This window comes from Crotalus tigris, unplaced genomic scaffold (genome assembly GCF_016545835.1).
Source record: "Crotalus tigris isolate CLP2741 ecotype Arizona unplaced genomic scaffold, ASM1654583v1 scf7180000024372.1857965, whole genome shotgun sequence".
Taxonomy (NCBI): Eukaryota; Metazoa; Chordata; class Lepidosauria; order Squamata; family Viperidae; genus Crotalus; species Crotalus tigris.
The window spans coordinates 1-224,148 of NW_024100542.1; the positions used below are offsets into that span (position 1 = coordinate 1).

The 224,148-nt window shown below is 38.0% G+C and overlaps 4 protein-coding genes across 16 annotated transcripts; all 4 read left to right on the top strand.

Moving 5' to 3' along the window:
* Positions 1-12,525: 12,525 nt before the first annotated feature.
* Positions 12,526-34,338, top strand: LOC120301239 (complement factor H-related protein 1-like). Of its 4 annotated transcripts, XM_039328191.1 has the most exons (8): positions 12,526-13,479; positions 21,451-21,662; positions 22,831-23,013; positions 23,272-23,478; positions 25,229-25,408; positions 28,958-29,131; positions 30,243-30,422; positions 33,706-33,958. In XM_039328191.1, coding segments are annotated over exons 2-7 (810 nt in total). In that variant the 5' UTR covers positions 12,526-13,479; positions 21,451-21,598; the 3' UTR covers positions 30,245-30,422; positions 33,706-33,958. The 4 variants fall into 4 exon arrangements, with proteins under 4 accessions (XP_039184125.1, XP_039184128.1, XP_039184127.1 ...); XM_039328194.1 differs by lacking the exon at positions 12,526-13,479 and having other exon boundaries at positions 20,590-21,662; positions 33,931-34,338; XM_039328193.1 differs by lacking the exon at positions 12,526-13,479 and having other exon boundaries at positions 20,590-21,662; positions 31,827-33,958.
* An 11,886-nt stretch (positions 34,339-46,224) lies between these two features.
* On the top strand, positions 46,225-87,266 carry LOC120301237 (complement factor H-related protein 5-like). Of its 9 annotated transcripts, XM_039328182.1 has the most exons (14): positions 46,402-46,449; positions 46,714-46,896; positions 48,260-48,433; positions 48,974-49,162; positions 49,848-50,030; positions 50,242-50,436; positions 55,956-56,089; positions 56,358-56,537; positions 59,094-59,267; positions 61,778-61,960; positions 62,730-62,909; positions 64,296-64,448; positions 76,387-76,557; positions 86,819-87,266. In XM_039328182.1, the coding sequence occupies exons 9-14, from the start codon at positions 59,165-59,167 to the stop codon at positions 86,830-86,832; spliced, it is 804 nt and encodes a 267-aa protein (XP_039184116.1). In that variant the 5' UTR covers positions 46,402-46,449; positions 46,714-46,896; positions 48,260-48,433; positions 48,974-49,162; positions 49,848-50,030; positions 50,242-50,436; positions 55,956-56,089; positions 56,358-56,537; positions 59,094-59,164; the 3' UTR covers positions 86,833-87,266. The 9 variants fall into 9 exon arrangements, 7 of the variants coding, with proteins under 7 accessions (XP_039184121.1, XP_039184118.1, XP_039184119.1 ...); XM_039328184.1 differs by having other exon boundaries at positions 46,289-46,896; positions 48,239-48,433; XM_039328185.1 differs by having other exon boundaries at positions 46,289-46,896; positions 56,342-56,537.
* A 5,495-nt stretch (positions 87,267-92,761) lies between these two features.
* LOC120301236 (complement factor H-related protein 1-like) lies at positions 92,762-145,591 on the top strand. Of its 2 annotated transcripts, XM_039328179.1 has the most exons (11): positions 92,763-93,237; positions 95,624-95,797; positions 106,182-106,370; positions 108,160-108,342; positions 108,617-108,823; positions 110,784-110,963; positions 132,358-132,534; positions 136,033-136,209; positions 141,811-141,993; positions 143,029-143,225; positions 145,022-145,591. In XM_039328179.1, exons 1-11 carry the CDS (start codon positions 93,174-93,176, stop codon positions 145,025-145,027), a joined length of 1,737 nt encoding a protein of 578 aa, XP_039184113.1. In that variant the 5' UTR covers positions 92,763-93,173; the 3' UTR covers positions 145,028-145,591. The 2 variants fall into 2 exon arrangements, with proteins under 2 accessions (XP_039184114.1, XP_039184113.1); XM_039328180.1 differs by lacking the exon at positions 95,624-95,797 and having other exon boundaries at positions 92,762-93,237.
* Positions 145,592-164,912: 19,321 nt separating this feature from the next.
* Positions 164,913-223,615, top strand: LOC120301238 (complement factor H-like). The gene is made up of 10 exons (XM_039328189.1): positions 164,913-165,107; positions 170,728-170,901; positions 173,894-174,082; positions 176,011-176,193; positions 176,462-176,668; positions 178,598-178,777; positions 215,396-215,593; positions 216,503-216,685; positions 217,849-218,045; positions 222,768-223,615. The coding sequence occupies exons 1-10, from the start codon at positions 165,044-165,046 to the stop codon at positions 222,771-222,773; spliced, it is 1,581 nt and encodes a 526-aa protein (XP_039184123.1). The 5' UTR covers positions 164,913-165,043; the 3' UTR covers positions 222,774-223,615.
* The last annotated feature ends 533 nt before the right edge of the window (positions 223,616-224,148 follow it).

Below are 224,148 nucleotides of genomic sequence, written 5' to 3' on the forward strand. Positions count from 1 at the left end.
AAACTGCAGCTTCGTGCAATAACTCCAGCAATGTTATAAAAAACGGGGCTACTCAGAACATCTTACATTTTAAGGTGTCTGGTTGACACCTAGGATGCTGGTAGCAACCCGTGTCAGCCATTAGCGCCAGCCAATTTGAGTGTTCAATTGACTGAGGTTCATGTTTAATGAATAAAAGATAACAACAACAACAACAACAACAATAATAATAATAAAGTTGGGAGGGACCTTGGAGGTCATCTAGTCCAACCCCCTGCTCAGGCAGGAAACCCTATACCATTTCAGACAAATGGCTGTCCAGTCTCTTCTTAAAAACTTCCAGGTTGGAGCATTCACAGCTTCTGGAGGCAGGTTGTTCCACTGGTTAATTGTTCTAACTGTCAGAAAATTTCTCCTTAGTTCTAGGTTGCTTGTCTCTTTGGTTAGTTTCCACCCGTTGCTTCTTGTCCTGCCTTCAGGTGCATTGACACAAGGCTGACTACATTGCACAACCGCCTGGAGCATCTCAGTCAGAAGGTACAAAAACCCACCCACTCTCAACTCCATTGGTCAGCTGTCCCAGAACTACATGCTGCTGCTGATTCTACTGATCAATTAAACAGAAACCTTCTTTCAAAAGCAGCCTCCATTTTGTTCCCAACTTGGAACTGGACCTGGTTTTAATTCCAACAACACCAATTAACAAAATCTTGCTGGGCTGAGGACTCTGCTATCAGCATCTAAAATATACTTTGGGGACTATTGGGGAAACGCCATTTTTAATGCTTTGATCCACCTTGAATTGCACCCGGAAGCAAATTGGCAACTAATGCAGCTCCCGCAGGAGAGGTGATCCATGTGCACACCGGGGTCTGCACAATACCATGCGGGCCACTGCATTTTGCACCGACTAGAGCTTCTGGAAGCTTTTCAGGGGCAGCTCCCTATGCAACCATCGTAAATACTGGCTGATGGACAAATGTCTGAATTTTGATCACATGACCAATGGGAATTTTGCAACAGTTGTAAGTGCGAGGACCTATTGCCAGTCCCTTTTTTCAGTTGGAACTTCAAACAGTAGCCAGATGAATGGTTGTAAGCCAAGGACTAAATGTAATCCAATGTTGATTTGGTAGTGTCAGTGTGCATTTGCATTGAAAATACAATGATTAATGGTCTTTGGGTTTGCTAAGTTTTGAAGAGTCTGGGTCTCTCTCCAAGCATTCTTTGCATGCTTCTAGAGTGTTGTTGTGATGTTAATTCATTTGTGCAATTAAGAAAAACCAGCCACAGTTACTCCCTCCAAACAAAACTTCAGTGAAGAACAACAGAGATAGATATTTTAAACAGGCCAATCTATTGCTTGATCTTGTTAATTAATTGAAGTGTCAGTGCCTATGAAAAATTGACCCAGGAAATGATTTCTTTTTTTTTTTTAAGTCAAACACGAAGAAAACCTTAGCTGTGCTATTTAAAGGGTGTGTTACAGAGATTAGTTGCGGTCTTTTCAATTGTTTCAACTGAAAGAATAGAATAGAATAGAATAGAATAGAATAGAATAGAATAGAATAGAATAGAATAGAATAGAATAGAATAGAATAGAATAATGAAATGGGATGGGATATGGAATAGAATAGAATAGAATAGAATAGAATAGAATAGAATAGAATAGAATAGAATAGAGTAGAATAGAGCTGATGGAATCTTGGAAGTCTTCTAGTCCAGCCCCCTGCTCAAGCAGGAGAACCTAAACCATCTCAGACAGATGATTTTCTAGTCTCTTCTTAAAAGAAGGACTAGGGGTGACATGATAGGAGTGTTCCAATATTTGAGGGACTGCCACAAAGAAGAGGGAGTCAAGCTATTCACCAAAGCACCGGAAAACAGGACAAGAAGCAATAGATGGAAACTAATCAAGGAGAGAAGCAACCTAGAACTAAGGAGAAATTTCCTGACAATGAGAACAATTAATCAGTGGAATGACTTGCCTCCAGAAGTTATGGATGCTCCGCAACAGGAGGCTTTTAAGAAAAGACTGGACAGCCCCTTGCCTAAAATGGTATAGAGTTTCCTGCTTGAGCAGGGGGTTGGTCTAGAAAACCTTTTGGGTTAATAATGATGAGAAACAATGATACAGATTTAAATGCATGGAGAGAAAAAAAGTAAAAAACTACTCGGGTGGGGTACAATGCTTATATGATACAAGCACATACTTTAAAGCTAAGTGTCATCATCACATCATCCCAAAAAGGGGTACAGGACCTCCAAGGTCCCTTCCAACTGTTATTCTGTTACTGTAATGTGTTAGCTCAGCAAGATGCCAATCAACATTTCACTTCATGTTTTGCAATGTGGAATCAACTACTTGCATGGTTGAGCAAGTCAAGGCCCCCATTTCAAACTAAGCACAATCAATTATTCCATAATTTTGCAACTGGAATATTAACTTTCCCAACTCCCAACTGGCCTTTTATCAGCGAGGCATAACCAGGTTATATTAAGCATCTGAGAAATGATAAATCTCCTGTCACCTCTGACTCCTGGTACCTTCAGGCTTGTCCATGTAGGGTAGAATCAACCCACCTAATATATACTAAACAGAGAGATCTGATAGTAGTCTCCTATTCTTGATTTTAAGGATGCAGGGCTCCAGGGCAGGGGTAGGCAACCTTGGCTCTTTTATGACTCGTGGACTTCAACTCCCAGAATTCCTGAGCCAACATGGCTCAGCATGGAAACCTCCCCTTTCCCCTCAGCATGGCTGGCTCAGGAATTCAACTCAGTTGAAGTCCATGAGTCATAAAAGAGCCAAGGTTGCCTACCCCTGCTCCAGGGTTTTGCTGTAGCATCAATATTGCAGAATAGCCACTCCTTAAGGCAAAGTTAGAGCCTACCTAATGATCCTCCAGGAATTCATAAAAGCAGAATTTGCCTGGAATGTGTTTGGAGAAGGGAGAGGGTGACATATGGATGTCATCTTGGTGTAGTGTCGTTTCAGATTTCACATGTTCTTATTGTATTGAAATTGTGAATAACTGAGCTCCTGAAATCAATCAATCAATCAGTTTAATGGTTAAGACACCAGCCTAGAAACCAAGAGACTGTGGTCTAGTCCTCCCTCAGGCATGAAAGCCAGCTGGGTGACTTTGGACCAATCACCAAGAGACAGTGAGTTCTAGTCCCGCCTCAGGCATGAAAGCCAGCTGGGTGACTTTGGACCAATCACCAAGAGACAGTGAGTTCTAATCCCGCCTCAGGCATGAAAGCCAGCTGGGTGACTTTGGACCAATCACCAAGAGACTGTGAGTTCTAGTCCCGCTTTAGGCATGAAATCTAGCAGGGTGACTTTGGACCAATCACCAAGAGACAGTGAGTTCCAGTCCCGCCTCAGGCATGAAAGCCAGCTGGGTGACTTTGGACCAATCACCAAGAGAGAGTGAGTTCTAGTCCCGCTTTAGGCATGAAATCTAGCAGTGTGACTTTGGACCAATCACCAAGAGACAGTGAGTTCTAATCCCACCTTAAGGATGAAAGCCACCTACAAATAATGCATCATCATTTAACTACATCATTTCCAGAATCCTCTTCAAGGCAATTCAATAATATGTCTTTTTTTTCTATTTTAACAGAGGCAATTAACTGTACAATTAACTCTGATGTTGTTTTTTTTAGACAATTAAATGCATGTTTCGCTGAGAAAACAAAATGTTGATGTCTGGTGCAGTGGGAAGATGACAAGGGGGGCCCTCAAATGAAATTTTCTGCCATCTAAGACAGACATGTCAAACACAAGACCCAGGGGGCCGGATGCGGCCCGCGAAGTGGTTTCATGTGGCCTGTAAAGCCATCCCGGAAAAAGTGAGAGAACGGCCCCTGCTGCCTTGGCCCTGGCCCAGGCTGGCCGGGAGCCAATGTACAATTTTGTGGTGGCCATCTTGGCATTTGCCCCGGTGGACCATGCCTTGGCATTTGCCCTGGTCCCACCTCCTTCCGCCAGAGACCCTCAGATCTGTCCCACTCCTGCCCAGGCCCCCACAAGCACCCTTGACGCAAATGATGTAGAACTGGCCACGCCCACCCAGTAGGCCACACCTACTCCCTCCACGTCCACCTAGTAGGCCACACCCACCCTGGCCACATGCAACCCCCCCGCCCAGGGCAACTGCAATGCTGATGCGGCCCTCAATGAAATTGAGTTTGACACCCCTGATCTAAGACATCTCAACTCTTTAAAAAGATCTGCTTTTGTGGATAGGGCTGCTGCTGTCATAGTTGTAACATGGAGCTTGGGTATGAGTCTGCTCTTCAGCAAACAATAACAGAAACAAATAATGGAATAACAGAGTTGGACGGGAACTTCGAAGTCCCTTAGGCACGAAAGCCGGCTGATTGACTTTGGGTCAATCACTAGGAGACTGTGAGTTCTAATCCTGCCTTAGGCAGGAAAGCCATCTGGGTGACTTTGGGCCAGTCCCTCTCTTTTAGCCCAACCCACCACACAGAGTTGTTGCTGAGGTAAAATAGGAGAAAGTAAGAGCATTAGTATGTTCACTACCTTGAGTTATTTATAAAAATAATAAAGGCAGGACTTTTAAAAAAAAAATCTAATAACTTTTGGCTCCAGTTACTCATGTAACAGAATAACAGAGTTGGAATCTACCTTGGAGGTCTTATAGTCCACTCCCTTTGCTCACGCAGGAAACCCTACACCAGGGGTCTTCAAACTTGGCCCTTTTATGACGTGTGGACTTCACCTCCCAGAATTCCTCAGCCAGCCTCCATTTTGTTTGTTAGATTTAAGACAGGGGTCTTCAAACTTGGCCTTTTATGACTTGTGGACTTCAACTCCCAGAATTCCTCAGCCAGCCTCCGTTTTGTTTGTTAGATTTAAGATAGGGGTCTTCAAACCTGGCCCTTTTATGACTTGTGGACTTCAACTCCCAGAATTCCTCAGCCAGCCTCCGTTTTGTTTGTTACACAAATACAGGTAGTTTTCTATTTAAGTTTAGGTCATGAAAACTCCTCCACTGTAAGTCTACAAGTTGATCAAGCGCTTCTGACTCTTGGCTCTGTTTGCTGCAACACAAATATTTTGCCCTTCTGAAGATCCTACTTGGTATTTAATTGCTTATCAGCTGTCTCTCTCCCCAGGTTAAGTTGGCCAACAGAGACATTGTAAACAAAGCTTTCATAGGCGACAAAACAGATCAGGCCAGCAAACTGGTGCTGGTTAGCTTTGTATTTTGGGGGAGGTGGGAGTAGGGAAGCAACCTGTTATGTCCCGAGCCTTTGCAAACGGCTCGGGCGTTTGCAGGCAGTCCCGGGCAGGTGCAAAGCTGCCCGGGACCAGACAGGCTGTCGCCAGCGCCGTGCGCATGCGCGGGTGCTGGCGCGGGGAAAGTAACCCTTTTACCCGGGAGTTGTCTATATAAGAGGCTGCGAGGCGTTTGGGCGAGGCTGAAGCCATCTTCCTGTAAGCTGAACGCTGAATAAAAGAAACTGAGAACTCCAGCTGCTTCTCGTGTCTGCTTTCCCGCCAAGGACGCAACACTGGCGACGAAGGTGGGATGCCTTGCACTACCTGGAAAGGAAGAAGTGTAAGCTTACCCAAGGAGTCCTGAGCGGCGGAAGAGGAACGGCGTCGACTCGGCAGCTGCCCGCCAGTCCGGTGCGCATTCGGGGGTAGGGCTGGCTGATAGACCCGTCTCCTGAAGATCCGAAGATGGCGAAAATCGGAAGGCTTTCAGAATTCGACGTCTCACATCCAGAGCGGTGGGAGTCCTACGTATCCAGAATGGAGAACTACTTCAAGGCAAACCAAGTGAGGGAAGATAGCTTGAAGGCCGCCACCCTGCTTGGCGTTTGCGGCCAAGACGCCTTCGAAATCGCAGAAAATCTTGCAGCACCTGTTCCAGTAGAGTCTGTAAGCTACGCAGACCTGAAGAAGCTGCTGAAAGAGCACTTCCACCCCAAGGTGTCCGTTATCTCATGGCGCCACAACTTCGAGCAGAGGGATCAACGGTCCGGTGAAACAGCCAAGGAATACATCGCCGCGCTACGGAAGGCCGCCAAGCCCTGCGAGTTCAAGGACCTCGAGGAACGACTGAGGGACCGATTCGTGTGTGGGCTAAGGCATCGAGAGCTACAACAGAGACTTTTTGCCAAGGAAGAATTATCCTTCCAAGACGCCTTAAGGGAAGTCACCGCAGAAGAAGCAGCAGGCGGCGCCATCAAAAACATGCGGCCGATCAGAAACAGTGCAGAGGGTGCGTCCGTGCACCAGGAAGACGTCCGACGAAACTCCGAGGAGGATCCGGACGAGGAAGTCGACCGTCTACACCCCGCGAAGGAAGAGAACCAGAAGGGAAGCTCTTCGGCTCTGCTCAAGTGCATCGGCTGTGGAGGTCGCCACAGGAGAACCGACTGCAAGTTCCGCTCCGCTACCTGCCGGGCATGCGGCAAACAAGGGCATATTGCAGCTGTGTGTCTGAGCCGACGAAAGGCACAACCCCAAGAAGAACGCCTGAAAGGTACCAGATTCCCCAGCCAGAATAGGGTAGGGTTTTGCGCTTCGCGAAGAAGCATCTGTAGAACAGGCACACACAAGCCCATGAAGAAAAAGCTGTCACTCAACGTGAAGCTACAAGGGGTTCCATTATCTATGGAACTAGACACAGGGTCTGCCCTGTCCATCATTTCATTGCATACATTTAGGAAGATTTGTTCCAGAAGTGGGTCTAAGGCCAAGTTAAGGCCTTCTGATATTGTATTAACAGATTTTCAGAACTCAAGAGTGTGTGTTAAGGGGGAGGCCACCCTTAACGTGCAATACAAGAGTTTTGAAGGTCCACTAGACTTATTAGTAGTAGGGGGTGAACGAACGAGTCTCATAGGACTCGATTGGTTTGAGGCCCTGGGGATACACGTCACAGGACTCAACAGCTTACAAACACTCGACCTACAGGAAGTCTGCAAAGAATTTGCAGATGTTTTCAGCCCCCAGCTGGGCACATTCAAAGGACCACCTGTGTCCTTAAAGCTAGACCCCACTGTCACTCCCATTAGGATTAAAGCAAGAAGGGTCCCTTTTGCTTTAAAAAGTAAGATTGACACTGAACTAGACAAACTAATCCAACAGGGAATCCTAGAACCTGTTGATTCCAGCCCGTGGGAGACCCCCATTGTCACGCCTCTAAAGGCAAATGGGGACATTCGCATTTGTGCTGATTACAAATGCACACTCAATAAGGCATTGCAGCAACATGCCTATCCTGTTCCTGTGGTCAGTCACATCCTGGCCTCTCTCAAGGGGGGGCGTGTTTTTGCAAAGCTTGACCTAGCTCAAGCATATCAACAGCTGCCTGTTGATGATGATGCTGCCATAGCTCAGACCATTGTGACCCACAGGGGAGCCTTTAAAGTAAAAAGGCTACAGTTTGGAGTAAATGTCGCTCCTGGGATTTTCCAAAGCGTAATGGAAAACACACTACGAGGTATACCAGGGGTCTGCCCCTACTTTGACGATGTCTTGATTGCAGGAGACTCCACACACATTCTAGCTGAAAGACTTAGGGCTGTCCTGTTAAGATTCAGGGAATCAGGCCTCAAGCTCAGAAAAGACAAATGCAAGATCGGGGTGCCTTCTACTGAATTTCTGGGATTCAAAATTGATGCTGCTGGGATTCATCCTGCTGAATCCAAACTAACTGCTATTTTACAAGCACCCAGGCCAAAGTCTAAGGCCGAACTTCAGGCCTTCCTAGGCCTCCTGAATTTCTACAATTCTTTTCTTCCACATAAAGCTAGTGTAGCTGAGCCTCTTCACAGGCTACTAGACAAACAAGCTGTGTGGCTGTGGTCACAAGCACATGAGGCTTGCTTTAAAGAAGTCAAGGCCTTGCTCACTTCTAACAGTGTTCTTGCACATTTCAACGAGTCTCTTCCTGTGTGCATCGCTTGTGATGCATCCCCCTACGGGGTTGGAGCTGTCCTGAGTCACCTCAGGTCTGATGGAACTCAGGTTCCTATTGCATACTACTCCAGAACACTGTCTTCTGCCGAGCGCAACTACGCTCAGATAGACAGGGAGGCTCTGGCTGTTGTTGCTGGAATTAAAAAATTCCACGATTTTCTATATGGCAGGCATTTCACGGTCTTCACTGACCATAAGCCTCTGCTGGGACTGTTTACCACACGTAAGCAGACTCCCCACATCATTTCCCCTAGAATGCTTAGGTGGTCTATTTTCTTGTCTGCATATGATTTTTCATTACTCCACAAGCCTGGGAAAGAAATGGGCCATGCTGATGGCCTCAGTAGGTTGCCTCTGCCAGTAGTAGAAGCTGACCCCGCGCCAGCTGTCAACATTCTATCAATCCAAGCCTTGCCCGAGCTCCCTCTTAGTGCCAGGGATGTTACCGCTGAAACGGGTACAGATCACACACTTTCACGTGTCCGCTCCTGGGTCCTGTCCGGGTGGCCTGAGCACTGCCCTAGTCCTGAGTTTCAGAGTTTCTGGTCCAAAAGGAACGAACTGTCCCTTTCTCAGGGTTGTCTGCTTTGGGGAAACAGAGTTGTCATTCCCACCTCAATGAGGACTAGGGTCTTAGAATCCCTCCACGAGGGTCATCCTGGCATTGTCCGTATGAAGGCTCTTGCACGAAGCCACTTGTGGTGGCCTGCTTTAGATAAAGATATTGAGGCTAAGGTGCACGCATGCCACCTCTGCCAACGATCTCGCCCAGAGATGCCCCAAGCTCCTGTGCATAGATGGGAGGAAACACAGTCCCCATGGTCTAGGGTGCACATTGACTACGCTGGGCCCTTTCAGGGCCAGTTCTTCTTGGTCCTTGTTGACAGCCATTCAAAATGGCTTGAGGTTGTGCCTGTCTCATCCACCACCACTGCAAAGACTATTCAGGTACTGAGGGGGATTTTTGCTGCACACGGGCTGCCAGATGTCATCGTGTCCGACAACGGCCCTCAATTCACCTCCTCCGAATTCCAAGCTTTCTTACAGGCAAACCTGATTCGTCATGCCACGTCTGCGCCTTTTCACCCGTCCACCAACGGTATGGCTGAACGCATGGTGCGCATCGCAAAGGACGCCTTGAAGAGACTCACCTACGGGGACTGGCATCACAGGTTGGCTGACTTTCTCCTTTCTTATCGCACCACACCGTCCACTTCTACAGGGAGAAGTCCAGCTGAACTTCGTTGGGGGCGCCAACTTACTACTAGACTTGACCGGTTGCATCCGGACAGACTGCCTTCATCTACCTCACATCCTAGGGCACCTAGACAACTACTTGTGGGTGCCCCGGTTTGGGCTCGCAATTACGGGCCTGGTCATACATGGGTCCCCGCTTCTGTGTCCAGGATCACAGGTCCTCTCTCCTACGAGGTTGCCCTGGACAACGGTCGTGTCCTACGTCGGCACATCGACCAACTTCGCTCTAGGCGAGACTTTTCTGCTGAGACTCCTGGGTCTTTTCCAGGGGGGGAGGGGGACCCTTTGGAGCAAAGGGAAGGGCAAGAGTTACTGCCCATCTCCACTGAGGGAGCCACAAACGGCCCATCCCAGGGTTCCGCGAGAGCTCCGAACAAGAATTCCATGAGCTTACCTAACTACCAGGCATCCACGCCTACTCCAGCCAGGGAGTCACCCCGGGGGCATACTCACGTTCCACACACGTCACACAGCACTCCAGTCACGGAGGATACCCGGGGGCATCCCAACAAATCATTCCCCGCAAGAGAGCTGGCACACAATCCCCAAGGTTGGCCTGACCTTACCCCAAATCCTACAGGGGGTCAAACATACACAGAGCTAGTCGAGGAACCAAGTCCCGACTACAACAACCCTAGCACAAATCAGGGAACACCTGAGTTTTGGGAAAGTACAGAAACCCACACGAGCCCGAGCACAGAATGGGGTTCAGGGAATGGACAGCCTCCTGACAGGTCTTGGACTGACCTAGGAGGTTCTACAGAGACGCCCAGCAGTGGCTATCACTTCAAGGGGCCGAGGGTCTACAGCTAGGCAGGTCAACCAGGTCACAAAGCAACAGAAGCCCTGGCCTGACGAGCCCGGTGGGCAAGCAAGCAGGCCAGGCATCGGGGCACAGTCCTTGGAAGACACCAGGGCACAATAGAGAGAACAGGCTCACGCCTCCCTCCAGTCAGGGGACTTATGCCAGTAACCCACAGCTAAGAAGGTCACAGAGAGCAAAGAAATCTCCTAAGTACCTAGAAGACTACATAACATTGCTGGCAAGGCAAAGGCCAGTAAACAGTGGGAGCACTGGGGAGCAAAATGTCATATAAAATAAATGTTGTATGTTGGTAGTAGTTTTAGCCCGGGGGAAAGGGGTGTTATGTCCCGAGCCTTTGCAAACGGCTCGGGCGTTTGCAGGCAGTCCCGGGCAGGTGCAAAGCTGCCCGGGACCAGACAGGCTGTCGCCAGCGCCGTGCGCATGCGTGGGTGCTGGCGCGGGAAAAGTAACCCATTTACCCGGGAGTTGCCTATATAAGAGGCTGCGAGGCGTTTGTGCGAGGCTGAAGCCATCTTCCTGTAAGCTGAACACTGAATAAAAGAAACTGAGAACTCCAGCTGCTTCTCGTGTCTGTTTTCCCGCCAAGGACGCAACAGATATGGTAATTAAATGGATGGAATTTGGTTTGTTTAATGAATGGAAATGAATTAAGTCAATGATTACGATAAGCAATAAAAATGGACCTACTGGCTGAAAGGTTAAAGATAATGATCTAGATTTAGAAGTAAGAAAATTATAACTATATATATGTGTAATGTTTAATTAATTAAGAGATATTTGTGTATAATAATACGATTTGATAAGATATGATAATATTGTCTTTTTTTAAACTAAATTAGCTATTATTGGAAGAAGAAATAAATAAGATTGGTGATAAAAAGGGATGAGAGAGATTAAAAATTTGAATATATTTGCAAGAGATATTTGAAGGGGTAATATGTTGATGTAAAACATTATTTGATTATGGTAATAGAAATTGATAAAGTTTTAATAAACAGGTTTAGTAGTAATAGAAATTTAGGATAGAAATGAAATATATTAAATTTATTATGTTACTTGAGGGAAATAGAGAGATGATAGCGAATGTATTAAGTTGAGTTGTTATTTTGTGATTTTATGTTGGATTTTTTGTTTACCCAAACACCACAGTGTGTCTCAAACACTTTTTGTTAAAACTATAAAACCAATAAAATATATTTTAAAAAAAGAGAGAGTTGCTGGTACTGCAAGATACTACACTTTTCAGTTATATAAGTGGCCCCATGCTGATGTGTTCTTGACAAAGCAAGGTGCAGTCTATTTTACAGGGAATTTTTCCTTCTGAAGTTGATCAGACAGCTCAAAGTGAAAACGTTGTGGAAGATAGCTAATATACCCTGGGAAATGTGAACATTCCCTGTCTATTGAGGCATTACAGATGGACTGCATAGCACTTGGTTTGCTAGCAGAAATAGCAAATACCGTTTTGATACAGAGCAAGAAATGACAGGCAGATCTGATTCTTGCAATGGACATGGAGAGATTGGGGACAATGCTGTATATTCATACTCTTAATGACCTGTTAGGAGAGTATCTTTGTTTCATGAGAAATAGAAATTGTAGATGAGCCTAAAAGTACACATGCAGAAAAATTTGCTAGCACCTGAGCTGCACCATGGCACATGAATAGAATAATTGCAACAATAGGAGCAAAATCATAAGTTGAGGATCTTAAATTTGATGAAATGAAGAATGGAGGGAATATTACTGAAATGGAAGGGGAGAAGGGCTAAACACCAAAAGAAGGTTGAACGCAGGTGGCTGCAGGAATGAAATGGTTTTAAAGAGGGAAAGGAAAAGACAGTAAAAGTTAGAACTATCTCAATCTTACATATTGCAAACACAAGGATCTCCTGTACTGGTTGGTTTAGAGAGACTCACAATGAGCTCACTACAGTCTCTATAAAGGTTGTCAAAATCTGCACAATATTTAAGCACTTTTGAAATTTATGTTGTCCAGAAACTGACAGTGGTGACCTATCCAAAGGCGATTTGGAAATTAAATGCAGATTTGGGTGTGCTTAACAATTCTGATGCCAAAATAGTTTTCTATAAAATCTGAACATTAAAAAAAAACTTTGAAGAGGCATGGAGCAACAATCAAAGAAAAAAATACATTAGTCAGAAGGTAGGCCAATAGTTGAGCTTCCTAAAATGCTCCAAGTTTCATGCTTAACCACCACTGAACACAAAACTGCAACTCATAGTTCTGAAGAGCTACCTTGTTATGCTAAATCACAACGAGATGTGACATACTGTATGACATTGTTACAATTATCTGAATGGAGATATGACATATGATCATTATCAGAATGAAGTCATTTAGAAAAAGATATTCTGGATTGTGTGTGTATGTGTGTGTATGTGTGTTGTGTGTGTGTGTGTGTGTGTGTGTGTGTGTGAGAGAGAGAGAGAGAGAGAGAGAGAGAGAGAGAGAGAGAGAGAGAGAGAGAGAGAGAGAGAGAGAGAGATTGGTTCTGCTTAGATTTTTATCCTGATTCATGTTTCATGGAAAAAATGGAATGTAAATCTTTCTAATCTTAGCCCATAGATGTGGTATGTATTATGGACAGTCCCACAAATGACTGGCAATTTTGTTGGAAAAAGAAATAAAACTCCGGAGGAAAGATCAATTTCTGGACAAACCAGGAATTCTGAAATTCTCCTCAAAGATATTAGTGAGGTTTTACATTCTCAACAGAAATCACAAGATACTTTAAAAATTATATCTTGTGAAACAGCCTGATGTATGCTTAAGGTTGAACTTAATTATTGTATCCCCTCACTTTTACAGTGACTTTGAAACAAGTCAGCAACATCTACAAAATGGACATCAAAGAATCTGAATACACTCCTGTCTAGACAGTCTACCTCTTTCAGGCAAAATCTGAATCAAATCATCTTCTGCTTTAAGGGTCCTGAAATTTTCCTCAGAGACTGCTGGGAAGTTCTTCTCCCAAATTGCATTCAAGTGCCACTTTTTGTCTTAAAACACCTAACTCTTTTCCCTGACCAGCAGGAAGCAAGGAGCGGGTAGGGGATTTCAATCTGCAACCAAAGTCATATCTACTGGACTATGAATTGTATCCCAGCGGTCTGCTATTCAATCTATAATAACAGTGTTAATTAGCACTACTTTATCTATTTAAGGATAGCTTATCTCTGAATGGCACATGCTTCTGGATCTTAACCTTAGAACCGGAAAGAGAAATAAGGATGAAGGAAAAAAGACTTAGGGAAAAAATGTTCAAATTTTCCTGATGAGACAATGAAAGTTTTTTTTTTTTTTTTTACTGGAAAGAGTTGTTTCTTAAAATATTACCTGAAGAAGGCACTTTCTTTTATGACCAAAGCAATATACAGCTTATGCAATTTATGCAGTTTTTGTAGTTCCTTTTATAACAAGGTAAGAAAATTTGAGGCACAATAATATATAGCGGGGGGGGGGGGAAGGAATGGGATAAAATATATTGTGGAGATGGAAATACACTTGAATTTCTATGTAAAAGAGGATATCAGCTACACCCATATTCCAGACCATTTAGAGCAGCGGTTCTCAACCTATGGGTCGCGACCCCATTTGGGGTCAATCAACCATTTCTCGGGGGTCACCAAACAAGGCGATCCGCCATTTTTCCCCCTCAGGGGGCGCCGCCGCGCATGCGCGCCGCACCGCGCATGCACGGCACGTTTGTGTGGTGGGGGTCGTCGTCACACAAACGTTGAGAACCACTGATTTAGAGTTACTTGCATAAATGGAAAAATGGATTATTCATATTGTATTAATGTATGTACACTTTCCCCTTCTCTCCTTGTTTCTTCCCATATTTTATTACCAGCATGCAAATGAAATATTCTGATGTTCACATATCTTACAGTTTTCATCACTGCCTAAGTGGTTGCCCTTCCTTATCCCATTTTGGATAGAATTACTCTTTTATAAAGCTGAATGGTTATGCCCAAATTAGCTCAGTCTTTTTAAAATAAATTTAATATAAGATTGTTTCACTGATATGCCTCATAAATGGGAGAAGATGGCTTCTTCTCCATCATCTTGAGCCAAGAGATCTACTTCAAATAATGGAGAAGGGGAAAGGCTGGATGAGCTTCCATAGTTTTTATATATTTTAAGGTATCCGTGGGTCAAAAAATACCTGAAATGTTTAACAAACTCAAACAGGTGTCAGGATAAAATAGAATCAACTTGGTTTTCTGCAATTGTTCTAAACCATGGAAATTCTTAGGGATCTCATTATTTAAATTAGCTTTGTTTCATTCAGAATAAAAAGGAGAAAATGCCTATATCTGTAATGGGTAGTGTATTTAAAAACACCGAGAATTGCTTCAGAGAGATAAAAACAGTGCCATAATTTCATCTCTTCCTGAATCCTGGCAGATCCCTCTCTTCTGGGGCTGAAGAAACTCTAATTTATCCACAGGGGATATTCTCACTGATTTCAATGTCCCCAGTGCAGCAAATTTAGTCTGAATCAGCCAGATAACAAGTGAAAAGAGGGGCTTGGGTTCTGAGATCACATCTGTCAGTTCCTTCAGGACCTTACTATTTTCTTGCCTATCTTAACTTGTGTTTCTAATCTGTTTTTTTACGGTACTGTTTTTAATAGGTTGGGCTGTTTTTTCCCTTTGTGTAAAAACGGACGCAAAAAACAAGTTAAATAGTTCTGCTTTCTCCCTGTTGCTTGTTACCTTCTTGCCACTTTCTCCCACTAATAGGCCAATCATTTCCTTGACTTTTTTCTTGTTTTTACATGTTGAAAGAAGCTTTTTTTGTTATTTTTGACTTTTGTCGCAAGTCTTACTTCATTTTGAGCCTCAGCTTTCCTCACTTCATGTTTGTAGGCTCAGGCTGTTTGCTGATATTCTGTCTTAGTTATGTGCCCCTCTTTTCACTTGTTATACTTGTCCTTTTTGTCTTTCAATTTATCAGAGAGTTCTTTTTTTAAAAAAAAATATTTTTCCTTTTTTCCACTGTACAACAAAAATAAAACTGAAAAAATACATTTTTCCCTTAACAAAATTATGTTATACATCTCCTATATATTATTTACAATTTATTTACATCAGTAATCATGTCTTTTTCTTTCTTTGTTCTAGCCAATCATACCATTTGTTCCATATTTCATAAAATTCTGTTGCCTCCTTGTCTTTTAATTCTAGTTTAAGTTTATTCATTTCCGCGCATTCAAGAATTTTATATATAATCATATCGTTCGTAGGTATGTTTTCACCCTTCCAACACTGAGCATATACTATACGGGCTGCTGTCAATATATGTATAATGATGTGTTGGAGTTGCTTTTTGATCTTTAAATTTACTATACCCAGAAGAAATAGTTCAGGTTTGAATTCAATTTGCACCTTGGTTATCTCTTGTATCCGGTTCCCTATCTGTTCCCAATAGCTCTTTGCTTTGAGGCACAGCCACCACATGTGATAGAATGTTCCTTCCTTATTTTTACATTTCCAGCATTCCAGATTCATATTTTTGTACATTTTGGCCAATCTCGCCAGTGTTAAATGCCATCTATAGAACATTTTGTATTGATTTTCCCTATATGCAGTTGACAGTGTCAGTTTGCAATTTATGTTCCATAATCTTTCCCATTCTTCCAGTTTATATTTCGGCCCACATTTCTCGCCCATGCGATCATTGGCCCTTTCACTATTTCTTCCTCCATTCTACCTCTAATAAATATCTGTAGCTTTTTGTTATAAATTTTCCTTCCTTAACTTTAAAATTTTATCCAATTGATGTGGGGTCTGGGTTATTCCATGCTCTTCCATATCCTTACTATGTTAGATTGGATCTGTAAATATGGCCACCAATCTATGATTATTCCTTGTTCTTCTAATTTTTCTCTTGATTTAAGGTTTCCTTGGCTGTCTAATAGTTCTTTGTACCCAATCATCTTTTTCTTATCCAAGGTGTTAGGGTGGATCATCGCCTCCATCGGTGAAATCCAATTTGGAATTTTCCTATAATGTCTTTTTTTGGCTTTTTCCCACGTCCGAATCAACGCATCTCTTATCTGATGTTGATAAAAGTATGTGTATGTTTTCCTATGTTTCCCCCATAAAAAGGCATGCCAGCCAGCCTGTAAATCATGCCCTTCAATCGTTAAAACTCTTTTATTGTCTAGGTTTATCCAATCTTTGATCCAGAGTAGTCCAGCTGCTTGATAATAACTTTCCCATTTTGGGAGTCCAAGTCCACCTCTACTTCTACTATCTTGTAATATTTTCGTGTTTATCTGTGCTTTTTTGCCCGTCCAGATAAATTTATTTATTATTTTATCTAATTCTTCAAAAGAAAGTTTCTCTAATTTTATCGGGACTGTTTGGAACAAATATAATAATCTTGGTAATGTATTCATTTTAATCAACATAATCCTACCTAATAAGGATAATTGTAATTTCCCCCAGGTCTCCAAATCTTTCTTCATCTGTAATATCAATTTTTTATAGTTATCTTCTTTTATTGAGGAGCACCTTGTGGTAAGCCAGATTCCTAAATACTTGATCTTTTTTATAATTTGCAATTCCAGATTCTCTTCTAATTTCCTTTTCTGTTTTTCGGTTAGGTTTTTGACTAACATTTTGGTCTTTTCTCTATTAATTTTTAATCCTGCCACTATTCCATATTTTTCTATTTCTTTCATCAAAATCTTTCCTTTCTCTATTGGTTCCTCAATAAAAAAGACCAAGTCATACGTAAATGCTTGTGTCTTATACTCTTCTGTCTTAACCAGTACCCCTTTTATCTCCTTATTGGCTCTATCAGAGACTTCTTTATGCAGCCATGCTGGTTTCTTTGGAGAGCTGTTATTTTTCTTCTTCATTGGTATTGTGCTAGACTGGGCTTTTAGTATCTCACTTTTCAAAATTTCCCAAGTTTTTTGACAGAATGCTCTACAATCTGCTCTATAATGATCTCCATGTGGGCCACTTGATTTAACATATTTATCATGTCTGATACTATATTTCATCCATACTGCCACATGTGAATCAGTTTAATATTATAAAATTATCAAGGGTGCATTCTACTACAGATAACGAGGTATAAGAAATAGTTATTTAAAATATAGCTTGTATTGTATTTTGTAGGTCTAAGGAAATGAATGACAAAAGCCCTTTTTAACCAGCATGTGGATGTCAGTAATCATGGATCATTCTCTTTAATAACTCTACATGAAACTTGTTCTGGAAAATATATGTGCTCTGGATTGTCTTCAGTTGTTCACAATGGATTTTGAAGATAAAAGCCTACTTTCTAAAACTTATATTTTAATAAACATTATTATTGGTAAAAAAGATAAAGCAGTCTTCAACAAATATATAAGCCACTTTTAAGCATCATAATTTAACATGATACTGGTAATCCTTGAGTTATGAATGTAATAGAGCTTGCTGATTACATTTATAATCTGAGAATTTGTTAATTGGATCACATTAAATGAATTTGATCCCTCCCTGCTTTCCCCAATGCATTCACTAATTGAATGCACAGATTGTTAAGTGCACATGAGGTATCTCAGGATGGGGAAGACCATGAGGGGGCCTAGTATGGAACAGACCACCTGTTTGAACCACCCAAGTCCTACCCCACCCACTGAGATATTTTATGGTCAGCTTACAATCCTTTGAGGTCCCCATAATTGCTTCCCTCTCTCATCCTGCCCCCAGGGTCTCCACAAGCACTGGGCCTACTTTGCTAGCCCCCCCAGATTCCATTTGCTTCTCCCCACCCCATTATGACCACTCGCTTATCTTTTGAAGATCCAGAGTTCCAGAACAGTCTGACTGCTCCTTTTCTCTCCTCGAACAAGCTATCTCTTCTCCAGCTTTCTGCTGTGGGATTTGCATGGCAGTAGTTTTTTTGCCTGCTCCCAGCACTCCAGTGGAGCCATGAGAGCAGAGGCAGAGCAGGATGAGTGTGCCCTCCTCAGCTTAGCTGACTCATGAGGCTGCCTGTGCCAGACATCCAATCTGCTTTTGGAGCACCAGGCAGCCTTGGTGAGTCTGAAGAAGTGCAAGACCATGTCCCCGAAGGCTTCCATCCCCTTGAAAAACGCTTTTGGCATGGAGGACTTAGGCCTAAAGGAGACTGAGCCCCCCAAAGTCTTCTGTTCTCCATGCCAAAAGCTTTAGCCAAGGGGCGGAAGCCTGAAGCAATGCAAGATCCCGCTTTGCCTCTGCTCTGCCTCTTACCACTTACCACTCTGTTTTTGGAGCGCTAGGAGCAGGCAAAGAAACAGTGCTGCCATGCAAACTCTGCAGCATAGAAGCTGGAGAGGGGAAAGCTCACTTGAGAGAAAACTAGTGGACAGCCTGTTCTGGAACTCTGGATCTTCGAAAGGTATGTGAGCAGTCAGTAAGAGGGTGGGATGGAGTCAGTGGGCTAGTATAGGTCCCTGTTAGGTCCCGGGGGGGTGGGGATAGGCAGGGGGAATATTGCAGTGTCTCTATGGTTGGTTGTAATGGTGAACAACTGCCGTGGTGCTGAAATATTCATAACTTCAGAACTGCGTTGTAAGCACTTTTGGAGGATGGTGTCATAACTTTGAACCATCACTAAATGAACTGTCATAACTCGATGACTACCTGTACTCATTTTTCAAAATGTACCTAAAGTCAATAATGTACACCTTTTATGTGTAGATTCTTAACCAAAATATTTGATTGAGAATTACCAATCATCAGCCCTTCGTGAAGTAGTGACAATAGAACTTAAAAAGATATTTTACCATAAAGCAGTTTCAAATTTATTACACAAATAAAACTTATTTGCAAAAATGATTTTCATTTTTTATTGTCAAAACCTATTGTTGTGGGAAAATCCAGTGAAAGAAACAAGAGATAGCAACACAAAACAATACTTCTTACATTAAGATTCAGAGGTGTATTTCATTAACAATTTGACCACATACAGATGGTCATTATCTTGCAATATTAAGAAACTAGTTCCTTGTTCTTTCTTGTTGACCATCAATTTCCATACATACCTGTGTACATCTGAAATCACCATCCATATGCTATTATCAGTTCTCTATTTCACACAGTTCTAACCTTCTTGTTCCAAATATACTTAGGAAACTGTCTACTTTGCAAAATCATATTACACAAAAAGCAGTTGCATAACAAATTACAAATAGTTCTTTCATATTGTGAAAACACTCCACTTTGTTTCATATCTTCTTCATAAGGCCTGTTTTGATTTACCTAGGCCCAATTATACATAAAGAATCAATAGGCCATATTCTCACTTCTCACACTATGTAAATTCTCACAGATATTAGCTAAGATGAATAGATGTCCTGATGCTGATTGAGTTCAATGGTTTCATCAAGGCTTATGCCTACAAAGTTTTTTCAGAAGTACAACACTATTATTCACAATGAATAATATTGTCATGTGTAATAATTTACATTTTTGTATATATCATTTAAATAGCCTTTTTTTTGCTAGTTCCTGGCAATAAATTTCAATGTATCAAAGCTATAGCCCAAAGTCCTTCTCACATTGAATACTGGAAGTTATTCTTGCAAGACTAAACTAGAACTTACTTTATCCCTGCTGCAATAAATGATCCTGCTTTTCACTTTTCTAAACATATATTCAGTCATATATTGAGGGTCCTGCCACAGAGAGTCTTCTAATTTCTCATGGTGATGCCATAGCTATGATGATGAGATATTGTTGGCTAGTCAGAGAGCATTATAAGAAGGGACTAATTTTCTTCTGAAAGTTGTTAAAGGACTTCTTTTTCATGATGCTTCTTCAGTTTTTCTGCATGATAAAAAAATGGACAAAACTGAGGTTCTGGATGGATTCTTTGGACATGAAAAGTGTAAAGAATAAGAAAGTCCCTGAAGAAAACTTCCAGTTGCTGATCATGGGCAAAGTGTAGAAGGATTTCTGCAGAGAGGGAAAGAGTTTGTGATATCAAGCATATGTTATTATGCAAATTCTTATAGAAACCATTTATTTCACATGTACAATAATCTCCTGACCTATGTGACATAAGTTGTTTATTGTCAGATATCAGTTTTGTGGCTTTATGATGTGTGGATGGAGCTAAAGGAAAAGAAATGTAGAAAAGTTCATATTAAAGCTGATCCTAGCCCTATAAAATAAAGTACTATGTTTATTGTATCAGCTACAGTCATAGAATCTTGCAATTCTACATGTGTTTCCCTCTCCCTCTCTTCATCTTCATGTGAATTAGGAAGGGGCTTGTCTGAGACATTACTTCAAGTTATTTTCTGGGCCTAGTCTCAGGCTCCTCTTATCTGACAGCTGCCTTGGTAATGGCTCTCTTCTTGTCCTCCAAGGCCATTCCCTCTTCCCTCTACAGGTTCTGGAGGAAATAAACACTGTTTACACCAGTGTTTCTCAACCTTGACCATTTTAAGGCAAGTGGACTTCAACTCCCAGAATTCCACAGCCAGCAATGCTGGCTGTGGAATTCTGGGAGTTGAAGTCCACATGCCTTAAAATGGTCATGGTTGAGAAACACTGGTTTACACTAAACAAACGATTTTTTAACTCAGTTCAAATCATATGAAACAGATAATACACATATGGTTTTCTTCAGAGAAGGTAGATGGGATTGGCGTCAAAGAATACTTCTTATGCACACCTGTAAAAATAATGAGATTTTGAATTTTAGAAAAATATATTATAAAATGGTGACACCATATTTTCTCTAAAAGACAAAAAAAGAGAAAAAGGAAAATAAAATGTAAAACCACATTTTCCCTTGTAAAAGGGAATGTTCCTGGTTAGTAAGGGAAGAAGGGTAGATCTTGTATCCTGATGAGGAAACAATGTCTTACTTTATTTGTTCTTCTAGTTTCTGGGAGTTGATATTATTTTGACCTTCTGGGTATTCATAGAAGTGCAACCCAATCCTAGATCCGCAATATTTGTGAGAAAAAAAAACCCACAAATAGTCTCCCTGATATGATTAGTTAATGGTTATTATTATTAAACTCCAGAGTAATTTAAGGAAATTATTGGATAGTATTGGATGCTAACCTTTGGACATAATAAATGCAAAAAAAGATATGTCAGATAGCAAAAGTAATTTAATTAGATATTGAAATTCTACACTGCCAATTTCACCTGAGTCACTCGGGGTCATTTACAATAAAAATACAGTGTTAATACCTAGAAAAATGAGGAAATGGTTTACATAACAATTTTATTGTTAGCTTCTGTATTCTTATCAACCTTGATATTTCCTTCTGAAGAGTTGAAAGGACTACCTGAAAGGCTGAATTATTGATTGATTTGTTTGTTGTGTATCAACATAAAGTTCCCAAGATTCTCATGGTGTCTCCTCTTATCTGTCAAGGTCATATTCTTATTCCTCCTCCAAGATTCCTTGACAACAAACAAACAAGCATAAAATGAGGAAGGCATGGTGAAAGCAGGAAGAAATCAGCTGCAAAAGCCAAACTGCTGAACTGAGGTTTTGTGGTTCAGACATTGCCTGAAAAGCTATGAACAACAGGCTGCTCCTGGTCATTGCTTTTCTTCTCTGCCCAAGCTGCTCTTCTCAAAATGGTAAGTTAAGAAAAAGAGAAACCAAGGGGTTACTAAGGAAATCAGTTTCTGCTGCATTCATTAAAGGAACAGTTACTTTTAGCAAAAGCAAAGAGTTCCATTTTTCATCTGTGGCTTTCTGGAAATTTGTAATAACAGATTGTTTAAGAATATCATAGACTTATAAGTACAATCCTCTTCTCAAACACAACATTTTTCAGCAACTTATTTGTGAATAGAAAAATACTTTGCATTAGTATTCGAAATTCACACCCATTTTGAGGGACTTGGTCTGAATTAATAAAGAACCTGCTGTGATAATAACCAAGTGATTATCATTTCTAATAATGTACTTTAAAACTGGTGTAAAAGTTTAGTCTTTAATTTTATTGAACTATTTTGTTTAATGGTTGATTTTACTTATAAACAAAAAAATCCCCAAATTTGAAATGAACAGTTGTAAAAATGGAATATATTTATGGATTATATTTCCCCACCATGTAAACATTTAGATGCTATTATTCTAAAAATATAGATTATAGAGAAAAAGGACTTTTCTTGGCAATAAATCCTACTGAAGATTTCAGACTTAATTTTTTCTGGGCCTATATAGAAGGATATGTTAGTACTACAGCTATCCATACTTTCAAATCCACAAGAGGGTATTAACTAAACAGGTTCTTTTTCTCAACACTTCCCTATAGATGACATGATTTTTATGACAGCCTCTATTAGTGCTCTGGTCTGCCACTATAGCACATAATGTCTGCATAAGAGCATTGATCACACAGGGGCCATGTCTGTAACATTTTATACAAAGGAAATGAGTCTTCATAAGTCAGAAGTTTGAAATGTTAGAGATGTATCTCAGGTTTACATCAGGATAAGTACAAAAACAATTGGTAGATATCTCACAATGAGAATATCCTTTAGGCGAAGACACAGAGGAGTAATATTCTCGTTACAAGCTTTGCTTATATTGATACTAATTGAGCCTTTGAGCCAGTCATTTATTTAGCACTGTTTCTGTGTGCATTTTAAAAATACTATAAACACGTACAACCTGAATGGATGCTCATTCAAACATATTTATTAGTGTCTTTTGTAATCAGTCAGAGATGCTGATGGGTGTTTTCTTAGTTTGGAATATGGCCAAAGTCTTCAATCTTCATGCTTTCATGTTTAATAGAAGGAGGAACAAATTGTAATGGTCCACCCAGGATTGAGAATGGGGATATTATTACTTTATCTGAGAAGCAGTACAGATCTGGCTCTTCAGTAGAATTCAGATGCCAAAGGTTTTATGCCATGGAAGGCCAGAAAATATCTTTCTGTGACAATGGGATCTGGACAAAAGTGCCCATTTGCCTCGGTAAGTAGAAAATAAAATCTCCATCCAATTTTCATGAGCAGTTCTAAGGATTAGGATCCATTCACTGCTTTCTTTCTCTCTTGCATAAAGATAATTTAATTGGTCTTGTCTGGCAGCAACTCTCCTTTATATACGATTTCAGTTCTAAATCTGAGGAGAACTGGCTAGTAGGTGAAAGCTAAATTCTATTATTAGACCTTTGCAACAAGATTTGGATTTGCATTTGGATCCTTCTCTAACAGATTTATTCTCTTTGAGATCCCTGTATGATTCCCACGGCTGAACTGGAAAGGCAGAAGATAGAAGTTAAAGATGGAATGGATGCCTCTGAAAATATATTTGTTCAACGTGGACATTCTATAGAGTTGATCTGTAGAACAGGATATGTCCTTGCAGCAGATTCTTCCCAGTCAGCTTCTATAATCCATTGTGATGGGACAACCCCTTTGATTCCTAAATGCAAAGGTGACTCAAAGGATTTAATTTTACAAACCATAGCTAAGTTAGTACAAAAACAGTACATAGCATCCTTGAGAGTTTTTCCAAAAAGATTGCTCATTCATCGATGCAGGATAATATATCTGCATGGCAATACCATTTATATAATTGAATGGTATAATACAGCTCACATCCATTGTTGAGCTACTATATATTTCTATTTTTAAAGAATTTATAACTGTTACCATACCAAAATCTAATTTAGTTACTGCTAGAGAATATTGCTTTACTTCTGATCTTGGCACTATTAGATTAGTGGATGCCTAATGAGGGACATTTTGCATTTCTAGAAGTTTAATATCTCCCAGAAACAGTAGTTTCACCAAAGGCATCAGAAGAACATTATGGAAATATTTGTTTGTTTGTTTATGCATTATGACAGTTGCCTAACTGATAAGAGGATGCCTAATGAGGGTCATTTCTCAATTCAGGCAGTTTAACATCTCCCAGAATCAGTAGTTTCTATATAGGCATAGGAAGAACTTCATGGAAATGCTTATTTGTGCATTCATGGCATTTCTCTATCATGTTTTTCCTTGTGGAACCAAAGAATAAAAAATGCACACTTATACACACATGCCCTTGTAGCTCTTCAGTCACCTGTAGGTGAGGAGAGAGGCTAAAACCCTCATCTTAAGGCAGCTGATCCCAGAGGAGGGGAGCTTCAAGGAGAAGACCTGATACAATTTCCTAACCAAACTGATAATTGGGGATTCTTAGTGAAAATTGTCTTGCCATTCAAGCAGTGGTTATTTGGAAAATTCAGTGTCATAGATAGCCCATTCTTGAACCATATCCAGCCTTAAAGGTAGTGAGCAGCTCCTTGGATTGCATCCAGAGGAACACTGGTATCCAATGTAACTTCTACAGCAGTGCTGTAATAATACAGAACTAAGATTACATAGCAAACATGCAGTATATTGAATTCTAGATCAGCTGACATTTCCAGGGTTCACCCAGGACAATCCCAGGAAGAGCAATTTGATTAATTACATGTTGTGAAGGTGGTTTCAATTCTCAACAACCACATAGATCAATTTTCTCCAGGACAATCTATCCCAAATTTGATTCTTTAGACCAGAGGTCTTCAAACTTGGCCCTTTTATGACCTGTGGACTTCAACTCCCAGAATGACCTGTGGACTTCAACTCCCAGAATTCCTCAGCTGGCTGAAATCCACAAGTCATAAAAGGGCCAAGTTTGAAGACCCCTGCTTTAGATCTTTCAACAATGCATCCATCACCACGGTAACTGAGCCCATCTATAGCATTAGGTAAAAGCTGAACCATTAAAATGTGGAACTCCTAATTTGCAATTCTTGAGGAAAACAACACTGGGATTGACAGTGGGACTGAATAGCAAATATGGAGATATCACACGGTAGTTTTACATTTTAATTCAACACTAAACTGCAGAAGAAGAAGAATTATAGCAACTTGCTGAAATTTATTTACGATCTTCAAAATGAATATCAAGGTACTAAAAGCAGTTTTAGTCAGGATGGCTTATTTCACAGTATATTTTAGGTATCAGTGGAAAGTTTTAAATTAGTTAGTACCCATCAGTGGCTGCTGATTAAAATTATCTGATGGTGCGATATATATATTTTCAAAATAATAATATTGTTTTTTCTGTGCTGATACAAAGCAATGCACATCATGTGATACAAGCTCAAGCTTTTCTTTTTTCAATATAAGATATGATTTATTTTCTCTAGAAACTATATGCAACTCTCCAAGAATATCGAATGGCTCTTTCCGACCTAAAAGAAGTATATACCGTGACGGGGATCTAATTCAAATTCAGTGTAACAGTGGATTTACCTTTGAACCAGATAATAGAGGACAGGTGGTTGAATGCACAAAAAATGGGTGGTCACCTCCATCAAAATGTGTCTGTAAGTAGAAATTGCATACATTACTATGATTTTAGCCAATTTAACTCTGCACAAGCGTAATTTTTCACATTATTTTACATGAAAATCTCTCTCTCTCTCTCTCCCTCTTTCTTCAGGGACAAATTTCACCCAGCACATTTTAGCAGATTTTGCACATGTCTAAAGTTCCGATTTAGTTGCAACAGGATACTGTAAAGGACAGACTTGAAAGAAGGATGTTCTATCAGAATAGAATAAACAAGATTGTACAATTGCATTCCCATTCAACTTGAAAAGGTTCTAAATACATACAGAATAGGTGCAAGAAATGGGTTTCAACGAAGTGTGGAACATCTGCTTATCAAACAAACAGACATGAATAACCAAAGTTATAGGCAGGGCTTTTTTTGTCATAGAACGCCCAGAATGGAGTTCCAGCACCTTTTTTGGATAGAACCTTATAGGGTAGGTTGTATGACCTCTGTGAGTTCTGGCACCTTTTTTTTTTTTTTTTTTACAAAAAAAGCACTGGTTATAGGCAAATTTACAAGCAGATAGGTACACACATCTTACAGTGGAAAAATAACACAGACAGTAGTACTTCTCTTAGCAAATGAATAGGCCTATTGTAAACATAGATACAAATTATAGGTTGGTGAACCTAAATTTTGAACTGAAAAAACAGGAGGTCTCAAAGTTGTTAAACAGCTGAAAATGTTACAGAATGAAATGAATAGCTTTTTAGAAAGTGAAAGAAAAAGGCAGAGGATAATTTATTACAACTGCCTTGTTCCAGAAATAAGAAGAATCTCACTTCCTGATTGATGTATAAATGTTTATTTATTTATTTGTTTGTTTATTTACTTACTTATTTATTACATTTATATAGCTGCCCATTGTGTACCAAGTATTGGGTGGCTCACAACCAAAATATAAAGTCCCATCTATCAACAATGAAAAATATTAAAACTAAAAACCTAGCATTATAATCAAAGTTAGGTCAGCTTAGTCCAGTTCTGGGGGGAGGGGTGGAGGAAGCTAGGTCTCAAATGCTTTATGAGAAGTAAAAAGACGTTCCATTGGACAGGGACTATCGTGGAAAAGACAAGCTTTCTAGGTCTCCTAAGATGGCAACATTTAAGGGAAGGGGCTAGTCGGATGCACAATGTATCTGATCTGGTAGAATGGATAGATTTCTTAGGAAAATAACCTAGTCCTATGACATATAGGACTTTAAACTTAATAACTACCTCTGTAATGAAACCAGCTTCAGATATAAATCTGAAGTTGCTCCTGTTGAACCTGTGAAATATCAGTCTCAGGAGACACAAAGACAAGATGCAGTTGAGGCTGAACAAACACAGGGACTCCCTGGACAGCTGAAGAAGTCAGATTTTGATGTAAGGCCTCCAAGTCCCTCCACCAAGCAAATACGATTCCATGAAGTTTCTTCCCCAGCAAGGGAGTAAATCTCTTAATTAGTGACAGGTGGCTACATCCTGATTTAAAAAGCAGCTGTGATCATATTTCATTTGCTGAAAACAATGTCTAAGCCTTGGTTCTATTGTGAGGTTCTTTCACATTTGGTTCATGTAAGAAGTTTTGAATCTCTGGCAATTGGACTGGCTGACAACCTGACCTGGCTCTTGGAACCCTGGATTGGAATTGGACTATTCTTCTGCATGCTTCTATTTAAAAAAAGAACACTTCAGACAACTTCTGGTTCATTAATATTCTTTGTTCACTGTTAATCTCTGCAACCTTGAAATATATTTGCTAAATAATATTTCCATAGCAACCATATTTGAATATGAAATGAATTTAAATTCTTGTCTTTAACTATCCTTTCCTTCCTTCTACAATTTTTTCTAGTAATAAGTATTTCATTCATTTGTTATCTAGAAAGAAAATGAATCAACTACAACTAAAACTAAAAGGGAAGCTTTTCTCTTGTTTTCCCCCTTTTGACTATTTCTTTATGTCCTTAAGCCTTTGACAGTTTATAGGCAGATGGTCTCTCTTGTTTTGCATTATTGCATTTTCTTTGCCATTATTTTGCAGAATCCACCAATTCTCTTTTCTCTAAAACTTTAAACAATCTGCATCCCCATTAAAGTATTTATTTATTTCAGAAGTTATCTGTAAAAATAATATTTCAAATTTGACTGGGTTTCCAATTTATTTATTTATTTATTTATTTATTTATTTATTTATTTATGAGACTTATATACCGCTTTAAGTGCAAGCACTCTCTAAGCCAGTGGTTCTCAACCTGTGGGTCAGGACCCCATTTGGGGTTGAACGACCATTTCATGGGGGTCGCCAAACAACGCAGTCTGCCATTTTTTTCCCCTTTTCCTTAGCTGTGCTACTCCCTTTTATTCTATTGGCTTTTGAAAGCCAATAGAATAGACTCTCTTGAATAGAGTCTAATTCTATTGGCTTTCAAAAGCCAATAGGAATTGTCCAGGCTGTCTCTGCCCTGCTGAGCCCGCCAAGAGTCCCATTCTGCAAACGGTGCTGCACCAGTTGAGTAGTCCTCGACTTACGACCGGTTGAGTAATCCTCGACTTACAACCGGTTGGGGGTCGCGGCATTTAAAAGGTTGAGAACCACTGCTCTAAGCGGTGTACACCAGTAAGCAATGTATATATATATATTTACATTGCCCCCAACAATCTGGGTCCTCATTTTACCTACCCCGGAAGGATGGAAGGCTGAGTCAACCTTGAGCCAGTGAGATTTGAACCGCTGACCTGCTGAACACAGTCAGCTAAAGTGGCCTGCTGTACTGCACTCTAACTGCTGCGCCACCTCGGCTCGTATTTATTTAATACTTATATCATACTTCTGACAGGTCTTTTGCTGGTGACTTTAAAGTCTTAAAATTGTTATTTCTTTTCTTTAACCCAGAATGAAGGCTCACTCGTGAAGTGTTTGCTGTTCTGAAAAGCCCTTTTAACTTTAAAATAATTTTAATATGAATGTGCTTAAGTGAACCCAATGTCCTTAAAGGTTTCATTTTGTTACCTTGGTTGTTCTTCTTCCTCAGGGTTAGTTCTAATCAGTGTTGATTGAAGGAAAGGTGTAGCTCACAGGTCTTACTTTACAGCTTTACAACTCACAATATCACATGAAGTGTCGCGACATATCGCAATTTCTTTGGCATTTCTGGCAATGGAGTGGGCGCGGTTTCAGTATGATGCATCCGGCCCACGGGCTGGCAATTTGACACCCCTGCTTTACAGGTTGCCTCAGTGCTCAACACTTCTGTTTAATATCAACATGTAGACACTGGGTGAGGCTGAAGGCATTTCATTTGATTGTGAAAATAACTGAACAGTAGATGGCTTTAAGATTGATTTTGGTCCATTCACAGTGAGTGTGATAAAAGAGCCATTTATTCAATCTATTCCTACCTGAATCCTATTAGGATGAAAAATGAAATTAGAATTACAGAATGTCTTCTCTAATCATTTATGTTTGTTATCTAGCATTTCTTTTTATTATTATTATTCCATTGATTACAGAGAATATTCATGAAAAAAAATCTCTGTTTGCATTTTATAGTAGAAATAACTTGCCAGGCAAACCCCATTGAACATGGAACCATATTATCTCCAAAGTCCATTTACAAGGAAGGTGAGAGAATACAATTCTCATGTAATGAAGGATACAGATACGTTGACAGACCAGATGCCTTATGTACTAAGAATGGATGGAGTGCAAAACCTCAATGTACATGTATGTATATGTTGCTAATGGTCATGGTTACTCTGAAATCTTATACACATTTGATGCATAGGATTGCAGCTCCAATCTGATAATTTAGGGAAGGAGCCTCTGTGTGTTTGTATTTGATTTCATTTTCACCAGAGATACTTATATATGACTTGAATAACAAGTATTGTCTTTTTCTGACCCATTTTTCTTTTCTTTAACGTGCAAAAAAATGCTGTTTCAGGTTTTCTCTGAATTTATGGCTTATTTATATTAATGCTGATTGCCTACCGTGGCTATAATTAGTTTTAAAGGAATAATTTAAAAAGTGCCACTAATTCTATAATTTCAATATTGTTACCAGCCATGAAAAATAAAAATCTGGGGTCTATAATTTCCTGAAACTTGTGGAACCAAACTGCATTCTATATTGTCTTCTAATTTTAATTGATCAGATTTAAAATGTCTAATGCCTTTCTTCAGAAGATCATTCTTCTTCTTTCTTCTGAAGATCATTTGGGACAAGCATTTATTTCTGTCTGTAATCTGCCATATATAGTCTGAGCCTGCAATAGAGGTGGGGCCAAATAGGAACGAATGTTTCATGCAGCATTCCTTGGACAAGGGAAATGTAATTAATCAGGACAGACATCTTCTGACTCAAAGTTTAGAAAAAAGCACTTGTTTCCTTTAGGGACAATTTGGGTGATAATCCCACAAGGGAGCAACACAAGCTATTTTTGGAGGCAGAACTGAGCCACAGAAGAAATTCTATTTCAGATCGTGTTTTTCTATACAGCTTCAGATTGTCCACATCAAGGAAGTGATTGCCTGGCAAATATTTTTGAGGAAGGCTCCTCTTAACAAATTTCAGTGAAGGTAGTCTTAAGCTTCCTATGGAGTTGATTTAGCCCAGCCATCTGATGAGGACTGAACTGAACTGAACTTCATATGAATCAGAGAAAGTCCCACAGCATGTGTTATGAGCAAATTGGAAAAAAAATCATAAAACAAAATAAATTCTATAGCTCCACTTCAAGGTTTATAGCATGAGGATCTCGCCTAATTTTGCAGTAAATTAGTCTTCTAGGCAATGACTTATTGACCATTTATCTCTATTCATATTCCTCCATAGAAATGCAATGTCCTCCTCCAGAAGTGACAAAAGGCCACATTGAACCTAAACGATCGCAATATATGTACAACGATACAGTTGAGATAACCTGTTATAAACAGGTGTTTTTTACAAGAGTCACAAGAAAGTACATTTCTAAATGTACTGCTAATGGTTGGAACCCCCCTGCTCTCTGTAAAGGTAAGCAGCTTTTTTTTTTATTTACTTTGGTTTTAGCTTCTTTCTAGAGCAGAAATTGCTTTATTGTTAATAAATGATAAATTGATTTATTCACAATAATTGTTTATGAAATAATAATGTTAGCTGGAGACTAGTTTATTATAATTAGCAGTAGTAATAATAACATTTCTATAACTTTTCTTCTTGAAAATGTTCTAAAGTCCTTTAAAATATTCATAAAATTGTTCCACAAAAAGCAAGGAAAAATGTATTAAAAGCAAATTAAATAGTAATAACCTTATTCCGTAGCATGATGCTACTGTACAGAAGACTTGCTTCATGCTGTCACTAATCATAATCCATAAGCCAAAGCCCAGGGGAATACTTTCCTGAATATTGTAGGGACCCAAGAAAGTGATTTAATCAGAATGAGTCTTTGAAGAAGCCAGATCCTGTCACAATCAGTAACAGAAAGCTTTTGCTTTTCTTCTTTGCTCAGCAGAATTTAGATTACATTGGAGCACATACGGAAAGCAAAAATAAATGAACAACGGCTGGACTATGTTATACACGAAAAATGGAGTATACATAAAAGATTACACTTTTTATCCTTTCAGTTTATTTTCTGAACTAATAATTTAACACATAATACATTCACACAGGGACCCCTACTTGCCCAATTCAGGATCTGAACCTGAGACAGGCAGAAGCATGCAAACATGTGTTAGGGAAACAGTAGGCTGTCCTTGCACCATGCACACAGGCTGCATGGATATGCCCAAAGTACTCCCTGTTGTTTAGTACCTAGTGGCTGTGTCTTCCTCAGCTATACAAGTCAGCATTTTTTGGGAAGTTTGTTTCCCAATAGATGTCAAGGTAAGAGCTGTGGGGGAGCAGTGGTTAGAATGCCAGAAATTTGATTCTAACCAGCTCAAAGTTGACTCAGCTTCCATTGTTCCGAGGTTGGTAAAATAAGGTCCTAGATTGTTGGGGGCAATATGCTGACTCTGTAAATCACTTAGAGAGGTCTGTACAGGTAATACTTAAGCGGATATGTAAATCTAAGTGCTACTGCTATTGTTATAATTGAAATATCCTATTCAACTTGCAAAGTTTGCAAGCAAGTTAGTGGCAGAAATGTAACATTGAAAGTAATGTGGGAGAAGAGAGTAAGGTGAGTGTCCAAGGGCAAGAGGCATTCCAGGCCAATTTAATTTTTTCCTTCCTAATTAGTAATTTTAAAGAAATCTTTCAGTCACCATAGACAAAGAGGAAGTCTTTTCTAATAGCTATTGTAATCCTTTAAAACCAAAAATATTTTTGCTTAGTGTTCAGTTCATGCACTTCAGTTGGAATGTTCACAAAGGTTTCAACTATTTGGGGAGTAGAGATATGATAAAAGATTAGTTTCACTTCTTTGTACAGATAACCTGCCACTTGGATTGCTTTTGACCATGAGCTACAAGTCTTCTGAAAGCCTCATGTGACAGGAAGAAGAGTCTACCAGTGGTCTGTAAGACTAGTAAATGCCCATCCAAAAAATAACCAATTTGATAAATCTCTGGAAGGAATAAATAGCTGAGATGGTGCAGTGGTTAGAATGCACTACTGCAGCTACTTCTGCAGACGGGCAAGTTGGGGACAATGCTGTGTATTCATACTCTCAACCAACTGTTAGGGGAGGCCTCTTTGCTTCAAGAGAAACAGTAAATGTAGATGAGCCTATAGGAACACGCACAGTGAAATTTGCTAGCACATGAACAGACCTACTTTTTTGCATGGCACATGAGTAGAATGATTGCAACATTAGGAGCAGAATCACAAGTTGAGGATCATAACTTTGATTATTACTGAAAAGGCAGGCAGAAGGGCTGAACACCCCCCCAAAAAAAGTTGAATGGAAGAGGTTGCAGGAATGAAATGATTAGTTATAAAGAGGGAAAGGAAAAGACAGTAAATGTTTCATGTGAAGTCAGTAAATACAATACAAGGCGTCACTGTGCAGAAGCCATGTTGTTACAGAGAGAGGGAGCATACAACAGGAACCAGAAATGCATCACAGAAACAATAAAATGAAATACAGAGTAGCAAAGTGATGTAGGAAACAAATACAACAGAGATGAATGATAGAGCTGCATATAAGGGAAACTTAACATCCATAACAGTAAACGTTAGAACTCAATCTCAGTCTAGAATAATAGAAACAGAAGGATCTCATGCCCTGGTTGGTTTACAGGTCCTTGAGAAACACAAAGAGCACACTCCAATCTCTATAAAGGTTGTCAAAAGCCACAAAACTATGTGATCCAGAAATTGTTAATGGTGACTTATCCAAAGGTGATAATTGGGAAATTAAAGATGTGGTATAATTAGCAATTCTGATGCTAAAATGGTTTTCTACAAAAATTAAACTTTAAAATAAAATAACCTTAAAGAGGCTACAATCAAATAAAAAATAAATTAGCCAGAAGGTGACCCCGTAGTTGACCTTTGGCAGCATTTTCCTAAAATGCTCCAAATTTCCTGTTTAACCACCACTGAACACAAAATCTGTAACTCGTGAGGAGTTCACATGTCTTTTCAAAAACACCGAATTCTGAACTATTTTGTTATGCTAAATCACAATGAGATATGATATATGATATTATGACAATATCCTTATCTGAATGAATTGTTTAGAAAAAGATACTCTGGGTTTTTGGTGTGTGTGTTTGTGTGCGTGTGCGTGTGTGTGTGTGTGTGTGTGTGTGAATCTGCTTAGATTTGTATCCTGATTCAATATCCAGCTATTGTATCAAGTTACCTAACATGTTGCATGGAAAAAAGGGAATGTAAATCTTTCTGGTCCTAGCGCATAGATGTAGTATGCATTATGGGAGCTCCCCCAAATGGCTGGCAATTTTGGTGAAAAAAAAGTAAAATTCCAGAGAAAATATTGATCTCTGGGCATAACAGCAGTTCTGAAATTCTCTCTGTTGAAAATCTCCTCAAAGATATTAGTGAGATTTTATATTCCCATCAGAAATCACAAGATCTTGCTCTACACACAATTCTTAATTCCTAAGCTAGCTATATACTCTGACCAGCACAATAGTACTACTTTATCTAATGATACCACTTTATCTGAACAGCAAAGTTTCATGATCTTAAGCTTAGAATTGGAAAGATGCACCAATTTTCCTGATGAGACAATCAAATAATTTTCAATGGAAAGATTCATTTGTTAAAGTATTAGCTGATGAAAATGTTTTCTTGTAGGACCAAAGCAATATAAATTAATCCTTAGCTTATGCAATTTATGCAGCTTTTGCAGTTCCTTGAATAACAAGTGAAGAAGATTTGAGATGCAACAATATTAACAGCTGAGGTGAAAGGAATGGGATAAAATATATTGTGGAGATGGAAATAAAGTTGAATTTCGATGTAAAAGAATTACTTGCATAAATGGAAAAAGCAACTATCCATATTGCATTAATATATGTATACTTTACCCTTCTCTCCTTGTTTTCTTTCCACCTTTTATTACCAGCATGAAAATAAAATATTTGTTCAATGAATGATGGCAGTCCTTTTTAAGCAGTGTATGGATGTCAGTAATCTTTAATAACCCTATATGAAACTTCATTGTGTTCTGGAAAATTCATGAACTCTGGATTGTCTGCAACTGTTCACAATAGATCTTGAAGATAAAAGCTTACTTCTAAAAGCTACATTTTAGTACTTATTATTGGTAAAATGGTAATGCAGTTTTCAACAAATATATAGGCCATCTATACATTTTTCAAAATGTACCTGAAGTCAATAATGTAACCTTAATGTATAAATTTTTAGCCAAAGCATTTGATTAATGAGAATTACCAATCATCAGCCCTTCTTAAAGCAGTGACAAGAAAACATTGAAAATGATATTTTAGCACGAAGTGTTGAGTTCGTTAAATGAATAAAATTCATCTGCAAAAATGATTTTCATTTTTTATTTTCTTTGTTGTTGTTAATTGCGAAGTCGTGTCCGACCCATCGTGACCCCATGGACAACGTTCCTCCAGGTCTTCCTGTCCTCTACCATCTTCTGGAGTCATTTAAGTTCACACCTACTGCTTCAGTGACTCCATCCAGCCATCTCATTCTCTGTCGTCCCATTCTTCTATTGCCCTCAATCTTTCCCAGCATTAGGCTCTTCTCCAGTGAGTCCTTCCTTCTCATTAGGTGGCCAAAGTATTTGAGTTTCAACTTCAGGATCTGGCCTTTTAAAGAGCAGTTGGGGTTGATCTCTTCTAGGACTGACTGGTTGGAACGCCTTGCAGTCCAAGGGACTCTCAGGAGTCTTCTCCAGCACCATAGTTCAAAGGCCTCAATTCTTTGGCGCTCAACCTTTCTTATGGTCTAACTTTCACAGCCATACATTGCAACTGGGAAAACCATGGCCTGGACTATACGCACTTTTGTTGGCAGGGTGATGTCTCTGCTTTTTAGTATGCTGTCTAGATTTGCCATAGCTTTCCTCCCCAGGAGCAAGCGTCTTTTAATTTCTTGATTGCAGTTTATTTTCTAAAAATATGTAAATTCTCACAGATATTATAGCTAAGATGAATACATGTTCTTATGCTGATGGAGTTCAATGGTTTCATCATGGCTTATGCCTAAAAAAATCTTTCACAACACTTTTATTCACAGGTAGCATTTACTGTCATGTGTGATGATTTAAATTTTTATAAAGGTAAATATTTCCCTGTCAGTTATATCTGACTCAAAGTTACGACGCTCATTTCTGTTTCTTGGCCAAAAGAGGGAGCATTGTCTGAAGACAATTTTGGTGGTCATGTGGCCAGCATGGGTAATTGCCAAAGGTATGCCACCGAAATGGTACCTATTAATCTACTTACATTTGCATGCTTTTGAACTGCTAAGAGAGCAGGAGCTAGGGCAAGTGCCGAGACCTCAGCCTGTTGCGGGGAGTTTGGGCCTCAAACCTGGGCTGTCAGCATTCCAGGTGATAAGCTCAGCATCTTTAAGCACTGAGCCACACACAGAGTCCTAAAGTTATAACAGTTTATTTAGTGACTGTTCAAAGTTACAAGGGCACTGAAAAAAGTGACTTATGATGGTTTTTCATATTTATGGCCATTGAGGCATCCCTGTGGTCATGTGATCAAAATTCAGATGCTTAGAAACTGACTCATATTTATGACGGTGGCAGTGTTCCAGGGTCATGTGAATTCCTTTTGTGACCTGACAAGCAGGGTCAATGCGGAAGCCAGATTCACTTAACAATCATGCAGCTAATGCAACAATTGCAGTGATTCACTTAATAAGTTCATAAAATGGGACAAAACTCACTTAACAAATGTCTCACTTATCAACAGAAATTTTGGGCTCAGTTGTGGTCATAAGCTGATACACACATACTAGAGATGTAAAATTTCTGGAAATTTTGAAGCCATGAGAAAAAAACGGTGTTTTTTTTCCTGTAAAAAATACACTTTTTGGAAAAATTGGAAAAAAAATCAGTGCAGAGTAGTTTTACAAATTGCGTGAAATGGAGTGTATATTAAAGTATTATGCTTGCAATAAAACAGGTAACGACCCCCTTTCCCTCAAAAACAACAAAAAAGCAAGAAATCATCAAAATAAAAACAATAATCAGATGCCTTCCTTAGCACCAATAGCAAATAAAGTTAAGGTCAACCTCAATATTTAAGCTTTGTAGAAGGTTTATCTTTTGAGTGGTACTTTTAAAAACAAACAAACAGAAGACACAACATATACATGCAGTTTATTCTATCTCATTTTCTGAACTACTGCAATAATTTTCCATTTCTTCCTCTTTATCATTTTTCTCAGAGATTTCTAAAGGCTTTAGGTTGGCATGGACGGAAACAAATTTTTCTACCCTTTCAGAGTTTGGTTTGTTTCTTGATTTGGTATGAATATTACCAATCATAGACCAGGTTCTTTCTCTTGCAGAAGAAGATGCAGGAATCTGCAGTAAGCAAGATGCAAGAGGTGTCAGAGGTTGTATGGTGCAGAGACCTTGCCACCATGTTGCAGGAAGGATATGTTTGCAGAATTCCAGAATGCATTCCTTGCCCAAACAAGCTGTTCGATATTCTGCAACATTTGAAAGTACTTTTCCAACATCAAGTCCTAAGTGCACAGCTTGTTTCATAATCCAGTCAAATGCAGCAGCTGTATTCTCATCACTCACACCACTGCCTTTGAATCTTGGACCCAATAGATTTGCAGCAGCATGTCTTGGATGGCAATAAAATTCTTCCTGTTTTTTAAAATAATGTTGGAATAAGCAAGATCCAGTGTATTGTCCCCTCTGGTTGCAAACTCCACATATTGATGGAAATGTGGCAGGGTAGCTTTCAAATCCACTTGGTTAAAGTCTCCCACTGCAACAAATTCACTCTCTGGGTGAGTAGTTTGTAAGTCATGGATGGTATGACAGAGAACCTTCAGGCCTCTTCTCTGTTTGCATCAGGGGGGATATACACAGTTGTGATAATGGTAACAGAGAATTCTCTAGGCAGATAAAAGGGTCTGCATTTAATGGTCAGAAGCTCCACATCTGGGGAGCACAGACTTGAATCCACCTTGGCATTATTACACCATCTGTCACATATAAAAACAGACACCCCCTCCCTGGGAAAGATATATGAAAGATATAGTTCAGTGGTTTTGAGATCACATCTGCCAGTTCCTTCAGAACCTTACCATTTTCTTGCCTATCTTAACTTGTGTTTTTAATCTGTTTTTTACGGTATTGTTTTTTGATAGGCTGGACTGTTTTTTTTCCCTTTGTGTAAATACGGATGCAAAAAAAGAGTTGAATAGTTCTGCCTTCTCCCTGTTGTTTGTCACCTTTTTGCCACTTTCTTTCACTAATGGACCAATTATTTCCTTAACTTTTTTCTTGTTTTTTTACATGTTGAAAGAAGTTTTTTTTTTTTTTTTTGGTTATGACAATCCATCTGTAAATACTGTAAGGTATAGTGCTTCGCTGATTTTTTTTTCTCACACAGATTCCATTACACACTCTTATTCTGACTCCAAAAGAGGGTTGCTCAAGGAATGTCTGCATGGCAAATGGCATGATGGCCGTAATAATTTAAAAGCTTCCTGCCAATATGCATTTTCAGTTATTGAAAATGCTGATTTAGAAGCATATTTTGCTCTTGCAGAGGGTGATCATTTTCTCCTGATTTTCATTTTATCTATAAACAAAGGTATTGTGTATTTTTGTGAGGCAGTTGTTTGCAACATTTCCTTACCTGAAGATACTGCTGGTAAAGAAACACTTCGTGATTGTTGAAAGAAAAATCTTCAGGATCCATTTTGACTGGGAATAAACAAAATGGAGGCTGCTTAGGAAAAAAAAGGTTCAGTTTATTGAAGAACAGAACAGCAACAACATGCAGTTCTGGGAAAGCTGACAAAATGGAGCTGGAAGGGGTGAGTTTTTATACCTCCTTGGGCTTTTGTGTTTGGAGTTGTTCCTGTTTGAGGTTGTTCCTGTTCCTATGCTATGAACTTGGTATTCTAGTGGTGGTGGGTTAATCCTATTATGTTCTAAAGGTCATGTTTTTAGAATTTTGGGTGAGGGCATGTAGATTTTTAGGGGTCTTTGTCTTTCTAATCCCATCAGCTCCAAGCTTCTTGGCTCCTGTCTTTCTGAAAGGATTATCAAATCTACAGAGCTGGCCTGCTGAGTTTCTGCTTGGGAGAGAGGGAGAAGTTTCTGCCTTTTAAGATTTTCTCCCATTATTCCTTTGAGAAAATATAACTTTCTGCCTTTTTAAAAATATCCCCCAAATATTTCTTTATCTGGGGGAGGGGGGGGTTTGCTGACTTCCTACATGATGATCCAGAAGCAGCAGAAAGAATGTTTCTGGAATTAGAACTTTGTAAGGAAAAGATACTTGCAGGTCATCCTTGTAGCATTTGGAAAATAATATTTCTTCTCACAATATTTGCAAATTGCAGCTTTGCTCTCAGCAGAAATTGCACTGTGGAAATGTTTCCAAAGTCTAGATGTTGGTCTCACCATTTTATTGAGAGGAGTAAAAGAAAATCCAATTTACTGACCACACTATAGGTAAACATTATGCTGTGATGATGGAGAACATTAATAGGAATTATTTAAGGGTTATAAAAGAGAAACTAATTTATCAGACAAATTTACTCTCTTACCTATCAGTTAAGGCCTGTGAGGGGGATAGAAACTATCATCTACTGTATAGGAACAATTACTCAGCTGTAGGAAGTTGGAAGTACACAAGCAAACTAGACTGGAGCCTTTTCCCTGCAGTGCCCCTTAGTGTCACAAATTCATATTTCTCTTGTTTGAGATCTGCATTGAGAAGTACAGCATTACTTGAATTGCATTCCAGGATTTGCTTCTCTGAGAGAACTTGCAATAATTTAAGACTTTACAAGAAGTCTCAGAAATCTTTCATTAAGGTCTTCATGTTATATAGTTTGAATACCATTTCATAGATATATGTTCTTCTACCCTGGCAGTTGATACTATTTTGTCCTTCTGGATATTCGTAGAAATGCAACCCAATCTTAGATCTGGAGAAGTGCACTTCTCCAAAAGTAATCAGCAGTCAGATCAGCATAGATTAACTCCAGAGTCACCTTCAGACCAACAATCAAGTAAGCAATACTCCAATCAAGAAACTGCCACAGAGCTGACTTCCAGTTTAGACGTCGTGGTGGAACAAGTGCAGGAAGATGAGGCTCTGTCTTTCACATTTGATTTTGCCCTGCTGGGGACTCTGGAAAGGGTTGAAAGTCTCCCCGTAGAAATTTGAAAAGTTACAATTTAAGTTGGGATCTAAAAAGCTGGAAAACAGTGCTAATGACATCTAGTGGTGAATTATGGCACTACAATTTGTTATACCTAAAGGAAACTTGGCTTGAAGCCCAGATTTAAGACTCTTGCTGACATTGGAAGCTTTCACTTTTAAAGACTGCAGCTGGGAAAAAGAAAAAAAAACCCTTTTGGGCTGCTTATCAGTGTGGGAGATACGATTAACTATTTTGAAACTGGCTTGCCTGAACTACAAATATAAATATTAACTGACTTTCAGAGCTGTATTGTGGAACTATTTCCCTGCAGGAGAAATACACTTCATTAATTGAGATGATGAATATTTTGGATTACAAATCTTTGATTGATGAACAATTTTTATTATAAAGATCACTTACAAAAAATGAAATGGATGTCTCATACTGAGCTTTAAATGGTAAAAAACCATCTTAACACCTGTCCCCAAAGACTTCAGTTTAACATACTACCAAGAAAATATGAATGAGGATCAGAAATAAATTCTCTCCATTTTAAAATCAATACAAGAGATTATTGCTTTATCTCATGATGAGACTAGAAATAACATAAAGGAGATAAAAGAACAATTTTCTAATCTAAATTTACAAACCCAGAACATGACTACAAAGAAGGAACTAGCAACTCAGAAAATAGAAGGAAAACCAGAGGAAGCAGATCCAAAGATTGAGGACCTAAAGAAAGGAACTAACTGACAGATTCAGACAACTGAGGAACTAGAAGACAGAGCGATATCAGAAATGGAAAAGACATCTTACCAATCAAGAATTCAGGACTTATTTATATAAATATGTAAATAATATAAAATGCAATATGTAAATGGTATAAAAGATCAATGACTAGGAAGATATATGGTATATGGTATATGTATGGCAAAATAACAGCCAGAAAAGTCACACTGTGTTCAACCTGTTTTTAAACGTTTACTTAATAAAAACTATTAAAAAAATAAAAAAAAGAACTCAGGACTTTTTTGAGGAAAAGAAAGAACTGATTGAATGGGAAATATTGCTATTAGAGAACTGTGGGGAAGTGGAGAAGAGTGAGGCTGTTTAATGAATATCAATGGGTTTGTTCTTCCAAAAATACTTTAACCAAATGGTCTTTCTTATTCCAAGCAATATACACAAAAACGGAGGAAAAATTACTTGATGATTCAAATGCATTGACTTGGAAAGTTAATTGGCAAAGAAGAAAGGTAGAGTAAGACTGAAGAAAATAGAGGTTTTGATCCATTAGATGAGATATTATATTATTAACTAGATGTTTGAATATGGTGGAGAGTAGATAATTGCTAGAAATAGAAGTACTATCATAACTAGAAAGATAAGATTTGTAATTAGAATATAAGATTTTGGTATGAAAGGGAAACAGGAAAATGCTAAGAAGTTTGAATAAGGGAAGCTTTTGGTTGCCCAAATATAACTTATTTTGAAATTATAAACAATAGAGACATTTTGAACATTGATGGGAAATTAAAACTAAAAAAAAAAGTGAAAACAGGATAGTGATTGAACATATGGATATTAAGTGCAAATGCAAATAAGATATGTTTTGATTAGAAAAGTTACCTAAAACTGTCATTATTGATATTATGAGAAAAATGTAACAAAGATGTTGATATTCAATTGTGTGTTTATTAATAACAATAAGAATTGTATTTGCCTAGTCTGGGAAAACAGGTACTACTGGAAGAAGAGAGCAAATATTTGATGGTGTAATATTGGATCTAGATTGAAGAAGTTAATATATACTACCAAATTACTAATGGACCCAGACAACACATTGTCTATTAAGTATGTGATTGTAAAACCAGGAAATTAATAACATAATATTATAATATATTATATTATAATATATTATAATATTATAATATTATAATATTATAATATTATAATATTATAATATTATAATATTATAATATTATATTATAATATAATATAATATAATATAATATAATATAATATAATATAATATAATATAATATAATCCAAACAACAGGATAATACTAAAAACATTAGTATTATCCTGGTGTTCGGATTATTTTATAGTATGGATTTACCCAGGATTCGCATTTTTAGCATAATGTGTATATATATATATATATATATATATATATATATATATATATATATATATATATATATATACATACATACATACATACATACATACATGTAAATGTTCATATATATATATATATCAGCTATGCAAGTAAAAATATGACTCTTGGGTATGTTCATATTAAAATCAATAAATAGTTGAACACCAAGAGAATAAAATTATACAAAAGTTAAAAATGTTAAAACTTTTATTTACTAAACCTAGCTTTCGTCAAGAGCTCTTGACATCATCAGGGTGTAAACGGCAGTCGTTGGGAGGGCTTATATGCAGCCTCCAATCATTTGCGCTCGGCTCTTGGATCGTGTCATAGGTCCCAGCTGTGTGCATTGTAATCCAAGTGTGTGTCCTGCATTGGGGTGTGGTTGTTTCTCACCCTTTCTACGTATGCTGTTACATGTGTCTTTCTCGCTAGTTCTAAAATTAGCTGGGGTATTTCCCCTTTCCTTGCAGTTAGTTCATGTTTCACTAGTTTCCCGTTTGTGATTCTGTCTGTCATGGGCGGTAGTTGCTGTTTTCTGCTTCCTTCTAGTTCCTCCAACCATCCCCTACGAGCCACGTTCCAATCCTCCTGTTCTCTCAGATCGTAGCCCCCATGTGCCATCCCGTCCTGCACCACTCTCTCTCCTATTCCTTTCCATCACTCCCTTAGATCTATCATCACTCTCCTCCCTATATTCTTGGGAGGAGTCGTTCTGGAGTGTGTGCATGTCAGTAAGGCATTGCCTAGCTCGTAACTGGTCAATCCGTTGCTCACTCCATTTGGGGCTTCTGTCCTCATCCTTCATCGGAGAATCTCTCAGGCATGCTCCGTTTGTAGTCTTCTGTCCTCCCAAGGGATCAATCACCACAGAGCTATTCCCCTCCCTCTCACAAACCAGCCCAACTAGCGTAACGAGAGTGTCTGTTTCACTCCCCGGGGGGTAAATCATTCCCCCCAGCATGTGCGATTGTAGTCCGAGCGCTCTATCGTATGCTGTATTTCCTATTCCTTCCCCCACAGTTGTTATCTCCGTTCGTATTTCTCCTATTGAACCGATTGGGGGGGCCTCGCTCTCTCTTTCCTGCTGCAATTCAGTTGTCAAAACACCTCCACTCGCTCCGTTCATCGGGAAGTTGTTCCATAATTGACAGTCAGGTTTCTGGTTTGTCATTTGTGGGAGATTTTTCAAAGTTCTACCATCTTGGTCCGAAGCCAAGGGAATGTCCATTTGGTCATGTTGTGTGTGGGGGGATGTCCTATTCTTCTCCCACACATGTGGTCGATGCCTAGGTCTTCTTCAGCGGTTCAAGTGGCGGTTCATGTGCCATGTTTGTAAGGTCCGTTGTGCCGGGCACATGTCTATATGGCGATTAATGGAATTTCCCCCCGAAAACCAGGCCTCCTTTAATAGGCGGCCCCCCCTTTGTGGCATCACAGGCCAAGATTTGTGTGTGGTCAAAATCAAAGTTATGACTACTAGAAGGAAGCAGAAAACAGCAACTACCGCCAGTGACAGACAGAATCACAAACGGGAAACTAGTGAAACATGCACTAACTGCAAGGAAAGGGGAAATACCCCAGCTAATTTTAGAACTAGCGAGAAAGACACACATAACAGCATACATAGAAAGGGTGAGAAACAACCACACCCCAATGCAGGACACACACTTGGATTACAACGCACACAGCTGGGACCTATGACACGATCCAAGAGCCGAGCGCAAATGATTGGAGGTTGCATATAAGCCCTCCCAACGACTGCCGTTTACACCCTGATAATGTCAATAACTCTTGACAAAAGCTAGGTTTAGTAAATAAAAGTTTTAACATTTTTAACTTTTGTATAATTTTATTCTCTTGGTGTTCATATATATATATATATATATATATATATATATATATATATATATATATATATATATATATTTCTGAGGTTTTCGCGGGTATTTGTATGTAGGTCTTTGGTTGTTCGGGTTTTCTCCCGCGTAAAATTGGAAGTGTCTTGGCGACGTTTCGACGAAGTCCCATTCGTCATCTTCAGGCTGGTGTTTTCAGCTTCGTGCTTTGAGCAGCAATGTGTGGTCTTAGCTGTTTCTTCCTTTTAACTGCCAGTGGGGGTATGAACTGATTGGGTGGGAGCTTGGCTGTGTTCTGATTGGGTGGAGGTGTGTTCTGAATGGTTAGGGGCTTGGCTGTGCTCTGATTGGCTGGGGGAGTGTTCTGTTTCGTTCTGCTCAGGTTAGTCTGAGTTGCAGAGGGGTTTGAGATTTTGGGCTGCCTTGCTATTTTTTGGCTTCGCGTTCGTGGTTGTGCTTCCTCTTCATGGAGGGTGTCAGTTTGCTTCATGTATGGATTGGAGGGCTTTAAAGTGGCTAACGATGCAGCTGTGGTCTGGCTTCTGGTTTGTGGTCGTGCCTCGTCATCGGTGTGGCTTTGGGTTTGTTTTTTGCGTGGATGTGTGGTGGTGACCTCCTGTGTGGTTTTTGTGAGTGTGGGTCTGGTATCATTTTTTGTGTTAGGGAGTCGTTTGTCAATAAGGGTGGGTTTCCAAATGGCTGGTAGGTGGGAGGTATCATCTCATTTATTCATGCTATGTGGGCATTTTTCTATCTCGATGGCTACTCTGATTATTCTGTTATTAAAGTGTTCAGTTTGGGCGATAGTTCTGGTCTTTTTAAAGTCAATTTCATGTCTTGTGGCTTTAAGTTGTTGGACCAGGGAAGAAGTTGGTTCCTCTTTTTTGACTGAGTTCTTATGTTCTTCAATGCGTGCACTTATTCTTCTGTTGGTTTGTCCGATGTATGTGGTGGGACAAGCTATGCATGGGATTTCATATATTCCTTGATTTTCTAACTTAATTTTGTCTTTGGTGTTTCCTAGGATGGTAGATATTTTTCTGTTTGTGCAAAATGCTGTCTTGATGTTGTGTTTGTGGAGGATTTGCTGATTCTGTCTGTGGTGCCTTTTATGTATGGGAGGAGGGCTTTGCCGTTTTCTTGTTCTCTGTCTTGGATTTTAGTGGGGGTTTCTTTTTGGATTAATTTGGTAATCTTATTTCTTTGGAATCCATTGGATGTTAGTACATTAGTGAGAGTGTGTAGTTTGGTTTTTAAGTGTTGTCCATCAGCTAAGCATTTTGTTCTGGAGATGAGTATCTTGGCTACGGAGTTGATCTGTGCTGGGTGGTGGTGTGAGAGAGCGTGTAGATAGCAGTTTATGTGTGTTTTCTTCTGGTAGATGGTGTGTCCTAGGGAGCCATTGGATTTCTTGTAGAGTAAGACATCCAGGAAGGGAAGTTGGTTATTAGCTTCTGTTTCCATGGTGAACTGTATTTTGGGGTGTAGGCTGTTGAGTTGTGTGAGGAAGTTGTCCAGTTTTTCTTTCCCATGTGGCCAGATTATGAAGGTGTCATCTACGTATCTGAGCCAGAGTTTGGGTTTGTGATCAGATTTTTCTAGAGCTTGGGTTTCAAAGTGTTCCATGTAAAGGTTTGCAATAACAGGTGAGAGGGGTGATCCCAATGGGTGCTCTTTCTATTTGTTTGTATTTTTGTCCATTATAGATGAAGTATGTGTTGAATAGGCAGTGGTTGGTCAGATCTAGGATGTGTTTGGGGAGGTTATATTTGTTTTGGATAGCTGTCAAGTCTTCTTTGAATGGCACTTGGGTGAAGAGGGATATGACGTTGAAGCTCACCAGTAGGTCGCTGGGCTGTAAGTTTTGTTTCTTTATGATCTCTATGAACTGGAATGAGTTTTTTTACGTCTGATGGATTCTGCACAGGGCTGTAGTTGTTTGGCGAGAAATTTGGCTAGGTTTTGTAGAGGTGAGCCTATGGAGCTGACTATGGGTCCAAGTGGTGTTCCTTCTTTGTGTATCTTGGGGAGACCATAGAGTTTAGGGCATCTGGATGATTTCTCTCTGGGAATGATTCTTTGCTGGATCTCTTCGCTAATGGGGAAGGCTTTTATTTTGAATCTTGTGGTTTTTTCCAGGTAGGTGGTGGGATCTGTGTTTAGGAGTTTGTATGTAGAGTCTTAGAGTAGGTTGGTTAATTTGGTTTGGTTCTCATATGTGTTCATAACCACCATGGCGTTGCCCTTGTCTGCTGGTAGGATTATTATGCTGGTGTCTTCTTTCAGGTTAAGTAGTGCTGTCTGTTCCTCTTTGGGTAAGTTGCTTTTGGGTGGCTTGCTGGTGCAGAGGATGTTGGTGATTTCGAGTCTGATTCTGTTAGCGTCGTCAGGGTTGATTTTGGTCAGGCTGGTTTCAACTCTGTATATAATGGTTTCAGTGGGGATGTGTTTGGGAGCAACTGCAAAGTTGAATCCTTTGGAAAGGACATTGGTTTCAGCTTTGGTGAGGATCCTATATGAGATGTTATGCACTGTTTTTTCATGTGTGGCTGTGAGGGAGGAGGGGTTTGTTTCTGGTGTTCTTGTAATCTTCAGAGTTTGTTGGTGTGTCTGTCTGTCTTGAGGGTGGTCTGTGTTTCGGCTCTCTAAATGGCGAGTTGTTTGGATTTGTCCCAAAGTACAGGATGGATCTTCTTGCTGAGTTTGAGGTGAAGTGTGAGGAGATCTTTATTGATTTGGTCTAGGAGGAATCTTTTTATGTGAAGTTCATTTCTGATTAGGGCCAATTCTGTTCTTTTCAGGATGTGTTTGGTGGCTGCAGAGTTGGAGTGGAATTTCAATTGGAAACATGTGGGGATTAAATTTTGATCTTGGCAGTTGCATAGGAATGCGAGGTCACATAAAATGGAAGCTCTTTGGACATCGAGTTTTTCATAGGTCCTGGTCAGATGGTGGATTTCCTCCCCATAGAGATACAATATTTGTTTTCTGAGGTTTATATATAAAGAAACTGTCATAGAGCCATTAGTAAATAGCCAACCAAAGAATCATTAAGACTGCCTCCACCCACTCAGAGAAGCAAGCACCAAAATATAAACTGACAGCAAACAGACTCGCGGATATGATTGGTGAATGGTTAACTACATTTGGCTAAAGACTATTAAACTTCAGAGTCATTTATGAGAAGTGTTGGATAGCTGCAAAGTTGTGGACCTACCAAATACAAAATAGGTATGTCAGATATCAAATGTAATTTAATTACTTATCAATTTTTTACTTAGTCATTCTGGATGCTTTACAATAATAATAGAGTGTTAAGACCTGGAAGAATGAGGAAATGGTTTGCATAATAATTTTGCGGTTAGCTTCTGCTATTTATCAATCCTGGAATGGAAGTGCTAATTTTTCCTTCTTAGGAGTTTAAAGCACTACCTGAAAAGCTGAACTATTTGTTTGTTGTTATGTTCTTATTCCAGTAATATTTCCTCCTCCCAGGTTTCTTGACAACAAATAAACATAAAATGAGGAAAGGATAGTAATAGTTGGAAGAAATCAGCTGAGAAAGCTAAACTGCTGAAGTGAGGTTTGGTGCTTCAGACATTGCCTGAAGAGCTATGAAGAGCTGGTTGCTCCTGATTGCTGCTTTTCTTCTCTGGCCAGGCTGCTCTTCTCAAAATGGTAAGTTAAGAAGAGAAACCAAGGGGTTACAAAGGAAATCAATTTCTGTTGCATTCATTAAAGGAAGAGTGATGTTTAGCAAAAGCAAAGAGTTCCATTTTTTTATTTGCGGCTTTCTTGACATTTGTAATGCCAGATTCTTTAAGAATGTCATAGACTCATAATTATAATCCCTTATCATATACAATTTTTTTCAGCTGCTAATTGGTGAATAGCAAAAATACTTTGCATCAGTATTGGAAATTAACACACATTTTGAGGGACTGGTTTCAGTTAATAAAGAATCAGATGTTATAATAACCAACTGATTGCCATGTCAAATAAAGGCTACTTTAAAACTGATGTAAAAGTTTACTCTTTTATTTCATTAAAGTATTTGTTTTTAATGGTTTTTGTTATAAACAAAAATATCCCCCAAAGTTGAAATGAACTGTGTAAAAATGGAATATATTTATTGAATATATTTCCACATCATTTAAACATTTAGATGCCATTGTTCTAAAATAGGATCTTGCAGAAAAAGAAGACTTTTCCTACAATAAATACTACTAAATCTTTCAGACTCAACTTTTTTTCTGGGCATACGAAGAAGAACATGTTATTTATATTTTCCCCCAAATCCACAAGAGGGTTTAATCTAAATAGATTCTTTTTCTCTACAATTCCCTATAGATGCAGTGATTTTTAAGACACACTTATTACTGTTCTAGTGTGCCAGTACAATACATAATGTCTGCATAAGAGCATTGATTATACAGGGACCATGTCCGCTGCTTCTGCAATCTTTTATGCAAAGGAGAGGAAACTTCATAAGTCAGAAGTTTGAAATGGTAGAGATGTATCTCAGGTTTACACTTGGATAAATACAAAAGCAATTAGTAGATATATCATGATGAGAATGCCCTTTAGAACACAAGGGAGATAATATTCAAGGGGGATAAGACTACATTTGCTTATATTCATAGTAAGTGAACCTTATTTACATCCATGAATCTAGAAATAAATGCTAGTTTTGGGTAAAACAAGGTCATGTGACCATGGGATGCTGCAAATGGCCATAAATGCATCCCAGTTGCCCAACACTCAAAGTGCACACATAGGGTAAGGTTACTGTTGGAAATTTGAATCTGGGTCATAAGCAGCCCCCAGGTAATCTCCTTCAAACTTTAAACAATTGCTAAGTTAAGGACTACTTGTACTGAGGATTAAGTGCCCAGCAGATATTGGTTTCCAGTTAAGAAGGAAATAATGATCTAACTTGGGTTTACAGCAGGAAGTTTGCTATCTCATAGTTCATGGGAATACATAGGAAAAGTGAACTTCTCTAAGCATGTAAGAAAAGTTTATGTAAATATAATTTCAGTATGTGAAGAACCAGATGACATTGCTTTCGGGGAAATTGTAACCATGGAGAAAGCCAAGTATCTGGAAAACGACCAAGTGCAATACAGGTGCTGCCCTGGCTATGTCTTGGAAGGACCTGAATGTATTCAATGTAAAGGACAACAATGGATACCTCATCCACCAAAATGCTTGGGTAAGCCATCATGCTTTCTTTGAGTAGTGTAGACCTGGAACAAAATGTAGAATTGTTCCAATAGGATAAGAATTGCAGCTGCCAAATTCTTTGAGAATTAGCTTCAATTTGGATCCAAGGTTTCCCTCTACATGGAAACCACAAACATTCCTTGTGTCAACTTCTTCCATTTGAAATCTGGAAAAATGAAACTGACTCAAAATGTTGAATGAGCAAGCAAATCAATGAATACAATTAAATGCTGTTCAATTGGAAGTTTTGCAGAAAACATTTGTTGGGCTGTTTGTTCTTAGCTTGAAACAAACAATATCATCTGTTTGTGCAGGCTTCTACAAGAAAGTTCTCTATGATAGGTCTAAAAACTATAGCAGAATCATAATTTGATTATCATTAATATCATTCTATAACTTGGCTTATTTCGTTTTTGCCTGGAACTATCCATTTCGATTTGTAAACGAGGCTGATTTTCTTAAAGGTAGAATAGAGGGAAACCAATGGACAAATTACCTCCCTTCTTTTCTTTTCTTTTCTTTTTTTTAGCACCATGCAGTATCACAAAACAACAGCTGGCAACAAAAAACTTGTTTGCGTTTGGAAGTCAAAGAAAAAGTCGATTTATTCAAAGTAATCATAGTCTGCAATTTCAGTGCAGTAAAGGATATGTCCTTGTGGCTCCGTCAGTCAGAAAGTGTGTTGATGGTTACATGGATTTGCCATTATGTATCTCTGGTAAGCATGCTGCAAATACGATGGATTCCTTTGAGATTTAACTAATTAAAATAATTAATATAACATAATGAATATGAACATTTGCTTCTAAAATCCCATTCTTTTAAGAGTGATTTACGAGTCACAGAAATCACTCACATTTGACTCAGAGTTTCAGTATCTGAGGGGCTGCCACAAGGCAGAGGGGGTCAGGTTGTTCACCAAAGCACCAGATAGAAAGATGAGAAACAACAGTTGGAAACTGACCAAAGAGAGATGCAACCTGGAACTAAGGAGAAATTTCCTGACAGTGAGGACAATCAACCAGTGGAATAGCTTACCCCCAGAAATCGTGGGTGCTCCAACACTGGAGATTTTTAAGAAGAGACTGGACATCCACCTGTCTGAGACGATATAGGATCTCCTGCTCCAGCAGGGGGCTGGACTAGAAGACCTTCAAGGTCCCTTCCAGCTCTGCTCTACTCTACTCTACTTTATTCAGCCATTACTTAGATTATCTGTTCAATATATGTATATTGCTGTTTTTTTCTTAAAAATAGAATAAACACATGCAGCTTGAATGGATGCTCATTAAAACATCTTTTGGCATCCTTTGTAATCAGTCAGTAAATTTTAATGGTAATCTCAAAGCTTTAATTTGGAATAAAGCTGAAGTCTTTACTCTTCATGCTTTCATATTTAATAGAATGAGGGAAAAATTGCAGTGGTCCACCCAGGATTGAGAATGGAGACATTACTACTTTATCTGAGAAGCAGTACAGATCTGGCTCTTCAGTAGAATTCAGATGCCAAAAGTATTATGCCATGGAAGGCCAGAACAGATCTTTCTGTGACAATGGGACCTGGACAAAAGTGCCCATTTGCCTCGGTAAGCAGAAAATAAAATCTCCATCCAATTTTCATGAGCAGTTTTAATCATTAGGCTGCCTGCAGCAGCTCTCTTTTATATATGATTTCAGTTCTATATCCGAGGTGACCTGGCCAGTAGATGAAAGATAAATTCTATTATTAGACTTTTGCAACAACATATGATGCATTTGGATCCTTCTCCAACAGATTTATTTTCTTTTTTGCCTCAGATCCTTGTATGATTCCCAGGGCTGAACTGGAAACCCAGAAGATAGAAGTTAAAGGTGGAATGGATGCCTCTGAAAATATATTTGTGCCACGTGGTCATTCTATTGAGTTGACCTGTAGAACAGGATATGTCCTTGCAGCAGATTCTTCCCAATTAGCTTGTGATGGGACACCACCTGTGATTCCTAAATGTAAAGGTGACTCAAAAAGTTTAATTTTGAAAGGCTGCTATTATCATTCCAGACCCCAAATATTTCAGTTTGAGGCTATTTATTGCTAGAGCTGGAATAAGATGCAATTATTTATGTTTTTTTTACTGGTACAAATATTTTTATCCCTGGATGCACTTTTCCATTCTGAAAGGGCCTAATGGGAACCCTTGGGATGTAGTTAAAGTAAGCGAACCCTGAAAGTTTGAAGATTGCTGTAGAGGTGAGGTGTAATGAAAGACAAACCCATTGGCCATTTCGTGACTAGGTTAGTGCAAAAACAGCACATTCCATCCTTGAGAATTTTTCCCAAAAGACTGCTCATTCATCAGTGAACAGTAATACATCTTTATGGCAATATTTTTTATATCACCTAATGGTGTAGCTGTTGCTTTTACTGACAAATTCCACAGTTGAGCTACTACATGTTTTTAAAGCATTCATAAACACATATTCACACACACACACACACACACACACACACACACACACACACACACACATCCTTGTAGCTCTACACTCTACACTCACCTGTAGACCAGGAGAGGGGCTGCAATCCTCATCCTAGGGCAGTTTTTCATAGGAGGGTAGTTGAAAAGAGAAGACTTGATATCATTCCCGGGCCAACCTGATAGCTGGGGATGCAGTGAATGTTGTCATGCCATCCATGCTGGACAGTGATAATTTGGATAATTCAGTGTATTGATACCCCATTCTTGAGCTATATTTAGCTTGAAAGGTAGGGAGCTTGCAATGTATTTGTTGGAATATTCATGAACAGGAAGAGTCATGTGGTAACTCAGTCAGCCAATGTGAAGAAAGTGCTACTGAGTCTGTGCAAAAAGAGTATTGAGTTAGGAGCTGGATTTCCAGTCTCTGGTTTTGTCTCTGGTCTGTCTCTGTAAGAAGTCTTCAATTAAGCTATGTTGCTGTAAAGAAGAATGGTATTGTAAATATTTTTATATAAATATAAAGTTATTTAAATCAGCTAAATGCAGTCAACTGTGAGAGCTTCTGATTTATTTTTCACCAATAGAGAAATTAAAATTCTCTAACAGGTTATGGGCCCAGAGCTTACTAAGGACTGCATTGTAATTTAAAGCTAGAAGAAATTGCCTGTGTTTAGAAAGTTTAAGAACAAGGCAGAATTAGCAAAATGGCTGCAATGGAATTTAAAAAAAGCTGTGTTCCTCGTTTGGGCCAGAAGAATTATATTGTGTGGGCTGCAAAAATGGAATGTTTGCTGAAAGCAAAAGAGCTGTGGTATATTGTTGAGAATCCACCACAAGAGTTTGCAGCTGTTGATCAAAAAAATCATGATAGAGCACTGGCTTATCTCATCTTGAATTTAGATGATGACCAATTTCTAAATGTTGCAAATTTAAAGACTGCAAAGGAGATTTGGTTGAAATTGAGAGCTGTGCACGTGAATGTTTCTGCTTGCAACATAGTGCAATTATCAAGAAAACTTTACAGGGCCTGTTTGCAACCAGGTGAATCTGTGGAACAGCATTTAAATAAAATGCAAAGTTTATTTTTGGACTTAGAACAACATGGGATTAAATTCCCTGAGTCCCAGAAGGTTTTATTGGTGTTGGACAGTTTAGATAAAACCTGGGACACAGTTTCTGCAATATTTGAGTGCAAAGAAGAACAAGACTTAAATTTTGAGGCTTTAAAGGCATGTTTGCTTAATGAAGAAGAAAAACACCATTTTAGAAGCAGCCACGAGGAGGAGAAATTCCTGAGGAGGGGGTCCAGACCGCAAGTCTCCAGAGGAGAAGAAACAAGCAGATCAGACCAGGACCAAATTGCAACAAAAGAGAGATTTTGCAAGCAGAGAGCTTCTTGCTACATTTGTGGAGCAAACAACCATTTGCAAAGGAACTGTTTGCAAAGGAACAATTTGCAGAACAAGATATTTGTGCAAAGAAAAAGCACTGTTTTGCAAAAGGAACATTTTGGTGTTGCCAAAGTTTGCTATAGCAACAACAGAGACAAGTGGATAATTGATAGTGGGGCAAGTCAAACAATTGTTAATGACTCTGAATTATTTTGCAAGTTTGTTCCAGTAGCACAAGAAGCTGTGGCTTTGGCAAATGGCCAGAAAGCAAAAGTCATTGGAAAAGGCGATGTAAAAATTCCATATTTGGAATCAAAGTTTACCAATGTGCTTTGTGTACCTGAGATGGAACATAATTTGTTAAGTGTGTCTAATTTAGACAAACAAGGTTTTGAGGTCATTTTTGTAAATGGAAAGTGTCTCATCAAAAGGAATGGGAATATTTGTGCAGAAGGCATAAAGGAAGATAATCTATATGTATTGCAGGGACAAAAGGTTCAATGTTCCCATATATTTAAGAATGTTGCAGAGCATGATTCATGTGTTCATCTTCTGCATAGAAGACTTGGCCATGCAAGCTTTAAAGTTTTGCAGCAAATGCAAGATTTTGCAGAAGGGCTAAATTTGAAGGGATGGAAAACATATTTGGACTGTGCAGTATGCAAAACATCAAAATCAAAGGCATTCCCAGTTAGTAAATGTAGCACAAGACAAACAAAAAGAGTTCTAGAGCTGGTTCATGCAGATCTGGTGGGACCTAGGCAAGCCAGTTTGGGAGGAGCAAAATATGCAGTGGTAATTGTTGATGATTATAGCAGGTATTCATTTTGCTATTTGCTTAGAGATAAGACAGAGGTGCTACAACAATTCAAACGGGGTAAGTTTTGTAGAGAGAAGGTACAGACAATAAGTGTGTCAGTTGCAAACTGACAGAGGTACTGAATTTATGTCAACTAAATTCCAACAATGGTCGGGGCAGTTGGGGATAAGACACAGACGTACAAATCCTTACACAGCAGCAGAGAATGGTGTAGCTGAAAGAAGGAATGGTGTTTTGCAAACAAAGGAAGATTCATTATTGGAGGATTCTGGTTTGAGCAGGTCATATTGGGGAGAAGCCATATTGACTGCCAATTATATAGTTAACAGGCTGTGGAGTTCCTCCATTAATAATACTCCATATGCCATTCTATATGGGAGAAAGCCATCACTGGCACATTTGAGAATTTTTGGAAGTACTGCATGGGTACGTATTCCAAAAGCAATCAGAAGAAAGGGACAGCAAAAGGCAAGAAAGCTGAGGTTTGTGGGCTATGAGCCAGGGTCAAAAGGATATCGCTTTAGTGATGGAAGTAAAAGAATTATAATTTCAAGGTCTGCTAATTTTGCAGAACAAAATTGGGACAGAATTAATGCAAGTTCTGGGTATGTCTCATTTAATGATGGTGATCTGTTTAGTGACAATAATTCATCTAATGATAAAAAAATGATTGAAGATGTCAATGTTCAGGGAGGAGAAGCTGAACAAGACATGATACCAGAAAGAACTGAGAGACAGGAGCAGTTAATACCACGTAGGTCAGAGCGATGTAACAAAGAAATTCCGCCTGACAGGTATTTTGCCAGCAAGGTAAAGGTTTGCAATGTGTGGTATGAGCCAAGAAGTTATAAAGAGATGTCGGCATTACCAAAGGCTGAACAAGAAAAATGGAAGGAGGCCATGGATAAAGAGATGAAATCCATGGGAGACCATGAAGTATTTAAATCAGTGACTTTGCCACAGGGAACCAAAGCTGTGGGTTGTAAGTGGGTATATAAGAAAAAAGTATTGCCAAATAATGATATACGGTATAAGGCCAGGTTAGTGGCACAAGATTTTTCACAATTAAAGAATGTGCACTACGATGAAGTATTTGCCCCAACTGTGAAAAGTGAGAGTATAAGATTAGCACTGGCGTTGGCAGTGGCATATAAGCATAAAATCTGGCACTTTGATATCACAACTGCATTCCTCAATGCTGAGTTAGAGGAAGAAATTTATATGATCCAAGCACCAGGATATGAAATTGCAAAACCTAACATCGTATATAAATTAAACAAGGCTATTTATGGGCTGAAGCAGTCAGCCAGAAACTGGAATATCTGTTTAGATACTGCTTTAAAGGATCTTGGAATTAAAAGTTGCAAAGCTGATAACTGTATATATACTGGACAGTTACAAGGAGGGAATTGTCTACTGTTATCATTTGTGGATGATCTTTGCTTCATCGCAAAGGATGCACCATAAGTCAAAGAGTTTGCTGATAAATTAGGAAAGAAATTTGAATAAAAGAATTTGGGAGAAATAAAAAATTATCTCGGTGTAGAGATACAGAAAAATGAAAAAGGTGGTTATATTCTCAGTCAAAGGAGAAAAATTGAGCAGTTATTGGAGAAATATAATATGAAAGATTGCAATACTGCTCCCACACCCATGAATGCAGATTTTTATAATAGTTTAAGTACGGACAAAGGTGAAACCTGTGATCAAGAGATATATCACTCAGCAATAGGGAGTTTGTTATATCTATCACAGTGGTCCAGACCAGACATAGCTTGCGCAGTAAGCATTTTGAGTTGTTTTACTGCTGCACCTACAAAGTTACATTGGATGGGTGTAAAAAGGGTTCTCAGATATTTAAAGGGAACTATAAATTTGGGTCTTCAAATATAGATTACTGAGGAATTGAAATTAAAGTGTTATGTCGATAGTGACTATGCAAATGACATAAACACAAGGAAATCAAATTCTTGGATTATAATATTGTTTGGAGGGACTCTGATTGGATGAAAGTCCAGAAAACAAACAACTGTTGCTATTTCAACAGCGGAAGCAGAGTTTATTGCTTTATGTGAATTGTGTTCTGAAGTAACATGGTATGTACAGTTGTTGCAAGATTTAAATATTAATGTAAAAGAATCTGTAAAGGTATTTGAAGACAATGCTGCCTGTATAAAAATGGCAACTGATGACAGGGTGAAGAACAGAAGTAAGCATGTAGACATTAAGTATTGTAATGTCAGGGAAGCTGTAAAAGGAAAATTGATTAGTTTACATCATTGTTCTTCTGAGGATAATTTGGCAGACATGATGAATAAACCACTGGGTAATGTTCACTATGGAAAATGTGTAAAGTCAATAGGTCTGATGTCTCTTTCTGTCATGAAGGGAGGAGTGTTGGAATATTCATGAACAGGAAGAGTCATGTGGTAACTCAGTCAGCCAATGTGAAGAAAGTGCTATTGAGTCTGTGCAAAAAGAATATTGAGTTGATTTCCAGTCTCTGGTTTTGTCTCTGGTCTGTCTCTGTAAGAAGTCTTCAATTAAGCTATGTGGCTATAAAGAAGAATGGTATTGTAAATATTTTTATATAAATATAAAGTTATTTGAATCAGCTAAACGCAGTCGACTGTGAGAGATTCTGATTTATTTTTCACCAATAGAGAAATTAAAATTCTCTAACAGTATTGAATTCTAAACTAGCTGACATTTCCAGGGTAGCCTCAGGGCAATCCCAGGAAAAGCAAATTGATTAATTACATGTCATGAAGTTGGTTATCAATGCTCAACAATGACATAGATTAATTTTCTCTGGGACAATTTGTCTCCATTCTGGTCCTTCAGATCTTCCACCCGCACTGTAACTGAGCCCATCTGTAACACCAGGTAGGAGCAGAACCAATACAATGTGGAGTTCCTGATTTGCAACCCTTACAGGTGGCTAAAAACACTACTGGGATCAATAGTGAGACCTAATAGTAAGTATGGGGTTTTTGAATTGTAGCTTTATAGTTCTATAGCAATTTGCTCAATTTATTTATGGTATTCCAAATAAATACAGCGATACTAAAGATACTTTTAATCAAGATGGCTAATTTCACAGTACATTTTCAATACTAACTGATAGTTTGACAGTTGGTCTGATGATGCTACATATATTTGAAAAATAACAATGGCATTGCACGTAATCTGATACTAGTACAAACTTTTATTTTTTCAATATCATATAGAATTTATTTTTTCTAGAAATTACATGTAGCTCTCCAAGAATATTGAAAGGTTCTTTCCGACCTCAAAGAAACATATATAATGATGGGGATCTAATTCGAATTCAGTGTGACAGTGGATTTGCTCTTGAACAAGATAACGGAGGACAAGTGGCTGAATGCACAAGAAATGGATGGTTACCTTCACCAAAATGTGTCTGTAAGTAGAACTTGCATACATTACTATAATTGTAGAATGGCTGATACCTTTAACTCTGCATAAATACACTTTTTAATATTATTTTACATGATTTTCTAATAGTTTGCCTAAGAAACATATCTCACTCGGAACATTTTAGCACATTATACACATATCTAAAGTATTTAGTTGTAACAGGATATAGGGGAGACATGATAGGTGGATGTATTATCAGAACAGAATAGACAAGGTTATATCATTGCCCCTCAAAAAGATTCTTTCTAGATGCAGTACATGGGAAGCATGCAAGAAACCTGTTTTAAACAAAGTGTGGAATGTCTGCTTGTCAAATAAAGAGGGGTAATCAAAGATATGCAAATTCACAGGCAAACAGATACACATATCTTAAAGGAGAATAATAACATGAACAGTATTACTTTCTCTTAGCAAGCGAATAGGCCTATTATAAACATAGAACATAGATGCATAGAACTTAATGTTTCCTACATTTTGAACTGAAGAAATCTCAAAGCTAAAATTGTAATAATGTGAAATAGTACAATTTTATCTGTTGAATGATATCCTCATATCTGAACCACACATGTTTCAGTATCTTAAGCTTAGAACTGGAAAGAGAAATAAGGATGAAGGAAAAAAGACTTAGTGAAAGGATGCACAAGTTTTCCTGATGAAATGACTCTACTAGAAAGTGTCATTTCTTAAAATATTAGCTGAGGAAAGCATTTTCTTTTAGCAGCAAAGCAATATATGTCAGTCCTTATTACTGAACATCTGCCATGTTCTCTGCACTACATATAATAAGGACAAAATTTAGTTCAGGTTCAAAAGCAAAAACTGCTGAAAGACACAAAGTGCTCACAGAGTGACTGTCTGCAGTACCTTAGATAGCCACAACTTCAGCACAATCCTGAAAAACTATGCATCTGTGTTCAGATGCTAGAATCATGAAAGGGCCAGTGAACCAGTCTGCAAGACCAAATTGTCTAATGTGACTTCCTGACCTGGTTGAAAAGCAACTAACCATGTTTGCCAAAATCACTAGAAGCAGTGAGAACCTATTTATAGCAAACTCATCATTTGCTTTGTGCATGGGCCTATATGTAAGAGGTCATTCTTTGGTGAGAACTGTTGAGCTTAGAACTTAGACTCATGAGAAAAGAACACTGAGACATTAACAATATTCATTCTTTGATTCCTCATGGACATGCTTAAAGCCACCTGCAGATAATTTTATCTTCAACACAACTAAGCCTGCTTTTTTTAACCTGGAGATGTACTTCACTATGAGTGTAAAGAGGGGTTTGAAATCACTAAAATCAGTGACACCATGGTGTGCACTGAGAAAGGTTGGGAACCTACTCTGCCTAGATGTGTGGGTAAGTTAATGAAACACCAGTCTAATAACCCCGTTGTCTAAATCAGTTCATCAAGAATATTTTCCTGTTGCATTTACACTTGGGTACACTTAAAAATATTATAATCCTAAATTATTTTTCAGAAATTGGCTTTTCAAATAGAAACTTTTAAAAAGTAGAATAATTCAAGATAATTAATCATGTATTTAATTTTCTCCCATTTGTTCTTCCAGTAATTTCTAAATATTAGCTATAACTTTCTCAATAATAATCTATTTATCATATATTCACAGATTTTAAATAAAAAACATAAAAATAATATAAATAATAAAAAGGATAATCATATCTCATTATAATCATCCATCCACAGTCTATGTCAGGGATATCTGTTGAAATATTGTTAAAGCAGCTTTTTATTGTTTAGATCAAATTCCTTATTTGACCTAACCTACTTGATACTTATTGACCTAACCTACTTGATATTTATTTTGATGGATGTATATGTACAAACTAATTGATTTATCGAGAAATATTTTTTAAAGATTAATCACAAGATTCTTCGTTTCAAAAGACTTGATAATCTAGCTCCCCCAAAAACTATAGATCCATTGCCCAAGACAGACCAATCTAATGGATCCATAGTGGCACTACAGAATCGCATGGTAATCAGGGTGTGATCTAAGACACTGAAAGCTCCCCCAATTTCAGATGACACAGCCAAAACTCCAACAGGAAACCAGATCTGGAGTATGATCATTATCCCATGTTGGGCTCTGGTTAAGCCCATGATCATCAAGATGTGCATGAACTCCTGAGACATCTGACTCCACTCCTAGAGAAGGCAAATGGAAGTCCTCTGAAGTCTGGGGAACTACACTGCCATCCTAGAAATGGAATGAAAGAGCTCAGGCAGGGAGGATATTGTACAGCAGGAACAATAGCAACAATCCCAGTTAATCCCTAGAGGACAGTTTAATGAATAGGGTCTCACACCTCTCAGAAGCCATAAGGGATTCCCAGATGACAATCAGCACCACCACTCCACTCCAGTATAATACTGGGAAATTCTGAGGAATGTATAGTAGAACTCATATAAGGAATATGAAATCATGTTTATTTTATATATAAGTGCCTCAAGCCTTCTGGCAAGCAGTTTCATTCTGAAATCTACCTTATTCTATTTAATTCAACATTTGTATAGCATTTGTATGTCATACTCCATTTTTTGAAAATGGCGCAATTGATCCAAGAGAGGACGTATTTCAGCATAAAATGGTGGTCCATTTTAACTGTAACAGAGGATTCACAAGAGTTGGCTCTGAATCTGCACAATGTTATCACTTTGGATGGTCTCCACTGCCTCCAGTCTGTAAAGGTAAATATGGGCAATTTAAGAATTATTACTGTATTTGAGGCAGGAGGAGGGAAAATAGGGACAGGTTTTTTAAAAAAATATGTTCTGTTTTCTAGATTGTGTGAGGAAAGCCAATCATTGGCCAATAAACAGATTTCTCTTAGCAGGATGCTTTGAATGAACATCTCCATTTATAGATATGCAACATAACAGCAAAACTGTATTCGTAAATTGTAAATAGAAAATGTTTATATGAATAGTAATATTGTTTTCAGGATTTTTTTATATTTTAGAGGCAATTTCTTTTTCATTATATTAATAGGACTTTTGAAAAAGAAGTCAGATAGCAGAATTACAAGCCTATTGTAATATACTGTTTTGACACTCTCAATACAGATGTTTATTAGGCTTAAACAGATCACCTACACAAAACCAGAAATGCATATTGCAAAAAGAAAGAAATGGTAGTTCTCCTGTATTGACAAGTAACAGCTGGATTGGCAGTCTGTTTTTTATTGCGGTCATTAAAAAACACACCATTTTTATTAAACTTTATAAAAGATTACAACTAGAACAGTAAAAATACAAAGAAAAAAAGAAGAAAAAGAAGTGCAGAAAAGGATGAAAAAGAGAAAGAAAAACAGAAAAGAAAAAATATTAAGAGTATCACAAAGAAAATATATATAAAGAAGTAACAATAACAAAGTTGGAAGGGAACTTGAAGATCTTCTAGTATAACCCTCTGCTCAAGAAGAAGCATACAAAAAGAAAAAATGATGAACAAATAATAAGAAAAACATTCCATTAACACCTTCTAGGAAAATAAAATGATGGTAAGAAACTATTTATTTGAAAAATCTGATTCTCCTGATCCAAAGACAAGGAAAGATCTTAGCTGCTTTTCCAAAGGTCTTTAAGGTAGGGACCAATTCTATATTGAGGGAAAATGTTTCAAAAAGGCTGGTGCATCCATCAGAAAGGCACATAACCTGGGCCCCATAAGATGACATTTTCCCAATAAAGGAAATCAGATCAATATATACTCTTGGGAGCAGTTGGCCCTGCAAGTAGCCAATCCTATTCCATATAGGGCTTTATAGATGGTAACCAGCACCTGAAAATGCATTTTGAAGCCTGTTGGGAGTCACAACAGCTCACAGAATACATAGGTCTTGTGGGCAAAATGATAGACATACATAATTATTCACATCATTGCATTCTGGATGAAGTGAATTTTCTAGATGGTCTTCAAGCACAGTCCCATGTATGGCACATTGCAATAATTCAATAGGAGGTGACTAAGGCATTAGCCACAGTTGCCACCTGCTCTTCAAGTAGGAGCCATGTGGTCAAGAAGTATGACCTGAACCCAAGCAAGGAGGTACAACCCCACTGAGAGTCAAGGTTGACTGATAAGGCCAATAATCCATAGCTACTTGGTCTTGTTAGGCTGGATGTAAAGTCTGTTCTTCCCCACTCAGATCCTCACAGTCATCCCAATACTATGACAGAACTATGACAGTTTCATTTGAACAACTAGGAACAAAAATGTAAAGCAGGTATAATTTAAATATGATAATACTGCACAAAAACTGGGGAATGACCTCCCCTAACAGCTTCATGTAGGTATTTGGAAAAGGATGGGGCTAAGCCTTTAGTCACCCCCACCAACCAAGAAGTTCAGACTACACTGCTCCACCTTACATTGATTGGAACCAGCCCTGGAATAAGAAGAAACTCCTCAATAAGTGCGCCATTTCCCAAGCTCCTAAGCTAGTCCAGAATGTAACTGTGATTGATGGTAACAAAAGTTCCTTTTCTTTTAGCCATGGAAGACCTAACAACAAAAGCTAATTTATTTCTGAGTTTTCTTCAGTATTTAATCTGAAGGAGACAGTTGTCTTTGCTCAGATATTTAACCATTGAGCCCTCTTGGGATTCCTTCTAGGCATTTAAGATAAATGTTTGACCATGTTCAGCGTTACTTTTCTTAAAATGGAGCACTCTGTTCTAAATATAACTTCCCTCAACTTTCATTCATTGTTCATTCCCATGTTCATTCAGTCAATGTTTTTTCCCCCTTTTGGTTAGTATCAAGTCAGGAGAGCTGATCCTCTTCTAACTTTCCACAGGCTTTGAAGAAGACAATTATTGGAAACTCATATCTAGGCTTTGCTGAAGAGAGGTCCACGTATTAGTACAACTTCACATGTCTTTGAAAGACATTGCAAACTTAATCCATATCTTTTTGCATCTTTTTGAGAGAAAGGGAGAAAATGAGTAACAAATAGCTATAGCAGACACAAAAAATACTTATTTATGTTTTTAAAGTTATTTCTAACATATACTCTTGGACACCAGACTTATACTGACATTTTTTGCAAACATTATCTACTACTGCTTTTGTTCCTGTGATTGTTGTAATAGATATAGATATATTGTTATATATACAACAATAACAATATTCATGCATATCCCTCTGGGATTTGAGTAAACATTCAAAATAAAAGTGATATTCTCTTTTTTTCTAGAAAATGTTAAATCTTGTCAGGCATTACCCAGGATTTCTCATGGCATGGTTGCCGGTGAACTTAAAGCAGTATATCAGCATGGTGATCTTTTGGAAGTTCAGTGTGATATCTCATTTGTACTTCATGGATCAAAAATCATAGAGTGTGTGGATGGTGAATGGGCACCCTTACCATCATGCATAGGTAAGCAGAAATATGAGCAGACAGTCTTGTAGATGTAAATGGTAGTTTCTTGCACTTAGCTTGGGGAGGAGGGTCCATGGTGTGCAAACTGGAATCTTTCTTCATAACAGATTCCAATGGATTATTAGTAGAGAATGGAAGGGTAAGATTACTTCCCAGTGCTTAACTAAAAAAATTATAGAGTAATTAAAGTATTCTGATTTATCCTAATAATCTCATGAATCATGAATGTATTCCTGTGCTTACTTCTAGTACTTGGGTTCTTGTTACTTGAAATAGAAAGTAGAAATTGAGAGCTGTCCTTCTCTTTGTAGCATTTCCATGACACTGTTAATACAAATGGTAGAATAAGACACTGCTAGAGACAGCATGATATTCGGAAAATTTGGGAAAAAATACTGGAAGTAAAATAATGTGGGCTTAATATAGCTAGCTGGTTTATCAAGTCATATTAAAAATATCATCACAGGTTTGAAGACTTCAATGTTGCAAATTAAATAATAACTTGACAAAAAATTGCAGCATATGATTCAAATAATTGGCAATAAAAATATGTAAGTCATGGTAATATAGTACAAACTGAAAGTCCATATATATTTGCCTTCTTCATTTGATGAGTACTATCCTTAATGTTTTATTTATTTAGCTATTTATGAATGAATGATAACAGAATTACAATAGGTACATGAAACAGAGGGACAAATTGCTGGAAGAGCTAAATAATTAATACCTTTATGTAATAAAATCTTTTCCTGCTGCTTTTCAACAGAAGAAGTAAAAACTTGTGGACCACCTCGAAAAATTACAAAGGGAATTCCTGTTGATGCTATGTCATCCATATACAGGCATGGTGAAACCGTGGAATATCAATGCCAACGACGATCTGTCATTATTGGGACCAACCCAGCCAAATGTCTTCATGGACAATGGGAACTACCATCATGTCTTGGTAAGCTAGAGCAGTGGTTCTCAACCTTTTTAATGCCACAACCCCCAACCTATCGTAAGTCGAGGACTACTCAACCGGTCGTAAGTTGAGGACTACTCAACTGGTGCAGCACCATTTGCAGAATGGGACTTTTGGCGGGCTGAGCAGGGCAGAGACAACCTGGGCAATTCCTATTCGCTTTTGAAAGCCAATAGAATTAGACTCTATTCAAGAGAGTCTATTTTATTGGCTTTCAAAAGCCAATAGAATAAAAGGGAGTAGCACAGCTAAGGAAAAGGGGGAAAAATGGCGGACTGAGTTGTTTGGCGACCCCCGTGAAATGGTCGTTTGACCCCAAATGGGGTCCTGACCCACAGGTTGAGAACCACAGAGCTAGAATGTTATGGCTAAACCTACAGAAATTAATTTTAAGCTTGTCTTGAATTACATTAGTATTTATTATTGACACGATTGCTCAGAAGTGTGATTCAGTGGGATAAAAATGGGATCTGATGGAAGAAGATCTAGGTTATATTGAATTGGTTTATGCCAGCGTGGTTCACAGGTGCATTACTTTTCCAGTATGTTCCCTATTTAAATGAGAGTCCTCAAAGATAATGGGGAGATACATAGAACAGAGTTAGCAACCCCTTTTGAAAAATATGAGACATACAAAAGATACTTTCAATTTGACTAATGTTTGTTTATGCACAGACTGTACCTAGCAGAATTTATCAAACAATGTTCACAGTTGTTTAAATTATTACGCACTTACAAATTGGCTCAGTACAGAAGATGATTAGGGGGCTAGAGGTTTAAATATAGAATGAACAGTTGCAGGAACTGAGTATATTTAGTCTCATGAAGAAAAGGAACTAGGGGTGACATAATAGCAGTATTCCAATATTTGAGGGGCTGTCACAGAAAAGAGGGGTCAACCTACATTTTCATTATTTTATTGAATGGGTTTCAAGACAATCTACTATAGATTTGGACTTCTATGTTCCTCACAATTGGGGAGATGTATAACTGGTAGCCTTGGAATTCAGGGTAGGAATAGAAAGGAGAGAGATAAGATTGTCCTGGTTTATTTATTTCTTTGTTTGTTTATTTATCAATTCAATCTGTATTCCGCCCACCTCATTAAAGGCAACTCTCTGTCTGAAGTTTAATTTGAGGAGCATATCAAATCTAAAATCCTACATGGGAGAATAGAAAGAGATGTCTACAATCTGTCAATCAGAGTAGATAACAGATGAATAAACCAGAAATTGATCAGCATATGTTTGGAAGATATAACTTGGAATATGAAAATAGCCTAGAAGAGGAAGAATGGATTATATAAATAAAGAGAAGAATAATGGATTTATTATATAAATACTTATGTAATAATATTTGAATTGTTAGTTAATCCACGAAGTTGTGCACGTGTACAGCATGCAGACTTTCAACCAGGAAATTTGTTTAAGACCAACCAGTTTGCAATCTACCGCTGTGGTTCCAATCTGCATCAAACAAAATGTGTCGATGGATCATGGTTTCCTAAGCCACAGTGTAAAGGTATGATTTGCATGCTATGTAAAAGTTTATGGTTTTTCAATAGGATAACATTAAACATACCTAAAAGTAGGGCACACCTGAGGATTGTCTTCCTACATAATATCTTTTGATGTTGAATTGGTTTTGATCTTATATGTCATTTACTGTAGTTGTTTTATATGTACCATTGAGAGTTTCATGATTGTAGGGAAGTTCCAGTGTGATCAGCTGGTGATCAGGAACATCTGTTCTTTTATGAGAGTTTTCAGGTGAAATGTTAAGGATAAATTATGAATATTAGCTGACAGCAAAAGGTTAGAATTGGAGGAAACAGACATCATGACTTAAATTTGGGGCCTGAAATATTAGTTAATGAATAAAAAGGCTGAAGGATATGAAGACAAATGTGAGAGCAGATAGTAGAGAAGAATAATTGAGAGAAAAGATAGATGAAAGATTTACCATGGTCTCATAAGAAATGGCAGCTATAGCTGTTGTTTTGTTTGTTCCCCAGTTGGGCAAATCCTGGGGTTCAGTATCATTGTGGAAAGAGAAGTCTGTGTGGATCTCTATGGATGTCACTCTGTGATAGAATTTTAGCTGTTGCGGTTTGTTGATACAATGTGATGGCTGCCATTTCTACTACATCAACAGCTGGAGACCTAATCAGAGCATGCTGTTAGGTGCTAAATCTTGGAGTCTTTGTCAAGGAGTCTTACTATGCAAGCAGCCTATCCCACAGACAACCGGAGACTGGCAAAGGAAGAAATAGCACATAGGGCCTTTCATTGGTTCCCAATAGATTTCCAGGGTCAATTCCTGATGTTGACCTATAAAAGCTATAAAATTACTGTTTCTCAGTAGTAGCACCAGCATTCCGGAATAACATTTTTCCTTAGGAAAATGTTTCAAACCGATCTCTTTTACAGAACATTTGTGGATTAATTGCATGTCCTCTACCTTAGATTTATTGTTAAGGTACTATTATTAGGATCTGATTGCTATTTAATTTTGAAAGTGAGCAATTTATACATGTTGTTTTATTCTTAATATAAATGCTTATCTATAAAACATTGTCAAACAAACAAATGCAAATATTAACTAACAGGAGTAAGGATATAATTAGCAGAATCCAATTGCCCTAGTACCCAAAACTACTTTCCCAGCAACACTTGGGGACACCAGTAGTCAGAAAAAAAAGAGAGCCACAAGGTTCTCCAATCCTCAGGTGCCAAAGAGAGAAGAAGAATATCATAGTCAAATGTACTGAAAGCAAACTAAAATCTGAAGGGTACCACAAAGGTACTTGCCAGGTCTACCATTCAGGCTGAAGCAAATTTCATCATATAACTTAACTGAAAACCTGACTAAAAGAAACCTTAATAATTGTATCATACAAATATAATTAGAATTTCAATCTTATTGTGATCAAGAAATTCTCAGTCACAGTAGATAAGAATTTGATTTGATATAAAAACTTCTTAAGAAAATACTTAGGATTCATCTTCATTGGGTGAAGTAGAAGTGAAATAATATTGAGTAGCTTTATTCAAAGATTTACGATGTCGGAATCCAATTATATTTCATCTTTAGTTATCAAATATAGAAAACCCCAATTCTGCCTTCTCTGGATTCTGCCATAAGAGGGAGAGAAGGGGGAGAACAAAGGGGCTTTATGGCCCTCACTTCCTTCAGTATACTTCTAAGGAACTGAATGTGTTTATTGCAACCTCAAAGAGTTTGAATGTGGTTAGCACCAAAAGACCTTATCATAACAAAGGAGGCTATTTACCTTTCATGTAGTTTATCTGAAGTCTCCATCCAGACGGAAGAAAGGAAGAAAAGGGGTGGGATTGTGATGCCTGAAACTATCACTGGAAGGGGGGGTGATTGGGTGGGACTACTGGGGAACCCCTTAAAACCTCGAATGGGAGAGCTTGAACCCCAAGTCCTGTCTAGCACGCCTGCAACCACTTTTTCTTAATAAAGGATTCCTGTTGGAAGAATTATTCCAAGAGTTCTGTCTTCTTAAGATGCAAAGTGGGGTGGGTCCTTACATTAGACAGGACTTGCAAAATTAATCCACCTGGAAGGGAGACCCTTGCCGGGGGATTTTGCAAAAAATTACCATGTCAGACAATGGAGCAAGAGAGGGGGAAAACTCCCTGGAAAGAGAGCCGCTGACCCAGTTGGAACCTTGCCAGATGTTGGGATCCGAGAGGTCAGATTCCTCAGGAGAAGAAGTGGTGGAGACACGGGACCACAAGCCTTGCTGGTCAATGGGCGTTGGAAAGAAAAGTGAGTGGAGAAAGGAATCAAGAAAGGTGACCCTGAGACGGGGGACCAAGCAACCAGAATGGAAGCAGGAGATGGAGAAATCCCTGCACGCAAGTGAAGAGGGAGAAAGCTGGGCACCGTACTCAGACTGGATCCTAGAGAAAGCTATTGACCTGATGAAGAGAACTCTCAGCTCCCTAGGAGAGGAGAATCCTGAGCCCTACGGCTGCCCCAGCTCCTGGAGCCGCAAAGGGAGAGACACTGAGGGGGACGTGGAACCTTCAACCCCAGGGACATCTGCTGATCCAGTAGCCCCCACCCCCAACCGGACCACAGATGGCAATCTGGATGGAAGACACTACCACCAACAACGGAGGCACCGATCCATTCCAAGACGTCCGCCTTTGGAGGTGAAATTCAAAGGGGAGCCAACATGCTTGGGGTTTTTCCTAACCCAAGTCCTCAGCTACATGGAGGAATACGGGCAGGACATCCCCAGCGACAAAGCCTGCATCCGGATTGTGCAATCTGCCCTGGATGGACCGGCTGCAGATTGGGTGGTGAACTTGCATGACTCCAATGCCCCAGAACTCAGTAACTTCAACCGTTTCATGTCCTCTCTGAGAAGACGGTTTGAAGACTCCCTGGCTGATCGCAAAGCCCATGAAAGGATAAAGACGATGAAGCAAGGCAAACTCCCGGTGGCTGAATATACATAAGAATTCCGGGCCATTGCCAGCAAACTGAATTGGCCAGAAGACATCCTCCTTAGCCATTTCAAAGACGGACTAAACTATGATCTATATGATGCTTGCCTGCCCCGAGGGGACCCACACCAAATTGAGGAATGGTACATCTTGGCAGAGGAAGCAGAGATCGACATATTGAAGAGGCACCGCCGAGGAAAACAATGGAGCCGCCCCCCGCCGGAGCTGACACACGAACCGGTGAAATCATCGGCTACAGCCAAGAAGCAAATGGGGTGTTTCAAGTGCGGAAGAGAAGGGCATCAAGCTGTAGAATGCTGCTCCAAAGCCCCCAGCACAACCCAGACAGATCCCCAACCAACAAATCCGGAAAGTCTTCAACTAAGCCAAAAGAAACTGCCATGAGAATGATGGAAATTGCAGAACCCCCCACTTCTACTCACCAAGGGGAAAAAACTCCAGCCTACACCACAGGGCCGGTGGATGCCTCAGATGACAGCTCGGAGGGCGAACCCCTGGTAAGTGGACACATCACACCCATCCTCAAGACAGTGACTATATTAATCCCCCCCATGCCTGAAGCTGTGAAGGTGAAAGCCTTAATAGACTCTGGCTGCACCCGCTGCCTCATTAGCCCAACACTAGTGGGTAATCTGGGCATCCCATTGAGGAGACTGGAACAACCAATCTCATTTGGCCAGTTAGATGGATCCATAGCAGGGGGGGGGGCAGCTACCCTAGCCACTCTACCAATACACCTCTCCCTGGGCAACCATGAAGAGGACATAACGTTTGTGGTGACCCCAGGCATGGAATGCCCAATGATTCTAGGGATGGAATGGTTGAAAAAATGGAACCCCTGGGTAAATTGGAGGATGACAGAAATCAAATTCCTGAAGGGGGACCCTATGGACTTAAAACCCCAAGGGAGGCCACCAGAATCAAGAATAGAAAAAGCATCCATAGGAGAGGAAAAAAGATCAACAGAAATACCAGAGGAATATAGAGACCTTGCTGAAGTTTTCAGTGAAGAGAGGCCAAATGAGCTCCCCCCCACCGACCCACAGACTGTACCATTGAATTCAAGCCTGGGGCAAAACTCCCGAAGCCCAGATTATACTCCATGAGCCCAAAGGAGAAGGAGGAAATGAAAAGATTCATTAAAAAAAACCTAGAGAGAGGTTTCATTGAGCCAGCCAAGCCTAAAGTGGCTGCCCCGGTCCTCTTTAGAGAGAAGAAGGACGGCTCTTTACGCTTATGCGTGGATTATAGGGCCCTGAATACAATCAGTGAAAGAAACCTATACCCTCTACCCCTCATGAAAGACATGCAGTCACACCTATCGAAAGGGAAAATTTTTTCTAAATTAGACCTAAGGGAAGCTTACTATCGTGTGAGAATTAAGGAAGGGGACGAATGGAAGACTGCATTTAACTGCCCCATGGGGTGCTATCAATTCAAAGTCTTGCCATTTGGATTACAAGGGGGCCCTGCAGTCTTTATGCAATTAATCAATGACGTTCTAAGGGAGCACCTGTTTAAGGGGGTCCTGGTTTATTTGGACGACATTCCTATCTTCACCGAAACAAAAGAGGAACATGTCAACCTTGTCAGAGCGGTTTTAAAGAAGCTGCGAGCCGCCCACCTATATGCCAAACTCTCAAAATGCGAATTCCACCAGGGAAGGATAGACTACCTAGGTCAGTGATGGGCAACCTTTTCGGCGTGGTGTGTCAAAATTCGGCAAAAAATCGAGCATAACTCGCGTGGTGTGTCACTTCAACAAAAAAAACATAATTTTGCGCAATTTATAGTTTAAACTACAAAAATGTATAATTGCAATATATAATTATTATAATTATTATAATTAACAAATTATTTAACATACCTGCTTAGTAACTTCTTTGTTCATCAATCTGTCGATTTCGTATGTTGCCCTTGATATTATTGAACTTGTTTGGGGTGCCGTGAACTGAGATAAGTGAGGGGGAGGGCGAATTCTTTAACTAACCTGCATATTAGTGACTTTTTTGTTGCTGAATTTCATTGGCTAAATCTTCAATTGAAGGTTGGTATTTTGTACACTTCAGGCCCAAGCAAGCGCTACTAACCTCATCTGTCAATCTGTTTCTTTTGTTGGTTTTGATATTATTTAATGCTGAGAATAAGGTCTCACAAAAGTACGTAGAAGGAAAAATTGTGAGTAAAGCTGTTGCAATATTTTTCAGGGTGCTAAAAGTGTCTGGTAGTCTGTTCCAGGCACTCCAAATTTCCTGTTCGTAGTGGCACTCATCTTGATTCTCCAAGCGGCCCCTTTCCAGATTCTCAAGCTTTGACCTCAAGTCGACAAACACCTGAGCCCAGATGCTGTCTTGAAATTCTGCAAGCTGCATCTCCAAATCATCTATTTGCATCCATTGGAAACCATTTAATTCCAAACTATTGTAGACTACTACATCAGGATACTTAATTATTCTCATGGTCTGTTCTAGGCTTCTAAATTGACTAAATCTATCAGTAAACTGGTCAAGTAACGAGTCTAAAACATGCTGGCACTTCATATGCAAGAGTTCCACTTCATTTCGTACAGCTGCACTGGCCTTCTCAAAATGCTTTTGTACTCGAGGAAAATACTTATACGTTTTAGTTTCTACATCTCGCTTGAAAATTTTTACTTTACTTTCAAAAGCTTTTATGTATCCAAACATAACATCAATACTTTTGCCAAAACCTTGTAACTTTAAGTTCAGTTCATTAACATGAACAGAGAGATCTGTAAAAAACATCAGGGTGTTGACCCACTTATCATCATTGAGCTGAGGAAAGTTTCCCAGATCCTTATCTTCAAGAAATACCTTAATTTCTTCAAAGCACTCCACAAAGCGCTCAAGAACCTTGCCTCGGCTTAGCCATCTTACATTATTGTACATCAGCAGTCCACTGTAGGTGGAATCAACCTCCAGTAAAAGTGCTGAAAATTCTCGCTTGTGAAGGGGGCGAGCAGCTATTAAATTAACTATTTTTGTAACAACTGACATTAAGTCATTTAAGTCAGTGAATCCTGCCTTGGCACATAAAGCCTCCTGATGGATAATACAATGAAAAGGCACAATCGGATGTCCAATAGCTTCTGTAAACAATTTCACAAATCCAACTTTTTTCCCCACCATGTTTGGGGCACCATCTGTCGTCACTGACACAACTTTAGAGATATCAATGCTTAGGTCACAGAATGTTTGCATAACAACCTTACATATTTCGCTTCCTGATGTACTTGTTGGAACTGATACTAACTTTATCAACTCTTCTCTCATTGTGTGACTATCAGAATATCGACCAATAATGGCCAACTGAGCATGTGACATGACATCAGTAGTTTCATCAAGACAGATGGAAAAATATTTACAATTCCTTATGTCTCTCTTTAATTGATGTTGTACGTTTGTGTTCAGTCTCATTATTCGGTCTTTTATGATATTTCTACTGAGTGGTAACTCAGATATTCTCTTAATAATTGCATCTTTATTCTGCATATCGTGAAATAGAAGTGGCGCACATCTTAGGAGAGTTTCTTTAATAAATTCTCCCTCATTAAGTGCTTTTGCATGCTGAGCTATGGAGTGAGCAATGCTCAAACTTGCAGATGTTAAATTTGTACAGCCTTTTATAAATTTAAGGATGGAGTTAGATTGGCTCTTATAAAGGTGTAGCTTCCTGGAAATGTATTCCTTCCTTTCATCCTCACTTTTTTCCAAGAGCTGGGAATGATTAGTTTCAAAATGTCTATTTATATTCCACGTTCTGCTTACTACCGTTTCAGTACATAGAACGCAAAATGATCTGCCATTTTTTTCTATAATACCATACATCTCGCTCCATGTCTCCTGAAAGGGTCGGCCACTGCTACTACCACTCCCTTTACTTAACCTTTGTTTTTTACTTTTTGGGTGCTCCATCAGTGGGCCAGTGACAGCAGATAGAATTATAGATAGCTTGTTAGCCAATTAGGGGTTAACTAGCCTAACACAGCCTCCCCCTCACTTATCTCAGTTATTGTGGGCAATTACAAGTCCATGGCACCCCAGGAGTAGACTCTCTGTGCCTGGAGTTCAGGCCTACAGACAAAAGGAGATTGAAATTTTTATTATTGAAGGGGCTTATTGACATTCATTTTTTTTTAAAGATTTTATTCACTATATTTACTCCCTATGGGGGACTATTACATGTAATCATTCAATTACATACACTGATCAATGCTGTGCTATAGCAAAGTATTGATCAGTGTAATGTAATTGGTGGCACAATAAGCTTCTTGTTTCTGTGGCACATACATTATTATATTTTATATGCTCAAATTTATGTCAGGGAATGCTGGAAGTTGTAGTTAGTTGCTACAACTCCCAGCATGTTGCACTTGACTATATAGTAGTATAGGTTATGGTGCAACATGCTGGGAGTTGTAGTTTTGGCTCAGCTGCACTGCTGCAGAGCCATAGGCTGTATGAGGGCATGCTGAGCATTGTAGTTACTAACTGCACCTCCCAGCATGCTCTTATACAGCCTCTGCAGCAGACCCCAAACCTAAGTCGCATTATTGCTAATAATTTCCCAACTTTCCTCCCCCTTACTGTGTGGCACTAATTGCGGCCTGACTGGAAAAAGTTACCCACAATAACCTGGTGACCTAGTTTATTTCTCTGCGCTTCTTCCTGTACAAATGGTGGCTTAGACTTTGCCTCTGCCCCAAGAGTTACGTGTATCTTTCTTGATTTACCACGTTAAAATTGCCCGAAGGAACAAGAGATTCATCTCTTTGGATTCGTCTCCAGAGTTGGTTAAAATATGGGCGTTTTATTATTGAACGTTTCTTATTTAAGCGTTTTAAAAAAAATATATTAAAATTTGTATACCTTATCCTTGAACTACTCTAGCTCGTTCCTGAAAGGCTTTTCAATGAGAGTTGACTGTTACATAAAAATCTTTCGCTTAAGACTTTGCTGGGTTGCTTTCTGGTTTCTGCTTTCTGCTTTCTGAAGAACGGATTACTTTGCCGCCTTAGCTGCGCAATTTTTTTCTCTTCCACCAAAAATCTCCTGTTTCCCATAGCAAAAGGAGGGTCATTGGTCTCAGCCAATCACTGATTATGAGCTCACAGATGGACGTGGAGGTTGGCCCAATGGCAACCGCGTAATGAGTTCATTATACTAAATACATGTAAGGCCAGCTTCCCCCTCCAGCCTGAGAGGAGTGAGATGTGATATAAAAGCAGCGGGGCGGCCCCTTCCTCTTCTATTCTGTTACTTACATCGACTCTTAGCTTGTCGGGAGAAGTAACAACTGAGGCTTTTCATTTAATCCCCTTCTCCTGTTTCTTGCCATTCCTTCGTCAGCATCATGGAAAGTGGAGGAGAAAGAGGAGAGGGAGAGATGGGTCAGGAGAGAATAGATGCTGATCCAAGAGAACCTCCAGGGTGGAAGGGTGCTGCACGGGATGGGACGGGTTGCGGAGGAGGAGGAGGTGGCGGCGGCGAAAAGAACGCGGAGGCTGGGCGGAATTCTGGGAAAGCCAGAGAAAAAATCCAGCAGGGCAGGGGAGATGCACTTATTAGCTCCCCTCAGCCACGAGACCTCCAGATGGTGGTAACAGAACCCGCAAAACCTTAAGATAAACGGACCATAGATCGTTAATTCCTAGAAAGGAGTTCTGGTTCGGCTGTCCCGAGTGGAACAGAAAGGCACCCAAGGAAAGAGGCGGTGAGGAGAACTCAGGCGGTTCATCCTGCGCGTGTCACCCCAAATGGCTACGCGTGTCAGCACTGACACGCGTGTCATAGGTTCGCCATCACTGACCTAGGTTATCGCATATCCCCCCAGGGCATTGAAATGGACCCAGAGAAGGTCAAAGCAGTATTAGATTGGGCACCACCCCGCACAAGAAAGCAACTACAAAGTTTCCTGGGCTTTGCAAACTTTTACCGCCAATTCATCCTCTCATTTGCCCAGATAGCCTTGCCCCTCACTAACTTACTAAAAACGAAGGGAGCATCCTCAGTAAAACCTAGCCAGCCACTAACATGGACAATGGAGTGCCAAGCAGTGTTTGAGAGACTAAAGAGACTTTTTTCTGCCGAACCAGTACTAATGCACCCAGACATGGACAAGCCCTTCGTAATACAGGCAGATGCAAGTGATGTGGCAGTGGGGGCTGTTCTATTACAAGAAAACAATGAAGGGGTATTGCAACCTTATGCATATACATCCAAGAAACTCACGGAAACAGAACAGCGCTGGCCCGTATGGGAGAAGGAGGCTTATGGGATACGTTGGGCATTACTCACGTGGCGACAGTTCCTGGAAGGCAACAAAATCCCCTTCCAGGTGTGGACTGATCACAAAAATTTAGAAGCCCTGAAAACTTCCAGGAAACTCAATCCCAAACAAACCCGCTGGTCCCAGCATTTTCACCAATTCCAATTTAAACTCAAACATTTACCAGGAAGAAAGAACTTCCTGGCAGATGCTCTATCTCGCATGCCCCAATATAACAGCGCACGAACCACAGACTCTAGACCAATAATGGCAGAGTCACAACTGGCAGCACCAGTAACCACAAGAACCCAAGCCAAAATAAAACCACAACTGGACAGCCAAACTGGGATTGAATTCAGAAAAAGCTTGGAAACAGATGAATGGTTCCAGAAAAACAAAAATGTGTGCACAATGAGAGACGGGTTGCCTTGGGTAGGGGAAAAGTTATATATACCAACAACTCAAAGAGTCACTTTCATGCACCTTTGCCATGACACAAAATCAGCAGGGCATTTTGGATTTGTAAAAACTTTACATTTAATTAAACGGCAATTTTGGTGGCCATCCATGAAAAAGGACATAGAAAGTTATATTGCCAGCTGATCAACATGTGCATCTGCAAAAAGGTTGCAAGGGAAATCGCCAGGGCTATTACAACCAGTGGCAAATCCCTCAGCCCCCTGGAGGGAAATAGCCATGGATTTTATAGTGGAATTGCCAGAAAGCAATGGGAATACTGTTATCTGGACAGTCATGGACTTGTTTTCCAAACAGGTGCACTTTTTCCCTTGCCAAAAGATTCCCACTGCAAAGGCCTTAGCAAAACTTTTCATCCAGCACATTTACAGATTGCACGGGGCACCCCAACGCATCATCTCTGATAGGGGAGTGCAATTTACGTCTGCATTTTGGAAGGAATTTTTATCCCTCTTAGGGACCACTCAGGGACTGACATCTAGCCATCACCCTCAGACAGATGGACAAACGGAACGTTGTCATTCAGTACTTGAGCAATATTTGAGATGTTTTTTAAATTTCCAACAGAGTGATTGGACGGACTTACTTCCTTTTGCAGAAGTTGCCTACAATAATGCAGTCCACTCCAGCACAGGCTACACTCCTTTTCAAGTAGCCAACGGTCAAAGTTTCAGCCCCGTGCCAGAATTAACCCCAAATGAACCAACGATCCCTTCACTGAAAGAATGGATGGAAAAACTACAAAACCAATAGGCCAATAGTTAGAAAAGCACTAGATGAAGCTAGGCAGGCATACAAAGCACAAGCCGATAAAAAAAGGGTTGAGCCTACACCATTCATTATAGGAGAAATGGTGTACTTATCTACAAAATACCTAAAGTCCCTACAGCCCTGTAAAAAACTTGGACCAAAATATATAGGACCTTTTCCAATTAAAAGAATCATAAATCCAGTAACAGTAGAATTAGAATTACCCAAAAATCTCAGGCAAATACACCCAATTTTTCATTGCAGCTTGCTGAAAAGAGAGATCAGTCACCTTCTACGGCCAAAAATCCCCCCCACCACCTCCAATCATGGTGGAGGGCGAACAACACTTCGAAATAAAGGAAATCCTTGACTCTAGGAGATATCATGGAGCAACTCAGTACCTAGTTGCCTGGAAACACCTCCCTCCCTCACAAAACGAGTGGGCCCATAAACGTCATGTCAGAGCTCCGAAGCTATTGAAGAAGTTTCACACAGAGTATCCTAACAGGCCTGACTAACTTTTATACCTGTTTTGTTTCTTCCAGGTGGATCTCTCTTATTTTGAGGGGGCCGGATGTCAGAATCCAATTATATTTCATCTTTAGTTATCAAATATAGAAAACCCCAATTCTGCCTTCTCTGGATTCTGCCATAAGAGGGAGAGAAGGGGGAGAACAAAGGGGCTTTATGGCCCTCATTTCCTTCAGTATACTTCTAAGGAACTGAATGTGTTTATTGCAACCTCAAAGAGTTTGAATGTGGTTAGCACCAAAAGACCTTATCATAACAAAGGAGGCTATTTACCTTTCATGTAGTTTATCTGAAGTCTCCATCCAGACAGAAGAAAGGAGAAAAGGGGTGGGATTATGATGCCTGAAACTATCACTGGAAGGGGGATGATTGGGTGGGACTACTGGGGAACCCCTTAAAACCTCGAATGGGAGAGCTTGAACCCCAAGTCCTGTCTAGCACACCTGCAACCACTTTTTCTTAATAAAGGATTCCTGTTGGAGAATTATTCCAAGAGTTCTGTCTTCTTAAGATGCAAAGTGGGGTGGGTTCTTACAATTTATAAGCTTTAAATAGTCCATACATGAAGAATTATGTTTTGATATATATATTGGGAATTCTGAAATGGTATAACTGAGTTCTTTGTTTTGGCTGTTTCTTGGTCACTGATTTTGTTCCTTTGTATTATTCACATTTGCCTTGGACAGAAGTTCTTAAAATCTAAGTCTAGACTACACTTGAGAATTGCTGGCCTAAACAACAACTCTAAAATCTAAACTTTAGATTATCATTACTTGTTACCTAATGACACTCTGGACCACATTAGGGAACAAAATCCTCAGGGGAAAATCTTTTTTTTTTAAAGTAGGTTTAAGAACTGTTAGCTCTAGTTCTAATCAAGTTCTAATTATAAGATGTTTTTGTTAAAGAAACCTGCCCTCCACCACCTCAGCTTCCCAATGCCATCAATATAGCCGAGATGAGAATCTACAGGAGTGAAGAAGAAATTAGCTTCAAGTGTCGAGACAATTTTATTCTTCATGGCCCACCAAAAATAAAATGTGAAGATGGAAAATGGCAAACACCTCCACGCTGTCTTGGTTTGTATACTCAGTTTTGACTTTATTTTAGAGAAACTGGACATTACAGATAAAGTGTAAGGAGCAAAAAGGTAGGGAGAACATTCAGAGCATGGCTCATGGAATTCTTCACAGTCATTTATCCACATTGGCCTCTCTGTATATGCATGTCCTCTGTTCCAAAGGACTAATCAGGTTCTTTGCACATTGTACATGTTTCTTTCAGAATCAGATTGGGGTTGGTATATAGATACTAGAACAATTTATCTATGTTTCTGCTCTGCCCTGTGTCTCTGTATAGTGGCAAACATAGGAGCTGTATATGCTGTATATACTCCATTCTGGATCACATGGTCAAGAGGGAGGAGTTTAGGATGGGATCTTTAGCATCTTGAGCCTTTCTCAGCTGCTTCAATAGTGGCTACTTTTTGCACAGAGATTTGTTTTCTGAATCACATTTCATTAAAAGATATTTGCTATATATAGAGATACAATAGAAATTTCTTTATGATATTTTATTTCTTTAATTAACAAACCTTCCTATGTTTCCTGCTTCTGGATTTACGATGTAAACCTCCTTCTCAAATTGACAATGGTGTACTAGAAATTGGGAACCACACAACATTTTTCCTGGTGAAGTTGTGAAGTATAGTTGCTTTTCAGGTCTTGAAATTAGTCAAATAAATACTGTAACATTTGAAAATAGGAAATGGTCTGAGTTACCCATTTGCAAAAGTAAGAAATAGTACTTTTTTCTATGGAAATGCCATCATGGGTTTGAGTTCTAAGCAAAAGTTATCTGACTTCCGGTTTTGTGGCCGTAGCACATGGTCGTGGGAGAACGGAGATCTGCTCCCCATAGCTAGTTTTGCCCTATCAGTGGACCCTAGAGGTGACCACGAAGAAGGGACACCCTGTTGATCACGAAGCGATGGTGGTCACTTCGGTTGATCTCAGGGAAGCCGTCTGACCTGACAGGAGAAAGGCTAGCATGAGATCAGTGTCTAGCCCAAGCTAATTGCAGCCAAAGTCCAAGAGCACGAACCTGAACATCAGTGAACAGCATGCTTGGAATTGGTAAGAGTATTGATCTTCTTTCTTCTATCAATAGAATCCTTAAGAAAGATCCCCAAAGAAAGAAAACCTCTTAAAGTGAAGGGAGGGGACTTTATCTCCATTCCCTCATAGAAGAAAGCAGCAAATTAGTACTAAGGAGGAAAGAGATACACTGAAACTCAATTTAAAATACTACAATCTGGATAAATTTAGGAACTAAAAAACTGTCAAGATTATACCATAAAGAAGTTTAATGAAATTATAAAAAAATATATAACAAAAGTAACTTTTTGAGTGAAAAAAGTGAAAAAATGACTAACTACTAACATCTGGTGGAGAATAAGAGCATAGAATACTAATAAGAATGCAGAAACTGGTAGAATGCCAAGAGATAAAGAATAATCTGTTCTTTTGAATTGCAAATAACCTTGAAGACAGCTGGGAACAAAGGAAGAGCCAGCTATAAGATTAAAAAGTGTATGAAAGGGAAAAAAACACCTGGATAGTTGTTTAAATCTAAGAACTGTTGTGGCAAAGAAAAACTTTGACTTTTGGCTAATCTTTTAGAGGAGAATCTACAGGAAGGATTTAAAATGGTTTAACACAGTGGTCCTCAACCTGTGGGTCGGGACCCCATTTGGGGTCGAACGACCATTTCACAGGGGTCGCCAAACAAGCTGTCCACCATTTTTTCCCCCTTTTCTTTGGCCATGCCCCTGGCACCTGGTGATGTATAAGTGGTTGGGGGTCACCACAACATGGGGAACTGTATTATGGGGTCACGGCATTAGAAAGGTTGAGAACCAATGGTTTAACATATTAAACTGTAATTTTGACTGACTGATAAATTGACTTTTGAATTAAAACATTGATGAAAGATTATTTGAAGGGGGGAGACAATATGGATATCATATATATATCAAAAATATCATTTTCTTCTGAAAGATTTTATTTATTTTATTTTATTTTATTTACAAATATTTATATGCCGCCCAATCCCAAAGGACTCAGGGCGGCGTACAAAATTAAAAACAGTCATAAAACAATAAAATAAAATAATCCAGTCATACCGCAAGTCCGATCATATCCCGGCCCGCCGAGGACATCAGCCCCAGGCCTGCCGGAACAGGAGAGTTTTAACGGCTTTCTTAAAGGCCGGCAGGGTGGGAGTAGTTCGAACCTCAGGGGGAAGTTGATTCCGCCAGGTCGGAGCCACCACAGAAAAGGCCCTTCCCCGAGGGCCCGCCAGCCGACATTGTCTGGCCGACGGGACCTGAAGGAGGCCCAATCTATGGGACCTCACCGGTCTCTGGGAGCTGTGCGGCAGAATGCGGTCCTGTAAGTAACCTGGCCCTATGCCATGAAGGGCTTTGAAGGTGATGACCAACACCTTGAATTGCGTCCGGAGACCCACAGGAAGCCAGTGCAGCTCGCGGAGGATAGGTGACACGTGGGCATACCTTGGCGCACCCACAATCGCTCTCGCGGCTGCATTCTGAACCAACTGCAGCCTCCGAACGCCCTTCAAGGGTAGCCCCATGTAGAGCGCATTACAGTAATCCAGTCTTGAGGTGACAAGGGCATGAGTGACTGTGAGTAAAGCCTCCCGGTCCAAATAAGGCCGCAACTGGTGCACTAGGCGAACCTGTGCAAAGGTCCCCCTGGCCACAGCCGATAGATGTTGTTCCAAATTTAGCTGTGAGTCCAGGAGGACACCCAAGTTGCGTGCCTGCACTGAGGGAGGTAAATTTGCCCCCCCCCCAGGACTAAAGATGGACCATCCAGTTGGCCTTTGGGAGGCAAGACCCAGAGCCACTCGGTCTTGTCAGGGTTGAGTCTAAGCCTGTTCACCCCCATCCAGACCCTCACATCTTCCAGGCACCGGCACATCACGTCGACTGCTTCACTGAAAGGACACGGGGTGGAGATATACAATTGGGTATCATCCGCGTACTGATGATACCTCACCCCGTGTCGCCGAATGATCTCACCCAGCGGTTTCATGTAGATGTTAAAAAGGAGGGGGGACAGGACCGAGCCCTGAGGCACCCCATAATCGAGGCGCCTAGGGGTCGATCTCTGTCCACCCGCCAACACCGACTGCGACCTGTCAGAGAGGTAGGAGGAGAACCACCGCAATACGGTGCCGCCCACCCCCACCTCTCTGAGACGACGCAGAAGGATACCATGGTCGATGGTATCGAAAGCCGCTGAGAGGTCAAGAAGCACCAGGATAGAGGAATAACCCCTATCCCGGGCTCGCCAGAGGTCATCGGTCAGTGCGACCAAAGCAGTCTCAGTGCTGTAGCCGGGCCTGAAACCAGATTGAAAAGGGTCCAGATAATTGGTTTCATCCAAGGATCGCAAGAGTTGAGACGCCACCACCTTCTCTACAACCTTCCCCACAAAGGGGAGGTTGGAGACAGGACGAAAGTTCTTCAAAACAGCTGGGTCCAGGGAAGGATTCTTGAGGAGGGGTCTCACCACCGCTTCCTTTAAAGGTTGCGGGAAAGACCCCTCCATCAAGGAGGCGTTGATTATCGCCTGGAGCCAGCCTCATGTCACCTCCCTACTGGCAGAAACCAGCCAGGAGGGGCACGGGTCCAATAAACAGGTGGTGGCATTCATTGCCCTCACGGCCTTGTCCACTTCATCAGGGGTCACAGGCTCAAACTCGCTCCAGATAACATGACTAAGACCAGCCCCTGGCAACTCGGCTGGCACTGCCCAGTCGGAGTCCAGGTCTCTCTGAATCTGAGCGATTTTGTCCGACAGAAACTGAACAAACTCCTCAGCTCTCCCCTGCAAGGGTTCCTCCGCCCCCTCCACTTTAAGAAGGGAGCGGGTCACCCTAAACAAGGCGGCCGGGCGAGATTCTGCGGACGCAATAAGTGCGGAAAAGTGAACACGCTTTGCCGCCCTTATCGCCACTAAATAAGTCCTAATATAGGCTCTTAATAGTGATCGGTCAGATTCAGAGTTACTGGCCCTCCAACGTCGCTCTAGACGTCTCTTGTGGCGCTTCATCTCCCGGAGCTCCTCAGTAAACCAAGGCGCCCTCCGGGGACCACCACCACAGAGAGGTCGCAAAGGCGCAATTCGATCCAGGGCCCCGGATGCCGCCTCATTCCAGGCCGCAACCAGGGACCCGGACGAGTTGTGGACAAGGGAGTCAGGTATTTCTCCAAGCTCCTCCTGGAACCGGTCTGGGTCCATTAGGTGCCTGGGGCGGAACCACCTAGTCGGCTCCCTCTCCCTGCGATGGGGGAGTGATGCTCTGAAGTCCAGCCTCAATAGGAAATGATCTGTCCATGACAAGGGCGAGATCTCTATTCCCCTTAATTCCAGATCATGTCTCCATTGCCCCGAGAGACATGATCTGGAATTAAATCTTCTGAAAGATTTAGCCTGTAAAATCAAGGACTTCCAGAAGTAATACTTCACTGCAAGATAAATACTTTCCAGAGGAAATATATGTAATGTTAGGACAAACACAAATGACAATAGATTCAAATCACAAGGAAATTCAAAACAACTTTGATGATTTAAATAAGCATATCTCTAATCTAAATCTACAACTAATAATACCCAGGAAATAACAATGATGAACAAACAAATCAGATAACAGACCACAAAATAGAAGAATATGACCAAATTGATGAAATAACAAATGAAAAGAATTGCAATTTAACAGAAACAGGAAAAAAATCTACAAGATTCTGATACAACAAGAAAAATGGAATGGACTATGGAATTTCCAGGAGAACCTTCAGAGTTTGAGAGACAGAAAGTATATATCTTACTTACTTCATCTTTTGTATTCCGAACAACATTTGCAAAAATAGAGGAACTGCTGGGTAAGCAGATTACATCAACTTGGAAAACTACTCGGCAAAATAAGAAGACCAGAGACAGATACAAGAGACTTGATTCACCCTACCAGATGGACTTTTACATGAACTTGTTTGAATATAGCTAAAAGAATAGAGAACTTTGAACATAAGGGGGCCCTATAACAAGAGGAATAAGAGATTTAAGTAATATAGTATGTTTTATAATATATGAAATCTAAAAATAGTGGGTTGATATAACTTTTATTAATATAAGTGAAAGATAAACTGATTAAAAAGGATGTTATACTTAGACAATATAAGATAGATAAAAAGCACAAATGCATGATATAAAATATTGGGATGATGTACTTAAATGGGAAAGTTTGGACAGTTAGATGACTATCATATGGAGAAATTATGAATGATAAGAAGTGGATTGAATATAAGGGAAATTAAACAAAAATTACAAAAATAGGATGCATGGTGAACTAATGAGATGATGGTTATAAGAATAATATAAGCTGAAAAAATGCCATACATAGAGATTATTATTTGTATAAATACAAAAAATGCCTGTATCTAATCATTTATATATTGAAAATATTAAGAATTATATTTTGTTTAAAGTTGAAGAAAGAGAATATAAATGGGAGAAGGGAAGATCAAAGAAATATATCATTAATTAATATACTAATTATGGAATTATCAAACTTAATAATTATTGATTGTTAATTGACTATTATCATCTTCTTTTTCTTGTTAAAATATAAACCAAGATAACATGCTGTACATCAGGCACTGGAGATTGTTATAGTTAAAAACCAATAAAATATTTATAAAAAAAAAAAGAAAGAAAAAGTTATCCATGCATTTTTTTCAAGCTCATGCTGATGTTAGAAATTATGCAAGGAAGATGCATAAACAAGGAAGTTGGGGATTTTATATAAATATTGAGAAGCCATACACCTCAAAAATGTCTCACATATGGCCTCAAACATTAAACTCAATTGAAATGTCCTGCATACTTTCAGAACTCTTGTTTTCAAAGCAAGGTTCTGACTTCAAAGACTTTCTTCTTCAAAATTAAAGAATTCAGAAAGGTTATTTGGGCATCACACAACCACACCAATTCTCTGTTGTTCAATGAAGAAGCCTAATTTTTTTCAAGGAGAACCTGCAAAAGAAGTGCCACTATTTCAATAAATCAGCTTCAAAGATTATCTTTCCTAAAGGCCTTTTTACCATCCAGAAAAGATGGTAAAACATAACTAATGGATGAAAAAGTAAGCACAATACTTCAAAGCTTCTGGTAAACATCAGGCCAGTTAATAACAAAACTTTCCTTAAGTGACCTTTTTGGGGAGGAGCAAGTCAAATATTTGCCTGAAGCCACTTCAGGGTTCGTTGTGGGATTCCCCAGGCTTATAGTCCTGGAAGACTTCAACCCGGGGGTTCCCTCAGAAGTGGCTTAAAGTTCATGGCCACCATGGCAACCATATTCCTATCCAAGATCATCTATGGCCCAACTCGTAACAGATGCCACATGATTTTCCTGGAGAAATGATGGGGTGAGGGACCCGACTGTTATGATCAGATCATGCCCTGTTGTTCTTGATATTCTGTATAATAATAGTAATAATAATAATAATAATAATAATGTTGGAAGGGACCTTGGAGGTCATATAATCCACCCCCCTGCTCAGGCAGGAAAGCCTATACCATTTCGGACAAATGGCATTCACAGCTTCTGGAGCCAGGTTGTTCCACTGATTAATTGTTCTAACTGTCAGAAAATTTCTTCTTAGTTCTAGGTTGCTTCTCTCTTTGGTTAGTTTCCATCTATTGCTTCTTGTCCTGCCTTCAGGTGCTTTGGAGAATAGCTTGACTTCCACTTCTTTGTGGCAGTCCCTGAGATACTGGAACACTGCTATCATGTCCCCCCTCGTCCTTCTCTTTTTTAAACTAGACATACTCAATCTCCAGTCCCTGATTATCTTTGTTGCCTTCTCTATACTCTTTCTAGAGTCTCAACATCTTTTTTATATCATGGTGACCAAAACTGGATGAAGTATTCTAAGTGTGGCCTTACCAAGGCATTGTAAAGTGGTATTAACACTTCACGTGATCTTGATTCTATCCTCTGTTAATGCAGCATAGTACTGTGTTGGCTTTTTTGGCAGCTGCAGCACACTGCTGGCTCATATTTAAGTGACTGTCCACTAGGACTCTGAGATCCCTCTTACAGTTGCTACTATTGAGCAAAGTACCACCTATACTATACCTGTGCATTTGGTTTTTCTTGCCTAAATGTAGAACATTACTTTTTTCACCATTGAATTACATTTTGTTAGATAGCGCCCAATGTTCAACTCTGTCAAGATCCTTCTGTATCTTAAGCCTGTCTTCTGGAGTGTTAGCTATTCCTGTCAGTTTGGGGTTGTCTGCAAATTTGATGAGTTTCCCATCTATCCCCTCGTCCAAATCGTTGATGAAGATGTTAAAGAGCACTGGGCCCAGATCAGAAACCTGGGGCACCCCACTACACAATTCCCTCCATGTAGATGCAGTTCCATTGAGGACCACATGCTGAGTACAGCCGGTCAGCCAGCTATGAATTCATCTGGTGGTGATGCTGTCTAACCCATATTTTTCTATCTTATCAAGTAGTAGGTTGTGATTTACTTTATCAAATGCCTTACTGAAGTCCATGTATATTATATCCACAGCCTCCCTCTGGTCCACTAATTTTGTCACATGGTCAAAGAATGCAATAAGATTTGTCTGGCATGATTTGTTTTTGACAAATGCTGGCTTTTGGTAATGACTTTATTTGTCTCTACATATTCACTGATTCGTTGCTTGATTATCTTTTCCAGAATCTTCCCAGGTATTGAGTTCAGGCTGATAGGTCTGTAATTTCTTGGATCCATTTTTTTCCTTTTTTGAAGATTGGAACTACATCAGCTCTTTTCCAGTCCTCTGGATCTTTGAAAGATATAGTTCAGTGGTTCTGAACTCATATCTGCCAGTTCCTTGAGAACCGTGGGGCATAGTCCATCTGGTCTTGCTTCCCACCCACCCCAAAGCCAGTTGGTTTGTGGTTAAAACACCAGCCTAGAAAGCAGGAGACTGAGTTCAAGCCCCACCTTAAGCCATAAAAGCCAGTTGGGTGGTTTTGACCTGGAATCAGAGGATGGCTAAGGCTTTGGATAGGATTGCATCCATGTGGCCACTCCTAAGCCATCACTTCCAACACTCTCCATGATTTATGGAGGAATTGAATGTGTTGAAAAAGGTCAAGAGATGTCTCGAGCATTACTGGAGTTAAGCATTGTAATAGTGTCCTATTAAATGATAGGACACAAATCAAAGTCAATATTATGGTTGGTTTGTGATGGTAAGAATGGTGAAACAGCACAAATTCTCTCCTTTTATTACATCTGCTGAGTGTCACCCACTGGCTATGCTTAAGACCATTGAGTACATCCTAGGGAAGGAGGACTTGGATCATCATCCTCAGGGCCATGTGGATGAAATTGTCCAATTGTGATGGATAAAGGTGCTTCTATCCATTCTGAGTTGGAGACCAGACATGGAGCAGGTCCATTAGAGATGTCCAGGAGTTATCTGGGAATAGTTTGATCCTGTTGTATGTAGGAAAGTGGACAAGGTCCCCCAATGCTGTCAGTGCAATTGCCTCCATATTAAATCTATGTCCCTCTTGGCTGATGAAAACCTCCATGATGGTGACCTCCAGATTGGTCCAGATAGTGATGAATGCAACATTGCAGAAGGGGACATTCTTGGGATCATTTAAGGAGGCCATGAACTGCCCCCTCCTTAAGAAACTATCATTGGATGCTACCTGCCTTGACAAATTTTGTCTAGTTTCTCACTTTCCCTTCTTAGGAATGGTGATAGAAAAAGTGGCGGGGTGGCAGCTCCTGAGCATAGAGGATGAAATGAATTATCAGAACTCTTTCCAGTCAGTGTTTTATTGGACAGAAACAGCATTGGTTGCACTTTTAGGTCTCTGGCAACAGCGAGATAGGGACAGTGCATCTATCCTTTCCCTCCTTGATTTCTCAACTGCCTTCAGTACCATTAACTATGATTTTGTTTTTGGAAAGTTGTGGGATTTGGGGCCTGGTGCCACAGTCTTATGCTGGTTTGGCTTCTTTCTCCAAAACCACTCTCAATCAGTGTGGGCAAGGAGTAAGAGGCCTAGCCCACAGCTGCTCCTTTATGGTGTGCCATGGGGCTCAATACTCTCTCTACTTGTTTTTGGCATCTACATGAATCCTCTGGATGATGTCATCGGCCATCATGGGATGGGATACTATCAGTAAGGTTCTTCTTCTTCCATGTCTACATCAAACTTTAAACTGCGAGAATGAAGCCACCTTCTTGGCTTTGTTGTTGGCCAAAAATAAGTCATTATCAATACATGTTTCTGATAGTTGCTGACATACCAGCAGATGGGCTGAGCTTTGTTTCTCTCCACATTCACATAGCATCTTGCTATTCACTAAGAATTTAATTCTTAATTTAAATTTAATTTAATTCACCAATATTAATAATTCTTTTCTCTATATATATCTATATACCTATATATTTATATCTATGGATTGACAAAAGCACTTAAAATATTTAAAAGACCAAAGTTGTGAATGTAATGGATTCTGAGGTAACTTGGTCTTCTGCAATTTTTCTAAATCAGAACACTTCTTAAGATTCCTGTGAGCTAAATAAAATTTCTTCTAGTCAGAACAATGGGAGAGAAGTACCATGGGGATGGGGGTGATGCTTAAAAATAAAGAGGACTGGGATAGTGAGGGGAAAATAAATCTGCCAGCATTTTCTCTCTTCTGGTCTTTTTGCTGAATCTTGGCAGATTCCAAGATGACGACCAGGAGATTCCTCTGTGCTGGGGATGAAATAAGTGGAAATTCTAATTTAACCTCAGTGGGCTATTCCCTTTGAGGATGAATTTAGAGTTTGGTAACATCTAATTCCCCACTCCTATTTTTAAAATATTCACTTTGGGTTCATTCTGAATACAAGAATTTATATCCTAAAATATAAAGAACAACCACTAAACATTCTAAAAGTTTGTTACATGTTAATATTTTCAAAGGTAATTTTTAAGAAATGAAATTGCTCAGTGATAGAATGGTCTTTTCAATCATTTGAATAATTTTAGCCATTTTAGTTTAACAAACTGAGATGCTGATATTTCAGAGTCTCCTTGCCCATCCATGGAATCAGTTTAAGGTCTTAAAAATTATCAAAGATTTCATTCTTTAGCAGATCAAGAAATATCAGTTTGGAAAAAAAACACAAATTGTACAGATGCAAATATATTTATCCATTGTTCACATTATATTTTACAGCTCTAAATAAATGAATGACAAGTTATATATAGCACCCTACTTCAACCAGATGATGGATGTTAGAAATCATATATCCTTCCCTTTAATATGACAACGTGAAACTGGATTGTCTACAACTATAAACTTTGGATCTCAACCTAAAAGTCTATTTTGGAAATGCCAAATTTTACCAACTTTATGGAGAAAATGAGAACACTTATAAACAACTTTACAGACCATCTTTAAAGCAGATAAAATATTATAATGGAACATTGTAAATAACTGTTTAAAAATACATTGAAAGTGAGGAAATTTCCTTTTTGCTAGATACATTTTAGCTGTAAACATTTGATTAATCTGAATGATCAGTCAGCAATCCATCTTAAAGCAATGACAATAGATAATAGTAATTGAGATTTTTAGCATATAGTGTTAAATTCTTCAAAAAAATAAAAAAATCTAAAACTGATTGTTATTGTTAAGCAATTTGTAATATATTTTGTAAAGAAACAGAGATATACCATACACATCGCAATTCACTATCCAATCCAAGATCCACAAACAGTGGTTCCTTCTTGTGTTGCTTTGGAGTTGGCATAATCAGACTTGATGTTCAGAATCAGAGCAAGGTTCAGCCAAATGAATTTCTGCCTATTCTAAAATCTAACATGGGAAAATCACAAACAGATACAAGGTTTGGTTTTCTTCTATGTTTTGTTTTTATTTTTTTTCTTTTCAACAATATGAAATTGTATCAATATGAGAGTGCTTGCACTTAAAGCGGTATATAAGTCTCATAAATAAATAAATAAATAAATAAATAAATAAATAAATAAATATGTATACGCTGCCCATGTCACCAGCAAGTGACTGTAGGAGGTTTACAGCAAAATACAAATGACAATATAAAAGATTAAAACAATAAATATTAACATTAAAATTAGCAAAGATAGGCAAGGAAGGGACCAAGAGACAATGGGGGGAAGGCACAGTCTTCTCTTAATCATCTAATGACCTCCAGTATGGAACACCCTCATTGGAGAGACACATTGTTAATTATAATAAATAATCAAATATTAAGATAAATCTTAAAAAAATATGGCAGGATTTCCAACTGCATTACTACAAAAATGTTATTTGACATAAAATGGGCTATAATTTGCCACGATATAAATCCAGACTAATCTACTGAAGATGATCTGTGCAAAGTGAACTCAGGGGCTGCAGAGTGGGTGTCCATGTGGTTTTACGCATGGCCAGAGGATATGTTCAGACTTGGTACAGCCATGATTCTGCAGGAACTGTTAACAGGTGGCTATGAAGTTCTGCAGTTTAAAAACTTCAACCTAGTTTTGAAAAATAATATGGCAACCTCAGATTCCAAAGAAGAGTTTCTACACCATTAGACACCACCAACATGTGGAGCAGCTCAAGACATCTTTTGATAGAATGCAAGAAAACCTATTTTGGAGGTTTTGATGAAGAAAATGGTTACTTCAGACCCATTTTGCATTCATATTGCAAGCTGTGTTGTAAGTTACTGATTAGGAACAGTGGAAAACAGAAGACATAGAGATACAATAATAATAGGTTATACTTTATATTTTGCAGCCTCTAAGTTAATATCACATGGGCAGCCGGCAGTTAAAAGCACCCCATTTTTATATGGCAGTGGAAATCATGGCAGTTGCAAATCTAGAATCTGATCTAGAATACAGGGGTATTTTTCTGATGTTCTAGTTATGCCCTCTGAACTCTGAATTACCAATAAAATCAAGTGCTGAGAGACATATGCAATTATTTTTCAGTATTGTTTGGGTTGAATAAAAGATGAAAATATTCTATGCTTTAATATTCTATATTCTGTATTTTTATATTTAATATTCTAAAGGAACTTTTCTGTGAGGGAAGTCATGGTGGTGTGGATTCCCCTTTTCAGGAGGGAAAGAAAAGATTAAAAACCTGTCTGCGACATGGCTTTCAGGATAATAATAATAATAAAAAAAACCTTTCAAATTACTAACTGGTGTAGTAGCTGATGCAGTGCAACAGCATTTAGTTGAAAACAATCTCTTTCCACCTGAGCAGAAAGGAAACCGCCCCAATAGCAGAGGAACAAAGATCAACTCCTAATAGACAAAATGATCTTGGAAAACTGCAAGAGAAGGAAGACCAACCTGAATGTGGCATGGATTGACTACAAAAAGGCATTTGACTCTCTGCCACATGATTGGATAATAAAGTGCCTAGAAATAACAGGAGTCAGTAGAAACATCAGAAAATTTGTGCAAAGATCGATGGCACAATGGAAGACACAGTTGCAGATCAATGGTGAGAGGCTGGGAGAGGTTAATATCAAGAGAGGAATATTTCAAGGAGATTCATTATCACCATTACTATTTGTTATTGCACTGTTTCCTCTGTCAACAATACTGAATAACTCAGGACATGGCTATCAAACATCAAAAACATCTGCCAGACTATCCCACCTCCTGTATATGGATGATCTGAAGCTGTATGGAAAAACATCATCTGAAATAGAATCGCTGCTCAACACTGTCCATATATATGGCCAAGATATTGTAATGGAGTTTGGCTTGGACAAATGTGCCACACTTACTATCAAACAAGGAAAAATAATGAAAACTGAAGGAATCAAGATGCCCCACGAAAATAGCATTAAGAGTCTTGATGAGGAAAAGTACTACAAATACTTGGGTATCCTTCAAGCTGACAACATCAAGCACACTGAAGTCAAGAAAAAGATTAGAGGTGAATACATCAAGAGAGTGAAGAAGATCTTAAAATCCAAACTCAATGGAGGAAATACCATAAAGGCAATCAACACCTGGGCAATCCCAATCATTAGGTACACAGCTGGAATAGTGGACTGGACTCAAGCAGAACTAAAAGCAATGGATAGGCAGACCAGAAAAATAATGACAATGAATCACGCCCTTCATCCACGCAGTGACATTGATAGACTTTATCTACCAATGCAAATAGGTGGGCGTGGAATGCTACAAGTACATCAGATGGTTGAAGAAGAAAAAATGGCTTTGGAAGAATATCTGAAGAACAATGATGAAGATGCATTGAAATTAGTATATCAGGAAGGCTTACTAACTACTGGAGAGATCAAACTGGCCTACAAGAAAGACCAAATGAAGAACAGAATAGAGGCATGGGAAGACAAAGCACTACATGGCCAATACATGAAAAAAATAGCTGGGAAAGCAGATAATAATAAAACCTGGCAATGGCTAAGAGCAGGAAAATTGAAGAAAGAGACCGAGGGACTAATTCTGGATGCACAAGACCAAGCCTTAAGGACAAATGCATACAAAGTCAAAATTGAGAAGACAGCAACAGACAGTAAGTGCCGCCTATGCAAAGAAGCTGAAGAAACAGTGGACCACTTGGTAAGCTGTTGCAAGAAGATTGCACAAACTTGTAATCACAAGCAGCGGCATGACAAAGTAGCAACAATGGTGCATTGGAAGATCTGCAAAAAATATCATTTGCCTGTAAGCAAAAACTGGTGGGATCATAAAATAGAGAAAGTCATAAAAATGATAAAATTAAACTGCTCTGGGACTTCAGAATTCAAACAGACAAGCACCTGCAACATAACACTCCAGACTTAACAATTGTCGATAAGAAAGACAAAAAAGTCTGGATAGTGGATGTGGCAGTGCCTGGAGACAGCAGAATAGACGAGAAAGAACTGGAGAGATAACAAAATACAAAGACCTACAAATAGAAATAGAAAGACTGTGGCAAAAGCAAGCAAGGGTAGTACCAATAGTCATAGGCTCCTTGGGCGCAATCCCAAAACAACTGGAGAACCACTTGAACACCATTGGCATTGACAAATTTGCTATTAGTCAATTGCAAAAGGCGGCCTTATTAGGAACTGCTTCCATCCTGCGACGATATCTGTAATACCATCAAACATCCACATCTGCCTATCCCAGGTCCTGAGTAAGGACTCGATAGGTAGACAAAATGCCATATCCAGTCTGAACATCTGGCTGACTGTGCGATGATCGATAATAATAATAATAGTAAAGTTGGAAGGGACCTTGGAGGTCATCTAATCCAACCCCCTGCTCAGACAGGAAACCCTACACCATTTCGGACAAATGGCTGTCCAGTCTCTTCTTAAAAACTTCCAATGTTGGAGCATTTACTGCTTCTGGAGGCAGGCGGTTCCACTGATTAATTGTTCTCACTGTCAGGATAAGATTCCTATATCCTTCACAAGCCTGCAAGAATTATTTTTCCTACAAATAAAACAGTGATGACTGGTTTAGTTCATCAGTTCAAAATGATCCCATAGATGTCTCCAAATTTTGTAAGGAAAACCATGGAAAAATGTTTATATCAACAGTTATCACTGTTCTATCCAAATATGCCTGGACCTCCTTTTTACCTGTCTGACAGACAACTGCCAGACTTAATCATAGAATCTCTTCAGTCAATCTACAAACTGGTCTACAGCTAACCTCTTCCCCATACTGAGCCATGAACATGCATATTCAGCGTAATGTAGATATCAAAGCTGCAGAAAGTAGAGATGCTCTACAACAGTGGTTCTCAACTTTCCTAATGCCACGACCCTTTAATACAGTTCCTCATGTTGTGGTGACCCCCAACCCCCCATCCAGTTGGCTGGGGAGGGGGTGCAGGAAGGCCATTTTGCCGGCTCCACCCAGCCTGGTTGGAGAAGTGCCATTCCTCTTTCTCTCTTTTTCTCTCTTGCCCGGGGGGCTCCAAGGCCACGAGGCCCTGGCCGCGCTTCTCCCAGGGGGTGGGGCACCCGGGCGCAGGGCCAATCAGGAGCCCTGCAGGAGGTAAGTCTGCCTGAGAGAGAGAGAGAAGGGAAGCGAAAGTGCCTCTCTGTCTCTCTCTCTCTCTGCAAATGGAAGAGAAGGCCATGCAGAGATGGATGCCGAGCGGTGTCTCGATTCCTAAGACCATCAGAAATATGTGTTTTCTGATGGTCTTAGGTGACTCCTGTGAAAGGGTTGTTTGACCCCCAAAGGGTCGTGACCCACAGGTTGAGCAAGAGAGCTAACGACCAGCCCTCAGAGTACTAATGACAGATGACTGCAAAGGATATAAATCCTTCAATCATTCAGTTAAAACTAAAGAAGCTTCTTGGTTGAGAAACAAAATGTTTTCAAGGGAAAAAAACACAAGAAAATTCAATTGCCCTCTGGAAAAGCATCTTTGGGACAACCATGACCTGGATGACTGAGAATCTCCATAGACACTTTTCTCAAGTTACTTTCTGGGCCTGGTCCCAGGCTCCTCTTATCTGAGTGCTGCCTTGGTAATGGCTCTAGTCCTCTGTCTCTAAAAGTACTGGGAGGGAGAAACGCTGTTTACACTAAAGAAAAAGATGATGAGATCTTGTTGATCAATTCAAACTCTATTTAATAGATAATATACTGTTCATATTGCTGTCTTCAGAAATAATAGATAGAATTGGCAGCAAATACTACTTATACACTTCTTATACATAGTTGTAAAATAATGAGGTACAAAGAGAAAAGTAGAACTTGTATATTTCTGATATGGAGGCAATATCTTTCTTATTTTCTCTGTTTTTCTATCCCCTAAGAATTGATACTATGTTGACCTTCTGGATATTTGTAAAAGTCAAACCGAATCCTAGTTCTACTGAATCTTGGGGAAAAAACAAACAGGGACCAAAGTGTACAGTCTCCCTTATGTGATTGGTAATTATTAACTATATTTGGCTGAAGATTGTAAAACTCCAGATATTATTTAAGATATTGGATATCTGTAGCATGTGGTTCCTATTCCTACTGATATGCAAAATATAAAATAGATACGTCAGATATAAAATGTAATTTTTTAATTATCAAATTACCACACTGCCCATCACACCTGATTGACTCTGGCTGTTTTACAATAAAAATACAGTGTTAAGACCTTGAAGAATGAGGAAACTGTTTGCACTACCAGTAATTTTTCATAAATGTCATGTATAATAATTTTGCAGTTAGCTGCTACTACTGAAGACGTTGAGAAGACTCAGAATTTATCAACTTTTGAATGCAAGAGGTGTTTTTTTTTCCTTCTGAAGAGTTGGAAGCACTGCCTGAAAAGCTGAACTATTGCTTGTTTTGTTTGCCTTAATCATTGCAACACAAAGTTGGAAAATTCTCGTGGAGTCCTCACTTAGCTGATTATATTTTTATTCCCATAATACTTCCTCGTCCTAGTTTCCTTGACAACAAACAAACATAAAATGAGAAAGAGATGGTAGTAGCTAGGAGAAATCTGCTGAGATTGCCAAACTGCTGAAGTGAGGTTTGGTGGCTCAGACATTGCCTGAACAACTATGAAGTGCGGGCTGCTCCTGGTTGCTGCTGTTCTTCTCTGGCCATGTTGCTCTTCTCAAAATGGTAAGTTAAGAAAAAAAAATCAAGGAATTACTAAAGAAAACAGCTTCTGTTGCAATCACTAAAGTTACTTTTAGAAAAAGCAAAGAGTTCAAATGTTCATTTGTAGCTTTCTGGAAATTTGTAATGGCAGATTCTTTAAGAATATCATAGACTTATAATTCCAATAGTCTTCTCAAATGCAAGATTTTTGAGCAACTGATTTGTGTATAGCAAGATAATTTGCATCAGTATTGTAAATTAACACCAGTTTTGATGTGTTAATAACATTAATAAAGTTAATAAAGAACCTGATATGATAATAACCAAATGTCTAGTATATTTCTAATAATGCTACTATAAAACTGAAGTAAAAGCTTACTCTTTGATTTCATTGAAGCATTTGTGTTTAATGGTTTATTTGGTTAAAAACAAAAAAGGTCCTGAAAAGTTGAAATGAGCAGGTGCAAAAATGAAATATATTTCTACCATAATTTAACCAAGAACATGCTATCAGTACTGTAAGAATCTATACTTTCCCCCAATTTTTTCTCTCTTGTTCCTCCCAGATGAGGTGACTTTATGACAGCTTCTGTTATGCCTTGGGCTGCCACTAAAGCACATAATATCTGGATAAGAACATTGATCATGTAGGAACCATATCTATAGTTTCTGTAACTTTCTGTGCCAAGGAGATGAGTCTTCATAAGTCATAAGTTTGAAATTTTAGAGATATATCTCAGTTATATGTACATTGGGATAAATAAAAAAGCAATTAGTATATATCTTAATTCACAGTGATAATATCCTTTAGGAGAAGAAAAAGTAGAAAATATTCATATCTCAAGACATTGAAGCTTAGACTACATTTGTTTACATTCATACTAATCAAACCTTTGAGCCAATCATTTATCAATGTTTTTTTTTATGATTGCCTGCCAGTTGCCTTGGCTCAGTCAACAGAGATATGGAAGGTATTTCTTTCCCAATAATTGTAAAATTAACTGATAAACCATTGGTACAATAAGTAATGATTGCCACCCCATTTCAAGCTCTTACTTTCAAATTTGACAGCTGAAGGGTTAGATATAATTATTTTACAATTATTTTATTTCCCTGCTTCTGCCTACCATTGCTGTTTTGAATGAATATTTGCACTCTCTGCACAGAATAATCTCTCTCTCTCTCTCTCTCTCTCTGTGTGTGTGTGTGTGTGTCTTAATACCTCACAATTGTATTCTATTATGTTCTGTATCTATAAAAATAAGGAGAACAAGTAAAGAACAAGATTAGAGAGTTAAAGCATACAGAATAATTCTCAGCTGGCACCATTTAGATCTGATAAAAAGAAAGAAAGTTATAGATACTGAGAAATAAATATGAAGGCAGTACTAGTAAGCAATGAACTGTTGGCAATTTTAACATTTTGAGTCAGATATTGCTGATATATACCTGAAAGATGACAGGGTGATTACAATTAACAAAGCTTTATTGTTGAAAATCTAATACAAGGGTCTTCAAACTCGGCCCTTTTATGACTCATGGATTTCAATTCCCAGAATTCCTCAGCCAGTTGAAGTCCATGAGTCATAAAAGGTTCAATTTTGAAGACCCCTGATCTAATACGTACACTGTCAGAAAGATTCACTCAGGACTACCCGTGGTAAGCATGGTAAGTATTGGACAAAATTCCACAGAATCACTTAAAAAGAGGTTACTTTAGGGAGGCAAGTTTGATAGCCTTTCAACCTCCCTCTATCTGCCCATCCTCAGAGTTGCTTAGGTTAGGCATCAGCAAGGGGAGGTTGAGTTAGGACTTAATGGAGACTTCCCATCACAGTTGCAACATGTTATTATCATAAAGTGGATCATTTATGAGACTGATCAGATTTTATTAACATTTTTGGTGGCCATTAAATGAATTGTCATAGTCAAGTGAAAATACATATTTGTTAAGTGTTCCAGTGGGTCACTGTTGGTGCAGTTTTGCTGTAAACCAGAAGTAAATGCTGTTTTTTTGCAAAACCACCATAAAACAGGGTCATTTGAACATGGGGTGCTGCAAATGGCTGTAAATGCAACCCAGTTGCCTAGCACTGAAGTGCACTCATGTGACTGAAGCAGGGGTGACTGTTGGAATTTTGAATCTGGGTCATAAGCACTCCACAAGTAAGTTCCTTGGAATTTCAAATGATCACTAAATTGAGGATTTACTCTTATAGTTAGGAGTAAGTGCCCAGCAGGCATTGGTTTTCTAGTTAAGACAAAAGTGGGAAATAATTATCTAACTTGGATTAGAACGGGAAGTTTGTTATCTCACAGTTCATGAGAAGTTCATGAGAGTAAATACTGGTAGAAAAAGTGAGCTTGTCCAAGCAAATAAGATAATTTTATGTAAATATAATTTCAGCATGTGAAGAACCAGAGGACATTGACTTTGGAGAAATTGTAACCACTGAGAAAGTCAAATATCTGGAAAATGACAGAGTGCAATACAGGTGCAACCCTGCCTATGTCTTGGAAGGACATGAATGGATTCAGTGTAAGGGACAAAAATGGACACCTCATCCACCAAAATGCTTGAGTAAGCCATCATGTTTTTTTGACTAGTGTACACCTGGAAGAAAATACAGAATTCATCCAATAGGATAAGAATTGCAGCTGCCAAATTATTTGAGAATTAGATTGAATTTGCATCTAGGTTTTCCATCTATGCTGAAGTCACAACTGTATTGGTATCATAGTCTTCCATTTGAAAGCTAAAAAATTAAACTGGCCTAAATTGTTGAATGAGCAAGCAAATCAGTGGATATACTGTAATTAAATGACATACAATTGGAGGCTTATGTTCACTTTTCAAGAATGCTGAGTAACTGCGGATACGGTTACATCTGGTTACAGACTCAATGGTTAATAAAGTAGGAAAGTGAATTCTTTTGCTATGGAATCCAGCCAACTAGAATGCTGGATGTGGTCACACTTAGTAGAAAGAAAACTTTTTTTTATTTTAATAAAAAAAATATTTTCCATTTATTAATATAAAATACAATTTAATTCACAAAATAAAATAAATTCCTGACCATTGGTACCACCTGCCCATTCCCCCAGGCCGCGTCCACCCTCTCTAATACATTCCCTACTTCCCTCCTCTTTCTCTCCTCCCCTCCTACTCTCCCCTCCCCTTCTCCTCTTACCATCCTACTTCCTCCCTACACCTTCCTCCTCTCTCATCCCTCTCAAATACATGAACACAGCATAGGGGAAATGCCCAAGCAGCACCTCTCTATAAACTACCATAACTATATTATCATTACCCACCCACTCACCCACCCTCAACCCTCCCCCCTCACTTCCCAGCGCAGAGTACAGGGTTATTAATAAGAAAGTTAACAATAATAAAAAAGGGGAAAGAAAAAAGAAAAAAAAAGGAAAGAAAAAAAACATCATACTTAACCTTTAACTCCCCTTAAATTAAGTCATATAAACAAATCTCTACAACAGTTGCTATAAAATTTACTCATAAAGTAGGTGAAACGTTATAATCCCATACTTTTTCTGAATATAATCTATCCATCTTCTCCATACAATAATATATCTTTCTTGTTTATGATCCTTCATATAAGCAGAAATTTTTGCCATTTCTGCAAAGTTAGAAACTTTAAATAGCCATTCTTCTAAAGTAGGCAGCGAATCTTTCTTCCAATATGAGCCTACTAGTAACCTTGCTGCAGTTAATAAATTCAACATTAAAGTAGTTTCTTTGTCATTTAAATCCACAAAAATACCCAATAGGAATAATTGAGGGGTAAACTTTATCTTCCTTTTAAAAATCTTTTGAATGTTCCACCAAATCATAATCCAGAAAGCCTTTACCTTTTTACAATTCCACCAAATATGAAAATATGTCGCATCCATATTACCACATCTCCAACATTTGGGTTGTAAATTTGGATACATACAAGATAATTTTTTAGGATCTAGATGCCATCTATAAAACATTTTATAAAAATTTTCCCTCAAATTTTGAGCTTGTGTAAATTTAACGTTTCTGATCCAAATTATCTCCCATAAGTCCAATGGGATCGGTTCCTGGATATTCTGAGCCCATTTAATCATACAGTCTTTGACCAATTCTGTTTCTGAGTCTAATTCTATTAAAGCATTGTAAATTCTTTTTATATGGGCCTGACTCTGATCTTTAATCTGAATAACCAGATTTCCATCTTCTAATGTTATTCCTTCTTTCTTATCTACAGTCCACCTGTCCACTATTTGTAAATATTGAAACCATGACTGTAGAATATTTTCTTGCCTTAATACATCTAGGGATTTTAAATGCCAATCCGAACCTGACCAAATTAATAATTCTTTATACGAAATTTTATCAAAGTTCATCCCCTTAGAAATCCCCTCGATTGCATGTCTAGGAATCCCCCAGATAGGTATTTTATAATTTAACCTATAATAATACTTTTTCCAAACTTGAAGTAAGGCACTCCTCAAAATGTGTGATTTGAAAGCCCGGTCCACTTTCTTATTAAAAATTAAATATGCATGCCAACCGTACATTAAATCCCACCCTTCAAGAGCAAGAATATCCTTATTTGTTAAATTAAGCCAATCACTTATCCAAGTTAAGGCGGCTGCATCATAATATAATTTCAAATTAGGTGCTTTAAGTCCTCCTCTTTCTCGGGCATCTTGCAAAATCTTAAACTTAACCCTTGGTTTTTTCCCAGCCAAATGAATTTATTGATACCCTTCTGCCATTCCTCCAAATTTACATCTTTTTTTAAAATAGGTATCATCTGAAACAAAAAAAGAAACTTTGGTAGAACATTCATTTTTACAGCTGAAATTCTCCCCAACAGTGACAATTGCAGTTTTTTCCAAACATTTAAATCCTTTTGTACTTTTGCCCATAGTAATTCATAATTATTTTTATACAATTTTCCATTTGAAGCAGTTAAATATACTCCCAGATATTTAACCTTTTTCACCATCTGAAAACCTGTGGCTTTAACCAAACTTTCCTTATCATTAGCTGACATATTCTTAGGTAATATCTTAGTCTTATGGTTATTGACTTTAAAACCAGAAACTTTCCCATACTGTGTTATAAGTTCTAATAGACAATCAACCGCTCAAATCGGTTGTTCCAAAATTAAAACCAAATCATCCGCAAAAACCTGTAATTTATACTCATTCTTTCTTATCTTTATGCCCTTGATTACCGTTGATTCTCGAATCTGGATCAACAAAATCTCCAATGTTAAAACAAATAACAATGGAGATAATGGACATCCTTGTCCTGTCCCTTTTTCAATATTAAAAGTCTCAGTCAGTCCCCCATTAACAACAATTTGAGCAGATTGTTGCTGATATATAGTTTTAAGTGCATGTAAGAACTTATCCCCAAAATTCATTTTCTCTACCAGTGAAAATAAAAATTGCCAATCTAATTGATCAAAAGCCTTTTCAGCATCCAAAAATATTAAAGCCACAGGAATCTGATTGTTCTTGTCCAAATACTCAATTAAGTTAATAATTTGTCTGACATTATATTTCATGTATCACCCTATTATAAATCCTGATTGATCACTGTGAATCAAATCCTTCATAACCTGCATTAATCTGTTTGCCAAAATTTTAGTGAAAATCTTATAATCTACATTTAATAATGATATTGGCCTGTAATTCTTAGGCTTTGTAAGATCTTGATCCTCCTTCGGAATCAGTGATATAAATGCTCTTTTCCAAGAAGGAGGAACTTGTGCTCCCAACAAAATATTATTAAAAAACTCTTTTAATGGCTCCAACATTTCTTCAGCTAAATTTTTATAATACGTCGACGTCAATCCATCTGTTCCTGGAGACTTTCCCACCTTTAACTGCTTGATAGCTAAACCAATTTCCTCCACAGTAATTAAACAATTCATCCCATTTTGCTGTTCCTCAGAAAGTTTAGGAAAATGTACTGATTGTAAATATTTATCTATATCCATTCCCTTTATATTATCACTTGAGTATAGTTTTGTATAAAAATCTAAAAAACTTTTTTTAATCAAATTTTGCTGAAAAACCTCAGTACCTTTATATTTTACTTTCTCTATAATCTTAGCCTTCTGTTTCTTTCGTAACTGATAAGCCAACCACCTCCCAGGCTTATTAGCATTACAAAAAGTATTATGTCTCATATAATACAAATTGGTAGCCACCTGATCTGCCATCAACATATTAAATTGTTCCCTAAGCATCTTTATAGAAACCTTTAAGTTATTATCAGTTGGATTAAGAGCAAGCGCTTCTTCTTTTATTTTAATCTCATCTTCTATTTCTCTACGTCTTTGTATCCTTTTATCCCTAGAAACTTTATTTAAATGAATTAAAATTCCCCTCATGTATGCCCTACTGGCGTCCCAGACCATGGGCATCGATGTACCCTTATTCATATTTAAAGCAAAAAATTCCTTTAAATACTCTTTACATTTTTGTACAAACTCTTCCCGGGTAAACAAATTCTCATTCAGTCTCCAGGGTCTTCTGTTCCCATCTTCCAAGTACAGCTCCATCCACACCGGACTATGGTCTGATAGAGTCCTGGGAAAGATTTTTACCTTCCTCACCCTAGAAAGAAAATCACTAGTAATCAAAAAGAGGTCAATCCTTGAAAATGACTGATGTCTGTCCGAATAGAAGGTAAAATCTCTATCACTTGTATTCCTTTCTCGCCAAATGTCAATAAGTTCCAACTCTTCTTTCAAATCAAAAAAAGTTTTAGGTAATTTAGTTTGAGTGAAATTTTTAGAAGAACTCTTTTTATCTATAGTTATATCCAAAACTCCTTTCCAGTCACCCATCAAAATTACAGATTTATAATCCAACTGGGATATCTTCCCATGCAAAAGCTTATAGAATTGCTTCTGTTGTTGATTAGGGGCATATAGTCCAACAATAAGAACTTTCTTGCCTTGTAACAGTAGTTCCACAAAGACATATCTTCCTTCAGGATCAACCTCAATTAATTTAGCCGATAAATTTTTCTTCACATAAATTACAACACCCCCTTTTTTCCCTGGAGCTGGAGCTATAAAATGTGATCCTAGACGAAAATTTGTCAGATATTTTGAGTCCTTTGAAATTATGTGAGTCTCTTGCAAACGTATCAAGTCATTATTATGTTGTTTCAAATAGTGGAAGACCTTTCTCCGTTTCTGTGGTGAGTTTAAGCCATTAACATTCCAGGTCAGGAACTTGGCCATCTCCACCGACCTGAAGCCTCTGAAGCATAGCCTGAAGATCAACTGTCGAAGATCTTTTAGGTCTTGCCCCTCCCACAGGCTCTGTAGTAACCATTCCTTGTACTTTATCACCGCTCTTCTGCTGCTGCTCTTTTTCTTTCCGTTTAAGGGCAGCTCGTGTCTTTTATCTCAAGATTCTGTACAGGCAACACCGCTTGTTCCATGACCATCAATGAGGAGGCTCCTGCCATAATAGGCTCTTCAATTATCCTTATTTGTGGAGGTGAAGACGGTCTTGCCTTTAGAATAGAGTGATAAAAATCTCTTGCCTTTGAAACTGTAGTTAATCTGTAACGTGTTCCATCATAATTCACTACTATTCCTCTTGGAATCTCCCATCTAAACTGGATTTGATGATGTTTTAACTCATCAGACAGAAAGGTAAAAGCTTTTCTACCTCTTAAAATTTTTGGAGGTATTTCTTTTAAAATCATCACATCTTGAGCTGCAATTTGAAACCTGTTTATAAAAAGTCTGTATAATTTCATTGCGAATAGATCTTCTGGAAAAGTAAATAACCACATCTCTTGGTAGGTTTCTCTGTCTGGCAACCCGTGATTTAACTCTGAAGATTTTTTCTATCTCATTCCCAACTACTTCTGGTCTCCATCCAAGGTTAAAAGCAATATCTTTAACAATAAGCATGTTTAAATCTTCCTGGGAATTTTCTTTCAGACCCCGGATACACAATGCGAACTCTATTTCTCTGTATTGTGAAATAATTTGTTCAACCTGTGTAATTTCTATCTTATTCTCCACTTCCTCCATTCTAAATTCCAGTCTTGCTGCATTTTCAGTAATCTCCTCCATTTTGTTGTCAATCTTTTCAATATGCAGAGCAAGACCTTGAAACGCAAATAATATATCATCTCTGACCTGCTTATTCTTTTTCTCCAATAATTCTTCTGTAATAGCCCTCTCTGCAATTATAAGATCTTTTACCTCCTCTTTAATATCCAAAGCATTCATTTTTAAAGCCTCTTGTAAGTCTTTAAGAGAAATTGCAAGAGGAGGAGAGGGTGGGGGTGATTTTGGTTTAGACTGAGAAGCAGGTTGAATCATTGGGGAGGAGATGGAAGCTTTAGGGACAGAGACCAAATGTTTTGAAGCCATTCTGTTAAGTTCAAAGGAGCAAAATTCTTGCCTCTATAATATCACAGCTCTTTAAATAGTATTAAAAAGAAAAAGAAAAGAAAAAAGGGAACAAAATTCTTGCCTCTATATTTAAAACATGAACTGTATCCAACTTTTAACTTTGTTGCAAAATCAAACAAGAAAGACAGTCGCCATTTTGCCTTTCACTTTCCCTTTCTTCAAAAGAAAAAGTAAACAATAAAAGGGGGAGAAGATGCTTGCAGGAGTTAAAGTCACAATCAATCTTAAATCCACTTTCTCCTGGTCTGCTCCGTCTGCATTCAAGCCTCCCAAAAAAGCAGATGTGGGAGCGGCGCCTTGCTTCATCCCAGAACTTCGGCACAAAGATGCCCTGGAGTGCGGAGTTGGCTCAGGCTCCGAGGGAGCTCTACCCTCCGATCCCCGAAATTATGGGGATCCAGGGGAGCTCTTTCCTCTACCTGAGCGGCTCTTCTCTTCCCTTTCTCTCAGGGAAGAGATTCAAGCCGCGGGACAGCTGATTGTCAAAGTCCCGCCAGCTTTTACATGACCCAGGGACGGGCAGCTTTGTGAAAAACTGCCATCATCGCTGCTTGATCCACTGGAAGCCCCAGTAGAAAGAAAACCTCTGAGTCTAGCAATTACAATTTATTCAACACAGTTACTCAGATTCCTCCATGATTTTTCCTTCTCTATTAATAATAAAAACTAGACCCCACCATCCTTGTAGCTGGTTCAGTTATTAATTCATCACATTCCTACATCCTTTCTGAAAAACTGTCTGGGAGATAACAAGAGCTCAGAGAATTCAGCCCAATTTGTCAAGAGGTTAATCAAGGACAAAATGCTTCACTGAAACATTTCTGATCCGGACTCTGCTAGTGACTGTACCTTCAGTTCCCCAAGGTTATTCCTTATGTGCACTACCGATATTAGGATGTAATTAATTCAACAAACCCCTGCATGAATCACTGCTGTGTCATGGCAAAGGGGCTTGTGAAACTCAAAAGATATGAGCCAAACCATGAAGGGCTACCCAAGATGGACAGGTCATAGTGGAGAGTTCTGACAAAATGTGGTCCACTCGAGAAGGAAATTGCAACCCATTCCAGTATTCTTGCAAAAAAAAAAACCCACACATGAACAATACCAAAAGGCTAAACCATATGATGCTCGAAGACGAGCTACTCAGTTGGAAAATGTCCAATGTGCTACTGGGGAAGAAAGAAGGGCAGTTACAAGTAGGACCAGAAAGAATAAAGCAGCCAGGCCAAAGCTGAAATGGCACTCAGCTATGGATGTATCTGATGCTGTAAGAAGAATATTACATAGGAATCTGGAATGAAGGATCTATGAATCAAGGTAAGTTGGATCTGGTTGAACATGAGATGGGAAGATTGAACATCAACATCTTGGAAATCAGTGAATTAAAGTGGATAATAATTCAGATGACCATTATATCGATTATTGTGGGCGAGAATCCCTTAGAAGAAATCGGCTGGCCTTCATAGTCTATAAAAGAGTAGGGGAAAAAAATACTGGGATACAATTTCAAAAATGACAGGATGATCTTGGTTCAAATTCAAGGCAAACCATTCAACATCACAATAAATCAAATCTATGCCTTAACCACTGATGTTGTAGAGGCTGAAGTTGACTGGTTCAATGAATATCTACAATACCTTCTAGAACTAACACCAAAAAAAGATTCCCTTTTCATCATAGGGGATTGGAATGTTAAAAGTAGGAAATCAAGAGGTAACCAGAATAACAGTAAGTTTGGCCTTGGACTACAAAATAAAGCAGGGCAAAGGCTAACAGGATTTGTCAAGAGAACATACTAGTCATAAAACACTCTTTTCCAACAAGCCAAGAGGCAACTGTACACATGGACATCAGCAGATAATCAATACTGAAATCAGATTGCTTATGTATTTTGCATCCATGGATAACAAGCTCTATATAGTCAGTAAAAAAAAAAAAAAGGACCTGGAGTTGACTGTAGCTCAGATTCTTCTTGCACATAACTAAGTCAGAATATGAGCAAATAGCCCAAGCTTGCAAACATGAAGTGAGGATAGCTAAGGCTCAAAATAAACTAAGGCTTGAGACCAAAGTAAAAAAAACAACAAAAAACTTCTTTCAACATGTAAAAAACAAGAAAAAAGTGAAGGAAATGATTGGTCCATTAGTGGGTAAAAGTGGCAAGAAGGTACAAGCAACAAGGAGAAAGCAAAGCTATTTAACTCGTTTTTTGCATCTGTCTTTACACAAAGGGAAAAAACAGACCAACCTATCAAAACTAGTGCCATAAAAACAGAATAGAAACACAAGTTAAGATAGGCAAGAAAACGCTAAGTTAGAACAATTAACCAGTGGAACAACATGCCTCCAGAAGTGGTGAATGCTCCAACACTGGCTGGACAGCCATTTGTCTGAAATGGTGTAGGGTTTCCTACCTGAGCAGGGGGTTGGACTAGATGACCTCCAAGGTCCCTTCCAACATCATCATTATTATTATTATTATTATTATTATTATTATTATTATTATTATTATGTGAGCACCTGTCCAGCCAGACAAGTTCAAATCACCAAGACCAGAAGGATTACACCCCAAGGTTCTCAAGGAATTGGCAGATGTGATCTCAGAACCATTGAACTATATTTTTCAAAGATCCTGAGCAATGGGGAATTACTGAAGGACTGGAAAAGAGCAGATGTAGTTCCCATCTTCAAAAAAGGAAAAAAAAGGGACCCAGGAAATTACAGACCTATCAGCCTGACCTCAATACCTGGGAAGATTCTGGAAAAGATAATCAAACAATGAATCAGCGAACATCTAGAGGCAAACAAAGTCATTACTAAAAGTCAACATGGATTTGTCAAAAACAGATCATGCCAGACAAATCTTATTGCATTCTTTGATCAGGTGACAAAATTAGTGGACCAGAGGAATGCTGTGGATATAATTTACTTGGACTTCAGTAAGGCATTTGATAAAGTAGATCACAACCTACTACTTGATAAGATAGAAAAATGTGGGATAGACATACCACCATATGGATTCGTAGCTGGCTGACCGGCCATACCCAGTGTGTGGTCCTCAATGGAACTGCATCTACATGGAGGGAGTAGAATACTGGGATAGATGGGGAACTCATCAGATTTGCAGACAACACCAAGCTGGCAGGAATAGCCAACACTCCAGACTTAAGATACAGGAGGATCTGGACAGACTTGAGCACTGGGCACTATCTAACAAAATGAAATTAAATGGTGAAAAACCAAATGTACAGGTATAGTATAGGGGGTACCTTGCTCAATAGTAGCAACTGTAAGAGGGACCTCGGAGTCCTAATGGACAATCACTTAAATATGAGCCAGCAGTGTGCTGCAGCTGCCAAAAAGGCCAACACAGTGCTAGGCTGCATTAACAGAGGGATAGAATCAAGATCAAGTGAAATATTAATACCAATTTACAATGCCTTGGTAAGGCCACACTTGGAATACTGCATCCAGTTTTGGTCACCACGATGTAAAAAAGATGTTGAGACCCTAGAAAGAATACAGAAATGAGCAACAAAGGTGATTAGGAGGCTAAAGCATATAAGGAACGGCTGCTGGAATTGGGTATTTCTAGTTTAATGAAGAGAAGGACGAGGAGGGACATGATAGCAATGTTCCAATATCTCAGGGGCTGCCACAAAGAAAAGAGAGTTAAGCTATTTTCCAAAGTGCCTGAAGGCAGGATAAGAAACAATGGATGGAAACTAATCAAGGAGAGAAGCAACCTAGAACTAAGGAGAAACTTCCTGACAGTTAGAACAATTAACCAGTGGAACAACCTGCCTCCAGAAGCAGTAAATGCTCCAACACTGGAAGTTTTTAAGAAGAAACTGGACAGCCATTTGTCTGAAATGGTATAGGCTTTGCTGCCTGAGCAGGGGGTTGGAATAGATGACAATATTTACTGGATAGTTAAAGGAATGCTTTAAAAGTACTGTCTGTCAAACCTATAATGCTGGAAGTGTTAAATGGATGGAAGGACATTTTCTGATAGGATACTGGATTGCCCCTGCTATTAACAATAATAAGCTCATTAATATGAGCAAAAAAGAGAAAACAAGAAAATCAAGGAAGCCAGGGGGCAATTTTCTATGCTTATATACAGTATATTTAGAAGTTTTGTGTTATATTTCAGCAGAATATGGAACATTCCAGCTATCTCAAATTTGTTCGACTATTACTCAGTTAACCCAAAATATCTTTGCAGAAGACTCTGAGTCAGGCTGTTAACTTAACTTGAAACAATCACAACTACATCTGATTGTGCATGCTCCTACAAGGCAGTCCTCTATGATAAGTCTAAAATCTATAGCGGAATCATAACTTGAGTATCACTAATACTGTGTTCTAATTTGGCTTAATTTATTTTGGCCTGGAACTATCCAGTGTGATTTGCAAATCAGCTTGATTTTCTTGTGGGTGGAATAGAGGGAAACCAACTGACAATTGTCTCTATTGAGAAGATCTAACTTATTTTCTGTCTTTTAGCACCCTGCAGTATTACAAGACAACAGCTAGCAACAAAAAACTTGTTTGTGTTTGGAAGTCAAAGAAAAGCTCGGCTTATTCAAAGTAATCATAGCCTGCAATTTCAGTGCAATGAAGGATATGTGCTTGTGGCTCCGTCAGTCAGAATGTGTGTTGACGGTTACATGGAGTTGCCTTTATGTATCTCTGGTAAGCGTCCTGTCAATATGATGGATTCCTTTGGGATTGCAGCTAATTAAAATAATTAATACAGCATAATGAATATTAACATTTGTTTCAAAAGTCACATTCTTTTAAAAGTGATTTAATCTTTACTGTAATCACTTATATTTTGGATTAGAATTTTAGTAGTTATAATCTAAAACAAAACAAAACAAAAATCTGAAGCACCTCAGACTGATGAAGGATGTTCTGGCATTTCACAAAACATACAAATTGTCTCTAAGATTCAATCCAAAATCTTGAGCTTCAGTGAAGAATTTTACTTCCTTATAGTTGAAGATATGCATATTATTGGTAGGCATAGGAATTTGTATGACAAATTGCAATGGTTGTATAAAAATATGTTGATGTCATGTCATTAAAGGAGAATTTAACTTGAAGGATACTTGATGGTTAAATCATCCTATAAATAGAAAGTATACTGTGCTATGCTCACATAACTGATGGATGATTTTTATGCTGATCAAGTTGAAGAGATTAAAATTAAAATATTGGGTGCCTGGTAAATTAGCAGGTAAATTGTTAGCATATTGTTTAAAATAAATGAGACAGCAACATATAAAGTTTAAAATATTTACATCTGGTGGTCTGAAAATTACAAATACTGAATGTATTAATTAATTTTTTTCCAATGGAATGAGCAATTATACAAAATTGATATTACTATGCATTTATGTAATCATATCAATCTATGTGTAATAATTAATTGAATTGAATATTATCCTTTATGGTCTTTATTATAAAGTAATCATTTGGAAGCCTTGCAAGGTGGATCATAGAGGATGTATGATCAAATGAGCTAATTCTACTTCTCTGCAGGATTACATTAACAGAATCTTGCAATCCTAAAGTACATTCTTCCCTTGTATGCTTTACAACTCTTGAGACTGGGAGGGTCTCTTTGAACAGTGTCAATATAATCAATTTAATCATATTTTATTGTCAACCAAATTGAGTTTGAATCTGTATCTGAAATTTTAAAATATCTTTAAAGTTGAAATTGGTGATATTTCTGATTTATGGGATGAAGATGGAATATTTGATAATAGAATTTATGTAAGACTTTAAAACTTGTTAAGCATGTCCCTTGGACTTGAGCTTGAAATGAATTTATGAAAGGATTTTATTCTGAGTTTAATGGAACTTCTGAAATACTATTTCAGGAAGATTTCTGATTGTAGCTGATATAGATTTTTTTTTGTTGCTGATGTAAGAAATGTGAGGGCACATTAACTGATTTGATTTGATCGTGGCCAATTTTGGTTTTCTTTTAGAAGAATATTATAGCAAATGCAAGAGTTTGTAAATGTTTTCATGTTAAAGATGTCAATGCTATTTGGAAAACTACTACTACTTTAAATATCAAAGAGTGTATCCAAGAAATATATAACTTATCAATTTTTGATATTTTCATTCTGCAAAGAATAAATGTCATTGCATAATTTTTGTCATAGATTTTATTATAAGGACAGAATATCTTTATAGGTAATTTGAAATTATCAACATATATAGAACAAATTTAGATGATTTAGATCAGGCATGTCAAACTGCCGGCCTGCGGGCCGCATGCGTCATTTTGAAATTGCACCTACCACATTGCAGGCAATGGGGGAAAAGTCACAATGCATAGCACGATGTCACATGAGGTCGCGAGTTTGACATGCCTGATTTAGATCAATTTAACATATTAATTCTTAGAGAAGAAATTGCTAGTTTGTTTACTTTTTCATCTACTTCATGCTTTTATACTTAATAGAAAGAGGGAGAAACTGCAGTGGTCCACCCAGGATTGAGAATGGAGACATTATTACTTTATCTGAGAAGCAGTACAGATCTGGCTCTTCAGTAGAATTCAGATGCCAAAAACATTATGCCATGGATGGCCAGAACAGATCTTTTTGTGACAATGGGGCCTGGACAAAAGTGCCCATTTGCCTTGGTAAGCAGAAAGGAAAGTCTTCATCTAATTTTCATGAGCATTTCTACTCATTAAGGTTCACTGCTTTCTTTCTCTCTTGCATAACGATCATTTAATTGCTCTTGCTTGCAGCAGCTCTCTTTTATACAGTATACAATTTCATATCTATATCTGAGGTGAAGTAGTTACTAGATGAAAGCTAAATTCTACTATTAGAATTTTGCAATAAGATAATATAATTTATTTGTATCCTGACAGCCTTCTCTAACAATATTTGCTTTCTTTTCCACCTCAGAGCCCTGTGTGATCCCCAGGGCTGAACTGGAAAGCCAGATGATAAAACTTAAAGATGGAATAGATGTGCCTGAAAATACATTTGTGCAGCGTGGTCATTCTATTGAGCTGACCTGTAGAACAGGATACGTTCTGCCAGTAGATTCTTCACAATCAGCTTCTATAATCCATTGTGATGGGACAACACCCGTGATTCCTAAATGCAAAGGTGACTTTAAATGTTTATTGTATAATCCTACTATCACCAATCCAGAGCCAAAGCACTTCATGTGCTTTATTGGTACCAATATTTGTATCCCTCTTGAAGTGTTTTTGGTTGGGCTGCACTTTTCTTTTGTCAAAGGTTCAATGGAAATTCTGGAAATTTAGTTGAAATAGGACAACCTGAAAGGCTGGAGATTGCTGGAGAGAGAGTGAATGAAAGACAATGAAAGACACACCCACTGGCCATTTCATGGCTAGGTTAGCGCACAAACTGCACACTGCAGAATCCCCCCCCCCAGAGCAATCCCCCATTGCTCTTTCATCAATGTAGAGTATTATATCTGTATAGCAATAATTTTATATCATTGAACAATACAGTAATTGCTTTGGCTGACAATAAATGCCACAGCTGAGCTACTATTGTTTCTATTTTTAAAGAATTTTTAACTATTACCCTACCAAAATCTAAGTATCAATACCAATAGAGATTCCAACTCAGTTACTAACAAAACTATAGGAACTTCTGTAGTTACAGGTACAGAATAATGCTGTGCTTCTAATTTTGGTACTAGCAGATCAGAGGATGTCTAGTGAGGGACATTGCAGAATTCTGGCAGTTCAGCCTTTCTCAGAAACAGCAGTTCCACCACAGGCATTAAAAGGACTTCATGGAGATGTTTGTTTATGCATATCTGCCATTTCTATACCATATTGATCCTTGTGGATTCTAGGCAGTTTACAGATTAAAATAGCAATAAAACGTATTCATGACTAAAAATAAATCATAATAAAAATGTGCATATATAGACACAAAATCCCTGTGGTTCTACACTCACTACTATCTTCAAGAAAGCCAGGACGGTGACTGACATCTTTTACATAGGGCACCTGTTCCCAAGGAGGGGAGCAAAGAGAAGTTCTGATATCACTCCCTGACTAACCCGAAAGCTGGGGACTCTTAGAAAATGTTGTCTTGCCATCCAGGTTAGACAAACCATGGCTATTTGGAAAAGTCAATGTCATAGATGCCCCATACTTGAGCTATAACCAACTTTAAAAGTCGTGTCCAGAACCTTGGATTGCATCAGAGGTACATTGATAGCCAGTGCAGCTCCTGCAGAAGTGATGTATCATAACAGAACTAAGAGTGTACACTGACCATACAGGATATTGAATTCTAGACCAGCTGATGATTTGATGATATCCCCAAGGCAATTCTAGGAAGAGCTAATCAATTGTTTAATTACATGCTAAGAAGTTGATATCAACTCTCAGCAATCACATAGATTGATTTTCTCTGGGAAATCTGTCTCAATCTGTCCTTCAGATCTTCCAGCAATGCATCATTCACCACAGTAATTGAGTCCATCTATATTATTGTTGCTGATCCTCCGCCTCAATATTGTCATCATGGATACATGACCTCTCCTAACTCTGAATAGAAGTTGAACAGGAATGGGAAAAGGAACAAGCTCTGCAGGCTCCATTACTGCATTTGAAGGCCTGACCTCTTTTCGCTGTCACAATTAACTATAACCTCAAACAGGAACGGAATCACTACAATGTGGAGCCCCCAATTTTTGCAATCTTGCGGGTAGTTGAAAAAGCTACTGGGATCAACAGAGTGACTGAATAGCAAGAATGGGTTTATCAAATTGTAGCTTTACAGTATATTTCAATTCAAAACCAAAGTGAAGCAGATGAATAATTATAGCAACTTGCTGAATTTATTTATGATCTCCCAAATAAATGGTAGCCTTGGGCTGATTTCACAGTACATTTTAGATACTAATTGGCAATATTATATTGTTTAATGCCCATTTAGTAGGCATGAATACTGATTAAAATGGTCTCATGGTGCTATGTATATTTTAAAAATAATAATAGTATTTTTATGTGCTAACAATCTGATATGAGTGCAGGCTTTTCTTTTTTCAATATAAGATATTATTTATTTTCCCTAGAAATTACATGCAATTCTCCAAGAATATCAAATGGTTCTTTCCGACCTCAAAGAACTATATACCACAATGAGGATCTAATTCGAATTCGGTGTGACAATGGATTTACTTTTAAACCAGATAATGGAGAAAAGGTAGTTGAATGCACAAAAAATGGATGGTCACCTCCACCAAAATGTGTCAGTAAGTACAACTTGCATGTATTACTATGATTATAGAAGGGCTGAGATATTTAACTCTGCAGAAGCATACTTTTAAACATTATTTTATGTAATTTTCAATTATTTTTGACTAAGGCAGGAGTTCCCAACCACTGGACTAAGAGATATATCTCAACCAGAACATTTGAGCAGATTTTGCACATAGCTAAAGCGCTTATTTAGTTGCAGCAGGATACAGGAGACATGATAGGAGGATATGCTATCAGAACAGAATAGACAAGATAGTACAGTTGCATTGCCATCCATTCACCTTGAAAAAATTCTGGACCAATTGTAACTTTCAGATAGTCTTCAAGGGCAGTCCTATATAGAGCACATTGCAGTAATCCAATTAGGAAATGACCAAAGCATGAATGACCATGAGCAAGATCTCCCAGTCCAGATAGTTGTGCATTTTGCATATAAGATGAAACTGTGCAAGCCCCCCTCCCCAGCCACAGATGCCAGATGTCCTCATGCAGGATCTGTGAGTCTAGAACAGTGGTTCTCAACCTTTTTAATGCCACGACCCCCAACCGGTCGTAAGTCAAGGACTACTCAACCGGTCGTAAGTCGAGGACTACTCAACTACTCAAGAGAGTCTATGCTATTGGCTTTCAAAAGCCAATAGAATAAAAGGGAGTAGCACAGCTAAGGAAAAGGGGAAAAAAATGGCAGACTGCGTTGTTTGGCAACCCCCGTGAAATGGTCGTTCGACCCCAAATGGGGTCCCGACCCACAGGTTGAGAACCACTGGTCTAGAAGAAGCCCCAAATTGCACACTAGCTCAGTCTTTAGGATAAAATCATGGCATATGACAAATTACCAATAGAAATACAAAGACTGCAAGCATAAAAAATAGTGTCCAAAAGAGACCTGACATCTACAATGAAGGATGCAAATAAAGTGTTTGCAAGATTTAAAACATCTATGAACCAGACCAATCAGTTTTCCTACAGTACAGCCATAGTAGTTAAGCAGAATTGAGTATCAAAATTAGGAATCATATTCAGTCCAAAAGTGGAAGATCAGCCTGAACACCAGGTAAAGAAAGTAAGATAAGATGCAACCATTTTTTTAAAAAAATAAAAGAACAAAAATTGATAATAGAAGGCTCATAACAAACCTATTAAAATAATATTAATAATAATATTGATGATGATAATAATAATAATAATAATAGTAAAGTTGGAAGGGACCTTGGAGGTCATCTAGTCTAACCCCCTGCTCAGGCAGGAAACCCTATACCATTTTGGACAAATAAATAGAAAGACTGTGGCAAAAGCAAGCAAGGGTAGTACCAATAGTGATAGGCTCCTTGGGTGCAATCCCAAAACAACTGGAGCACCATTTGAACACCATTGGCATTGACAAATTCGCTATTAGTCAATTGCAAAAGGCGGCCTTGCTAGGAACTGCTTCCATCCTGCGACGATATCTGTAATACCATCAAACATCCACATCTGCCTATCCCATGTCCTGGGTAAGGACTCGATAGGTAGACAAAATGCCAAATCCAGTCTGAACATCTGGCTGACTGTGCAATGATCCATAATAATAATAGTAAAGTTGGAAGGGACCTTGGAGGTCATCTAGTCTAACCCCCTGCTCAGGCAGGAAACCCTATACCATTTTGGACAAATGGCTGTCCAGTCTCTTCTTAAAAACTTCCAGTGTTGGAGCATTCACCACTTCTGGAGGCAGGTTGCTCCACTGGTTAATTGTTCTAACTGTCAGATAATTTCTTAGTTCTAGGTTGCTTCTCTCTTTGGTTAGTTTCCATCTATTGCTTCTTATCCTGCCTTCAGGTACTTTGGAGAATAGCTTGACTCCCTCTTCTTTGTGGCAGCCCCTGAAAAATTGGAACACTGCTATCATGTCTCCCCTCGTCCTTCTCTTCATTAAACTAGACATACCCAATTCCAGCAGCCATTCCTTATATGCTTTTGCCTCCAGTCCCCTAATCATCTTTGTTGCTCTTCTCTGTACTCTTTCTAGAGTCTCAACATCTTTTTTACATCACGGTGACTAAAACTGGATGCAGTATTCCAAGTATGGCCTTACCAAGGCATTGTAAAGTGGTATTAACACTTCACGTGATCTTGATTTTATCCCTCTGTTAATGCAACCTAGCACTGTGTTGGCCTTTTTGGAAGCTGCAGCACACTGCTGGCTCATATTTAGATGATTGTCCACTAGGACTCCGAGGTCCCTCTCACAGTTACTACTATTGAGCAAGGAACCCCCTATACTATACCTGTGCATTTGGTTTTTCTTGCCTAAATGTAGAACCTTGCTTTTTTTACCATTGAATTTCATTTTGTTAAATAGTGCCCCGATCCTTCTGTATCTTAAGCCTGTCTTCTGGAATGTTGGCTATTCCTGCCAGCTTGGTGTCATCTGCAAATTTGATGAGTTCCCCATCTATCCCCTCGTCCAAATCATTGATGAAGATGTTGAAGAGCACTGGGCCCAGAACAGAGCCCTGGGGCACCCCACTACACACTTCCCTCCTTGTAGATGCAGTTCCATTAAGGACCACTAGCTGAGTACAGCTGGTCAGCCAGCTATGGATCCATATGGTGGTGATGCTCTCTACCCCACATTTTTCTATCTTGTCAAGTAGTAGGTTATGATCTACTTTATCAAATGCCTTTATCAAGTCCAAGTAAATTAAGGGGGGGCAAATGACATTGCCATAGGTGTATACTACAGACCACCCAACCAAACAGAGGACATAGATGAACTTTTTGCTAGTCAGCTAACTAAGGTATGTAGGAAGCACATCACAATAGTAATGGGGGACTTTAACTACCCTGACATCAACTGGGAGACAAACTCCGCACCAAGTGGAAGATCAAACAGGTTCCTGGCAAACCTAGCAGACAACTTTGTCTCCCAAAAAGTAGAGAAGGGAACTAGGGGATTAGCCATTTTGGATCTAATTCTCACTAACAGAGATGAAATGATAGACGGTGTTGAAGCCATAGGAACCCTGGGAGGAAGTGATCATGCAATATTAGAATTCAACATTATAGAAGCACAACCAATAGAATACAGTCAAACTAGAGTCTTGGACTTCAAGAGAGCTAATTTCAATAAACTTAGAGAGGGCTTGGGAAGGATTCCATGGTGAGAATCCTCAAGGGGAAAACAACTCAAGAAGCTTGAGAAATTTTGAAAAATGAGATAATAAAAGCACAGTCTAGCACAATACCAACAAAGAGGAAAAATAACAGCTCTCAAAAGAAACCAGCATGGCTGCATAAAGAACTCTCTGACAAATTGAAAGATAAAAAGGACAAGTATAGAAAGTGGAAAGAGGGGAACATAACTAAGTCAGAATATCAGCAAATAGCCCGAGCCTGCAAAGATGAAGTGAAGAAAGCCAAGGCTCAAAATGAACTAAGGCTTGCGACCAAAGTCAAAAATAACAAAAAAAGCTTCTTTCAACATGTAAAAAACAAAAAAAAAGTGAAGGAAATGATTGGTCCATTAGTGGGTGGAAGTGGCAAGAAGGTGACAAGCAACAGGGAGAAAGCAGAACTATTTAACTCATTTTTTGCATCTGTCTTTACACAAAGGGAAAAAACAGACCAACCTATCAAAAATAGTGCCATAAAAACAAAACAGAAACACAAGTTAAGATAGGCAAGAAAATCGTTAGTGAGCACCTGTCCAGCCTAGATGAGTTCAAATCGCCAGGACCAGACGGATTACACCCCAGAGTTCTCAAGGAACTGGCAGATGTGATATCGGAGCCACTGAACTATATTTTTCAAAGATCCTGGAACACAGGGGAACTACCAGAGGACTGGAAAAGAGCTGATGTAGTTCCCATCCTCAAAAAAGGAAAAAAAATGGATCCAGGAAATTACAGACCTATCAGCCTGACCTCAATACCTGGGAAGATCCTGGAAAAGATAATCAAACAACGAATCAACGAACACCTAGAGGCAAACAAAGTCATTACTAAAAGCCAACATGGGTTTGTCAAAAATAGATCATGCCAGACAAATCTTATTGCATTCTTTGACCAAGTGACAAAATTAGTGGATCAGAGGAATGCTGTGGACATAATTTACTTGGACTTCAGTAAGGCATTTGATAAAGTAGATCACAACCTACTACTTGACAAGATAGAAAAATGTGGGGTAGACAGAACCACCACCAGATGGATCCGTAGCTGGCTGACCGGCCGTACTCAGCGAGTGGTCCTCAATGGAACTGCATCTATATGGAGGGAAGTGTGTAGTGGGGTGCCCCAGGGCTCTGTTCTGGGCCCAGTACTCTTCAACATCTTCATCAACGATTTGGATGAAGGGCTAGATGGGGAACTCATCAAATTTGCAGACGACACCAAGCTGGCAGGAATAGCGAACACTCCAGAAGACAGGCTTAAGATACAGAAGGATCTGGACAGATTTGAGCACTGGGCACTATCTAACAAAATGAAATTCAATGGTGAAAAAAGCAAGGTTCTACATTTAGGCAAGAAAAACCAAATGCACAAGTACAGCATAGGTGGCACCATGCTCAACAGTAGTAACTGTGAGAGGGACCTCGAAGTCCTAGTAGACAATCACCTAAATATGAGCCAGCAGTGTGCTGCAGCTGCCAAAAAGGCCAACACAGTGCTAGGCTGCATTAACAGAGGGATAGAATCAAGATCACGTGAAGTACTAATACCACTCTTCAATGCCTTGGTAAGGCCACACTTGGAATACTGCATCCAGTTTTGGTCACCACGATGTAAAAAATATGTTGAGACTCTAGAAAGAGTACAGAGAAGAGCAACAAAGATGATTAGGGGACTGGAGGCTAAAACATATAAGGAACGGTTGCTAGAATTGGGTATGTCTAGTTTAACGAAGAGAAGGACAAGGGGGGGGGACATGATAGCAGTATTCCAATATCTCAGGGGCTGCCATAAAGAAGAGGGAATTAAGCTATTTTCCAAAGCACCTGAAGGCAGGACAAGAAGCAACGGGTGGAAACTAATCAAGGAGAGAAGCAACATAGAACTAAGGAGAAACTTCCTGACAGTGAGAACAATTAATCAGTGGAACAGCTTGCCTCCAGAAACAGTAAATGCTCCAACACTGGAAGTTTTTAAGAAGAGACTGGACAGCCATTTGTCCAAAATGGTGTAGGGTTTCCTGCCCGAGCAGGGGGTTGGACTAGATGACCTCCAAGGTCCCTTCCAACTTTACTACTATTACTAATTGTGTTACTTTTCCCGCGCCAGCACCCGCGCATGCGCACGGCGCTGGCGACAGCCTGTCTGGTCCCGGGCAGCTTTGCACCTGCCCGGGACTGCCTGCAAACGCCCGAGCCGTTTGCAAGGCTCGGGACATAACACTTTCCACTTTCTATACTTGTCCTTTTTATCTTTCAATTTGTCAGAGAATTCTTTATGAAGCCATGCTGGTTTCTTTTGAGAGCTGTTATTTTTCCTCTTTGTTGGTATTGTGCTAGACTGGGCTTCTATTATCTCATTTTTCAAAATTTCCCAAGCTTCTTGAGTTGTTTTCCCCTTGGGGATTCTCATCCATGGAATTCTTCCCAAGCCCTCTCTAAGTTTATTGAAATTAGCTTTCTTGAAGTCCAAGACTCTAGTCTGACTGTGTTCTATTGCTTGTGGTTCCATAATGTTGAATTCCAATATTGCATGATCACTTCCTCCCAGGGTTCCTATGGCTTCAACACCTTCTATCATTTCATCTCTGTTAATGAGAATTAGATCCAAAATGGCTAATCCCCTAGTTCCCTTCTCTACTTTTTGGGATACAAAGTTGTCTGCTAGGTTTGCCAGAAACCTGTTTGATCTTCCACTTGGTGCAGAGTTTGTCTCCCAGTTGATGTCAGGGTAGTTAAAGTCCCCCATTACTATTGTGATGTGCTTCCTACACATCTTAGTTAGCTGACTAGCAAAAAGTTCATCTATTTCCTCTGTTTGGTTGGGTGGTCTGTAGTATACACCTATGGCAATTCCCCCCACTTTTATATTGACCTAAATGCATTCAAGACAGTTTTTATCATTTTTGTGCTCTGATTTAACACCAGAAAAGTTTAAGATGTTTTGGAAATTATAAAGCAACAAGTAACAACACTAGCTAGAAAATGGAATGTTATGAGGCACAAATCATCCATTTAAGCAAATTATCAATTTCAATCAGACCAGGTGATTCTACCAAAGTATAAGTGGCAATAAAAATTCTGAAAATAAAAAACCAACCAAAAAAGGAAACCATCCAGTTTTAAAAAGATCAACAGAAAACTTAAAAAGAGTGTAATAAAAAAAATTCTAGTTGAATTTAAATATGAAGATGAAGTTAGTAAAATTTAATAAAAAAACAAAACAAATGGAAGTACTAATAACAGCAGAAATGGTTAAAAATCAATTGAAAAAGAGGAGTTATGGATCTTGAAAAGAGTTAAGAGATGCCTAGAGTGCTGCTAGAGGACAATGAAGGTGATTCCAACTGGACACAACTTAGAACTGCTATTAAGGTCTATCTTAGTGGAAAAACAGCTCTTATTGCATCTGCAGTGTCACCCAATGGCCCTATTCCAGATCACTTGGTCCCTCCTGTAGCAGGAGATATTTGGTGATCATCTAGAGGGCCATGCAGAAGAATTTGTTCAATATTTGATGGACAAAGTCACTTGGATTCACTCCCAGTTAGATCCCATCTGTGATGCAAGTCCATGTGAGATGCCTGGGGTGAGGTCTTTCTCGATGATCTGGGAACAAGGTGATCCTGTTGGATCTGGAGGAAATGGACATACTCCTTCATGCTGTCAGTGCTACCACCTGTCAGATCTTTTTCCGTACAGGACGGTGGATGCCTCCAAAGTAGTGACTAGTAGGTGGGCTCATTAATTCATCACTGCAGGAGGGGACATTTCAGGGACTTTCTAAGGAGGTCCTGGTTCACCTTCTCCTTAAAAGAAATATCTTGATAGCATCTAATCTGGACAACTTTCGTCCTGTTTCTCATCTTCCCTTCTTAGGAAAGGTGATGGAAACGATGATTGCCTGGCATCTTCAGACGGTTCTGGATAAAACAGATTATCTGGACCTCTTTCAGTTAGGATTCAGACCTGATTATGGGACAGAGACAGCATTGGTTGCATTTGTTGATGATCTCTGGTTAGAGCGGGATGGGGGTAATGCGACCATTCTTGCTCTTCTTGACTTATCAGCAGCTTTTGATATCATCGACTATGATATTTTTTGGGCCATCTACAGCTTCTTTCTCCAAGGCTGGTCCCAATCAGTGTTAATAGGGAGTGAAAGACCCATCCCATGGCCACTCTGTTGTGGCTACAGAGCTCTGTAATCTTTTCACTTCTTTGTAATATCTACATGAAGTTCATTTTGAACAGCATGTTGGCAACAGAAAGATATTTGAAAAATAAGAGGGATGTGCTTAGAGTTTCTCCTGGGTGGGACCCATTTAATCTTTTTCAAATCAATCAATTGCCTTTCACAATATGTAAGCTGGTTGAGAAAGAGTATGGCTGCATTTTTGGATCCCCATTTTCCTCTATTTATTCTATTATTTGAGATTTGTAGAGTGATCTGATTTGGCTGTAAGTAATGGCTATGATTTGCATGCCATGCCTTTCATCCAGTTCTTCCTGGGGTGGGAAGTAGAATTTGCTTTGAATGCTTCTCTGGCTATAGGCTTTAATCTCTTAACATGTTCTTTACTCTCTTTTTATGTTCTAAATTAGAATCCATGTTATCACCATCACTTTCTGCTTTGGAATCATGGTTTCCTCTGCATGAGTTAGTTTTAGTTGATTCAGCAGTAGCATTTGCTACAGCTGGATAAATGGTTGAGATCTGAGAAGAGGGAAGCTTAGTTTTCCTGGGTGATAAATAGATAATAAACTTGTGGGACTTCGATAAACCCACCATTTTTCTACCCATCCTCCCAGTTGCCCAACTTCCATTCCACAGATTACCTTCTCTATTCCCTCAGTAGGCCAGCATTCCCCCAGGTGGACAGTAAGAAGGGGCAAAATATAACCTTTAACTATTCAGGAAAAAAATAACATTAAGTTGCCACTTTGCAAAGACTATTCTTGAGATTGATTAGATAGGGTGGGGAGACTACAGCCAATGGCATTTGGTGCCTTGAGTTCTAGAATGTTGAGAAGCAGAGCTGGGCGGTGAGATGAAGCCGAAGTTCCTCCAATGGGAAATGTCTGCTTTTCTGTTCAATAGGAAATACAGCTCAACACTCTTGGTAATGTATCCTCTGCTTCAGCGCTTCCTATGTGGGCCCAGATACGGAGTCTATGTGAGGTCATGAGGATACAGGATAAGAGATGGATCTTAAGATTTGTGCAATTTTTGTGTCTGGAAGTAGCACATGTGGTTACCTTGCCTGCCTTAAATAATTAAGTTTATTTGCTTATTTATTTCTGCATTTTTACTACACCACAATCTATAGACTCTTAGCTGCTTATACAGGTAGTCCTTGAATTATAACAGTTCATTTAGTGACCGTTCAACATTACAACAGCACTGAAAAAAGTTACTTGTGACCATTTTTTACATTTACAACCATTGCAGCATCCCCATGATCACATGATCCAAATTCACCTGCTTGGCAACTGACTCATAATTTATGACAGCTGCTGTGTCCTGGAGTCATGTAATCACCTTTTGTAACCTTCTGACAAGCAAAGTCAATGGGGAAACCTGATTCACTTAGCAACTGTGTTACTAACTTAACAACTGCAGTGATTCACTTAACAACTGTGGCAAGAAAGGTTGTAAAATGGGGCAAAACTCACTTAAGAAATGTCTCCCTTAGCAACAAATTTTGGGTTCAATTGTGATTGTCAATCAAGGATTATCTGTACAGAGTATTAAAACAAAATAAAATGTCCTTGGCATAACCAACTAATCACAACAATAAAGAAACAGCACTGAAGCAGAAAACCATAAAGAGTAAACAAGAGAAAAAGAAGACTTAGCAGCCTTTATCTCACTCTGTTCTCCCTCATCCTGCTCTGATGGTTTCCAAGCACCAGCAAAGGACATTGATATCTCCTTTTCAATTTCCCTCACCCCCTGGTGTAGACAATAGAGAATGGAATGGAATGGAATGGAGTGGAGTGGAGTGGAATAGAGTAGAGTAGAGGAGAGGAGAGGAGAGTAGAATAGAAACTTTATTGTCACTTTAAGTGTACACTAATCAGCATACATTAAAATGAAATTTCATTACATTCATCTCTCAAAAAATACCATTATGTATCTACCCACATACACAAACATATATGACACAGAGAAACATCACAGTCTAGTTAGAATGTATACATATACATGGTGAAGAAAAAAGAATCCTGCGAATTTACAAGATGGATGGCATAAAGAACAAAGCTGATACAGAATCTATAGCTCTGCTATAAATACTTTGAAACCTTCGCCCAGAGGGGAGCAACAGAAACAGATCATGAAGTGGGTGTGTGGGGTCTCTAACAATGCTTCAAGCTCTAAGCACATAGTGCTTATAAGCAGTATCCTGAATAATGGGAAATGAGCTTCCTATAATCTTCTCAGCTGTCCTTACCGCTCTCTGTCTGGACCTTCTATCTGAGGCACTGCCACCACCAAACTAAACAGAGATGCACTTTGTTAAAACTCTCTCAATCGTGCCTCTGTAAAAAGTGGCCAGGACACAAAAAATTATGTTGGGGAAAGAAAAAGAAAAAGTAGAATTGGCAATGAACCCACAGAGTTTGCAGATAACACTACAAACGATTTAAAAAACAATGATGATGACCCAAGAGGCAATAGCAAATAATCATGAAGAAATGAAAATACATCATAAAGAAATTAAGAATGATATTGGAAAAATGAGAGATGAAATTAAAAATATGAATGATAAGATAGGTAATATACAACAAACAATGATGGAAAATGAACAAAGAATTCAAAAAGTCAAAACAAAAATGGAGCTTGTTGATAGTAAAATAGAAGGGATGATACAGAAATCTGAGCAGGCAGATAGGGAGTTGACTGAATGTATTGCTTTTCTGGAAATGAACAAAGCTTCGTTCTTTCTAAGATTTCAAAATATTGTAGAGGAAAAGGAGGAAGATTTGGGAGAAAAGATGGCAGAGATGTTGGCAGAGATTTTAGGCAAAAAAAAAAACTGGAAGTAAAAAGAGACATAGATGAAATATATAGAGTATATACAAATTGTGCACGAAGGCAAAGATTGGTGAGAGAGGTCCATATAAAATTTACTAGAAGATCAATAAGGGATGAAATATATAAAAAAACAAGAGACGAACCAATAATATATAAGAGGTAAAGAAATAATTGTATTAAAACAAATACCATGTAGTATACGAAATCAGAGACGAGAATACCAATTTTTAACGACTCAATTAATTAAATGTAAAGTCATGTTTCGTTGGTTAATACCTGAAGACATACTTTTAACTTGGCAGGAAAAAAAATACAAGATAGATACACTTGAGAAAGCACAGGACTTTTATGAAAGATACTTTTCACAAGGAGAAGAACAAGAAAGTAGGGAAGAGCCGAAGAGTAAAAGTTATGATGAAGATTTATTAGAGGAAGTTGATCGAGAGTGAGAAATACAAAAGTTACAAGAAAGAGAAAGGTTAGAAAGAGAAGCAAAAGGAAGACTTATAGAGACAAGAAGCATAAAACAAAATAAAAACAAAAAAATAGATCAAGTTAAAAATGGGAGACGTAATTAAGCTCTTTTCTGTAAACATTAATGGATTAAATATATCAAGAAAAAGAGTTTAAATATTTAACAATTTAAGGAAATTGGATGTAGATGTGATGTATCTTTAGGAAGTTTATATAAAATAGGATTATAGAAAATTACTGGAGAAAGTAAAATTTAGAAACATTATACACAATATTAGCATAAAACAAGAAAGGAGGAATTATTATATATGTCAATGAAAAAATAAAATCAAATCAATATACTTATTGCATTCTTTGACCAAGTGACAAAATTAGTGGATCAGAGGAATGCTGTGGACATAATTTACTTGGACTTCAGTAAGGCATTTGATAAAGTAGATCACAACCTACTACTTGACAAGATAGAAAAATGTGGGGTAGACAGAACCACCACCAGATGGATCCGTAGCTGGCTGACCGGCCGTACTCAGCGAGTGGTCCTCAATGGAACTGCATCTATATGGAGGGAAGTGTGTAGTGGGGTGCCCCAGGGCTCTGTTCTGGGCCCAGTACTCTTCAACATCTTCATCAACGATTTGGATGAAGGGATAGATGGGGAACTCATCAAATTTGCAGACGACACCAAGCTGGCAGGAATAGCCAACACTCCAGAAGACAGGCTTCAGATACAGAAGGATCTGGACAGACTTGAACACTGGGCACTAACTAACAAAATGAAATTCAATGGTGAAAAAAGCAAGGTTCTACATTTAGGCAAGAAAAACCAAATGCACAAGTACAGCATAGGTGGCACCATGCTCAATAGTAGTAACTGTGAGAGGGACCTCGGAGTCCTAGTAGACAATCACTTAAATATGAGCCAGCAGTGTGCTGCAGCTGCCAAAAAGGCCAACACAGTGCTAGGCTGCATTAACAGAGGGATAGAATCAAGATCACGTGAAGTATTAATACCACTCTTCAATGCCTTGGTAAGGCCACACTTGGAATACTGCATCCAGTTTTGGTCACCACGATGTAAAAAAGATGTTGAGACTCTAGAAAGAGTACAGAGAAGAGCAACAAAGATGATTAGGGGACTGGAGGCTAAAACATATAAGGAACGGTTGCGAGAATTGGGTATGTCTAGTTTAACGAAGAGAAGGACAAGGGGGGACATGATAGCAGTATTCCAATATCTCAGGGGCTGCCATAAAGAAGAGGGAATTAAGCTATTTTCCAAAGCACCTGAAGGCAGGACAAGAAGCAACGGGTGGAAACTAATCAAGGAGAGAAGCAACCTAGAACTAAGGAGAAACTTCCTGACAGTGAGAACAATTAATCAGTGGAACAGCTTGCCTCCAGAAGCAGTAAATGCTCCAACACTGGAAGTTTTTAAGAAGAGACTGGACAGCCATTTGTCCGAAATGGTGTAGGGTTTCCTGCCCGAGCAGGGGGTTGGACTAGATGACCTCCAAGGTCCCTTCCAACTTTACTACTATTACTACTATTACTTGGATGAAAAGGGGTGAATTTTAATGTTGGAAATAGTATTAGAGTAAAAACAGTATATGCACTAAATAATAATTAACGTGAGTCTTTTTTTAAAAAAAATAAGGTATATAAGAAGCTAGTGGATTTGGACTATGAGAATATTTGTATGATCACTAGGCCTAGACGGAATCCTGGTCGAGTCTTTTTTTTATTATTAATTTTTTTAAAAATTTTACAATAAAAACCCCTTCCCCAATCCCTCCCAACCCACCCCAAAACCCTTCCCCATTCTTCCCAGAGCTGAATACAGGCTTAACTAGATCTTAAAAGAAAAAAAGTTTTAAACCCAAATAAACCTTAAGCAAATATAATTACACTCAATAAACAAATTGTAAAATACTTTAACTCCATTATATATAAAAAACAAAAAGAGGAAAAACAAAAGAGAAAATAAAAAAGAAATAAAAAAATAAAAAATTAAAGAATAATAACAATTACACTTCTAAATAATATCTTAAACTTATATAAATTATTCAAAAGCTAGATAATATTTTCTTATATCATACTTATATTGTATAAAATTTATCCATCTTTTCCACACCAAAAGATACTTCTCTTGCGATTGATCTTTCAAGAAAGCCGAGATTTTTGCCATTTCCGCTAAATAGGAAACTTTAAAAAACCATTCTTGCAAAGTAGGCAAAAATTCCTTCTTCCAATATTGTCCTATTAACAACCTAGCCACAGTAATTAAATTTAACATTAAAATAATCTCTTTATCATCACAATCAGAAACAATACCCAACAAAAACAATTGTGGAGTAAATTTTATCCTTCTTTTAAAAATTCTTTGAATATTCCACCATATCTTAATCCAAAAAGCTTTGATACTTTTACATGACCACCAAATATGATAATAAGTAGCATCCAAGCAACCACATCTCCAACATTTAGGCTGCAGGTTTGGATACATACGAGACATTTTTGTGGATCAAGGTGCCATCTATAAAACATTTCATAAAAGTTTTCCCGTAAGTTTTGGGCTTGTGTGAATTTAACAAATAATTAAATAATAATCTCCCATGTATCTAATAAAACCGGTTCATCAAAATTTTGTGCCCACTTAACCATACAATCTTTAACTAGCTCTGCTTCCGAATCCAATTCCACCAAAACACCATAAATTCTTTTAATGTGGGTTCGACTTTGATCTCTAATTTGTTTTAACAAATTCTCATCCTCTCTAAGCAAGCCCACCTTATAATCTATCTTCCACCTTTCCAATAATTGTCTATACTGAAACCATGAGTAAATAATATTTTCTAGTGCTAATTCATCCATAGATTTTAATTGCCAATTTTTACCATCCCACTTAAGTAATTGTGTATAAGAAATAATATCCATCTTAACTCCTCTCCTTATTCCTTCTGTTGGGTGCCATGGAATAGCCCATAATGGAATTCTTGAATCACTTCTATAGTATTTCTTCCAAACCCGGAGTAAAGAAGTTCTTAAGATATGAGATCTAAAGACCCTATCAACCTTTTTATTATAATTTAAATAGGCATGCCATCCAAAAAGTAAATCCCATCCCTCCAAAAGGAGTATATCTACATTTGTTAGATTGACCCAATCACTAATTGATGTTAAGACCACAGCATCGTAATACAATTTCAAATTCGGTACCTTAAGTCCACCTCTCTCTCATATGTCTTGTAAAATTTTAAGTTTTACTCTTGGTTTTTTCCCTGCCCAAATAAATTTATTGATACCTTTCCGCCACTCATCTAAATTTGCTTCTTTCTTTAAAATAGGTATCATTTGAAATAAAAAGAGAAATTTTGGCAGAACATTCATTTTAATCGCTACTATTCTCCCCAAAAGGGACAATTGCAGCTTTTTCCAATTATCCAAATCCTTTTGTATTCTAACCCACAGCGTTTCATAATTATTTTTATACAATTTTGAGTTGGAAGCAGATAAAATAACACCCAAATATTTTACCTTATTAACAACCTCAAAGCCTGTCAATCTAACCAATGTCTCCTTATCCAAGTTGGTCATGTTCTTAGACAATATTTTAGTCTCATTATTATTAATTTTAAAACCTGAAACTTGTCCATGTTGATTTATCAATTGTAACAACTCCATTACAGAATAAGATGGTTGAGATAATGTAACAACTAGATCATCTGCAAAAGCCCTTAATTTGTATTCTTTTTTGTTAATTTCTATTCCTTTTATCTTCGATGATTCCTGAATTTTAATCAATAAAATTTCCAAGGTTAACACAAACAGCAGTGGAGACAATGGACAACCCTGTCTAGTCCCCTTTTCAATTGGGAATACCGCTGATAAACCTCCATTAACTATAAGTTGTGCCGTTTGTTTTTGATAAATAGCTCGAAGGGCTTGTAAAATTTTATCTCCAAAATTGAGTCTTATAAAAAATACGAGAGTTACTACAATGAATATGTTGGAAATTTAAAATGAGGTGTTGGTAGAGGCAATATGTGTATAATAATGTATAATAATAATAATGTGAATTATTCCTAGTAAGTAGTAGAATATGAAAGAAGGAAAACGTAAATAAGAAACAATGGGGCAATAAGGACAAATATTTCAAAGAAGAATGAGGGGGGAAATGTAAATAATAGAAGAGTATTGTTACAAATTGCTGTTAACAAAAAAGGATATATTACGTGTGTATGTGTGTAATGTTTTGTTGTGTTTTGTTTTGTTTTGTTGGTCTAAAATAAAAATTAAAAAAAAAAGTGGCCAGGACAGAAGGAGAAAGATGTGGTCTCCTCATTTGACACAGGAAATGCAAACACTTGGTTTGCATGCTTCACTAAAGATAACATATGAAGAGACCAAGTCAGTTTGTAAGTTATCTGCACCTCCAGATACTTAATACTATTGACCATCTTCATAGCTGCAGTCTTGATACAAAGTGGAGTATGACTATGCCGGCTCTTTCTAAAATCAACAATGATCTTTTCTGTTTTTATTATTAACAATCAAAACCAGATTATTTTTATTGCACCAGTCCACCAAAGCCTTCATCTTCTCCCTATAAGAATCTTTGTTATCATCCCAGATAAGACCCACCACTGCTGTGTCATTCACAGACTTCACAATATGATTCATAGCAGACTTGGCACAGCTGTCATGGATCATCAAAGTGAACAATAATGGACTCAAAACATATCCCTGTGGGGAACCCATACTCAAGAAGATGGAATTGGAAACTTTTCTTCCAACTCACACAAACTGGGGCCTATCAATAATGAAGTCAAGTATCGAGTTAGGTAAAGAAGTATTAAAACTTGTTCACGAAATGCAGAGGAATGATTTGTTGAACACAGAACTAAAATCAACAAACAGCATTTGCACGTGAGTATTCTTCTCCACCAAGTGCACCAAACTAAGATGAAGTACACAAAAAGTGCATCATCTATTGAGTGGTTCTTCCAGTAAGTGCAGTTGCATCCATAGCTTTGTTATGCAGGAGACGTATTTGCTCTGGGAGAAGGTGCACTATTGATGCAACTCACGTTATGCTCTTCTTGGGTCTTCTTTCATTAAATGTCTGTAGAAACATTGGTCAGAAACACCACGTTGTTCAGGTATTTATGTACAGATCTTCACTATATTGAGATAGAATTGGAAATTAATTTGCTTTAACTTCACTGTCTCTTTCAGATTATTTTGAAAAGATTCTGTCAAGTTTTTAAATATTTTATTGCTAGAATTATAAAATTTAATGTCCCTGTTGAACTGTGAAAGGAGAATATATTTTCATTAACATTGCCAATCTTCTGTAGACTATCAATATTGTTAGGTGGATCTTCAGGCCTTCCTTAATTTTGACTCTAGGAAAATCATAATTTTGTCAGAGCTTTGTTTCTGAATGTGTTGGATATTGTATATTACTAGGAAATAGATGTGCAAGGGCATTCAAAGCAAATGACAAAACTGGATGATTCTGTGACATCTCAAGATTATCTAATGTTTGAGTGACACAAAGTGCCCCTACAACATGCTCTTTTCTGTTATATTCCTCATAAATCTTGATGAACACCACCATTGCCTTTCCTGTATATGCTGGAGAATAAACATTGCCTCTTGTCATGATCAGGGTTCCAATCCTCTAGTAAGCATGGCTAGTTCCAGTTTTGTTCCTCTCTTTGAAGTTGGAAGTGGCCTCTGAGCACATTTTAAGTCCAGGCTTTGAGCACAGAATTGTTTCTGCACATCTACAGAATTCTGGTAACCATTTTTTTTTAATTTTTAAAAAGATATTTAAATGAGAAAAGGGAGAAAAAAAATCCAATGAGCTAATAATAATAATAAAAATATCTTCCTTTGATTGATCAATAGTGACTAGGGTTACTAATAAATACCATATGGTACTAGAGTAAAATCAAATGCAAAACATTATTGCAAAATATACAGTCTTTGCCAAAATAGTACAGGTTGCTTCATCCTTTGATTAGTAAAGAATGTTGTCTTTTCCAAGATAGATAAGTTATATATTTCTAAAAGCGTTACTTCTGTAATATTATTTTTCAATTTCTCAATATGTTTCTTTTAACGACCTCTATGCATGATGCAATCGTATACAATCAGATTGAAAATATTGGTATATTTATTTTATTTTTATTTATTAAAATTATATATTGCCTGTCTCCCTGATAGGGTGACTCTGGGTGGCTATAGGTAATTCAAAATCACATTAACATCTTCAACATTTAAAGATTTTCCCATGAATATAAGTACCATATTTAAAAAAGTACTGGTTACATGACCATATTATATAAGTATGTTCCAATATCTCAGGGGCTGCCACAAAGAAGAGGGAGTCAAGCTATTTTCCAAAGCGCCTGAAGGTAGGACAAGAAGCAATGGATGGAAACTAATCAAGGAGAGAAGCAACCTAGAACTAAGGAGAAACTTCCTGACAGTTAGAACAATTAGCCAGTGGAACAACCTGCTTCCAGAAGCGGTGAATGCTCCAACACTGGAAGTTTTTAAGAAGAGACTGGACAACCATTTGTTCGAAATGGTATAGGGTTTCCTGCCTGAGCAGGGGGTTGGACTCGATGACCTCCAAGGTCCCTTCCAACTTTATTATTATTATTATTTTTATTAAGTCTATGAACCCTCAATTTTTTTTACATCTCCAGCTAAGAAAACCTGATGATCATTTTTTTCAAGAATTTTGGTAAACATACATTTAGGATTGTTTACTAAATCCAGGTAAAATTTTAATCCTCCATGTGTCACTCATTAGTTGAGTTCATCCACTGTACTGTGGTTAATTAGAAAGATGGTTAAACTTAACCATGTGAACCAGAGGGTTATATCAGACATTGAGTTTTTTTGGGGCAGAGGAATAGATGAAATATATATATATATATAAAAGGAAGCTCCTTAACTTCCTTTTGTATATTCAAGTAGGAGCCATGAAATGATAAAAAGCAAATTGCTGTTAAGCTGAAAAATGCTAAGGGAGGCCACTTTGGTTTTTTTCTTTCAATTTTGGTGTTTTATGGTGAGCAAGCTACTTGAATTACAAAAAGTGCACAAGTGATTCTGGCTGTATCACTAAAAGTGAATACTGGGAAATAAAAATAGTATTAAAACACTGTTAATTTACTTATTTCAATCTATTCAGTTCATTTTATAACTTGAAGCTTTTCCTTACTTGGAAATATATGTCTTCTGGAGCACAAACATGGGATCTTTATTTCAATATTAGCCTCTCCTTTTCAGCCCTATGATATTGTATAACACAAAACTGGTTGTCATTTTAAAAATTTCAAATATAAGACTTATGCTAACTTCTCCATCCATTTTCACACCTACAGTCATCATTCTACCAAGATGTATAGATTGCATTTGCTTTATTTTTTCCATTTATTAATAATTTGTACTTCCTTTTCTCTTTCAAATGAATCCTGATAAGACTATGTTGCTATGGCTGCTTGGGACTGACCTCCTGGTCAACTCTCTTTTCCTAGAACTGACTATTGTGTTTCCTGCTCAGGCAGGAAATCCTATACCATTTTGGACAAATGGTTGTGCAGTCTCTTCTTAAAAACTTCCAGTGTTGGACCATTCACCGCTTCTGGAGGCAGGTTGTTTCATTGGTTAATTGTTCTAACTGTCAGGAAGTTTCTCCTTAGTTCTATGTTGCTTCTCTCCTTGATTAGTTTCCATCTGTTGCTTCTTGTCCTGCCCTCAGGTGCTTTGGAGAATAGCTTGACCCCCCTCTTCTCTGTGGCAGCCCCTGAGATATTGGAACACTGCTATCACGTTCCCCCTCGTCCTTCTCTTCATTAAACTAGACATACCCAATTCCAGCAACCGTTCGTCATATGTTTTAGCCTCCAGTCCCCTAATCATCTTTGTTGCTCTTCTCTGTACTCTTTCTAGAGTCTCAGCACCTTTTTTACATCGTGGTGACCAAAACTGGATGCAGTATTCCAAGTGTGGCCTTACCAAGGCATTGAAGAGTGGTATTAATACTTCACGTGATCTTGATTCTATTCCTCTGTTAATGCAGCCCAGCACTGAGTTGGCTTTTTTGGCAGCTGCAGCACACTGCTGGCTCACATTTAAGTGATTGTCCACTAGGACTCTGAGAGCCCTCTCACAGTTACTATAGAGCAAGGTACCCCCTATATTATACCTGTACATTTGGTTTTTCTTGCCTAAATGTAGAACCTTACTTTTTTCACCATTGAATTTCATTTTGTTAGATAGTGCCCAGTGTTCAAGCCTGTGTAGGTCCTCCTGTATCTTAAGCCTGTCTTCTGAAGTGTTGGCTATTCCTGCCAGCCTGGTGTCATCCGCAAATTTGATGAGTTCCCCATCTATTCTCTCGTCCAAATCGTTGATGAAGATGTTGAAGAGCACTGGGCAAGCCAGTTTCCTGTTCTTCCTTGTCTTTGCTCTAACCACTATTTCCCTCACTACCATTTCTACTCATGTCATTGTACCTGTGAACAAGGCTCAGTTCCTCAGTTCCTATGCTATCTGTTTCAGCACTCTGTTCCTGTGTAAAATGTGTGTCAACCACAATCTTTCACCATCTACTGCAAAGGTCACAGTTCTTCATTTTACTAAGTATTTCTCAGCAGACATTGCCTTTATTTTAATTGACTATTAAAGAAATATGTTTGATTTATACAGAAAGAATTATTAAGATATTTTTTCCTTTCACAAGGGTAAAACAACAATGCATTCTGGCACTGCTCATGTTCAACATATACAATAAATAAATCTGTCAGGTTATATGCCAAAGGATACATCTTTTACCAGAAACCTTGCTTCAGTACATAAAATAATTTTCCCATGTCATGGGGAAAAAATCCATTTGGAGAATAGAAAGAATGTTTAATGAAAAAATTACAATAGGGATCATTAGTATGCCAAAATACATTCCACTATCCAAAATATATACACATGCTTACCTACTTAAGAGTACAGCTGTGGAAGAGAAACTGAGAAGGATGTTATATTCTTAATGTGTATCTGTCTGCTTCTGAACATGTGGATGTGTTGTGCACATATCTTTTTAAAATGTTTACTGCAAAACATTCATTACAGTGTCTGTGCACATAGAGTTTTTGACTTAAGTTACTAACAGAGAAATCTCCCAAAAAGATGCTAATTGAAAACGTTATCCAGGAAAATTCCTTACAGGTTTTGTCTCTAAACTAAGATTGTGCTGTTAGACCAGCAATTCTGGGAGTTGAAGTCCAAAGTCTTAAAGTTGCCAAGGTTGAGAACCCCTGTGTTAGACATTACTTAGCCATTAGTTATTATCAGAGAATTCCAGGGAGATTCTTTACAATCAGAAGTGCATATTTTTTACCCAGGTAATTGCATTACCATCCCTTTTCTTACAAAGCTAGCATTTAATCCTGAGTGGTACTATTGTCATTTACAAGGATTTCCTGACAAATGGAACAGTGGAAGTGCTGATTACCTATACTCAGCCTATATGTAGTAGATAAATCAATTCTTATCTTACTGAATGCACCTGCAATGTTATTTATCAATAAGACTGGAATGACCAAGAAAGTTAATATTCTCGTATTATACTGGAAAAAGCTCAAATTAAATAGAAATTATAATGAGACAGTTGGGATTTTTGCCCAAAAGCTCTTAGTTACAGTACATCAATTTAGAGGGATAAAGATAGGAAAAGTCTGATTCTTTAGATATTTAGACATTATCTCCCAAGCATTAGATACTTAGACCAAACAGGTAAATTGCCCACAAGAGATCTAGAGCAATTTGACGTTTCTTACTAAATAAAGACCTGATCCCTTTAAGATTTTTTTAAAGTTAAAAATAAAATTTCACAAAGCAACTTTCCATATTCCTCTCTGTGTTGAAGATGCATTGCAGGAGTTGGAATCTGAAATACCTTTCTTTGATGTGAGTTTGTTTTTGTAGATAATCCATAACCACTCATGTTCCTCTTCAAGAAAGAACATTTTAATATTTGTTTATAAAAAAAAATAGGACAGTCAGGGTGAGCTTTTCAACTTCCAATAGCCATTTTCCAGAAAATGGATGCAAGAAATTATTTGTAAAACTCAAACCTTAAACCAGTCATTTGTACATAAGGGCAACATCTTCAGAAATGGCACACTCTACGACTCTGTCCTGTGGCATCTAGAATAGTTCCCATTAGTTTCTGTTGATCTGCTTTTAGAATGTAGTTTTACTAAATCCTGAAACAACTCAAAAACTTTTGGTGGTTTCTTTTAGAGAAAAACAGGGCAGAGAAGCATTTTTTGCAAATCAAAAACCAAACTTTAATCAATTTCTTCAGCTTATTCCCTTGCGAAAGAAAATGAATTTTAGTAAATACACACTGCAGTTATACTTAAATAACACAACATTAAATTATGCTCTTCTGATTTAATAGTCTAGATTATATCTCATAATCTCCTGCAATATTTAGGATTCTATTTAAAAAATGTATTGGACTTCTGAAACATACAGCCCCCCATGAAGGAATTCTTTCCAAAGGTTAGGGTAAATTGAACTGGGCTCTCGCATCTTAACTTTTAAAAAACTGGCATTGATAATGATATGCAGAATTGTTAATGTTTAAAGAAATCAGCATAAATTAATTTGTGTTGAAAGTAGCCTTTTCCATTTTGTTTTTCAGAAAAGTCATGTGGTCCACCCCCGGAAATCCACAATGCTTCATTGCAGCAAGAAGACAGAGAAGAATATGATCCTGGAGAAATAATAAACTATAAATGCAATCGAGGATTTTATGCTGAAGGCAATGCTAGCAAAACATGTAGAAAAGGAGAATGGATGGGATCGTTCACTTGTGTTGGTACAGTTATTTTATTTTTGAATTACTCCAGGTAATTGTTTTCTAAACAGAATTGTTGAAAAATGGTGTTTAAAGGAAAGAGGCCGCACTTGCTGTCTTACTTTTTGAATCTGTGGAGACTCAGGCAATCAGGCATTTGTTGTTCCAGAGACTGAATGATTCTTGCCATTGTATGGGCAAAGGCGGCTTCTTTAAATTAACCAATAGAAGAATTCTTGGAACTGACCAACATGTGAACAATTTTGTGACTTGAGATGGCCTAATATGGATGATATATTTTGTCATAATTTATTTTTGGCCTATATCTCTCTTCTATCTCTCTTGAATCACTTCAAAAAATTGAAATTAGCCATTTAGGATCTGTACTGGAATAAACATGATTTAATTATTTAATATCCACGCAGCAGAACAATTGTTCTAGCAAATGAGTTTTCTCACTTTTTCTCTTCTATTAAATATGAGAATAGCTCGTCTGAATAAATTGAATATAAAGGAACATTCTAAAAAAAATACCATTAATCCAAATATAGAGATACGGTAGAATATTTTCAAAACCTAAATTAGTCACTTAACACTCTGGTTTTGATCCTTATCTGCTTTAGTGAATGTCTGAAAAATCCTAGCACTGTTATCTTTATCCCTGATAAAAATTAATAAAAGTAAATAACAAAAACTACTTCTTTGCATCCTTTCTCCATTTAGACGCAATCTGTCCAGAACAGTTGCCTCCATTACTTTGATATCCAGTTTTGTGAGAGACTGATTGGAAAGGGAAAGGCCAGAATAGTCATCATGCAGAGGTTTATTAGACAACTTGTTCTCTGCATGCAGTTCTTAGAAGGATTTATCTGATTAAATTTCTTGCAGGATAATCCAGTTTTCAATACAATCTTTCAGAATTGCTCTAATACACAGTTACCAATTACATACCAACACTGTATTCTTCTTTTGCTTTTACAAACAAAATTAGTAAAGAGATTTTATAGAGGTTCCCCCAACCCCCAGGTTGACACTCATCCTACAAAATAAATTTCAGGGGAAATTACTTACACAAACACACCACCACCATTAAAGTAAGGCTGATCAGGTACAGTATCGTGATAGTGATGATTGAAAGCACACAGTGTCATTTCTTCAAGAAGGATAGAAACAGGCACTGTAGGAGGAAGAGGAGGTTCCATTGTCTGTAGCCTCACATTCCCTTCACCTCAAAAGGAAGCAGCCTCAAGCCTGCATGGCCACCCTTGTATTTTTTTTTTCTGTAAAAATTTTTATTTTCAACTTTACAATACATAACAATCTTACAAATACTTCAGATAAAAAATAAAACAAATTGATACACACCACATTCGGTCTTGCCCGCCCATTTCTCCCCAAACCGCATCCCACCTCAAACCAACTTACTTCTTTCCCTCTTTTTCTTCACTCAGCCCCTCTCCTCCTTCACCTCAACCTTCCTACATACTTCTCACCTTCTTCTCCTCCCTCTTGATGCGGTCCAGGGGAAATGCCCGAGCAGTTCCTTTCTCAAAATTAAAACATTAATATTATATACAATAAGACTATTTCTACTTTATCTGAATTACTTAAACTTCAACCCATCCACCCCCCACCCCTCTCCCCCCACCCTCCTCCCCCCGACTTCCCAGAGCAAAATACAGGATTATGCAAACATATTAAATATAATCTATTTAAGTTTACTAATTATACAATGAACAAAATCATAAAAACCTTTAACTCTCTTCAAACTTTAACATCATAACTTTATAAACAAAATCATTACTCATAGAATAAGTGAAACTTTGTAGTTCCATATTTCTTCTGAACATATTCTATCCATCTTCTCCATACGTTAAAATATCTCTCTTGTGAATGGTCCTTTAAATAAGCAGAAATTTTAGCCATTTCTGCTAAATTAGAAACCTTAAATACCCATTCTTCTAAAGAAGGCAGAGTATCCTTCTTCCAATATTGACCCACCAGTAATCTTGCTGCTGTTATTAAATTCAACATTAAAATAGTTTCTTTAACATTAAAGTCCACGAAAATTCCCAAAAGAAACAGCTGGGGAGTAAACTTAATCTTCCTTTTAAAAACCTTTTGAATGTTCCACCAAATCATAATCCAGAAGGCTTTAATAACTTTACAAGTCCACCAAACATGAAAATGGGTTGCATCCAAGCAACCACATCTCCAACATTTAGGTTGCAGGTTCGGGTACATACAGGACAGCTTTTTAGGATCCAGATGCCATCTATAAAACATTTTGTAAAAATTTTCCCTCAAATTCTGGGCTTGCGTAGATTTAACATTTCTAGTCCAAATTACCTCCCATAAGTCCAACGAGATTGGTTCTTGAATATTCTGGGCCCATTTAATCATAAAATCTTTAACTAACTCTGTTTCTAAATCCAATTTTATTAACTCATTATAAATTCTTTTAATATGGGCACATTTCTGATCCTTGATCTGAATTACCAAATTTTCATCTACTAAAGTAATTCCCACTTTCTTATCCAAAGTCCATCTCTGCACAATTTGCAAATATTGAAACCACGATTGTAAAATGTTTTCTTGCCTTAACACATCAGAAGACTTTAATTGCCAATCAGTACCCAACCAAATAAGTAACTCTTTATACGAAATGTTGTCAAAATTCACCCCCTTGGAAACCCCCTGGATTGCTTGTCCAGGGATCCCCTAAATAGGTATTTTATAATTTAACTTATAATAATATTTTTTCCAAACTCGGAGTAAAGCATATCTTAAAATATGTGACTTAAAGACCAAATCTACTTTCTTATCAAAAATTAAATATGCATGCCAACCATATAATAAATCCCACCTTCAAGAACAAGAATATCTCTATTTGTTAAATTGAGCCAGTCACTTACTAAAGTTAAAGTGGCCGCATCATAATATAATTTCAAATTTGGTGCTTTAAGTCCACCTCTTTCTCGAGCATCTTGTAAAATCTTAAACTTTACGCCCCAAATAAATTTATTAATACCCTTCTTCCACTCATCCAAATTAGCATCCTTCTTTAAAATGGGTATCATCTGAAACAAAAAAAGAAACTTTGGTAGAACATTCATCTTCACTACTGAAATTCTCCCTAATAACGATAGTTGTAGCTTTTGCCAATCATTTAAATCTTTTTGAACTTTAACCCATAAGCTCATAATTATTCTTATACAATTTTCCATTAGATGTTGTAATATAAACTCCTAAATACTTAACCTTATTAACTATTTCATAACCGGTTGTTTCAGCTATAAAATCTTTTCCCTTCCTAGACATATTTTTCAATAATATTTTAGTTTTATTCTTATTTACCTTAAAACCAGAGACCGGTCCATGCCACCCTTGTATTTTCTGTGTCATATGATGTGCATGATCTGTTTTGGTTTCAAAAGTGGAAGCATGTTTAGAGACACTTGCTTTGAGAAAACCAATGCATTTTATCTAAATGGGACTATTTTTTAATTATCATTTTAGATGTAAGATGTTCTTCTCCCCCTCAAATTCAAAATGGTCGAATTGTTAATATAATAAAGGAGACGTATTTGCCTCAGGAGAAGGTGCAGTATCGATGCAACCCACGTTATGCTCTTCTTGGGTCTCCTTTCGTTAAATGTTTGAAGAAACGTTGGTCACAAGCACCACGTTGTTCAGGTATTTATGTACAGATCTTCACTATGTCAAAATAAAGATAGAATTGGAAATTAATTTGCTTTAACTTCACTGTCTCTTTCAGATTATTTTGAAAAGATTCTGTCAAGTTTTTTCAATATTTTATTGCTAGAATTATAAAATTTAATGTCCCTGTGAAAGGAGAATATATTTTCATTAACATTGCCCCTCTTCTGCAAAATTTTGAATTTCTACTTTTATAAATCTATTGAGTTCATTTTATAGCTCAAAGTTTTTTCCTCACTTGGAAGAGTATGTGTCCCTTGGAGCACAAACATTGATCTCTATTTCACAATTAGCCTCTCCTCAGTCCTATGATACTGTATAACACAAAACTGCTTGTCATTTTAAAAATCTCAAAAGTATAACTTATGTTAACTTCTCCATCCATTTTTACAACTACAGTCATTGTACCAAGATATATAGATTGGCCCATTTGCTTCATTTTTTCCATTTATTAATAATTTGTACTCCCTTTTCCCTTTCAAATCTAATTATTTGAGAGTTTCCTACATCACTCCTCATTGCACCATTCACATATCTAAAGTTTGTTTGCCCTTCATTTCCATTCTCAGCCAACAATATGACTTCACCCATAAATGAAAATATATTCACATTCATGTCCCCAACCAATGCAAGCCTTCTTATAATTATTCATTATACTTTTATAAAGGAATGTATAATAATTAAATATCACGGGGAGGGAGGGAAATCACATATTCATGTCTTACTTCCTGCTTACTTAAGTGTTCCTTTGATTGTCATGCTTGCTTTATATGTCTCTAATACCTCTATTATCACATTCAGGAACCAACTTTCAACTGTACACAGAATATTCCGTAATTCCAAGCCTGTTCTTTTTATCATAAACTTTTCCTAAATCAACAAACTTGCAATAGAATTTCTTTCTCACATACAAATATTTCTTAATTTTAAGAAATTAAGAATTTCTTAATTCCTTTGTCCGCCTAAAGGACAACAATATCACTTGTATATCTCTGCCAAGCATAAAACCTTTTTGCACTTCCCCAATTTTGCTCATTCTCTCCCAGGTACATTCATAGGAACAATTAATAAACCAATCTCCCTGTAGCTTTTCACTCACCCACACTACCTTTCCCTTTCCATGGGAACAATATGAGCCTTCTCCCAATTTTAAATTAAACATCCATGTATAATAAGCCACACAGATTTTCCACTATTTCATAATCCATTTCTTTGTAACATTTATGTGCCACCACTTGTCCTCCAGGAGACCAAGACAAAGCAATACCTCCTTGATTTTTCTTCCTCAGAAACCCATCTTGGATGGTATGTTGGGCTGAAAAAGCATGAGTGGTCCCAAATCATCCTTTGAAGTACCCTGGCTGATGGTCAACTTGAATTTCGGTTCCCCAGCCCTAGGCACTGTAATCACTTCACACTGAAAACATATTTTAAATTTTCTCCCAATACACCATCTAATTTGCCTACCCTACCATTTTTTTTCAGCATTTATGGTCTTTTTGTGACTTTTCTTTTGGTGATAATATCGATAGCATTCTATCCATATTTTTCAGTTCCATCCTTCAATCTATCCCTATTCTTTGCATGCTCATTTGTAGCATCATATTTGCATGCTTCTTCCAGCATCCCCTCACTTCAGTTTCATCCCAACTCATTGTTTCCCTTTTTTAAAAAAACAAAACAAAATAAACAAAAACCCCTCTATATAGTCTGCAGAAGGCTCCATGTTCAGGCTTTTCAGCTTACTCCAATAATTATGAAGGAAATTTTTAAATTTCCTTCATAATTGTGCTGCATTTTCTCTGCCCTTCTGAATAACAGCAACTCTTAAATGTTTATTCTCTTTGGCTACTTTTTTTTTTTTTTTTGCAATTCTCTGAGCACATTATAAACTGTCTTGCTCTCATCTTTATTTTTATTTCCCACAATTGTTCCCTTATATATTTTCTTGTTTACAGTCTTTTCCAGTTCAACACTAAGCATCGTCTAAACATTTAGCTGCTCACTAATATTATATTTCATGTTTATCAGTATCATAATCCCACTCACTTTTGAACTATATTTTTCAGTCTGTTACTAGCACCTTTTCATGTTGGTTTTCTAGTAATTCTTAAAATTAATCTAATTGCTAATGTAATCTGGCGGAATTATGGTTTGACTTTTTGCAAGACTGCTATGTTCAGTTGAATTACTTTCACTTTATTATTCATATTACTTTGCTCTATGTCCATCATTTTTTCTGAAGACGCAGACATGTTCTGCCCAAATACAAAAACTCCCTTATGCTTCATTAAGTCTTTCACATTTTTTCATAAACTATCCCAGGATGTTGTAGGTTCATTTCTTTGCTTCACATAAACATGAACAAATATATGCTTAACACATGTATTCAAAGCATAAAGTTCTATCATTAAGCATTAAATCCCAAATAATTACTGTTTTCATTCATTCTTTCATCATTCTGAATGATTCACTCACTTTTTCTGTAATCTTTTATTTTCTCCCATTCTTTCATGCTCCCCAATTTTATTTTATTTTTATTTTTTTGCCCTAGATTGCAATCATTCCGAAGGCTACACACCTTTTCCCAAAACCCATCTTGGGATATTTCATAATTATCATTCAGTGGAGCATAACTTGCCCTATCTTCAACCTACATTTTTCTACCTTAATGCATTCCCCATCAATCTTGATTGTACAACTCCACCTTTTCTTACTGGTTACCCTTAACCATCTTGAGAAGAAGACCTATATTTCTATCCCTTGGGACTTAATCATTGGTATTTGGGCAAGGTTGATAAAATGGTATATTTTCCACCGAAATCCCTTGCCAATAGAATCTGAGATCCAGAAAACTTTTCAATCATTGCCCATATGTCCTCCCAATGGTTTGATTCATGTCTGCTAATTTGAGTAACTCGGTCTTTAATTTGGCTGGTTCCTGATTTCCCCGTAAGAGTATGCTAATATATGAGAACTCTTCAAATTCTGATTTTTCTTTCTATTCTTTGAAGTCTGCCTTACATCTTCCTATACACCTTTTAGTTGTATTGCCCAATTTCTCATTGGAATTTTATTCACAGAATCTGTTCACAAGATCTGATGCTTTCATCAAAATGCAAATTATACCCTTTTGTTATGGCTGCAATATGATGACATTAGTACAAATGGGGCAGAGGATGTACACTTTTTTTCCATTGTCCCCCCCGCCCCCTCCAGCCACTTGACATCTTCCCTTCTCATAAATGCCTCCTCCAGAAGTAAATCAAAGCCTTCATAGAAAAGAGTGTAATTAGAGAAATAGATAAGAGTTCTAGGCAACAGGATCAAAATGGGAAGAGGTTTTTCAGAAAATAAAACATTTTCATGTAGTAGTCTTAGACAGGAGCCAGAGGGTGGCCAATTACAGATGAAGACATCCCTTATATTTAATACCAGTGACATGTTCCTGACGTCATGGCCAGTCTTTGGATAGCAGATTCTCAGTAGCCCATGTATTCAGCTGTTAGTAAATGCTAGATCAGTTAATAACAAAGCTTCTCTTATTTGTGGCTTTATTGATGAAGAGCAGCCAACCTGGCATTTATCACCAAGTCCAGGAACACTCCAGAATGGGGAGTCTCCCTCTCAGAGATGTGTGCAGCTGGGTTTAGGGTTTAGCACCAGTTAAGACCTCAGGGTAGAGGAGAAGGAGGTATCATCCAGGAATCTCTTTTGGCCACCATATTCCTATCCAAGGTCATCTACAGCCCAACTCATGACAATAGTCACATTCCAGATATGATTTTCTTGAAGCAATGGGAATGTGATCTGGCAGGATACCCTGGGAATTCTACTCTGACTATGACCTGGAATCAGAATATGGCTACGCTTTGGATAGGATTGCATCCATGCAGCCTCTTTTAACCCTTCTCTCCTGGCCTTCTCCATGATTCATGGAGGAGTTAAGGGTTTGAAAAAGGTCAAGAGATGTCTAGAGAGGCACTGGAGGAAAACAAGGGACAAATCTGACAGGACACAGATCAGAGTCATTGTTAAGGTAGCTTTGTGGTGGTAAGAGTGGTGAAACAATACATTATTTTTCTGCTCTTATCTCATTTGCAGAGTGCCACCCAATGGCCATACTTAAGATGATAGGGTTCCTCCTGGGAAGGAGGACTTGGATGATCATCTTCAGGGCCATGTGGAGGAATTTGTGGAACACCTGATGGAAAAAGTTGCTTGTATCCATTCTCAAACATAGAGCAGGGCCATTAGAGATGGCTTACCCAGTTATCTGGGAAAAGATTGATCTTGTTAGGACAGGGTCCTCAACGCTGTCAATGCAACTACCTGCATTTTAAATCCATGTCTATCCTGGCTGGTGAAAATCTCCATGATGGTGACCTCCAGGTCATGATCAATGCATCACTGCAGAAGGGAGCATGCATGGGACTTTAAAGAAACATTATGCTGTCCCCTCCTTAGATGCTGTGGGTGTCTGAATGGGGGAACCTCAGGCTTCAAATGAACCCTGATAAGACTGTGTTGCTATGGCTGCTTGGAGCTTTGGGATCTGGGCATTTAACATCTTCAGTTCTGGATGGGATTGCACTGCCCTAGACAGATCCTGTGTACAACCTATGGGTTCTCTTAGATTCACAATGCCTGTTCAATGGTGCATGTAACATTGCTGTAATATGAGTTGCACTAGTTGCTGGTTTGCTTCTGAGTCCAATTCAGTGGGTTAGACATCATCTTTAAAGCCCTTCATGGTATGGGAGACTGTCTCACCCCAATGGGATTGACCCACCCCGCTCCTTCCTGCAAAAGGAACATGCTGCAGACCTTCTCAGTCAAGGAACTTCGGCTGGCAGGATCTAGTAATCTGCTATGCCTCCCCGACCCCAAAAAAAATATCTAGAAAAATCTTGCTGCTGAAGGCAAAATACACCCTCATCCTCTAGGCCTTCTGGATTTGCCTTAAAAACTGGCTCAGCCAATTGGCCAATTGGAACCATGATGGGACATTTTACACTGGAAATGACTGGTGGACTAAGAAAGAAGATTCCACCAGTGTACTAATTATGTACTCTATTAATTTTAATGTTTATAATTTTTTAAAATGTTCTTGCTTTTATTGTTTTGCAAGCCGTCCCATCACTTCAATACTGACATAGGGGGCATAACATCCAATACAACTACACAATTTATTTGTGCAGGATTTGAACAGTTGTTAATGGAGAAAGGGTAATATAATTAAGAATGCCTTGGGCCATTTATCCCAGAGCAATTGCTATTCATTTTAACACAGATCTGACTTAAGGTATTAAGAAAGTAATGACACAATATGTTCTAAAGTTGAAAGACAACACTAGAGACAACACTGGTAATCATTTTCTGCCTATTAGTTAAATAAGCTGTAGGACATTGTTGCTTTTTAAAAATAAGAATTTGTGTACTTTTGCAATGTAATTTCTTATGTAGGTTTAAAACATTCTTTGTGTGCGTACACTATAATATTTGTAATCACGAGCATATTATATTGTAAACTATAATATTTGTAATTATGCTCAATAGATTCTGTATGTATTATAGATATTGGAGGGAAATGTGGACGCCCACCTCCTGTGGAGAATGGAGACATTGTGGACTCACCCAAGGCATACTATTTCCAATCTGAAAGTATAACTTATCAGTGCCAAAATTTCTATACAATGGAAGGTTCTCCCAGAGTGACTTGTCAAAATGGTCATTGGTCACAAACACCAACATGTAGAGGTATAACTAATATCTATAATTTTTATAGATTTATTCTTTATAGATAAATATTGTACTTTGGGAATGGAATAAATTTCATGACATCAGAGCTGTTATGTCAGTATGTTCATGTCAGAAGGTATTTTACTGCCTTGTAATGGAATTAGAAGCGGTAGTATTCTGAAGCAAGATAAAGTAAATCTCTCAGGGAGAAACTGCCTAATAATGAACAATCGTACAAAATCTTCCACCATTTACAAATGTTGTCCTCATTTTGTGTAAACTTGCCACTGAAATTCTGCTTTCCCTAAGCTACATTTCATAACAAACACCTTTTTAATCAATGGCATGACTGAAAAGAATTTGTAAAAAATTCACATTTTAGTTTACTTGAGTTCAGTATGTAGATTTCTTTTTTCTTAGTATTTCATAGCTGAGAACACATTGCACTCTAATCATCATCATCATCATCAATCAATCAATCAATCAATCAATCATTCCTTGAACAAAAATTACAAAAAAGCATGTTTCTCAACAATCGCATAGGATTTTGGTTTTGTTTTTTGAATGATAGCAATACTTGAATCTCTAAGGAACTAAAATTATTGTTTTTTAAATAGGCATTTTATATATGGAGGCAGACTATTCTCTTTTGACTTAATCACGTCTACCCTGATTAGTCAATGTTGAAAAAGAAGATATAAGGTGACATTTTAAGAGAAGTTGTCTGAATATGGTCTTCTACTAATTGAGATATTCAGTATGAGGAAATTTGGAAGAAGGAGGAGACTAAAACATTTTTCTTCTTCCTTTTACACATGTAACGTTGTCTTGCTTAAAAGAGGTTTGTGTATGTTAGGTAGTTTAGTTCATGACTGATAATAGTTGAAAGACAAAAGGAAAAGGGAGGGACAAAGAGAGAGAGAATTCCTTTTACATAGCTCTCTAATCATTTTATCCTCCTGAAACATAGAATTTCTAACCTAAACTTTAATTGTTTTATCAAATGAATACTTCAAACTTTCTATATGTCATTTGATCTGTGTCCTTCTGCAGCTGCTTGTACAGTAAATGAAGAAGATATGAGACAACACAATATAAGACTGAAGTGGAGTAATGGGGATAAAATATATTCTGCAGATGGAAATATCGTTGAATTTGAATGTATAAGACGCCATAAACTACATCCAAATTCTGGCACATTAAGAGTTAATTGTGTGAATGGGAAATTTGACTATCCGCATTGCATTCCTGTATGTATACTTTTAGAAAAATATTTTAATTTACCAATATTAACATTTCTTTCTCTTTTTTGTAAATTTATTTATGCATTAAAATAATCACTTAAAATAGTCAAAAGTCTGGCAGCTAAAATTGTAGATGTAATAGATTCTGAGGTAACTTGGTCTTCTGCAATTCTTCTAAATCAGAACAATTCTTAAGATTCCTGTGATCTAAATAAAATTCCCTCCGTTCAGAGCAATGGAAGAGAAGCACTATGGGGATGGGGGGGGGTAATACTTAAAAATAATGAGGAATGGGGCACGGAATGCTGAATCTGCCAGCATTTCATCTCTTCTGGTCTTTTGCTGAATCCAGACAGATTCCAAGATGAATACCAGGAGATTTCTCTGTGCTGGGGGTGAAATGAGTGGAAACTCTGCTTTAAACCCAGTGGGCTATTTTCACTGATTTCATTGGCCTGAGTGCAACAAATTTAGTTGCCTCAAAATGAATGGTTCCAAATAAACGCCCATACATTCTACTTTATTTATTTCATTTGCATTGATATAGAAATATTTTCCTTCTCTTTAAACTTGCATATTCTTATTCACTTACTCATGTGTCTACATGCATATTTATAAATACCTGTCAGAAGCCACAGGACCAGAACAAAAAATAAAATTAATTGAATTAGTAACCACTAATACTAATATAGCAATAGCGCTTAGACTTTTAGACCACTCCATAGCATTTTACAACCCTCTCTAAGCCGTTTACAGACTCAGCATATTGACTCCAAATATCTGGTCCTCATTTTACCAACCTTGGAAGGATGGAAGGCTGAGTCAACCTTGAGCTGGTTAGTATCAAACTCCTGGCAAAGGGAACACAGAGTTAGCCTGCAATAGTGCGTTCAAACCACTGCACCACCAGGTCTGTGTAATCATACATTATTTACTACATGTAAAATAAAGCATCCCATGAAATATTTCTAAGCTTAGAATAGATAGAAAAATAGATTGAACAAGAAGATCCTCTGAAACGAATTGGACAATATTGATTGATTATCCATCACTAAATGAAATTCTATTGATCCCAGTCCACATAGTTCTTCTTTCCCATTGCTCTGAATGGAAGAAATTTAGTTTGGATAACAGAAATCTTATTATATGATGGGATTTGCATTTGAATAATGGTATTAGTGAAATACAAATCTCTGTTGAGATTTACATGTAAATATCCAATATTTCTATAGTGGACATTTTATTAGAACATCTTAGTTGATAAAAAATGAGGACTTTCTTGGCCTTGCTGGACTACAGTTCCCAGTATTCTTCTATTGGCCGTGTTGTCTGAGGATAATGGGAATTTGTTTATTTGCTGCATTTGTGTTCCATCTTTCCTCAAATGGATCCCCTGTGAGGATGATTTAAAGTTTGGTAACATCTCATTCCCAAATCCTATTTGGAGTGAGATTCATTCAGATTCATTCTGAGTGCCAAAGTTTATTTCCCAAAATATCAAGAATGCCTAATAAATTATTAAAGGTTATTACATTTGATTGTGTCAAAAGTCATCTTAAAAAATAGAAATTGCTCAGTGATAAAATGGTCTACAGTTTTTGAATCACTTGAATAGTTTTATTCATTTGATGTAAAAAATGGCGGTGCTGACATTTCAGAATTTTATTGTCCATGTAGTTTGATATTTTAAAATTATTTCAGGCTGCATTCTGCTGAAGATCAGATGATTCAGTTTAAAAAAGAATTACATAAAATGTACAGATGCAAATTTATTTCTTTACTGTTCACATTTTATTTTACAGAACTAAGTAAATGAACAAGAGAACATATACAGCATTGTTGAAGCAGAAGATGAGTGTCTGAAATCATATATCATTCTCTTTAATATGTTCACATGAAGCTGGATTGTATATAATTATAAACAGTGGATCCAAATCTAAAAGCCTGTTCCATAAAATGCAAATTTTACCAACTGTAATTACTGGGAAAATGATTAATTTCTAGACCTTCTTTAAGCAGATAAAATATTATAATGTAACATTATATATAACATCCCCTAAACTCCGCTGAAGATGTTACCTAGCCTGGTAATGAAATATTCAGATACCAACACACAAGCTCGGAGAACGAACCTCCACCCTCATAATGTAACATTATAAATACATTTTTTAAATGCATCTGGAGTGAAGAATGTAGATTATTTTCTATATATATATTTTAGCTGTAAACATTTGATTAATCTGAATTATCAACCAGCAGCCCATTTTAAAGCAATGACAATAGATCATTGAAATAGATGTTTTTACATATAGAGGTATTAAGTTCTTTAAAAAATAAAAAAAAATCCATAAATGATTTTTACTGTCACACAATTTTAGTATATTTTGTAAAGATACATTTAAAACTCCCGTTCACAATCTAATCCAAGATCCAGAAAGAGAGGCTCTGGAAATAGCCTAATCTACTTTGATGTTCAGAATCTGATGGAGGTTCAGCCAGATGGATTTCTATAATTGTTTTTGTTTTGCTTTGTTTTTGATAAATGCACGCATCCCCGGAGGTCAGCGCTCGTCGGCATGTATTAGCTCTAGAATTACCACAGTTATCCGAGTAACGGTGGGAGCGACCAAAGGAACCATAACTGATTTAATGAGCCATTCGCAGTTTCACTGTCACGCCCGTGTGTACTTAGACATGCATGGCTTAATCTTTGAGACAAGCATATGCTACTGGCAGGATCAACCAGGTAGCCGCCGAAGCTGCGCGGGATCGGAGCCGGCCGGCCGGCCGAGGCGTGCCGGTGGGGTGGGCCCGGCTCCGGGTCACCCTCTCCGCCGCGTGGTGGGGCCGGAGAGGGGAACGCGGCACTCGAGGTGGTGGCGCCGGGGCGGGCGGTGAGGCTGGGTGTCCCGCTCGCCCCGGCCAGGGGGGGTCTCTCTGGGACGGCCGTTTATTTGTTTTTTATAGTACAAAATTATACATTTATAAGTAATTAAAGATTAAAATAAAGTTTAGAAATTGGCACGGGCTTTCCAAACTACATTCCTACAAAAGCTGTTATTTAAAACCGAATGGGCTAGAATTTGCCATGACTGATTCATTGTTCTATACGAAGTGAACCCATTCAAAGTGAGTGTTGTAGCAAGTGTTTGAACTAACAATTCCCTCATTTTTGGTTTACCATAGACTAACAAGGCTATGCTTCCTTTAATGAACAAAGTGAAGGGGACTTCATAATGAATTTGATGTGTCCTTCTTGAATGTGATAGAGCTGTTTGGTGGAAACTTATAGAGAAGTATAAGATATTATCTCACTGGCCTTTTTTAAGCATTAATTGATTTGCCAGATTAGGTCAGCCAGCTGATGTAGCTGATGGAATACAAGTAATCCTTGTTTAGCAGCCACGATTGGAACCAACAATTCAGTTGTTACAAAAAATAGTTGCTAAGTGAAAAATCATGTGAGTACGTTTGATTTTATTTCAGCTCCCTTTGCTTTATAGCAGGGTTGTCAAACTGCCAGCCAGTGGACTAGATGTGTCACATGGAAGCCCTGCATACCCCATTGCTGGCAATGGCAAAACTGTCCTAATACGTTGCACAACGTCACTTGACGTCACAAGTTTAACATGTCTGCTTTATAGCATCAGATGGATATGACCCCATATACCTAGTGAGCCCAAATGAAGGGACTCACAAGGAAGCCAGATAAAAGGGAAGATCTTGCTGCTCCCCACCCTTTGGAATGTTCACTCTGATGCTGGGATAATTAGCAAGAAGAGAATGTTTATAGTTGCATTGAGTTGAGGGAAAGGGATTACAAGAGTGTAAACAGGCACACCAAGGGGAATATACATTGAAATGCACATACTAGTGCCAGCTGTTTGCCTAGCCCTAGTGCAACTCATGAATCTCTTAGAATGTGTCTTCCAACTTCCTGCCAGGTTCCTGGTTTTACTTGTGGGAAGCTTGCAGGGAATATAGGAAATCAGAGTCATGTGACCCTGGGACACTGTGACAACTAGAAATTTGAGGACCACTGGAGATTCCCCTTATTCAGTGCCATTGCAGTTTTGAATGGTTGCTGAATGAATGACCATAAGGACTACCTGTAATTGCAAAAGCTTGGCTCCCATGATTTGGAATACAGAAATATTGTATGGAAGTGTATGGATTTCTAGCTGAGAAGAGAAATAAATAGAAGGGGGAGAAGAAAGGAAGAAGGAAGCTGCAAATGGGTATATTGTATATATGTATATAGATACTGATGACCAAATATTGAACTCCCATAGGAAGACATGAGACTGCTATTGTTAAGCAAAGCTCCACCTGACTTCTGAGGTCCTCTTTTAGCACAGGACCCACCATGCAGATGAGTCCATGTAAGAAGCCAGGACAGCAAGAAATATAACCAAAGCTCAAGCCCAAAGCTTTTTGGAGCTCCTGAATGCAGGAACATCTAGTTAAAAACAATTGATTGCATTCCCACTTCAGAAATGTATAAACTGCAGAAGAAGAAATGTGACAGGAAAACACTCAAAGCTATATTGTAGGAGAGACTATTCCCCTGATACCACCTGAAAATGTATTACCAAATTAGAGGAAAGAAGCAGGATGGTATATTCCCCTCCCTGTAAAATGGGGATAGCAGAGGCAAAGGCTGATAAAGGGAGCCATCTCAGGAAACCAATGCTCACATATTACTATTTAATAGGATTCATAAAATTTTCTGTGAGTAAGTTACTTGTGTTGAAAGAAAAATCTTCAGGGTCCAATCCAAGATTATCAAATCTGTATTTCTACAGAGCTGGTTTCTGCTTGGGGCAGAGAGACTTGGGGGGGGGGGCCTTCTGCCTAAGATTTTCTCCATTATTCCTTTGGGGAAATATAATATTCTGCCTTTTTAATATTCCCCAAAATATTTCTTTCTTTGGAGGGGCTGCTGTCTTCCCCCCCTTGTGCCGTGTAAGTGTGGGAAAAAGATCCCTGCAGTGGCTCCCAAAAGGGGAGTCTTTCAACCATGAAGGTCTAAAGCCAGGGCAAAAAGTATGTTAGGTCGAAAAGAAATTTACAATGGCCAATATTCTGGGCCAATTCTTTTAGATGTTTGATGTCATTTTGAGTTCCAGTTAGGTTTGCACATGTCTCTCAAAATTCTTCACAGCCATGGTTTGCTTCAGTACATAACCATTGGCTGCCCATTTTCAAGGGTTGTTTCCTGCCTTAGCTCTTAGTTTAGTGCATCCAGGGTTTGTGATGTCCAACTGAGGTTAGTCAGTGTGGTAGTAATATTCTTTAAATTGCACACAGTGAGCACTAGGACTCCCACTCTGAGTCCACTACAGCAACATATTCAGGGCTTGGGTTTGAAAATCTCTTTTCTGCTACTTCCTCAGTGAGGGCATATGGACTGTAAATCACCTGAGGGAGGCATGAATCCCTTCCCCTCAGAATTTTCAGGAAGGTATGCATGCAAAGGCCTTAATGACATAGAGCAAGAAACAGCCTGGGGAGCTTTACTGAAGTAGGTGAAGGGAATAGCTTCAGTGTGATTCTGAATGGTTGCTTGTGTGTGTGTGTGTGTGTGTGTGTGTGTGTGTGTGTGTGTATGCAGCTACTTATACAAGTCATGCAATACAATGTCCTAGACAAATTTTCTTCCCACCAGGCAGAGGTCCAAGGTGTTCAGGACTTGCTGTGCCAACTCCAAATGCCATCTCTCCATGAATCCATTTAACTGGCGTATTACAATACAAATGAGGCAAGAAAGAAAACCTTACAATGAGTTTCCACCCTCCTGCCATAGTCTTTCCAGTTGTCCTCTGAGGCTTCACATGGGGGGCCAGTGGCTCCAGGAGTCCTTCCTTTCTCTGTAGCTTTCACAGGCATCTGGGAAGATCTGTTCCACTCTGGTTGCATGGTGACTCTCTACTGGGTGGCTGGATTCAAACTCAATTCCTTGGTTCAAATGCATGGAGTGTCTTCTCTGGAAGCAGCATCTGGGTCAGAGTGCTCTGCTTCCAAATGTTGTGGAGTCATCTGTGCAGGGCTGAAAAATATGAGAATACGGTCCCCTTCTCCCTTTGTGGTCAGACAAAGGCATGGATAACCAAGGTTAAGAAATGGAGAAGTGGAATGGAAGAGGTTGATAGCTTGTAGGCAAGGTTTTGAAAAGACATTAAGGTTAACTTTACAGATGTTAAATAGATGAAACCCACTTGAACATACAGTAAAGGAAGAATTAAATTGTTCCTGTAAATGATCATTAAACATTCCTTTCTGACAACTTTGGGCTGTTCTTAAAAGTGGCCAGGTGAACTAAGGTGAGGGTATTTTTCTTTTGGTTTGCTTTGATCATTTTAACATTATTTCTAACAGAATTTAAAATTCTTTTCTCTAAGGATTGGAGACACTCAACAGTCACCTTTACCTCAAGGACACATAAAGACTTTGACACATACACAACCAAAGATAAAGAATAAAGGAGAGGAAAATAGAACACTCAGTTTTCACATCCTGGTCATTTCCACCATACATATCAGTTAACACAAATTAGGAAAGGCACAAATCTTAAACATATCACATGGTTGCATAGAAATATATATATATATATATTCCTTCCCCTTTATGGATTACTGCCTTGTCGTGGCGAAGGGGCTTGCGTAACTCAATGAAGCTATAAGCTATGCCGTGCAGGGCCACCCAAGATGGACAGGTTATAGCAGAGAGTTCCGACAAAATGTGATCCACTGGAGAAGGAAATGGCAAACCACTCCAGTATCTTTACCATGAAAACCCCATGGACAGTACTAAAAGGAAAAAAGATATGACGCTGGAAGATGAGCCCCTCAGGTCGGAAGGTGTCCAATATGCTACTGGGGAAGAGCAGAAGGCTAGTACTAGTAGCGCCAGAAAGAATGAAGCGACTGGGCCAAAGCCGAAAGGACGCTCAGCTGTGGATATATCTGGTGGTGAAAGGAAAGTCCGCTGCTGTAAAGATTTTTTCTCCATAGGAACCTGGAATGTAAGATCCATGAATCAAGGAAAGCTAGACGTAGTCAAAAAAGAGATGACAAGACTGAACATCGACATCTTAGGAATCAGCGAACTAAAATGGACAGGAATGGGTGAATTTAACTCAGATGACCATCAGGTATACTATTGTGGGCAAGAATCCCTCAGAAGAAATGGAGTAGCCTTCATAGTCAATAAAAGAATAGGAAAAGCAATACTGGGATACAATCCCCAAAATGACAGAATGATCTCAGTTCAAATCCAAGGCAAACCATTCAATATCACAATAGTCCAAATCTATGCCCCAACCACTGGTGCTGAAGAGGATGAAATTGACCAGTTTTATGAAGCCCCACAGCACCTTATAGAATTAACACCAAAAAATGATGTCCTTATCATCATGGGGGATTGGAATGCTAAGGTAGGAAGCCAAAAGATAACCGGAATAACAGGCAAGTTTGGCCTTGGAATACAAAATGAAGCAGGGCACAGGCTAATAGAATTTTGTCAAGAGAATATGATGGTCATAACAAACACTCTTTTCCAACAACCCAAGAGACGGCTCTACACATGGACATCACCAGGCGGTCAACATAGAAATCAGATTGACTATGTGCTCTGCAGCCAAAGATGGAGAAGCTCTATACAGTCAGTAAAAACAAGACCAGGAGCTGACTGTGGCCAGATCATGAGCTTCTCATTCCAAAATTTAGGCTTAAATTGAAAAAAATTGGGAAAAGCACTAGGCCACTCAGGTATGAACTAAATCATATTCCTGATGAATATACAGTAGAGGTGACAAATAGATTTAAGGAACTGGATCTGATAGACAGAGTGCCTGAAGAACTATGGATGGAAGTTTGCAACATTGTACAAGAGGTAGCAACTAAAACCATCCCAAAGAAAAAGAAATGCAAGAAAGCAAAATGGCTTTCTGAGGAAGCTTTGCAAATAGCTGAGGAAAGAAGGGAAGCGAAGGGCAAGGGAGAAAGAGAAAGATACACCCAATTGAATGCAGAATTCCAGAGAGTAGCTAGAAGAGATAAGAATGCCTTCTTAAATGAACAGTGCAAAGAAATAGAAGAAAACAACAGAATAGGGAGGACCAGAGATCTCTTCAAGAAAATTGGAGATATGAAGGGAAAGTTTCATGCAAAGATGGGCATGATAAAGGACCAAAATGGCAGAGACCTAACAGAGGCAGAAGAGATTAAGAAGAGATGGCAAAACTACACAGAAGAACTATACAAGAATGAGCTTAACATCCCAGATAACCACAATGAGATGGTCACTGACCTCGAACCAGACATCCTAGAATGTGAAGTGAAATGGGCCTTAGAAAATCTGAGCAACAACAAAGCTAGTGGAGGTGACAGTATTCCAGCTGAGCTATTCAAAATCTTAAAAGACGATGCAGTAAAAGTGCTACACTCAATTTGCCAGCAAATTTGGAAAACTCAACAGTGGCCACAGGATTGGAAAAGGTCAGTTTACATTCCAATTCCAAAGAAAGGCAATGCCAAAGAATGTTCAAACTATCGCACCATTGCACTCATTTCACATGCTAGTAAAGTTATGCTTAAAATCCTACAAGCTAGACTCCAGCAGTATGTGGATCGAGAACTACCAGACGTACAGGCAGGATTTCGAAGAGGCAGAGGAACTAGAGATCAAATTGCCAACATATGCTGGATCATGGAGAAAGCTAGGGAGTTCCAGAAAAACATCTACTTCTGCTTCATTGACTATGCTAAAGCCTTTGATTGTGTGGATCACAACAAATTGTGGCAAGTTCTTAAAGAGATGGGAGTACCAGACCATCTCATTTGTCTCTTGAGAAACTTATATGCGGGTCAAGAAGCAACAGTGAGAACTGGACACGGAACCACTGATTGGTTCAAAATTGGAAAAGGAGTCCGGCAAGGCTGTATACTGTCGCCCTGCCTATTTAACTTATATGCAGAGCACATCATGAGAAAGGCAGGGCTAGATGAATCAAAAGTTGGAATTAAGATTGCCGGGAGAAATATCAACAACCTAAGATATGCAGATGATACCACTCTAATGGCAGAAAGTGAAGAGGAACTAAAGAGCCTCTTGATGCGGGTGAAGGAGGAGAGTGCAAAAGTTGGCTTGAAACTCAACATTAAGAAAACCAAAATCATGGCATCCGGCCCTCTCAATTCCTGGCAAATAGATGGGGAAGAAATGGAGGTAGTGACAGATTTTATTTTTCTGGCTCAAAGATCACCTCAGATGGGGACTGCAGCCAAGAAATTAAACGAGGCTTGCTCCTGTGGAGGAAAGCTATGGCAAATCTAGACAGCATACTAAAAAACAGAGACATCACCCTGCCAACAAAAGTGCGTATAGTCCAGGCCATGGTTTTCCCAGTTGCAATGTATGGCTGTGAAAATTGGACCATAAGAAAGGCTGAGCGTAAAAGAATTGAGGCCTTTGAACTATGGTGCTGGAGAAGACTCCTATGAGTCCCTTGGACTGCAATGCGTTCAAACCGGTCAGTCCTAGAAGAGATCAACCCTAACTGCTCTTTAGAAGGCCAGATCCTGAAGTTGAAACTCAAATACTTTGGCCACCTAATGAGAAGGAAGGACTCACTGGAGAAGGGCCTAATGCTGGGAAAGATTGAGGGCAATAGAAGAAGGGGACGACAGAGAATGAGATGGCTGGATGAAGTCACTGAAGCAGTAGGTGTGAATTTAAATGGACTCCAGAAGATGGTAGAGGATAGGAAGACCTTGAGGAATGTTGTCCATGGGGTCGCGATGGGTCGGACACGACTTCGCAATTAACAACAACAACAATATATTCCTTTTCTTTTAAGCACCTTTATTTAGCCAAATTGGTTTTTCTTGCTTCATCCCTGAGCAGATTCAACTCCTGCATAACTTGCACACATGCTTCTTACACATTCCCACCTGGACAGGCAATTTGTCCTTGCCTGAGGCATTCATCCATCTCCCTACAGGAGACCCTGGTGGGATCCTAGATCCTGAGCTTCCCATGCTCTTTCCTACCTTCCTGCGGTACTACATCACCCATGGTATTACACTGCCTCCAACAGGTGGAGGTATCATCCAACCCATGGTCTGCTACCCTACAGTTTTACAGGCAAATGACCTGCAAGGATTCTGTCTGTCAAAATTAATCAGAGTACGGGCACCTCTTTTCCAGAATAGGGCTCTGCTCAGTGATTCTTAGCTAGTTGCCCAGCAATGAAACCATTTCTTTCCTTTGCACTCACTCCCCACACACTTTCTTTTCTCTTTCTCAAAAGGTCCTGCGCTCTGACCAAACCCCCATGCTTTCCAGGGTCCGTTGGTTGAACAGATATTTCTTTGGTTAGGAAAGGAGAGAGAAGCAGGATCCAGATGTGGCAGAGAGAGATTCCACCTACATGTGTATCCACACATAAACATGCTCTTTCACCTCTAGGGCTTTTAACATTAAAATTTAGAGGTACTCACCTTCTTTCCAAGCAGCCTTTGAGCTCAAACTCAAAACTCCCTTTACTACCCTTGTTCCAAATGGGCAAGGACATCTAGGGTGCCAAATTGTTGAAAGAAAAATCTTCAGGGTCTAGACCCAGCCGGGAATAAACAAAATGGAGGGTGTTTGGAAAGAAGATTCTTGTTTATTGAAGAGCAGAACCACAATAGAACCACCGAGGCAGCTGATCACATAGAGCTAGGAGTGGTGGGTTTTTATACCGTCTTGGGCTTTTATGTTTGGAGTTGTTTCTGTTCCTGTTGCATGAACTTTGATCTGAAGTTCAGTCTGCCCTTTTGGTATTCTGATGGTGGTGGATTAATCCTATTATGTCCTAAATGTCATGTCCTGCTTCCCTGGGGCTGGGGCTGATGGCTATGTCCTGTGTTGGATTTTTGGGTGAGGGTTTGCTGGTTCTAGGGATCTTTGTCTTTATAATCCCATCATCCCCAAGCTTCCTGACTCGTCTTTCTAAAAGGATGATCAAATCTGCATTTCTACAGAGCTGGTTTCTGCTTGGGGCAAGAGACTTGGGTGGTGGTGGTTTCTGCCTAAGTTTTTCTCCATTATTCCTTTGGGGAAATATAATATTCTGCCTTTTTAATATTCCCCAAAATATTTCTTTCTCAGATGGGGGAAATGCTGTCTTCCTACACTTGATTATGACACTAACACATAGCAACCCAAATCAAGGAGGCGATGTATAGTATAGATCAATACATATGGAGATGGAGAGGGGCATTTTATATAAACAAAACTATATCTGTGTTCATTCTGTATAAATGTAGTTAATCATTAGCCAATTTTATCAATAAGTGTGTATATTTTATTTATTTTTACAAATTCTACTCAGGTAGTATTTAGTGCTCTTCAAACAATATCTAGAAGGTCAGTCAACTATTGTAAGGGTTGCAAGATTATGACACTCCATATCAGAATGATGCAATTTTTTTCTCTGATTAACCACCTGAGCAATTTTACAATTACTAAAGAAGGTTTCTTCATTGTCAACAACAAGTAATATTTTGATAGAAAGCATGTCATATTTTGAAACAAACATTTTGAACTTAGTCAGAAAAATCTCATCTTTTCTTTAGTGAAAAAAGTGTTTCTCTCACCCAGCTCTTTTAGTGTGGGCTTGTCTATATTCCTTTGTCCTAGCCCCATCCCATTAGCTATTTGGTCAGAGTCTATGAAAATTACTAGTTCATTAATAAAGATATCCAGCAGAATCCACAATTATGTCACATGTGTCATGAAGGTATTGTGCAAATGAAATTAATATGTAATTTGCAAGTATTTGCATGATGATGTCAGGTCACACATGATGTCTCAATTTCTTTCCCTCCCATATATTATTTCTATATACCTATTCTCCTTCATGGATTATTGCCTTGTCGTGGCAAAGGGGCTTGCGTAACTCAATGAAAGTATGAGTTATGCTGTGCAGGGCCACCTAAGATGGACAAGTCATAGCAGAGAGTTCTGACAAAATGTGATCCATTGGAGAAGGAAATGGCAACCCACTCTGGTATCTTTGCCATGAAAACCCCATGGACAGTACCAAAAGTCAAAAAGATATGATGCTGGAAGATGAGCCCCTCAGGTCGGAAGGTGTCCAATATGCTACTGGGGAAGAGTAGAGGGCTAATGCTAGTAGCACCAGAAAGAGTGAAGTGACTGGGGCAAAGCTGAAAGGACACTCAGCTGTGGATGCATCTGGTGGTGAAAGGAAAGTCCGATACTGTAAAGATCTTTTCTCCATAGGAACCTGGAATGTAAGATCCATGAATCAAGGCAAACTGGACATGGTCAAACAAGAGATGACAAGACTGAACATCGACATCTTAGGAATCAGCGAACTAAAATGGACAGGAATGGGTGAATTTAACTCAGAGGACCATCAGGTATATTACTGCGGGCAAGAATCCCTCAGAAGAAATGGAGTAGCCTTCATAGTCAATATAAGAGTAGGAAAAGCAATACAAGATCATGGCATCTGGCCCTCTCAATTCCTGGCAAATAGATGGGGAAGAAATGGAGGTAGTGACAGATTTTATCTTCCTGGGCTCCAAGATCACCACAGATGGGGACTGCAGCCAAGAAATTAAAAGACACATGCTCCTGGGGAGGAAAGCTATGACAGCATACTAAAAAGCAGAGACATCACCCTGCCAACAAAAGTATGTATAGTCAAGGCCATGGTTTTCCCAGTTGCAATGTATGGCTGTGAAAGTTGGACCATAAGAAAGGCTGAGCACAAAAGAATTGAGGACTTTATATAATAATAGTAGTAAAGTTGGAAGGGACCTTGGAGGTCATCTAGTCCAACCCCCTGCTCGGGCAGGAAACCCTACACCATTTCAGACAAGTGGCTGTCCAGTCTCTTCTTAAAAACTTCTAGTGTTGGACCATTCACCGCTTCTGGAGGCAAGCTATTCCACTGATTAATTGTTCTCACTGTCAGGAAGTTTCTCCTTAGTTCTAGGTTGCTTCTCTCCTTGATTAGTTTCCACCCGTTGCTTCTTGTCCTGCTTTCAGGTGCTTAATTCCCTCTTCTTTATGGCAGCCCCTGAGATATTGGAATACTGCTATCATGTCCCCCCTTGTCCTTCTCTTTGTTAAGCTAGACATACCCAATTCTAGCAACCGTTCCTTATATGTTTTAGCCTCCAGTCCCCTAATCATCTTTGTTGCTCTTCTCTGTACTCTTTCTAGAGTCTCAACATCTTTTTTACATCGTGGTGACCAAAACTGGATGGAGTATTCCAAGTGTGGCCTTACCAAGGCATTGAAGAGTGGTATTAATACTTCACGTGATCTTGATTCTATCCCTCTGTTAATGCAGCCTAGCACTGTGTTGGCCTTTTTGGGAGCTGCAGCACACTGCTGGCTCATATTTAGGTGATTGTCTAGTAGGACTCCGAGGTCCCTCTCACAGTTACTACTATTGAGCATGGTGCCACCTATGCTGTACTTGTGCATTTAGTTTTTCTTGCCTAAATGTAGAACCTTGCTTTTTTCACCATTGAATTTCATTTTGTTAGTTAGTGCCCAGTGTTCAAGTCTGTCCAGATCCTTCTGTATCTGAAGCCTGTCTTCTGGAGTGTTGGCTATTCCTGCCAGCTTGGTGTCATCTGCAAATTTGATGAGTTCCCCATCTATCCCTTCATCCAAATCGTTGATGAAGATGTTGAAGAGTACTGGGCCCAGAACAGAGCCCTGTGGCACCCCACTACACACTTCCCTCCATATAGATGCAGTTCCATTGAGGACCACTCGCTGAGTACAGCCAGTCAGCCAGCTACGGATCCATCTGGTGGTGATTCTGTCTACCCCACATTTTTCTATCTTATCAAGTAGTAGGTTGTGATTTACTTTATCAAATGCCTTACTGAAGTCCAAGTAAATTATGTCCACATCATTCCTCTGATCCACTAATTTTGTCACTTGGTCAAAGAATGCAATAAGATTTGTCTGGCATGATCTATTTTTGACAAACCCATGTTGGCTTTTAGTAATGACTTTGTTTGCCTCTAGGTGTTCGTTGATTCGTTGTTTTATTATCTTTTCCAGGATCTTCCCAGGTATTGAGGTCAGGCTGATAGGTCTGTAATTTCCTGGATCCATTTTTTTTCCTTTTGTGAGGATGGGAACTACATCAGCTCTTTTCCAGTCCTCTGGTAGTTCCCCTGTGTTCCAGGATCTTTGAAAAATATAGTTCAGTGGCTCCGATATCACATCTGCCAGTTCCTTGAGAACTCTGGGGTGTAATCCATCTGGTCCTGGCGATTTGAACTCATCTAGACTGGACAGATGCTCACTAACCATTTTCTTGCCTATCTTAATTTGAACTATGGTGCTGGAGAAGATTCCTGAGAGTCCCCTGGACTGCAAGGCGATCAAACCAGTCAATCCTAGAGGAAATCAACCCTGACTGCTCTTTAGAAGGCCAGATCCTGAAGTTGAAACTCAAGTACTTTGGCCACCTAATTAGAAGGAAAGACTCACTGGAGAAGAGCCTAATGTTGAGAAAGATTAAGGGCAATAGAAGAACGGGACGACAAAGAATGAGATGACTGGATGGAGTCACTGAAGCTGTAGGCGTGAACTTAAATGGCCTCCAGAATATGGTAGAGGACAGGAAGGCCTGGAGGAACATTGTCCATGGGGTCGCAATGGGTCAGACATGATTTCACAACTAACAACAACAACATGTAAACATCAAATAATTCTGTACTGGACATTTTATTAGAACTTTTTCTTTCTTAATTAAGAAGGAAATGGGAGCTTTCTTAGCATTGCTGGACTACAATTCCCAGTATCCTTCTATTGGCTGTTTTGTCTGAGGATAATGGGAGTTTGTTTATTCACTGCATTTATATCCCATCTTTCCTCAAGTGTATTCCCACTCCTATATTTAAAATGTTGGTTCTTCGGGTTCATTCTGACTGCCAGAATTTATATCCCAAAATATCAGGAATTGCCTAATAAATTATTAAAGTTTATTACATGTCATTGTCTCAAAAGCCATCTTAAAAATAGAAAGATATTGCTCAGTGATAGAATGGTCTACAGTTTTTGAGGCACTTAAGTAGTTTTAGCCATTTGGCTTTAAAAATGGCAGTAATGACATGTCAGAATCTTATTGTCCATGTAGTTTGATATCTTAACGTTATTGCAGGCTGCATTCTGCTACAAATCAAATGAATCAATTTTAAAAAGAATTATATAAAATGTACAGATGCAAATTTATTTCTTTACTGTTCACATTTTATTTTATAGATCTAAGTAAATGAACAAGAAAACATATACACCATCGTTAGGGTTAGGATTAGGTTACAAGAAGCAAATATTTTTTTCCATATATTTTATTGATTTTTTTTAAAACATAAATCATTTAATAGTTGGTAAATAGTGTGTTGTCTGGGTTTACATTTGTAAAGAAAAATCATTAACAATTAGTTTCTCTAATCCATAATCCATACATTTAGTTGATTTCCCCTTTCCCCCAAAATGTCTTCTTTGCAAACCTTGAATTAATACAGTTCTTATTATTTTGATAAATAACAGTTACATATATGATTTTTTCCCCAATATTCCTAAAAATAATGAACACATCAGTATAGTATTCTTTTCTATCTAATCATTCTGGTTGCCTCATCATACATCCTGTTACAGTCCTTATTTAAATTTGTTTGTCCCACAAAGTTCAAAATATTCTTGCTGGTTAAGATTTTTTCAACAGTAAATTACATTTAAAAATTTAAATCCATTTTTTCCATATAAACCATCTCAACACTGTTACCTTTCTTAAAAAAATAGGTAAAAACAGTAAACAAAAGGAAAAGAGAGCAAGAGTAAAGAAACATAGAAAGTAAAATACTACTTAAAATATATATTCCTCCTAAGCTAACATATATTCATTCCCAAAACTTCTTATTCTTTTTAACCATAACTAAAATATATATTTAATCTTTAAATATCCCATTTAATGTGTCTAGTCATCTAATCTTTAACTATTATTCAGAATATTTTCTCTTTTTTACACATTATAATTTCACTAAATTCAAACACATTTATTTATCTAACACATTTCCTTCATCTTTCAACAGTATTATATTACTTATATCAAGAAATAAAATAAAAAAGGGGGGGGAAGCATACAGTGTTATTTAAGGAATTCATCCCTCTTACAATGACATGTACTGGATATTCAAAATCTTTACTATTTCTTTTACCAAATTGAAACAAATGTTTCTTTTTAGATATTCTCTCTAATAGATCCCATCATCTACTTTCTTAATTTTCACTTTAATCTTTTTCCTTTGACCAGTATCTTTTTTGATCAATGTGTTTTGCTGAATCAAAAAGTTTTTCCATATATTCATGATTGTTGCTGTAGGTATAAAAAGTAAATCGAATAAAGTGTCTTTATATGATGTTTTTGGCTTTCCATGTTTCTTGAGAATCTTTTTCTTTTTTTTCTTCTCTGCTTCTCTTATTATTTCCTTTCTCTCTGCTGTTTTTAACGTCTCTACATTCCATTTTATCCAATCCGTTTTTCCCCCCTCAGGTTTATTTTGTAGTCTTAAGGGATGAGTTGTTTTTTCCATTTCTTGTGAATTTTTTCCCACTAGGATTAATTCATGTTTTCTTGCTTTGTTAAGTTCCATCTTTAAGTCTCTATTTTCAATTTTATCTCCACTTATTTGTTTTTTCTGTTCCTTCTCTGTTGTTGTTTCCTGGAAGTTTTTTTTTTTTTGTTATAGAGTTAACTTTGAAATAGATTGATTTATATTTTCAAATTTTGGATTTTTTTGTGATTTGAACTCATTGTTGTTTGAATTAATTGCAATATACTATATATCTCCTCCTGAGAGGTATTTAGGTTTTCTTGATGTGTTTTATCTACATCTCTCTGATCCATGATGACCAAAAGTTGAAGTTTTCTTTCTTTTCTGTGAATAGCTTTAGAGTCCCGATTAAATAAATATTTGTAATCTAAAGAGTTCAAAAAAGGGTTTTTTTTGTAAAGTTTATAGTTCTCTCTTTGTCTGCAACCCAGATTGTTGTCTTTTTTTTTCTTGTCACAGCTGTTCTTTGTTATTAAAGCTTTGAAGGTCACAAACACAGATTAACTTTTCCCAGGTTGTGGCAAGTTCTCTATGGAGATCATAACTGTCATAATTTTCATCCACCACTAGTTGTCAGCATCTATTTAGTTTTCAGTATGAACAATGGTCTTTAAAATAGGAGTCTTAACCATTCAACAATTTTAAACATTCAAAATTAAATTTCAACTTTCAAGTTTATATATTTATTTCACTACCATATATTTCAATCCTCCATGGAAATTTTAATTCACCTCTTCTGTTATTACGAGGGTTGGGCGGAAGTCCCCCCCCATCACTTCTTGGGGATCTTTTCCAGGAAATTAAGTATAGAATAGAAAAGGGAAAATCAGATTCCTCACCCAATTTCAAGCCCGCTGTTTACTGTTGTGTTGGTTAGTTCTTTTGGACTCCGGTTGCAAGTAGCTTGGGCTGATCGATGAAATACAGCCTTTCTCCTGTCGGGTTAGAAGGCTTTCCCCAAGACGAAGGGAACAACCACCATCATTCCAGAGTCGCCTGGGCACCCTTCTTTCTTTGCCACCTCCCCAGGGTGGCTTGGACCCATTAGAGTTAAGGTCTCTAGGCAGGATGAAAATTAGCCGCCGGGGTGCAGTGGTCCACAAGCCCATGACCAGTCACTACTGCGCAGTGCCGGAAGCCCCAAAGAAGCAAATCTACTTATAGTTTTGGTATACAGGAAGAGAGCTAGTCTTTCAGAGGATATATCTAATAGCTATGCAATCAATGCTTTGGCAAGATTCCTGACTATATGTGAGCAACAATAAAGAAACTACTCTTAAGTAATTCCTCATGATATTCTTGGTTCTCTGAACCTGACATTAACTATGTTTTTTGTCCATTGTTGTTGGTGAAAGAGGCACTGCCAAGCACATTGTAATCAGAGTAGATGTTAAGAAGATTACAAAGTAGAAGGGATCTTGGACTCTCAAAGATGACAGAAGGGAATCCAGTATTTTAGGGGTTTCTCAGAGGCAAGGAGTTCTTGAAAAAATGCAAGATATCCTCTATATTACTTTATTTTATATAGAGGATTTCCTTAATGTGAACTATGATAAAGATTAAGGAGTTAACAGAAGTATATACTATTCTCCACAACAAAGAGAAGCAGAGATGGTCACACTGATTCTTTTATCCAAAGAAGAGAATATATCTAACCTTGTTTCTATTTTGAAATTGCTTTCGGATTTTCTGCTTGCAATGAAAAAAGAAATGAGATTTTCTTTTGGTTTTTGCTAATTATATAGGTTTATTGCTATAGAAATGGCTTGTACATACTGCTCTGTAAAAGTAAAAAGTTGTGGTTGTAATGTTATTACTTTCCATTGTGTAAAGAGTGTCAGAAGTTGGTTCCTTTTTCTTTCTCTTCCCCTCTTTATACTATTTATTTCCCTTTCCTTCCCCCTCCTTCTACTTTTCTATTACTTTTTTGAATTTTTCTTTGTATTTTAAATTTTGATAAACCAATAAAAAAGTTTGAATGAGGAAAAAAAAGAATAAATGCAAGATATATGTTTGTACCTGAAGTGGTGGAGCATTTCCACTGGTGTTTCCCAGACAAGCTATGGCCTTCCAAGCTCACTTAAGCCAGATGTAGTAGAGGAGCTAATGAGTGAAGACATTTACTACAAAGAGGGGCCCCAGTAGGAAGGGAATGTTGAGGTCAGCAAAGTTCAGCCTTCAATTTGAAGCCTTCATTTCCCAAGAAAAAGCAAGGAAGAATTGCATAGATATTTTGCAGGAGGAACCAGCTAGCATGAAGGATTCAGCAGACATAGAGGATGGTTGTGCAGCTGAGGTATCATATCTACTCCAACTAACTAATTCCCATGAGAATTACAATTAAGAAGAGGAGATGGAGGAAGGTGGGATTGTTTGGAGAGGAAGGTGACATGATGGAATGTAATCTAGAGTTGCAGGAGGGAGGAGGTCTTTCCCAAGGAGGCATCTTGGGAAATCCCAGCTTGGAATCTTTGATGTGCCAAAAGGCAGGGCCAAAAGGGGAGACCTCTCTAGCCTTTCAGAAAATATAGCTGATAATTATAGAGATTAGTGCTTTAGTCTGGTAAGATTCCGGTCTATAACTGAACATAAAAAAAATATGGAACAATTTTATAACGATCTTGTTTGCATGTATTTGTAAAATAGAGGGTTTTTTTTTCAATTTTTCAAATGTAAAATATTGTTCCAGGAAGTGCTGTGTAAACCAGCTAGAAAAGAAGAGCTCAAATGCTTGCTTTCTAGCATTAAAAAAGTATGTGCATCTGTATTTATCTCTTTCTGGGCTTGTCTGTCTCTCTTTGTGTGTGTGGGTGAGTGCATGTGCATGCTATGCTTTCGTTTTTTGCACAAAAAAGGCCTATGATTCTGTTAATTAAATGAGAGAAATACAACCAAAGTTTGCTTAGCTTGTAGTAAGAGCACAATACTGAGGCTCCTGTCATTAAAATTGTGGAGTTCTGCTTTACATGGGAGTATATGTAGTATATGCAGGGGAAAGAACAATTATTAAAGTGCCTTCTCAGTTTGGGATTATGACATTATTTCAGTGTTTGAGCATATATCTTATTACTTCTTGATTTGAGCCTATGACAGGAATTCCAATTCAGGCCAATGAGGATCACTTCTGGGTGATCAACTGTATTTCTGGGGGAGGGACCTTGATGTCAATTCCATTTTTGGCTTAATAGTGTCCCTTCCAGTTTTGGATCAACCAGCAGTACTTCTAGGCCAAGGCTTTTCAACCAGTGATCCTAGAAAAGTGGTAGCCGGGGAAGGGAATGAGCTGAACTGGTGGCAGCACCACACAAGCCTCAGTGCGAGATGGCTGGAGCTGCAGGGTTGTCACGGCTCAGCGGAAGCGCCAGAATCAATGCTTCTTTGGGACTGTCAGGGCTCAGTGAAAGCGCCAGAATCAGCGCCAGTCTCCAGCTGGAGCTTGGCATTTATCCTGGCACTTCTGAGCCCAGAAGAAGTGCCGATCAGCTGGAATGTTGCAGCATCTCCAGGGTCTTGTGATTTACATTCAGATGCTTGGCAACTGATTCATATTTATGATGGTCACAGTGTCCCAGGGTCATGTGAAGTGACCAAAACCTGCTGCAACCATTCAGCAGATGGGGGGAATAAAAACCAAACACCCCCCCACCCTACCCCCACTGCCAATCCTCAACAGAAATGCTCACAACAATGAAAACCTCAGATAGGAGGAAGAGCGCTGCCAGGTGGGCAGGCAGGTGTGTTGCTCGGCTGTGGCTTGGGGGGCACTTGTTTCAGTGCCATTGTAACTTCAAACAGTTACTAAGTGAACTGTTGTAAGTTGAGGACTACCTGTACTTCATCACTTTTTTTTTATGGGCCATCAAGTTTTTGACACCTTGATAGGCAACTGGTGGTACTTGGATGCTCCATATCCTAAAAGTGGTACAATGGATGAAAAGGTTGAAAAGCCCTGTTCTAGGCTACAGACATCATATTTGATTTTGGGCCAATGAGAAGCATTTCCAGGGGTTGATCCAGAAGTGACATTTCTAATCAAAGGGACTAATATGTTAAAAAAGAAGTATGTACTATAATTGCTGAACAGACTTCCAAGAGCTGAACTTAATCCAAAATAAAGAATTCCTGTAGCATGTATGTCAATGTATGAGCCTAATAAAAAACTACTGTTTCTTCCAGCATTACTCTGAACCTCTTTAGCAACAAACTTTGTGATATATATCTCCTCTTGGTGTCTTCTACTGTAGCCTTATCTGCTTTCCACAAGCATTTACTTTGGGGATAACCAACATGTCCAATTACAAACCTGTAGCTAAGAATCATTTAAAAATAATAGTATCAAGTTAGAAGTACTACAGAATTCAATGCTTTTGTCAAAAGGATGAAAACAGTATCATAAATTGTGATGTAAACTCCACCACTTTTGTATGTGTATAACATATCTGACACTCAGACCAAAGATGCAGAATCCTAGTTCTACAGAATCGGGGGGGGGGGGGAGAACAGGTACCAAAGTGTACAAGCAGTCTCTCTGATATGATTGGCTAATATTTAACTGCATTTACTGAAGACTGTTAAACTCCAGAGAAATTTAACCAAAGAACTGGATATCTGCAAACTTGAGGTTTCTACAAATATTGACATAATAAATGCAAAATAGATATGTCAGATATCAAATGTAATTTTATTTAGTTATTAGATTTCTACAGTATCCTTTTCATCTGAGTCTCTCTGGGTGATTTATAATAAAAATACAGTGTTAAAACATGGAAGAATGAGAAAATGGTTTCCGTAGCCAAGAACGTTTCTTAAATGTCATAATAATAATTTCGTTGTTAGCTGCTACTGCTGGAAACCTTGGGAAGGTTCAGAATTTATTAATGCTGGAATGCAAGTGGTGTTTTTTTTCCTTCTGAAGAGTTGGAAGGACGCCTGAAAAGCTAAACTATTGCTTGATTTGTTTGTTGTTATAATTGCAACACAAAGTTCCCAAAGCCATCAAGGTCATATTTCTGTTCCAGTAATACTTCCTCCTCCCAAGTTCCCTAACGAAAAACAAACCAACAAGCAAAAAGGAGGAAGGGATGGTGGTAGCTCGGAGAAATCAGCAGAAATAGTCAAACTCTTGAGCTGAATTTTAGTGGTTGGGACATTACCTGAAGAGCTATGAAGGGCTGGCTGCTCCTGGCTACTGCTTTTTTTCTCTGGCCAGGCTGCTCTTCTCAAAATGGTAAGTTAAGAAGAAGAGAAATCAAAGGGTTATTAAGGGAAATAGTTTCTGTAGCATTCATTAAAGGAATAGTTACTTTTAGCAAAAGTAAAGAGTTCCATTTTTTATTTGTGCTTTCTGGAAATTTGTAATGCTGGATTCTTTAATAGATTTATAATTCTAATCTTCTTTCCAAATAAGATTTTTCAGCAACTGATTTGTGAATAGCAAAATATTTTGTATCAGTATTATAAATTCACACCCATTTTGAGGGACATTGTTTCAGTTAATAAAGAAGATATGATAATAACCAAATGATTACCATATCTAAAATGAGGCTTCATAAGTCAAAGTGATTATAAAGATGTTGGGTTTATATCAGGATAAATACAAAGAAATTAGTAGATGTTGTACATTCACAATGAATACATCCTTCATAAGAAGACGAGGATAATATTCACTTCAGAAGTCATTGAAGCTAAGACTATATTTGCTGATATTCATGCTAATATTCATATTTTGAGTCAATCATATATTTATCAGTGTATTTGATGGTTGTAAAAGTCATTCATGAAGGAAAAGGAAGAGGACAACCAGCCTCAATCAAGAGAAAGCATAGAAGGTATTGCTTTCCTAATAATTATAATATTAACTGATAACTTATCAATACAATAAGTAGCGAATGCTGCCCCGTTTCAGGGTCTTATTTTCAAATTTGATACTTGAAGGATTAGAAATAGTTATCCTACAATTATTTTCTTCCCCTGGCTGATTTGAAATGTATATTTACATTCTTTATATACTTTAATATCTTTGTGTGTGTGTCCTTGTATGTGTATATTATCCCTCTATTGCAGGGGTATCAAACTCAATTTCATTGAGGGCCGCATCAGCATTGTAGTTGCCCTGGGGGCAGCTACTGAGTGGGCGTGGATGGAGTGGGTATGGCCCAGCTATACATCATTCATATCAAGGGTGCCTGTGGGGGCCTGGGAGGAGTGGGACATATCTGAGGGTCTTTGGCAGAAATGGGTGGGACCAGGGCAGAACCCATCAAGCCAGATGATGGTACATTTTTCATTCCTCATAAAGGGTGACACCTCCCCAGCATGCACTCAGGAGGTGGGGCCGACATGGCAGAGACTGGTTCCTCGCTGTTTCCAGACGGCCTTGTGGAGCTAAGAGTGAATGCATTTCAGCATAGATGGCCACCACAAAATTGTACATTGGCTCCCAGCCGGCCTGGGCCAGGGCTAAGGCAGCGGGGGCTGTTCCCTCACCGTTTCCAGGATGGCTTCACGGGCCACATGAAACCACTTTGTGGGCCGCATACGGTCCCCAGGCCTTTCGTTTGACATGTCTGCTCTATTGTATTCTTTCAGAGCCATACTATGTTCCATATCTCTAAAAAAGAAAGAAGAACAAGGAAAGAACAAGATGAGCGAGTTAAAAACCACAAAATAAATTCTCAGCTGGCAGCATTTAGACCTGATAAAAAGAAACAAACTATAAATAATATGTATTGAGAAAATTTCTAATTGATGATTTTTTTAAGAAAAGAAATAAAAATGATTTTTTATTTAAATCATTTTTTTTAATTTTTATCAAATTTATTTTAATAAAATGCTTTTGGAATAAAAATCTATTTAAAGATGGTTCTCTATTTAAAATACATTAATAATTTAGTTTATTCAGCATAAAATGGAGTTCAGTTATGTAGCATGAGGCTGTATATTCTGCAATATTTACATTTTTGGAAAACTCATTCAACGAATCCAAGCTCTGCAAGCTGAAATAACATGCACTGCATTGATGCATTCACCATGTAGTAACCATGAGATAAATCATAAAACAAAGTTCAGGAATATTCCTTTATCCCATTGTTTTGAAAATCTATGTACACTACAAACTGTATGATTGTTTGAAGAGAAATGCATCTGTACCAGGCTTAAGGTGTGAGGAGGAAGGACAAGCAGTAAAAATGAAAGCGAAACCTTCTAGCACAGACATGTAAAACTCCCGACCTCATGTGACATTGTGCGACATATCAGAGCTTTTTCTCCATTGCTGGCAATGGTGTGGGTGTGGTTTCCTGGTGATGCATCTGCCGGCAGGCCGGCAGTTTGACACCCCTGTTCTAGCAGCTTATAAACCTTGTGATCTTTCTGTACATAGTTTGAAGTGCTTTATTCCTCCCTTGAGGAGCAAAATGGCAGGAGGCTGTAAAAGAGTCCCAGTTTGGAATATTTTAATGTTCCTCTACCTACGGGTAAAGCAGGTATGCGTGCAAAATGCAAGCAATGCAACAAGACATGCAAGACCTGATGGCCTGAATGAAACAACATCATGAGAAGTGCTGTGATGAAAGACCATGTTTAAAGAGGCAGGACCTTCAGGTTAGTAAACTATTTTATTTCACCATAATTGTTAGACTGCCATCAGGTATTGTTATGCTAAAGCAATAATATATATCTGCTATTGTTACTGCGTGGCACTGCATTTTCATACAGTTGCCAAAAGAAAAAAAGAAATAATGAGTTGATATATGCAAATATTCTTTTTTAGGCTGTACTGTGTGTGAATACAATGAGAAATTCACAATAAGCATACATGGTTTAAATAATAAAATAACAGCATTGACTTTTTTGTTTAGGTGAAACCACCATCAACATAAAAGATTCTGGAAACTATCCATTATCTAAATTGCCATCCTCTTGTTCTACAGTTTCAGAGTTATCTCTCCAGGATAGTGCATCAATCACATCATTTACACACATCCACAATATATCACCTAAAAGAAAGAAACCATCTGGAACCACCACCATAGATAAAAACCAGCAGATTAGAAAAAGAGTTAATTGATGAAAAAATTGCTCGGTTTGTTTATGCAACAAACTCTTCTTTCCATGTGCTTGAAAACCCACGCTTTGTTAATATGATTCCGTCATTGAGACGAGTATATAGTCCACCAAGTAGATAAGATGTTGCAGGAAAACTGCTGGTTAAAGTATATGATGAAGAAATTATGCAATGTGCAACTAGAAGGTAAAATTGTTAACCTAAGTCTTGATGCGTGGAATAATGTCCACAATGATCCTATTGTATGTACCTGTATAACAACAGAAGAAGGGTATGTATTCCTTGCAGAAACAATAGATACTTCAGGAAATGCACACACAGCAGAATACTTAAAAGAAGTAGCAGCAAAAGTTATCATAACATGCGGGAAAAAAATTCAAATGTCAAGTACGCGGTTTGGTCACAGACAATGCTGCAAATGTGTCCAAAATGAGAAGAAATTTAGAACAACATAAAGAAACTACCAAACTAATAATATATGGTTGTAGTGGTCATTTGATGCATCTCCTAGCCAAAAATTTCTATATCCCAGAAATAAAGAGTAATGTTGTTGAAATTGCTAAATACTTCCGTAACAATCATTTTGCAGGATCAGATCTGAAAATAACCAAGTTAACTGTCCCACAAGATGTTAGATGGAACTCTGTAGTAGACTGTTTTGAACAATATATAAAAAACTGTCCTATTCTGATTTTGTGAGTAAAATCGAGAAAAAATAGATGGCACCGTCACAGCCAAAATCCTCAACATAGGGCTTAAGAGAAATGTTGAACATATGCTGAACATCCTGAAACCTGTTTCTGAAGCTTTAAACAAAATCCAGAAAAATAGTAGTTTTATGGCTGATGCTGTTGAAATTTGGAAGGAACTGAGCGAGCACTTAAAAACACAACTACACACTGACAAGCAGAAATTACAAGATTTTAAAAAGCGAATGGGACAAGCACTGTCTCCAGCTCATTCACAAACATTGTCAATATCCAGTACCAGGGACAAACCTTAATTGCTGAAGAAGAGGAGTTAGCCATGGTATGGGTATCCAGCAATCATCCATCTCTAATGCCAACTATAATGAGCTTCAGAGCTAAGGGGGAACCATTCAAGAAATATATGTTTGCTGATGAGGTTTTAAAGAAAGTGATGAAAATCACTTAAGCACTTGGATTCAGAAAGTGTTGAAGTAATTATTTCACTTTTAAGCACTGTGGCCTCTTCTGCTGGCATTGAAAGAATATTCTCTTCCTTTGGACTTGTTCACTCTAAATTGAGAAATCATCTGGGGCCTGATAAAGCAGGAAAGCTTGTTTTTCTTTTCCATTTCTGTTTCATTTGCTTAAACATTGATGTTTAAATACAAGAATATGTAATATAATGTTATTGTTTTAATTAAATAAAAGAATTTGAGTAGTTCTCCAACTATGTGTGATTAACATATTAACCTAAAATCACTGCTGATATCTCTGTTTTACTAACCTGACAGCTTATTTTTCTAAATAGCAAACCTTCATTTTGTTTGCAAATAATAATATTAAAGATTCTAACTACCAGCAAGAATGAGTCCTTACATTTAATGAGCACCTGTCATTTCAGATCCATCATGGCAGCTCCTGTTAGCAGACATCCACTCACCTGCTGCCCACCATGCCCCTCACCTTGTTGTGTCACTGCCGCATCACCAGCCCTCCCATTAAAGTGAATGGGACTGTCGATGAGTCAACAGCTGGTCAGAGGAGGAGCTGCTGCGAGACAGAGATGACAGTTGCTCTTTAAAAATTATGATTTAAATCGAGTTGATTTAAATCAAGCCTTTCTACTAGTGATTTAAATCATGATTTAAATCAACTTGATTTAAATCAAATCTACCCTGTAAGAAATTAATATCAAGGCCAATACTAGTAACCAATGGTTTGATTTCTCTGGGAAAAGAAATGTTGCCAGCATTAAAAAAAAATTGATCAGATGTTGCTGATGAAGTATGCAGAGAAAGATGACAGGATGATTACAATTAAGAAAGGTTTAATGAAGAAAATCCAATAAGTAAAACTGTCAGAAATATTCTTGCCACCCAGGGTAAGCCAAAATACTGACAAGGATGAAATTCCACAGAATCACATACAAAGAGGATACTTTGGGGGGGGGGCAAGTTTAATAGCCCTTCAATCTCTCTCTACCTCCCTATCCTCAGATATACTTAGGTTAGGAAGGGGAATGTTGGATATTACAGGTAGTTCTTGAATTATGACCCACTTGGAGCCTGCCCATCATGGTCATAACTTGTTATGGTCTTAAAGCAAGTCAGTCAGTGATTGACCTTTTTTGTACTGACCATTAAGCAAATTGTCATGGTTAGTAAGCAAATCTGCAGTTGTTAAGAGAAGTAATGATTTGCTGGAAATAAATGCTGGGTTTTGGCAAAACTGTCATAAAACAGGGTCATGTGACTACAAGATGATATAAATGACCACAAATGTAACCCAGTTACCAAGTGCCTGAAATGCAGTCATGTGACCATTGTGGTGGGTGACTGTTGCAACTTCAAATTCAGGTTGCAAGTATCTCCTTCAGAATTTTGAACATCATTAAGTGATGAGTTGTAAGTCAAAGACTACCTGTAGTGAGCATTAAGTGCCTAGCAGGTATTGATTTATTAATTAATAAATTAATAAATAGTGGGAACTAATTATCTAGGAGGGAAATTTGTTATCTCACAATTCAACAGAGTAAATAGGAAACACAAGCTTGTCTAAGCAAGTAAGATAATTTAATGTAAATATAATTTCAGAATGTGAAGAGCCAGATGAGATTGACTTTGGAGAAATTGTGAGCACTGAGAAAGCCAAGTATCTGGAAAATGACCGAGTGCAGTACAGGTGCAACCCTGTTTATATCTTGGAAGGACCTGAATGGATTCAGTGTAAAGCACAAGAATGGACACCTCATCCACCAAAATGCTTGGGTAAGCCATCATTGGAATTCCCTCAATAGGAGAAAAATTGCAGCTACCAAATTCTTTGAGAATGAAACTGATCCAATTGTTGAATGAACATGAAAATCAGTCAATATAATTAAACAATATTCAATTGGAAGCTTACAGTGGGGCAAAAAAGTATTTAGTCAGCCACCAATTGTGCAAGTTCTCCCACTTAAAAAGATGAGAGAGGCCTGTAATTGTCATCATAGGTAGAACTCAACTATGAGAGACAAAATGAGAAAACAAATCCAGACAATCACATTGTCTAGTTTGGAAAGAATTTATTTGCAAATTATGGTGGAAAATAAGTATGTGGTCAATATCAAAAGTTCATCTCAATACTTTGTTATATATCCTTTGTTGGCAATGACAGAGGTCAAACGTTTTCTGTAAGTCTTCACAAGGTTGGCACACACTGTTGCTGGTATGTTGGCCCATTCCTCCATGCAGATCTCCTCTAGACCGGTGATGTTTTGGGGCTGTTGCTGGGCAATACGGACTTTCAACTCCCTCCAAAGGTTTTCTATGGGGTTGAGATCTGGAGACTGGCTAGGCCACTCCAAGACCTTGAAATGCTTCTTACAAAGCCACTCCTTCATTGCCTGGGCAGTGTGTTTGGGATCATTGTCATGCTGAAAGACCCAGCAACGTTTCATCTTCAATGCCCTTGCTGATGAAAGGAGGTTTGCATTCAAAATCTCACGATACATGGCCCCATTCATTCTTTCCTGTACATGGATCAGTCATCCTGGTCCCTTTGCAGAGAAACAGCCCCAAAGCATGATGTTGCCACCCCCATGCTTCACAGTAGGTATGGTATTCTTTGGATGCAACTCAGCATTCTCTCTCCTCCAAACACGACGACTTGTGTTTCTACCAAACAGTTCTACTTTTGACATTCTCCCAATCCTCTTCTGGATCAACCAAATACTCTCTAGCAAACTTCAGATGGGCCCGGACATGTACTGGCTTAAGCAGGGGGACACGTCTGGCACTGCAGGATCTGAGTCCCTGGTGGCATAGTGTGTTACTAATGGTTGCCTTTGTTACATTGGTCCCAGCTCTCTGCAGGTCATTCACTAGGTCCCCCTGTGCTGTTGTGGGATTTTTGCTCACTATTCTTGTGATCATGTTGATCCCATGGGGTGAGATCTTGAGTGGAGCCCCAGATCGAGGGAGATTATCAGTGGCCTTGTATGTCTTCCATTTTCTAATTATTGCTCCCACAGTTGATTTCTTCACACCAAGCTGCTTGCCTATTGCAGATTCAGTCTTCCCAGCCTGGTGCAGGTCTACAATTTTGTTTCTGGTGTCCTTCGACAGCTCTTTGATCTTCACCATAGTGGAGTTTGGAGTGTGACTGTTTGACGTTGTGGACAGGTGTCTTTTATACTGATAACAAATTCAAACAGGTGCCATTAATACAGGTAATGAGTGGAGGACAGAGGAGCCTCTTAAAGAAGAAGTTACAGGTCTGTGAGAGCCAGAAATCTTGCTTGTTTGTAGGTGACCACATACTTATTTTCCACCATAATTTGCAAATAAATTCTTTCCAAATCAAACAATGTGATTGTCTTGATTTGTTTTCTCATTTTGTCTCTCATAGTTGAGGTCTACCTATGATGACAATTACAGGCCTCTCTCATCTTTTTAAGTGGGAGAACTTGCACAATTGGTGGCTGATTAAATACTTTTTTGTCCCACTGTATGTTCACTTATGTAAAATGATGAGTAACTGTGATATGCATGTATCTAGACACAAATTCAGTGATTAGTAAAATAGGAAAGTGAATTCTCTTAGTATGGAGTCCAGCCAATATGAATGCTTGATGCGGTTACATTTCTGTAGAAGAAATGTTTTTGAGTCTGGCAGTTAGAATTAACTAAGCAAAGTTAAAAAGATTTCTCCATCCGAGTAGGTGTTTCCATTGAGTAATTCGTCACATTCCCACATTCTTTCTAAAGAACTTTCTGTGAGATAACAAAAGCTCAGACAGTTCAGTACAATTCCTCAAGAGATTATACAGAGGACAAAAGGACTTCACCAAAACATTTCTGCTCAGGACTCAAATTTCATTCATTCACTCATTCACCCATCCATCCATCCATCCATCCATCCATCCATCTCTTCATTCATATTTCATATTTCTAAATCATCCATCTCCCTCAAAGAGGAAGTTTATTGTTGTCTTAGTAGTAGTTCTTCCTCCTGTTGTTCAAGATTATTCATTCTTCTCATTACAGATGTTAGGATGGAATTAATTCAACAAAGACTTTATAACATTTGCTGGGTAGCTAAGAGAATGCTTTAAAAGTATTGTCTGTCAAAACTATAATCCTTAAACAGTTAAATGGGTGGAAGGAAATTGATTCATAGGATACTGGATTGCCCCTGCTATTAACAACAATAAGTTCATTAATATAAGCAATAAAGACAAAACAAGAAAATCAAGGGAACAGGGACAAATCCTCTATGCTTAGAAATGTTGAGAAATTTTGCATCATATTTCAGCAGAATATGGAGCACGCCATCTGTCTCAAATTTTCTTCCATTACAGCTCAAAATATCTTTACATAAGATTCTGAATTGGGCTGTTTGTTCTTAGTGTGAAAAAAAAACCAATATCATCCTTTGGGCATGTTCCTGCAAGCTAATCCTCTGTTATAAGTCTAAAAACTATAGCAGGATCATAACTTGGTTATCATTAATATTGTGCTATAATTTAGCTTGTTTGATTTTGGCCTGGAACTATCAATTGAGATTTGTAAACCAGGCTAATATTCTTGGGGATGGAATAGAAGGAAACCAATGGACAAATTATGTCCCTTGAGAATATCCACCTTATTTTTTCTTAGAATGTTAATAGGGAAATTTCCCAACAATGGTATCTCATTTCTGAAATTTGTAAGTGTCTGTTGTAAATATCTCTGCAGCATCCCTTGAGAATATCTACTTTATTTCTGGGTTTTTTTTTAGCACCCTGCAGTATCACAAGACAACAGCTAGCAGCAAAAAAGTTGTTTGTGTTTGGGAATCAAAGAAAAGCTCGGCTTATTCAAAGTAATCACAGCCTGCAATTTCAGTGCAGTGAAGGATATGTGCTTGTGGCTCCGTCAGTCAGAATGTGTGTTGACGGTTACATGGAGTTGCCATTATGTATCTCTGGTAAGCGTCCTGTCAATATGATGGATTCCTTCCAAGATTAGAACTAATTAAATTAATTAATATTACATAAAGAATATGAACAATTGTTTCTAAAACCACATTGTTTAAAAAGTGTTTTATTCTTCAGTGAAAGTACTCACATCTTGGCTTAGAATTTTAGCAATTGTAATCTAAAACAAACTGAAGTACATCACATTGGAGAAGGATGTTGAGGCATCTCCTCAAACATCTGAATTGATCCCATGTGGTTGAAGATAGGCATATTATTGGTAAGGATAGGAATTTGTTTCAAAAATTGCAAAGATTATACTATTAAAGGAAACCCATATTTTGCATGATGAAAAGTGTTTGAAATTGGTTGGATGAGTTAATATTATTAACTTAATAACTTAATAATATTAACATGTTAATATTAAGGTGGCTGGGATTATAATTTTATTTAATAATTCTATAGGTTTCAGAATATTTCCATCATGAATATTTTATTATTCTTTGCTTGAAGACATTTAATTTTCAATTATTATGATAATTTTATAGCCATACAAAAACAGAATAAATTAATAGATAATTTTTAAAATTGTCACTCTGACTCTTGATCATTTATTTGTAGGTGGAAGCCTAAATCTTGTACATTTTCAGTCTGATGGAAATATTTCTCTTAAAAGAAATATCTGTAAAATAATCGGAAAGTGACATAATTTTTTAAAATCACAGTATAAGAAAGAATTTTGTAAATGTACTTATATTTGCTGCAAAGGAAACTGAATACTACTTTATATGTTTTTTTCTTCTCAATTCCTTCCTTCCTTCCTTCCTTCCTTCCTTCCTTCCTTCCTTCCTTCCTTCCTTCCTTCCTTCCTTCCTTCCTTCCTTCTTCTGCTCTATTTGTGTTAGTTTTTATGTTTAATAAAAATTTATAAAAAAGGGAAATGATGCAAACTTATATACAAGAATTTAACTTGAAGGGTTTTTGACAATTACATTAACTTACAGATAGAAAGTATTCTTTGCTATGATTACAGAACTGACGGATGACTTTTATGCTGATCAGCTCAAAGAGATTAAACTTAAAATATTGAGTACCTGGTGAATGTTAGCATGTTGTTTAAACCAAGTAAAACAACAAAATATAAAGTTTCAAATATTTACACATGATGGCGTGAGAATTACACATCCTGCATGTATGAATTTACTTTTTTCCAATGGAATGAGCTATTATACGATACTGATATTACCATTACCATTTATTTTAACATCTCTATGTGTCACAATTAATTTAACTGAATATTATCCTTTATGGCCTTTATTAGAAAGTAATTATGTGTCAGCCTTGCAAGATAGACCAGACAGGATGTAGGATCAAATGAGTTAATTCTATTTTTCTGTAGGATTACATTAACAGAATCTTGCAATACCAAAGTACATTCCTTCCCTTTGTGCCATTTACAGTCCAAGAAAACGGGAAGGTCTCTTTTGAACTGCTTGCTCTCTATACTTGGGGTGAGCTTAGTTGCATTTTATCTGACGGTTCGCTTGGCTGCATTTCTTTTCCCTTTCTCCCAAGTTCATTTCCACACACCATTATATCATATAGTTCTATTAAGAACTTGGTAATTACCTGGATCAACATAGAGCAAAAAAGTGTATCAACATATAGCAAAAGAATAAAAGGAGGTTGTGAACGGTTGGTTCAGCTGTGCTTTGTGGAGATGTAGGTTGTGTTTTGAAGCTGAGTTTCACAAATACGTAACTTGTGTATGAAATAATTCCATTTTAAAAATAGGTGGTCCCTGATTTTATTGGAAAATTGGGCAGAATCTGTAATAATTTCAAACCAATTTCTTTGCAATTATTATTTTAAGGAATGTCAACAACTTTGGCTAGCATTTCCAGGCCTAATGTTTTTTTTTTTTCTTTCTGTTTAATAGAAAGAGGTGGAAACTGCAGTGGTCCACCCAGGATAGAAAACGGAGACATTACTACTTTATCTGAGAAGCAGTACAGGTCTGGCTCTTCAGTAGAATTCAGATGCCAAAGGTATTATGCCATGGAAGGCCAGAACAGATCTTTTTGTGCCAATGGGACCTGGACAAAAGCACCCATTTGTCTTGGTAAGCAGAAAAGAAAGTTTTCCCCCAATTGTCATGAGCATTTTTACTCATTAAGGTTCATTTCTTTCTTTCTCTCTTGCATAAAGATCATTTAATTGCTCTTGCTTGCAGCAGCTCTCCTTTATATACAAGTTCATTTCTAAATCTGAGGTGAAGTAGTTACTAGATGAAAGCTAAATTCTACTATTAGAATTTTGCAACAAGATTATATGATGCATTTGTATCCTGATAGCCTTTTCTCACAGGATTTGCTTTCCTTTCACCTCAGATCCCTGTGTGATCTCCAGGACTGAACTGGAAAGGCAGATGATACAAGTTAAAGATGGAATGGATGCACCTGAAAATATATTTCTGCAACGTGATCATTCTATTGAGCTGACTTGTAAAACAGGTTATGTCCTAGCAGCAAATTCTTCCCAATCAGTTTTTGTACTCCAGTGTGATGGGACATCACCCGTGATTCCTAAATGCAAAGGTGACTTAAAAGTTTAATTTTATAACCCTGCTGTCATAATACAGAGCCAAAGCTCTTCAGTTTGTGCCTATTTATCATTAATAAACATGGAATAAATTGCAGTTATTTACATATGTCCTTTACTGCTACAGATATTTTTATCTCTCTGAAATCTCCCTGGCTGGGCTGAGTTTTCCATTCTGCAAGGGCCCAATGGAATTTCTTGAGATGTAGTTGAAATAGGACAACCTGAAAGGCTGCAGACTGCTGGAGAAAGAGAGTAGTGCAATGAAAGACACACCCTTTGGCCATTTCATGGCTAAGTTAGTGAAAAAACTTCACACTGCATTCTTCAGGCTTTCCCCCAAAAGTCTGCTCTTTCATTAACATAGCTAAGCTACTGCATGTTTCTATTTTTAAAGAATTTATAAAATATTACCATATCAAAATCTAAATTTCAATACTAATAGAAATTCCAAGTCAGTTTCTAAGAAGACTATAGGAACCTCTTTAGTTACTGGTAAAGAATAATTCTGTGCTTCTAATTTTAATACTAACAGATTAGTAGATATCTAGTGAAGGACATTTCATATTTCTAGCAGTTCAGCCTCTCCCAGAACCATCCGTTCCACCACAGGCATCAAAGGAACTTCATGGAGATGTTTCTGTTTATTCATACATGCCATTTCTGTAACATGTTGATCCTTGTGGATTCTAGGCAATTTACAGGTAGTAAAATAACAAAATAATTAAAAATAAAATTCAATAATATAATGACAAAGATTAAATCATAAGAAAAATGCACACATATAGACACAATATCTTTGGTTCTACATTCACTAATAGGTTTAAGAAAGCCAGAGGTATGAAGCACAGGAAATCTATAGTCCAAGCAGTATAAATAAATATAGGTTTATTGCATGCTAAAGCTCACTACAAGAATATGAACTACTAACAGGCAAAGCAAACTGACGGTAGATAAGAGTCACAGAATTCAAGGTGGATTGGGCTTAAACCTCTTATGAGTATGAATGGACTCGAGACTGATGATGCATTTGATCCCTCCCTTGAGCTCAGCCTGGGCATCTCCTACAGGAGAGTGACTGTCATCCTCAATTTAAAGCAGTTGTTTCCAAGGAAGGGAGCTGCAAGGAAAAGACCTGATATCACACCCTGACCAATCTGATAGCTTTTGTAATATGTTGTTGTGCCATCCAGGTTAGAAACCCATGGTTATTTGGAAAATTCAATGACATAGATACCCCACACTTGGGCAAGAACCAACTGCAGCAGTGGTGTAACATAGCAGTGGTGTAACATACAGACTGAGCATACAGGGTATTAAAGTATAGACAAGCTGATTTTTCCAAGGTACCTCCAGGGCAATCCCAGAAAGAGAAAATTAATTAATTACAGTTAGGAAGTTGGTATCCCTTCTCAGCAATTACATATATTGATTTTCTCTAGGAAATCTGTCCCAATCTGTCCTTCAGATCTTCCAGCAGTGCATCCATTGTCACCGTAATGGACTCCATCTATATTGTTCTTAGTTATCTTCTACCTGAGAGCTATCATCATGGATAGATCCTAATGCTGAGCAGAATTTGAACAGAAATGGAAAAAGAAACTGCAGATTCCATCACAGAGCATTTGAGGGCCTGACCTCTTTACCCCTGTCACCAGTAACTGGAACTGGAACTTTAGGCAGGACAGTAACCACTACAATGTGGAGCCCCTAATTTGCAACCTGCAGGTGGTTGAAAATACTACTGGGATTGACAGTGGGAGTGAATAGCAAGTATGGGGACATTAAATTGTAGCTTCATATTTCAATTCAAAACCAAAGTGAAGGATATATTTGTTATTGTTTTGTGCTAATAGAAAGAAATGCCCATAATCTGAGTGCAAGATTTTCTTTTTTCAATATATTATATGATTTATTTTCTCTAGAAATTACATGTAACTCTCCAAGAATATTGAATGGTTCTTTCCGACCTCAAAGAACTACATACCATGATGGGGATCTAATTCGAATTCAGTGTGACAGTGGATTTATTTTTGAACCAACCAATGGAGAAAAGGTGGTTGAATGTACAAAGAATGGATGGTCACCTTCACCGAAATGTGTCAGTAAGTAAAGTTTGCATACATTTCTGTTATTGTAGAATGGCTGATATCTTTAACTCTGTACAAGTATACTTTTAAACATTTTATATAGTTTTCCAATTATGTTTGCCTAAGGGACATATCTCACTCAGAACATTTTAGCAGATACTATAAGAGGGTCTATTTGAGAACAGAATAGACATGATTGCATCACTGCATTTCCATACATTCATCTTGAAAAGATTCTTTCTAGATACAGTATGTGGGAACCATGCAAGTAACATTCTTTAAACAACACCTAGAATATCAACTTGTCAAATAAAGAGGAATAACCAAGATTATAGGTAGATTAATGGGCAAATAGATACACATGCCATAAAGAAGAAAACTAACCCGGTCAGTATTACTTTCAATTAGTAAGTAAATAGGCTTACAGTAAATATAGGTACAAATCATAGGTTGGTGAACTTAGTCTTTCATAAACTTTGAACAGAAGGAATAGCAGGGCTAAAGGTTGCTAAACAGCTCAAAATGTTGATTGTTACAGCATAAAATTAATAGCTTTAGAGAGGGAAAGGAAAATTTATTACAACTGCTTGTCCCAGAAGTACAAACAAACTCATTTCCTGATTGATATACGGACATTTATTTATTTTTATAACATTTATGTAGTAGTTGATCCTATACCAAACTGTGTGTTGCTCTTAACCAAAATATAAAACATTTATCTACAATAAAATATTAAAACCAAACTTAGATCACCTTAGATCACCAAAAAATCATCGGATTTTTTTTTGGGGGGGGGAGGCTAAGGCTCGAATTCTTTTTGGAAATTTTAAGAGTGAAGACTTTTCAATTTTAGGATGAATTTCATAGAGCAGGAATTACCAAAGAAAAGCCAAACTTTCTAGATTCCCTAAGATGGCGATATTTAAGGACAAGGACTAGGATCATGCCTAATGTATCTGATTTGGTAGGATGATACATTATCTTGTATGATCTTAGGGAGAGGTAGTCCTGCAAATAACCTAGTCCCATGCCTTATATGGCTTTAAAGGTAATAAGCAGCACTGTCATGAAGAATGAAGAAGCTGATCCAGCTGAACCTGTGAAATTAGAATAGAACAGAACAGAATAGAATACAGTTGGAAGAGGCCTTAGAGATCTTCTAGTCCAGCCCCCTGCTCAAGCAGGAGAATATATACCATTTCAGACAAGTGATTGTTAAGTCTCTTCTTAAAAATCTCCAGTGATGGAGTGTCCACAATTTCTGAAGGCAAGCTGTTCTGCTGGTTAATTGTCCTCACTGTTAGGAAGTTTCTCCTTAATTCCAGGTTGCTTGTCTCTTTGGTCAGTTTCCAACCATTATTTCTTGTCTTACCCTCTGGTGCTTTGGAGAATAGTTTGACCCCTTCTTCTTTGTGGCAGCCCTTCAAATACTGGAATACTGCTATCATGTCACCCCTGTTTCTTCTTTTCTTTAGACTAGCCAAACCCAAGTCCTGCAGCTGTTCTTCATATGTTTTAGTCTCCAGGCCTGAAGACCTCAACATCTTTTTTGTAGTATGATGAACAAAATTGGTTGCAGTATTCCAGGTGTGGTCTTACTAGGGTTTTGTAAAGTGGTACTAATACTTCACGTGATCTTGATTCTATGCCTCTGTTTATACAACCCAGGATTGTATTAACTTTTTTGGCTGCTGCTGCACACTGCTGCACACTGCTGGCTAGTCAAGTGATTGTCCACTAGGACTCCAAGGTTGCTGTTTTTGAGCCAGTTCTTGCCTAATCTGTACTTAAACATTTGTTTTTTCCTGTCTAAATGTAAAACTTTGCTTTTCTTCATATTAAAACTCATTTTGTTGAATAGGGCCCATTGTTCAAGTTTGTCAAGATCTTTTTGGATCCTGAGCTTGTCTTCTGGGGTGTTGGCTATTACTGCCAGTTTAGTGTCATCTGTAAATTTGATGAGTTCCTCTTCTATTCCCTCATCTAAGTCATTAATGAATATATTGAAGAGTACTGGGCCTAAGATGGGGCCTTGTGGTACGCCACTGTTTACTTCTCTCCATGTGGATGTAGTACCTTTGAGGACTACTCGCTGAGTATGGTTTGTCAGCCAGCTACAGATTTATCTGATGATGTTGTTGTCTATCCCATTTTTTTCTAGCTTACTAAGCAGCAGGTTGTGGTCTACTTTGTCAAATTCCTTACTAAAGTCTAAGTATACTATGTCCACAACATTTCGCTGGTCTACTAATTTAGTCGCTTTATCAAAGAATGAAATAAGATTGGTTTCACATGATCTGTTTCTGACAAACCCATGCTGGCTACTGGTTATAATTTTGTTTGCTTCTAGTTGTTTGAAGATCTGTTTTTTGATTATCTTTTCCCGAATCTTCCCAGGTATTGATGTTAGACTGATTTTCTCCCTTTCTTGAAGATGAGAATAATATTAGCCCTTTTCCAATCATCAGGTACTTCTCTGATGTTCCAGGATTTTTGAAAAATATGGTACAATGGTTCTGAGATAATATCTGCCAGCTCCTTCAGAATTCTGGGATGTAATCTGTTGGGTCCAAGTGATATATATTCATCAAGGTTGGATAGGTGTTCTCTTACCATTTTCTTGCTTATTTTAATTTTTGTTTCTAGTTTGTCTTTTGCAGTAGTTTTTTGGGTATGTTGAGCTATAGTTTCTTTTTGTGTGAAGACTGATGCAAAGAATGAGAAGCAGTTCTGCTTTCTCCCTGTTGCCTGTTGCTTCCTTTATATACAATTTCATTTCTAAATCTGAAGTGAAGTAGTTACTAGATGAAAGCTAGTTCTGGCTTTCTGCTGATAATCAACCTTAGTTATGTGTCCTCTTTCCACTTTTTGTACTTGTCCTTTTTGTCTTACAGTTTGTCAGAGAGAGATTTGTGAAGCCATGCTGGTATCTTCTTGAATTTCTTGTTTTGTGCTAGGAAGGGCTTTTATGATCATATTTTTCAGAGTTTCCCATGCTTCTTGCGTTGTTTTCCCCTTTAGGATTTTCGTCCATGGAATCTTTCCTAGGTTCTCTCTGAGTTTGTTAAAATCAGCTCTTTTGATGTTTAAGATTCTGGTTGGATTATTTTCTATTGTTTATGTTTGCATTATATTGAATTTCAGCATGACGTGGTCAGTTTCAACCAAGGTTCTAGCAACTTCAACTTCTGTTAGAGAATTTTAATTTCTCTATCGGTGAAAAATAAATCAGAAGCTCTCACAGTTGACTGCATTTAGCTAATTCAAATAACTTTATATTTATATAAAAATATTTACAATACCATTCTTCTTTACAGCAACATAGCTTAACAAAGACTTCTTACAGAGACAGACCAGAGACAAACCTGAGACTGGAAATCCAGCTCCTAACTCAATACTCTTTTGCACAGACTCAGTAGCACTTTCTTCACATTGGCTGACTGAGTTACCACATGACTCTTCCTGTTCATGAATATTCCAACACTCCTCCCTTCATGACAGGAAGAGACATCAGACCTATTGACTTAACACATTCTCCATAGTGAACACTACCCAATGGTTTAGTCATCATGTCTGCCAAATTATCCACAGAAGAACAATGATGTAAACTAATCAATTTTCTTTTTACAGTTTCCCTGACATTACAATACTTAATGTCTACATGTTTATTTCTGTTCTTCACCCTGTCCCCAGTTGCCATTTTTATACAGGCAGCATTGTCTTCAAATACCTTTACAGATTCTTTTACATTAATATTTAAATCTTGCAACAACTGTACATACCATGTTACTTCAGAACACAATTCAGATAAAGCAATAAACTCTGCTTCCACTGTTGAAATAGCAACAATTGTTTGTTTTCTGGACTTCCATCCAATCAGAGTCCCTCCAAACAATATTATAATCCCAGAATTTGATTTCCTTGTGTTTATATCATTTATTTATTTTATTTTATTTTTAAAATTTATAAACTGCCCCACTCCCACAGAACTCTGGGCGGCTAACAATAAAAACACCATAAAACATGACAAAACAAACAGTACAATGACAGTCATCCAGGGGTCAGATTTTATAAACCCCAAGCCTGCCGGAAAAGCCAGGCCTTAGGCAGCTTACAGAAAACCAACAGGGTGGGAGCGGTCCTAATCTCCGGGGGGAGCTGGTTCTAAGACATGGGCATAATCACAGAGAAAGCCCTCCTCCGCGGCCCCGCCAAATGGCACTGCTTGGCCGACGGGACCTGAAGGAGGCCCAGCCTGTGGGATCTAACTGGACGAAGGGAACTATGAGGTAGTAGGCGGTCTTGCAAATAGCCTGGCCCTGAGCCATATAGGTCTTTAAAGGTAATAACCAACACCTTGAATTGGACCCGGAGACCAATAGGCAACCAGTGCAGCTCACGGAGGAGTGGGTGTATAGAGGAGCACCCACTATCACTCACACGGCTGCATTCTGGACCAACTGTAGTCTCCGAATACTTTTTCAAGGGTAACCCCATGTAGAGCGCGTTGCAGTAGTCCAGACGTGAGGTGACAAGGGCATGAGTGACTGTAAGTAGAGCCTCCTGGTCCAGGTAGGTCGCAACTGGTGCAACAGACGAACTTGTGCAAAGGTCCTCCCAGCCACAGCCGTCAAATGATGTTCCAAATTTAGCTGTGGATCAAGGAGAATACCCAAGTTGCGAACCCGCTCCCCCGCTAGAGTCAAAACTGGACAGTCAACATGATCCTTGGGAGGCAACATCCAAAGCCACTTGGTCTTATCAGGATTGAGCCTGAGTCTGTTAAACCCCATCCAGACCTTCAAGGCAACGGCCCATCACAGCCGCTTCACTGAGAGAGCTCGAGGAGGAGATATATAGCTGGGTATCATCAGCATACTGATGAAACCTCACCCCATGCTGTCTGATGATCTCACCCAGTGGCTTCATGTAAATGTTAAATAGGAGGGGGGAGAGGACCGACCCCTGCGGCACACCGCATTCAAGGGGCCTTGGGGTTGACTTCTGCCTTCCCACCAATACTGATGTGACCGGCCAGAGAGGTAGGAGGAGAACCACTGTAAAACGGTGCCTCCCACTCCCACCCCTTCAACTTGTTGCAAAAGGATACCATGATCGATGGTATCAAAAGCTGCTGAGAGGTCAAGTAGCACCAAGACAGAGGAATAACCCCTGTCTTGGGCCCACCAGAGATCATCCATCAGCGCGACCAAAGCAGTTTCTGTGCTGAAGCCGGGCCTGAAGCCAGATTGAAAAGGGTCTAGATAATCCGCTTCATCCAAAGACTGTCGGAGCTGGAGTGCCACCACTCTCTCTAAACCTTCCCCAAAAAGGGGAGATTGGAGACTGGATGGAAGTTATTTAAGTCAGCCTGGTCCAGGGTAGGCTTCTTGAGAAGGGGCCTCACAACCGCTTCCTTCAAGGATTGCGGGAAAGACCCCTCACTCAACGAAGCATTGTTCAACACCTGGAGCCAGCCTCGTGTCTCCTCCTTGGCAGCCGAGACCAACCAGGAAGGACACAGATCCAATAAACAAGTGGAGGCGCTCATCGCTCTCACTGCTCTGTCAACATCCTCAGCGGTCACAGACTCAAATTCATCCCATTAAACTGGGCTAAGACCTGCCCCATTTGCATAGTCACTATCGACATAACACTTTAATTTCAATTCCTCAGTAATCTGTATTTGAAGACCCAAATTTATAGTTCCCTTTAAATATCTGAGAACCTTTTTTACACCCATCCAATATAACTTTGTAGGTGTAGCAGTAAAACGACTCAAAATGCTTACTGCGCAAGCTATGTCTGGTCTGGACCACTGTGATAGATATAACAAACTCCCTATTGCCGAGTGATATATCTCTTGATCACAGGTTTCACCTTTGTCCACACTTAAACTATTATAAAAATCTGCACTCATGGGTGTGGGAGCAGTATTGCAATCTTTCATATTATATTTCTCCAATAACTGCTCAATTTTTCTCCTTTGACTGAGAATATAACCACCGTTTTCATTTTTCTGTATCTCTACACCAAGATAATTTTTTATTTCTCCCAAATTCTTTAATTCAAATTTCTTTCCTAATTTATCAGCAAATTCTTTGACTTGTGATGCATCCTTTGCGATGAAGCAAAGATCATCCACAAATGATAACAGTAGACAATTCCGTCCTTGTAATTGTCCAGTATATATACAATTATCAGCTTTGCAACTTTTAAATCCAAGATCCTTTAAAGCAGTATCTAAACAGATATTCCAGTTTCTGGCTGACTGCTTCGGCCCATAAATAGCCTTGTTTAATTTATATACCATGTTAGGTTTTGCAATTTCATATCCTGGTGCTTGGATCATATAAATTTCTTCCTTTAACTCAGCACTGAGGAATGCAGTTGTGATATCAAAGTGCCAGATTTTATGCTTATATGCCGCTGCCAATGCCAGTGCTAATCTTATACTCTCACTTTTCACAGTTGGCGCAAATACTTCATCATAGTGCACATTCTTTAATTGTGAAAAACCTTGTGCCACTAACCTGGCCTTATACTGTATATCATTATTTGGCAATACCCTTTTCTTATATACCCATTCACAACCCACAGCTTTGGTTCCCTGTGGCAAAGTCACTGATTTAAATACTTCATGGTCTCCCATGGATTTCATCTCTTTATCCATTACTTCCTTCCATCTTTATTGTTCAACTTTTGGTAATGCCAACACCTCTTTATAACTTCTTGGCTCATACCACACATTGCAAACCTTTACCTTGCTGGCAGAATACTGTCAGGTGGAATTCCTTTATTACATCACTCTGACCTTAACTGCTCCTGTGTATCAAGTCTTTCTGGCTTCATGTCTTGTTCAGCCTCTCCTCCCTGAACATTGACATCTTCTATAATCATTTTTCCATCATTAGATGAGTTGTCATTAAAAAGATCACCGTCATTAAGTGAGACATACCCAGAATTTGCATTAATTCTGTCCAATTTTGTTCTGCAAAATTAGCAGACCTTGAAATTACAATTCTTTTACTTCCATCACTAAAGCAATATCCTTTTGACCCTGGCTCATAGCCCACAAATCTGAGCTTTCTTGCCTTTTGCTGTCCCTTTCTTCTGATTGCTTTTGGAATATGTACCCATGCAGTACTTCCAAAAATTCTCAAATGTGCCAGTGATGGCTTTCTCCCATATAGAATGGCATATGGAGTATTATTAATGGAGGAACTCCACAGCCTGTTAACTATATAATTGGCTGTCAATATGGCTTCTCCCCAATATGACCTGCTCAGACCAGAATTCTCTAACAATGAATCTTTCATTGTTTGCAAACACCATTCCTTCTTTCAGCTACACCATTCTCTGCTGCTGTGTAAGGATTTGTACGTCTGTGTCTTATCCCCAACTGCCCCAACCATTGTTGGAATTTAGTTGACATAAATTCAGTATCTCTGTCAGTTTGCAACTGACACACTTGTTGTCTGTACCTTCTATCTACAAAACTTACCCAATGTTTGAATTGTTGTAACACCTCTGTCTTTGCTCTAAGCAAGTAGCAAAATGAATACCTGCTATAATCATCAACAATTACCAGTGCATATTTTGCTCCTCCCAAACTGGCTTGCCTAGGTCCCACCAGATCTGCATGGACCAGCTCTAGAACTCTGTTTGTTTGTCTTGTGCTACATTTACTAACTGGGAATGCCTTTGACTTCGATGCTTTGCATACTGCACAGTCCAATATTTTTTTATATAAATTTTTACAATTTTACAATAAAAACCCCTTCCCAATCCCTCCCAACCCTCCCCCTTTCTTCCCAGAGCTGAATACAGAGCTAACTAGAACTTAACAGAAAAAACTTATAAACGCAAATAAACCACAAACAAATATGATTACATTCAATAAACTAATTGTTAAATACATTAACTCCATTATATATAAAAAACAGAAAGAGAAAAAGAAGAAAAGAAAGAAATAAAAAAAATAATAAAAAGAAAAAAAGAAAAAACTAAACTATTCTACACTTCGAAATAATATCTTAAACTTTAAATATAAATTATTCAAAAGCTAAATAATATTTTCTAATATCATACCTATATTGTATAAAATTTATCCATCTTTTCCACACCAAGAGATACTTCTCTTGCGATTGGTCTTTCAAAAAAGCCGAAATTTTTGCCATTTCAGATAAATAAGAAACTTTAAGAAACCATTCCTGCAAAGCAGGCAAAAATTCCTTCTTCCAATATTGTCCTATTAACAACCTTGCCACTGTAATTAAGTTTAACATTAAAATAATTTCTTTGTTATCACAATCAGAAACAATACCCAACAAAAACAATTGTGGAGTAAATTTTATTCTTCTTTTGAAAATCCTTTGAACATTCTACCATATCTTAATCCAAAAACCTTTTATACTTTTACATGACCATCAAATATGATAATACATAGCATCCAAGCAACCACATCTCCAACATTTAGGCTGCAAATTTGAATACATACGAGACATTTTTTGTGGATCAAGGTGCCATCTATAAAACATTTTATAGAAATTTTCCCGTAAATTTTGGGCTTGTGTAAATTTAACATTCCTCACCCAAATAGTCTCCCATGTATCTAATGAAATCGGTTCATCAAAATTTTGAGCCCATTTAACCATACAATCTTTAACTAATTCTGCTTCTGAATCCAATTCCACTAACACACCATAAATTCTTTTAATATGGGTTCGGCTTTGATCTCTAATTTGTTTTAGCAAATTCTCATCCTCTCTAAGCAAACCCACATTATAATCTATCTTCCACCTTTCCAATAATTGTCTGTACTGAAACCATGAGTAAATAATATTTTCTTGTGCTAGTTCATCTATAGATTTTAATTGCCAATTTTTACGATCCCACTTAAGTAATTGTGTATAAGAAATACTATCCATCTTAACTCCTCTCCTTATTCCTTCTATTGCATGCCATGGAATAGCCCATAATGGAATTCTTGAATCAATTGTGTAATATTTCTTCCAAACCCGAAGTAAAGAAGTTCTTAAGATATGAGACTTAAAAACCCTGTCAACCTTTTTATTATAAATTAAATAGGCATGCCATCCATAAAGTAAATCCCACCCCTCCAAAAGGAGTATATATACCTTTGTTAAGTTAACCCAATCACTAATTAATGTTAAAACCACAGCGTCATAATACAATTTCAAATTCGGTACCTTGAGTCCACCTCTCTCTCATATATCTTGCATAATTTTAAGTTTTACTCTTGGCTTTTTCCCTGCCCAAATAAATTTATTGATACCTTTCTGCCATTCATCTAGATTTGCTTCTTTCTTTAAAATAGGTATCATTTGAAATAAAAAAAGAAACTTTGGCAAAACATTCATTTTAATCGCTGCTATTCTCCCCAATAGGGACAATTACAACTTTTTCCAATTGTCTAAGTCCTTTTGTATTTTAACCCACAACCTTTCATAATTGTTTTTATACAGTTTTACATTGGAAGTAGATAAAATAACCCCCAAATATTTTACCTTATTAACAACGTCAAAACCTGTCAATCTAACCAAAGTCTCCTTATCCAAGTTGGTCATTTTTGGAGCAATATTTTAGTCTTATTGTTATTAATCTTGAAACCTGAAACTTGTCCATACTGATTTATCAATTGTAGCAACTCCATTACAGAATGAATTGGCTGAGACAAAGTAACAACCAGATCATCTGCAAAAGCCCTTAATTTATAATCATTTTTATTAATTTCTATTCCTTTTATTTTCGATGATTCCCGAATGTTGATCAGCAAAATTTCCAAGGGTAAAACAAACAGCAAAGGCGACAATGGACAACCCTGTCTGGTCCCCTTTTCAATTGGAAATACCTCTGATAAACCACCATTAACTATAAGTTGTGCCGTTTGTTTTTGATAAATGGCTCGGCACAGTCCAAATATTTTGCATCCCTTCAAATTTAGCCCTTCTCCAAAATCTTTCATTTGCTGCAAAACTTTAAAGCTTGCATGGTCATGTCTTCTATGTAGAAGATGAACACATGAATCATGCTCTGCAACATTCTTAAATATATGGGAACATTGAACCTTTTGTCCCTGCAATACATATAGATTATCTTCCTTTATGCCTTCTGCACAAATATTCCCATTTCTTTTGATGAGACATTTCCCATTTACAAAAATGACCTCAAAACCTTGTTTGTCTAAATTAGACACACTTAACAAATTATGTTCCATCTCAGGTACACAAAGCACATTGGTAAACTTTGATTCCAAATATGGAATTTTTACATCACCTCTTCCGATGACTTTTGCTTTCTGGCCATTTGCCAAAGCCACAGCTTCTTGTGCTACTGGAACAAACCTGCAAAATAATTTGCAGTCATTAACAATTGTTTGACTTGCCCCACTATCTATTAGCCACTTGTCTCTGTTGTTGCTATAGCAAACTTTTGCAACACCAAAATGTTCCTTTTGCAAAGCAGTCCTTTTTGGTTGCACAAATGTCCTTTGCTGCAAACAGTTTTTCTGCAAACAGTTCCTTTGCAAATGTGTGCTCGCTCCACAAATGTAGCAAGTCTTTTCCTGCTGAGCAGCTCTCTGCTTGCAAAATCTCTTCTTTGTTGCAATTTGGTCCGGGTCTGATCTGCTTGTTTCTTCTCTGGAGACTTGCAGTCTGGACCTCCTCCTCAGGAATTTCTCCTCCTCGTGGCTGCTTCTAAAATGGCGTTTTTCTTCTTCATTAAGCCAACATGCCTTTAAAGCCTCAAAATTTAAGTCTTGCTCTTCTTTGCACTCAAATATTGCAGAAATTGTGTCCCAGGTTTTCTCTAAACCGTTCAACACCAATAAAACCTTCTGGGACTCAGGGAATTTAATCCCACGTTGTTCTAAGTCCAAAAATAAACTTTGCATTTTATTTAAATGCTGTTCCACAGATTCACCTGGTTGGAAATAGGCCTTGTAAAGTTTTCTTGACAATTGCACTATATTGCATGCAGAAACATTCAGGTGCACAGCTCTCAACTTCAACCAAATCTCCTTTGCAGTCTTTAAATTTGCAACATTTAGAAATTGTGCATCATCTAAATTCAAGATGAGATAAGCCATTGCTTGATCATGGCTTTTTTGATCTGCAGCTGCAAATACTTGTGGTGGATTTTCAACAATATAACACAGCTCTTTTGCTTTCAGCAAACATTCCATTTTTGCAGCCCATACAATGTAATTCTTCTGGCCCAAATGAGGCACACAGCTTTCCTTAAATTCCATTGCAGCTATTCTGCTAATTCTGCCTTGTTCTTATACTTTCTAAACACAGGCAATTTCTTCTAGCTTTAAATTACAATGCAGTCCTTAGTAAGCTCTGGGCCCATAACCTGTTAGAAAATTTTAATTTCTCTATTGGTAAAAAATAAATCAGAAGCTCTCACAGTTGACTGCATTTAGCTGATTCAAATAACTTTATATTTATATAAAAATATTTACAATACCATTCTTCTTTACAGCAACATAGCTTAATGAAGACTTCTTACAGAGACAGACCAGAGACAAACCTGAGACTGGAAATCCAGCTCCTAACTCAATACTCTTTTGCACAGACTCAGTAGTACTTTCTTCACATTGGCTGACTGAGTTACCACATGACTCTTCCTGTTCATGAATATTCCAACAACTTCTCTATCACTTCTTCTTCTTTTTTTTTAATTGAAAATTTTTAGATATTTTTACAAAAAGCAAAAAAAAACAAAAAAAAAACAACCCTCGCCCAGCCACCCCAGCCCTCCCTCTCCATCCCCCCCAATCTTCCCAGAGCTGAGTATAGGCTTAATTAAAATTTTTAAGAATCTTTAAAAAATTGAAAAATATAAGTCATAAATATATCTAAATACCTTACATAAACAATTTATAAAGTGATTAACAATAAAATATATGTAAAAAAATCCATACGTATTAGAAGAAAAAAGTACTTGAAAGAAAAAAAGATAATAAAAAAGAAAAAGAAAGAAAGAAGAAAAGAGATATAAAAAGTACAATCTATAAAATATTAAAATTTATATACAAGTTATTAAAAAGCTAAATGATATTTTTTTATATCCAATTTATATTGTATAAAATTTATCCATTTTTCCCATACCGCAAAGAATTTCTCTTGCGATTGCTCCTTTAAGAAAGCTGAAATCTTTGCCATTTCCGCCAAATAAGAAACTTTAAAAAACCACTCTTGCAAGGTAGGCAAAGATTCCTTCTTCCAATATTGCCCTACTAACAGCCTAGCGGCCGTAATCAAATTTAACATCAATATAACTTCCTTAGCATCACAATCAGTAACAATACCTAACAAAAACAATTGTGGGGTAAATTTTACCCTCTTTCTAAAAATTCTTTGAATATTCCACCATATCTTAATCCAAAAGACTTTTATATTTTTACACGACCACCAAATATGATAATAAGTAGCATCCAAACAACCACATCTCCAACATTTAGGCTGTAAGTCAGGATACATACGAGACATTTTTTGTGGATCAAGGTGCCATCTGTAAAACATTTTATAAAAATTCTCCCTTAAGTTCTGGGCTTGTGTAAATTTAACATTCCTCACCCAGATGGTTTCCCAGGTATCTAGTAGTACTGTTTCACCAAAATTTTGTGCCCATTTAATCATACATTCTTTAATTAATTTTGATTCTGAGTCCAGTTCTACTAGCACCCCATAAATTCTCATAATGTGAGTTCACCTTTGATCTTTTACTTGTTTAAAAAGATTTTCATCTTCTCTGAGCAGACCCATATTACGATCTATCTTCCATCTATCAACTATTTGTCTATACTGAAACCATGAATATATAATATTTTCATGTGCTAAATCTTCCAAAGATTTTAACTGCCAATTTTTACCATCCCACCTGAGTAATTGCGCATAAGAAACACTATCCATCTTAACTCCTCTTCTTATCCCCTCTATCGCATGCCAAGGTATAGCCCATAATGGTATTTTAAACTCACTTTTATAATATTTCCTCCAAACCCGAAGTAAAGAAATCCTTATAATATGAGATTTAAAAACCCGATCCACTTTTTTATTAAAAATTAGATAGGTATGCCATCCAAAATTAAATCCCAACCCTCCAAATGGAGTATTTCTACATTTGTTAAATCAACCCAATCACTAATTAGTGTTAAAGCCACAGCATCATAATATAATTTCAGATTCGGTACCTTGAGTCCACCTCTCTCACGGAAGTCGTGCATAATTTTAAACTTTACCCTTGTTTTTTTCCCTGCCCAAATAAATTTGTTGATACCTTTCTGCCATTCATTTAAGTTAACCTCATTCTTTAAAATAGGTAACATTTCAAATAAAAAGAGAAATTTTGGCAGGACATTCATTTTAATCACTGCAATTCTTCCCATAAGAGATAGCTGTAACTTCTCCCAATTTTTCAAATCTTTTTGTACCCTGACCCACAGCCTTTCATAATTGTTTTTATACAATTTTACATTAGAAACAGATAGGGTAACCCCCAGATATTTTATCTTATCAACAACTTCAAAGTCTGTCAGATTAACCAAGATCTGCTTATCCAAATTAGTCATGTTTTTAGATAATATTCTAGTCTTATTATTATTAATTTTAAAACCCGAAACCCGTCCATATTGGTAAATCAGTTGTAATAAATTTACTACAGAATAGGTAGGTTGAGACAAAGTAATCACCAAGTCATCTGCAAAAGCTCTTAATTTATATCCTTTTTTAAAACTTCTATTCCTTTTATCCCCTTTATGGATTACTGCCTTGTCATGGCGAAGGGGCTTGCGTAACTCAATGAAGCTATAAGCTATGCCGTGCAGGGCCACCCAAGACGGACAGGTTATAGCAGAGAGTTCTGACAAAATGTGATCCACTGGAGAAGGAAATGGCAAACCACTCCAGTATCTTTGCCATGAAAACCCCATGGACAGTACTAAAAGGAAAAAAGATATGACGCTGGAAGATGAGCCCCTCAGGTCGGAAGGTGTCCAATATGCTACTGGGGAAGAGCAGAGGGCTAGTACTAGTAGCGCCAGAAAGAATGAAGCGACTGGGCCAAAGCCGAAAGGACGCTCAGCTGTGGATATATCTGGTGGTGAAAGGAAAGTCCGATGCTGTAAAGATTTTTTCTCCATAGGAACCTGGAATGTAAGATCCATGAATCAAGGCAAGCTAGACGTAGTCAAAAAAGAGATGACAAGACTGAACATCGACATCTTAGGAATCAGCGAACTAAAATGGACAGGAATGGGTGAATTTAACTCAGATGACCATCAGGTATACTACTGTGGGCAAGAATCCCTCAGAAGAAATGGAGTAGCCTTCATAGTCAATAAAAGAATAGGAAAAGCAATACTGGGATACAATCCCCAAAATGACAGAATGATCTCAATTCGAATCCAAGGCAAACCATTCAATATCACAGTAGTCCAAATCTATGCCCCAACCACTGGTGCTGAAGAGGATGAAATTGACCGGTTCTATGAAGCCCTACAGCACCTTATAGAATTAACACCAAAAAATGATGTCCTTATCATCATGGGGGATTGGAATGCTAAGGTAGGAAGCCAAAAGATAACCGGAATAACAGGCAAGTTTGGCCTTGGAGTACAAAATGAAGCAGGGCACAGGCTAATAGAATTTTGTCAAGAGAATACGATGGTCATAACAAACACTCTTTTCCAACAACCCAAGAGACAGCTCTACACATGGACATCACCAGACGGTCAACATAGAAATCAGATTGACTATGTGCTCTGCAGCCAAAGATGGAGAAGCTCTATACAGTCAGTAAAAACAAGACCAGGAGCTGACTGTGGCTCAGATCATGAGCTTCTCGTTGCAAAATTTAGGCTTAAATTGAAAAAAGTAGGGAAAAGCACTAGGCCACTCAGGTATGAACTAAATCATATTCCTGATGAATATACAGTAGAGGTGACAAATAGATTTAAGGAATTGGATCTGATAGACAGAGTGCCTGAAGAACTATGGATGGAAGTTCGCAACATTGTACAAGAGGTAGCAACTAAAACCATCCCAAAGAAAAAGAAATGCAAGAAAGCAAAATGGCTGTCTGAGGAAGCTTTGCAAATAGCTGAGGAAAGAAGGGAAGCAAAAGGCAAAGGAGAAAGAGAAAGATACACCCAATTGAATGCAGAATTCCAGAGAGTAGCTAGAAGAGATAAGAATGCCTTCTTAAATGAACAGTGCAAAGAAATAGAAGAAAACAACAGAATAGGGAGGACCAGAGATCTCTTCAAGAAAATTGGAGATATGAAGGGAACGTTTCATGCAAAGATGGGCATGATAAAGGACCAAAATGGCAGAGACCTAACAGAGGCAGAAGAGATTAAGAAGAGATGGCAAAACTACACAGAAGAACTATACAAGAATGAGCTTAACATCCCAGATAACCACAATGAGATGGTCACTGACCTCGAACCAGACATCCTAGAATGTGAAGTGAAATGGGCCTTAGAAAATCTGAGCAACAACAAAGCTAGTGGAGGTGACAGTATTCCAGCTGAGCTATTCAAAATCTTAAAAGACGATGCAGTAAAAGTGCTACACTCAATTTGCCAGCAAATTTGGAAAACTCAACAGTGGCCACAGGATTGGAAAAGGTCAGTTTACATTCCAATTCCAAAGAAAGGCAATGCCAAAGAATGTTCAAACTATCGCACCATTGCACTCATTTCACATGCTAGTAAAGTTATGCTTAAAATCCTACAAGCTAGACTCCAGCAGTATGTGGATCGAGAACTACCAGAAGTACAGGCAGGATTTCGAAGAGGCAGAGGAACTAGAGATCAAATTGCCAACATACGCTGGATCATGGAGAAAGCTAGGGAGTTCCAGAAAAACATCTACTTCTGCTTCATTGACTATGCAAAAGCCTTTGATTGTGTGGATCACAACAAATTGTGGCAAGTTCTTAAAGAGATGGGAGTACCAGACCATCTCATTTGTCTCCTGAGAAACCTATATGCGGGTCAAGAAGCAACAGTGAGAACCGAACACGGAACCACTGATTGGTTCAAAATTGGAAAAGGAGTCCGGCAAGGCTGTCTACTCTCACCCTGCCTATTTAACTTATATGCAGAGCACATCATGAGCAAGGCAGGGCTAGATGAATCAAAAGTTGGAATTAAGATTGCCGGGAGAAATATCAACAACCTAAGATATGCAGATGATACCACTCTAATGGCAGAAAGTGAAGAGGAACTAAAGAGCCTCTTGATGCGGGTGAAGAAGGAGAGTGCAAAAGTTGGCTTGAAACTCAACATTAAGAAAACCAAAATCATGGCATCCGGCCCTCTCAATTCCTGGCAAATAGATGGGGAAGAAATGGAGGTAGTGACAGATTTTATTTTTCTGGGCTCAAAGATCACCTCAGATGGGGACTGCAGCCAAGAAATTAAAAGACGCTTGCTCCTGGGGAGGAAAGCTATGGCAAATCTAGACAGCATACTAAAAAGCAGAGACATCACCCTGCCAACAAAAGTGCGTATAGTCCAGGCCATGGTTTTCCCAGTTGCAATGTATGGCTGTGAAAGTTGGACCATAAGAAAGGCTGAGCGCCAAAGAATTGAGGCCTTTGAACTATGGTGCTGGAGAAGACTCCTGCGAGTCCCTTGGACTGCAAGGCGTTCAAACCGGTCAGTCCTAGAAGAGATCAACCCCGACTGCTCTTTAGAAGGCCAGATCCTGAAGTTGAAACTCAAGTACTTTGGCCACCTAATGAGAAGGAAGGATTCACTGGAGAAGAGCCTAATGTTGGGAAAGATTGAGGGCAATAGAAGAAGGGGACGACAGAGAATGAGATGGCTGGATGGAGTCACTGAAGCAGTAGGTGTGAATTTAAATGGACTCCAGGAGATGGTAGAGGACAGGAAGACCTGGAGGAACATTGTCCATGGGGTCACGACGGGTCGGACACGACTTCGCAATTAACAACAACATTCCTTTTATTTCCTGCGACTCTCGAATTTTGATCAACAAAATTTCCAGAGTTAAAACAAACAGCAACAGTGATAATGGACATCCCTGTCTTGTACCTTTTTCTATTGTAAAAACCTCTGACAAACCTCCATTAACAATAAGTTGTGCCGTTTGTTTTTGATATATAGCACCAAAAGCTTGGGATATTTTTTCTCCAAAATTCATTTCCTCAATTAATCTTAATATAAACTGCCAATTCAATTGATCAAAAGCTTTTTCAGCATCTAAAAATATCAGCCCTGCGGAAATTTGGTTATTCTTATCTAAATATTCTAATAAATTAATAATTTGTCTAACATTATTCTTCATATACCTACCAGTTATAAAACCCAATTGGTCCTTATGTATAAGCTGATGCAAAACTCTCATAAGCCTATTAGCTAAAATTTTTGCAAAAATCTTATAATCTACATTTAAAAGAGATATGGGCCTATAATTCTTCGGTAAAGTGAGATCTTGATCCTCTTTTGGAATCAATGATATAAAAGCTCTACGCCATGACGGAGGAATCTCTGAACCCTGTAGTATATTATTAAAAAGCTCACATAAAGGTTGAATCATCTCTTCTGCCAAGGTTTTATAATAAATGGATGTCAAACCATCTGTACCCGGTGCTTTACCTAATTTTAATTGCTTAATAACTGTCACAATTTCCTCATTGGTGATTAAACCATTAATTTCTTGTTTCTGATCTTCTGTTAATTTAGGGAAGTTGGCCTCACTTAAATAATTATTTATATCTAAAGTTTGTACATTAGTACTCTTATATAATTTTTGATAATATCTGAAAAAGACTTCTTAATCAACTCCTTCTGATAAACTAATTTACCATTATAATTTATTTTATCTATAATTCTCTGTCTCTGTTTCTTTCTTAATTGATAAGCCAACCATCTCCCTGGTTTATTAGCATTGCAAAATGTATTTTGTTTCATAAACAATAAATTAGTTGCGGTTTGATCCGCCATCAACATATTAAATTGTGTTTTTAACAACTTTATAGATTCTTTAACCTTTTCATCTGTAGGATTTAAAATCAAAGACTTTTAATTTAATCTCATCTTCCAGTTCCTTACGTTTCTGAATCTGCTTTTGTCTATAAACATTATTCATTTTTATCAAAATCCCACGCACAAAAGCTTTACCTGCATCCCATACCATTGATATTGAAGTTCCCTTATGCATATTTAAAACAAAGTAATCCTTTAAGTGCTCCTTTAATTGTTGAACATTCTTTTCTTGTTTAAATAAGTTCTCATTCACCCTCCACGATCTCCTCTCCTCTTTTTCATCAGCCAACTCCATCCAAACTGAACTATGATCCGTCAACGACCTAGGAAAATTTTTTACATTCTTTACCCTGAAATATAAGTCAGTTGTAATAAAAAAAAGTCAATTCTTGAGAAGGATTGATGTCTATCTGAAAAGAAGGTGAAGTCTCTCTCCTCTTGGTTACGTTCACGCCATCTCCTCTTGGTTACGTTCACGCCATCTCTCAGCTCCCAGTCCTCTTTCAAATCAAAAAAAGCTTTGGGTAATTTAGCCTGTTTGAAAAAAGTAGAAGATCCTTTTTTATCCCTTTGTGTATCTAAAACACCATTCCAATCTCTTCTAATATCACAGATCTATAGTCCAACGAGCTTAATTTCTGATGTAGCAGTCTATAAAATTGTTCCTGTTGTTGGTTTGGTGCGTACAATCCCACTATAAGTATTTTCTTACCATATAAACCAAGTTCAATCATAACATATCTTCCTTGAGGATCTGATTCTACCAGACTGGTAAGTTTTGTTTAACATAGATAACTACACCCCCTTTTTTCCCAGGAGCAGAAGATACAAAATGAGATCCCAAACGAGAATTGGCTAAGTATTTTTGATCTTTAGGTAAAATATGTGTTTCCTGCAAGCAAATAATATCATTGTTGTGTTGCTTTAAATAATGAAAGATTTTCTTTCTCTTCTGAGGGGAGTTAAGGCCGTTAACATTCCAGGTCAGGAACTTTACCATCTCCCTTAACCAGAAGCCTGGAGAAGACTACCTGAAGGTCTGCCATTGAAGAATGTGTTGCAGAGCTCTTGGGTCTTGCTCCTCCCACCGGCAACGAGACACTTTCTTGAGAAGATTCTTTAACTTCTTTCTTTTGTTGTTCCTTTTCCTTGCGTCTATGTGCAGCACGAGTCATTCTTTGCTCTTTGATCTCTGTTTGTCGAGACCATTCAACCTGTGACTTTCCAGCAACCATCAAATCTAATCCTTCAGACTGCTGTTCCACCTCTTTGCCATCCAAAACTTTCTGAATCATGAGTGAAGATGAGCCTGCTCCCAGGACCGAATTATAAAACTCTTTTGCTTTAGTAACAGTATTAAGTCTGTAGCGTGTCCCCGCATGGCTCAAAACAATACCCATCGGAATCTCCCATCTGAATGGCATCAATCTTGTTTTTAGTTCATTAGCTAAAAAAGCAAAATCTTTTCTATTTCTTAAAATTTTAGATGGGATTTCCTTTAGAATGATGACATCTTGGGCAGCAATCTGGAACCTCTTATTATAAAAGGCTTGTATGATTTCATTACGCAAAGATCTCTTGGCAAAATAAATCACCACATCTCTTGGTAAATTCTTTTGCTTCGCAACCCAAGAGTTAACTCTATAAATTTTTTCCACTTCTCTGCGTAATCCATCTTTATCCCTATTCAAAACAAGAGCAAGATCATTAACCACCATCTCTATCAAATCTTGATTCATATCTTCTTTCAAACCCCTGATTCTCAGGGCATATTCCATTGCCCTGTATTGAGACATAAGAATATCATCTTGTGAAATTTCCATCTTTTTTTCCATATCTTCAAATTTATCTTCCAAGAGATCTACTTTATCTGCAACCTCTTCCACTCTGGAATCAAGCTTTTTGACCACAGAAGCCAATCCTGATAAAGCTGCTACTATATCTTGCCTCAAAATAGTATTATTCTCCTCTAAGAGCTCCTTCATTTCCTTTCTGCTTTCAGATTTATTCTGTTCAAGAAGGTCCTTCATTTCCTCTCTACTTTCAGATTTATTCTGTCCAAGAAGGTCCTTCATTTCCTCTCTGATTTGGGATACAGCATTTCCCATTATATCTTTCATGTCTTGTACAGATAATACTGGCAAAGGAGGAGAAGATGGGGGTGTAACTTTAGGTTGCTGTACTGATTGTGTGGCTTTAGATTGTTGTACTGGTAGAATTGCAGGAGAAGAAGCCACCTTGGAAACTGTAGAAGCTGGTTGCCTCTTTGAAGCCATTTTTAAAAAATCTTATTCTCTCTTTCTTCCTTCTTAAAAAAAAAGTACTAAAATCCTCAAAGTTTGAAAGAAAAAAAAAAGCAAAGGAGAGTGCAAAAAAGCTTCAAAGCCACTAGAGCACTTTCAGAAAAAAAGGAAAAGCTTAAAAGAAAAGAACTATATAGTCCATTACGTTCCGTTTAAATCAATGCTTTCTTTCCGGAAGAAAACAGAAAGAAAACAAAGGCACTTTCAAATCGCCATCTTACTTTCACTCTCCGCACCAGCAAAGACAAAAAAAAAAAAAAAAATCAACATAGACTAAAAGAAAAATGAAACACTACAAGTAAAATCCTTTAAACAGCTCTGTCCACTTTAAAAGTCACTCACCAGAACACTTTAAGCGCGGAGATGGTAGCGGCGTTTCACTTTGTTTCCGAGGAAACAAAAACAGCTGGGAGGCGGAGAGAACACGAACTCCGAGGGAACGCTCTTTCTTCCGCCCCCCAAAAAAACTCCAGGGGGGGTTAAGAGGTTCTACCTCTATTCGTGTAGTGCTCTATCCCTTCCCTTCGCCCGGGAAGGGGATTTCGAGCCGCGGGCCAGCTGATGTCCGCTGTGCTCCGCAGATCTAACGCCGTCCCAGGAGGACGGCTACAATGTAGCCGCCATCATCGTCGCTCACCACCGGAAGTTCGCCTCTATCACTTCTTCTTGATTAGTAAGGATTAGGTCCAGTTTAGCTTTACTTCTAGTTCCCTCCTCTACCTTTGGGATGATAAAGTTGTCAGCTATGTTGGTTAAGAATCTGTTTGATCTCCTACTTACTGCTGAGTATCTCCCAGTTGATATCTGGATAGTTGAAATCTCTCATTACTACTGTAGTATGCTTCCTATATAAGTTTGTTAACTGGTTGGCAAAGAGTCCATCTATTTCTTTATTGGTTGGGTGGCAATGTCACTTTTTTCCCTTTTATATTGATCCATATACATTCTGGATGGATTTTATCTTTGATCACATGCATTTCTGTAGATATATAGTGTTCTCTTACATATAATGCAACTCCACCTCTTCTTTTTGTAGATCTATTTCTTTTGAACAATTTCTATTCATCAATCAGTACACTCCAGTCATGGCTTTCATCCCACCAGGTTTCTGTAATACCAACTATGTCATACCTGGCCTCATGTACTATTGCTTTTAGTTCACTCTGTTTGCTCCCCAAGCTTTGAGCATTTGTATATAAGCATTAAAGACCTTTATGCCTATCCCAGATTCAAATATGTGAACAACCAGTTCTCTGTGTGGATGCCACTTCCAGAAGTCCATTCTGGGCCTGGGTAACAAAAAATTAGCTACCGGTTCTGCTGAAGTGGTGCAAAATGGCTGAATCCTACCACTGGCCTGTCTGTGGGTATGTTTCCTACATCTCCTGATTGTTGTTGGAATTCTTCTTTTTTCTCATCACTTCCTACCTCATTATTTGATTTGTTTTCTTGTGATTTATGAATGTTTTTGGTTCTAGAGATTCTAAAGATTGGTCACTCTTCCCCCTCAATTTTAGCTTAAAGCCCTCCTGATGAGTTGGGCCAGAGTACATTTTTCTTTGTTTTAGTGAGGTGCAGCCCATCCCTTGCCAAGCGTCCTTCACATAGGAAATGCTGTCCATGATTGAGGAAACCAAAGTTTTCTTGGCGACACCAACCCTTTAACCAGTGGTTTATTTCTAGAATTCTTTTTTTCCTCAATGGGGGTTGGCCTTTCATTGGGAGTACTGATGAAAACACTACTTGTGCTCCTAGCTCCTTAATTTTATTGCCTAGTTGCTTTTAATCTCTCAGTATTGTACTCAAGTTCTTTGTTGTGTCATTTGTCCCAATGTGAAGGAGGAGGAAAGGATAGTAATCTGTGAGCCTAATTATTTTGGTTAGGTTCTTGGCCAAATCTTTGATTTTTGCTGCAGAGAGACAAGATATCTCTCTGGTTTGTCCGTCCAGCCTGCAGATGGCTGGTTCTGTTCCTTTGAGGATAGAATCTCCTATTATCAACACTCACCTTCCTTTTTTGGGAGGTGCAGTCTGGGGTGCTTTTCTGTTTCTGTCAGGTGTGTTTCTTGATGTGACTCTTTTAGGGATGTTTGGTGTTGTTTTCTTTACTAGATGTCTGCATATTTTCTTTGAGGGGAGGTTGTGGGTCTGCATATTTCCATCTAGGGGGAGAAACTGATTGCTCAGTTTTAATGGAGCTGTTTCTGGTTGGGTTAGATTGGGCAGTAGGGGTTTGTTAGATGTCTGCTGCTTCTTTCTTTGATTATTGTGTTTCCTTCTATGTGTGACATACCTCCATTTGTCTTCCTCCAAGAGTTTATCAGTAGGGTCAAATCCTCTGGGAGTTATTTGTTCATTATTTGGTTCAGTTTGTGTATAGCTTTCCTGAGTAGGTTGGAGTTTGGCTAAAGTTGCCTCTAAGTGCCTTACTTTTTCCTCTAGTAATTCACACAGTTTACATCTAATGTATGTATAATTTGTGTGTTCTTTGGCCTAAGCACATTCACGGAACATGTATTGCATGCCACAATAGTATCAGTCACCTGTTCCATGAGTTTTTAATACAGAGAGATAGATAGATATTATATTATTTATAATTACAAATCTTTAGTGCTTAGTAAACAACAATATTGTCCAGGTCCACATATTTGACATTAATAATAATAATACAGCTTATAATAATAGTAATAATAATACAAATTGAATTCCTACTCTCTGCTCCATTTTTCTAGCCATTTGTAAAAATTGTCCCATGTTTGGAAATATTCTGTATCTTCTTTCCCTTTCATTTTTAAAGTAAGCCTATCCATTTCTGCACAATCCAAGATTTTCCTGATCATATCTTTTTCCCTTGATATGTCTTCATTTTCCCAATACTGTGCATATGTAATTTTTGCTGCTGTTAATACATGTAATATTAAATATGTACAATACAGTACAGTACTACAGAATAACAAAAAATAATATTTTTAAATACTTACAGAAATAATTCTAGCTCTCTACAGTACTGTAGTCCTCAAGCCCAGCAAGCAGCAGATCTTCCACACAGCTCCAGGAAAACAAAAACAAGTGGTCCTGCCGGCCAGATCTTGTTTGGCCATATGACCAGGTACAAAAAAAAACAACAAAAAAACACTTTCAGCTTCTCATAGGCTCAAACTGGCCCAGGCAAGTCACAGAGTTAAAATGGCCACTGCAGCTGCCAAAACTGAATCCAAGTCACATGGCTACAGAGGCTTGTTTTTGATTGCAATTTTGAATTTCTAATGTAAGTACCCTTTCTGAATAACCTCATTTTTGTGAAATCTTGTTAAATGAATGCTTGTATCTGGGGATTACCTGTATCTGGTCAAACACTGTTTGAACCTTATAAAAACTATGTTTTGGCATCTTTTTTGTGTCTCATTTGCATTTCCAAGTGTGGCCACCAAATTTCTGGTGGTTAGTGCCACGCTGAAGGCGGCTTTTTTCTGAGCCGCCCATCTTGATATGTGTAAGAGCCTGCAGAACAGTGACAATCAGCTGTTTTGTGGCTCAGAACTTTCCTCCCGGGCGAAGGGAGGAAAGCGAGCTTTCTCCACATAGAAGTCGAACTCCTCTGGTCTCTTAGAATTTTTTTTGACAGACGAAGAGTGAGAGCTCCTTCAGAGTCTGGGACAACTCCACATTCTGGGACGCCTTTGTTCTCCGGAACGGGAGAACAGAGCCAGACGCTGCTTCCAGAGCCAGACGCTTTGCTAAATCAAGAGGAATTGTGAGTAAACTGTGAAGCAGATGGAGCGATTCAGGAGAAATAGTATTTTGATTTTAAATTTCAACTTTAACTCAAGAATTAATATCTTCTCCAATTAGTATTTTAACAAATAGGGCGTGGAAGGGAAAAAAGAAAAAAAAGGGAAAAAAGAGGAATTTTGTGCCTTTGAAAACTTTCACTTTCTCTGACTTTTGCAACAAAGTTTCATCAGAGTAATGGGCTTAGCCTATTGAAATTGTTATAGTTTATGTATAGAGGCAAGAATCCTAAGATTGTGAAGTTACAAGGATGGTTTCAAAACGTTTGGTTTCTTCGGTCCCTAAAGCTTCTATTTCCTCTGCATTGACTCAGACTGTCTCTCAGCCTAAGCCAAAGACACCTCCTCCTTCTCCTCCACCTGCAATTTCACTTAAAGATTTGCAAGAAGCTTTAAAAAAGAATGCCTTGGATATTAAAGAGGAGGTAGCTGATCTTTTGGATTGTAAAATGGCTTCAGAGAGGGCTGTTATGGCAGAATTATTGGAGGAAAAAAATAAAGAAATGAGAGAGGACATAATGTTTGCATTTCAAGGTTTAGCTATATTAAGAGAATTGATGATAAAATGGAGGAGGTGACTGAAAACGCAGCAAGATTGGAAAGTAGAGTTGAAGAAGTTGAGAACAAGATAGATATGACACAGGATGAATTAATTATTAAACAGTAAAGAGATATGGAATTTGCACGCGTATCAGAGGGATGAAAGAAAATCAGCAAGAAGATTTAAAGGAGTTAGTTATTAAAGATATGGCTCTTAATCTGGGATGGAGCCTGGAGGAAATTCAGAATGAGATAGAAAAAATCTTCAGAGTTAATTCATGGGTTGCCAGACAAAGAAATGTACCTAGAGATGTGGTTATTTACTTTTCAAGAAGATCTATACATAATGAAATTATACAAGCTTTTTATAAACAGAGGTTCCAAATTGCAGCCCAATATGTTATAATTTTAAAAGAGATTCCTCCAAAAATTTTAAGAAGAAGAAAAGATTTTGCTTTTTTGTCTGAGGAGTTAAAACGTCGTCAAATTCAGTTCAGATGGGAGATTCCAACTGGAATAGTAATGAATTGTGCAGGAACACATTATAGATTAACTACAGTTTCAAAGGCAAAAGAATTTTACAACTCTGTTTTGAAGGCAGGCTCTTCCTCATCTTCACAAGCCAGTAAAATTGAAGAAGAGCATATAATTGGAGGAGCGACCTCATTGATTGTTAGAGAAGTACAAGATCAACCTGCTGCATAGAATTTGGAGATAAAAGAACAAAGGATGACAAGAGCTGCGTATAAATGTAGAGAGAAGCAGCAGAAGACTAATGAAACAATAGAAGGTACTATTACTACAGAGCCTGTGGGAGGAGCAAGATCAAAAAGATCTTCAACAATTGATCTTCAAGCTATGCTTCAGAGGCTTCAGGCCGGCAGGGATGGCAAAGCTCCTGACATGGAATGTTAATGGCTTGAATTCACCGCAGAAAAGGAAAAAGATTTTTCATTATCTGAAACAACATAACAATGATGTAATATGTTTGCGAGAAACTCATATAACTTTAAAGGACTCCAAATATTTGATTAATTCCCGTTTGGGATCACATTTTATGGCTCCAGCTCCAGTTAAAAAAGGGAGTGTTGTAATTTATGTGAAGAAAAATTTATTGGCTGAATTAATAGAATCTGATCCTCAAGGAAGATATGTCTTTATAGATCTACTATTACGAGGCAAGAGATTTCTTATCATTGGACTATATGCCCCTAATCAACAGCAGAAGCAATTTTATAAGTTTTTGCATGGAAAAATAACCCAGTTGGATTATAAATCTGTAATTATGATGGGAGATTGGAATGGAGTTTTGGATTCAAGAAAGGACAAAAAGGGTACTTTTAAAACTTTAACTCAATCTAAATTACCTAAAGCTTTTTTTGATATGAAAGATGAGCTGGAACTCATTGATGTTTGGCGTGAAAGGAATATAAATGACAGAGATTATACTTTCTACTCGGATAGACATCAATCATTTTCAAGGATTGACTTTATTTTAATTACCAATGATCTTTTTTCTAGGGTTAAGAAAGTCAAGATTTTTCCTAGGACATTGTCAGATCATAGCCCTGTGTGGTTGGAGCTATTTGTGGAAGATGGGAATAGAAGATCCTGGATATTGAATGAGAATTTGTTTACTCGGGAGGAGTTTGTACAAAAATGTAAAGAACATTTGAAGGAATTTTTTGTTTTAAATATGAACAAGGGAACTTCAATGCCTATGGTGTGGGATGCCAGTAAAGCTTACATGAGGGGAATTTTGATTCATATAAATAATGCTCTTAGGGGCAAATTGATACAAAAATGTAAAGAATTAGAAGAAGAGATTAAATTAAAAGAAGAGGCTTATGTTTTGAATCCAATGGATAATAGGTTAAAGGCTGCTATAAATATGCTTAGGGCACAATTTAATATGTTGATGGCAGACCAGGTTGCGACAAATTTGCGTTATATCAAACATAATACTTTTTCTAATGCAAATAAGCCTGGGAGGTGGTTAGCTTATCAATTATGCAAGAAACAGAAAGCAAGAATTATAGAGAAAGTAAAATATAAAGGCACTGAGGTTTTTCAATATAATTTGATTAAAAAGAGTTTTTTAGATTTTTATACAAAATTATATGCTAGTGATAATATACAAGTTGCAGAAGTAGAAAAGTATTTACAATCAGTGCATTTTCCTAAACTTTCTAATGAACAACAAAATGTGGTGAATTGTTCAATTACTTCAGAGGAAATTGGTTTAGCTATCAAGCAATTAAAGGTGGGAAAGTCTCCTGGAACAGATGGATTGACGACAATGTATTATAAAATTTTATGTGAGGAGATGATGGAGCCATTAAAGGAGCTTTTTAATAGTATTTTGTTGGGAGCTCAAGTTCCCCCTTCTTGGAGAAGGGCGTTTATATCATTGATCCCAAAGGAAGATCAAGATGTTACTGAGCCTAAGAATTATAGACCTATATCTCTTTTAAATGTAGATTATAAGATTTTTTCAAAAATTTTGGCAAATAGATTAATGCAGGTAATGAAGGATTTGATTCATTGTGACCAATCAGGATTTATAACAGGAAGATGTATGAAATATAATGTAAGACAAATTCTTAATTTAATAGAGTATTTGGATAAGAATAATCAGATTCCTGTGGCCTTTATATTTTTAGATGCTGAGAAAGCTTTTGACCAATTAGATTGGAAATTTCTATTTTCACTGATAGAGAAAATGAATTTTAGAGATAAGTTTTTACATGCTATCAAGGCTATATATTAGCAACAGTCTGCTCAAATTATTATTAATGGGGGATTGACAGAGACTTTTAATATTGAAAAGGGAACAAGACAAGGATGTCAATTATCCCCATTCTTATTTGTTTTAACAATGGAGATTTTGTTAATTCAGATTAGAGAGTCAACGGTAATTAAGGGGATAAAAGTAAACAGGAATGAGTATAAATTGAGAGCTTTTGCAGATGATTTGGTTTTTACTTTAGTACAACCGACTCAAGTAGCTGGTCATTTGTTGGAACTCATATCCCAGTTTGGGAAAGTTTCTGGTTTTAAAATAAATAATAATAAAACTAAAATGCTATCTAAAAATATGTCTAATAAGGAAAATGAAATTTTAGTTAAACTTACAGGTTTTCAGATGGTGAAAAAGGTTAAATATTTGGGAGTATATATAACAGCTTCTAATGGGAAATTATATAAGAATAATTATGAATTATTATGGGCAAAAGTACAAAAGGATTTAAATGACTGGAAAAAGTTGCAATTGTTGTTGTTGGGGAGAATATCAGCGGTAAAAATGAATGTTCTACCAAAGTTTCTTTTTTTGTTTCAAATATTACCTATTTTTAAAAAAGACGCAAACCTGGATGAGTGGCAAAAGGGTATCAATACATTTATTTGGGCTGGGAAAAAAACAAGGGTAAAGTTTAAGATTTTGCAAGATACCCGAGAAAGAGGTGGGCTTAAAGCACCTAATTTGAAATTATATTATGATGCAGCCACCTTAACTCTGATAAGCGATTGGCTTAATTTAACAAATAAAAATATCCTTTTTCTTGAAGGATGGGATTTATTGTATGGTTGGCATGCATATTTGATTTTTAATAAGAAAGTAGATCAGGCTTTTAAATCACATATTTTAAGAAATGCTTTTCTTCGAGTTTGGAAGAAGTATTATTATAGATTAAATTATATACCTATTTGGGGGATTCCTGGACATGTAATTGAGGGAGTTTCTAATGGGAGGAATTTTGATAAAATTTCGTATAAGGAATTATTAATTTGGTCAGGTACTGATTGGCAGTTAAAATCTTTAGATGTACTAAGACAAGAAAATATCTTACAGTCATTGTTTCAATATATACAAATTGTGGATAGGTGGTCTGTAGATAAGAAAGTTGGAATAACATTGGGAGATGAAAATTTGGTAATTCAGATTAAAGATCAGAATCATGCTCATATTAAAAGAATTTAAACTGGACTCGGAAACAGAATTAGTAAAAGATTGTATGATTAAATGGGCCCAGAATATCCAGGAACTGATTTTATTGGATCTATGGGAGACTATTTGGATTAGAAATGTTAAATTTACACAGGCCCAAAATTTGAGGGAAAATTCTTACAAAATGTTTTATAGGTGGCATTTGGATCCTAAAAAACTGTCTTGTATGTATCCTAACTTACAGCCCAAATGTTGGAGGTGTGGTAGTACTGATGCAACTTATTTTCATGTTTGGTGGACCTGTAAGAATGTTAAAGCTTTTTGGATAATGATTTGGTGGAACATTCAAAAGATTTTTAAAAAGAAGATAAAGTTTACTCCTCAATTATTTTTGTTGGGTATTTTTATAGATTTAGATGTTAATGAAACTATTTTAATGTTGAATTTAATAACCGCAGGAAGGTTACTTGTATGTTTATACTGGAAGAAGGATTCATTGCCTACTTTAGAAGAATGGATATTCAAGGTTTCTAATTTAGCAGAAATGGCAAAGATTTCTGCTTATTTAAAGGATCATACACAAGAAAAATATATTAGGGTATGGAGAAGATGGATAGATTATATTCAGAATAAATATGGAACTTTAAAGTTCCATTTATTTTATGATTAAAAATTTTTCTTGAAAGAAATAATAATTATTTATAGAATTCTATAATAAATGATTTATAATAGATTTGTTTACATTATTATGATGTTAAAGTTTAGAAGGAGTTAAGGGTTAAGTATGAATTTGTTTATTGTATAAATTTTTTGTTTTAAAAGTTATAGATTGTGTTTGTTTTGTTTACAATAACCCTGTATTCTGCTCTGGGAAGTGGGGGGAGGTAGAGGGTGGGATTAAGTAGGTTAGATAAACAGAAATATTAATGTATAAAATAGGTAGAGTAATTTAGAGGGAGGTGCTGCTCAGGTATTTCCCCTGAACTGTATCCAAAGAGGGATGAGAGGGGAGGAGGAAGGGATGGAAGAAATAGGATGAAAGGAAGAGATGAGGGGAGAGAGGTGAAGAGAGGAGAGAGGGAGGAGGGAAGGAACGAAGGAAGGTGGAGAGGGCGATACAGTCAGGGGGAGAGATGGACGAGTGACACCTCAGGTTATATGTATGAATTTATTTCAAAGGTATTTTTTATAATGTATTGAATGTATCAAATGTATTGAAAAATGAAAAAAAAAATTCAAAAAAAAAGCAAGTGTGTGGCCACCATGGTACTCAATGCCCTGTTTTTCCAATTCATGTTTATATTGTAGTTTCCCTTCAGAATTTAAAATGTCTCTATGTGTCACAAATTTCTCATATTTGATTAAATTTGAGTGCACAAACGCTTCCATTGTTGAGATCCATCCTGGTATTTTCTTATAGATTTTCACTTTTATCTTTTCCCATATCAAAACAAAGCATTTCTTATATAATGATTTTGAAAGTACTTATGGATTTTATTCTTTCCGTACCATAGAAAAGTCCTTCTAAATATAATAATCTTTTATGTTTAAGAGTTACCCATTCTTTTAACCAAGTTAATGCAGCTGCTTGATAGCTGAATCTGGTAGCCCGAATCCTCCATTTTTTTTCACTTATTGTAACAATTTCAGTCTTATTCTGGCTTTTTGCCTTGCCAAATAAACTTTAAAATCAGTGCATTTAACTCGTAAAAAAAATTCTCTAATTTTATAGGTATTGTTTGGAATAAAAAGTGTAGCTTTGGTAAGATATTCATTTTCACAGTCGCTATTCTTCCCAACATCAATAGTTGCAGGTTTTTCCATTCCAGGTTAGTAGTTCATAGAACATTTCCAAAGGAGAATAGTCAAAAATCAAATTTGTTGACTTCAAAGTAGTTTATAATTGTAATCAATCCTGCAGGAAAAAAAAACCCAAAGAGCTTGGCTTTCTATCTCTGTCTAGGCCAGGGGTCAGCAACCTGAAATACTCAAACAGCTACTTGGACCCATTTCCCACAGAAAAGAAAACACTGGGAGCCGCGACACTTCCAATTTTACACGGGAGAAAACCCGAATAACCAAAGACCTAAACACACACATACACATACACACACACACACATATATTCTGAGGTTTTCGTGGGTGTTTGTATGTAGGTCTTTGGTTATTTGGGTTTTCTCCCGTGTAAAATTGGAAGTGTCTTGGTGACATTTCGACGAAGTCTCATTCATCATCTTCAGGCTGGTGTTTTCAGCTTCGTGCTTCTAGGAGCAATGTGTGATCATAGCTGTTTCTTCCTTTTAACTGCCAGTGGGGGTATGGACTAATTGGATGAGAGCTTGGCTGTGTTCTGATTGGATGGAGGTGTGTTCTGATTGGATTGGGGGTTGACTGTGCTCTGATTGGATGGGGGGTTGGCTGTGCTCTGATTGGTTGGGGGAGTGTTCTGTTTGATGGGGGCTTTGTTTGAGTTGCACAGGGATGTGAGATGGTGAGCTGCATAGCTATTGTTTGGCTTCGCGTTTGTGGTCGTGGTGGTGTGAGAGAGCATGCAGATAGCAGTTTGTGTGTGTTTTCTTCTGGTAGATGCTGTGTCCTAGGGAGCCATTGGATTTCTTGTAGACTAAGACATCCAGGAAGGGAAGTTGGTTATTAGCTTCTGTTTCCATGGTGAACTGTATTTTGGGCTGTTGAGGTGTGTGAGGAATGAATACTTAACAGAAGGAATATTACTGAAATGACAGGGCAGAAGGATTGAACACCAAAAAAAGATTGAACACAAGTGGCTGCAGGAATAAATGAATAGTTTTCAACAGGGCTTTTTTTCTCATAGAATGCCCAGAACGGAGTTCCAGCACCTTTTTTGGATGGAACCTTGTAGGGTAGGCAAAGCTGGTTGTATGAGTGTGTAAGTTCCGGCACCTTTTTTTTATAGAAAAAAAGCACTGGTTTTCAAGAGGGCGAAGGAAAAAAGACTTAAGGAAAGGGATGCACAAATTTTCCTGATGAGATAAAGTATCGGGTTTTTTAACGAGAAAGAGTCATTTCTTAAAATATTAGCTGAGGAAAGCATTTTCTTTTAGGAGCAAGGCAATATAAGTTAGTCCTCAGCTTATTACCAATGCAAACCTTGTACTTGGTGATGAATATTATCAGAATCCATGATCATTTAATATTGTAGGATTTGGCAGGCCAATCAAAAGATGTCTGTGCATGTTGGCTTTGTTACAATTTAAGTTAAACAGGGATGAAGCATTGAATACAGTATATCAAAAATCAAATCCCTCTGTTTTTTATTTTCTCTTGGGATTTCTTTGTACTTTTTTTTTCCTTTTTTTTAAGAAGGAGGAAAGAAGGAAAATAGTAATAGGTAGTAATAGTAGTAAAGTTGGAAGGGACCTTGGAGGTCATCTAGTCCAACCCCCTGCTCGGGCAGGAAACCCTAAACCATTTCGGACAAATGGCTGTCCAGTCTCTTCTTAAAAACTTCCAGTGTTGGAGCATTTACTGCTTCTGGAGGCAGGCTGTTCCACTGATTAATTGTTCTCACTGTCAGGAAGTTTCTCCTTAGTTCTAGGTTGCTTCTCTCCTTGATTAGTTTCCACCCGTTGCTTCTTGTCCTGCCTTCAGGTGCTTTGGAAAATAGCTTAATTCCCTCTTCTTTATGGCAGCCCCTGAGATATTGGAATACTGCTATCATGTCCCCCCTTGTCCTTCTCTTCGTTAAACTAGACATACCCAATTCTAGCAACCGTTCCTTATATGTTTTAGCCTCCAGTCCCCTAATCATCTTTGTTGCTCTTCTCTGTACTCTTTCTAGAGTCTCAACATCTTTTTTACATCGTGGTGACCAAAACTGGATGCAGTATTCCAAGTGTGGCCTTACCAAGGCATTGAAGAGTGGTATTAATACTTCACGTGATCTTGATTCTATCCCTCTGTTAATGCAGCCTAGCACTGTGTTGGCCTTTTTGGCAGCTGCAGCACACTGCTGGCTCATATTTAAGTGATTGTCTACTAGGACTCCGAGGTCCCTCTCACAGTTACTACTATTGAGCATGGTGCCACCTATGCTGTACTTGTGCATTTGGTTTTTCTTGCCTAAATGTAGAACCTTGCTTTTTTCACCATTGAATTTCATTTTGTTAGTTAGTGCCCAGTGTTCAAGTCTGTCCAGATCCTTCTGTATCTGAAGCCTGTCTTCTGGAGTGTTGGCTATTCCTGCCAGCTTGGTGTCATCTGCAAATTTGATGAGTTCCCCATCTATCCCTTCATCCAAATCGTTGATGAAGATGTTGAAGAGTACTGGGCCCAGAACAGAGCCCTGGGGCACCCCACTACACACTTCCCTCCATATAGATGCAGTTCCATTGAGGACCACTCGCTGAGTACAGCCGGTCAGCCAGCTACGGATCCATCTGGTGGTGGAATGGCTTCAAAGCCTCAAGTAATTTCCACAGTACCTAAGGTGGCTTCTTCTCTGGCAATACTACCAGCGCAACAACCTAAATCCAGATCACCACCACCTTCTCCTCCTATACAACCACTTACGGTAAAAGATTTGCAAGATGTTATGGGAAATGTTATATCTCAAATTAGAGGAGAAGTGAAGGAGATCTTAGTAGAGAATAATAATATTCTGAGGCAAGATATAGTTCTGGCCCTTAAAGGACTTGCTTCTATTGTTGAAAAGTTGGACTCTCATGTTGAAGAAGTAGGAGATAAAGTGGATTTATTGGAGGAAAAATTTGAAGGAATGGAAAAAAAGATGGAAATTTCACAAGATGAAATTGTTATGACTCAATACAGAAGTCTCTGGTTTTAAAGTTAATAATAATAAGACTAAAATATTGCCAAAAATATGACTAATTTGGATAAGGAGACTTTAGTTAGATTGACAGGCTTTGAAGTTGTTAATAAGGTAAAATATTTGGGGGTATTTTTATCTGCTTCTAATGCAAAACTGTATAAAAATAATTATGAGAGGTTGTGGCTTAAAGTACAAAAGGATTTAGACGATTGGAAAAAGTTGCAATTATCTTTGTTGGGGAGAATAGCAGCGGTCAAAATGAATGTTTTGTCAAAGTTTCTTTTTTTATTTCAAATGATACTTATTCTGAAGAAAGAGGTAAATTTAGATGAATGGCAGAAAGGTATTAATAAATTTATTTGGGCAGGGAAAAAAACAAGAGTAAAATTTAAAATTATACAAGATGTACGAGAGAGAGGTGGACTCAAGGTACCAAATTTGAAATTGTATTATGATGCCGTGGTTTTAACATTGATTAGTGATTGGATTAATTTAACAAATGTAGATATACTCCTTTTGGAGGGGTGGGATTTATTATATGGATGGCATGCCTATTTAATTTATAATAAGAAGGTGGGTAGGGCTTTTAAGTCTCATATTCTAAGAATTTCTTTACTTCGAGTTTAGAAGAAATATTACAGAACAGACTTAAGAATTCCATTATGGGCTATTCCAGGGCATGCAATAGAAGGAATAAGGAAAGGAGTGAAGATGGATAGTATTTCTTATAAACAATTACTTAATTGGGGAAGAATTGGCAATTAAAACATATAGATGAATTAGCACAAAAAATATTATTTATTCGTGGTTTCAGTATAGACAATTATTGGAAAGGTGGAAGATAGATTATAAAGTGGGTTTGATTAGAGAGGATGAGAACTTGTTGAAACAAATTAAAGATCAAAGCCGAACTCACATAAAAAGAATTTATGGTGTATTAATGGAATTGGATTCAGAAACAGAATTAGTTAAAGATTTCATGGTTAAATGGGCTCAAAATTTTGATGAGCTGATTTTATTAGAAACATAGGAGATAATTTGGGTGAGGAATGTTAAATTCACGCAAGCTCAAAATTTACGGGAAAATTTTTATAAAATGTTTTATAGATGGCACCTTGATCCACAAAAGATATCTTGTATGTAAATTTGGCAAATTTGGCAAATTTGCAACCTAAATGTTGGAGATGTGGTTGTCTGGATGCAACGTATTATCATATTTGGTGGTCATGTAAAAGCATAAAAGCTTTTTGGATTAAGATATGGTAAAATATTCAAAAAAAATTTAATAGAAGGATAAAATTCACTCCACAATTGTTTTTGTTAGATATGGTAAAGATGATGATAAAGAAATTATTTTAATGTTAAATCTAATCACAGCGGCAAGGTTGTTGATAGGACAATACTGGAAGAAGGAATTTTTGCCTACTTTGGAGGAATGGTTTTTTAAAGTTTCTTACTTATCTGAAATGGCAAAAATTTCGGCTTATTTGAAAGATCAATCGCAAGAGAAATATCTCTTGGTGTGGAAAAGATGGATAAACTTTATATAGTATAAGTATGATATTAAAAGATATTCTTTAGCTTTTGAATAATTTATGTTTAAAGTTTAAGATAATAAGTATTTTTTATTATATATATATATTGGATTTAAAGTATTTAAAAATTTGTTTTTTTTTAATGTAATATTTGTTTGAGGTTTATTTAAGCTTAAATGTTTTGTATTTTTAGTTCTAGTTAACCGTGTATTCAGCTCTGGGAAGACGGGGGGGGGAGGGTTTCTGGGAGGGTAGGGAGAGAGTGGGAGAGGGATTTTATTGTAAAATTGCAAAAAATTTTAATAAAAAAAAATAAAATAAAAAAATCAAATCCCTCTGGAAGAGATGAAAAGCACACTTACTCAGGTTTCATCAAAAGCAATACCTGTTTGCATCAGCTGAACTTCATTCCTAGGAAGGGTTTTGCTGTTTATATACTGTTCTACTGCAATGATTCATACCAGTGCTTTTTTTGTAAAAAAAACCCCACAGGTGCCGGAACTCACACATGTCATGCAACCCGCCATGCCTACCCTACAAGGTTCCATCCAAAAAAGGTGCCAGACCTCTGTTCTGGGTGTTTTATAACCAAAAAAAAAAAAACCCCTGCCTCTAATTATGCACATGTAATTGTTAAAGTTCTTGCTTGTGAGCCTGAACCTTGTCCCTCCCTGACACTATTAATCACTAGTAGATGGCCTTGGCAAATGATTTCAAAAACAAAGAGATGCACTTTTATACTAGAATACAGGAGATTGCAAGAAAACAGCTAACGATGGGTAACAGCTGGAGGAAGGAGAAGCTTAGAAGCTTAATTTTAGAAATCTAAGCCTTTACTTAGCAATGCTATGTCCAAGAATACTGAGTAGAATCAATTTATGCAGGAAAGCACAAAAAGTCCTGCACATTGTGAGTGAGCTTTTTTGAAAATGTTGCAGATCTCCAACAATGTTACCTGTATTTCTAAAAAGGCTTGTATTATTCAAAAAGCTTTACAAACCTACTTCTTTCTTATCTCTCACTTAATACTGTTCACTAAATCTATACTCTAGAGCCAGTTAGGTGTAATCTTGAAGGTGCCGGCCTTGAAACCAGGAGTCTGTACATTGTAGTCCCATCTTAGGAAGGAAAAGCACTGGATGATTTGGGGCCAGCCATTCTCTCAGCACCATTCACCTCACAAGGTGGTTGTGGTGGGGAAAAATCAAAGCTAGAAGTATTAGCTATGTTTGCTGCCTTGACTCATTTGTGAAAAGGCAGGATGAAAGTATAATGACAATAACAGGAAGAATGATAATGCTTGAATAAGTCACTGTGCAGTGATAAAACAGAAAGGTAGAAAGAAGTTCACTCCCATTTTACAGTATAAGATTGAAGATGTCAAATCAACACCACTCCATTCTCCTCACAGCCCTCACTGACTGTAAGCAGAAGAAATAAGGGCCTTTTATTCCTCCTTCACTCATTGTCACTCTGTTCTCTCTTCAGATCCAGGGCAGAAATCCGAGTCAGATTCTGCTACTGCACTAGAACAACAACATTTAATAACAGGTTCATCTCTGATGGTAGCTCAGACTAAAGCAAAGCAAATGAACTAACAGAATATTCTGAATTTTGGGGTGCCTTAGTTTATTTTTTTCTATCCTTTTTCTGCAGAAAAGGTCTGTGACTATATCCGCATAGAAAATGGAAGAATGACAGATTATTTGGAACAGTACAAACCATTTCCAATACGGCATCAACAAACAATTCAGTTTCTTTGCTCTCCTGGTTTTCTGCCTGCAAACAAACAGAATAGATGGCAAACAGCTACATGCATTGATTCCCGCTATGTCCCAGAACCAAAGTGTTTCAGTGAGTAATTCTTTCCCCTTTGCAGTAGATATTGCCAAGTATAAGCAAAACAGGCCAGATGCTATCCTGACCTTGTTTACCTTTGAAGAAGTAGCATCCTATAGAGATTTCAGCCTGTTTGGTTCTTCTGCCTGCTTCCACTGCTGTCTTTCTCAAGGGTTGTTCTGAAGCCTACAGTTTGCAACAGAAGGTGTACTGAAACTTTAAATGAGAGAAATAAAAGCTGAGTCTTTTATAAAATATAAACAGAAAACTAGGATTCTTCCTCATCAGTTTCCTCCTCTCTTCATATCTTGTAATCTATGTGAAATATGTCAGAGCACACACAGTCTTATTGTGCAAAATAACCCGGGATACAATAAATAGTGGTTTGTATCAAATGGTAGTTTATCTTACACTATCTACAATATCATACACCAGGAACAATATACATACACATGCTAATACAGCAGGATCCAGCAAACCACAATTACAGCAGGAAACGGAAGAGATAGAAAGACACACTAGTAAAGCCTTCCCTTTATACATAGGCTCTTAAGGGACACAGACCCTGCTGAGTCATTCCCATCATTACATCTTACCTCTTAAATTACATTACATCATTACATTTTGTTATAGCATTACATAAGCTGGTTAGCTATTAAATCAGTACCTTGGCATTCCACCCATTTAAAGTTAAACAGCTGTTAACCCAAATACCTTTATATTGATGCTTGTCTGCATTTAAAGGCTTAGTCAACATATCAGCTTGAACAATTGAACATTTTTTCTGTGCGTAAATTCCTGTGCAGCTTACCATGCCTTATACTGCAGTTCTTTATCGTCTCTGTGAATTAGATATCATACATCGCATGAATTGCCTCCAAGAAACATAAAAGATAAAACCAAGTTGCTCTTTTTTGCTTTCAGAATCATGTGATCCTTCTCTATATATTTCTTATGGTGGCTTCATTTATAATTACTGGAAATTGTACATAGAAGGTAACAACATTACATTTACTTGTAATAAGGGATATTCTCCTGCAAACCAGCAGTCAACAGTCACTTGCACAAAGAGGGGATGGTCACCTCCTCCAAGATGTATCGTAACAGGTAAACTGTAGGAATGTCACTAAAATTGCCTGACCTCAAATTGCTTATCATGCTTTGCTGTATGTATGCCTGTGTGTGTGTGTATGGTTTGTTAACAATTAATCATTGTTTTCATTTTATTTATTATTGATGTGTTTTGATGTGCAAAGGGGATTTGGTGTTGTCTCCAATGAAGATCTAAGGACCACTAAAAATTGTTGAGTATTGGGCAATATACAAATATAAAAGTAAATGAATAAATAAATGGCAATTATCAAGGAACAGAAAAATAAACAGTAGCAAACATCAAAATTACATGATAATACATTTTAACAAATATTTTTCAACTAAAACAATTGTCTGCATCTAGTACATTTTAAAAACTTCAATATGTGTCTGTGGGTGTGTATATTTGCATAAAAAGAATTAGATCTGTGCTATCCAAATACTTTCACAATTTCACAAAAGTCTTAAAATATGACACTCCCCTAAATGTAGTCAGTGAAGCTGTATTGTGTCTAAAGGTTAGATCATGGCAACTGGGCCAAACTTTGTTAATTTAAGATATTTCATTGCTCATCCAAACAACTTCATTAGTCAGAGCAAAATTAGTTAGGCAGAGAGCCAGAGAGGCATTTTTGGCAACCCCCTGAAATGGTTGTTCAACCCCAAATGGGGTCCCGACCCACAGGTTGAGAACCACTGCTCTAGGGAGCTAAAATTGTTATTTCTTAAATAGGCAGTTTAAATATGGATGGTAGACTCTCCTCTCATTTGACTAAGTCACATCTACTCTGATTAGCCCATGTTGAAAGAGACGATATAAAGAGACATTTTAAGAAAGGTTGGCTGAACTTGGTCTTTGTTTAATTCAGACCTTCAGTATGAGAAAATCTGTAATAAGAAGGAGACTAAAATGTTTTTCTTCTTCTTTTTATACATGGAATATTTTCTTGCTTAAAAGAGGTTTGTGTATGTTAGGCAGTTTACTTCATGACTGATAATAGTTGAGAGACAAAAGGAAAAGGGAGGGACAAAGAGAGAGAAAAATCCATTTACATAGATTTCTAATCATTCTATCCTATTGCAACATAGAATTTCTAACCTAAACTTTAATCTCTTTATTAAAGGAATTCTTTAGTATCAAACTTTCTATGTATCATTTGATCTGTGTTCTTTTGCAGTTCCTTGTACAGCAAGTGTAGAAGATATGAGAGAACACAATATAAGGCTGAAGTGGACCAATGGGGATAAAATATATTTCGCAGATGGAAATATCGTTGAATTTCAATGTATAAGAGGCCATAAACCACGTCCAAATACTAGATCATTTAGAGTTCAGTGTGTGGATGGGAAATTTGACCTTCCGGATTGCATTCCAGTATGTATATTTTCAGAAAAATATTTTAATTCATAAACATTAACATTTATTTTCCTTATCTATATATATCTATATATCTGTTTTTAGCATTCTTAAGAATATCTATATCTATATCTATCTATCTATCTATCTATCTATCTATCTATCTATCTATCTATCTATATCACTATATCTATCTATCTCTATCTATCTATCTAGATCTCTCTCTCTTTCTCTCTCTCTCTCTCTCTCTCTCTCTCTCTCTCTCTCTCTCTATATATATATATATATATATATATATATATATATATATATATGCTGGAAAATTTGCATAAAAATACGACTCCTGGGCATGTCTATGGTACAAATAAAATACGAACACCAGGAGAGTATAAATATAAAAATATACTTTACTAAAAGCTGTCAAGCTTTCGTTTGGAAACTCCAAACATCACCAGGGCTAAGGAGCCAGTAAACAATGATGACTTAAATGGGTTTTGCCGGCATCTGAAGCCGGCTCATGGACCGCGTCACTGGTCCCGGTTGGTTAATTAGTGTTCCAAGTGTTTCTTTATTACTCTCCTTACGCTTCCTTCTATGGTTCTTCCAGATCATTCCTTCCACTATCTCATTACTGGTATTCATCTCCTCCACCACCCCTTTATCCTTATTTCCTTCCATGGCACTGACCCTCCTCCCCTTTTTGTTTTTATTCTCCACCCTGGGGGCATCTGTTTCTCCTCTATCAGTGTTACAAGCTTCCCTGGGCTCACAGACGCTCCCCCACACACACGCTTTTCCCAATCCCTGCTCCACACCCTTTCTTTTCACTCTTCCACTGTCATGAGTAACTTTCATACGGGTGTTACATATTTGGGGGTCTATGCCCTCCTCCTCTGTCCTGGCAATCTTCGTGTCGACAGTTCTCCACCGTTCCATATGCATTCTCAATTGTGGATGCATATGGCACAACATGGCCACCAGTTTGACTTGTGAATGTTCGTGTTATGTCTGAGGATGCCACTAAGGGAGGCCGGCTATTGAAAGAGGCGTGGTATTCCAACAAAAATGCGGTTAATCGTCACATTGACTTACATCCAGTGCAACAAGCATTGAGGAAATGGGATTTTAAACACCATGCCAATCATGATAAGCGGCCTGAACAATGCTTGTACAGCTGTAAATGTGACGGGATACCTGGCCTCCATCCTGAACAGATAGATGGAACTTTGGCCAACCCTCTACACTCCAGGGGCACCCCCGTTTCGCCCAATCAACACCAAAACCACTCTAATGAACGTCTGAGGAGGCTACCACTGTCAAACACACATAATCATCCACCGATGGAAGACCTCCCCCTTCCCCAATATCATCATGATAGACCCCCACCCCCAGAACTTAACAACAACTGTGGAGAGTGTAGAAGATCCAGCTTGTGGAGCCTGCAGCCTGACGCTGTGGGTAGGGGGGAGAAGAAGAACGAAACCATGGCTCGATTGCCTAGGCATACGGTGAAAGGGAGAGACACGGAATTCTGCCTGGATTCTCTGCAGACAAGGAATACCCCCCCCCAACAATACAGCCCCCTCCTGGGACGAACACTTTGAAGTCCCCCCAAAGACGAGCACAGAAGAGGGGAGTGAGAACGCGGGGAATCAGAATGCAGAGATCTGGAGACCTGGTGTCCGCCTGAATACCGTTCCTATCAGCAATGGGGAAGAGCATGCAATAGGGAGGAGGGATGAATTGAGAGACGGGTAAGCACCCGATCACGCAGCAAACAAATGGAACGGTGGAGAACTGTCGACACGAAGATTGCCAGGACAGAGGAGGAGGGCATAGACCCCCAAATATGTAACACCCGTATGAAAGTTACTCATGACAGTGGAAGAGTGAGAAGAAAGGGTGTGGAGCAGGGATTGGGAAAAGCGTGTGTGTGGGGGAGCGTCTGTGAGCCCAGGGAAGCTTGTAACACTGATAGAGGAGAAACAGATGCCCCCAGGGTGGAGAATGAAAACAAAAAGGGGAGGAGGGTCAGTGCCATGGAAGGAAATAAGGATAAAGGGGTGGTGGAGGAGATGAATACCAGTAATGAGATAGTGGAAGGAATGATCCAGAAAAACCATAGAAGGGAGCATAAGGAGAGTAATAAAGAAACATCTGGAACACTAATTAACCGGCCGGGACCGGTGACGCAGTCCATGAGCCGGCTGCAGATGCCGGCAAAACCCATTTAAGTCATCATTGTTTACTGGCTCCTTAGCCCTGATGATGTTTGGAGTTTCCAAACGAAAGCTTGGCAGCTTTTAGTGAAGTATATTTTTATATTTATACTCTCCTGGTGTTCGTATTTTATTTGTACCATATATATATATATATGTATATGTATATATATATCCTTAATATCATTAAAAATCAATAAAAATATAAGAAAAATGAACACCAGGATAAAAATAAACAGGACCGTTTAATATAAACAAGCCTGTGAGTAAAAAAGGTTATTTACTGAGCACGGCTCCTGGCCCTAGTCATCGGTCCATCCAGTAATCCTAATTGTTTAATGAGGACATGGCGGATGGTTATGGAGGCATGAGAAGGATGATTGAAAAGAAGGGGGAGGAAAGAACAGCAAGCCCAAGACTCAATAGGGTGGAAGTAAACAACTGGACACATATGAAGGAAGCGAATGGCCAAAAAAATGGGGGAAGGAAAACAGTAACTTTGGGAGCCAGTGGTGGGATAATGGACAATGGTGTATGTACAAAGGGGGAGGTTGGAGGAAGGGAAGTGAACAATGGAATAGCAACCTTAAAAAACATCAAGAAAACAGCCAATGTGCACCTCCTAGGAATTAAACAATTAGGATTACTGGATGGACCGATGACTAGGTCCAGGAGCCATGGGCAAAACCAGCCAGTATTATAAAAAGAGACTCCCATTGACCTATATTTAATCTCTGATGATGTCGGTAGTGCTGACCGATGAAAGCTCAGCATGTTATTAAACGTTTTTAGTTTAATTTTATCCTGGTGTTTGCATTTATTTGTTTTTACTGTGTGTGTGTATAATGGATTCTAAGGCAACTTGGTCTTTTGCAATTCTTCTAAATCAAAACATTTCTTAACATTCCTGTGACCTAAATAAAATTCCTTCCATTCAGAGCAATGGAAGGGAAACACTGTGAGGGGGATGATACTTAAAAAAAATAAGGCATGAGACAGGGAAGTACAAACATCGCCCAACATTTCATCTCTTCTGGTCTGTTGCTGAATCCTGGCAGATTCCAAGAGGAAGATCAGGAGATCCCTTTGTCCTAGGCATGAAATGAATGAAAATTCTAATTTAACCTTAGTGGGTTGCTAACCTTAGTGGGCTACTGATTTTATTGTCCTCAGTGCAACAAATTCAATTAGTGTGCACCCTAAAAGTTTCAGGAAAAAACAAGTAATTCTTAGGTTGGATCTAATAGTCTCTTGAAGTCAATAGAATTCCCTTTAGTAATGGATAATCTATCTTGTCCAATTCATTTCAGAGGGTCTTCTTGTTCAATCTACTTTTCCATTCATTCTAAGCTTGGAAATATTTCAAAGGATACCTTATTTTACATGTAATGAATGATTATCAGTGTTTATTTATTCAGTTAATTTTATTTTTTGTTCTGGTCCTATAACTCCTGACAGGTATTTATAAATAGGTATATAAACACACAAATGCAAGTCTAAGAGGGAGGAGAATATTTTAATATCAATGCAAATGAAATAAATAAAGTAAAAGGTATGGGCACTCATTTAGAACCATTCATTCTGAGGCAAGTAAATTTGTTGCACAGAGGCCAATGAAATCAGTGAAACTAGCCCACTGGGTTTAAAGTAGAGCTTCCACTCATTTCAGACTCAGTACAGAGGAATCTCCTCATCTTCAAATCTTCCAGGATTCAACAACAAGCCAGAAGTAATGAAATGTTGACAGATGGTTTTTTTTTCCTTTGCTGCCTATTACTTATTTTAAGAATTGTACTTCTTTTCCATTGTTCTGAATGGAAAGAATTTTATTTAGAGCACAGAATCTTATTGTATCATGGGGCTTCCCTTTGAAATTACAATTAATACAAATAGTAGTATTAAAATACCAATTTATATCGAGATTTACATTCAAATAGCAGATATTTCTGTGATGGAGCTTCTAAGATGAGGATATGGGGATTTCTTGGTATTGCTGGACTACAGCTCCCCATATCCTTCTATTGGGTTGTGTTGTCTGAGGATAATGGGAGGTTGTTTATTCACTGCATTTGTATTCCACCTTTTCTCAAGTATATTCCCTGTAAGGTGAAATAAAGTTTGGTAATATCTAATTTCCCACTCCTGCTTTAAGATCTTGTGCTTCAGGATCATTCTGACTGCCAGAGTTGATAATCCTAAAGTATCAAGAATGCTTAACAAACATTCTTAAAAATTATTACATGTTATTGTAAAAAGTAATTTCTTTTTTTAAAAAAGGAGAACATTTTCCAATCACTGAATACAATTTTTGAGTCACTTGAGTGAATTTAAGGAATTGGTTTAACAAATTAAGATGCTGACATTTCAGAGGCTTCTTGCCCATGTATGGAATCAATTTAATAGCGTAACATTATCAGAGGCTGCATCTTACTGCAGATCAAGATCTATCCGTTTAAAAAAGAATTATATAAAATGTAGAGCTGCAAATTTATTTCTTCATTGTTCATATTGCATTTTACAGAGCTAACTAAAGGAACAACAGAAATGTACAGCATTCTTTGAACCAGAAAATGAATGTCAGAAATCATTTATCATTCTCCCAAAATATGACCACATGAAACTGTATTGTCTATAGCTATCAACAATGGATCTGAACATAAAAGTCTACTTTGTAAGAACCAAATTTTACCAAGTGGGAAAAAATTAAACATTTCAAAAAAGGCAGATAAAATATTATAATGCAACATAAACACGTTTTTTTAAAAATACATTTAGAGTGAGGAATGTACATTTTTTCTCTATATATTTTATCTGTAAACATTTGATTAATCTGAATTATCAGTCAGCAGGCCATCTGAACACAATAAAATAGATAATTGTAATTAATATTTGTTAACATATAGATGTGCTGAGTTTTAAAAAAAATAAAAATTAAAAATGTGTTTTTTTCAGCAAACAGTTTGTAATATATTTTGTAAAGAGACAGAAGTATACAATAAACTCTCTAATTCACAGTCCAATCCAAGATCCAGAAGCAGTCTGGTCGTCCTCTCATTGCTCTGCAGGTAGCCTAATATACTTTGATGCTCAGAATCAGAGGGAGGTTCAATCACCCAAATGGATTTCTGCTACTCTAATGTGTAACTTGGGTAAATCACAAACAGGTACAAGGTTTTGTTTTTCTTTTCTTCTTTGTTTTCTTTTCCTTTTTCTTTTTGACTGTATGAAATTGTATAATTATTTATAAACAATTAAAATTAAGCTAGATCTTAGAAAAGGACTCACTGGAGAAGGGCCTAATGCTGGGAAAGATTGAGGGCAATAGAAGAAGAGGATGACAGAGAATGAGATGGCTGGATGGAGTCACTGAAGCAGTAGGTGTGAACTTAAATGGACTCCAGAAGATGGTAGAGGACAGGAAGACCTGGAGGAACATTGTCCATGGGGTTGTGATGGGTCAGACACGACTTCACAATTAACAACAACAAGAAGATCTTAGAAATTGGCGCAGGTGTTGTGATTCCTCACCAGCCAGTGGACCCAGCAGCTGAGTCTGAGAAATCAGAGGAAGAGGAGGGGCTGGAGTGACATCAGAGTCAGAGGAAGGCTGAAACACAGCTGTGCTGGGGGTCAGAGTTGGACAGTAATGACTCACAGCTGGGAGATATCCAGGATGCACTAAAACACCAGCAAGAAAAGAGAGTAGGACAGAGGAATGCAATGGGGCGGTCCCAAAGGCAAAGAAAAAGGCATTAGGAAGCCACACCTTGGCTGCATAATAAAAGGAAAGGCGTGGGAGGTGCTAATTGCTGGAGGCAATCCTTCCTGTTGAGGATCAAGTTTCTGTGAATTGTGTTTGTTTGCCTTGGACATTGACTCAAGTCTGTGAATAATAAAAGGGG

Coding starts and splice junctions, on each gene's coding strand:
- LOC120301239 (XM_039328191.1), top strand. CDS start 21,599: ATGAACAACAGGCTGCTCCTGGTCATTGCTTTTCTTCTCTGCCCAAGC. Junction 21,663..22,830: donor AAGCTGCTCTTCTCAAAATG/GTAAGTTAAGAA, acceptor CATGTTTAATAG/AAGGAGGAACAAATTGTAAT. Junction 25,409..28,957: donor ACCTCCATCAAAATGTGTCT/GTAAGTAGAAAT, acceptor TGCATTTTATAG/TAGAAATAACTTGCCAGGCA.
- LOC120301237 (XM_039328184.1), top strand. CDS start 59,165: ATGGTGGTCCATTTTAACTGTAACAGAGGATTCACAAGAGTTGGCTCT. Junction 62,910..64,295: donor GGAACTACCATCATGTCTTG/GTAAGCTAGAGC, acceptor TTGAATTGTTAG/TTAATCCACGAAGTTGTGCA. Junction 64,449..76,386: donor TCCTAAGCCACAGTGTAAAG/GTATGATTTGCA, acceptor TTTTTGTTAAAG/AAACCTGCCCTCCACCACCT.
- LOC120301236 (XM_039328179.1), top strand. CDS start 93,174: ATGAAGTGCGGGCTGCTCCTGGTTGCTGCTGTTCTTCTCTGGCCATGT. Junction 108,343..108,616: donor AAAAGTGCCCATTTGCCTTG/GTAAGCAGAAAG, acceptor TTTCCACCTCAG/AGCCCTGTGTGATCCCCAGG. Junction 132,535..136,032: donor GGGATCGTTCACTTGTGTTG/GTACAGTTATTT, acceptor TTATCATTTTAG/ATGTAAGATGTTCTTCTCCC.
- LOC120301238 (XM_039328189.1), top strand. CDS start 165,044: ATGAAGGGCTGGCTGCTCCTGGCTACTGCTTTTTTTCTCTGGCCAGGC. Junction 176,194..176,461: donor AAAAGCACCCATTTGTCTTG/GTAAGCAGAAAA, acceptor CTTTCACCTCAG/ATCCCTGTGTGATCTCCAGG. Junction 178,778..215,395: donor ACCTTCACCGAAATGTGTCA/GTAAGTAAAGTT, acceptor CTTTTTCTGCAG/AAAAGGTCTGTGACTATATC.